The 281,900-nt window shown below is 52.6% G+C and overlaps 7 protein-coding genes and 1 long non-coding RNA gene across 9 annotated transcripts in view; 2 read left to right on the top strand and 6 right to left on the bottom strand.

The window, feature by feature from the left end:
• Positions 1 to 28,323, top strand: part of IL16 (interleukin 16) — a 28,748-nt gene extending 425 nt beyond the window's left edge. The window contains exons 2-19 of one of the 2 annotated variants that reach the window (XM_087829155.1): positions 2,985 to 3,090; positions 4,747 to 4,889; positions 5,816 to 5,926; positions 6,993 to 7,107; positions 8,052 to 8,125; positions 8,466 to 8,649; positions 9,283 to 9,400; positions 10,373 to 10,505; positions 11,959 to 12,046; positions 12,628 to 13,052; positions 14,565 to 14,579; positions 21,034 to 21,175; positions 21,901 to 22,960; positions 24,063 to 24,222; positions 26,462 to 26,563; positions 27,309 to 27,567; positions 27,790 to 27,912; positions 28,015 to 28,323. In XM_087829155.1, coding sequence (XP_087685281.1) covers positions 2,985 to 3,090; positions 4,747 to 4,889; positions 5,816 to 5,926; positions 6,993 to 7,107; positions 8,052 to 8,125; positions 8,466 to 8,649; positions 9,283 to 9,400; positions 10,373 to 10,505; positions 11,959 to 12,046; positions 12,628 to 13,052; positions 14,565 to 14,579; positions 21,034 to 21,175; positions 21,901 to 22,960; positions 24,063 to 24,222; positions 26,462 to 26,563; positions 27,309 to 27,567; positions 27,790 to 27,912; positions 28,015 to 28,208 — 3,552 coding nt within the window. In that variant the 3' untranslated portion in view covers positions 28,209 to 28,323. Of the gene's footprint in view, positions 1 to 2,984; positions 3,091 to 4,746; positions 4,890 to 5,815; positions 5,927 to 6,992; positions 7,108 to 8,051; positions 8,126 to 8,465; positions 8,650 to 9,282; positions 9,401 to 10,372; positions 10,506 to 11,958; positions 12,047 to 12,627; positions 13,059 to 14,564; positions 14,580 to 21,033; positions 21,176 to 21,900; positions 22,961 to 24,062; positions 24,223 to 26,461; positions 26,564 to 27,308; positions 27,568 to 27,789; positions 27,913 to 28,014 lie in introns of both variants that reach the window. The other variant, XM_087829154.1, reaches the window with a different exon arrangement.
• LOC148090726 (uncharacterized) lies at positions 17,969 to 25,399 on the bottom strand. Its single transcript, XR_015716371.1, has 3 exons — positions 25,220 to 25,399; positions 24,040 to 24,201; positions 17,969 to 18,097 (listed from the first exon to the last, which is right to left on the bottom strand). It is a non-coding gene; the product is annotated as an uncharacterized LOC148090726 (long non-coding RNA).
• Positions 28,324 to 28,331: 8 nt separating the features above from the next.
• STARD5 (StAR related lipid transfer domain containing 5) lies at positions 28,332 to 32,936 on the bottom strand. The gene is made up of 7 exons (XM_087829153.1): positions 32,835 to 32,936; positions 32,226 to 32,275; positions 31,753 to 31,885; positions 30,366 to 30,483; positions 29,687 to 29,780; positions 28,980 to 29,111; positions 28,332 to 28,773 (listed from the first exon to the last, which is right to left on the bottom strand). Exons 1-7 carry the CDS (start codon positions 32,931 to 32,933, stop codon positions 28,722 to 28,724), a joined length of 678 nt encoding a protein of 225 aa, XP_087685279.1. The 5' UTR covers positions 32,934 to 32,936; the 3' UTR covers positions 28,332 to 28,721.
• A 3,879-nt stretch (positions 32,937 to 36,815) lies between these two features.
• TMC3 (transmembrane channel like 3) lies at positions 36,816 to 53,161 on the bottom strand. The gene is made up of 22 exons (XM_087829212.1): positions 53,055 to 53,161; positions 51,735 to 51,878; positions 50,778 to 50,853; positions 50,437 to 50,518; positions 50,000 to 50,106; positions 49,129 to 49,227; positions 48,888 to 49,030; positions 48,195 to 48,342; positions 47,320 to 47,363; positions 46,570 to 46,717; positions 45,349 to 45,458; positions 44,416 to 44,494; positions 44,029 to 44,253; positions 43,324 to 43,452; positions 43,091 to 43,158; positions 42,075 to 42,203; positions 41,631 to 41,741; positions 40,811 to 40,936; positions 40,281 to 40,359; positions 39,193 to 39,235; positions 38,588 to 38,843; positions 36,816 to 37,694 (listed from the first exon to the last, which is right to left on the bottom strand). The coding sequence occupies exons 1-22, from the start codon at positions 53,141 to 53,143 to the stop codon at positions 36,860 to 36,862; spliced, it is 3,270 nt and encodes a 1,089-aa protein (XP_087685338.1). The 5' UTR covers positions 53,144 to 53,161; the 3' UTR covers positions 36,816 to 36,859.
• Positions 53,162 to 128,466: 75,305 nt separating this feature from the next.
• On the bottom strand, positions 128,467 to 133,062 carry MEX3B (mex-3 RNA binding family member B). The gene is made up of 2 exons (XM_087829086.1): positions 132,224 to 133,062; positions 128,467 to 131,369 (listed from the first exon to the last, which is right to left on the bottom strand). Exons 1-2 carry the CDS (start codon positions 132,495 to 132,497, stop codon positions 129,922 to 129,924), a joined length of 1,722 nt encoding a protein of 573 aa, XP_087685212.1. The 5' UTR covers positions 132,498 to 133,062; the 3' UTR covers positions 128,467 to 129,921.
• Positions 133,063 to 153,581: 20,519 nt separating this feature from the next.
• On the bottom strand, positions 153,582 to 202,678 carry EFL1 (elongation factor like GTPase 1). Its single transcript, XM_016215679.2, has 19 exons — positions 202,398 to 202,678; positions 201,082 to 201,149; positions 200,378 to 200,462; positions 198,298 to 198,431; positions 196,971 to 197,108; positions 195,211 to 195,425; positions 194,500 to 194,623; positions 193,305 to 193,381; positions 192,456 to 192,592; positions 191,719 to 191,841; positions 190,079 to 190,178; positions 189,604 to 189,743; positions 189,198 to 189,364; positions 186,940 to 187,078; positions 168,933 to 169,064; positions 166,882 to 167,029; positions 162,402 to 163,375; positions 158,405 to 158,589; positions 153,582 to 154,034 (listed from the first exon to the last, which is right to left on the bottom strand). Exons 1-19 carry the CDS (start codon positions 202,486 to 202,488, stop codon positions 153,846 to 153,848), a joined length of 3,366 nt encoding a protein of 1,121 aa, XP_016071165.2. The 5' UTR covers positions 202,489 to 202,678; the 3' UTR covers positions 153,582 to 153,845.
• Positions 202,679 to 203,278: 600 nt separating this feature from the next.
• Positions 203,279 to 209,586, top strand: SAXO2 (stabilizer of axonemal microtubules 2). The gene is made up of 4 exons (XM_087829226.1): positions 203,279 to 203,316; positions 205,069 to 205,248; positions 207,523 to 207,725; positions 208,598 to 209,586. Exons 1-4 carry the CDS (start codon positions 203,279 to 203,281, stop codon positions 209,539 to 209,541), a joined length of 1,365 nt encoding a protein of 454 aa, XP_087685352.1. The 3' UTR covers positions 209,542 to 209,586.
• Positions 209,587 to 214,641: 5,055 nt separating this feature from the next.
• ADAMTSL3 (ADAMTS like 3) lies at positions 214,642 to 278,085 on the bottom strand. Its single transcript, XM_087829243.1, has 28 exons — positions 277,880 to 278,085; positions 269,202 to 269,321; positions 258,105 to 258,238; positions 256,200 to 256,245; positions 255,110 to 255,346; positions 251,496 to 251,622; positions 246,705 to 246,779; positions 243,156 to 243,313; positions 242,886 to 242,997; positions 241,774 to 241,912; positions 240,595 to 240,645; positions 239,971 to 240,175; positions 238,885 to 239,032; positions 237,643 to 237,727; positions 235,399 to 235,688; positions 232,511 to 232,640; positions 229,412 to 229,604; positions 229,150 to 229,329; positions 228,653 to 228,806; positions 225,799 to 226,870; positions 224,735 to 224,862; positions 224,487 to 224,615; positions 221,418 to 221,600; positions 220,197 to 220,380; positions 219,185 to 219,380; positions 218,671 to 218,774; positions 216,500 to 216,714; positions 214,642 to 215,617 (listed from the first exon to the last, which is right to left on the bottom strand). Exons 1-28 carry the CDS (start codon positions 277,985 to 277,987, stop codon positions 215,511 to 215,513), a joined length of 5,010 nt encoding a protein of 1,669 aa, XP_087685369.1. The 5' UTR covers positions 277,988 to 278,085; the 3' UTR covers positions 214,642 to 215,510.
• Between the last annotated feature and the right edge of the window lie 3,815 nt (positions 278,086 to 281,900).

Below are 281,900 nucleotides of genomic sequence, written 5' to 3'. Positions count from 1 at the left end.
TCTTCGACTTCTGGAATAGTTTGAGAAGGCTGGGTGTTAATTCTTGGAATGTTTGGTAAAATTCACCTGGGAAGCCACTTGGCCCAGGACTTTTGTTTTTCGGGAGTTTTTGGATTGCCGAGTCGCGTTGAATAGTTCTTGGTGGGATTCTGTCATACCTCGACCTCTTCCCACGGTTATGCTCCCCGTCTCTGCTTCACTGGCCAGGGCCCCCAGTCCCGTGCTGGACGGGGCAGTGACAGTGGTCACCCTCGTCCCATTCCTGATCTCGAGGACAGTGTCGTCATATCGAAAATCGGTGTGACGTTTGCTGCAGCTTTTGATGAATAGTCTTTAATGGACTGAGGAGCTTCCCTTGCCTGGTTTCCTATGAAGGAGTTGGGGCCTTCTATGCAGGCGCGTGGACACCTGCAGTTCTCTGACCAGCACCCCCACGCCCCAGCCAGCGGCCCCCGGCCCCCTGCAGCCCGGGCGTGATGGGCTCTTGATAGGATAGACCCAGGGGAGATGCAGGCTCCTGGATGCGGTCTGATGCCGCCCCCTCGTCAGTTTCTCAGTTTCCTCCGTTAGACTGGAGACCCCCAACTTGCCTAGAGCATGACGTTCGAGGACCTGAGCTGGCGCCCCTCAGGCCCTGGTGAGGCTGGGACAGGCACGCGGCTCTGTGAGCATCTGTGGGAGCAGCGGTTGCTCAGCAACTATGACGAGGCCGCCCTGGGGCAGGGAGCTGTTGACAGCCCAGCCCGCATGGCTTTTAGTGAGCACATGGGTCTACACTGGACATGGCTTGGGCACTCCCACTGCCGGGACCAGACGTGTGGGAGGTCCTCCCCCTGGGTTTGCCCTCCAAAAAGACACTTTGATCCACATGGGAATGGCCTCAGTAGTGGGGAAAATTCTATCTTTTTTCCCCCCACAAATTCAAAATATTGGTCAGGCTAAGTCACCACTCATGCGGCGTGACTCAGGATGTGATGAGGTCAGATCAGCCGTCTGTGCTGCGGGTGGAGACAGGGTGGTCAGGGCCCCAGAGCAGGCAGGGCCTTGCGTTCTGCTCCTGGGAGCCCCTCAGCCTGTGGCGCTGAGGCCCTGGCTTCCTTAGCATCTGGGAAACCCAATCCTTTGGCCACTTGCCTCTTCCTGCCACAGAAGAGCAGCCCGTGGAGGCCGAGAGCAGCCACGGGGAGGGCAGTTGGGGTTGCAGGACTCCCACAGAGCCCGCTGCACCCCCGTGTGTGGGAGGCAGGGTGGTCCACGTGCGGGTGTGATTGCCACGTACTCGCTGACCGGCTCCCAAGCTCCATGTGGCTTCTGGTGCTGCCCCATTGTCAGAGGACGTTGGGAGCTGTGCCCCTGGAAGCTGGTCTGGAGCTCACTGGTCCTGGCAGGACGCCGTGAGGTGGGGAGACGCAGGAGAAAGGGGGGAACCGGGAGTTTACTTTTCAGAGCCCTTGCGGGGCTGCTCTCGTCGGCTTCGTTTTCCTGGCAAGGCCGGCGGTTTCGCTCAGTCCCCGCCGCTCTGCCTGCTGGGCGGGAAGAGCTGCTCCAGCTGGCCTGGTATCTCAGGGTGACCATCTGCCGCTCAGGGTGGGGATGGGCAGAATCTGCTGGGCCTGGGTCTCTCCTGTCGCCGGGTGGGGGTCAGGGACCGCGGCGCTCAGCTGATGGGTCCCCGCAGGTGGGATCCACCCCTGCTCGTGCCCTCCCCATAGCTGGGGGCTGGCCAGCCTGGAGCTCGGCTGCAGCCCTGCCGGTGCCCTCGTGGTGGGGCTCCCACTGAGTCCCTGGCGGTCCTCTCCCTTTCTTGGTGTTTGGCTGGGTTTTTATCCTGTCTCTGCCTGGCGTCAGGTCTGGGTTGCAGGTCCCCGGCACCTAGTCTGGTATATAGTAGATGGAAAGAAAGCCCAGGGACTCACGCTTGTCATCCCTCAAGTCGCCAGGGTCCTGGCCATTGGCCATGTCCTCCTGGCCTTTCAGAATCTTTCATTGCCCTCTGTCTTCCCCTCGGATGTTAGTTCTGTCACAAATCAAGTCTCCTCGCCTGAGGCTGCTCTCGGCTCTCTGTTCTGTTTTATGGGCCAATTTTTTACCCTCATTTCCAAACTCTACTGTCTTAGTCACTATATTTTAACATCAGCATTGTTCTCATGGATGGAAGTCTCTCCCTCTTTTTGCTTATTTAGGAACTTTATCTCTGGCCCTTTGCTTCTTGCTAAAAATTTAAGGATCACCTTGTGATACTCAAAAAAACACTTGAAATCTTGTTAATGCTTCCATAAATTTATAGATGGATTTGGGGGGCCGGGACTGACACAAGTAATTATTAAGTCTCCCGTCTCACAAACATGATCTATTTCTCCATTACTCAGATGCAAAGGCCTTTCAGCAAGGTTTGTAATTTTCTTTGGAAAGGGCTTCATAACATTCACACTCTGTCATTGCCTCTCATTTTTATTTGTTTCCTTGTTTGCATTTCACTGAAACGGCTTTTCTCTGAGATCAGTGTCCTTGTTCACGGCCATATCTGCCAGTCAGTCCCCACCCCCTGGGTCAGGGCAGCATTAGTGTCCTTGTCAAACGAATTCATGTATCTGTGAATTAACACGCGGCAGCTCTTCTAACTCCCTGCCTCACGGAGCCTATAGGTTAGTGGAGCAGACAGACCGTCGACAAAGACCCTCCAAGTCAGAGTCAAAATCTGTTTTCTAAGCACCTTTTTCTTTTTCCTTTTTTAAAGTATGTTTTTATTGATTTCAGAGGAAGGGAGAGAGAGAGAAACACCAATGATGAGAGAGAGTCATGGACCGGCTGCCTCCCGCTCGCCCCCTGCTGGGGATCCAGGAGCCCGCAACCTGGGCCTGGGCCCTGGCCGGGAATCGAACCGCGATCTCCTGGTTCCTAGGTCGACGCTCTTCAGGCCGGGCTCAGCACAGTTCTCGATTCTGACTGGCCTGGGGAATAAAAGACTGCAACTGTTTTTGCAGGAAGCGTCTACAACTTCCTCTCGAGAAAAGTCCGGAAAACTTGAAGCACAAAGTATCTTCCTGCTGCCCAAAGCCGGTCACCACAGGACACGCAGCAACTCAACCAGTAAGTGTCCGGCCGCACTGCCCTCAGCTTCTGCTGACCCTCGGGAGTGTCTGCGATGAGGGCGTCTCAGGGAGGGCGGGTCTCTGCTGGCCCAGTTGGCCCAAACCCAGGCTGTGTCCGCTGGGCTCTCCATGAGCCTCTCCAGTGTGTGCGCCTCCCGCCAGCTGCAGGGCCTCTGCCGGCCCTGCCTGAGTGCTCCGGGGCCTGGGCCCGACTCCCCTCCTCTGTCCGAACTCTGCACGTTGAGAAGACAGGACACAGAGGAGGGGAGGCAGGGCCTGCCTCCTGCTCAGTGCGTGACATCCTCCTTGGTCTTAGCAAGGCCACCCTCTCCTGGGCGCCTGTCACCCCATCTGTCACGAGATGGGAGGCGAGGCTGGAAGATGGTGGTTGCAGGTGGAACACACAGTCGGGAGAATGTGAAGATGCAGGAAAGCTTGAGGAAATCAAACCACGCCCATGCTCGTATTAGGGGCGATGAACACTTTCAGCCGTTCCCTCCGGCGATTGTGTCCCCGCCGTGGGACATTCCCCTATAGATACCATTTTTAGTGGATACACAGCATCTCATCATATGAATGTACATAAGCTAGTTTAGATATTCGCAGCTTTTACACGGCATCAACGTTGCTGACGTTGCGCATGGAGTTTTGTTCGCACCCGGGATGACTTTCGTAGGGGATACAGAAGGCGCCGGGCTGGCGCGTGGCTGCCCCTCACATTTTGGGGGCCAGGGCACTGGGTTTTAGGTCCTGCTCCAGAAGGACCCTGAGATCTCCATGCTTCATATTGATCTGTTGCAGGATGCACTTCCATTAAATTAATCCTTTCCTATTTTTTGGATCCCTAGTTGGCTTTTTTATCACAAATTTTTACTTTTTTTCCTTGAGCACAATTTCCTAGACAAGGAGTTTCAGAAGGAAAATATGCTTCAGGTTGTGATTTGTGCTGTGGAGTGTCAGGAGCTAACACTTAGTACATCTGTTTCCTCAGCTGTAGCCCACACTGGATGGGAAATTTTAAAATACATATTTTTTTATTGATTTCAGAGAGAGGATGGGAGAGGGAGAGAAACGTCAATGATGAGTCATTGATGGGCTGCCTCCTGCTCGCCTCCTGCTGGGGATCGAGGAGCCTGCAGCCCAGGCCTGTGCCCTGACCGGGAATCGAACTGCAACCTCCTGTTTCAAAGGCCGATGCTCAACCGCTGAGCCACGCCAGCCAGGCTAGATGGGAATTTTTAAAAAGTATTTGCTCTGCAGGTTCTTCTGTTTCCCTCTCCCCCCACACCATTGTCTGCTTTTCTCTGCCCCAAACCAGCTGCACAGTTTGTGGGCATCACTGTAAAAGGAACATGTGAGATCCCTGTTCAGAAATTATTAAGAATTTGAAAATAGCAACAGCAGAGCACTGAACCTTCTAAGTGTGGGCTCTGACTTCGCAGCCCATGTGGCCACGCAGCCGGCCCTGCTGGCACCCTGGGCACCGACTTGCAGACACGTCATCTGGGCTCCTGGCCCTCGGGTTTCCAGTTAGTCCATTCATGGGTCAGGGTCAGCAGAGATTGGAGGGTGGGGGACGGCTGCTGGGGGCTGAGGTTCTCTGCTGCTTTCTGAGAGCACAAATGCTTTCTCCTTTCTCCCTCCCCTGGTCCAGGTGTTAATCCCTACTGCACAGCAGAGACAGATTTTCCAGTGGCCAGGACGACGGCCGCGTCCACAGACAGGCCTCCCTATTCCCTCTGCAGCGACAGGAAGTCCCTGTCTCAGCAGCTGGACTGCCCCGCGGGGAAGGCTGGGGTGAGGATGTAGGGAGGAGCCCAGGGAGGGGACAGGAGGGGTCCTGACCTATCGGGGGCTAAAGAGGACATTGGGTGGTTTCATGTCCACAGAACTGCAGGGGAGAGGGGCCGGCCTAGCAGGCATGGCCTCCTGTGGGCGAAGGACCACACCGGGACGGTCGGCTCCTGAGCGCCCCCGTGTGCTGGGCACTTGCTGCCTCTGTGATTAGCAGCGAGCGTGCCCGCTCAGAGCCAGGCTGTGTAGACCCTGTGTATCACCTGCACAGTAACCCCAGCAGGTGGACTAGGGGCCCGGGGCCCGGACAGTTCACACGGGTGGTCAGAGTCGGTGGGAACCTGACGTTGGACCCTCTGGTTTTTAACCCCTGTGATATGTGACTTGCTTTACACACATTGCCTCTGATTCTTCAAACAAGCTTCAAAAGGCATTAATATCAGCCCCATTTTACAGGCAGGAAACGGAAGTTTGGGCCAGACTGAATTCATGTATCTTAAGACCTAAGGGGCCCGAATTGGAACCCAGCCTCAGGGGGCTCCCCAGCCCATGCCCTTCGCACTGTGGGGCATCAGCTTGCAGACGGGGTGCTAAGCAGATAGGAAGCACAGTGTCCCCCACCCAAGTTACTGCAGCAGCTGGTGACTGTCTCCCTAAGCCCCAGCCAGTGCCGGGCTCAGGCCAGGGCCTCCGGCAGCCACTGGTGGTCACACAGCGCCCCCTGGCGGCTGCCTTGACTCCTTGCTGAGCTCGGGCTGCAGGGCTGCAGAGATCTGGCTCAACTTCTGGGCCACCAGAAACAGCCCCTCTGCACCAGACCCAGCCACGCGCCCCTCAGCGGCTGGAGGGGACTTGGGGCCTCTCCTGGGCTGGGCTTGTCCCCTCCCTGTGAGGTGTGTGCCCTTGTCCCACCTGGTCCCTCTTTGCAGGGCTTGTCCAGACCCACGCGGTCCCTGAGCACAGCTCAGCTCCTGCAGCCCTCTGGGGGCCTCCAGGCTTCCGTCATCTCCAACATCGTGCTGATGAAGGGCCAGGCCAAGGTGAGCAGGGGCTGTTGCCAGCGGAAACTTCTGGAACGACACCAGGTCCCGAGGAGCTGTTGTGTCAAAGGAAGGGCGAGGACAGGCGGTGGTCCTGGCTCCACACAGAGGCGCTAACAGGCATTCGTGGCAGAGGGAGGGGCCCACACACCCGCAGTGCTCTCGCCCCCTCCCGCCTCCGCCTTCTCTGCCCTGGGAGCCCAGGGAGGGCAAGAGGAGACGGGGGAACAGGCAGTGATCCTCCCTCTGATCAGAAGGGAGTCACTGTCTCCGATCCCGAGCTGTATCCCAACAGCCCTACTTTCTGGTTCGAATGAACACAGAATGGAACGGGGCACCGAGACTCACGCAAAGATGACCAAGAGGGGTAGGGTTAGGCTGCTGGGCACGAGATGCCCACTCAGTGACTACAGTCTGTGAGCACCTGTGTCACTGGGCAGGGGCCTGGAGTACAGGGCAGGGGCTGGGCTTGGAAGCAGGCCTGCCTCCCCCTGTCCGCCTGGGACACCCTAGGCACCAACGGGGTGACCGGCAGGAGTGAGGCCAGCTTGTGGCCCAGCCGAGGGAGTGGGCAGTGGTGAGGTGCGGGAGGGGACTGCAGTGGGGTCCTTGGCTAGGGGAGGGTGGGGCTGCCCAGAGGGAGTGAACACCTGGGGCCGGAGAAGAGCGCTGCCTCCCTGGGAACCTGGTGCTGTAGTTGTGGTTGGGCACCTTGTTCACTGTTGAAACCTCACCAATGAGAGGTGAGGTCAGCATCGGTTTGCAAGAAGGTAAGGTGAGGTCAGAGACAGGAAGCCGTCTGCTCAGAACTGCCGGGGGCGGGGGGAGCGCCTCCGTCCAAGGCCCCCTCTATGGAGAGCATCAGACTCGGGTGGGAGCCCCAGATTCCACACGGCCTGTCCGGCCTCAAAGTCACAGCTCCTCTCCTTCCGTAGTTGAGCCAGGAGACCTGGGAAACCAAAGGCACCTGTCCTCCGAGGCCCAGTTCAGGTGGGCAGGCCCTCGGGAAACGCAGCCCAGCGAGCAGGACACCAGAGACCCTCTGACGGCCCCTCTTTCTTGCCAGGGCCTGGGCTTCAGCATCGTCGGGGGAAAGGACAGCATTTACGGCCCCATTGGAATTTACGTCAAAACCATCTTTGCCGGGGGAGCCGCGGCAGCCGATGGCCGGCTCCAAGAAGGTGCATGTCCCAGCCCTTCCTAGAATTGCTTGGCTGCAGGAGGCGCTGGGAAGGTGGCAGGTGCTGAGCCTGCAGAGTACACTGTGCGGATGCCAGGGTCTGGTTGGCCCGGCATCAGCACACTCAGTCCCCGCCCCGTGGCCAGCCTGGGTCAGAAGACAGAGCGACTCCCGTTCATTCTCGCCGATGCCTTCTTTCTTTCTTTTCTTTTTTTAAAAAAATATGTTTTATTGATTTCAGAGCCAGGGAGAGAGAGAAACATCAATGATGAGAGTCGTTGATCGGCTGCCTCCTGCACACCTCACAACCCGGGCATGTGCCCTGACGGGGAAATCAAACTAGGATCTCCTGGATCCCAGGTCGATGCTCAGCCGCTGAGCCATGCTGGCCGGGCTCACTGGTGCCTTCTTTCTTTTCCTGGTCCCTCCTTGGTCCCTGGCATCCACTGACATCCCTTCCTTTATTGTCCCTGCCCTCCCTAACTCACAACCGTAGGGATAGCCCTGGACAGGGGCCCAGGCCCTGAGCGGGTCTGCCTAGGGCCAGTTGGTAGTGTGTAGGTTCTTCACTTCATTTCACAGCGCAAGTGCAGGCGATATGAGGGCAAGTCTGCTGCGTCAGGAGGTGGTTTATGGGAGACACAGCGTGCGGGTCAGGGAGGCAGAGGGGAAGGAGGTGGAGCCAGGAGGTGGACAGACCAGGGCAGGCCAGGCCAGGCCACGTGCGCCTGGCTAGGAACCCCAATTCCCTGGAAAATCAGAGGTCCCCCAGGGCCCATCCCACTGCCCCTCCAGCTTCCGGCAGGTGGGGGGATGGGACTGAACGAGAAATGTCTTCACAGTGCTTTGTGCAAATGCTGGGCAGGTGGCGAAACTAGAGTCCAGGGTAAGGATGTCCCCGAGTGAGCGACACCCCTGTTAGCTACCATTTCTCCTTCCCAAAAGGTGATGAAATTCTGGAGCTCAATGGTGACTCCATGGCCGGGCTGACACATCAGGACGCTCTGCAGAAGTTCAAGGTAATCATTTGTTACCAGGCCCAACTCTGGGGCTGGGGCAGAGGAACCAGGCCCCCAGCATCACCTACACATGCAGATGTGGGAGCCCTCACGTGGGTGACCAGGGATGCCGGGGTGGGCAAGTGTGAAAACCACTTGTTCTGGGGGAGACTTCAACTGCGGAAGATTTGTAGACGTTTTTAAACATGCTATGTGTCGATACTGATAGATTTGTGTCTATAACATGCACGAGACCGCGCAGTTAACCCGAGGCCCGTTTTGCGTTTTTTTTTAATTTATTTTATGTTTTACCTTGCCCGGAGTCGGCCTGGATGCCACAGCACCCTCTCTTTCCTTTTAGCAAGCCAAAAAGGGGCTGCTGACCCTCACGGTGAGGACCCGCCTGACCGCCGCTGCGCCCTCCCTGAGCTCCAGCACCTGCGCGCCCGCGGCCAGCGGCTCCTTCCCCCTGGGGAACGCTGAGGCTCCTGCTGCCACCTCGAAGCCCAGCTACAGAGTCATGGTGGAGGTTTCTCTGCAGAAGGGTAGGGTGTGCCTCCCGGGGGGCTGCGTTCCCCTTCCCTCTCCTGCCTGGGCCGCCCACCCAGAGCTCCCCCGGACCTCCCTCAGCTCCAGTCGATCCCGAGTCCGGGCGGGTTGTCTCAAAGCAGGTTCTGTGGCCACCGCTTAGCGGGGCCGGGGAAGCTTTTTTCTGCCAAGGGCCACTTGGATATTCATAACATCGTTCCCTGGCCACACAAAACTGTCATCTTAAAAAATTAGCTATGAGAAAAGCTCCTAGGTGTATTGAATTCCAAGTCCCGCCCGAGGTTCCCCGGCAGGACCAGACCACAGGCCTTATACAGCCCACAGGCCAGACGTCCCCCACGCCTGGCTTAGCAGGGGGGACACGTCCGCGCCCAGTCATGTCCCCGTGTCCGGGCCGGGACACGGCGAAAGCAAACACGAAGCACATGCTCACACACCCCTCCCTCCTGGCCTTTCCCGCCTGCCTCAGCGTCCTCGCTGCCGGGGTCCCTGCTGCTGACCCTGGAACGCGCCCACCCACAGATGTCCCCCAAACATGGTGGCGTCAGTGCCACATGAGCAGGGGCAGCCACCAACCCGAGCCGCATCCCCCGGGGGAGCTCCGTCACCCCACCCCCTTCTGCCCCCAGAGGCCGGCGTTGGTCTGGGGATCGGCCTGTGCAGCGTCCCCTATTTCCAGTGCATCTCGGGAATCTTCGTCCACACGCTGTCTCCGGGGTCCGTGGCGCATTTGGACGGACGGCTCCGGTATGTCCCTATTTCCCGTTTTGAAAAGACCCCGAGTGACAACAGAAGGGATTCCTCAGGCGGCCGGGAGGCTGCCATGGAGGCAGATCCTCAGAACCACCCAGCGGCGTGGACATCACTGGGGAGTTCGTTAGAAACGCAGCACCCTAGGCCCCCCAGGCCTGCTGAGCCAGGATCTGTATTTAACAAGGCCCCGGGGTTCGCACCAGCGGCGGGGGTCGGGGGCCTGCCTGGGACCACACCACGGGAAGAAGGGAGTGGGAGGGAGCCCCACGTTAACTCAGATTTGACTAGCGGGGTGAGCAGTGACACCGGAGGCCGTCAGGAGGTCTCACCGCATTCCCCGAGGGGGCTCACTGAGCAAGTCCATGGTATCGGCTGAATTTCTTGCCGGCCGACGGAACACATTCTCAGGGATTCCTTCTGAAGAATTTTTATTGAACTGATTGGGGTGACGCTGGTTGGTAAAATTATATAGGCTTCGGGTGTACAAATCCATACGCATCATCTGTGTGTTGCCTTGTGAGTTCGCCTCCCCACGTCGAGTTTCCTTCCATCGCCATTCACCCCTCCCCCCCCCTCTGGTGATCTCCTGGCCGTTGCCGTATCTATGAGTTTTGTTTTTTCTTAATCCCTTCACCTTTTTCACCCAGCCCCCCACCCCCCTCCCCTCTCACAGCCGTGAGTCTCTTTCTATCTTGTTTGTTAGTTTATTTTGTCCATTAGGTTCCACGTGTAAGCGAAGTCGCCGGGTGCTAGTCCTCCTCTGACCTCACGTCCCCTGGAGGGGGCGCGATGTGTCGCTCAGGGCTGCCCTGGCCAAGTTAGTCTGGCGACCAGGAGCGTCCGCTTAATACTGTGGTGTTTAGGTTGCGTCAAACCAGAGCAGGGGCCCCCCAGCCCCCCGCAGGAAGCGACTGTCCCACCACCACCCGGGTGAGCTCGCCATGGTTCCTCCTCATGCTTTCCCAGGTGTGGCGACGAGATCGTGGAGGTCAACGACGCGCCCGTTCACTGCATGACGCTCAACGAAGTCTACGGGGTGCTGAGTCACTGTGACCCCGGGCCGGTCCCCATCATTGTCAGCCGGCACCCGGACCCACAGGTAACACCCCCTGGGGCATCGTGTCTCCCCAAGGCTCACTCTGTCCCAAGTGTCTGCCGCGACCGAGGTCTGCAGCGGAGGCCGCCGGCCAGCGCCTGGGCACCAGGGGCCAGTGGCACTAGGTGGGGACACTGGCCTGTAATTCTCTTGCTTTATGGGGTCTGGATCTGGTTTTGGAATTGGGATAATGCTGACCTTGTACAATGAGCTTGGGAGCCTTCCTTCCTCTTGAGTTTTTTGGAAGAGTTTGAGGACAGGGGTTATTTCTTCTTGTTTGGTAAAATTCATCTGTGAAGTAGGCAACAGGATTTTCACAGGGAAATACAGCCGAATAGGAGGCAAGCCTCGGGAAAGTCTCCCGAAGTAAAGACGTGAATCAGATTTAAAGAATAAGCGTGAGACGGGACGTGTGCCTATTTATTAATTCTAATTCGGGGCCTGATTCACCATCTGCGGTTCGGGACGTGAGGGGGCCAGGCGGGAACGGAGAAATTGCACCTGGAAGTTTGGTCAGTCCCACTTGTGTCCACGTTTGGTCTGGGCACCGGGTCTCCCTCCCTGAGGGACCTCTTGCTTTGTAAAGGGCTCCGGACAACAGCAGCACCTCTGTCTGTGGAGTTTTGTGCATTTCGGTTTCCCTGAGGTCAGCTTGGGGTGGTCTGGCTGCTCGCTGCGCAGACTCCCATCAGCCACGCCGCTCAGGGCGGTCTGTGCCGGCTCTCAGCAGCTCCCGTCGCCGCTGTGTGGGCAGTTTCAGGGACGGGTCACGCGGCCGGGACGTGGGGTGCTGGAGGACTGCGTGGGGTTTGGCGAGGCACTGGGGGCTCACTGTCCAGGCTTTCAGCAGGATGCTGAGGAGTTTGCAGGTTAGCCTTTGGTTAGCGAGGAGCTAGGCGAGGTCTGTCTGCAGCTACAGACGTAATGTGTGGCTGGACTATGGGGGACGGGACGGCGTGAGTGGAACCTGGAGTCGGTAAGAGGGAGGAAACCGGGGCCGAGGGCCTGGGTTCAGCAGTAGCTGGGAAGGGAATGAAGGAGCGACAGGAGCAACGCTCGGAAAGAATCCCAGTGTCAGGGTGGCCGGAGTGTTCTCACTGTGAGAAGACTGAGTGGCGCCTCCAGGGGCCACACTCTCAAGCATGACTCGCGGGCCGTGAGAGCATTGCAAGGATGGTGGACCCCGGAGGTGAACCCAGAAGCGGTCACTTTGCCTGGAGCTCTGTAGCAAGCAGCGGCCAGACGGCCGGAGAGCTGTGCACCCCTCCCCCCACCTTTTATTGTCAGTCTGGACTTTACCCGGGGGCCACTGGTGCCCGGGGTGTGTCTGGAAATAGAACGTGTCAGCTCTGTGCAATGTGGGTTGGAAGGAAAGGATGGAACCCAGGGGTCCATTCTGGACGGGGGGCTGGACACGCGGCTTCCACCGTTTATGTGAGATGATTGACGTTTACAGGTCTCTGAACAGCAGTTCAAAGACGCTGTGGCCCAGGCTGCGGAGAACCTCAAGTTTGGAAAAGAGAGGCACCAACGGAGCCCGGACGGTAAGGGAAATGGTGAACTTTTATTTCAAGCATCTTTGTTCGAAAGCTTTGGGTTTGAGATTAGCTCACCCCAGGAATATAGGAGGACCATCGTCACAGACAAGCTTGGCCTATGGGTAACGTTTGCAAACAGGCAGTAGACTGGCTGCATGTGGCCACGTCTACAGTCGTCTGAACTGAGACAACACACGGCTTCGCCCGAGCCCTGGCGACGTAATGAACGGCCCATCTGACATGGCAGAGGTGGGCCCCACTGCCATCAGTCGCTGCCGCTAGGTGGCCTTTTGGGGACCCGGCCTCTCGCCGAGGTGTCCTCGGGCACCCTGCACAGCCAGGACCCCCAGGCCTGCCTTGAGGGTCAGGCGGGGGTGGCCCGTCTCAGTGTCCATCCCATGGGGACAGAAAGGGGCAATGACGATCCCAGCCTGACGTGCCAGATCTCACCGTGCACCAAACCCCAGGCTGGCGGCTCCAAACCAGTGAGCTCTGAGAGGCTGGTGGCTGGGTGCAGGGTGCGCCTGTGACAGCTGAGTGGCACCCGGCTGAGCTGCTCCGCGGTCTCACTTGTGCTTCCGACACAGGTGTCAAAAGGCTGGAGAGCAGCTGGCACGGGCGGCCCACGGCCGAGATGGAGAAGGAGGGGGAGAGCTCGGCACCCCCACAGCGCAGGGCTCAGAAGGTCATGATCCGCTCCAGCAGCGACAGCAGCTACATGTCGGGGTCCCCCGGGGGCAGTCCCGGCCACGGTGCCCGTGAGCAGCAGCCCTGGGGCCCCGAAGGCAGCACAGACAGCCCCAGGGTGTCCCTGGGGCAGGACGCCCGGCCCCCCCAGGAGAGCCCAGGCCTCCTGGAGACACAGGAGGACCACCGGCCCCTGAGACAGAAGAAATCGTTTGAGATTTTCGTAAGGAAGCCGACATCCTCCAAGCCCAAGCCTCCGCCCAGGAAATACTTTAAGGGCGACAGTCACCTGCAGCAGAGCCCGGAGGAGAGCGCCGACGCCCGCGTCCAGGTGAGTGGCTCCTGGGCCTGGGGGCACCGCAGCTGAGGCTGCTGTCCCGTAGCTCACTGTGCACCGGGGGGAGGGCCCTCCAGAGGGTGGGCAGGCGGCCCAGCGAGGGGACTCAGCTGTCCACCCCTTGGGACAGGTGCCTCAACAGGGAACCAAGGCTGAGGGCAAGTTTTCCTTAACAGGTTAGTGATGGGGAGAAACTGGCCCCATTTACCTGTCTGGTAGGTATGCATCCCACTCCCTTAGACATGGAGGTTCAGGGGGACCACTGTGGTGATGGTGTATGATGGGCTGTGAGGCTGACACTGTGGGTAAGGGCCCGGGTGGGGGCGGGTCAAGGGAGAGTGAACACGGCACAGGGGAGGGGAGCGGCCTCAGGTGGGAGTGAACACGGGGTGCTGGGTGGGGAGCGGCCTCAGGTGGGAGTGAACACGGGGTGCTGGGTGGGGAGCGCCCTCAGGTGGGAGTGAACACGGCACAGGGGAGGGGAGCGGCCTCAGGTGGGAGTGAACACGGCACAGGGGAGGGGAGCGGCCTCAGGTGGGAGTGAGCACAGGGCACTGGGTGGGGAGCACCCTCAGGTGGGAGGGAACACGGGGTGCTGGGAGGGGAGCACCCTCTGGTGGGAGTAAACACAGAGCCCTGGGTGGGGAGCGCCCTCTGGTGGGAGTGAAGACGGGGTGCTGGGTGGGGAGCGACCGCTGGTGGGAGTGAAGACGGGGTGCTGGGTGGGGAGCGACTGCTGGTGGGAGTGAGCTCGGGGAGCAGAGGCACCGGAAGAGCTCGCGTGGTGCTGAGTTCACCTTCGATGGCAGCAAAGTAAAGCCTTGACCCGGCCGGCGAGGCTCAGCCGCTGAGGATCACCCATGATCCAGGAGATTGGGTTGGACTCCCTCGGGTGCCTGTCTGGGTTGCTGCGGCCGGATCCCCACCAGGGGGCGCACAGGAGGCGTCCGACCAACGACTCTGACCACTGAAGCCTCTCTCTCCCTCTCCATGCCTCCCTCTGAAATAAAGAGACATAGATATTTTAGAATCCCTTTAAAAAAAAATTCAGACTAGATTCAGTCCTGTAGCAACTAGGTGAGTACAACACCTGATGTTCTGAGACTCCCCCAAAACCTTCTGAATCTCACCTCCTTCCCTTCTCTTCCCTATCTCTAGAACCCAACGTCTTCCCTAATGCCTCACACTCTTCCTTAACATCTCCCTCTCCTCTCTGAGTCTCTGCCTGCCTCCGTTGAGTGTCTCCCTCTCTGCTCTGGGTCTCCGCCTACCTCCGTTGAGTGTCTCCCTCTCTCAGTCTCTCCCTCTCTTCTCTGCGTCTCCGCCTGCCTCCGTTGAGGGTCTCCCTCTCTTCTCTGGGTCTCTCCCTCTCTTCTCTGGGTCTCTCCCTCTCTTCTCTGGGTCTCCGCCTGCCTCCGTTGAGTGTCTCCCTCTCTTGTCTGGGTCTCCGCCTGCCTCCGTTGAGTGTCTCCCTCTCAGAGTCTCCTTCTCTTCTCTGAGTCTCCGCCTGCCTCCGTTGAGTGTCTCCCGCTCTTCTCTGGGTCTCTGCCTGCCTCCGTTGAGTGTCTCTCTCTCTTCTCTGGGTCTCCGCCTGCCTCCGTTGAGTGTCTCCCTCTCAGAGTCTCCCTCTCTTCTCTGGGTCTCCGCCTGCCTCCATTGACTGTCTCTGTCTCTTCTCTGGGTCTCCGCCTGCCTCCGTTGAGTGTCTCTCTCTCTTCTCTGGGTCTCCGCCTGCCTCCGTTGAGTGTCTCCCTCTCAGAGTCTCCTTCTCTTCTCTGAGTCTCCGCCTGCCTCCGTTGAGTGTCTCCCGCTCTTCTCTGGGTCTCTGCCTGCCTCCGTTGAGTGTCTCCCTCTCTTCTCTGGGTCTCTGCCTGCCTCCGTTGAGTGTCTCCCTCTCTTCTCTGGGTCTCTCCCTCTCTTCTCTGGGTCTCCGCCTGCCTCCGTTGAGTGTCTCCCTCTCTTCTCTGGGTCTCCGCCTGCCTCCGCTGAGTGTCTCCCTCTCTTCTCTGAGTCTCTCCCTCTCTTCTCTGAGTGTCTCCCTCTCTTCTCTGGGTCTCCGCCTGCCTCCGTTGAGTGTCTCCCTCTCTTCTCTGGGTCTCCGCCTGCCTCCGTTGAGTGTCTCCCGCTCTTCTCTGGGTCTCCGCCTGCCTCCGTTGAGTGTCTCCCTCTCTTCTCTGAGTCTCTCCCTCTCTTCTCTGGGTCTCCGCCTGCCTCCGTTGAGTGTCTCCCTCTCTCCTCTGGGTCTCCGCCTGCCTCCATTGAGTGTCTCCCTCTCTTCTTTGGGTCTCTCCCTCTCTTCTCTGGGTCTCCGCCTGCCTCCGTTGAGTGTCTCCCTCTCTTCTTTGGGTCTCTCCCTCTCTCCTCTGGGTCTCCGCCTGCCTCCGTTGAGTGTCTCCCTCTCTTCTCTGAGTCTCTCCCTCTCTTCTCTGGGTCTCCGCCTGCCTCCGTTGAGTGTCTCCCTCTCTCCTCTGGGTCTCCGCCTGCCTCCGCTGAGTGTCTCCCTCTCTTCTCTGGGTCTCCGCCTGCCTCCGTTGAGTGTCTCCCTCTCTTCTCTGGGTCTCTCCCTCTCTTCTCTGGGTCTCTGCCTGCCTCCGTTGAGTGTCTCCCTCTCTTCTCTGGGTCTCTCCCTCTCTTCTCTGGGTCTCCGCCTGCCTCCGTTGAGTGTCTCCCTCTCTTCTCTGGGTCTCTCCCTCTCTTCTCTGGGTCTCCGCCTGCCTCCGTTGAGTGTCTCCCTCTCTTCTCTGGGTCTCCGCCTGCCTCCGTTGAGTGTCTCCCTCTCTTCTCTGGGTCTCCGCCTGCCTCCGTTGAGTGTCTCCCTCTCAGAGTCTCCTTCTCTTCTCTGAGTCTCCGCCTGCCTCCGTTGAGTGTCTCCCGCTCTTCTCTGGGTCTCTGCCTGCCTCCGTTGAGTGTCTCTCTCTCTTCTCTGGGTCTCCGCCTGCCTCCGTTGAGTGTCTCCCTCTCAGAGTCTCCCTCTCTTCTCTGGGTCTCCGCCTGCCTCCATTGACTGTCTCTGTCTCTTCTCTGGGTCTCCGCCTGCCTCCGTTGAGTGTCTCTCTCTCTTCTCTGGGTCTCCGCCTGCCTCCGTTGAGTGTCTCCCTCTCAGAGTCTCCTTCTCTTCTCTGAGTCTCCGCCTGCCTCCGTTGAGTGTCTCCCGCTCTTCTCTGGGTCTCTGCCTGCCTCCGTTGAGTGTCTCCCTCTCTTCTCTGGGTCTCTGCCTGCCTCCGTTGAGTGTCTCCCTCTCTTCTCTGGGTCTCTCCCTCTCTTCTCTGGGTCTCCGCCTGCCTCCGTTGAGTGTCTCCCTCTCTTCTCTGGGTCTCCGCCTGCCTCCGCTGAGTGTCTCCCTCTCTTCTCTGAGTCTCTCCCTCTCTTCTCTGAGTGTCTCCCTCTCTTCTCTGGGTCTCCGCCTGCCTCCGTTGAGTGTCTCCCTCTCTTCTCTGGGTCTCCGCCTGCCTCCGTTGAGTGTCTCCCGCTCTTCTCTGGGTCTCCGCCTGCCTCCGTTGAGTGTCTCCCTCTCTTCTCTGAGTCTCTCCCTCTCTTCTCTGGGTCTCCGCCTGCCTCCGTTGAGTGTCTCCCTCTCTCCTCTGGGTCTCCGCCTGCCTCCATTGAGTGTCTCCCTCTCTTCTTTGGGTCTCTCCCTCTCTTCTCTGGGTCTCCGCCTGCCTCCGTTGAGTGTCTCCCTCTCTTCTTTGGGTCTCTCCCTCTCTCCTCTGGGTCTCCGCCTGCCTCCGTTGAGTGTCTCCCTCTCTTCTCTGAGTCTCTCCCTCTCTTCTCTGGGTCTCCGCCTGCCTCCGTTGAGTGTCTCCCTCTCTCCTCTGGGTCTCCGCCTGCCTCCGCTGAGTGTCTCCCTCTCTTCTCTGGGTCTCCGCCTGCCTCCGTTGAGTGTCTCCCTCTCTTCTCTGGGTCTCTCCCTCTCTTCTCTGGGTCTCTGCCTGCCTCCGTTGAGTGTCTCCCTCTCTTCTCTGGGTCTCTCCCTCTCTTCTCTGGGTCTCCGCCTGCCTCCGTTGAGTGTCTCCCTCTCTTCTCTGGGTCTCTCCCTCTCTTCTCTGGGTCTCCGCCTGCCTCCGTTGAGTGTCTCCCTCTCTTCTCTGGGTCTCCGCCTGCCTCCGTTGAGTGTCTCCCTCTCTTCTCTGGGTCTCCGCCGAGTGTCTCCCTCTCTTCACTGATGTGGCCTCCTTTGAGTGTTTCTCTTTCCTAAGAATCTCCAGGAAGGGCGGGGCGTGTGGCACTCAGAGGAGAGAGAGACTCAGAGAGGAGAGGGAGCGACTCAGAGGAGAGAGGGAGAGAGAGACCCAGAGTAGAGAGGGAGAGACTCAGAGAAGAGAGAGAGACTCAGAGAAGAGAGAGACTCAGAGAAGAGAGGGAGAGAGAGACTCAGAGAAGAGAGAGACTCAGAGTAGAGAGGGAGAGACTCAGAGGAGAGAAGGAGAGACTTAGAGAGGAGAGGGAGAGAGAGACTCAGAGGAGAGAAGGAGAGACTCAGAGGAGAGGAAGAGAGAGACTCAGAGAAGAGAGGGAGAGACTCAGAGAAGAGAGAGACTCAGAGGAGAGAGGGAGAGACTCAGAGGAGAGAAGAGAGAGACTCAGAGAAGAGAAGAGAGAGACTCAGAGGAGAGAGGGAGAGATAGAGACTCAGAGGAGAGAGGGAGAGACTCAGAGAGGAGAGAGAGAGACTAAGAGAGGGAGAGAGAGACTCAAAGAGAGGGAGAGAGAGACTCAGAGAAGAGAGAGACTCAGAGTAGAGAAGAGAGAGACTCAGAGGAGAGAGGGAGAGACTCAGAGAGGAGAGAGAGAGACTAAGAGAAGAGAGGGAGAGAGATACTTAGAGAAGAGAGAGAGACTCAGAGAGGAGAGGGAGAGACTCAGAGGAGAGGGAGAGACTCAGAGGAGAGAGGGAGTCTGAGAAGAGTCGTAATGAGAGAGAGGAGAGAGTGGGAGATAAGGGAGAACTGGTGGCAGAGGACAGATGACACCACTCTCAGTACTCACCACCTTGGGGCCCATTTTCTTGTGGATAATCGCAGAACATAATGAACCTAAAAGTATGAAAATTGGACTGAAAGAGAGTTTTCATGGTGTAAATGGCCCAGATGCCGTGGGTGGTTGAAATTTTTTTTATTTGTTCACTCGAAACGTGTATGGTTTAGGGAACCACTGTCACCCCAGTAAATTCAATAAAAAATACCAGTATTTCTAACTATCCCACGAGCCTTGTTACCTGTGGTTAGTGTTGCACACTGAGAATGTGCCCGTTTCCACATAAAGCTCTTTTAGTACCTGTTACGTTTCTAGTGGACGTTGTACATACACACTGCCGCCCTCCGAATCCACCCTGAGCATCCCAACTGCCCCACTAACGCTCTCCTCCCCTCCCTCAGTTCCTGCCTACTGACGGCTCAGCTTCTCGAGACCCTTTTCCACGCCCGGTATTCTCGGGGTTAACAATGTGGCTTCTCCCATGAACACTCACCGCTGGGGAATTTCATCTTCAGGAGCAGACTCCTTAACATAAAAAATACTGGGTAACAAGTTTTCCTACTTATGACATTTACCACCGCAGAATGAATTCTATTTTCCATCCCATTTAAATCACCACTAATTCGGAGCATCATCACCGCTCGCTGCGGAGGGGGAGCAGAAGGACTGACTCCCGTCTTACACACTCCTGGGACCAGCTCCACACGTCCCTTCCCTGACCTGCATCTAAAACCTTCCAGGCTCCTTAAACTTTCTACTCGCCCAAGTTCAGCACCTGCCCATGTCTGGAAGACTTCCCTGTTCTTACCAAGCTAATGGCCTTTATAGTAAAAGGACCTCCGTATGGCCCAGCCGGTGGGGCTCAGTGGTTGAGCATCGACCTAGGATCCAGGAGATCGAGGTTCAATTCCCAGTCAGGGCACATGCCCAGGATGTGGGCTCGAACCCCAGCCGGGGGGTGTGTGCAGGAGGCAGCTGATCAACAACTCATCATTGATGTTTCTATCTCTCTCCCTTCTTCTCTGAAGCCAATAAAAAAGTTACATACACATATATATATATTTAAAAGTACCCCTCTATGGCCTCCACGTATGACCAGCAAAAGCATATGTAGAAATCCCATGGCTGGTTCCCGAGTACAACATGGCTAAGGTGCCCTATGAAACACAACAGCGCTACACCTAACAAACATTATCCTTTCGAGGTATAATTAACAGTGGTTCGTTCTGTCTACACCAGATGGACTTGCCACCACCCCCCACAGAGCACCAGTAACTGACATTATGAAGCTACCTAGGAGCCACCCTCGATAATCACAGTATTTTTTTAAAAAAAAGGTAACCTTTTCTACCTGGAGCCAGTTAGGTCTAAGAATAGGAGCTGTGGCATTAACCAGCTATGAGGAGCATTTCTCCGCACGTGTGTACGTGCAGTTTTGAAAGCCGCGATGTTCCGTTCTGGCTCCGTGATTCACGGCCCAGCCAACGGGCAAGGCGTCTGGAAGATGGGGTCTGTCCAAAGCAGGTATCACTGGGCAGCTCCAGTGACCAAAACTAGAAAAGCATCGTATGCCGACACCTGAGCCCTGTCAAGCGCCCCCTGCCACACACTCGAAAACTCAATGACGCTTCCTGTTAGCCTATACAAAATTTCGTGCCCGGAATCTCGTTCACACCATTCACCCGAATCTATACAATCCGGCATCAAACCTGTTAAAGGACTTTCAGTCATGAAATTAAAGGCTGTACCTAAAAAAAACCCCACAAAAGGAGCTTTAGAGGCCCTGACTCCACAATACTAAGACCCTTACTGGGATTAGATGCCCCACTATGCTTAGCCCGAAACCTGAACAATGACCGACTATAAAATTATTTGCCTGAGCACTATGGCAACAGGTCAGAACTCAAAAGACTTTGTGCTTTATCTCCCTCTGGAAGGGCCAACACCTGTCGCAAAGCCTGCGGACAGCCTAGGTGCCGTCGCCTTCAGCGGCCCTGGAAAGGAACTGCAGCAAACAAACAGGGAGCATGGCGGCCTCAGGCCACGTGTTTGCGTGCGGGGTGGAGAGAGCGGGCCACGTCGTGGATTTCAAAAATGTTCTTTCTTACACAAAAGCTTTTGTGAAACCATAAACGAAGTGAGGGTTTAGCAGTAAGTTAAGAACACAGAGCTTAACCGAATCAGGCCCTGACTCACATACACCACCCGTCACCTTCCTCACGTGCCAGAAATCTGTTTAACGATTAAGTGCACACGTGCGCACACGCAGGGACGTGCCCGCCTTCCCATGCGGCGTGGCTTCCATTCCTTTGCTTGTACAACCTGCACACGTGTGTGTGGAAGTTGTGTGTTTATGTCCAATGAACCTGGCTGCAGGCTCCTCAAGGGTGTAATTCATCAACTATCATTTCTGTCACTGATTTTTTTTGTTTTTTTTAAAAAATATATCTTTTATTGCTTTCAGAGAGAGGAAGGGAGAGGGGGAGAGAGAGAAACATCCGTGATGAGAGTCACTGACCGGCTGCCTCCTGCTCGCCCCCTGCTGGGGATCGAGGGGCCTGCGCCCCGACCGGGAATCGAACCGCGACCTCCTGGATGCTAGGTTGACGCTCAACCTCTGAGCCGCGCCACCGGGCGTGAGGTTTGTTTTAAGACCAATCTGGTTGCATTCTCACACATGGCAATCCTGTATTAAAATACGGCGGTTTTTTCTAATTTAAAAACAACACCTTTCTTTTCCGTAAGAACAAGCAAACATCCCCATATAACCAAAGACCACATTCAGGACGATCACATGTGTGAGAGCGGGTGACGGGTGACACAGTGAGCACGCCCGCGACGCCGCAGCCCTAAGGACCCTCTCCTCCGGGCGGCTGTCGGGCTTGTCCCTAGGACCCTCCGCGTCGCCCTCCGGGCCCAAGCAAGGTCCCTGCCGTCGCGTCTCACAGCTGAAGGCGGCGTTTTGACACAGCCTCACTTCCTGTTTACACCACAGGAAGCCAGAGGGCCGCTGCCCCCGCAGGAAGTCACGGCAGCGAGAGCCCCCCCTGCCCTTGCCTGGTGCCCAGGACCTGCAGTCGGCCTGCAGACGGCGTCCCCCACAGCGGCTGGGCCGGGACGGAGAGGAGGCACCCCAGGTAGGTCCCTCAGCCCGTCAGGGGGGGCCTGGGGCACAAGGTCCCGCGGGAAGGTAGGACGCGCGTCTGACCCGAGCGGAGCCGGGGCCCCGGGAGTCAGGGACTCGGTGAGCTAGGCACCAGGACGGGGGTGCTGTCGGGGGGGACCTCCTGTCTGCAGGGTGACGCTCTGCCGCCGAGGGGAGGCAGGCCGGACAGAGCCCTCAGGACAAGGTACGGACACACCCGCCCGCGGCTGTGGCAGCAGGCCCAGCGGGCCCTCAGGGTTTCCACGTCCGAGGCCCATCGGAGAGCGTGGACTGTGTGCTCCCACCTGCGCGAGGGGAGCACCTGGTCCCGCTGACAACAGCTGAAGACTCGGTGCCTTAGAACAAGCAACACAGTGGTCTGGCCTTTAGGGAGGTGGAGGGAGAGGGGGAAGGAGAACGGCCATGACCCCGAGCACACAGGGGTCTTGCCCTGACTGTGCCCAGGCACAAGCATGGCCCCGCACCCTCCCCTCTGACGTGCTGCCCGGCGGGCCACACGTTCTCAGCTCCAGAGCACGAGGATGCTGAGGGCAACGTCCACTCTGGTCCTGCCACCCTGGGTGGTTCCTCCCCCTACCAGGGGTCCCCCAGTTCCACTACCCTCCTCTACAATCCTTCAGCTTTGAAAACAGAACTTAGGAAGAAAGCTCCCCATCGGATGTAATGCAAACCCTCAGCCTTGTCTCTGCTCCCCAGGGACTGAGCCGTCTCCAGTGAAACACCCAGCGCTGAAGAGGCAGGCGCGGGTGGACTGCGGCCCTGACGGCACGGCCGAGGACCCCTGGGTCAGAATCTCTGACTGTATCAAGAGCCTGTTCAGCCCCATCATGAGCGAGAACCACAGCCACACACCACTCCAGCCCCAGGTCAGCCTCGCTGAAGATGGACATCAGGGCCACCCGGAAGGGACCCCCACAAAGCTGGACACCAGCAATGGTGCTCCCAAAGTTTACAAGTCAGCAGAGAACAGCATCGTGAAGAAGGGGCCTCCCGTGGCCCCCAAGCCAGCCTGGTTTCGCCAGAGCTTGAAAGGGTTGAGGCATCGAGGCCCAGACCCCAAGCAACTGCCCACAGCCTCCTCCACGAAGCCCACGCCAGCCCCCAGGGAGCTCCTGGGGCCACATGCACGGGCCTCCAGCTCCATCCAGCAGAGAATCAGCTCCTTTGAGACCTTTGGCTCCTCTCAGCTGCCTGACAGAGGGGCCCAGAGGCTGAGCCTGCAGCCCCCCAGCTCCTCGGCAGAGGCCACGAAGCCTCCTGAGAAACAAGAGGGATGGGTCCCTGGCCTCTTGGGGCGAGGGGCTCCCTCCACCGTTGAGCAGCCACACCCACAGCAAGAGCAGCTCCCTGGTCCCCACGCAGCCACGGAGGCCAGCAACCTGGGTGCGTCGGGGACCCCTCCCCGAGGGCGGCTGCCCAGTGAGAAAGCCCTGACCCCTGACCCTCTCCTGAGGCTGCTGTCCACACAGACTGCGGAACCACCAGGCACAGTGGTCAAGATGCCAAGCCAGCGGGCACGCAGCTTCCCACTGACCAGGACCCAGTCTTGCGATGCCCAGCTGCTGGACGACAGAACCTGCAAGCTCTACTCCATCAGCAGCCATGTGTCCTCAGCTGTCATGAAGTCCCTGCTGTGCCTCCCCTCCTCACTCTCCTGCGGCCAGACCCCCGGCAGCCCCGAGGAAGGGGCACCTGCAGGGTCCTGGCCCAGCCAAGACCTGGCTGCCAGCAGTGCCGACACAGGGTTCTCGCTCAAGTAAGGCTCGCGCCCACCCTCCTTCAGGACGGGGTCATCCCACCTCGCCTTGTCCGTGTGCCCACGTGTTCACGTGCTCATGTGTGTGCATGTGTGAGCGTGTATATGTGTGCACGCGTGTGAGCTCAGCTTCCTGCCGAGGGTGATTTCCCAGCCCTGGGTCTAGGTGAGGCTCTGGGCTGCCCCCCCACGAATGCACGACTGTCTGAACCACCACTGCTCAGGCGACCACACTGCGCCCGAGATGACCCCTTGGGGGTTCTTGCTGCCCCCACACAGGGGTTTGTCCCCCTTGCACGGGGACTTACGCGTCTGGGTCGCAGCCCCAGCTCCAGCACTTACTGGCCACGAGCAGCTTCCTTCTGGACTCAACTGCTTCCTCCCCTGTTCAGATGAGGAAGTGGTGACACCTGCCCCTTTCACTTACTCAACTGCAGCTGAGAAACCTCTGAGACCCTTCACCCCCCACTGGTTCCAGCCTCTGCAGACAGCCTGAGTGGGGGCAGGGGAGGGCAGGCCCTGGAGGGACACGGCCGTCGCCGGCCTGACAGGGAGCACTCAGCAAACCAGCGCTTGGCTCTTTCTGGCTGAGAAGCTGCTTTCCTGTTGGAAGTGCTGGGGGGCCCTTCCCCCCAATCAAAGGGAGTGACCCCCTACTACCAAAACTGTAGTTTCACACACAAAAACAGCTAGATACCAAAGTGAGTGCACCAGAAAGAGAGCCAGTTGCTGGCCTCTGTAGTGTTGGGCCCTAACAGCACCCGGGAGGGGAGCATCGGCCTCAACAGCCGGCTCAGTGCAAAGGCTGGGCCCTGACTGTGGCCGTGGTGCGAGACTGTCACTGGGCGTGGCTGGGTGGGCTGCCGAGGGCCCTGCAGTCAGTCAGACCATGATCTCGACAGCTCACCGCAGGGGGCCACAGACAGGCTATCTGCCTTCCCTGAACCCCAATTCCCAGTGTTGTGGGGAGGGTGTCGGGACCGCCCACAGACTTGCTGCAACACGTGACAGGAGTGCTCGGCGCCACACCTGGACAAAGTATGCAGGGACGCTGCTCTCAGTAATGGTAGGACACCTACCTGGTGCTGCTTCTCCCTGACAGCCTTTCGGAGCTGAGAGAATACTCGGAGGGTCACGGCGAGCCTGCGGATGCCGACGACTGTGCCCCGGCGTCCGGCCAGTCGGTCATCTCTCTGCTGAGCTCGGAGGAATTGAAGACGCTCATTGAGGAAGTGAAGGTTCTGGATGAAGCAACATTAAAGGTGGGTTTCTTGTATAAACGCGAGACGTAGGCCTGGGTAAGAGCCGCACAATCACCTCATTAGGCCACAGGGGAAGCAGCTGGAGGAGCCCCAGGCTCCATGAGGCTGGAGGAGGCCTCAGGGCGGAGACCAGCCCAGGGGAGGGCCTGCCCGTGGTGCAGGGACAGGGCCCCTGGGCCACAGTGAGACCGTCCGTGGGGAAGGAGCGTTGAGATGAAACGCTTCCAACCACGGGTTATTTTCTGTTCCCTATTTTATCAATGAGAAAGGGCGAGGCTCTAGGCCGCAGGGCCCAGGTTCTCACTGTCAGCAGTGCCCCTTCCTGTCCCACAGCCGCTGCGGGCTTGCGTCTCCAGGGCGCTGTGGCCTTTTAGTCCCGGGTGAGACTCGGGACTCCCCTGCACACCGAGAGGTGCTGGGTCCCAGGGCTTGCCGGGCCCCACACGCAGTCATTGCGAAAGCCCACTTCCCATAATGTGCGTGAGAAGTGGGACGGCAGAGCCCAGAGGAGCAGGCCGCGGGCCCTGCTGGGCTGCCTGGCTCTGCGTGGGCCGGGGAAGCGTCCAGATGAGGAAAAGCTGTACTCTCAGGTCAAGAGCCTGGGTGAGCCAGGAACCCACCTCCACTGTTCCCAGGGCGCTCTCAGCTGAGATAACAAAGTGTGTGAACGACAAAGACCTCCCCCGCCAGGCTGCTGCTGGGCAGCACCTGCCTCCAGCCAGACCAGGGCCTCTCACGGGCAAGTGAGCCGCACTTGGGTAGAAGGTGGGAGGTGTGGGCCAGTGCTGGGCAGAGGTGGGCAGTGAGGTCATAGCCAGGGGCACGCAGGTGTCGGAGCAGGTGACCCTGGGATGGGATGCGAGGGGCTCCCCTAGCACCCGGCACAAACTGGTGGCCGGGAGCCACGTGGACCTGCAGGTACATTTTATTTGGTCTACAAGGTGCTCTCTATCTAAAGATTATTGTACCCTAAACATCATGAAACCTGGATCAAAACCTTTCTGGAACGGGACACTCTGGTAGCACAGGTCTGCCTTCCTACGTAGGCGGGTCCTTCTGAGCTGCTGTGCTCGCTGGGTCTCCACTCCTGTCACCTCTGTCCATCCTGCTCATTTAAGTGATCCCCATGTGAGACCCCGGACCGAGAACACTGTAGGGGGCTGTCCTGGCTCCTGGCTCCGGGAGGGGCCACATGCAGGCTGGTATGTGAGGTGAGCCTGGGTGGGCTCGTGTGTGTGTGCGAGCAGGTGTGTGTGTGTGTGAGCAGGTGTGTGTGTGTGAGCAGGTGTGTGTGTGTGTGAGCAGGTGTGTGTGTGTGAGCAGGTGTGTGTGTGTGAGCAGGTGTGTGTGTGTGTGAGCAGGTGTGTGTGTGAGCGTGTGTGTGTGTGAGCAGGTGTGTGTGTGTGTGAGCAGGTGTGTGTGTGAGCAGGTGTGTGTGTGAGCAGGTGTGTGTGTGTGTGAGCAGGTGTGTGTGTGTGAGCAGGTGTGTGTGTGTGTGAGCAGGTGTGTGTGTGAGCGTGTGTGTGTGTGAGCAGGTGTGTGTGTGTGAGCAGGTGTGTGTGTGTGTGAGCAGGTGTGTGTGTGTGAGCAGGTGTGTGTGTGAGCAGGTGTGTGTGTGTGTGAGCAGGTGTGTGTGTGTGTGAGCAGGTGTGTGTGTGAGCGTGTGTGTGTGTGAGCAGGTGTGTGTGTGTGTGAGCAGGTTGTGTGTGTGTGAGCAGGTGTGTGTGTGTGTGAGCAGGTGTGTGTGTGAGCAGGTGTGTGTGTGAGCAGGTGTGTGTGTGTGAGCAGGTGTGTGTGTGTGTGTGAGCAGGTGTGTGTGTGCACACCCACATGTGTTCCGAGGTGGGAACTCGGCTGGGGTGAGAAGGGACAGCAGCTTCCACAGAACAGCTCTGACGCCAGCTTTGCCGACCCCAAGTCCCACACTGAAATGGCAGAGCTGCGTGACCCAACATGGGGGGTTCCCCAGCAGACTTAGTGGCACCTGCTCCTGGTCATAGGCTTGTGGGTGAGGCTGGGGGCTGAGAGGAAGAGACCTATCCGGTGGCACTTTTCTTCTAAGTGCCCCACGACTCCGAAAGCACAGTCCTCCCTCAGTGGGCGATGACACCGGGGAGGGGAGGCGATGTGACCAGGGCAGACGAGCTGGGTCTGAGACCGAATCAGCCCGAGTTAACAGCTGTTAAACTGTTCTCACTGCTGCATGGAAACGCTTTTCACTGTTTATTTCCTCCTGCAGCAACTGGACAGCACCCAGGTCACCGTCCTGCACAAGGAGGAGGGTGCTGGCCTCGGCTTCAGCCTGGCAGGGGGCTCGGATCTGGAGAGCAAAGTGATCACGGTGAGTGGCCAGCGACAGGGCCCTGGGACGGAGGCCACCGGCCAGGAAGGGGCCCTGAGCTGGGGACGGGAGGAGCGTGTGGTGCCGGGCTGCGGGCGGGTGCCCAGGGCAGCACCCACCCTTTGCAGGAGCAGTCACCGTCACTCATGTGACCCTGTCTTCCCCCATCACGATCCTTCACTTAACAAAAGTCTCTGTACACGGTAAGCGACGTGACATCTGAGTCCGTGTGGAGCTTGAAGCCAAGTCCCAGGTGTGTTGCCTCACTCAGAGCTGCTGAATCAGAATTTCTCATGAGCTGTGAGCACTGACCACGTGGACAGGGACTGACTGTGACCACGGGGCCTTCAGGGAGGGCTGTGCAGCCAGGACTGTGGACCTGGGAGGAAGGGCCTTGGGAAGGCAGGTCCTGGAAGGTGGTTTTGCCCACTCGAGGGCAGGATGTTAGCCTGGACGGTGTGAGGCTCCTCTGGGGCTGGCCGAGGGCCATGCTGGAGAGGACGCTGCCTGGGAATCACTGATGTAGAGCAGCTATGACCACGGAGTCCAAGACGCTGTGTAGGAAAGGACTTGGGGCCACTCTGTCCACTACCACCAGTGGCCTCTGCTCTGAGTGGAGGAGGGGATGCTGGCCTGTATTCAGGACACTGTCAGTTTCACTTTCTTTGGCCTAAGAACCCTCCAGCAAGAATCTCCATCGGACGCAGGTGATTTCTGAGTCCCAAACTCCCTTTGGTTTTCTTAGGTTCACAGAGTATTTCCCAACGGACTGGCCTCCCAGGAAGGGACTATTCAGAAGGGCAACGAGGTTCTCTCCATCAACGGCAAATCTCTCAAAGGGGCCACCCACAGCGAAGCGCTGGCCATCCTTCGCCAAGCTCGGGATGCCCGGCAAGCCGTGATCGTCACCAGGAAGCTGGCGCCGGAGGCCACGCCCGACCTGAACTCCTCCACGGACTCTGCAGCCTCAGCCTCGGTGGCCAGTGACGTCTCCATAGACTTGGGTAAGCTCTGCCAGCTCGGTGTGGTGGGAGCCTCGGGGGCCACGTCACCCTCCGCCCCATGGGGCCAGTCCTGCTGGGGCTGCTCAGTCACTTGTGTCCGGCCCCGCGTGCTGCCCGAGGTGCACGTCGGCCCAGCCACGCTCAGGGTCAGCAGGCAGCTCTCCCAGGCTCGCCGAGGCCACGGGAGGGGAGCATCTCTAACGCCTGTGTCTTCCTCAGCAGCAGAGGCCGCCGTCTGCACGCTGACGCTTGAGAAAACCTCTGCAGGGCTGGGCTTCAGCCTGGAAGGAGGGAGGGGCTCCCTGCAAGGGGACAAGCCTCTCACCGTCAACCGGATTTTCAAAGGTGTGCTGTGCATCCGGCCCTGTCTTTCCTCCCCAGTGGCAGAAGGAGGTACCTTTCCCTGTTCCGTCACCTGAACACACTGTCTCCTTCTCCCGCCCCCAGGGGCAGCCCCGGGACAGACTGAGACAGTCCAGCCAGGAGACGAAATCCTGCACGTGGCCGGCACGGCCGTGCAGGGCCTCACGCGGTTCGAAGCCTGGAGCATCATCAAGGCGCTGCCTGACGGACCGGTCGCTGTTCTCGTCAGGAGGAAGAGCCCGCAGTCCCAGGGGTCCGCAGCGGCTGGAAACCCGTAGGCAGAGCTCAGACGCCAGAGCCAACAGCACACAGATTCTCAGGGTCACTGCGAACTCCCCCCCAGGGCTACTGCCCAGGTTCAGATCTTTTGGGACAGCATCCAGCAAGAGGGCTGTCCCAAGGGGAGGACAGAGTCGCCGCGGGGTGGCTGACACAGACTAGAGACGATGTGCGGAGAGCCCAAGGCCACCACCGCGGTGCCGTGAATAAAGCAGAGGGCGTATTGCAACCTGAGGAGAAATCCGTGTCCTGCTTTGCAGACTTTCTGTGTTGTAACCACGAGACGATCCACCCCACACAGCCCCACTTGTCTGTCAGGAATCCGCAGCATGGCAGGGCTCAGGGGGTCAACTCAGTCCCCCCCAGGCACCGGCTGGACCACGTGTCCGAGGACATCGCTCCCACCGCTGGCGGCTGACACTCGCAGGGCCTCTCCCTGGGGCCTGGGGAGAGTGCTGGGTGCCAGGGCGCGCGTCCCGGCAGTGCCAGCGCTGGGCGGCCCGTGCGCCTCGTCACTGGGACGGCACCGCAGCCTCTGTGCCCTCAGTCGGAGCGGGCACAAGCCTGTCCGGGGGGGAAGGGAGGGAGGTATTACTGAAGCTGTTTGTGGAAAACATAGTCTATCGCACAAGACGTGCAGAGCTGCTGTGGTTGCAGAGGGCCCGAGGCCAGGTGGGGCCAGCGGGGGGCACGCAGGCCAGCCGGGCGGCAGGGGGCACGCAGGCCAGCGGGGCGGCAGGGGGCACGCAAGCCGGCGGGGCGGCACTGACCTCACTGCTCTCTGAAGGCTGGCGTAGAACCCGGCCATGCTGCGGGGGAAGAAGGCATCCACCACACTCTGCGGGAGGAGGCCACTCAGGTCCGTCTGGAAGAAGGTGACCACCTTGGTCTTGCTGGGCTCCCTGGGAGGCAACAGAAGAGCTGGGCTGTGGGTCTGCAGAGGGACAGGCCGAGCGTGGGACGGGCCAGGAGCGAGCAGCTAGCCCGGGAGCGGTGGCCAGGACGGTGACGGGTCCCTGGGCACCTGCTGCACGCAGGGTGGAGACTGTGCTCTTGGGGCAGATGTCCAGGGTCATGCTGGGCAAGCAGGGGGCAGCCCCACCTCCGGCCCAGGCCGAGTGACAGGCGGCCTCACAGCACAGAGCGTAACCCAGATAGGAGCTCCTTTTGCTCACGCCGGACACTGAGGAGACTGGCAAAATGTAAAACAATGCCACTCCTTCCATTTCAGAAATAGTTATTTTTCATAAATACATTTGTAACTATCTAATAAATATGTTATTTAAAAAATATGCTTAAAATTCCCCATTCTTAATTTCAAACGTAGTAAAGGTTGATGGATATAATCCACACGGACAAAAGCCGTCGGGGACCCTGAGAGCTACGAGGCTCTGCAATCCCTGTGCCCACTGAGAACTCCACTCGGGAGCCACTATCCCCTCCTGGCCTGTCACTCAGCCCGAGGGACTATCCTCACCCTGGCACAGGCTCGCAGAAGCAGCCACAGGGATGGTTCAGTCCTCTCACAAAACCCGGTTTCGGGGGGCACAACGGATGCTCCAGGTTGGCAGCTGGAAGACAGAGCAAGTGGTTGGTGAGCCACAACTTCAGTGAGGTGCTGACATGCCCCCCAGCACCCGCAGTGCTGCACCCCACCACCTGGAGCCTGGGGAAACAGCAAGGGGACCCTGTGCCCTGCTGCCCCCACCCCAATGTCCCTTCACACACAGATTCCCCAACCCAGCAAGAAAAGCAGAGAAGAGGACCCTCCAGAATGTGCCACCTGGGGGCAGGAGGAGGAGGCACCCTCTCTAATCTCAGCCAGCCGCGGGGTGGGGTGTGACCGGGGGTTTGGAGGCAGGCAGGTCCCCTGTGGGCTCAGGGAGCCACTGCCCCCAAGGTTCTGTGAAGCTAAACCAACCCTCAAACGTGGGCGCAACACGAGCCTCAGCAAACAACCCTGTGACTTAAAAGTGAAATGACAAGCCCATGGACCATCCCACCTCCAACCACATGGCACAGAGTCCCCCGACCTGACAGGGCGAGTTGCACAGAGAAAGGGGCCCAGGTGGGCGGCTTCCTTATGGAATTGGGTGCAGAGCAGAAGAGCCCAGTGTCCCCGGGAGGCCTGCGGCACCTGGCCGGCCGTCACTCACCGTTGGAGCTGATGGTCCCATCCTCGTACGTCTTGACCAGCACCAGGTCCACAAAGTCCCTGGGAGAAATGAGCTTCATGGCGGCCGAGGGGGTGGCGGTCCTGGTTACGCACAGGGTCTGCCAAAGCCAAGGGGAGCCCAGCTGCTCAACATCATTGTTTCAAGGAATTACAACCACCCCTCAGCCTAGATTTCTTCAGCCTCATGAGGCAGGGTGATGGTAACATTCTGTAGGCTACTTGGAATCGAAATCTGAGCTCCAGGTGAGAAACAATGTAGCATTTCTGACTGGGGAGGATTCGCTGAAGCGGATGCTGGTAATAACACTCTGTGCTCCTCAGGTGCGTCTAAGAGTGATGCCCAGCCCGGCCGGCGTGGCTCAGCGGTTGAGCATCGGCCTAGGAGCCAGGGGGCTGCAGTTCGATTCCGGGTCAGGGCTCATGCCCGGGCTGCAGGCTCCTCGATCCCCAGCAGGGGGCGAGCAGGAGGCAGCCGATCAATGACTCTCATCATTGATGTTTCTCTCCCTCTCCCTCTCCTTTCCTTTCTCTGCAATCAATAAAAAGTAAAAATAAAATTGCGATGTCCTGTTTCGTTCCATCTGCGTAAACACCCAAGAGGGTGCCGAGATCAAAGACTTCAAAATGAAGACACCATTCAAATCAGACGGGTTCGCAGGCATTTCCCCAAGGAACTTTCTTGCTGGTTTTGGCTGTGACTTCTCCCCCTTAAGTTGTGTCATCAAAACGAGGTGGGTTCTGACCCCTACAGGGTCCGGGACAGGACCGCCTCGACCTCCCTGTGGAACACGGTTCCTGTCGGTCCACGTGGCTACTTAAATTTACATCGGCAGCTATGGAAATGAAGACCAACAGCCCTCCTCCTCAAAGGAGGCACCTTTCAGATGCTCTGGCCACACAGGGCTGGTGGCCACCACTGAACAGCGAGATGGAACGTTCCAGAAAGTTCTCGCCAGCGTTGCGTCAGCCTGTGTGACGCACGTTTCACCAGCAGAGAAACTGTCACCTAGGAGCTGCCACCCGGCAGAGCCCGACGCTGGTAGGGAATCCTGACCCTTGACCCCATCGAGGGGCATGGTTCAAACTCGGGCCAGAGGGTCAAGTCTAGGCCCTTCTTCCTACCCCGGAGCCAGGTCACCTTGCACAGCTCTCAGCTCTGCTCCGGGCCCCTCCCCTTCTTCTCAGGGTCACCCTTCCCTGCCTGCACCTGGACCCGGGCTGGACGTCTCTGCTGCAGGCGCCCACAGTCTGCTGGCCGGGCACCAGGCCTCGGCAGGCACCCCCTTGCTAGAAGGTGTCACAAACGCCCTCCAGAGGGGCCAGGGCCGGGCTGCTGTGCGGGGCTGACCGCGTCTGGAGGAACTCACGTCGGTGATGCTCTGGACGATCTCAAAACTGGCCACGTTCTGGTCCCACTTCTCTCGAAGGCTCCCAGGCAGCGGCTTCACCAGCTCCCACACGGCCTTTGCCGTTCCGTCCACAACGCCTTCTCCCCGGTACCTGCAGCACAAAGAGGGATCAGACCCAGGACATCCTCCGTCGGACTCGTCTACCCTGGGGCCGCCCGACAGGCCTGTGCCCGTCCCTGCTGGGGGCACGGCCTTGCCCAGAAGGGGCCAGAGCTGTGCAGCCCCCGCCCCTCAGGCCTCAAGCAACGGACGGCAAACTCTGTCAAGGACGCAGCTTGCTGGAAGTGACTTAGAAGCAGAGGTTTTTCTGGAAGAGAAGTGGTGAGCCGACGGCAGGGTGCTGAGTGGGCTGGAGTCTCTGGGGAGGAAAGGCCCAGGGCCACCAGGAGGGGTGTGGCGGCCGGCTGGCCTTGACCAGGGAGAGCACTTACAGGTTCCCTGGAAACTCCACGGACGGCCTCCAGGAAACTGTGACTCCGTTCTGTCGAAAGGCAAAGAATTGTAGGGTTTTAGAGCAAGAAGGGCCCTGGGACATGGATAGCCCGGGCCGGCCCCCTGTTCTACAGAAAGGAACTCAGAGCCTGGGAAATGCGATTCTCCAAGGTGAGCGAGGCAGAGAAAGGTCTTAGCTGGCTGACCCCAAGAGCTCTGAGTGGTTTTAAAACCACCTTAAAAGCCACCGTTTTATTTCCTGGAGCAGCTGAGGTCCATTTGTTAAAAATCAGAGGTGTCAAGTAAGAAAACTCCCCATGACACCCTCTTGGGCTCGCAAAGGGGGGCTCACACCCTGATGGGCAGTTCCAGGCGGGCACCCTGGACACTTAATCGAGGAAAGCGGCAGCGACTTTTAAGTTGTGATTTTTAAGTTGCAAGCACAGTGGCCCAGTTTTTATTGCTGTGTTTTTTTAGGGACCCCCCCTCCCCGCAATCCCCGCCCCGCATCTCCTCAATCCAGCGCAGGGGGGCGGAGCCTGGGGCTTAGGGGACCCCAGCCCGGGGAGCGGGGCCCCACCGCCCTCCGGGCCCAGCTCCCCACTCACGCCTTCCCGGCAGATCTTCCAGCCTGACTCGTCCCGCCGGTACTGCAGCACCTTCTCCGCCACCGCCTCGCCCCTCTGCGCCGCCTGCGCCGGGTCCATCGCGCCCAAGGGTGCGGGAGGGTCGGGGTCGCGGGAGGAACGCTCCGGCGAGGCCGGAACGCCGGGGCCCGGGCAGAGCGGGAGCCCCGCCCCCAGCGCCGCTCACGGCCCCCGATTGGCCCAGGCCCTCGGGCCGGCCCCGCCCCGCGCTGAGATTGGCAGCACTGGCCCCGCGGACGCATCACCCCAGAGCCGGCTCCGCCCGTAGGACTCCGGGAGGGGCCCAGGGGTGCGGGACCCCGCGAGGGCCGGGAGGGGCCATCGAAGAAAAAAACAATAAATAACCGCGTTTTAAAACATGAAGCACATCAAAAATATCCTAAAAAGTCAGGTTATGATCTGAGAGAAAAATCAGAGAATAGTTTAACTGAAAGTAACTTTTCTTAACGTACAAAGTGTTCCTACAAATCAGGAAGACGTTTGGAGCAAACGAAAGAATGCACCCGACGGGAGCCACCCTCTGTAGAAAACTCGGTCGAGGTGGGCGACCAAGGACGCAGCACCTGCCTCCTAGGTGGGGGCCGCGGCCAGACCCAGGGGCACTTCCACACCGGCCGATGGGCGGCGCTAGCGGCGTGCCCACTGCCCGCCTGGGCACCAGAAACAGTTTCCGTGCAGGCGGGTGAGGGTATACATTTACTTAGCCTTCTAAGAGCAGAGTTACAATTGCAACGTACTTGTGTGGGGTTTTTTCACCCAGTAACTCCTGCACATAAGATTGATTTTGCAGCTGGAAAAACCCTATTTGTTAATAAACAAAGTTACAGGGTATTTACTTAGTGGAGGGAGGTGGGGCCCGAGCCCACGAGACGCTCAATACAGCTGAGCTCTGCACAGTCTAGAGACAAGAGGTGAAGGGAGCAGGGCAATTAACTCTCTACCAAGGAAATAAACGGTATTGAAAACTTAACTTTAAAAATAACTTAAAATGTTCTAAATCCCCCCCAAAAAAAATCAAATGTCTTATCCATGTGCTCACAAAGAACGTATCCAGCTGGTTGGAGCAGAGAGCGTGGGAACTACCTGCACAGCCCCACTCGGGCCTGTTTTGCAATCAGCTGAGGCTGCAGGTCAGAGCCGGCGGGGGCAGGAAGGCCTGGGCTCTGCGGCCTCCCCTGACCAGGGCCCTCGGGTGAAGTCCCAAGCAGACCTCGCTGAGGTCCTAGTGGGATTTTAAATAGATGGATGTGGGGTAGGGAGCCCGGATCACGGGCGGGATGGGCTCAAGCTCCAGTGCTCCCCTTACAGGAGCTCCTGGATGGAGTTCAGTGTTTCCGCACAGACCGGAGGAGCTGTAGGCCTGTTTACTGAGTCAGCTCGGCAGGTGCTGGGTGGGGCGCCTCTGAGCCTGCATGTGGGCATTTACCCTTAGCAACAGCCAACTGTTACTCAACACTCTCTAAGCGCCCGACCCAGGTTGTGCCACTCACCCCTCAGGACAACACCGTGGCATTACGGGACAGAGACCACACCCCCATTTTACAGGTCAGGAAACCGAGGCTCACATAAGGTATGCGAGACCACACGGCCAATAAGCCCGGGGCTGCAGCACACACAGCTTGCTTCATACGGTTGCTCATGTCCTAGTGCCTCCTAGTTCCTCTAAGGAGACTCATGAAACAAACAAAGAGCAAAAAAAACAAAAACAAAAACAGAAGCAAAAGAACCACAAGGACATAGAAACGCGCACACACAGTAGCTGGAAAACAGGACACCTCCTCGTGCACAGAGAACTGACTGAATTTCCTGTCACTCACAAGTTCAGAACCACGGCAGTGACCGGGGGCGGCATCCCTCGGCTCCCAAGGCTCTGTCCAGCCAACCCTACACCAAGAGGAGTCCACTCCTTACATCTAGTGGGCACGCAGGTGACGGTCTCGGACCTGGGAGGGGCTCTGGGAAACCACAGCGGTGCAAACGCGTTTCGCAAGCCCAGACGTGTTCCTTTCTCTTGACGCAACTTAGGTGAGGACGAGGGCCGACGGTGCTGTGGACAGAGCACCGGGCCTGGGTGCTGACCCAAGGAAAGCAAGTCGATTAAAACAGCCGGGGATGTATTTCCTCCCACCGGGCTGGCGGAACTGGCACCGCGGGACTGTACGAGGTGCTGGTGAGGCTGCGAGAAAACAGCCCTCCGGTCACCTGTCACCCGCACAGTGAGTCCGTGTCAGGGTCCTGACACCTGGAGCAGCTAGCGGAGCAGAACCTGCTCGTCTCCCAGGAGCCGGGCTTCCTGCGGGATACGGGCCCACCTCACAGGCAGCGCTGGCACAGGGCACCTGCCATCAGCCGCAAAGAAGCAGAAGTGGCCTCAGCGTGGGTGAGCACTGTGCATTTATTCATGTGGTGACGCGTACGCAGCAGGTGAAAGACGTGAGCTGGACCCGGTTCTCCCACAGACCCCAGAGGCACGGGGTACAGCACTTGCTTGTTGACGGGAGCCCACACATCACATACGTACACACAGACACACATCGACAGCCTACACACAGCTGGACACGCGGACTCCCGGCGGCCGTGCGAGGGGAGCGAGCCGTGTGGGGATGCGGGTGGGCTCCGATTATATCTCAGTCCCTTTATTACCGTGCCTGCTTCCACTGCTAACACGGCGCTCGCCGGCCAGTCATCCTGCACTCTGCGTGTTTTAAATTCACGCCATCCCGAGGGCCGCAGCCCTGGGGGTGCACCTGCCACACTGTGCTCCCGAGGGCCCTCAGGGCCTGCTGGCCGAGCACTCCTGAGGGCGCACCCCTCCACTCACAGGTGCCCGGAGGCAGGGCCAGGCCTCAGAGCCTGCTGCAGTGTCCCTGAGAGCCCTACGCCCCAGCCCAGGCCAGGCCTGCGGAGGACTCCTGGGGGCACCTCAGGACACTCCGTCTTTCGGGTGTCAGTCACTGGGGGTGCACAAGTGCATAAACACCACCCCTGTCCCCACACGGCACTCACAGGCGGAGGGGACGAACTTCAGAGACAGTTTAGAGGGACAGTTGCCATGGAAATAGGAGTGGGGAGCATGTCTGGCTAACAGTGCCAAGGGGGCGCAGGGTGCTGCCCCGGCCCCCCTGGTGACACTAAAAAGGCCTCAGCCATAAGGGAAGATAACCTGCCGTGGGAGGGACAGCTCTGTCCTTTCCTGGCTCCCTGGTGGGGGCTGTGAACCCAGAACTTCCTGCTGCTGGGAATTCCTGCTGCACCTGCAGCTGGAGGAAGCTTGTTGGCAGCAGCAGCAAACAAAGTCAGCAACCGGGAGCAGAGCTAAGGGGTGAAGAGACAGAATCCCGAAGATGTTCGACGTCCTGGATCCAGCTGAGCCTGAAGCCCTCCTGACTTCCATCCTTCACAGTCGAAGAAACCAAGAAACCTGCGGTTCTGTTACCTCCAGCCTGGGAGTCCTGGCTAATGAGCACAGGCCCAGAGCCCAGTCAACGCAGCAGCCAGCTCTCGATGCATTTAGTTTCTCCTGTCGTGACTAAACTGAATGTTCACATGAGCTGCTGTGAAATCTCTGGGGGCAGCCGCCTCACTACTGAGAGGCGATCGGGGAGGACTGTGCTCCGCCTGCTGGAGCTGGGAGACGGCATCGGGGTACAGACAGGGCACTCGCAGGGCCCAGACAGCACAGACTCTCAGGGAGGCCTCTGCAGCTGGCACGAGCTCTTGGGTCTGCCTGTGACTTGCATTCGCCCCGGATGGAGGAAGGACAGAATGAAGTCTTCGATACGATGATCTACTGTGTGGCAGTGCCGGATGCAGGGCAAACAGCCCCCTCCTCTGTGGCTGCTGTGGGGCAGCCAGCTCTCCCGGGGGTGCCCACAGGCCTTTAATGCCCACCAGGCGCTGGGGTCTCTCTCCAGGGGCAGGGAACACGCAGTCAGCCCACACCAGTGCACAGGGAGGGCTCTGGTCCCCACGAACCAGAGGCCCCACTAGACGTGAGAACAGATCAGGTCGCTCAGATCCACAGGCAGCTCCCGCCTCGCTAAGGCCTTCCTCCTGCCGGAGTTGCCCGCGCACCTCGGGAGCCGGCCATGCCTGCGGGTGACCTGCAGGTACTGGTCCATGCTGCTCTGCTGGTCACTGCTGGATGCCGCCGACCCCGAGTCGGAGTCTGTGAGGGGCGGGTCGAGCTTGGGCCTGACTCTGGGCCTCAGAGGGTGCTGGGAGTTCCGGGAGCGTGGCTTCCTCTGCAGGCACACTGGCCTGTCGAGGCGGCTGTCAGGACTGTCCTTCCAGGACCTGGAGGGCCCCCGTCCCCGTCCCCGGTACTCAGGAGCCAGGTTCTGGCTTCCTGACCTGTCACCAACACAAAAGGGAGGAGCCCCGGGCAGGGCTTCCAGGGAGTATGGGTGCAAAGGCCACTGGCACAGCCCTCCCCTGGGAGCCTCCTCTGCCTCACTCAGCGATGGAGAGCATGCCCGCGGGGGCGCCCGGGACACACAGCGGCCCATGTCCCCCGGGTACACCTCCACCACGCCCCCTGAGGCCTCTACCTTGAAGTGTCCTTCTGGCCAGAGCACTGGGAGGTTTTTTCCGTGAAAGTCACCCTCATCAACGATAAAGTACCTGGGGGCGTGGGGCCGGTGAGCACGTGGCCCCACAGCCGAGACCCCCGGTCCACAGAGAGGGGGGCTGAGGTGTCCCAAGTCTTTTCGGAAAAGAGGTTCCCAGTGAGCATCTTCGATGTGCTTTGTGAAGGTCGCAGGTGTGCGGGGTCTGCTCTGGCGACGGTCACCTGCACCTGCACGCGGGCCACGGGGATACCTGCAAGACAGACGTGGCCAAGCGCATGGCCTGGGTGCCCTGGGGGCCCACGCCTTCTGAGCACCAGGACAAGAACAGCATCCATGGACGGCGGGCCCAGGAGCACTGGGGACTGGCCCACACAGGCTTACTCTTGGCCGTAAGCCTCAGAGCCCTTAACGCCACGAGGGGCCCTGGGCACCTCCAGGGAGGGCGCTGAGGACTTTGCTAATATATCCCATCACCGGAGCACACAGTGGGGCTGGCACTGGTGGAGCACGTGTTGGAAGCACCCTCCTCACCCCTCTGCCACACAGCTGTCCAGCCTCACAGTCAGTCTGTCCCTAGAGCCTGGGGGGACGAGTGGAACCCCTCCCCCTTGTCACGGCCCCACAGGGATATGACAACACCCGGCACAGCAAGATGTCCAGTTCTTTAACTTGGTCATTGTTTTAAACAAAAAAACCTCCCCCTGTATTTTTTAAAAATATGTTTGTATTGATCGCAGAGAGAGGAAAGGAGAGAGAGAGAGAGAGAAACATCAATGATGAGAGTCATGGATCGGCTGCCTCCTGCGCGCCCCCTGCTGGGGATCGAGGAGCCTGCACCCCGGGCCTGTGGCCTGACCGGGAATCGAACCGTGACCCCCTGGATCCGAGGTCGATGCTCAACCGCTGAGCCACGCCGGCCGGGCTCCCCCTGTATTTTATCTGCAGCGCTTCTCTGTGCTACACGGAGACTGATGACTGTTCCCGTGTCGGGGACAGCATCACGCAGGCTCCCTCTCGTGGGAGACAAACACCTGACCCCACGAGACACAGACACGGTCTTGCTGGAACCACAACACACACGATCACGCCAGGAACACGGCCATTCCCAAGGGGCAGGCGTCCTGTGGCCTGCAGTCATCTCACCTGTGGGCGTTGCCCTCCGGCCTGGATCTGCAGGAGCCGGGAAGGGTGGCGCTGGGGCTGCGGGGCCCTGGCGGGGGGCTCTGGGGCGGGGGCTGGGGGGCCGTCTCTGCCCTGCCACTCCTGCTGCTGGATGAGTCGACACTGAGCGCATGGCCGTTGTTCTGGGGGGTCCCTGAGTGGGTCAGAGACAGCTGGCTGCCGAGGTCGGGGTCCTTGGGCAGCCTCCTGGCGCTTTCCTCCTGGGTCTGGATTCGGGCTGCAGGAAGAGGGAGGGTGGAGAGAAGGTGGCCCGAGGGGTGGGGCGCACATTCGGGTGGTTTAGCTTGGAAGCATCATGACTTCCAACAGCGAGGTCTGCACACAAGGTGGACGCCTGCGGACACCTAACCCGCGGCCCACAGTCGCGTCACGTTTTGGGGTCAATCACAGGCCTGGGTATAAAGTAAAAGTTGTGGACTGAAACCGACATTTATGTTCCTGGATTTTACGTTATTGGCCCAGTTGGTGCTGAAAGCAGTTTACTGGGGATCTCTGCCGGCCGTGTGCCCGAAACCAGTTTTAAACGCCCTACAACAGGGACGTCACCCACCTTTCTTTAAGCTCACCTTCTACCATTTGGGCCAACTTCTTCTTATCTTCAGATCTTGCCTAAAATACAAACGACAATCACGTTTGTTTGGATTCAGCAGGAAGCAGGAACCAACACTGTTCTTGGGGGAAATGACCGGAGCGACCCCCTCACGCCTGTGGCCACAACTGAACTGATGTTCCCCCCGGGGACAGCGCTCTGCCTGTCGCCTGAGTGCAGAGATGCTGGCACCCGAGAGCTAGGGTTTTGTCCCTCGCACGTTTTATTTCCAGCCATTGGATGGACCGTTTAAATCCTGCCTGAGACACAGAGCACAGAGCACGATCGTTTCCACAAAAGTGCCCTTTGCCGCTCCAAGTGCTTTTCTTTTTAAACTATTTATGGAATGAGCTAGTGTTTCTTTACAGAACTGATATTCATGGGAGGTGCTTTTCAAAAAAACTAAAAGAGGTGGAAGTCCCCGGCATGGGGTTCTGGGGCTGGGGTGAAGCCAGCGAGGCGCCAGGGGCCACATTCACGGACCCGGTGCACTGTCGGGCTGCGGGCAGGGTCAGTGGGACCCTGAGAGTTTGTGCCTTGCTTGCCTCACCCTAGTGCTGGCCCTGGGGGAGCAGCGGGGTGTGGGGAGGAGTGGAGACTGTGGAAGGATTGGGGGGGCTGGGCCCTTTTCTGACACCTGAGGTCTGAGGACCATCAGGATCTAAAAGATAAGAAAAGGGAGATCGTTGGGTCCAAGTAGTGCCTTTGGGCTCAGATGCCCAAGTTGACACAGATCCCAGGAGTCCTTTCTTTTCCCCTCCCGGCCCAGCACAGCCCACAGAAGAGCCTGCACACGGAGGCTGGGCATGGCCACTAGAGGGCGCTGAAGTGCTGGGGCAACGAAAAGCACAGGCAGGCTCATGCCTGGGCCAAGGGGAGCCACCCCGGCCCTGGGGATTCTTAGAAACGACTCTGGGCAATCCTGGGAGGGAGGAGAGGCGGCCTTGCACCCCACCAGGTGGCGAGTCCCAGTGATTGAAATGTGAGACCTCACTAGCACCCCCTGCTGGCGAGACCTGCCCCGTGCCTGCCACACTTTCCCATCAGCAAAGGGGTGATACTTGCGTTCTGGATCTGCACTTTGAGCTGGTGGTTGCTGAGCTTCAGGGACCTGGCGATGCTCTGCAGGTAGTAGATGAGCATGCTGGGGGGACAGCACAGGGCGCTCAGTGCCAGGCTCCCTGCCAGGCAGACGGGGCCCCCCGCCCCTGCCCCAAGGACAGAAGGGCTCAGTTCTTAACCCATGTGCCTTCCTCTCGTCTTGGTTTTCACAGCAACCCCCCCCGGACCTGGAATTCTGCACTGGTTACAGCAACAGGAAAGGGGCGAAGACAGGAGACACACATCTCCCAGGCTAGGAAGGTGACCCTGGCGCTCAAGCCCATCCGAGTGGCCACCTGACTGCCCAGAGGCTGCGGGTGAGCCCCTCACGCTGGCCTCCTGCCTGCCCAGTCAGCCCCTGCTAGGTCCTCGGGCCCCGTGGGTGACGTTTGCACAAACTCGCCGATTTTGTATAATTACTGGGAAGCGGTGCTTACTAGTCGGCCAAACAAGCAGAAAGCGCCCGAGCCCACCGGACGGCGTGAGGAACTCACAAGAGCAGCAGCACGGCCGGGAGGATCACCACGGGGCTGCTGACGTAGCCAACCACGGAGCCGAACCACGCGGGGAAGTCCTTCTCGATGGTTTCCGACACGACGTCATAGATTTTCTCCTGCCCACTGCGAGAGAGGGAGCCGCGGCCCCTTGTTGGCCGGGTGCACCCCTCAGTCAGTAATGAAACTGGGGGGCCACGCCAGCTGCAGGAGACACACAGCGTCGCCGGGGGGCTGCCCGGGGGGGCGCCATCCAGTTACGGCGCAGCTTTGAAGGGGGGTCTGCAGTCTGTGAACACTGCACATAAACACCCTAGATGTTCCCTAGATATTGTGCCGGGGGAGGTAACTCTAGGGGCTTCTGCCTTGGCCCCAGGTACCTTAGAACCAAGAGCGACAAGGATGCCCGGCTGGCGTGGGTCAGTGGTTAGAGCATCACTTTCGGCCTGAAGGGTCCCAGGTTCGATTCCGGCCAAGGGCACGTACCTCGGGTGCAGGTCTGACCCCCGCCGGGGTCGTGCGGGAGGCAGCCAGTCAGTGTGTCTCTTACGTCGGTGCTTCTCTCTCCCTTCCACTCTCTCTCAAAAGCAGTGGAAAAAATATCCTCGGGTGAGGTTTTAAAAAGAGCCCCGAGGGCCATCGCCAGCGAAGGCTTTCCGAGGCCCGGAGGGGAAGACTGACCAGCGGATCTCAGATTCTAAAGGGGCCGAATCTCCGCGGGGGCAGCCTGCGGCCGGGGAGGGCGCTTGCCGGGCCTGCCTGAGTCCCGAGGGGGACGCGGCTCCGCGCAGGCCGCGCTGACCGGGCTCAGCCCACTCACCTGAAGGGGCCGCAGTGCAGCGACGGCTTGTACCGGACGATGGCGAAAACGGTGGGCAGCATGCACAGGAAGAGCATGAACAGGAGCATGGCCAGGTAGAAGTTGTTGGATCTGCAAGAGACCGGCAGCCGAGTCCGCTCTGTGGCCCGCGGCGGGGACTGTGGGAGCCACGGGGGCTGGGACGGGGGCTCCCGGTGACCCCCCTGCTCTTGGTCCAGGTGCCGGCTGCATCCGTGGGCTCAGGGTGTGAATGTTTATCAGACCAGACACTGAAGAAAGTGTACCTCCCACTGGGCTACTGAGCTTCAGGGAAGTTTTAAAAAACGTGTCGTGAGTCTGAGAGGAGTGGTGATAATTCCAAGGCTGGGGCCTGGAGCAGCTTCGTGGAGGAAACGAGCCGGGGGACGGGCGGGTTCTCTGTTCGACGTGGACGGGCCCACTGACCTGGACGCCCGGAACACTTGCTGGTGGGGCACGTTGCAGGTGAGCACAGCCCAGCTCCTCAGGTACATGAGCCCAATCAGTTTGAGCACGTTGAAGGCGGGGAGACACGGGGAGAAGAAAGACCCCATCCTGGAACCGGGAGGGGAGGCCAGGGAGCACCTGTTCTCCTCCGTCTGTCCCGGTTCCGAGACCCTGGGGTGGCCACCCTGTGCTCAAAGCGCCAGGGGAGCCCCCGAGGGTCTGAGACCCCAACCTCCGCCTTCTGCAGACAAAGCAGGTGAGCAGTGACCCCATTTTAAAATGCCCCGTCCCTGTCTCCACACTCAGCAGGGGGAGGCCCTCCTCTGGTGACAGACAGACAGACAGACAGCAACGGGGGGGGACAGGCTCTCCACACGTCTGTGAGCAGCAGCGATTTCCAACACGTGTGGGGCCGGAGAATTTTTAAAACGTGATACAGACTCTTTAGTCAGGGGCCCTGACCTCTGCTCCCTCAGACTGTCCAATAAAAAAGCAACAGTCAGCACAGCAAGTGTCTGGTGTGAATGAATCACAATTATATTTTTTTTTGGTCACATCAGCAAAAACTATATTTTTGGCGTGCCGCCGAATTTCCGCAGTTTATGTGCCGCGAGAGGGGAAAGGCTGAGCGTCGCTGGTCTACGGGGGGCTGGGTAACACATTTCCGACTTCCAGGTTTAACCGACCTGTGGAGCTGGGCCTCGCACGTTTTAGCTCATTTAACCTCCCCCAGTCGTGAAAGCGGGGTCACTCCAGGGTTTACAGACACGGAAGGAGGGTCTGGGGAGATCAAGCAATTTACCCAAACCCATGCGGCTCCTGAAAGGGGGGAGCATCCGTGTCACCCCAACGCAGCGACCGGTCTGGGTCAGTCGGCGAGACCCGGGTCGTGCCCGGGAACCGTGTTTATCGGGTCAGGTCCCACCCAGACGGAGAAAATAAAACCTCTGCCGGCCGAGGGGCGAGCCGGGGAGAGGCCGCCGAGCGACACCCACCAGATCATCCCCTGGTTGTAGACCAAGTGCAGCACGTTCTCCGCGATCTTGAACTCCCCATACTCGGGCTACGAGGGGAAGCGAGCGTCCGCCAAGCTGCTCCCGGCAGCCCCGCGGAGAGGACGCCTCCGCCCCCCTCACCCACTCTCTCCGGCCACCTCGCGCCCCAGCCCAGACGCCGGGAGGGGGACCCGGCCACGTGAACGCCCCCGTGGACGCAGCCTCTCACTCACAAACTTGCTCTCCAGGTCCCAGCACCAGTAGTCACTGAAATAGCGGACGAAGAGGCCCCGGAAGAAGTCGATGAGCAGGACGCTGGCCACCGTGAAGAGCATGTCGATGATGGACAGCTTCAGCATCTCCTGGAAGCGGGTGCCCCGGTGAGTGCGGGCGTCCTCGGCGCCGCTGCGCCCGGCCCGGCTCCCCGCTCCCCTCGGGGCCTCTGGCTGCTCGTTTCCATGGGCTGCGGGCCCTGGGACCCCCCGATTCGCTCCCAGGGGCACACGGGGTGCTCAGCGAGCATGTCCATTTGCTACCCGCGGCCAGCAGGAGAGCCCAAGGCCTGCGGTCCTGGTCGCAGGGCCCTGCTCAGGCCCGTGACAGTCTCGGGCTGGGATCCTCCGTAGGCATCTAGCGTGGCAGACGGGCCGGAGCACAGGGCTCGGAGCGGGTGCCTGGGTCGGCCTGGGCCACCTGCTCCTTCACCCCGTGCCTCGGTTTCCTCATCTGTGCCCATAAGGGTGATAACACTAGGAATCTCCCGAGGACAAGGCACGTGGAACAGGGCCCAGGGCATAGGGGACAGACACGGGTGCTTGCCCGGTTATTATCACTAATCGTGAGGCCAGGGAGGCCCCACCCCGTCCCCGTCCCCCTGCCTTATTTTTCTCAGGACACGTCAGAGGTGCTCGACTCGCGGGGGGCGGGGGGCGGGGCACCTGCCCGACGTAGGTCTCCCAGCACCGGTCCTGCAGACTGTGGGTGTCGGCCGCGGTCCGGTTGGACTCGGAGACGCCGGCCAGCGCCAGGGCCCACGTGTCGTTTCTCCTGAGCCCTGGCCCAGGCCCGGGCGTGTGCCACTTCCCTTCTTCGGGGGCTGTCCTGGTGGCAAAGACGACGGCCGTGTCCAGCCAGTGGCTCGCGTTACTCTTGGTGGCAGCTTCCTGGGGGGGGAGAAGGGGGTAGAAAGGTCGTCCACACGTCCGTCAGCGAGAACCGTGATCACTGCGCGGCTCAGCGACTCTCCGCCCCTGTGTGTCCGTCTGTGTCCCTCCGTCTGTCCGTCTGTCTGTCGCGGGTGGGCAGCGCCCGGGCACGGCGCTCACCTCGGTGCTCATGCTGTTGACTTTGTCCAGAAGAGCAATGATGAGGCTGTAGAGGTTTCCCAGGTACAGCACCAGGACCCTGGAAGGCACAAGCCACCCTGAGGGACCGGCCGGCGCGGGCTAGAGGGGCGGCCACGCGGAGCGGAGGCCGAGGCGCCCAGCGGTTTCCTTCAGGACCTCGCTGGGGGCATCAGACACAGAGCTGCAGGGTCCACGCTGCCTCCGTCTAACCGGCCGGCCGGCGGCGCTGAGGCCCGTCCTTGGCGTTTACGCCCCACCTGGCGCAGAGTGAGCCTCGTGCCCCAGCGCCGGTCACTGCGCCGTGGCCAGAAGGTCCCCGGGTCCGCGGGCGAGCGAATGGCGCTGGGACCGTCCATCTTGCCCGTGTTACCAGAAGGAGGCGTCTGGGCACGTCTCCCGCCGCCTGCGGCCGGGAAGGGGCCAGGCAGGCGCCGAGCTCTCGGTCAGGACGCCCAGAGCGGGGCGGGGAGAGCGGCTCCCAGACGGCTGAGGGCCGCCCCACTGGCCGCCCGGCCGCCCCGCTGCTCCCTGGCTTGTCCACAGAACTACGCGAGGCCGAGCCTTTGGAAACTATAAACGAAGCTTTACGCTCGTGTCTGTGGAGAAGCGCAGGGGACTCGCTCACCGGCCAGGCCGTCCACAGGCCTCGCTCGGCAGGACGCACTCTGCCTCCCTGGTCCTCTCTCGCGTCCGTTTCTCTGTCTGTTCCTCCCTCGCGTCCCCTCCTCTGCCTCCGCCTTCTCCCTCCCCCCTTCCCCCTGGGCTCCCCGCTATCCTGAGATGCATCCCCAGGGGACGTTCTGTGCTCAGTTTGGGGGGCAACGGCGCAAGCCTTGGCTTGCGAGGGGCCCGGACTCCGGCCGCGGGGGGGGGGGGCACGCTGAGCCGTTTCCCGCGGGGCCGCGGTGGTACCTGGCCAGCTGGAAGCGCAGCGTGGTCCGCGGGTGGTACATCTCCAAGGCGGCGATGAGGTCGAAGGCAGAGGGCGCGATCATGGTCACCAGGGAGACCACCACGCTCACCTGCGCGGGAGGAAGGCGGTGAGGCCCAGGGCCACGCCCGGCCTCTCACCTCGCAGCTGACCTCGGCCCAAGCCTGGGCCACGCGGCTCTTACTCGGACGCCCCCCGACCTCTCTGCCGATGGGCTCTGTGCAGGAGGCCACCGTGCCCCAGGGCGATCCCGCCTAGAGAGGCCCCTAAACCTGCGCACGCCCACACAGGCCGCTCACTAGCGTGTCTGCCGCCATTTCCAGCGACCGCAGTTTTCTGACCTTGGGCAGGGGGCAGAAACCCTGCAGCTACGAGAAACAGAAAAGGGACGGCTGACAGCGATATTCTTCCCGTACGAGGAAGGCTGACGCCGGAGAATCACGTTTCCCTGAGTTACGGCAAAGCAAAGGGGAGACTCAGGCGTGAGCTAAAGCAAGAAATAATTCTGACGTTTCGCCTAGAAATCTGTCCCCACACATTCGCGTTTACACTGAAACGACCACGTGGGGAGCGGTCTGGGGAGGGTTACCTAGCGTCGCCCTGGAGGGCTTACCGGGCGCCGAGGCTGAGTGGGAAACGGCGGCACCTACACGCTTTCTCGCGCCCACGGGTGTGACCAGCCTCGTGGCCGGGACCCGACAGGGAGCGTGTGCTGTGCAGAGGGACGCGGGCCAAGTCCCTGGGCAAGTCTTGTCATCTCATTAAGCATCATCAGCCCCGGCTGGTCTGGCTCAGTGGTTAGAGCGTCGCCCGCAGACTGAAGGGTCCCGGGTTCGATTCTGGCCAAGGGCACGTACCTGGGTTGCAGGCTCGATCCCCGGCCCTGGTTGGGGCGCACGCGGGAGGCAACCAGCCGATGTCTCCCTGTCACCTCGAGTCTCTCTCCCCCTCTCTCCCTTCCACTGTCTCTGAAAAGCAGTGGAAAAAATGCCCTCGGGTGGGGGTTAAAATCGGAACGTGCAAATGCCGGAAGCCGTTTCTGAATCAAAACCTTTCCCCACAGAGACCAGCGAAAGCCTTCAGCCCAGCCTGGCGCCGGCCGTGGCTCAGCTCGAACCCCGTGGACCCTGGTCCAGAGCAGCACCGGGCCGGCCCTCCGCCTGAGCAGCGCCACGGGAACGGGCCGGCGGCCTCCCCGGCACCTCGTTCTTCTCCCAGAGCGTCAGCTCCTTCTTGGACTGCGCCAGCTTCTGGGACCGGTCCACCACGAGGTAGATGAGGCAGATGCTGCCGGCCAGCGAGAGGAGCACGAGGACGTTGGCCAGGACCCTCAGGCAGATGGTCACCGCTCTGCGGACAGAGGCAGGCGTGAGGACCACGCTCGCTCCCCGGGGGGCTGGGGGCCGGTGGGGGCGTCGGGCGCGCGGGCGAGTCTGCGCCCCAGGGGGGCCGCCCTTCCCGGCAACGGCCCTTGTGCGTCGGCGGTTCTCTAGCCGAACGGCCCCGCCTCACACGGGGGCCCTCAAACTGCGGGAGGAGCCTCAGGCCTGAGAAATCACCCGGGGGGCTTGTCAACAAGGACTTGGTACCGTTCGTGTCCTGTAACTTTGGAGGAATGTCGCTAAATATGACCCGTCTTTGCTCAACTTAGCCAACTGGAAACTGGTGCTAAAAAAATACCTGCTTTATGATCAATGTAAAGGAGCAGGAAGCTGGTCAGCCTCAGACCTCTCCCCTCGTTGCCAGGCCCAGGGAAGAAGGCACCCCCTAAACACGGGCGCTGAAAATGATGGGGTTCCCGCCTGTCACGCTACTGGGAGAACAGATTTTAAGGAGAAAGACGGGCTGCCTGACGCCGTGTGGGAGGAGGTCAGGGATGGACGGCCTGGCAATTTCTGCACCAAACTAAACCAGCCCATCGGTGCGCAGGGCGCGGGGGTCTTGGCACGTACAGGTTTTTACTCTTCTTCTTTTCGTGTTCTTCCAGGATGGCCTCCTTCAGGGGAAAAACACGGAAACACGCGTCGTAAATCTTTCCACGTATCTCGCGGTGAGAAACGACTTATCTAGTATTTTACGTCATGATTTCAAAGCCAAAGCTTCACAGTAAGATTCTGTCGATAGCAACACTTTAGGTAATAACAACAAATGGGTAAAGAAGGGAACTGGGGGTCGGGGAGAGGAGACGGAGGGTGAATTATTTAGGTGTTTGAAGTGATGTAAATAATGCTTTTCTCCACAGCGGGCACCATGTGGCTGCCTGCTGGCTCGCCAGGCCCCGGTCTCTGAAGGCTTTCCTCCCACTGCCTTCTAGGTTCACACTCAAAACTTCCGTCCCCCACGTATGTGCTGATTCAGTCCCAAGATTTCTATATGCAAATCCACTGCGCAAATTATCAAAAATACGCAAATTGAAATTTTAGCTCAGGGCAGGGAACGTGCGGCCCGCGGGCTGCATAACTGCCCGCAAATCACTTGGTCTGGCGACCGCAGGTGGAACTCGAAATTAGATAAATCTAGGAGGTTTTTTCCAAGGCTAATTTTTAAGTTGATAATTTTGTATGGTCCGAGAATTATGTTATAAACATCCAAGTGGCCCTTGGCAGGAAAAAAAGTTTCCCCACCTGTTTTCAGAAAGAGGAAATTTAAAAATAAAAACAAAGAGGAGTTCCAACGATTTCCTCCTGTCCTCGGCCGGATGGTGGGGCAGGTCGAGGGACCAGCGCCTCCCTCTCTGGTCTGAGCCAAGGTCACGGTCAAGGTCGCCGTGTGACGAGCGGGGGCCCCACGCCCTGTCCCCTTGGTGGCCGGCACAGGCCCGACTCACCCTGATGCTGTTCACGATGGCGGCGGCCTTGCTCTCCGCGGCCTCCGGGTTCCCGATGAGGTAGTCCCAGGCGCAGAACACCCGCCAGCAGAAGGTGTAGTTCTCGCTGGAGGCACTGGCGAGGCTGTTTCGGGAGTTCTTGGCCATCCTGCAAGACGGGACCCAGGGCGGGTCACGAGAGGACAGGGTCAGGCACGGGCTCAGCGCTCGGCGGCCGCTGGCCACAGGGAGCCCGTGCGAGTCGGGGCATCACCTGGCTCAGCCCACCTGCGCCCCCTTGGGCAGTGTGGGAATGGGAACGGCCTATGGCCAGGTGACGCCGTTTGAGAAGACGTCACGGAAGGTGCGTGGGCCCCGGAGCCAGCCCATCTGCCCGGTGCAGCTGTGGCTGAAATAAAACTCTCTCCTTCGAGCGAATCGGTCTGCGTGGCGCCTCTGCCCACGGAGAGCCACTCCACCCACCGCTGTCCAAAATTACAGGCACTAAGTCCGTACGACTCTGGTCTCTCCAGACCCAACACAGAACCCGGCACGGAGTAAGCAGTCAGCTTTCAACGAGTGCTGGTTACCACGATCCCCTCTTGCCTTGGTCTCCTCTGTGCAATGGGTACAGCACCTTAACTCTACGGGGCCACTGGCGAGATTAACGAGGTCACACGGGTTACTCTTGGGGTGCACCTGGGGAAACCGTACTTCTTTAGGAGGATGATGAAGCTGTATGCGAACACGGCCATCCCCACCAGGAAGTAGGCCAAGGGCAGCCGGTAGCCCGCTCTCCCGATCCTCCGCTCCCGGCCGTAGTAGCCGTAGAAGAGCGCTGAGTACTGGAGGTAGCCCTGCAGGGAGCACGCGGTGTCGGCCTGACTCCCGGGTCCTGGGCTGCGGCCGGTCCACTCCCTCCCTGCAGACGCACGTGGGCCCGGCCGAGCCTCACCCCCAGGGACCAGACGGTGTCCAGGTCTTGGGCTGAGGCCACTTGCGCCTTGGGGATGCTCTTGCTGGCAGTGCTCCCGAAGGGCTGGCCCGCGATGAGCTGGAGAGAGAGGGGACGTCACGTCGCAGGTCGCAGGTGGGTTCCTCCTGGACCCTCACTGACGGAAAATCAGTCATGGGGCCAGATTTTCTTCCTGCCTGACCAGGGCCTGCTGGGTGTCCTCTCTCGGGGCTGGACGTGGCTCCTGCGGGTGGACTGCTGAGGTCACTGGGTTTCTCTAACAACTGGGAAATGGCCCCCTTTACCTTTTTCCCTTGTCTACCTTTTGAGGGTAAAGTTTGGTGGAGAAATAGGTTTTATTTTAACGGGGTGTCAGCACGCGGGCCCACGGGCCTACTGCTTGTCTTTCTACGGCCCGGGAGCTGAATGGGCTCTGCTTTCTTTAAATGCTTGGGGGAAAATCAAAAGAAGAGCAATGTTTTGTGACACGGGAATTACGTGGAGCTCGGTTTCGGATCTATAAGCCGCACTCAGTGCGTGCGCCGTCTGTGGCTGCTTCTGCAAAACACGGTAGAGCCGAGTCGTCCCCGGAGGCCCGCGGGGCCCAATGCTGACTCTCTGGCCCGTCACAGAGCAAGTCTGCCGCCTGTTCGAGCGACACACAGAGGCCCCTTCCACGGGGACGTGGGGGGCGGGCGTTCGAGGGCAGGGCTCTGGCGGCTCTTTTTAACGATCGGCCCTTTTTTCCCTGAAAGGTACCCGATGTCGTGCCTCTTTTTCATCTGGCGTAGTCTTGAGGGTTTCAAAGACGTTCTAAGGTTTTTTTATTCCTTCTTAATTTCAAGACAGATGATCTCCGGACGGCTCTTACCTCTGGGAGGACAATAAAAGCCCCCGTCATAGCCGTGAGCACGAGGTTAACCCCGAAGAGCCATCTCAGGAAGATGAAGTAGGAGGCCACCCCGGACCCAAAGTGACCTGCGGAGACGCCGAGGGCCCGGTTCAGGGAAGGCCCCGGGGAACAGCACTGTAACTCGCGCCTCTGGTTTGCGGCTGCCCACGTCTCCCCCTCTTGTTCACCACAAGGTCCTTTCCCCGATCCCTCTGGGCTTGTGTCTTGTCTGAGGGATAAGCCGACGGAACAGGGGAGTGGAAGTGGGGTGCGGGGCCATCTCATCCTGGGACTGGGGCGCAGACGCCCCGTCTCCCACCCCCACGGTCCCGTGTCTGGCCCAGGGCCCCTGGCCGGGTGGGGGGCGGATCAGGCCGCCTGCCCCTCGCCGCTTCCCCCGCCAAGCACCAACTCACTCTCGATTTTCTTGATCCGCATTTCCCAGGGGATGAAGGTCACCAGGAAGTTACAGGCCCGGCGGGCGAGCTTCCGCCAGAGCTGGCAGGAGGGCCGGGGTTAGAGACTCTGGGCACGAGGGCCCTACGGGGAGGGGCTCCCAGACGCACGCCCGATGCCTTCGCGTTGAAGACGCAACAACGCTGGCGGGTTGCCCATTCTAACTAAAGCCGAGCTCTGGGGACACGCAGGCCTCCCTGCCCAGCAGACTGCGCTGCAGCTGCTCCTGACCGATGCCCACACCCAGGTGCCCCTTCCTGAGACCTCGGGAGGGGCCGGCGCCCACACGGGCGCTTCTTACCTCTGCACCTGCTGCTTGGTACCCGCGGGTCCTGGTCAGCCTCCCTTCAAACTTCAGCACGACCTCCTTTGCTCGCCTGACAGGAGGAGACGTCACACTTATAACCGTCACAACAGACGTGAAGGTCCCCGGAACAGGCGGCCCAACAACGCCGGACAAGACAGTGGGGAAGGTGGAGTCGTGGTGACTCCGAGCCAGAGCTCCCCGCTTTCGTCTGGGTCGGCAGCGCCCCGCGACCCCCAGCAGTCAGGGCTCAGGGCTCTGCGTCCCGCCCGGAGGCTGCGGGAGACTCGGCCAGCGGCTCTCAAGGCGACCGGTGGGGGCATGGGGACAGGGGAGCAAACGCGGGTGCCCAGAGGGGGAGCCACACTACCCGACCCTCCCCCAGCCTCTGACTCAGTGGGTCTGAGGGCAACTTCTGAGTCTTCAGGGAAGGACCCGCCACAGGAGGCAGTTTAGAGAACTAAGAAAACCAGCCAATGCCCCGTAGCTGGCGACTGGTAGCAGGACCACCCGACCTCGGGCGATGTGTCTTCCAGTCTTTAGCTCCTGGCTACTCTCCAGACGGCCTCCCCAGCGAGGCTCTAAGTACCACAGTGACCTGGCTTCCCAGGGAGGTTCTTCCTGCCAGCGGGAATTTACCCGGCAGGTAAAATTAACATTTATTTTCATCAGGAGTCTGGTGACTTTGCTCACCTCGGGACACAACGCTAAAATCTAATGTTTGAAAAAGGAGACAGAAAACTGTAAACTTCCCTCCAACACACACAGGTCCCCGAGACAGACAAAAAGGAGGTGACCACCTGGAGGCCCTGCCTGACCCCTCACACATCTTGGTGACCCCTCCGAGCCGGGTCACGACTGCCTGGCCCACGCGCACAAGGGTCTCTCTGCCCGTGTCCAGGGGCCTCGTGGACGCAGACGTGGGATCGCCAGCAAGTGCCGCTGGGGCCTCACCTCAGTGCCCTCAGCTTCTGGCCCATGGTCCAGGGTCTGCAGCGGATGTTGGCCATGAGGTCTTTCTGGAACTGTATGTTCTGGAAGATTTGCTCCGGGTCACTGCTGTCCCCCGCTTCATCCACATTGAAGCTGTCGTCCAAGCTGCTGAACGGACCGGGCACAGGAGATCTGATCAGTGGAAACGCTTCCGGCAGAGACCTGGCCCTGGCCGCCCCGGGGTCGCCTGTGTGGAGTCTGTGTGTGTGGACGGGGGGCCCGGGGAGGGAGGGCGAGCTCGACGCGTCAGCGGCCCACGGGGACACGCGCACGAGACTCTGTGGCTTCCACAGGTCAGCGAAAGGGAACAGTTTCTCGGGGTGAACGACATTTTCAGAAGGCGTCATATAAGGAGACCAGAGGGTGCTCATAGCGATTCCTCAAAACAGCATCTTCGGTGCAAAACAGTCTTTTTCAGGCGGGTGGAAAGGATCAGCTAATCTCAGAGACGGGGCTCGTCCTCGCTCCCTAACTCTGGATATAAAACAAACAGGAGCCAAACTCTGCCACCCAGAGGCCCCCCTGCATCCCCACCTGGATTCATTCGAAATCTGACCTGACGGAGGCAGAACAGGCAGCAATTTCCATGAACAGGAAACAAGCTGCGCAGATGCGCGCAGGGACTTCAGGGAAACAGTTACCGTCTGGGAGAATGACTTCCCAACGTGCGGCAACATTATTTCCAGTAAGTGATACACTAACCTTAATGCGCCTCTTTCAGGAGGGCGTGAGCGTATGTTCCTAAGGCTATTTGACCAGTGATACAATTTCTAAAAGAGAAAATAATTCCTCGGCTTTTCTCTAAAGATTGTTTCACTTATTTGAAGGACAACTGTGTCCAAGTTCTCTAAATTCATGGGGGTTTAACATCCCTTGATAAACGCGTAACACACCTGAACAGACGCCCCCACCTCCAGCCAGCCTGCCGCCTTCCCCAACGGACACCTTACTTATTAAGACAGAGCGTGATCTCTCCGCTGACACGCTGCTCGAGCGAACAGACAGGCCGAGTGTGCCTGTGGGCCTGGCCAGCCGGGAAGCTGGGCCGGGCGCAGGCTTTCAGAGCCGGGCGCCCCGGGTAAGGAGCGGCACAGCCGCCCGCTCGGCACACTTGCCGAGGCCGCCACGCCAGGTGCAGGAGGACCCGGAGGAAGGCGTCTGGGCTCAGGCTGAAGGAGCCCCGAGCAGGACGGGGCTCGGTCCTCCGGTCGGATGCCAGCACGGCTTCCCTGCCCCACGTGCCTATCCTGGCTGCCCAGCGCGGGGCTGGGACCCGCTCACCCGAGCAGCAGGGACTCCTGGTACAGGTAGTGCTGGCCGGCGTTTCTCCGGATGCTTCTGTAGCGCTGGGCCGCCCTTGAGGGTTTCATGGGAGCCGACGGGTGATCGGCAGAGCAGGGCGAGGCGCCGGGAGGCAGCAGGGAGGGTCGCTCCTCGAAGTTTCCGGACGGAAGCTGCAGCTGCTCTGCCCTCGGGTTCTCAGGAGCAGGGCTGTGTCTGCAGCTGGTGCGGAGCAGGGGAGAGGCCAGAAGGGCATCGTGAATATTCACGGCGTTAATCATGAATATGAAAGTTGCTCATGAATATGGATGTTAAGGTGGCCGCGGCAGCAGGGACTGGCTGGAGCCTGGACAGCCGGGAAGGCTTGGTCAGGAGACCCAGGCATCACCAGACGGTCACGTCTGTGACCCCCAAGCCCAGGCGGGGCTCTGTGGTTCGCAAAGCACCGTACATCGGTTACCACGACTGGTGCTCACAAACCCTCAGGGAGGAGGCAAAGCACAGCTCATTCCCCACAATCTGCCTCCAAGAAAGAGCTTCAGAAGGAGGCAGGTTCGTGACCTGCTCACCAGCTCCGCCCAGGGAGGCCCCGTCAAAAATGTATTTTTATCCGTGTTTTTTCCGTTCCAAAAGAGTCGCCCCTGCAGAAAGGATGACAGAACAGTACCACAAGCGTTGCACACGCTTATCCTAGGTTCACCGGCGGCTGACGTTTTGCCACATTTGCTGTATTTCTACCTATACACACCCCCCCCCCGACGCCATTTAAAGGCAGTTCTCAGGAATGAGGCGTCACCCTCCCCCTAAAAGCTTCAGCATGATGTCAATACACAGTCAGACGAACACTGGACTGTGTTTTATGTTTACGAAGTGTGGTGAATCGGTCAGAACAGCGACCCTATGAGACTGAGGCTGAGATAAATTAAGAGGCCTCCTAGACGTTCGTGGGTAAAGACACGAAAAATCTGGGAGACGTCAGACGACCACGCAGACACTCTGGAGTCGCACCGCCTGCTGGCGAGGGGAGGCCCGGCCGGCCTGGTCCTGGGGCGAAGCCCAGCTCGTCTCCCCGCCCCAGCCAGGGCCCCATTTCTAGCCGTTCGCACAACTACCGCTCTCCAGGGTTCTCCCCCCGAGGATTCACCCCCAGGTCCTGGACTCTCCCACCGTTTCCATACATTTTATGTCTAAAGCAATCTCCAGGCTTTCAAACAAAAACTGTTTGTGAACGTATGTTACCAACACACCGCTGGGGGGAAGATTCTACCTAAATATGAAATAGTCCACTTTGCCCCATTTCTCACGCATCCCTTTTGTTCTCAAACGTGTGATTTTTTTCCTGCTTTTAGAAAAAAAATCATTTCTTTAGAACTAGTTTTCCAGAAGTGAAATAACTACTGATAATCATTTTAAAAAATTAAGTATGTTGCTAAAAGAAAGTCGCTCTCTCTACCTGGTGCCGGTTTTCACGATTACTGCTAGAATGAGCTCTTAAAGGGACCGGGTCGGTCTGCGGGCTGCTGACGGGGTCCGCGGTCTGACTCTCAGAGGTTCCCCTGAAGTCCACCCGGCACCTGTGTTTGAGGGGAGGCCGCAGAGCCGCCCTCGCTCCCAGCGCGAGCGGCTCAGACTCGCTTCCCTGGCCCCTCCCTGGCTCTGGCTCCTCAGGGCTCCGGGGCCCGACACAGAGAAGCGAGGGCAGGGGACTCAAGGGGACGCAAGGGGACGCATGACCCGCATGCATTTGACTCCCCTGACGATCTGACTGAGGTTTTAGGCATGCGCGGTGATTTTAAGTCCAGCCAGCATGTGTATGTAGATAAAATGACTAAAAACCCCTCCGATGCTTACAATTGGGACATTTTTTAAAAGACACCAGGATCCAATGTCAAAATGAGCTAAAACTATTATTTCCTAGACCAAATGCAGACAGGATCTTTTTTTTGGGGGGGGGGGCAGGAAGGGAAGGAGGGAGCAGCAGAGAAAACCTATTTGTATAACACACAAATCCTTTTCAGTTAAAAAAAAAAAAGCACAATTTTGTTATAAATCCCAGGAGCTTGTAACAGAAACCATCAGATGACTTAGCTTACAGAAGCAAAAACATCCATGTCCTACGTCACCAATTAAACAATTTTTTTCCATTGCTAAATGAATTCTATTCCGAGACACTGATGGTCCGGTCGCAACGCCAAGCTCCCTTTCCTCAGGTACCAGGCTTCCAGCTCTGGGTTCTACAAGGCAGACTTTTCCATTCTGGGACATATTTACATGCCTGTTACATTGTCCCGGTGACTCTAAGAGCTTCAGTTTGAAGTTTAGAGACAGGTTTTGGGTCTGGAAAATGCTGTTCAGGAAAGATGCTCGGGAGAAGCTTGTTGCCAGCTGTGTGGGTGAGGACGTCACTTGCAGAGACGTGAGGACACACGATTCCGTTGCTGTTGCTCCCCCTCAAACCACCAGCCGCAAAGGAGCCTGAGGCAGAGCAGACGCCCTGAGGGGCCCACGGGTCACGGGACACTGCTGCTCAGTGACTTCCTGAGCCCTGTTGTAACGGCCGGTACTGTACCTCGATTAATATTATTCCAACTTCATCGTGAAAGCTGGGTGTAAATTATTTCTTGAGGACTGACCCGGTTCGTGCAGAGAATCTGAAAGAAAGTCTATTGCAAGCCTGTTTAACTGCACAAGAGACACTCGGTGTGTGCTCTTTAATCCAGCTACAAAATATTCTAAAAACCCCTTCTCTCGCCAGCTGGTGCGGCTCAGCGGTTGAGCGTCAACCCATGAACCAGGAGGTCACAGTTCAATTCCCGGTCAGGGCACATGCCCGGGTTGCAGGCTCGATCCCCAGTAGGAGGCCTGCAGGAGGCAGCCGGTCAATGGCTCTCCTCTCCCTCTCCCTTCCTCTCTCTATAAAAAAAAAAAAAAAAAAAATGCCTTCTCTCTTCTAAAGAGCATATAAATCCACTAAACAAACCAATTACATATACAGGATTTAATGGGTGCTGTGTCTCCTGCGGTCGCCCGTGGGTGAGGGGAGCAGCCTGCCGAGGCCCAGAGACACGGGTGGATCCCGGGAAGCAGGCCGTTCCTGACCCCACGGCACCGTTTCACTGAACACGTGGCCCCAGTACAGTTGCAGGAACAATGAAATTTGGCCGGTGGTATCTTCCATGAGGTTCAAAGAGGAAGTCAAGCTACCACTAACTATGAGAGCGTCTTAGGACATTTCTACCCTGCTGAGCTGGACACTGTGACCATGCAGACCTGGCATGTGCGCCAGGGAGTAAAAGTGAAAGACTGAATGCTGCCGTTTGGGAATTTCATGCTAAGGTGCACCACCAGGTAACAGTCCCAGGACAGACAGCCGAGCTAGTAGGACTGAGAATGGCCCGGGGACGCGTGTCCAGGTGGGAGCCCTCGGCGGAGCTTGCTGGGGCCTGCAGACAGTGCCCTCCCAGTGACCTCGCTCAGCAGGGCTGACAGAGGGCCTGGGCTCCTTCTCGCTGGTTTACCCTGCAACACACAATCCTGTAAACAAGTTAATTCCCCCCGGGGACCTCTGAAAGCATCCTAAATGCATTATCATTTTTCTGCATAAAGGAAGCTTAGCAAGAAAACCATTAGGGAATGGACTTTGAATGGTCTCCAAATGGCCATAAAGTAAAGGAGGCAGGCAACAGACGCTCGGGAGGAAAGGCGACCAAAATTCTGCGCTCAGTCAGGAGGCGCTTACCCTGGGAGCGGTGCCGAGCCTTCCCCGCCCCTTCTCCCTGTCCATGTCCAACAAGAGCCCTTTGGCACCTTCATTTAAAACTTCTATGCCCCGTCCGGCCGGCGTGGCTCAGTAGTTGAGCATCGACCTATGAACCAGGTTGTGGTTCGATTCCCGGTCGGGGCACAGGCCCGGGTTGCAGGCTCGACCCCAGCCGGGGGCGTGTGGGAGGCAGCCGACAGGTGCTGTTTCTCTCTCATCGATGTTTCTATCTCCCTCTCTCTTTCAAAATCAATAGAACATATTTTTTAAAAATGTCTATCCCTCTGCTACTGTCCATGGCCTTTCTGGTCTGTTCCCTCTGTCCAGCTGGATGTCAAGGCCAACACACAATCCTCCAACGTGGCCTGTCCTGGGAGGACTGGACTTGGCCGGGACAGGGAGGGAGGGAATTAACCAGCATGTTCAGCTACTGATGGCCGGCTGGTGCCTGGTGCTGTGCCTCTCCTTAGGGACAAAGTGAAAAAACAAAAACTGAAAAAAACCCATGATCTTCCTTGAAGCAGCTGGATGCTCGGTGGGCGGACAGGCGGACAAGCAGGACCGGGCGGTGAGGCAATGCTGCTGGCGGCAGGTCAGAGGGAGGGAATGCTGCTCAGGTTGGGTCTGATAAAATCGCTATTCTGGTAGCACCGTGGGGGGCGGGGAGTGGAACCGGCCTTTGGGGACGGGCCCCATTCCCAGCACAGCCCTGACGGTCTTTTCACTTACCCTCCAGCCTCACCTGCGGGGCCCAGGGGGAGCGAGGGCTGAGGGATACAGAGCAGAGGGCGGCCGGGAGCGGACGCTCAGACCCAGGCACCGAGAAGACGCAGATCCAAGGGGGTTGGGCATCCAGGGAACCTGGGCCCTCAGAAGCTTAACGATCTCCCTTTAAATTGTGTAGGAAATGAGGCAAATGCAGTTAGCGTCCGCCAGGCCTCATGCAGATAAATGGGTGGCAGTCTGGCCACGTGTCTCCCCGCCGCGGCGTTTGGTGTCGGGACGGGAGGAGGGTGGCCGTGGTCCAGGGGCATCGTTAGCTCCTGGAGGAAGGGAGCGCGAGGGGGCCTCTGGGAACGAACACGACCAGTCGGTCCTCACAAACCAGGCTCCCTTCAAACAGAGTTTCTATGCCTCTCTGTAGAATCCCGACTCCCCAGTGAGATCAGCCTCCGGGGTCGCAGGCCACCGCCCACCTTCACCGTAACCGCCCCACCCGGCGTCACAGGGACCTAGTCCCGGCGGGGCTGGGGCCCTCCAGGCGGCAGTCAGGACGGGGCAGGCTGGGAGGCCGGCTGGCTGATGGGCCCGCCAGAGGCTCATCTACGGGAGACGCTGAACGGCTGGGCGGCGGGAACAGAGGCCTGGTCCTTCACGGGGACCCCAGGCCGCTCCTCAGGTCCACGGGCTGCAGACACGAACTCCTCCCAAGGCAGAGGCTGATGCAGAGGCAAGTGAACTAGCTCTTGGTCCCCGTGGCTCACATTTGGTGTGTTGGGCACAAAAGCAACAACCTTCTCCGACCTCGACCCAGACAGGGTGCGAGGAAGGACCGGCTCCTTCACCTTCCCAACCCCTGGCCAGGGAAGTTGCTCCCCGGAGACGACTGACCGCAGGCCTTGCCCCAGCGAGTGTGGGCAGGAGGAAGGGACGCCTGGAGGGGTAAAGGCCAGAAGGAAAAGGGATGGTGCCCCCCCTCCCCCTCACGCTGCCCAGCCCTCCCTCTAGTCCATCCAGGGGAGGCCGGGCCGGGAGGGGCCGAGGCTCCTGGGTCAAGAGACTGACGGTGCAGTCACCTCCGTCCCATGAGGAACCAGTCGACTTGAACACCTCCAAGTCCAGCCTGAGCCCCGACTAGCCTGGCCGGACCGGGCGCCTGCCACGGGTCCTGCGCACGGCAGGCGGGTCAGGGACCCCCCCCCCCAGACTCCGCGTCTCCGTTTCACAGACGACCTGACATTCACTAAGGTGTTTGAAGTTTCAAGAGCAGCAATCCCAGGGCTGGGCGGTGTCTCCGCCTTGTGGCTCCACTCGGATCTGCAGCCTCCGGCCGGAGCCTGGAGCCCCTCCCGGGATTTAGGGGGCGGCCCTGAGGCCGGCGCCTTTCAGGGACACACGCCCCTGGAAACTCAAACCCAGCAGCGCAGGTGTCACCCGGCCACCTGGGAGGGGATTTCGACGGGCATGGTGGCCTGTGCCCGGACATCAGTTCATTCTTTTACTCCAGAGAGGGCCTCCTGGTGCCGGGAGGTGAGGAAATGCGGGTGAACCTGACCCGGTCTCGGCCCGACGGGCCCGCAGGTGAGTGGGCAGAGGGGGTGGGATGCAGGGGGCACCCTGGGGAAGGAGAAGGGAAGGCGACGGGGTGGCTGATCGTTGAATCTGAGGCGCAGTGGGCGGGTGTTCGTTTCGTTTTTAATATGTTTTTATTGATCTCAGAGAGAGGAAGGGAGAGGGAGAGAGAGAGAAACGCCAATGGGAGAGTCATGGATCGGCCGCCTCCTGCGCGCCCCCTGCTGGGGATCGAGGAGCCTGCACCCCTGCATGTGCCCCGCCCGGGAATCGAACCCCGATCTCCCGGATCCTAGGTCGACGCTCAGCCCCCGAGCCCACTGGCAGAACAATGAAGCAGTGGCAGGTCAACAACGCGGGGCTGAGTACGCAGACGGAGTGCATCTAGTTCACGGGCCCCCAGCCAAGGAAGGACGACACTGGTTATGAAATGCGGGCACGGTGGGAAAGCTTGCCACCCCGGCGCCCCACGCACAAGGCTCGGGTTCAGCTGGTCCGGGACGCGTCCTGAGCCTCTGGGGGTCTCTGGAAAGCTCCCCGGGTGATCCACCGGGTCGTGGGGGGAGCGTCGCCCCGTTAAGAACAGTTACGAGCGCAGGTGGCTACGCAGCGACGGCTCTCTGATCTCTGTTTATCTCCACGGCTGCCATCAGCCTGGGCTGTGCGTCCGGAAAGCTTAAAAAAAAAAAAAAGAAACAGAACCGGCGAACGTGTGGAAACGGCGCTGGAAATAACTCTTACGGTCGCTTGAACCAGCACAGGGCTCGATAAAGAGCCGGCGCAGTTCGGTCACCGCTCCGGGTTGCGTGTCCTGAAAACGAAACGACCACCTGACCTAGATCTGGCCACTTTGATTCTCTCCTCGGGGCTCTGCTTCCTGCAGCAATTTCCCCCACTGCTGCGAAGCGCTCCGGCGGCGACAGGCATCTCACCGTGTCCCAGCGACGCTAAAGGAGAGGACACTGTCGCTACCCGGCAGCCAGCACACGCCCTGCACGCAGGCAGGAAAGCCCGCAGCGGCTCCCCGCTTCCTTTAATTTTAAATTTCTATAATCCTTTAGTTGCCTTGTTAAAATGCAATAATTCTTTTTTAAAAAAAATATATTTTTATTGATTTCAGAGAGAGGCAGGGGGAGAGCGACACATCAGCGATGAGCGAGGCCCTAGGACTCACGTCCTCAGAGCGGAAACCAGAATCGGTATTTCAGCTGCGGGACTTCAACGTAGGGGGCTGGTTACACAGTCGTTGGTGTATTAAAAAGACAAACAGAAAAGCCAAAGGAAACGCTTAGGGGCCCAGAAAAAAATAAAAACAAAAATACAAGAAGCGGTTACGACCCACAGGGCGGGGAGAGGAAAGGAGAGAGGGCCCTTGGGGTACAGAATACGGGTCCGAGGCAGAGCCCCAGGAGCCGGAGCTCGGACCCGGGGGAGGGAGCCGGGCGCTTCGCTGCCGCTGACACGACTCGGGAGGCCCCTGACGATGACAGTCCCGGGAGCACAGAAAGAAGCTGGAATCTGGAACCAGCGTTTGCTGCTGGAGAGAAATGCCCGCTAGGGCCAGGAGCAGGCATGCAGGCAGGAAAGGAGAGGCCTCCTCTCTCTTGCCTCCCAAACCCCCTCGGACCCCATGTCGGCAGGACCCAAAGCGCCGTCACTGGGCGAAGACACAGGATCACCCGAGGGAGCCCAGAAGAGCGGTTCCGGGTAAAACGTCAGGCCACGGACAGGATGCAGCACATTTTCTTTGGGGAACCTTCAAGAATTTACTCTATCATTCCAGGGGGGAGAGCGGGATTTAGGGGTCAGCCTTCCGAAGTGAACCGGCAGGGGCGCTGTCTGGGCTCCTCCGGGTGGGCCTCCGAGCGAGCGCTGTGACCCTGGCTCTGTCGTGGGATTAGCGCCACGGCGCCGAGCGAGCTGAGATGGGCGATCACAGGCCCGCTGCGGGCATTTGCAGCCAGGCAGGGACGTTTACACGCATCAGGGACAACGCAGAGCCAGGCGTGGGAGAGGAACTCAGGGCAACGGCGTCCCTAGGAGATGAACATGTAAAAATCCACGTTAAATTCAGCCCCCGAGGCCCAGGCCACGCTCCTCATTCGAGGGTCTCGGGTTTCCAAACGCAGTTAGAGCCCGGAGGCTGCGGGTCACGTCTGCACTTCTGTTACGCGACCCCGATTCCCAGCCCCTGACATGCAGTCGTTTGGGCTGTTGTGCTAAGACAAACACCTGGAAACTCTCTTGGGAAAGATCCCAAGTCTAGACATAGTTTAAAAAAAAACCCTCACATATGTTTCTTATTATATGAAGCTATTACTCTGCAGACAAGAGAAAGCCCCACGTCTTCCACGGGATGCCGATTATGTCACTTGTCTGCTGTCGTTGCATTGTCACCTCCTGGTGTCACAACACAAATCGACAGACGACCCCGTTTCTCGGTCGTAAGTAGCCCGAGACTTATCCTCATAAGCGCAGAGCTGCAGAGTCTTAAACAAACTTTCTTTTTTATTATTTTTTAAATTTTATTATTGTTTAAAATATTCTTTCTTTCTTTTTTAAATGTCTTTGATTCCAGAGAGAGGAAGGGAGAGGGAGAGAGAGAGAAACATCCATGATGAGAGTCACGGATCGGCTGCCTCCTGCTCGCCCCCTGCTGGGGATCGAGGAGCCCGCACCCCGGGCCTGTGCTCTGAACGGGAACCGAACTGCGACCTCCTGGATCCTAGGCCAATGCTCAACCGCTGAGCCACGCCGGCAGGGCTTAAACAAACTTTCCTTCGTCCTCAGGGACCCCCAATTTGAGCCAGGCCTCCTCAGACCTCAGGGCGCGCAGTGTGCACACTCAGGGACAAAGGCCGCGCTCCTGGTCCCTGTTGGGCGCAGACGGGACCTCCCTCCCTGGGCCACGGCCCTGTGCTGCTCCGTAAGTTCTTTAATTCACACTTCGTCTTCCTCTGAGCTGCGCCCCGGGGGCGTTTGGGATTTTATGTGGCTGTAAAAACGTTCCGTCCTTTGTGTGGAGACAACAGGCTCTGGATGGAGTTCAACCAGGAAAGTCATGCTCCGTGAGGAAGTCATTGATTTTGTGCCACTCCCAGCGTCTCCCTCTTCCGAGCATTTCCCTGGTTTGTAGCACATGACGGTTTCACTTTGCCTTTTTTTTTTTTTTATTTTTATTTTTCCCGTTAACCTCCCAGGGAGCACTCCCAACTTCCTTGTACATGTTTAAAGGACCTAATATAGACAGGTTTGGGGCGATCGTGCAGCCTTAAACCAAAGACGCTTTACAACGCTCCTCTGTAAGGAATTTCTGGCCAGGGTTTCAGACTATTATTTATATTCCCGGGACGATGCCTACAGCACTTTCTAATCTTACCGGATGTACTGTAACTCATGTTAAATCCCAGTCGGAGTCTGTGTGGGAGACAAGAAGGAAGCCCAGACTTACTGGATCCCCGTGTGCCAGACGCCAGGCTTACTTCTCGTATCTAATGCTCTTAACACTGTGGGGTGGGCATCACCCCGATTTTTCAAATGAAGAAACTGAGGCCAGGACGGCTTGCGTGACGTGCGCAGGTCGCTATCCAGTGACTGACGGGACGGTGCGAGTCTGTCTGATTCTAAAGCTGGTCTTTTTCACGCCCAACATGATGCGTTTACCAGAGCTGCAGGCGTGGAGGGGGCCGGGAGCCAGTTTTTAAAATATTCTTTATTTCAGACAGCCCCAGGTTGCTCTGCAAGGCGGCTGCTGCTGCGTCCCAGCGAGGGTTCGGGAAGACGGGTCGGGATCTGAGCACCACCAGGAAATTCCGACTGAGATCCCGGGGGGATCGGGGAATCCACGTGGTACTTATTAAGGGTTTTGCAAATGAATCTCTCTGAGGATGCTGGTGGGAGACCCTCCTGCTCCATATGCTGCGTTCGCTCAATGGGGTCTTTGTTAGGGCTCAGCTGGGGAAGGGGTCAGGCAGTGGTCAGCCGAGGAAACCACCGCTGAGCAGTCTGGGCCCCGAGCTGTCATCCCCCCACTTTGCTTTGGACAAAGTACAAGAAATCCTTTATGGGCCGGTGCGGTGAAAACTGATGGAAGCCAGCTTTGTTCTATTTTTGTAATATATTTCTGGTTGAGTTAATTCTATGGAAAAAAATAGTCAGTGGGCCGGTGTGTTTACACGGGCCCCTCATCTTGCTGCTCGGTGCCAAGTTCCCCGAGTCTGCAAGGAAGTGGAGCCAGACATGCTCTGTGTCCTGGGTTCTCACCCCAGTGACCCCTTAATCTTTCCAAGTTTACCCGGCTCTCTCCCAGCAGTGTTTGCCTGGAAACTGATCTCTCGGCTCCCGGCTTTTGGCAGGAGGGCACTTCCTTCATATGGAAAAGTGTTTAATACCAATTTAATGGTCTGTCTAGCCGCTGCGCACCCCTCGCCCCTCGCCCCTCCTCTCTCAGTGCCCACTGGCACAGAGCATGGAAACCTAACTTTAATACCCTCTCCAAAACGACCCCGAATTTTCTTTCCAGTGCATTCACGGCTTTTCTAATGAGGGACAGCCCCGGCTCCCTTTGAATCCCGCAAAGGGTGACCTCTGCCGTAAATTAAAATGAGGCATCTGTATTCTTAGCTTCTCCTATTCTTGTTAAATGTAGCTGCAGACAAGGAGGAGGTGGGTTTGCTTTTTAATTCTCATGAACAGAAGCAACAGGAAATTATGTTGTTGGTGACACTGATAAAAAAAACAACAACGATGCCGCCCGACCTATGAACCAGGAGATTGCGGTTCGAGTCCCGGTCAGGGCACAGGCCGGGACTGCGGGCTCCCCGACCCCCAGCAGGGGCGAGCAGGAGGCAGCCGGTCAACGACTCTCATCATGGATGTTTCTCTCTCTTTCTCTCCCTCCCTCTCTCTGAAATCAATAAAACATATTTTAAATAAATAAATACATAAGATAAAAGGTTAACCAAAATAGAATGGCTCTTCCCAAACTGGGACCTTTCGTGGAACCCACTTCTGCGAGAGGGTATTGAAGTGTTAGACTTAAACTCCATCTCTGAGAGGATATTTATTTCTTCGTGCATGTGATCAATTTGTCTGCAATTAGAACACACAACAATTGCCTGGGGGATCGTTTGGAAACCCATCTGTGGGGTCAGGGAGCGGCCTCATGCGAGTCTGCAAGAGCTGAGCGTCAGATTTTTAGGGACTTTGCAAGTCATTCGTTCAACTCTCGGTAGCCTGAACCAGCCGTGGTAGCAGTTTCACACCTTGGAAACTGGCAAACGCTACGAATCATGGCATTTTCCCACTAGAAAGCTATCACGCGGTTGCCGGCCTGCCACTGGAGCAGGCCTGAGCCGGGGCGCACCCCCGGGCAGCGTGAGGGGCGGCCTTGGGCCTGAGCGGCCTAGTCCTCCACGTTTAGTTAACGGAGGGAGAACCTGGAAGGCTGCCCTGCGCGATGAATGCTTCATTATGTTAGGGGCCTGGCAAAGTCAAAGGGGACTTCCTTGCGTGGACCAGACGTATTTGAATATTTTAATAAGCAAGGAGGCAAATGTCAAGGTGCCAGGAAGCCTAGAGACCAATCAAATGGTTATACAACCGCTCACTTATTTTCTAAACACACACACTCACACACCCATTCATATACACACACACACTCACACACACACTCACTCACTCACACACACACTCACACACACTCACACACACACTCACACACACACTCACACACACACTCATACACACTCACACACACACACTCCCACTCTCACACTCACACACACACACACACTCACACACACACTCATACACACACTCACACTCACTCACTCACACACACTCACACACACACACACTCACACTCCCACACTCCCACACTCACACACACACTCACACACACACTCATACACACACTCACACACACACTCTCACACACTCCCACTCACACACACTCCCACTCACACACACACACACACTCACACACTCACACACACACACACTCCCACTCCCACACTCACACACACATACACACACACACTCATACACACACTCACACACACACTCACACACACACTCACAAACACACTCATACACACACACACTCCCACTCTCACTCACACACACTCACACACACACTCTCACACTCCCACACTCACACACACACTCCCACACACACTCTCACACACACACACACTCACACACACTCCCACTCCCACACTCACACACTCCCACACACACACTCACACACACACTCACACACACACTCCCTCACACTCACACACACTCACACACTCACACACACACACTCACACACACACACATACACTCTCACACACACTCACACACACACACTCTCACACTCACACTCTCACACACCCATTCATATACACACACTCACACACACACACTCACACACTCACACTCTCACACACCCATTCATATACACACACACACTCGCACACACTCGCACACACACTCCCACTCACACACACTCTCACACACTCTCACACACTCTCACACACACTCACACACTCTCACAGTAACAGGATCTACAACGAAAGCCAGCGGGCCTCCTGGACACTTACACAGAGAAACTAGTTCCGCTGAGCACCAATACTGGCCGTGAGTGGGTGGGCGCCGTGCACCCCTGGGTGCGCACCACACTCCCATCGACATGCCCTCAGTCCCCCGCTGAGATCTCACCGCACATCCCCACAGCCTCTAAACTGTTGTGTGTGTTTTTAATTTTTTTAACACTCCATTAAACTGATTGGGGTGACCGTGATTAATACGAACATGTCAGTGTGGGTTTCTGTGTTACAAGATCTGCGTATCGCTGTGTGCCAACCGTCAACTGTTCTCATATCCCAAACCCCCACCTCCCTCTCCTCTCTTTTTCTAAATACAGAAGCTAAAGTACAAACGAAACAAAAAATAAGAGACACAAGAATATAAACGGCTGCCTTCCTATATGAGGAAGACCTAGAGGGATCTATAATCTTCACTACTGAGATTATGTTCATTTCATTTTGGCCAATTTTGTGTCAGTAGTTCACATTTTTATTTTGGGGGGAAATTTTTACGTTTCATTGGTACATGGTAAGCTTTGGGGGGAATCCCTTAAAAGATTGAATCCCGCAGCTTCCTTTTGCTCAGCTGAGATTAGGGCCAGAGCAGAGCCCGTTTCAAGACTCCCCTTTCTAGGGACCCTCCACCTTGAGGTGTCTGCTGCGCCCTCCCTCTCATGGTGCAATGTCTGCAGCAGCTTGTCCCCGTGCAGAGGCTGTGCCACTGCTCCTTCCTCCTGGACTCCACCCCAAGCGCCTCTCACTGGCTTCCCGCCAAAGCGCCATGTCTCCAAGGAAACGTGGGGCCGGTTGCCATGGACACTCCCTTGGCTAATAAGCCACATGCACCTCTCTGCTTCCGAGCACGCCTGTGAGGCCAGTTGTTTGGGTGGCCGGACGATTCTCTCCATGGACACTTCTGAGCCTCACGTTCATTTCACGTGCAAGAGCAGACACACAAAGGGGCCGCGCACATATCTGTACCTGCCCCAGCGAGCGCGGCGTGAAGCCATCCTCGGGACGAGCAAGCTTCTGCAAATACCACGAATGGCAGCGTGTGCACTGATACTGAGACGATCAGAGGGCAAGAGGGAGGGATGCCCGTGAAATGAGCGTAACACCGGCCGTCTTCCAGGAGCGTCCTGAGGATCGAATGCAAGCCCTGCGTCCGTCCGCGCTGTGCGGTGAGCGTGAACCTCTCACGCGTGTCCCTCCCCAGCAGGCAGTCGGTGCTCCAGGCTCGACCCGGGAGCACTGTCAGAAAACACGGGTGTGAGTGACAAGCCCTGGGGCAGAGGCGGCCACGCCCAGAGCCTCCTGCCATTGCGGCCTCCAGCCCGGTTTATTTTCCCCGATTCCTCTAATCAGATGCAGTTCTTCTATAATTAACCGCCTGCCGCTTCTGAATGAGCAGGAAAACTCTGTGCTGTGGGCAAAGGCCTGATAATATACACACAGATATGAGTCTCTCTGACAGATGCTGGTCTTAAAATCAGCTGCTATTTTTGTACACAGCCCATAAACGCAGCTCCTGCAGGAATGTTCCGGAGCCGCGCCCCCTCCCGTCTGTCGGTTACCTCGAAGCACGTGGATTATTAATGGCGGCAACTGCTTTCTGACCTCCTCGCCACGATCCATTTCCATCCATTAAGGCACCGCACTATCCACTTTAGCAAACATGAATCATAAATGAAATATTGATTTAAAAAAATCACAGACTGCTGTACATTGAAGAAAAAACAATTCCCAGGAAAAGCAAAACTTCTAAACTGATAGAAGAATTTGTACCATTGAGAAAGCACAAGGCAGCTCAAAGACTTCGCGGTGACGAAACACACGTTCGTGTGCAGTTTCTCCTTATGACAACTTTATTTTTAAGATCCTAAAATTCTGTGTTCTTTGAATTTATCATCACTTTGTGACATTCACTTGGAGAGACTTACATCTTTCATTAAAGCAAACAAGTGTGTGTTTTAAATACCACGAATCTTCTTTGTCGGTGCTCAGTGGAGAAGCCCGGTCCTGGTTTGGGGAGCGGCGGAGAGAGCTCGGCAGGGGCGTGGTTCTAGGGCATGGTCCGTGATTCCACCAAGAAGGATGGCGTGTCCTTCAGTGATGCCCATTTTCTTGCAGTATAACAGAAGAAATGTGACGTTGTGACGGGAGACGCCAGATAGTTATAGACGTGCAAGCGTGTCTCTCAGTGGGATGACAGGAGACAAGTGGTTAAATCATCCTGACAGGCGACCGGCTCTGTGGACAGACTTCGCCTCCGTCACCCGAGAAGGATCCTGGTTTATACGGAAAGAGTGGCTCTGGCCCTACAAAGTCGGTCCGGTGCTGAGAAGCTGCAGAGCTCAATTTAAATTAGGATGGTGATTAAAAGGGCAGAGTGGAGCCCGGCCAGTGTGGTCGAGTGGTTGACAGTCAACCTACAGACTGGGAGATTGAAGTTCAATTCCTGGTCAGGGCACATGCCCGGGGTGCGGGCTCCTCCATCCCCAGCAGGGGGCGAGCAGGAGGCAGCTGATCCATGACTCTCATCACTGATGTTTCCCTTTTTCCCTCTCCTTTCCTCTCTCTGAAATCAATAAAAAAAACAAAACTGACATGAGGTCTGGTCCAAGAAACTTCTAGATGGAGATCATCTGGATTACTTCTTTAATCCAGACTTTTTTTTTCCCACTTTTATCACACAACACACCAAATTTCTTAATCCAAACTTTTATTAGGGCCTTGGATTTACTGCTCAAAAATCCCCGAGGCCAGGGATTTCATTACGTCCCACAAGCGGCCCATCCCGTCGGTGGGTGGTTCTGAGAGAGGAACTGATTTTCATTTCTGACACCCCTCCCCCTCTCTGGGGGTGTTAAAAATGAATGCAGGACTTGTTCACCCCGACAGACACCTCGACGCGAGATGACAGTGACCCCGACACCACCCCCGTGACACTTCCTCACTGCCTCTCAATGTTCACCACGCCCTCTCGTTACAAACGGCATTACTTATCCAGTGATTAATTTACATAATAGAATAATTATCACTTGCAAAACTTTAAACCAAAGGGGCGTATCTAGAATAAAATGCTAAGCCCCCAGTTTGTTACCCTCCACTCCCCACTTTCCATATTTCCCTTTAAAGGTAACCATTCTCCAACAGTCTGGCGTCTATCCTTCCGTTCTGCCCCATTCACCTCTGACGTATCGGTGCACTCGCAGCACAGAACGCCGTGGCCCCTTCCATTCCTGTTCTTCTGTAAGTGGAATTATATTACGGGTTTTACAGGCTTCGATTTATTTATCTACTTCCATCGAACGCCGGTTTTAGAGATGTTCCTGCTGCAGAACTCAGACCTGCATCTACCTAGTGGCGGCGGAAAGTATCTAACAGCGTGTACCCAGCAGCAGACTGCAGCAGAATTTGTTTCGCTTTCCCCATGGGCCGCCGGTTAGGTTTCTGGTTTTCACTACTGTAAACGACGCTCCAATGTTTCCACACAGGATACATCCCGAGCAGAACAGCTCCTTAGAAGGATGTGGAAACTCCACGGTACTCGTGCCTGTCAGCATCCTCCCGCGGGGGTTACAGCCCCGTGAACGGTGCGCACAGTCGCCCACGTTCCCGCACAGCCCATCTCGGCCTCGGGTGGCCCACGGGGATCATGGCGGAGGGAGGGGGTGCTGCCGGCACAGCAGCGAGCGGGTCCGCGGCGCTGGCCTCGGGCCAGGCGGTGGTGGGCGATGTGCGGAGACCGAGGACACGAACTCGCGTTAGGCAAACGGTGGGACATCTGGTCAGGCTCTTTCCCTGACAACTCGGACAGCAGACAATAAACCTAACGAGCTGACGGCTCTCAGCAGAGACGGGGAAACGGCGCGTTAGCAGCAAGCCCTGGCTGCCATCGGCTGCGTCTGACAAGGGACTCGGGTGCAGAGACGAGCCACGGAGGGACTGCCAGTTACAGGGACGAAAGGGACCAGAGTCCAGAAACGGCAGGATGCGAGCGAAAGACACAACTGCTGCTCGTCTCCACGCCTCTGATCGGCTGAAATCCAGCCTAGTTTGGTGGCGGCGAGCACACCGGGCACCCTGGCGAGGCTCTAAGGAGCCAGCACCGTTCATGCAGCTTTCCTGCAAAAACGCGCAGACCCAACGTAGCCGTGACTAAACGGTCAGACAACCCAACGGATAAATATGCCACAGAACTGGCCCATGGTTTTCAAATAGATCAGGGTCATTAAAGACAAAGAAAGGACGCTACAAACACGTGAGAATGAAATGCAGCCTGTGATCCTGGGCTGGAAAAATAAAGAGCACCGATGGGACAACTGGATAAATTTAAACACGCAGCGCGGATCAGACCAGAATCCCAGTCCACGCATCTGATTACCGCACTGTGGTTGTATGAAAGTGTCCTCACCACGGGCTGGAATATTTAGGAGCACGTCATCACCACACGTATGTGCGTGCGTGTGCGCATGCGTGTCCAGAGCCAGCCAGCCGGCAAGAAAAATCTCAAATGAGGAATGTTAACGTGGCAAAATATCAATAATTGGTGAATCAAGAAAAAGGAAATACGGGAACTTTTTACACTGTTCTTTCTACCTTTGTGTAAATTTAAAATCTTTCAAGGGAAAGGTTGGAAAATGCTAAACCTTGGAGCAAGGTCCTAATACCTTCTGTGAAAACCTCTGAACCAGGCCCGATAAATCGTTTAGGTGACACAGGACTCAACGGAGCGAGAACAGGGAGAGGACCTTCCACCAGAGGCCAACGGGCTTACGATACTCACTTAATCCACGTGAACAGATTGCTATGGTTTCCTTGTGTTTGGTTGTCGAAAAAATAACTTGGAGGGCTCGCTACTGGCAGGCGGAGCCGACTGGAAGCAAACAGCTGGCTAGGTTTTCGTGAGTATTACAGTCGGGGGTAAAAGAACCCGAGGGATCCAGACCTACAACCACCCTTGCCCCCGCCCTCCCCGAGCAGGACGTTGCAGGGAGCCTAAAAAATAAAAAAGAGAGAGTAAGGAGAACCACAAAACCAAAGAGCTTCGTCGGTGATGAGCCTCCTGCCCCTGAAAATACTTAACCAAATGCTGAGATGGGGAGGCTGCCTCGCAAAGGGAGAGGAGCTCGTCCCTGAAAGGAAATCCAGACTCGTGACCTCTCGGGTCCCTTCCAGGCCCCACGGGGTCATTCGGGGAAACGCAGGGACTGTGACTGCGTCTTGGTAGCTTACAGAAGACTCTGTGCGTTTAAAAGGCTGACACAGGAACCCGCTCCCGGCCTGGGCTGTGTGACCGCAGTGTGGACGCCGCGGGCGCCAACGACGGAGCCTCCCGAGTCCGGCGGCTGCCGCGGTTCCCTCGAGCACCGGCACCACCTCACCTCCTTTCAGGTCAACTGAACAGAGGAGCTGAGTCCCCTGAATCGTTTACAACATTTATCAAGTGTTCAGCTTCTTCCCAGGGACGTTCCCCACGTGTTTCCATTTTCTGTTTAGGCTCCGATTCCTCTGTGGCTGTTTTGTTCCCAGAACAAAGGCGTTCCAGGAGCACGTGAAGCTGCTCTGCACCCAGCCTCCTGGAAAGGTGGGGCCCGGGCCACGAGCGAGTCAGCATGTGTACAAACCCTACAGGCCCGTCCTGGGGAATTTCTTGCCAGGAAATTGCTTGATTGCTACAGACCTGATGTTTGTGATTAGCGCAAATGAGCTTTCTTACAGTTGGAGTGTGTGTGTGTTTTCAGTTAGAGTTAGCTGGGGTTTTAGGGTATTTTTTTTTTTTTTTACAGTTTTAAGATATTTACAAAGCATTCTTTACGCTGCCCATAAAACGTGCAAAATAAAGTGTTCCCGCCGCCGTGGTGTACAAGCCTGGGAAGGATGTGGCAGCCCCACCAAAACCCGGCCAGTCGGGGGCCGGAGGGGGCTACCAGCCGATCTTCACTCTCGGGACACTTCAGCCTGGAAGGGCGGGTGCCCAAGTGCCAATCTGCAAAATCCCAGCCCAGCTCCAGCCAGACCGTGGGCACTCTGAAAGGGAAACAGGGTTCAGTGGCCATATGTGCAGCTATCACTCCTCCCCGATGACGAATGAAGACCTGGGCTGGCCTGTCTGGGCCCCGCTGTGCGCGGCCAGGACAGACGGACTCCATGCAGCCTGCCTCGAATCCAGATCCAGAGCTGCCCCAAGAAGGGGGGGCGCTGTTAGGAGAGCTCAGGCCAGGGTCCCAAGGTAAACACTGTGTCACCCAAATGCAGACACAGGGCCACTTCGTTGGCCAGGGTGACCGCAGCTCACCTCCTCCCTGGCCCTTCTACCGGAGACTCTTGGCTTTTATCTGACCACATTTAATCCTGTCTCCCTAAACGCAATCACTCAATCAATCATTTACTCAATCACTCAATCGTTCACTCAATCGCTCAATAAACCTTTCACTCTTTCAATCACTCCGTCGTCTGCAGGAGGCACATGTTCAATGACGACTCTCATCATTGATGTTTCTCTCTCTCCCTCCCTCTGAAATCAATAAAGATATATTTTTAAAAATCTTATCTCTGAAAAAAAGAATTAGATTAATTCTTGGTTAATCTAATTAATTCTTAGTTAGTCTAATTAACACCTAGTTAATCTAATTGGGATGAATGCTCCCCAGTGAACCGGGCAGGCCTGTCTCCCCTTACAAAGGAGCAACAGGAAACCGAAACCTCAAAGTCAAGGGGACAGGAGGGTGGCCAGGCTCCACGAGCTTCCCGTCGGTGCCACCCCGAATTTCAGTGCAAATTGGAAACACGCGTATTTTGCAGAATGGGTCCCAGAACTGCATCCTGTGAGCGAGGAGGGGGGAGTGCGAACCCCAGACGACTTTCGGTGTCCGCCGCACATATATAATTTCCGACGGAGACCTCGCGGACAACACGTTACGGCCAGAGTGCCCGTTTCCACGCGACAGCAAACATCTGGCTGGATTAAAACTATCTGAAAAATGCTCCCATCCAACAGACACCTGGCCTGCCGGACCCCCGGGCTGAGTGGGCCGATTTTAGCCCAGCCACCCGTGAAACAATGGGGCTCCGGGTTACTGAATCAGCGTGAAGCACGATGCTTGCCTTATATTAGAGCCGGTGAACTGAGCCGAAACGTGGAAAGAATGTATGGAACGATCCGCGATACAGTAAAGCCAACGGCTTTTGCTTTATGTGTGATATCACAGGGAACGGCTCTAACCCAGGTGCCGCGGCTGAGATTTCTGGGAGTGGGGGGCTGATTCGCTAATTCCTGAGGAGAGGAGTTTCAGGCCCACGTGGAAGCTGACTGAAGCCCTGGCCCCTCCAAGGATGAAGCCTGGCCCGCTGGAGCTGCCGTGCCTTTACGCAATTATTTTATTTATTTACGTCCAGATCGAGCTGAGGCCCAGGGATTCTGACCGCATCGGATGTCCACGCAGCTGGGGCTGGCTCACAGCTACTAAGTGAAACACCACTACTCCCTGCTGCCTTCCCTTCTAGAGAACAGACGTGAAAACACTCACATGAAACGAGATTTTTTTTTTTTTTAACCCGCACCCCGAGGATATTTTTTCCATTGCTTTTCAGAGAGGGTGGAAGGGGGAGGGAGAGAGAGAAACTTCGATGTGAGAGAGACACGTCCACTGGTTGCCTCCCACATGCACCCCGACTGGGGCTCGGGATCGATCCTGCAACCGAGTGCCCTTGGCCGGAATCAAACCTGGGACGCTTCAGTCCGCGCTGATGGTCTAACCACTGAGCCAAACCAGCTAGGGCTGAAATGAAATATATATTTTTAAATACATTTTAATTGATTTCAGAGAGAGGAAGGGAGAGGGAGGGAGAGAGAAACATCAATGATGAGAGTCATGGGTCAGCTGCCTCCTGCTCGCCCCCTGCTGGGGATCGAGGAGCCTGCACCCCGGGATGTGCCCTGACCGGGAATCGAACCTCGATCTCCTGGATCCTAGGTCAACACTCAACTGCTGAGCCACGCCGGCCGGGCTGAGGATTATTTCTCGACTGCTGCTTCTGAGCCACTACTTTAGTGTTTATCTAAAAGCCACTCAGCTCTGCTCTTCTCAGTTTTCATCGAAGGGTGAAACTCCTCCGTCTCGGACATTCGATACCATTGTGAGTGAAATCTCTGAAATGCGGCTCGGTGTGGCGAGCCACCCATTAGGCCCTGATTTTACTGAACATCACAGGCTGCAGAGAATCAAGCTTCCACTTAAAGAAATAATGGCCACAGAAAACAATCCTGATAGCCATCCCCGGAGAAGAGAGCGAGTGTGCACCCTCGATACTGGCACCTTATCAAGAGGAGAAAGTTTTTAGATGCGGAGGCAGGATGACTAATGTTTCCATGGGCAGAGAGCTCATTTCTTTCCACAGAAATGAAAAGCCACTTGGCTCTCAGCAAAGATCAGGAGACTGAAACCGAAGAAAACAAAACGCATAAACATGGAGAGGATATCTGGGGTCAAAAATAACAAATCTGTTCCCCAAATCACAAATACCCTCAAAAACAGAAACGTGACACCTTAAGAGACAAATAGTATTTATCTGGAGGAGTCCAGGGCTCTTTCGGGGGAGCTAATGGGGGGCCCAGCCTCAATTAATTTGTAAGAAATGAGCTTCTGTGTTTGGGTGGAGAAATTTGGCTGCTGACAGACGGACAGCTCCTCGGTCTGTGTGAGCTCAGGCCCCTCGAGGGCGACTTCCTGAGGATGCCGACTGGCTGTGAGCTCTCTCACCTTCCCTGGAGGCCCTGCCCCACCCTTTTGGCCTCCTGGCTCGACCTTCCTGGGATGTGGGGCCTTGAAAACCATCAGCAGAGAACCCTTTGCTGAGTGAACCAGAGAGAAGGGAGGAGGGAGAAGTGACAACAGGAAGCAGGGCCTAACCAGGGCCTCCCGGTGCCTGCAGCCAGCACCCCTCTTCCAGGGGCGAGATGCACAGGAAAAACCTCAGCCTAATGCTTTCCTGAGCAGCATCCACTAACACGAGACCAACACGGAGCCAGGAGCAACCAAGTTTATGATTCACCCGAATCTCTGTTCATGAAAAACCCAATCTTAATGATCCGGATCAATATGACCAAGGAGAATTCGCGAACTCTCTGTGTCCCCTCAGTTTCACCCGTCTGAGAACCAAACAAAAGCTAAGTTACTGAGTGAAACCTCAGCTTCGTTTTAGAATTAACTTGAGAGCCCCATGCCATCTCCGTGACTCTTCCGATGGAAAATATCGTTATTATCCAGTGTCCCCTCGAGCCCGGCCAGCATGGCTCAGTGGTTGAGCATTGATCCAGGATCCAGGGGATCGCGGTTCAATTCCCGGTCAGGGCGCAGGCCCGGGCTGCAGGCTCCTTGATCCCCAGTCGGGGGCACGCAGGAGGCAGCCGATCAATGACTCTCTCATTATTGATGTTTCTCTCTCTCTTTCTCCCTCCCTTCCTCTCTCTGAAATAAAGATATATGAGAAAGTAGTAAGAAAGAGACTGAATTAGGCCCCAGGGCCCGAGTGGCGGTGCCCTTTTCAGACAGGACAGTCACTGCCACCCCATGGCTCCAACCGTCTTGCACCTGGACTGTTCCACTCATTAGCTTTAAATGTCAGGCCCTGGGAGGCTGTGGGTTTGGCACATGGTGGGACCAAGTCCCTGCAGAGAACCAGCTGGCAGCTCAACAAGGGAATGAGCAAGGGCCCCTGGTCCCCAGGCAGGGAGAGCAAGGGGGGGGGGGCCTGGCTGCCTGCCAGACACCGCCGGCTTCGCAGGCAGGTACCGTTAGGCGCAGAAAAACGAGCGGCTACGGCAGAGCTCGGCCAGGGCTGAACAGAACAAACAGGGTGACTCCAGCGGGGCTCTCGGCCTGCCAGCACGCAGGGCCCCGGGGGCAGACTGCGACCCCCACACTGCTCACCATTCCCTTCAACCAGGCAGCACCTGGCAACAGCTCACGCTGTGTGTCAGCCAGAAGCCTAGGTCCCCGTGAGCCCGGCGAGCAGGGAGGAAGGCGTCCCTGCTGTGCAGGCGGCATCTTCCCCACCAGGGAGGAGACCGGCTGCGCTTTGCAGCTGAGCGTCCCCGAGCCAGGCAGGCTCTCCGCAGCCTCCAGGTCTGCCAGGCGCAGCTCCGGGGGGGGCGGTGACCGGTGTCCCGAGCGAGCACACAGATAAAACACAGCCCGGCTCCTGGCTCACCTGGGCTCCCAGGCGCCCAAAGCCTTTGTCTCGGTCCTGGCCACTGCGGGGAAGAGGTGGCTTCCTGCAGCCTGGCACAGAGGGAGAGGAGGCAGGAGGCAGGAGGCAGCAGAGGCTCCGGATGGTGGAAGCAGCAGAATCCACACTGCTCAGCTTCCCGGGAGGGAGAGGTAAGAGGCCACAGGGGCCTGGACGCGGGGTCGCTTCCTGTCCCGACAGCCCTTCCCTGGAGCCCGTGGCTGGAGAAAGCAGGCGGCCTGGCCCCAGTTCCTCGGCCAGCCAGGGTCTCCTCACTCCCTCAGCAGCAAGCGTGTCCCCTCCTGTTTCACCACAGCACTGGGAGCAGTGGCTGTTTGGGAGGCAGGTTAAAAGGAAGGTGAGCCCGGCCGGCACGGCTCAGCGGTTGAGCGTCGACCTATGAGCCTGGAGGTCGAGGTTCAATTCCCGGTCAGGGCACATGCCCGGGGTGTGGGCTCAATCTCCAGTAGGAGGCAGCCGATCAATGACTCTTTCTCGTCATTGATGTTTCTCTCTCTCTCCCTTTTTCTCTCTGAAATCAATAAATAAGAGCATATTTTTTAAAAAAAACTTGTCCTCCTGCCAGGCACACCCGCCTGCCCCGCCCAGAGGAAACAGCCCAGTGCTGCTGTAGTTCCCATCAGAGCTAATGACGGCCCCTGTTCACGCCCAGCCTCACCCCCAGGAGGGCGTGTCCTGCAGGCCTCGGTCTGGGTTTATACAATGACTGGGTTTATACATGTTTTATGCAATGCTGTTTTGTGTGCCCTCAGGTGTAGCGTCCACCACCTCGGACACCACAGGTTACCTCTCAGAACCTCGCCTACCCCCCACCTCACCTCCATGGGCCACCCTCTGTGGTTTATGTTGGTCTCGATCGGGGTCAGCAGCTAGCACCCTCCCAGGTCTTGGTGTGGGAGGGCGTGGAGCCGAGCCATTGCGCTCACCTGAAGTTCGTACCAGGATGAACAGTCTAGCTGAGCCCTCAGCGAGGACCAAAGCCTTCCACTGGCTCAGAAAACACCTATAAAAGCAACGTTTAGGCACAATATAAATGCCAAGCGTGGCGATCAGTAGACTAACTGCCTGGGTGCTAGAAATAAAATGTAAATTATGCCTTCATTCTGCAGTTCGTCGGGGCTCAGTCACGTGGACCTGGCCCGCATTTGCTTTTGCTGTTTTATCTGGGCTTGAGACCAGCTCATTAGAGGCATTTGCCTCAGCAGCAGAGGGGCATCGACACAAGGCTGCAGGGAGCATGGTCTGCTGCCTGCCTCTGGACAGCCAGGCTGAGCCTGAGGCTTCGGGTGCCCCCCAGGGGCCAGCCTGTGCCTCAGACAACCTCAGTCCCACGTGCTGGTTGGAGAGGGGGACTCCAATTCCCCTTCACGACTGCCTTTTCAACGTGCACAGCAGCAAGGCTTCCCCCTGGCTCGAGGAGCTGCTGGGGCCCCGCCAGGACCACCTGTCTCCCCCGCACCTCCCCAGATGAATGGTGTCCTTTCCTCAGCGCTGGTGTGGCGTAAACACCCTCCCCCAATCATTTCTCTCTCCTGACCCGAGACTGCCTTTGTTAAGGCTGGATGGGCAAACACAGGGCCCGCGTGAACCAGCGGTCGCGAGCCACACAGGCAAGGGGAGGGCATTCTCGGACGAAACTGTGTGTTCGAGGCTCCCCATTCAGGGCTGCCTAACTTGGGAAGGGCCGCCTGGTAGGGACATGGGCACAAACTCCACAGAGAAGCGCAATTCATTTCTTAAAAATTCTCACTTTCCTTTTGTTTCCTCCTTTAAAAGTAAAGGTTCTGCCAGAAAAAATAGTCTTCTCTCAAGGACACACAATTGTCTCTTCACCCTGATTGCCACCAACCGGGAAATGCCCCTCTAGGAGTGAGGACGCATCGTTAGGGAAAACACCCTCTCAACTCTGCTGTGTTGGTGTAACAATCCGCAGGCAACTGTGGAACAGAGTAACAGTGTAACAATGTAACAGTGTAACAGTGTAACAATGTAACAGTGTGACAGCACAGTTACAAAGTATCCTCCCAAGGGCGCAGAGATTCTGCCGAGGATGAATCAAGGCAAACACTCAACTCACAGAACCTGCGCAGCCTATGATTTGGCACCTTGGATTGTTACATGATTGCAACTGATTTTTTTTTTTTTTAAGTGTTGAACAATAAGATGGTTATTTCACATTTTAAAAAGGCTGTTTCAAGTGCTTTTTTTGTTTTGTTTTTAATCTGCAGAGAGAGAACCTGGAAGGGAACACAAATTCCTTCCTGGAAAACATGCACCGTCCCCCTCCCTGCCCCTCCATCGCCCCCCGATAAATAACGTGAGCGCACAACGATCTGCCAGCAGCAGCTCCGGGCATGAGGCACAACATCTGTTCCCGAGACGCTGGGGAGACAGTGGAAGGCGCACTGGCTGCCTGCCAACCCCCAGACTCCAGATTTCTGCTGACAGGGCTGTCAGTAAATGGGCAGATGGTACCAGCTCTGCTGGCAGGAGAGTTCGGTTAGCCCGGCGCAGGGCATTATCGCCAATGCACGGTGCTGGTGCCGTGGGCTGGGCCCTTTGTGGGGATATTAAAACCACCCCTTGATGGAGAAGGGAGAGCGGGGCTAGGAGATCAGACGGCACTGGCTTGTTTAATGAGATTCTCTAAGCCTCCCAGAGCTGGCTGGCCGAGAAGGATTAACCCTTGTGACCCTGGAGAGGAGGGGAGGGTGTCTCATGGCCGCACTGCAGTTGATGCCATTTAAACACTGCGACCCGATCCTCGACGCAGGCCCCTGCGGGGGAACCTGACCTGGAGTGAACACTCACTGGAGAGGCTCCTGTTATCAGATGGGTTTATACACCTGCCCAGTAACAAAGCCTGTAAAAAGCTGAGGACAAGCAAGGTCTAACACTGGCCACTGGAATCTGAGACGGAAACAGGGCTGGGAATTAAGGTGATTTTTGGAACTGACGGGGCTGGGGGGTTGGGATGTAGCTACAGAGCCGTCTCTTGCTCGTTTCTGCTCTTGGGTTTGAACTGCTTCGGACGGGCTGGAGAAAAGAGATGCCTCGCCCCAATTTTAAAGATGTAGCTGCCGCCTTCCTGGCCTTGGTCAGGCAAACCTCTGCCCGCCTGTGTCTCTGTCAGTGACATAGGCTGAACTGTGTCCCCTGCCCACGCACAAAAAATCCCCACGTTAGAGTCACTGCAGCTCGTAAGTCCCTCCTCCGTTTCTTTGATCTCAGAGCGTCTACTTGTCCTCTAAAGACAGAGCTTGTCTCCAGGTCAGAACCTGTGCTCCCCAAACCCCCCGCCCCTGGCAGGAAGCGCCTCTGAGCTCCACTGGGATGCACTGGCCAGGTTCTGTGCCCAGGACTGTGAGTTCCTTGAGAGAGAGACAGACCGGGTCTGATTCACCCCAGGTTCCCTGTGCCAAACACGGTTCCTGGCGCACAGCCGCTGCCTAATCAGTGTTTACAGTTAGCGGGATTGGATCAGGGGGCGCCTGCCACAGACAAAGCTGGTGTTTTTTGGGCAGCACCTCCTTCCCTTACCTGAGAGGCAGCCGGGCAAGTCCCTAAGCCGGTAATGGGGGGGGGTTTAGTGTAATCTCCCAGCTTCCTCTCCAGGAATCGCGACCCCCAGGCTGGCTGTTCAGGCCGTGTGAGCAAGGAGGCCCTTCTCTTCAATCACGCGTGACGCATTCAAAGCCAGAAAACAGCAAGTCCCCCGAATATCCCCCCCTAATCCCTACTTGAAGCAGCCTGAGGGGATGGGTATCTATCTGATTCCAAGTCTTAGTTTAAAGCTCAAAACTGTCAGAGAGGCTGAGGCTGGCGGAGCTGTCTGATGGGCGGAGAGGAGCCAGGAACAGGGACCCGTTCTATCGACTTCACATCAAAGCAAAGTCAGCTCCCCTTTCAACAGCAATTAGCACCATCTCCTGACTGGGTTAGGTGGAGGGAGCCCAGCTCTCTTCATCAAAAAAAGAAATTTATCTTACAGAAAATCCTGGCAGGAACGTAGCCCCTCTTCCTTCCCCACGAGGATCTGTGTGAGGTCTGGAGCCTCCTGCGGGGGGGTCTGCGCGGAGGTGGGGCTGGAGCTGGGGCCCGGCTGCGTCCCCACAAGGATGGACCTGTGAGTCCGGGGTGCGGGGTGCAGGTCGGCTCCGTCCTGCCTTGGTCAGCATCTAGTTGGACCTCCCTGAAGATCTTACTCCCCTCTCTGAAAATACTATGGATGAGGGGCATGGTGGGGACACAGGGCCCACGAGAGGGGCTAGACGGGCGGGGCGGGCGTCAAGTGTCCTGTCCAAAGCCCCCTCGGCCTCGCCGCTCTCTGTAGGTTCTGTGGTTGCTGCTTTGCTCCATTTCTCTCAGCTCTCATCACTGATGTTTCTCTCTCTCCCCCTTCCTCTCTCTGAAATCAATAAAGGCATATTTTAAAAAAAGAGAGAGAAAAGAAGAAGGGACAGGTATTCACAACCACAGCGGGCTCGGGCCGCCTCTATTCTCGGACGCGGGTTTGAGGACGCACGCCGGCGCCCCATGTCTCTCTGCCGGTGCTCTCGGTCGGAGCCGCGGGGGTGGGATAAGGGCAGTCACGTCTGCTGCCCCTGATGCTCCCTTAAAGATCAACCCCACGGGCGTTAGTAGAACGTGCTCATGAAAAATAGATGAGACACGCCGACTGGCGCGTGAATGGAAAATCAGAGTCACGGATGAGGTCGGGGATTGTCCGTCTTTACTGACTTCTGTTTCTCTCCAGGCTCCCAGGCTCTCGCCCTGACTGCTGCTAATGAATCCCTAGTAACCAGCAGGCTGGCAGCACCATTGCCTGAGTGACAGCCCCACACGCCAGGGCAGACACTGGCCTTCGAGGGGAGCCTGAGTTGTGCCACCTGGGCAGGCCCCTCAACGCCCGAGCCTCAGCCTTCTCTGAGGGACGCAGGCGGTCACAGGTCTCCTCGCTGCCACCCAGGTCTCCGTGAGACCCAGACGAGGGCACACGCCCCTTCTCTCTGCCCCCAGGTGCCGCCTCTGCTGGTGCCACGGTCACCCAGTGGGCATACCCTGGGCTGATTCTGGGGCGGCAGAGCTGTAGCGCAGAGGGCAAGTGGGCCGGCTGCCTGGACGCCACGGGGGTGGACGGGTGTGACCCAGCAGCCCTGGAAGAAAGGCTCTGGGGGTTCCCAGGCGGAAAGTCCATTAAACTGCCAAACAGGAGAGTGAGGGTGGATACGTCCCAGCGGCTGGGATCAAAGTGAAAAGAAGCTGGTTCTAGAAAGTGGCAAGATTTAGACACAGATGTGCACATGGACGTGAACTGCGAGGACAAGGGGGGGATGTGTTGGATCAGTGGCCTGAAGGTGGCACTGGACAGCGAACAGGAGTCGGGTCCCTTCTTCCTACAGATGCCAGGGCCGCTGGCAGGAGCAGGGTTGGCCCCGAGTCACCCAGAGGCAGCACGTTCGGTGGAGCGAGAGGGGAACAGACACATGAGGAAGGGGTTCCACACACTCGCGTGCTGGGCAGAGCTTTGGGAAGGAAGGAGCTGGGTGGGGGCGGGTGGGGGCAGGTGCTGGGCGGGGAAGCCTGCATTTCGCGTCTCCTGCCCCAGAGGACGCATGTCCCTCCTCAGGGAGCCAGCCAGGCCCGCAGCCAGCTGGCAACCCCGTGCCCGTGGACGTTTTCTCTGTGACCTAGCCGCCAGGACTTCTGTTCCAGATCACCTGCCAAGTCGCACTGGCCACCAGCAAGATGGGTTTTTGGAATACGCGAGGCCAGAAAAAGCAACCTCGACCGGCTCGCAGGACCCTTTGTCTGGCAGGTTCACGACGCATCAGAAGTTAACTATCGGAACCCTGGTTCCCGGGCCACAGTGATGAAAAGGCGGAACCGCAGTCAAAGGAACAGGGTGATTCTGGAAAAGGTTTGTTAAGAAGAGAAAAGCACCTTTGGGAAGCATCTTCTCACTATCCTTAGAGGACTGAGAAGAAGAAAAAGACACATACCAATGTCAACATTACCCTTAGAATGAAGAAATACAGGGCAAAAACATTCATTTAAAAACCACAATACAGATTTAAAGCCCTAGGTTATGTGAGTAAAGACGAGGGGGGGTAACGACTGATCTACAGAGTCAGTATTTTCTGCAATCAAAGCAACTCATTCAGGGTTTTGTAGGTGGAGGCAGAGAAAGAGCCTTGAAAAATTATTATAAAATGTATCGGGCCCTGGCGGGTGTGGCTCAGTGGTTAGAGACTTGGCCCACACGCAGAAGGGTCCTGGGTGCGATTCGGCCAAGGGCACGTACCCGGGTGGCAGGCTCGGTCCCTGGCCCTGGTCGGCACGTGAGCAGGAGGCACCCAGTCGATGTCTCTCTCACATCGATGTCCCGCTCTCTCTCTCCCCCTTCCACTCTCCCTGAAAAGCAATGGAAAAAATGTCCTCGGGTGTGGGGAAAAACCAAAACCAAACAGAAAAAACCCTCCCGTGAGCTACTTTTCACCTCAGACCCTGCTCACTGCTCACCAGCAGCATCCTAACCCACAGGCCACGTCCCTTCTGCTCCGACAGCCGCCCGGCCTCTCTCAAAAACACCGTTAGCACGGCCCCCACACTCCTCCAGATCAGACCACCCTTTCATCTCCAACCCCACACGCTCCTCCATCCCCATAAAAAGCTGCAGCCACAACTTGCTGAGCTACTTAAAGTTCTACAAATAAAACCCTGTGCTACACTTTGGAGTCTCTGCAGATCCTGTCCCTCCGCCTAGACCCCCATCCACACCGCACCCATCTGCACACTCTCACTCTCCAGGGGCTCAAAGGCTCAGAACCACGAGCCTCGTCTGTCTCTGTTCGTGGGCTAGGACCCCGCCTGGTTAGCATCTGCGACCTTAAGGGTTTAGCTGCTCTGCTTCTCACTGGTCTGGCCGGCAAGGAGCACTTGGGACGCTTTCCCACTCACAGCGCCACCTGGCGACTCAGCCAGGCCTCCGGCCTCCTCACGCGAGCTCGTCCTGGTTCTGTTTAAAAACCAACCGGAGGCTGCAGCCATGCTGGAGGCTGCTGACTTCACACAGACAGCTCGGCTTCCCTCGTTCGGTTTCTATTTTTATTCGTGCAGGAGGAAAAATAGCATCATTGGTGTTTTATAATTGGAAACATGACCTATATCTTCTTGGCTGCCCCAACCTTCCCTAGAAGGGGGAAGTAAGTGAAATTTAATTTCAGAAACAACAGCTTTCCTAATCCGCGCACTCAGCGTTAATGCCTCCAGGTTAATTAAGGACAGTGAAATGCGGCCGCGTGAAAACAATGTGGGAAGGAGGCGGAGAAGTTAGATTCCAGAAGCAGGAGGCCTCCAGCGGCACGGGCGTTTAGAACAGCAGAACCAACCTGCCTGTGGTGCAAGTCTTCCAAACACAGCCTTGGGGAAGGGAAGTGTCTGTGGGCCTGGGAAGCCAACCCATGGCCGGTCCACGCTGGCCCTCGAGAGATTAAGATCCGAGCCACTGTCTGCTGCAGGTGACACGAGCAGGTAACTTCAGGCGACATGAGCTGGAAGGACCCGGCCTTCCGGCTTCCACATGGCATTGGATTCAAGAAAAACAGCCCCCAGATAAGTGAGGCCCTTTGGCCCTCTGACCCTTGCTCATGTCTCGAGCCGCCGTCTCAGAGGCCTCCGGACAGCCCATCCCCGCTTCCTGTTTGCTCCAGGTGTAGACGCTCAGCCTGCTCAGTGAGGCTCTGGCCCAGCACCCACAGATGGGGTCTCCCCCAGCCCCGGTCCCAGTGTCCCTCGCATGACTTCTGGTGCTGGGAACTCACCAAGCCTAAGCTTTCCGCCAGGGATCCCCATGAGCCTGACGGGGCGTCAGCCTGCTTCCTGTCACCCCCCCTTGGTCAGCTGCAGCGAGTCCAGAACCGGTCAGGGGCACGTTCCCCACAGAGTCCCAGGCTAAGAAAGGCATCGGGTCAGACGGGGCCGGAACGAGGTCAGCGACCTTAGCTACCGGGAAACTGATGAAGGAAGACAGGAAAAGATGGGTAGCCTGGAATGACAATCGTCACTACTTCCCTGCAGGTTCCCCACCCTGGCATTCTGATCACAGAACCGCTTTTACTGGGCAATTTCCTCCCTGACATCCAGGAATCCCGGGGGAGCAGCCAACTAAGTGTCCCACTCAGCGCCGCAGCCCACAGGGGTGGACACGTGCCCAAGGGCAGGGTGTCACGCGCTGTGTCTCCTGGACGCATGACCCACAGCAGCCAACCCAGGACATTCACAACTGTCCCGTTCTTCCTCCCTGTGCAGTGAGAACTCGAAGGACTATAGACACATGGCTGCCGATGGCCACGGTCTCAGCCACGTGGAGAAAGGTGAATGAAAATGAGGACTCGGATAAAGCCCCCAGATACAGCCCCTCTCCCACCACCACCCACCTTTTTACTGTTGGTCATGCCAGTGCGAAATAGATTTTTATCGCTTGACTGTAAAAGTGTCCTGCTTCGCAGAACAGCTCCTTAGCCACCCCTGCTTTCTGCGCCCGCACCCCGCCTCTCCTTACTTTCCAACGCCTCGGTTTCCCTCGTGGCACGAACCTCCGCGGGTCAGGCTTCCCGCCAGGCGTGACGTGCCTGGGGCTCTTCCAAGCTTTCCCAAGGCCTCCTGACGGCATCAAACGCACTCCCGCTCCCAATCAACACAGTCCAGGTGCCACATCCAACTGCACCCTCTCTATTTGGGGCGCAGTTTCCAAGCACGCTGGACAATGGAAAGACGGGCACACCGGCCAAATCACCAGGCGAGCGCCAATGGTGCCAGAGAGAAATAAATGCATGTTTCTGACCCAACACAGACCTCCAGAAAACAAATGTCCCTCCCCAATTCCCTCAGAGTAACAAGCTTCATTAATCCCAAATAAACTCTGGAAATATTTAGGTGAACTAACCTTCCACCTGCCCAGCGTGGGAGAGTGTCAAGGGTACATGTGCGTGGGCGGTGCTCACACCAGCTACCGGATCCCACCACCTCCGACTTTTAAAAGCTCCTAATGCCAGGGGATCATGAGAGGATCATGCAGGTTTAAGATCCTAAAATAAGGCATCAAATACAGTAATTTTTACCCCTTAATTATTCCACTAATTGCCACATCCAGTGTAAATGTGTCATTTGGCAAAGCCACAAAGAAAAATGCCCCTAATGAATAATAAGGTTTTATAAGACAGCCCTGGAAAAATCGTAGCGCTTTTTGGATCACGACGTATAAAATAAAACTTCATTTTTCCATTTCCCCCCAGGTTTCAAGCGGCAGAAGCAATCTGATGGGCTCACGGGGTCTGTATGTAGGTCACTGGCACATCTGCATGTCCTCCCAGGAATCATTTTCCACGGGGTTTTCGCTCGGGGAGCGAACATATCTGAAGCTGAAACTCTCTGTGGTGAGGCTGGTACGCGAGGGGGGGAAATAAGACAGCGGCTCCCAAGCTGCGCTAATGAGGCCGGTGCCATTTCAAAGTGTGTTCAATCTGATGGAAATTACAGAGAGGACCACCGAGCACCCCAAGTGCCAAGCAGCCAAAAGTGTTTGGGGGGGGGGAGTGGTGTCATTTGCAATTCACGTGTGCACGTCCTAGATTTATGCCCAGGGGCATCGTGTCATTTACTGTTTGGCCAATGCCTCCTGGAGACGATTTTCTGTAACCATTTCCGCAGGCGCATCTTCTCTCGAATGGCGAGGTCCAAGAAAAAAATTACAGAAGCTGAAGTTCCAAAGCGTCGTGGAACCTGAGTCCTCAAAATGAGAAGCGACACAAACGCAGGGGGCAGGGGGTGATTCTTCCAATTCTGCACTTGGAAATAAATTCATCTACTACGTCACTGAGGCTGCAGGTGGAACCACCGCTGTGTCTGCCCCGATTCTTCCCAGCCGGGGGTTCCTCAGACACACTGCGCCCCCGACCCGTGAGGCGGCTCCCTGACCATCTGCGGAGGAGGCCGGCGGCCTGGCGTGGGTGCTGCAGGTCCTCAGGCTGGTCGGGGTCACCGGCGACCGTGGCCGCACACTGGCCTCTGGAGCAGCTCCAGGCCTTACCGCCCTCCCTTCAGAAGTTAGCCCCCCACACCACTTTCCAGAATAGAGAATGCTGAATATGAAGTCGGGTAGGTAAAAAAAATGCTGGAATTGGGACTTAGGGCCATACCCGCTTAACTCCCACATCTATGTTTCTGCCCCTTACTTCTTCTCACTTTGACAGAAATCATATAATGTTTCAACATTACGTGACAGGCAGGCTACCTTGCAGCTCCTTGCTAATGCAAAATGTTTTGTGAGGAACTGTATCTGATTTTTATCAGGGCACTTCAGAGTATTAGGGTGATTATATAGGTTTTTATCTTCTAATTTAGCAACAAAATTCATTTTACAGATAGATTTCCTAAAGTTAAACCATCCTTGCATTTCTGAAATAAACTCTTAGCAGTGGTCATGTAATTCGTTTAACACGGTGGTGAAATGCTGAATTTAACCCACCCACGTTGATTTATTTTCAGTGTGCGAGACGCGCTCTCCCTTTCAGGTTTAGATTTGAAGTACTTCGTTTTAGGGGTGTCTCTCAGACGGCATAGAACTGAATTCCGTTTTTGATTAAGATGCTTTGTATTTCAACAGAAGTATTTCACCCAATTACAATTCATTTTAAAACTGATACAGTGGCCCTCCTGTTATCCATATCGTATTTTCTTATTTTTGTGTTTGTTTATTGTTTCCTGTACCATATTTTTCACTGATCCTTCCTCATGTGGAAAAAAAAGTTTTAAAATTTCAAATACTTATATTTCAGTTTTCTTTCAATATACTTACTAAAGTGCAATAGAGTATATTGACTCTGATCATAAAAGCTGAAGAAAATGGTACATTTATAATAATTTTCATAATTCTGCACCCAATCTTATCTGATTCTAAATATTCCAACTAATTTTTTTTTTTTACCCAGCTTCTTGATGACAAATTGTTTTTACTATATCATGAATCTTTTCTTTGAAAAATTACCTGCAACATTTAAATTCTCTTTTACATAGACATTTACAGCAATTCTTTAGATTTAATTCACCTTTAAACTATTGCAGGGCTTTCTTCTGTTCCTTTTATGCCCTGGCTTGTCCAAGCTTGAGTTCTTGCTTTGATTTATCTCACAGCCACATGGTGTATATCTTCAAATAAAGACTTTTGAGGGAGAAATATGGAGGCAATATATTTTCCAAGAGCTTGCAAATCTGACAACGTCCCTCTTCTGCTTGCACTGGTGAGCCATAAATTCGGCTGTGAACAGAATTTCTAGATCATGGCATTTTAAACTCTACAGACCTCGACTCACTGCTGTCTGTCAAGGACGGATGCCCCCCCCACTTCATTTATATCTTTGCTGCAGCACGTCCTACACTACACAGTGCAATCCATCTCGCTGTACAACACGGGGCTACTGGACAACGAACTTTCAAGGGCCATGACCATGTCTTCATGATCTCTGATTCCCCAAGACCTAGCTCCGTACCCAGCACATAGCAGGTTCTCAACAAAGAGAGAGAAAATTCCGCAGTTTTCATTAAGGAACATGCAAAGGAACGCACTTCACAAGTTACGATATTCTGCATAAATATAAGGGCAAGACCATCAAGGAAGGCTCTTCAGTTTATACAAAATCATATAACATTATGGGGTTTTTTTGTTTGTTTTTTGTGTGTTTTTTCAATCCTTGCCTGAGGGTATTTTTTCCATTGGTTTTCAGAGAGAGTGTGTGGGAGAGAGAGAGAGAGGCCGATGTGAGAGAGACACATCGATGGGTTGCCTCCCGCATGCACCCCAACCTGGGAGAGGATCAAACCTGCAACCGAGGTAGGTGCCCTTGGCTGGAATCGAACCTGGGACCCTTTAGTCCACTGGCCAACACTCTAACCACCAAGCAAAACTGGCTAAGGCTAAAAATCATATAACATTATGTTTAAAAGCCTCACTATTCAAGCAAATATCATTTTAACTTTGTTTACTGATTATTTGGTTTTACAGTTGAGATTACGGCTGAGGCTGATGACTGAGATTAGAGCAGGGACCTTCTTTCTCCTGGGGCTTTGCTGGTAAAGGCTGTGAATGAGAGACGTGGCGGTCCACAGTGACCACTGAATTGAGGTAAATTAGTTAGATGTGGAAACAGCCCAGAAGAGAGGCAACCACATGAGAAAGCTGAGACCCACCACAACGGGTGCGCTCACCAGGCGAAGCTCAAATATCTCTGCACAGGATGCAAAAAGCACCTGTCAGGGGCAGCCAAGCCTCTCTTCTAAGACAGCCCAGCTGTCCCCACTGATATTACTTGAAAATAAAAAATAATTTCTCCAGGAAATTCAGGATATCAATTGAAAAATTGTGAAAGTAAGCGAATATGAAATAAATAGTACATCAAGGACGTTTTCCTGTATTCCAGAAATTCTTAGTTAGAAAGCATAATGTGAAAAAATTCCCGCCTGGCTGGCCTGGCTCAGCCGTTGCGCATTGACCTGGGATCCTGAAGGTCGCGGTTTGATTCCCGGTCAGGGCACATACCTGGGGTGCAGGCTCCTCGATCCCCAGCAGGGGGCGCACAGGAGGCAGCCGGTCAATGACTCTCATCACTGACGTTTCTCTCTCTCTCTCCCTCCCTCTCTCCGAAATCAATAAAGATGCATATATTTTTTTAAATTCCCTTTGGAATGGTAAAAAAAAACAACTAAAATGCCTCAAAATAAGCACAATCTTTACGCTGTGTACAAATAAAGAAAAACCTCAGATTTTTATTAAGTAACATAAAAACTTGAAAAAGTTTATATGCAGAATTCAAGGTCTCTTTCTTTCCTTTTCCTGATATGTCTGGAAGTGTGACAAGGCCAGGAAACCTCCTGTTCTCCACGTCCTGCTCGAGTTCTTGAGATCAGATCAGGAGAAGGGGAGCGAGGTTTCCCAAGATGGATTCAGAGGAGGAAAGACTTGAGGGAATTTAGGACAAATCTGGCTTTCCTCTTTGCTTTTCTGTGGGAATGACAGTAACATCTAAAAATCTCATTACTTGGCATCGGCTGATCGGGAAAAGCATCCCTCAGCCTCGGGCCCAAATGTGACCCAAGGGGCAGCCCCAGCAGGGTGGGGGCAGGGAGGGGCCTCAAGACTAGTAATGGTTTTCCCTCTGCACTTAACTCCAAACCCGGGCTCCTTGCTCCGGGGCCTCACAGTTAAACATAAACTTCTGCATTCGACACTCTGGTTCGTTTTTGTTTTAAGCCATTTTCTAAGCTAACGTAGTGTTTTCGATAGGATCCCACAGTGTCTTGGCAGGGGAACGGCCATGATGTCATATTTAAACTATTCATTAAAGTGTAATATGTGAGGGGAAATGGCCAATCCTCTCTGGCTGGGTGTGCGACGGGGGTAGGAACGCTCTCCATCCAGTCAGGAGTAAATCAAGATGAAAAAGCCTGTAATTCCCCTTGGAGGGCTGCTGCAGACGGCCCCCATAAATCAGGAGCTGCTTACTTGGTGGACACATACACTTGGTAAATATCTTTAGGAGTAGATAACCGTGATCAAATTAAAGGCTCTATTGATGGAAAAGAGGGAAAGAGACAAAGAAACGAGGAAATGGACTGTGTCTCGGGAATTCTGATTCCTGTTTATTCTCAGGAGGGAGGGAGGGGACAGGAGGGGAGCCAGCGGAGCGGAGAGGCAGAGATCAGGTCCATGTGGGCTCCTTCCAAACGGGTCCCTGGAGTCACAGACAGTCCTGGAGGAAACGAGGCGCAGGGATGGGAGGGGACTTGACCGCATCTCCACAGCAAGCAGTGAGGTGCACCAGAAAGGGGAGAAAACATGCTCCAGCCCTCAGTCCAGTGGTCAGTGTCCACCTGCCGCCTGCGTCCTGGGTGCTGCAGGTTTCAGAGGTGCAGATGCTCGGGTTTGCCTGAACCGTGTTTACAGCACCTTTCGGAGGCCAGCCCGGGCTTGGACTTTCTGCCACCACCAAAAAACACCCAGGATGCAGGACCTCGAGCTTGGCTCCGGGCTCGGAGCCCCCATCCTTAGTTCACTGAGGCCGTCTCTTTCTCAAGGTGAATGCGCTAGTCACAGCCGCCCCACCCGTCTCAGGGAGGTAAGTGGGGATCAGGTGTGATGATGAACGGAGACGGGTTCATCGGTTGTCAAGTGGGACACAAATGTGTGGGGCTGACAGTGTGGCTACTGTCACCAAGAGCATGATGAAGGAGGTCCTCCCAGACTGCAGGGGGCAGAGCTCCAGGCTTGGGTGTGGGTGGACTTGGCAGCCAGAAACCACAGGGGGAGACAAGGCCCAGAAGCGTGGGTGGAGGGAGCAGCCTGCAGGGGCCACATTCTCAGGCTGGGTCCCAGGAACGTCCCTGAGGTGGAAACAGCATCGGACATCTAACTGGGACGGCCAGAGGGCAGCCCTGCTGTCAGTCCCGAGCTCCCAGCAAGCCCTCCCTCTCACTGACCCCTTTCCTATCAGTCCCAAGCTTGGGCCCAGGCTGCTTAATGCGAAAGTGACCTGTACACAAGCCCACAAAACGTTAAGGCTCACAGGAGAGAAACTCATCTCCACGGCCTGCACATCGCTGCCCCCCCTCCACACACGCCCCGGCTCTGATGATTTCCCTGTCGTCTTGGAAAGAAATGAAGTAAAAACTGTGTTTCTTATTTGGGTCTGAAATAAATCAGCAGCAGCCGACGGCCTCGGCCTCGGCACAGGGCTGCAGGCATGAAACACGGACAGGAACAGAGGCCCCGGGCCAGAACTTTTTATGGTTTCCTATGAAATATCACGTTACCTCCCCCTGTCCTGAGGTTCTCTCCGCACTCACTGGAGGAAACCTCGGTCAGAGACGGTCAGGGACCAGGGAGCTGCCACCGAAAGAAACCGGGGCCTCGTCTGACCCCGACGGGCGCGTGAGCAAGCTCAGGGGACGGTTCTCCTCAAGTTCTCCTCAGGTCAGGGGTGTTTGTGTGCAGATAGGAATGTCTGCTGACAGCCGCTGCAGACCGAGGGGAGTTCCCACCACGGCTCTCCGGAGAGGCCGGGAGCGAGCGCCACACCAGCTCAGACTCAACCAGGCACACCAGCACCTCACCGAGTCACTCGGCCACCCTCTCCTGGCTCAGCAGGAGCCCAGAGAGCTCGGACACAAGACAAAAACAAAACCAGATCCTGATGAGAAAGTAACTGGCGAGCAGCATTTCTAACGTCTCACGTCTATGGGAGCATTTGCACTTTGTTAAATGCTTCTGTTTGGTATTAAATACTCCCACTTGTCTTGTCTCACGCGAATCCTCAGTGTTGGTGGTGGTGAGGCTCTGGGAGGTTAAAGAAACCACTCGAGCCCCGGCCGGTTTGGCTCCGTGGTTAGAGAGTCCGCCTGTGGACTGAAGGGTGCCGGGTTCGACTCTGGCCAAGGGCACGCACCTCGGCTGCAAACTTGATCCCCAGCCCCTGTTGGCACACAAGCGGGAGGCAACCCATGGACATCTTTCTCTCACATCGATGTTTCTCTCTCTCTCCCTCTCCCGTCCTCTCTGAAATCAATAAAGAGAATTAATAATAATGATAATAATACTAAATAAAAGGTGAAGCTCAGGACGGCTAACCCATTAGAAGAGGTTCCACCTGGCCCGCTCATCTATCCAGGCTCCAACGACCGTGACGCCTCGGAGGAATATCCACGTGGCTCCGTTCAGGGCTCACAGGTCTCAGGCTGCTTTTACAGAAAGAAAACGCAGGGCGTGTTTCTCTCCTCGCCCCCCCCCACCAATACGGGACTGCCTGCCACCTGAGGCCCACCCACCCCACTCCGCAAACACCAGAAACAGAGCTCACACCCAAACACGTCCCGCTCGTCTTGGAAGAACCCAGGAAGCCTCTCGCACGTATGTACAAAATATCTGGGCGTCGCCGTGTGTCCCCTGCGCCAGACCCTGCTGTCCTGCAGCAGCCCTCCCTGCGCCCCCAGGATGCGCCCAACAGCACCTGTGAAGGGGAGTCCTCACCTCCCCCCCCCAGGCTCACGCCCCCAGTGTCTGGCACAGGTTTTTTAAAAAACATATCTTTATTGATTTCAGAGAGAGGAAAGGAGAGGGAGAGAGAGAGACAGAAACATCAGTGATGAGAGAGTCATTGATCGAGCCCGCAACCCGGGCATGTGCCCTGACCGGGAATCGAACCCCGATCGCCTGGATCCCAGGTCGACGCTCAACCGCTGAGCCACGCCCGGCCGGGCTCTGGCACAGTTTTGACTGGACGGCACTTTTGAATCTTACAGGTGGTCTCCACGTCCCACCACAGCGCTCGGCTGAGTGAATCCAGGGGAGGCTGGGCTGGGAGACGAGTCTCAGAAAAGTCACAGCAGGCCTGACGCCGAGCGGCCCTTCCTCGCTGATGACTCAGTTTCTGTTACTTGGCCAAGATCATGTCCTTCTTTAAATCTGAGTCTTTTCCATGAGCGGGGGGATCCTCGATCCCTCACGCACATCGGCCCCCGGCAGACCCCCCTCCGGTTCCCAGAAAGGCTGAGCGAGGCAGGTCTGACCCTCGGCGACGGGCACCCCTGTGAGGCTCAGAGTGGCACCTGGCTTTCAGTCATCGTCACTGTCAACATTTGTTTTTAAAACTAGGCAAAAACCTCCACAAAAACCTTTTTAATGAATTGCTTGGGGTTACAATCTCAGCCCTGAAGGTACTTAAAATACCTCCTGTCAGAGGAACGAACGTTTCTAAGACCCTAAAATAGACAAACTGCACTGGCCTAGTTCTCAACAGGTCCTAACAAGGCACCGACAGTAAAAACCCCCTTTTCTTCTGGCCTTAGCCGGACTCGGGAAATGGTGAGGTTTGGTCTGCAACTGGTCAGAAGAGAGCATTTTCTTAGACACGGCCTAGGGGCGTTGGCACCAATGGCAGCCCCGTGCTCCCTCTGGGTCTCCACCCCAACACCCCCCAAAAAGCAGGAAGTCCTGCAAGGGATCCTCCTGCCCAGGGCTGATCCATTTATCATCTAAATGTCTTTATTGATTTCACAGAGAGGGGGAGAGAGAGAAACATCAATGATGAGAGAAAGCCACTGACCAGCCGCATCCTGCACGACCCCTAGTGGGGATCGAGCCTACAACCCGGGCATCGAACCACGATCTCCTGGGTCACAGGTTGCCGCTCAGCCACTGAGCCACGCCGGCCAGGCTAACAATGTATTTTTGTGGATAGGATCAATGACTTCCGTAATGAAAAGCACACTGCCGTACAGGCTCCTAACTAGATCTCACGGAGGGCCTGTGGCCGAGGGTGCAGAGGCCAACGCCTGCACCGCCCTCAAAGCTAAGTGCTTCCAGGTGCTCGGAGAATAGGACCTGCGCTCAGCCAGGGCTATTTCCAATCTAGAGCCTGAGCGTCTTTGTTCTTGTAAGTGTCAAGTTTCCCTCACTCCCCTTTTTACGGCCACGGGTTTCTGGGTTGCATAACACCCAATAAGCAAGCACCGAAGGGCTCGGTTTTATGGTTTTGTTGTGTTTTACTGACTGCTCGTCTTATTCGGCTAATGTGTGCCCGGAGAGGCAGGCAGTAACAGCTCAATTACACCGCTCACGCTCTTCCTCTCCGCCCAGAGCCCCAGCGCACTTTTATTACATCCACATGCGGATGTTAGGAAAAGAAAGGCACAGAGGAGGACTGTGTGGCGTTCTGGTTAAAGTGTCAGAGCTGGAACGCTCCTGTCCCAAGTGATCCTTGAAGGCCAAGAGCTTTCCAAAGAAGAGCAATTTGTCTCTGCCGCGGTCACAGAGCCCGTCACCCGATCGCATCCTGGGAGAGAAGCCAGAGGAGATGCTCTCCCCATTTGCAGGACTGGGGGCGCTGGGACCGTGCCACAAGCGCCCAGCCATCCCAAGCCATCCGTCCAGCCTCGGGTTCCATGGCGTTTTGGCGAGCGGAGGAGCTTGCTCACACTCCCTTAGGTTCTGCTGTTCTTAGTTTTCACTAGTGTGTTACAGTCATTCAAGAGAGGTCATATGACCAAAGCTTTAGAATGAGAGAGACCGGGGTTCAAATCCAGGCTCTGCCGCTTTCTAGCTCTGTGAACTTGGACAAGTTAAAACAGATGAAAAAATAGAAAACCACAGCAAAAGGCATCTCAGTGGCCAGAACAGGTCGCAAGCCATCCCTAGCTGCAAGGGAGTCCGGGAAATGTTTTACCTTCACAGTCTCTAGAGGAAGAAAGGGGCACACAGGGTTTGTAGGTAGTTTGGGGATAACTAATCTTTAGTGTCGCCTACAAACCTACGTGCAAAACACTTCTGCAGGCTGCTGTTCTATTCTGCCTCACCAAACCGCGGTTAGCGCTCTCTGTGTGTCTTCTGACCCCTCCCTCTGTCGTCTGTTGTGTGAGTGCGCATATATGGCCCCTAATCATCTGTGAAAATAATAAATGAACCCGGCTGGTGTGGCTCAGCAGCTGAGCATCGACCTAGGATCCAGCAGGTCACGGCTCGATTCCCAGTCAGGGAACGTGCTCGGGCTGCAGGCTCAATCCCAAGTCAGGGGTGTGCAGGAGGCAGCCGATTGATGACGTTTCTCTCCCATCATGGATGTTTCTATCTCTCTGTCTCTCTCTCTTCCTCTCTCTGAAATCAATAAAAACATATTTAAAAAATAAACAAATACATAAATAAATGAATGAATTACTCCTTCGCAGTTGAGTGATCATTGGTGATTACTGATAAACAGTCTCTGGGGGAAAAGACTATGAAGACTGGAACCCTTTCACTTTCACAGGTGTTTTCATTACTGACTTTGAGCAAGTTATAAAAAGGTTAATGTTTCAAGAGAAATATAAAAAAATTGTTTTGAAATTGCTGTAATACCAAAGGCTGTGTGTTTCCTATGACAGGAGAGACCGAAACAAGCCTTTTACTTCCAAAGTGACTTTGAAACACATCCACTCAAACAAATTAATGTTCCCTTCCCTGACTCCTCTTGCCAGGATGACGCCACCAGCCACTCTGGGCAGAGAGGGGGCTGGCACAGGAGAGGGCAGGAGCCGGAGAGGCACTTACCACTGTGTGAGACACACACGTGGCATCTTGTCTAAAGAAGAAGAGATGCTGCCCTGGCTGGTGTGGGTCAGTGGTTAGAGTGTCGGCCTGCGCACCGAGGGCCCAGGGTTCAATTACCGGTCAAGGGCAGGTAACTGGGATGCAGATTCCATCCCTGCCCCTGGTCGGGGTGCACGTGGGAGGCAACCAGCTGATGTGTCTCTCTCACGTCAATGTTTCTCTCTCCCTTCCACTTCTCTCTCAAAATCAATGGAAAAAATACCCTCACTCCTTGGGTGAGGGTTTAAAAAGAGAGAGAAAAGGTCCAACAGCTGATATTTAACCAGAGTCCTTGGCCTGGCCAGGTGGGCGCGACCACACGTTCTCCCATCCGATGGCCACACTCAGAGCTCAGGAGAGCTGGAGGCCTGGTTCTGGTCATGTTACACTGAGTGTGAGGTACAGAAACACCCTCCAGCTACTGAAGCACTAAGAGGAGTTCAGTGGAAGGGCCCTCACTGGAAAACATCAGCTCCGAGTGTCTCCCTTCAAGAGTTCAATGCCCTGGAGAGAGCGCCAATCAGCCTCACGTGGGTCAGACGCAGGCCGCTTACAAGGACTCCTGGTTCTGCAATCCCATTAAGACTAAGGAAAACTGAGGCCGTGACGGCCAACGATGGGGTCATTAACGCCAGACAGGCAGAAACCACAGACGTCCAGTGTGCTAGCAGCAGTCTCAAGGGAGGGAGCTGATTCTGAGAAAGGTGAGATCAGAGTGTAGTCAGTGGGGTTCAAACTCCTATAGCTTGGCCGTAGCCACAGTGCATGAGTCACTGAGCGCATCCTAATTTTCAATCCTAAGCACAGTCATATGTTACATATTTTTATTTTATTTTATTTATTTATTCATTAACATATTTTTATTGATTTAAGGGAGAAGAAGGGAGAGAGAAATATCAATAATGAGTCACTGATGGGCTGCCTCCTGCTTGCCCCCTGCTGGGGATCGAGGAGCCTGCAGCCCTGCATGTGCCCTGACCGGGAATCGAACCTCGATTTCCTGGATCCTATGTTGACACTCAACCGCTGAGCCGCACTGGCCGGGCATATATTACATATTTTAAAGTTGCTGCTTTTAAAGGCAGAGTCAAAAATTAAAATCATTTCTAATGAAAGGACTGAAAATTATTACATGTCATCTTGATGCGTTAAACTATGTACTTAACGTTTTAGTTCTTATATCAATTGCTGGTATGAAATGTTATTTACTTGGCACTTTTTTCAACTCAGTACCCCCAAGCTATGTTCTTTAGTCTTCACATTAACTGGAAATATCCCACCGTATCTGATTTTGTGTGCGGGAAATGCACTCTCCTAACAATGACAGTATTCAATTTTAAAGCCTCTGCTCTATTATTGTAAAAGGTATAATTTGTGCCCAAAAGCTTTTGTTAGTATTTCTGCAAACTGTGAATCTTTTGTGTGGGTTTCGTCACACCGCGGATCTCTAAAAGCTGAAACGCGTGTCCACGTCTCCCCTGCCTTTACTGAACAATTCAGGGTTGTTCTGAGCCCAGTTCAACCGAAGGGGACCCCCATCCAGAGTGGCCCACACGGGGCCTCGGAGAGAAGGGCCCGGAGGGGAACAATGGGTCTGGGGCTGCTGTGTTTTCTTTCAGAGTCTCTGTGATCATTTGCAAACATGGAGGAAACATGACTGAGGGTGGGGGACCTCTGTGGCTACGCTCGCTGGACCTTTGCATGCACCCCACATAAGGGCTGGTTCACAGTATGGGGCGAGGGTTTTACAGGAGTGCAATGTTGGACATCCGGTGTTCACCCTGCCCCCCAATTCATCTTACTCTGCATTAATCGTGGTTCCTGAGGGCCCTCAGAACCCAATGAAACATTTCTGAAGGGTGGTCTAGGAAAATGAATGTTGGAAGAACAGAGCACCCTGGGGACCAAAAGGGGCTCTGTACCCAAAACCCCAGGGCTGGGGATCCCAGGCCACCTCTGGCAGACCTGTGTCCCCGCTGAGATGAACAGGCCCAAGTCCAGCTGGACGGGTGCTTGAAGGGCCAGCTACGGGAAGCCTTAAATGTGCCCAAATCTCCAGAGCCCCCCAAGGGTACCCTGCGGTGGGCGTCACCCCTTCACCTGGGTAGCTCCTGCTTGACTGTGCGTGTGTGTGTCTCATATTTTATAAATGTTTGCTTGTCATATTTTTTATGTTCTGTGGCTAAAAAGTGGTTTGGGGACTATAGCACTTCATTTCTGCGTTCCCTTCTCTTCTATCACTGGGTGATTTTTTTTTAATCAGTGTAGTAGCAACAGGAAATCCAACAGCCTTGCTGGAGCCCCCTGGGGCCTCAGCAACACCACAGGCCCTGTCTGGGGGTTGGGGGTCAGGTTAGCCCTGAGCTGCTCCGCTGTCTGTCTGCTGGCACCTCCTGTTCGGGTGTTAAATGTGGATTCACAAGAAGGAAGGTGAGAGATGGGGAGAAATGAGGGGGGAGCCTGTCTTTGGCAATGACCAAATACGGTGGTGTTATGCCTTCCATGGGCCCTGGGCACTTTTGATTTCATGGGCCCCTTCCTCCATAAAATAATATTAAAAACTCTATTTTACAACTGCGTGAGATAAAGAGAAATACAATCTAGCTTTAATTACATTCATTTTCTTTCTTCTGATTTTAGAAGAAATCAGGACATTTCCGTGCTCCCCTGGGCACTGTGTCCGCTCTCGCCTGTGGAGTCGGCCCTGAGCCCAGCAGCCTCTGCCCTCATCCGCGGTCAGGGTCAGCTCTGTCCCGGACGGGCTGGCCCCTGCCCTCACCCCAAGCTTGGTGCAGATGCCCTAACAGATGGGATCCAGTGTTAAAATGTTGGGGGGATGGAAAGTTATGCATAAAGTTCTATGGGAATGTTGAAAGCCTCTCTGGGAAAAATCGATCGCAAAAATGGTAAATAAACGTGGATTAACAAACTCTGCCACCCCTCCCCCTCAATCCCTTCGCCGTCATAAAGGGAAAAGTGGGCAAATAAAGGACGGTTTGGAAGGAATTAGCAGATCGTTACTGTAGATCCTGCTCCGTTTCAGCAAAGTGCAGATGGCATCCTCCCTGGTGTCGCGGCAATTACGTCCACAGCGCAGACGAGGGCCGAGGCTCGTGACACAAATAAAATGAACGTGTGACCCGGAGCCACAAGGGAGAGGCACGGCCGCACGTCACCCCAGTTAGGGCTTTTTAAAGTAGCCTGAGCTCCATCCAAGGGTCTAACATGCGCGAGTGAGCTCGAGGCCCGCGGAGGACACCGTGTAAGAGCCGGGAGTCGGCCAAGGAAGATCCAAGAGCAAAGGAGAAACGAGAGAAAGAAAGGGACATGGGAAGAAAGGGGAGCGATGGGGCAGTGGGCGTCACGGTGACACGGGCGCCCGACTCCGTGCTGTGCACTGCGGCCCAGAGCAGGGGGCACGGCCTCTGAAGGAGGTGGGTGGTGGGTGAGGCCCGAGGCGGGTGGTGGGTGAGGCGGGTGGTGGGTGGGAGGCTGAGTGCAGCCAGGCGAGCGAGCAGCAGGCTCAGTGGGATCCAGCACCTCCAGCTGGTCGACCTCGGGCGAGCCCCCTGAGCTCTCGGTGCCACCGTCCTCATGAAATGGGCATAATCGAGTTCCTTGGCCCTCGGGGGTGTGAAGATGAAAGGCGAGGGCACGTTCACACCACAGGTTTGGAGTGAGCGCGGTCGGGGTTGCCGCGATCATTACCATCAGCCTTAGCGTTATTACCGTCACCATTTTCGACAGCCCAGGGGGTGTGATGGATGGAGAGGAGGCTGGCAGAGCCAGGTCTGGCTGTGAGGTGTGTTTTAAGACCTGGGGGCTGGAGGAGCACGGGGTTGGTGAGGAGCCATCGAGGTTTAATCACTGAAGCGCCATGGACCCATCTCTGGATATAACCAGCCAGTGCTGGCTCTCCCTGTTCTCCACCTGGAGCAGGACCCAAGGCTCTCCGCACCGACACCCGACACCCACCCAGCCCCGTGGCTCCCCCTCCCTTCTAGGGCCTCCAGCCAGCCCTGAGCTCTGAAAGCAGGAGGTTCAATGATACGGGAATAAAGGAAAAAGCAAAGAGCTGGGGGCTCGGTGGAGGGGCAGGAGGGGCCGGGTAGAAAGGAGATGCGGGAAGCATTTGCAGAACCCCGCGGACAGGGCGAGCGGCCCCCTCGGAGGCAGCCCTGCTCAACGAGGTGCTGCTCCCCGATTCTGACCTCCCTCAGCCCTTCGCCGGCAGCTCGCCCTGCGTCCCTCCGCCCCAGCTTTGCCTCCTCAGGGCTGAGCTACGAGGGCTCTCAGTCTGCAGCTCTGCGTTTCCCTAGGGAAGAAATTAGCAATTTCTTGTTTGCTTTCTTGAGTAAGCCAGCTCTTCGCTTTCCCTTCACCGCCCGCCCAGCTCTAGCCCTTAACCCTGTTTCTCCACACTGTTCACCGCGAGGCTCGTCCGGAAACCAACAGCCAAGGCTGACCGCACGCCCTGTGCTCACTGTGCTGGGCACTGCATGTGCATCTTCTCCATTGGTTACAAATGATGAAAGCGAGACTCAGAGAGGTTGAGTGACTCGCCCAAAGTCACACAGCAGGAGTCACTGACCCCACACTCAAGGCCGTGTGACTCCAGGCCTGGAGCACCAGCACTATCAGCTCCTTACAGGTGACTTAGAGAATTAAAGCACATGCTGGGGCCACTGAAAGCGTTCAATAAGGGCGTGTTGTGTCAGTCTAATGCACACACAGCGTGTACTACAGTGCGGCCACATCGCAGGCTACACAGACACCCGAGACAGCGGGAAAGGCCGGAGGTTCAACTCTCTGAGCTCAGCTTAAGGAAGCAGGAGCGGGATCAGGTCTGAGTCTGAAAACAACAAACAAACCCTCAGCTGTGTCAAGTCCGCATGGAGGTCAGTGGGCTGGATACGGATCAGAATAATCCAACCAATGGGGCTGGCCAGGCCCTGAGTAATGGGTCGCCAGGTCTGCAGCAAGTCTGGGGTCCCCAGAAAGCCCAGAATTGGGGTGAAGGCAAGGAGCTGGTGATGCTGGATAGAACCTAAAGATAATGATGATGGATGACGGCCAGACCCAAGTACAGCTCTGCTCCTCTCTGCGGGGCACAGCTCAGGAGCTTTCTTGGAGGACCGTGACCCCTCCACCAGCAGGGGGCTCCACTGTCCCCTCTCCTGCTTGGCTGGGGCACCACCCTAAGCTAGGTTCCACCTCCCTTCCCTCTGGGTCCCCCAGACTCCCAACTGTGGCTTCCAGGTATGTCAGGTCAGAGGAGCCGCCCTCCTGACCAGCACTGCGAATCCTGGGCCCAGGCTCTGCCCCACAGGTCGGAATCCCTCCCTGGGTCTCAGTGTCCATCTCTATGGCCAGGGGCTCAACGAGAGAAGCACTGGATTCAGCAACTAACACTTCAGGCTCTCGGTGAATTAAAAACACTTTTAAATTTTCTGTACTGGTTTTTACCACCTGCAGTTTCACTTGGAAAAAGCTCTCCACCGTGCTCCAGAGTTTGAAAACCTCTGGGCTATATGGTCCCTCCGGTCCCTTCCAGCTGTGGCCACCCGTCACTCTATGACAACTCCCTTCACCCAGTAATGGCATCAGGTGCGAGGGGCCCTCGGGCACAGCCGCCCATATTGATTTCTCTCTGGCCCCCAGCCACGAGCTGGCACAGCCTCTGCACCCTGATGCTCCAGTACCAGCCCGAGGGAGGCTCTGGCTGGCTTTCCAGCTGACGGACAACAGCTGGCCAGATGCTGGCGGCAATTTCACGGTCCTTATGGCTCATCCTCTCCTTTCCCCCATCCAGTCGGCCACGCCAGCTCCCTCGTGGCCTATGAGCGTCCCAAAGTTAGAGATGACAGACAAGCCCTAGGCTTTCTGAGGTGGCCACTGTGCCCAGGGAGGGAGAGGTGAGCCTGCCTGCAGCTCGGCCTCGGGCAGCTCAGCTTCACGCAGCTCAGTCGCCTCGTGTGGCTTGCACACTGCTTCAGGGAACCCCTCACCGTGACCAGCATCACCCCGACGCTCTCAGCTGTTGCAGGCTGGGAGCCTGGCTGAGGAAGGGATGCCTGCCAGAGGCTCCATCCCCGGGAGGGAGCGAGGCCAGGGCTCAGACGCGCGTTCAGCCTGCTCACCTGCGTGGTCTCCGGCAGGCCTGTATTTGGATGAGATACATGTGACTTGGTTCTCTGGCTCCCTGTTGGAGCCCTCTGAGAATCGGCTGAGCCTCCCTGCACTCCAGTTCCCTCACCCGTAAGACAGAGGTAATGACACGAACCTGCTGGGTTGCTCGAGGATCTAATGAACTACTGTAACAGAGCAACACAAGGCCCGCACATAGTATTTTATTATTATTACTACAGCTTCCTAATGAGGTGTGTGCCTCTGCCAGTAAAAATGCAAAATCTCTTTCCACGTCCGTGCTTGGGAAGCATCTATCATTGAAATGTTTATCCCAGCTGAAAACACTGTAAACCTCCATGTGCCCAATTCTCAAATCCCTCCCTTTTCCCTTACGAAGGGGCCTGCACAGGTACCCGGGGGGGGGGGGGGGGCTGCATTTTAACCCCAGGTGCAGCCCGCGATGCTCAGATCAGCAAGGGGAGGGGAGGGAGAGGGGAGGGGAGGGGAGGGGAGGGGAGGGGAGGGGAGGGGAGGGGAGGGGAGGGGAGGGGAGGGGAGGGGAGGGGAGGGGGGGGAGGGGAGGGGAGGGGAGGGGAGGGGAGGGGAGGGGAGGGGAGGGGAGGGGAGGGGAGGGGAGGGGAGGGGAGGGGAGGGGAGGGGAGGGGAGGGGAGGGGAGGGAAGGGAAGGGAAGGGAAGGGAAGGGAAGGGAAGGGAAGGGAAGGGAAGGGAAGGGAAGGGAAGGGAAGGGAAGGGAAGGGAAGGGAAGGGTGCGGCTCCACATCTCCCCCTTTGTCACGTTACTCAGGTAACTGGAAGTCTCGCCGACTGGTCTTGAACTGCTCACCCCCCCCCCAGGCAAACCTCCCCCCCCACCGCCCCCCAGCAAACCTCACGCAAAACCAGGCAGGGTCTTCTTATCACGTTTATTTTTCCCCCGACTCAGAACGGGCTGCTATATTTGTGAGGACTCATTACTGAAACATTCCACCTGGCGACCCCGTCAGGCTGGCAGCAGAGGAGGGCGGATGGTACAGAAGCCATCTGTCCTCATTAATCCGGGTAATGATGTGAGGAGCCCCCGACGCTGGCACACGGGCCTCGGTGCTGCGATGGCAGGCGATGGCACGGCCGGGCCCTGCCTCCCCCTGGATCTGCAGGAGCCGTATCAGAGGTGATGACAGCCCGAGGTCTAAACACAGCCGTGGGGACAAATCATTAGCTGGTGTCCGAGGAGACGGAACCAGTTTTCTACAAAATTCGGGGTCTGTCCCATCTCCAAACGCTCAGGGGACTTCTTCACACCCTCCTTCTCCTACTCCGCCATCCCCACCCTCTACCCTTTCTTAGACTTGGAAAAACAATCCCCCCTTTTTAAAATGTGGCTTTAGAACAAGGTAGATGTTTGGAAATAAAAAATTCACATTTACGTGCTGCACGCTTTATCACTGCCCTCGCTGACCGGCTCGTGTCCAGAGTCTGAATCCTGCCACGTCCCCAGGGGCTGACGGGGCTGGGGTCTGGCTGACACAACACCTGCCATACACTCGCTGGCCGAGACACACCCCAGGTCCCGGTGCACTTGGAGATCCCCCTGCACAGCCCCCCGCACCTCAGCGAATGCCCTGTCCACTCCCAACCCCCCAAATGGCTTCAGAGGGAACAGCTGTTTATGAAACGTACGGATCTGTCCTGATCTCTAATCACCCAGATGCCTGCTGGACTCTCCTCTCAACCGTCCCACGGGGCCGCCAACTCCTCCCGTCTCCCTGCGCCGAACCTCCGAATGAAGCTCTCTTCCCGACACCCAGATTTACATCCTGGCCCCACCACCCTGTCATTCACCTTCTCGGAACTGAGCCCTGGCTGCCGGGTCAGCTTCCAGGCTCCGATGGTCATCGGCTGCTTCCATTTCTACGTCAGTGGCTACCAAGCTCAGCCGTTCATTACCTCCCGTCAAATCAGTGCCCCCACGTCCAACAAGCTGCCCGGTTACCACTCACTCCAGGCTCTAATATGATAAAACAAAAAAGTAAGGAATTAAAAGGTATTAACATTGGAAAGGAAGGGACGGGGCCATAGCTTTCCTATGGCACGACTGCTCGCTCTAAGTCCAAAGCAAGCCACTGAGGAGCTATTAAATTAGTGAGAGCGCTCGGGAGCACTTCAGACACAAGAGAAATATTCCGTATCGGCCCCACGTGCATGCAATGATCGAACAAAAAATATAACAAGGGGCTGCTTCCTCAAAAGCAACAAAATGTAAGACATTTAGCAGTAACTGAACCAGAAGCACGTAAGGCTCGCAGGCCAACGACAGCCCTTCACCGAAGAAACACGGGAATAAGAGCCCACGCTCCTGGGCAGGAAGGGTCACTGCAAAGACGGTCACGTATCCCGCAGATGAACCCACGGACTCACTTCAATCCCAATAAAAATCACCACCCACAGTTATCACGGAGTTTGACAGCTAGAAACGTCAAAGTCACGGTGAAGACAAAATATAAGAAGCAAGCTTTGAAAATAAGAACTTGGAAGAACAGGTTCCATATATTTCCGTACTGTTTGTGGTCCATCGGAACGAACCCGACCGACAGAACCGCCCACCCCAGCCCCACGTCCATTTCTAAGTGGGTTTTGGCGCCAGCGGAAACCGGCCCTTATTCCATCCCTCAGGATTTTCCACGTCTGACGCATATGTTTGTGGGTAACTTCTCCTTACAGTCCGTCTGTATTTTGAGATGTTTAAATTTATTTCCTTACGCACACAGAAAGTTTTCCGTATTTTTTATTTTTCCCTACACCAAAAAAAAAAAGGGGAGGGACACATTAATTTCTTTATAATTTCCAGCTTACTTGCCTTCCAGCTGTTCGTTTCTTACTTAATACTGTTCTTTGCCCCTGCGTCTGCTCGTTTCGCCTGCCCTGCCTTTCCCACATCGGCCGGCTCCTGACCGCTCACGGGCCGCTCGGCCCCAGGCCCTGCTTTCCTGTCGGAGCCGCAGCTCCGCCTTCCTCGCACCTTCACGTCTGATTCCGAGAACTCCCATGTCCACTGTTTTCTGAGATGTTCGAAATCACAAGTTTGAGGTTGTTTTGGTTTTTGGTTTTTTTGGTTTTTTTTTTAGGGGATTGCAATTTTTTTCCTCATGTAATTGAAGTTTGTGATCACAGAGAAAGACTATATAATTTCTCCCGTTTGAAACGTATTAAGGTTTTCTTTGTATCTGATTACATTTTATGGGTGTTCAATGAACTCTCTCTCACCAGAGGGTATTCAACGGTGTATCGGGTACACGTTCCAATTTGGTCTTTTAATTAAATTCGGCGATGCTATCGTCCAGACGCTCTACCTTCTCGCTTTGTTTGGGCTGCTGGATCTTTCAGGGAGAGAGAAGACTGTGCCAAGTCTCTCATCGATTTTAATGCTCTTTTTAATTCTTCATATATAATACTAGTATTGGAGTCTTTTGAGATTTTTGCTTTTGTGTGTGTGGGTTTTTTTACTTGACAGTCCTTGAAAGTACCCTGAGATTTCGTTTGCTTTTTTTTGGTTTTATCTCAAAGATTTATTTTCTATTTGAATATCTTTATTTATGTTTAACTACCAGGAGTACGTTTGATCTTATTTATGTTCCTGTTGTTTCACACTTTTGGGGTTTGGGAGACCTTTTCGTTGCTGTTTTTCGTGTTTTCTTACTGTTTCATTTATGTTGTCTCCTGTAGTGATATTAAAATGAATCATTTTAAAATTTTTTATTAGTAATTACCCTTAAGTCTTATGAATCATACTTGAAAATACATTTCTCTAATGATCAAACACGAAAGTCAGATCTCTGTTTACTCTTCCCTCATATGACATGTTTAGCTCATACTTAGCTCCCTGGGACTTTCCCCAGTTTTATTAATATTTGGGATTTTTGGAAACATGTCAGGTTTATTAACACTTGGAATATTTTAATAGCACCTTTGGCATTCATTGATGGTAGGCAGGTCTTTGTGAAAGGCCAACATAGGAAAGAAGGAACTTAAATTTCTTTTCGCTAAAAAAAAAAACACAAAAAAGAGGCTAAATATACATTTTAAAAATAAATTTTGAACTACTGAGAACATCTGTCCAAAGGTGGGAGGCTGCAGAATGCGGAGTCAGCTCTGGTAACCACATACATTGGAAAGGAATGCAATATCCTAGGCGTTTCTGTAGGTTTTTATGTCCAGATCTATTATCGACCATTAAAAAGGTCATTAAATTCCGGTTTCCTTAAAAGCTTTCCTTATCACAGCCATCTCCCCTTTCCTCAAAGTCTACTGTGTTTTCATCTTATCCTTGGTTTCCTGACGTCTATTAAGCTCAAGTTAGATATTTTCTAAGAATTTTCTGCTCTTTCCTATCATAAATTTTTTCCCGGAGGAGCACCGTTCCTCAGCCCCCGACTCCCGGGCTCTCTCCCATGTTCGATCCTTTGATCAAGGATGGACCTCAGCCTTGAAAGCTGCGCGTAAGAAGTGCGTGGTTTTGCTCCAGTTCCCGCCCCCACCGGTCCGCCTCCTGTTGCATGTCCTGTCTCTGTCCATCCGTAGTCAACTCGCCTGTGACTTGCAGTCTATTCCACGAGGCAAGGACCTGCCCGGTCAGTTTTCCAGTAGGAAATGGTGTCTGTCTATTTCCTTGTCAAAGACACTGAATGAAAAACAGACCCCCTGCCTGGCCGGGCGTGGCTCAGCGGTTGAGCGTCGACCTAGGATCCAGGCGATTGGGGTTAGATTCCTGGTCAGGGCACATGCCCGTGTTGCAGGCTCGATCAATCACTCTCTCATCATTGATGTTTCTATCTGTCTCTCTCCCTCTCCTTTCCTCTCTCTGAAATCAATAAAGATATATTTTTAAAAATAAAAAAATAAAATAAAATTTGCAAAGCGAATGCCTGGTGAGAGAAGGCAGACTCGTGTTCACCGTGAGGGGCAGACCATGGCGGTGAAGGCACCAGGGTGGCCTCTGGGGTGCCGGTAATGCTCCATTTCCCGATCTGGGTGTTGGGTGACCCAGAGGCTTGCCGGAGTTGATCTAGGAAATGGAGGAAGCCTTCCAAACCCAAGTACATCTGACCTCAAAGCCCTGTCGGTTACACCGTCCCAGGAAAGGCACGTGGTGGTGGTAAAGACGCCTACTTAAAAATGGACATGGCAGGAAAGGGTTCCCAGGGCCTCTCCCCGAAAAACGGGAACACGACTGGGGAACCACTACTGACCGAGTGGCACCCTGCCCTAATTGCAGGCCCAGGTATTCCCGACGGGACTCAACTCCCAAGCGCGCCAATTCAAAACAGCAGGGTGGCCGCAAAAACCGTGTTCAGCCTCCCCTCAGACAGCCAGTATTTCCTTCTCGAGCGACTGCTGATGGAAACAAGTCACTTTTCCTTCGGATGGCTTCGTCCTAGTGACATAAAGATCACGCTTTATCCTACATTCAGGAAAATAAGAACACTACCTACAATCATAGACAGTCACCCCACGCCAGACCCTGCAGTCATCTCTTTGCACAGACGATGTCCTTTACTTGGTGTGACGATTCTGTGGGGAGTCTACCACGATGGTGCCCACTTCAGAAACGAGGAGACTGACGTGAGACACGCTGATATTCCTCGAGGTCAATGCGAACATGGAGGTGATTGAGCTGAAATTTTAAGACCAGATGTCCGGCTCTTCTGATTTCCAAGCATGGAAGTTGGGCATTTTCTCTCCTCCACAGGGAATTCAGAGACGCGAGTTCCAGGGCTGGACGTGCCAAAGACTCACTGTGGACCATGAGCGAATCACTCCACTTCTCAGGGCCCCGATTTCCTTATCTTCATACTAAAAGCCTCGCCTGGATGAGGTCCGGGGCCCCTCGGAGATTCCATCCAAGTCACTTCAATGTGTTATTTAGACCATCCCTGACTAAGAGCTCATTTTATGGAGCCAGGCGCAAATTTCCCACAATCTTTAGGGGAAATCCAGGCTTGAGGGATTCCAGCGCTTAACGAGATGAGGTAATGCAGGAAAATATATAGCTGGGAGAAATTTTATTAGTGTGAGTAAATGTGCATTTTCAAGTGAATTACAAGACCTTAAGAAGTAAATGTATGTGCCCCACAGGGAACATCGCCTAAGGCTTTAAGACAGAGCCCGCACTGTTCCTCCTCGGGCCCTCTGAGAACCTCTGCAGATGTGAGTGAAAAGGAAAACCATGCAGGGCCTTTAACCCTAGAAAGGAAAACAAATGACCTTAGAAAATACCTCCAGTTAGCAAACTGAGGACAACCTGTGACAGGTGCTTTATAAGGCAACACAAGCTAATATATTCATTCCGCAGCAGCTCACTTATGTAAATCTGATGCTGCGAAGCCTGCAGGATTAGCGGCATTTAAGAACAGGGTGTGGAACCGGCCTGGCATTCATCCCCCCAGTTCAACATGCCTGTTTCCCCGAAATAAGCGTGTTGGCTCGTGCAAATGCAAGGAGTGACGTTCTGGGTCGTATAAAGATGCTGAAGCGTTTCTAACCTGCCGCATACCTATAATACGTGTGACACATGCGTCCTAGCAAATTTCAATCCCATGATGTCAATTTCAGATTGTAATACAGTGAGGGACTCTTAGTGACCGGGAAGTCTGGTTCTTTCCATTACTCTCTTTCTTTTTTTAATGTGTGTTTATTGATCTCAGAGAGAGGAAGGGAGGGGGAGAGAGAGAGAAACATCCATGATGACAGAGTCATGGATCAGCTGCCTCCTGCACGCCCCCCCTGCTGGGGATCGAGGAGCCCGGGCGTGTCCCCTGACTGGGAATCGAACCTCGATCTCCTGGATCATAGGTCGATGCTCAGCCGCTGAGCCACGCCGGCCGGGCACCTTTATTATTTCTCATAACTAACCTTGAATGAATAGAGTAATGAGAAAGGTATCCCAGAGAGGTTCTCCTCGGTCCTGCCTCGCCTGTCCTGTATCTGCAGAGGCACTGCTGGCATGTTTCGGTCATTAAACAAGAATTTATTGGTGTGTGAGCTAAGAATAAATTCAGAGAGTGGTCATCTCAGGAGCACCACTCACTGAAGCGTTCAAAACCAGCCACAGCCTTGATGGGACTAAAGCAGCTAACACCCCCCCCAGCCTGGTTCCCAGTGTGCAAAGGGCCGTGTGGACACACTCACAGGTAAGGAAACTAAAGCTCAGAAAGCAACGCTGAGCCTACATCCCACAGAGCCGGGAGCTGGTGCCTCCAAGGGTGGCCTGAGGGGTCCTCCAGAGAAGGCGCCTCTGGCTCTCTTGGTCTTGCTGCTGCTGCTCACACCTACCCCAACAGCCCACGTCCCCTTTCAAGTACCATCTGCCTCCCCAGGGCTGCTTGCTCTAACCCTAGAAGGCTCGTCTCTCCCTTGCCCGGCAGCGATTCATAAATCCATGGAAGCCACTGGAAGGAGGGACCTTCAGACCTCTAGCCCTCTCCCTTCACCTCAATTCAATCCAACAGGAAAGTACGTACCCCTGGCAGCTAGCATCCTGCCCGACACATAATAGAGTCTCAGGTTTCAGTTGCATTTGCAAATGGTTCACATCTACAAGTTGAAGAACCACTCTGTGTTCTCCGAGCTCATGGTCCAACTGAGGAGCTGGGACATGTTCAGACGTGACTCTAATTAAAAAACAAACCACCACTCGGGGAAGAGGTGGCCTTGGAGGCGGACCCTCAGGGTGACTGGGAAAGTTCGGCGGACAGATAAGAAAAGGCTTCCTCTTTTCTCTAGAATCCTTCCCTTCTGGTTTCCTTGCTCACGTTCTTCTGAGAACTTCAGTCACACGTGCTGTTATCTCTGTCCCCCAAAGACACAGGCCCACAAACGATCCCTGTTGCGTGTTTATGGGCTGGACAGATGAATGGACGGGAAAGGTTCCCTGCTTGAGTCCTGCAATAGCTCCCTACTGTCCGCCATACTGGATTGTAGCTAATCTTGATGGACTAAACCCATGTCACAGTTTAACCTTCATTGGGGTCCACAGAATGTCCTGAACACCTTGGAGAAATCTACTGCACTCGTTGAATTTGCCTACAGGGCTCTTCTGCTGTAAAAGGGCCTGTTTACCTTCTCAGATTCTCGGCCTCCAAAGCCAAGTTCAAGTTTCGCTTCTTCTGGGAGACTGTCTTGACAGCAGCCCAAAGAGCCATCTCCTTTCTCTGAATTTCTGCAGGATGCACAACGGGAGCCACGGGGTGGGGTGGAGGGGTGCTGAACGGATGGAGACGGAGCTGAGTGTGAACCCAAGCTCCCTCACAACTCGCTAATTTCTCTGAGACAACTTCATTGCCTCAAAAATGGGATCTAGCCCTGGCCAGTTTGGCTCAGTGGTTAGAGCACTGACCTGTGAACTAAAGTGTCCTGGGTTCAATTTCAGCCAAAAGCACATACTTCAGTTGTAGGTTCAATCCCCAGCCCCGGTCGACGCAAGAGCTGGAGGCAGCCAATCAATGTGTCTCTCTCACATCGATGTTTCTCCCCCGCCCCTTCCACTCTCTCTGAAAAGCAATGGAAAAAATATCCTCCTGTGAGGATTAAAAAAAAAAAAAGGGGGGGGTCTAGAAAACATCGCACGACAATTAAATGCGATGACCTACGTGAATGCATGCAGTACATGGCACGCAGCAAACTCTAGGCCTTCAACACAAGCTCGATCCCCTCTTGTACTGGAAACTCTAAAATGCGGAGGGGAGAGGGGTGAAGACAGAACAGCCCCCTCTCTCCAAGCGTAACAGCTGTCAAATCCTGAAAGTAATAGTCTTGTTTTTAACTCGTTCGTCGGAAGCTGACTTTGAAAATGTCAGGCTCTAAATCTGAAATCTGTTCAGCGGGGTCGGCCCTCCCTCTACAAGACCCTGTCGTCCGGGCAGAACAGGAGGTGCCGCAGCTCCACGGAGTCCAGGGCTCACCCCAACACCACTGCTCTCCTCCACGCCAAGGCCCCCGACAGCTACGCTCCTCTGTGATTATCTATAAAACGCCTGCAGATCACGGTGGTGCTTCCTTCTTCCCCTCCAGGGGGCAGAGCTCGGCATCTGGACTTTTTACATAACTGGGGCTTCCCGACTTCTCGGCTGGCCCGAGGAGAACGGTCCCCACCTGCCCCCAACACTTAAGACTCCTGTGCCCGGGAATACTGCATGAGCTCACAGTTTCCACAGGCCCACCCCTCCCCGAGCCGCTCAGCAGGCCTCTGAAGGCTGCGCGGAGCTGCAGCCACGGTCAGCTCAGCCCCTGCAGGGCGAGCAATTCCAGGATCCTCCGTGTGTGGCTTTCTCTGTCTCCGGGGGGGAGCCAGGCAACGCTGCCATCTCTTACAATGCTCCCCGAATTAGCCAATGCAAAGAACTCTGCTCTACCTGGGGAACTATGCTGAAAGTGAGAAATTGATTTCTGAAGCCAAATTCATGAATCAAAAAAACCAACCGAAAACCACACACCCTTTTAGATCCTTTCACAATATTTTTCTCAAGTTATTTCTTTACTTCTGCAATTCAGATGCTTCTCCTTCCTGCAACTCAATCAGTCCACTTTTTTTTTTTTTTTTAAATCCACCTGCTTGTTGTCTCCGACACCAGGAATGACGGCTGCAAACCAACACCAAAGATACACGCGTGTTATCCTGTCACTCGGTTCTGGGAAGAAATCGGCTTTAGATTTAGCTCACTCCTAACCCACAGTTCAGTGCAGCTGCTACCTACTTTCGTGATGTAAATATTTGGCAAAAAAATAAGTAAATAGAACAGCATGAGGTTCTTTGCTACTTGGTTTTTAGTATTACTAATCTTGCCAAAGAATCCCAATTTTCTTTATGTGCTCTTTTCAAACAGTTGCCCTTCGTGCTCGAGGGTGGTTATACTTTGTCTTGGGAACGAAACCCCTTCCCCGGGAGCACGGGCGGGGTGGTAGCTGCGAGGCCCCCTGGAGGCACCTGGCCTGCCTGGCACCCGCCCCGCCCGCGCCCCCAGTTCATCTCGAACACCAGGGACGAGCAAATCCCGTGCTTGGGGACTCCGGGTGCAGACCGCAGGGCGTTCCTGGGGACCCCGGGGAACCCGCTCGCGTTGCAGTTCAGGATGGAGACAGTCACCGGGCTGCCCATAAAAGCACGTGACTTGGCAGTAACATTGTAACACTGTTGCCTCAGACTCTGCAACCCTTTGCATGATTCTGCATCAGCGACCTCTCGCAAATCACCTTGTATCGGGGTGCTCCAGCCAATAAGCAATTTTATCAACCTATTAAAAGGTGCTACAGGTCATGAGCCTTTTGGGGGGCCCCGGCTAAGCTCCCTGCTCTCAGGCTGGGCCCCCCTCCCCCCGCCCCCCGCTGCCCAGACTGTAGCAAATGAAACAGAACATGTTGAACCCGACCGTGCATTAAATTCATATAATTTTGTAGCCAAAGAGAGCTTTGTCCCTGCAAAGCGTCCCCCAACTGCATCTCAGATAAAAATAAGCAAAGCTGCTTTTAGAGGCTTTGTACACTTTTTCCCCTCCTGACAGCCTTCAAGTGGCAACATATGATTTGGTCCCAGAGACTGTGCAAAGTGTTTTAATTAAAGGTTGTCTAAAAATACGGAACGTTTCCACAGGCACATCTGCCATTAACTCCCCTGACGTTCCCGGTGTGAAGGCCCGGGAAATTCTTCACATCCTAAAGAGAACCCGCGGGTCGCGTGTGCCCGCGCGGCCGGCGGTTGGCGCTGACAAAACCGAACGATGCGTCTGCGGTCGGCGACCACAATAATTACAGGCACGGTGGGGGGGGGGGGGGGGGCACTGCGATCTGTCCTCACAACTTGAGGAGCAAGCTTAAGAGGCTGTGTGGCGTTTGGCTGAATGACTTTATTTAAACATCCCGGGAGGAGAGGTAATAGCTTGAGTGTCCGCTAGACAATCACTCCAGTGACCTTGAGCAATTCTCTTAACCCCTGAGCCTCAGTTTTTTTGGTTTTTTAAAAACTATGTTGTTACTGATTTCAGAGAGAGGACGGGAGAGAGAAACATCAATGATGGGAGGGTGTCATTGATCGGCTGCCTCCTGCACGCCCCCTCCTGGGGATGAGCCCACAACCCAGGGCATGTGCCCCGACCAGGAATCGAACCTCGACCTCAGGATCGTAGGTCGATGCTCAACCGCTGAGCCACGCCGGCCAGGCAAGCCTCAGTTTTTAAAATCTGTAATGACGACAGCTACCGAGCGAAGGGCGGAGAAGCAGGCAAAGTGCTTTCCATCGATGAGCACCCGACCCCGATCCCCATTTCATCCCGATGAGACAGGTCCTTTATGCCCGTTTATAAGTCTCCTGCTCCTCTCTTGTTTGTGCCCACGTGATGATAAAGAAAGTGCTCCCCTGAGAGGCCCTGGAGGTGGCGGGTGAGCAGCATTTATTGGAGAGGGCGCTGCCCAAGGTCAGACGCTGGCTCTGTCGTTTACTAGCTGAGTCACCCAGGGCTGATGACTTAACCTGTGTCTCACTTTTTATCTCATCAGTAAAATGTGGGAGATAATAGTGCCTGCCTTATGATTTTGTTAACGTGAATGAGTAAGTTAATATTTGGATAGTACTTAGGACAGTGCTTAGCATACAAGTTTGGTCAAATAATAATAAATCTGGTGTGATCTTCAACCAGGGGAATCAGATCCCTGATGCGTCAGGGGAGAGAAAATGTGCTTCCATGAAGGGCCTCTGCCCAGAAGCAGAAAGGGGCAAGAAGCCTTGGGGCTGTCCCACAGGCCGGGCCACCTGCATCTGGAGACACCATCAAATGCACCGAGACGAGAGCCCCGTTAACTGAAGGACAGAAGTCACGGCATTTCCTGCAGAATTGCAAGCTGCTGGTACCACTCAGGCCCAGTCAGGAGGCTCCCCCCTTTCTCTGTAATCCCTACAGCAACCTTGTGAATAACCCATTGAGACCCAGCAGCCACAATCCACCTTCTGCTCCGGCCCACTCTGGCCATGCTGGGCAGCAGCAGTGCCCAAACAAACCCCTGTTCTCTCCTCCCTTCCTCACCCCGAGTACCCTTCCCTAACAGACGAGAGGCCACCACACCTGTTCCCAAGGCCGCTGTGGGCAGCACTGGAGATCTGCTCTTTAAAATAATAGGTTCGGCACACAAGGAACCTACTTTACGTAGCTCTGCAGAGATGACCAAAGATCAGTCTTTCATTCCAGGAGTAGAAAGCAAATCTGCATGAAGAGGGCACGTGCCGCTGGGAGGGTTAAAAGGGAGGAAGGAGAGAAGAGACAGGATGTCCAGGAGAACTCGGGGCTGAGCACTGTTTTATGGGAACAGCTGCAGTCCATGTGGGGATACTCGGAGAGGGAACGTGGAAAGAGGACTTGTGAGAAGTGTTGCTATGTACTGAGAATGCCCCCCACCCCCACCCCGCCTCTTATCTTCATCTTGGAGACTTTTCAAGAAACGAAGTGAAAACTGGCAGTGTTCTCAATTCTATTATTCCGAGGACCTTTTGATTTTTAACTGATATTATACAAAGATAGGGTCCAGCCTCCCGGTCCCTATTTTTGTTCTGCACATTCTTCTAAAAGATGGGATGGTGTGTGTGTTTTTTTTCTTTTTTGCACACTCAGCCATACCTTCAGTATGTTGTGTGGGTGTTACGCACCAGAAGTCAAGTGATTCTTATAAACCTAAAAAGAGGCTGGCTGCCAGACTCATGAGAGCAATGAAGAAAACAGGGTTCTGGCTGCAGCCGGAGGCAGTGCAAGGAGCACTAACCTGCTGTCTAGAAATGTGCCTCGCGTCACGGCACTGTCACACGCTGGCCATGCAACCCTGGAGATGCTCCTTGCTTTCTCACTCTCTCCAAATGCTGTTAAAGAAAAAAAGTTGACGAGCCCAGCTGGTGTGGCTCAGCGGTTGAGCATGAGTCTATGATCCAGGAGATCCCGGTTCGATTCCCAGTCAGGGCACAGGCCCGGGGTGCAGGCTCCTCGATCCCCAGCAGGGGGCGTGTGGGAGGCAGACTATCAATGACTCTCATCACTGATGTTTCTCTCCTTTCCTCTCTCTGAAATCAATAAAGATATATTAAAAAAGAAAAAATTGACAAAACAATGCTGTGTTCACCTCTAAGAATCCTCCCTTGCTTGTTAGTAAGTTTCAGTTTATTTCGATTATAGTATTTTAATCCTTCCCACAGTGGATTTCACATAGGATACAAAAGAGACTTAAATTAGGAAATGCACGTAAGAAATAAGTACAGCTTTTAAATTTCATTTGTTGTTATTTCTAATTAAATGTTCTGTTCCTTTTATTCACACGGTCGTTTTCTTGCTGCTCTCTAGACATTAAAAAACATAAAAGCAGCCAGAGTTATTTCATTATTAGGATCATCAACCTCTCTTTATCATAAGTGCAGCTCAGTAAAGTCCTTCTGTGCACTGCAGTTCGCAACTGTAGTGCGTGTATCGTCTGTGTGTCAATCATCAAAACACATTTTTTTTAAAAAAAAAGGTTAATAAACTATAAGCAGAACAAATTGAGCTTCTTCGTTGTCACCGCGTAATCACTGTATTCTGTTTGTACACTTTCCCGAAACTGCCCCTGAAAGGGAAGAGAAAAGCTTCAGATTTGTGCTCTCACTAAGGTAAGCCTGGTGGGTGACGTGGAGTGAGACCCTTACCACCAGGAAACGTGGGTTCGTTTCCTGCCTCAGCATAAACAAACACCCACTTCGCTGTTAACAACAGGACGTAACGAACGATAGGACATCTCATATGAACGCATGATATGAAAAACCTGCTTACAGTTTCCACTCTGCAAACGAACAGGCCCAGAAAGATGTTAAGAGGCTCTCTGAAGGGACATAAAACTTCTACTTGACCACAAGTTTGGCTCTGGGAACAGACCTTCACAGGTAAAGTAGAAAACTGGGAGGAATAAAAAGACATTTCTTATGCCTGTGATACTCAGCCTCCGTGGATGTTGGTACAGCTTAAGTAATGTCAAACTCGGTTTCCTAGCAGGCTTAGTTACATAAAGGGATTATGTCTGCAGTGGCCCTGTCTTGTCAGTCACTTTTGTTAACCTTTTTACTTCTGTCTGGAGTATGTTTACTGAAGAGCTCCTCACGATTAGTTGTTTTCTGGAAGCCAGCACACAACCACAGCAACATCTGAGCACAGAATCATCAGTGAGTATTTTTAATAAATGTACCAATTAAGAAAAAAGAGAGAGAGACGCAGACCTAGAATACGTTAGTTCAAATGCATCTGAATTTCCACCAGTGAGGGAAGGACCAGGATCTTTCACGGTGATGCTGGGCATCCAACGTGCGAGCTCCATAAACTCCTTCCCAGCCCAAACTTCCGGGTGTATTTTTGGATTTTGGATTTTAAATGCAGGAGGGAAGCCGTGCACGTGGATGGTGAATTCAGTGTTCCTTTTCGAGGCGGCAGGTGAATGTGGCTGAAGGGGAGCCAAGGTAACAGATTTAAAGAAATGCAATCCTGGAAGTACATAGGGACTTTGGACAGTGGGCACACGATGCAGTACACAGAAGATGGATCACAGAATGGAAACCTGTGTAATTTTATTAATCGTCATCACAGTAAACTTAATGGGGGGGGGGTGAGAAACGCAATCCCATTTTAAACAAGAGTTCATTCCAAAAGTACAATTTTCAAAAACCTGCTCACAAGTATTTATATCCAGAAAGTAAACCAGAGATTTTATCCTGGGGGAAGAGAAAAGGAGATGCAGGTGGTAACCAGTTAGCTTAGGGCCCAGGAAGCCTTTATCAGCCTCAGCTAGGAGATATTGGGCTCGCCCTTCCCTCCTCTAGACCCAGTTTTCCTGGCTCTACGCTCCACTTTAGCATGCAAATTCTCCAAATTCTCTTCAGCTGGGATATTCCAATGCTATAAGATCATCTGCAGTTTCATGGAACTATGAGTTAACTTTTCGTTGGTTTTTTTTTTTTTTTTGGCCTCAGGATGTTCATACATGAAAACTGGCCTGACTTGGGGCACATGCACCTTGTCAGTCTGGCTGTGGAAAGGCCTTCCTTTGTGGCAGGGGTGGGGAACCTTTTGACTGCCACTTGGGCACTTATAACATCATTCACGGGCCGTACGAAATTATCAACTTAAGAGTCAGCTATGGAAAAAAAACCTCCTAGGTTGATTTAATTTTTACCCGAGGATCCCCCCCCCCCATTGCTTTTCAGAGAGAATGGAGGGGGGGGCAGACATCAATGTGCGAGAGACAAGACACATGGATGGGTCGCCCCTCGGGGCTCGAGCCTGCAACCCAGGTACGTGCCCTTGGCTGGACCTGAACCCGGCCGGGACCCTTCGGCCTGCGGGCCACGCTCTATCCACTGAGCAAAACCGGCCGGAGCAGCTCCTGGGCCTGATGCCTTCCGAGTCCACCTGCGGATGCCCGGGCGGGGCCAGGCCCAGTGACTCTGCGGGCGCCCCGCGTCCCGCACCCTGCGCCCGATCATTAGCCCCACACACGCGGGGCACCCCGCGCCCGGTCTCTGACAGGGGACACGTGCACCCCGTTCGGGAGACGCTCTCAACCTGCGCTGTCTCCCCGCGGGACCGCGTCCAGCGTCCCCCGCACGGCTCAAGCTCGCGCCACGCCGGCCTCTGCCTTTTCTCCCCGAGGCCAGGCCGCTCACACTCCCAGCGAGGCTGGAGCGAGACCGCGCCGCAGAACCAGCACTGCGGCCACCGAGGGGACCCACGCAGGACGGCGGCCCCCGACATTACACCGGCGCCGAGGAAGCCTGTCCCCTGGAGGTGCCACAGCGGCCCTCGCGGGGTCCGGCCTCGGGCCATCACAGAAACCCCCGGGGCGCCCCCTGGGCTGCGGAGTGTCCACGCCGCCCCCGGCCCACACCTGTGGGGCAGCGCGGCAGCTGCAGTGGGCGGTCCACAGCAGGACGCGCTCAGCCGGGGCCACTAAAGAAACTCCGAAGGAAAAAAAAAAAGCTTTTTACCTGCTGCCCCGGAGCGCGCCGCAAGCCAAGTGGCACAGACAGGCGGCAGGCGGCAGGGGGCCAAAGCACGCGAGCCAACGTGGGCACGCAAGCCCCCAACGCATGCACGCGCGCTTAACGCACGCGCCACGCACACTCCTCACGTACGGATGCGCCCCACGCACCCACGCTCTTCACGCAGGGACGCACATTACGCACGCACCCATACACGCACCCCACGCACGCACGCTCTTCACGCACGGACGCGCACCACGCACGCACCCATGCACGCATCCCACGCACCCACGTTCTTCACGCACGCACGCTCCTCACGCACGGACGCGTGTCACGCACGCACCCACCCACGCGCCTAAGCACGCACGCTCCCCACGCACGGACGCGTGTCACGCACACACCCACGCACGCGTCCCACGCAGGCAAGTGCCCGCATGCGCACGTCCCAGGCACAGGGTTTCCCTGGGGCCTGAGTTTCCGTGGGTGACTGGCTCTTAATTGGGGAAACTGACCCTAAGGGTGGGGAGTTAAAGCGATGAAAGAGGAAAGACAAACAGGCCCCACGCGGGTAATCGAGTCAGCCAGGGTCTCCCACGAGGGAGGCAGCCTGGCCTCTCCCTGGGGGGCCCGCAGCGAGCTCGGTCGCTCAGGGGCGCGGGCGCTGGCGGGACCCGAGCTGAAAGCAGCGCAGGTGCCCCGCTGCGGCGGGCTGTGCGGTCCCGCGTGGGTGCCGGCCTCCAGGACACGGGTCAGGGCCTCCAGGACACGGGTCAGGGCCTCCAGGACACAGGTGCCGGCCTCCAGGACAGGGGTCAGGGCCTCCAGGACACGGGTCAGGGCCTCCAGGACACAGGTGCCGGCCTCCAGGACACAGGTGCCGGCCTCCAGGACACAGGTCAGGGCCTCCAGGACACGGGTCAGGGCCTCCAGGACACAGGTGCCGGCCTCCAGGACAGGGGTCAGGGCCTCCAGGACACGGGTCAGGGCCTCCAGGACACAGGTGCCGGCCTCCAGGACAGGGGTCAGGGCCTCCAGGACACAGGTGCCGGCCTCCAGGACGCGCCGCTCGGAGCCCATCCCCATCATCCAGCGGGACACGACTGTATCTCCAAACATTTTATTTTTTTATTATTTCTGTTCATCTTCACCGAGGATATTTTTTCCATCACTTTGCAGAGACGGGGGGGGGGGGGGGGGGGGGGGGGAGAAACATCGATGCGCGCGGATTGGCTGCCTCGCATACGCACCCCGACCGGGGGCCAGGGACTGAGCCCGCCGCCGAGGTCCGCGCCCTTGGCCGACGTGGCACCTGGAGCCCACGCTCTAACCACTGAACCAACCTGGCTAGTGCTCAAAATATGTTTTTCAGTGACAGGAATAGAGACCACGGTACAACTGTGCGTGTGGGGAGAGGAGAGGGGTGAACCAGAACAGCAGCGTCAGACTGGCTCCTGCCGTCCCTCCCACTTTCACGGCCACACGGTGATGGCGTAATAGCCACAGAGTGTTGAGGTGAAGGGTGGGGACCCAGGAATTGCACTGGTCAGATTGCAAGGCCACAGAAAAGCCGTGGGACGCGGTGAAGGGCTCAGAAAGACACCGAGGCTCTTAGACAGGACACGGCCTGGGAAGCGCGAAGCGCTGTGTCTCGCTGGGTGTTCAAATGCAGCGCGTCCATTCGCAGGCCAGCTGTGAACAGGACGAGCTGCCCCGAGCCCGACCTGGTGAAAGCAGCCAAGGGCAAAGCAGAAGTGAGCACGTGCATGTGCAATGGCCGAGCCTCCCCAGGAGCCCCCTGTCCTTGCCTGGGCAGCGGGCTCCTCTGTGCAATGAGGGGGAGGGTCCACTCTCCCTAAATCACAGAGCAAATGAGTGGCAGTCACTGAACTCAACAGGGCAGGTGACCCTAGAAAGAGCCCTGGGCTGGAGGTGGGGCAGCGACATTCCTCTAGATCTGCTTTGTCCCTCCTCTTGTCCTGCACTCACCACTCCTTAGACATGAGGCACCTTGCCCGGCCGGTGTGGCTCAGCGGTTGAGCATCGACCTAGGAGATCACGGTTCGAATCCCGGTCAGGGCACAGGCCTGGGCTTGGGGCTCGATCCCCAGCAGGCGGCATGCAGGAGGTGGCCGATCAATGACTCTCTCATCATTGATGTTTCCATCTCTCTCCCCCGCTCCCTTCCTCTCTCTGAAATCAATAAAAATATTTTTTTTTTTAAAAAAGGAAAGAAAAGATGCACTTTCCTGGGGGGCAGGGATCACCCGGGAAGGAGGAGACAGATCCAAAGCCACGCAGGGTGTGCAGCCCTGTTGAAAATACCAAGAGAAACTGGCTCGGCTTTCTGAGGATGGCGAGGCGGGTGATCAATTCACACGGGACTCTGAGTCCTGGGTTTGTTTTTCTTTCATGCGAATCTGGGTTTGTTTTGGTGAAAAAGCAAGTACTAATTTCGTGTCGTCTTCCCCAGCTACAGAGCTGGGTCACGTGACCCGAAGTTTTGCCAAAAGCAGCACTTTTATCCTGTAAAGTTGCCAAGGCAACACCAGCTGCTTATGACATCATGTGACTGAGGGGACACAGACTGATTTTTAGAAGCCTAAAATTATCACTCAATCTGCTCACCAAAATTCTGAAGCAGCCAAGACGGCCCCAAGCCCGAGGAAAAGCTTCATAAATCCTGCGCTGTGAGAGCGGCGGTGGCCACGAATGGTGGGTTCTCTGGAGTCCAGTAGCACAGCCTCAAATCACACACCAGAGACATACTCGGGACCCACCTATGGGGCGCCCACAGGACACACTTGCCGATCGGTTTCAACTAAAGTTTTTCCAGTACCGTGATGGGTAAAAATAATTTTTAAGTTTTGTTAATGGAGTTTGAACATCATTAAAAGTCTATTTTTATTTGTTAAATTATATCTCAGATTGTTCTAATTCAAGATATACTGCTCTACTCAGTTTGGCTCAGTGGTTAGAGCGTCCGCCCTCGGACCGAAGGGTCCTGGGTTCGATTTCTGGGCAAGGCTCAATCCCTGGCCAAGTGGGGGTGAGTGCAGGAGGCAACCAACTGATGTGTCTCTCACATCAATGTTTGTCTCTCTCCTTCCCTCTCTTCTACTCTCTCTGAAAGCAATGGAAAAATATCCTCAGGTGAGGATTTAAAAAAAAAAAGAAACACAAGATTCTGAGGGGTGACGCTGGAGGAGAGATGGGGACAGAGCACCCCTCCTCTTTTGGGTGGGATCCCTGACTTCCAAAGTTCCGATCACTGACTGGTGGGGAGAAATGAGATTCAGGAAACAGTAGCTCTGACCCAGCAGAAAGCAAACAAGGGATGTCCCATTATGACGATTATGCAACAGGCCTAGAAACAGGGCCGTGCTGATTGCAAAGGGCTGGCTGAGAGGCACTCACGTTACGAATTCAGTGGCCTCACGTTCAGGCCACGAACGTCTGCTGCGTGCCCACTTGGGCATGGAGGGTGTGGTGGTGACAGAAACAAACCGTCCCCGCATTTGGAGAGCCTGCCGTCTGGCGCTGGTCAGGGGTCCCAGCTCCTCTCCCGGAGACACAGTCTGCCTCTTTTCTTTTTAAATCTATTTTTATTGGATTTTAGAGAGAGAGAAAGGGAGAGGGAGAGAGAAACATCAATGATGAGAGACATTGATCGGCTGCCTCCTGCACGCCCCCTACTGGGGATCAAGGAGCCCGCAGTCCGGGCATGTGCCCTGACGGGGAATCGAACCAGCGACCTCCTGGTTCGTGGGGCCACGCTCAACCACTGAGCCACACCAGCTGAGCAAGTCTGGCTGAATTCTGGCTCCACGGCAGGGCTGCCTGGTGAAGTCATAAGCGTATGACTCAGCTGCTCTCAGCGGCTGGCAGTCCAGCAGGAACAGGGATTCCAGGGGTGCATCCCCCTTCCATCCCGTGGCCCGGCCTTCTGCTTCCCAGACCAGGATGTGTTTCCCTGCGATATCCGCCACCCACCCCCTTCTCCGGAGGGGAAGCTGCATGTGCGGCCTACGGGCCGGCCCCTACCCCGAGGCCGACGTCCCCTTATTTTTCAATCAAAATGGGCTGGAGGTGGGGTCAAATAAAGAATAGCTCCATAGATCCATGATAGAGCTGCTATTTTATCCAGAATTAGAATGAGCTGAGAGATTAAAGAGAGAGAGAAAAGGAAATTGGAAGTTATTTGCTACTTAATAGCAGAAGAAGGAACTGGGAATGCCTTGCTTTACTTACGAGCTGTCCTCCCTGAATTACAAAATAAACAGGATAAAACTTAGTATTTTCCTCTGTGCAAACGCATGACACTAAGAGGCTCCGGTAATTAAATTTAATTGGAGCCAGATTTCTAACACAGGCTGTGAGCAGCTGAGGACAAGACTGTCTCATTTGCCTCCCTCTTCAAGCCGATGCTGGCGATTATCGTTGACGGTGGTGCTGTTATCTAATTATTGTGTGTAACAGAATTTAGAAATAATTGCCTCAGAGGATCATCAAAATGGGGTTTCACATTTATTGATAGTTATACGATTTTTCTAAGCTAAATTGGGGCTGAAGAAAAAGAACATGTGCCTCCTTGTGAGGGATAGCGTTATACGGCGGGATTTATACGTATATTATTATTATTTTTTTAACCCGCACCCAAGGATATGTTTTGTGTTGCTTTTCAGAGAGGGTGGAAGGGGGAGAGGGAGAGAGAGAGAGAGAAACATCAATGTGAGAGAGACACATCGATTGGCTGCCTCCCGGACACGCCGTGACCAGGGCCGGAGATGGAGCCTGCAACCGAGGTAGGTGCCCTTGGCTGGAATCGAACCCGAGACCCCTCGGTCCGCGGGCCGACACTCTAACCACTGAGCAGAACTGGCCAGGGCTGGGATTTATGTTTAAACACCAGGGATAATATTTCTGTTCAGGATCTTACCAGAATCGGCCCTAAAAATAAATAAATAAAAGCCATTTCTCCGCCTCTATCAGCCTCGCAGCGGGCACGCTACAGGGTGTGGGTGATAAAACCAAGTTTCCAGAAACACCTTCACTCGCCCGTGTTTCAGACGGACCTTCACCCAGGAGGGTGAGCGCCGCCAGGTGGGAAAAGCCAGGAGAGGGCCCGGGAGTTATAAAAGCAGCAGGTAGGACGCTCAGAGGGGAGATGGGAGGCACAGCCCAGAAAGGGGCAAACGCGGGGTGACAGAGTGAGTGTCGGGGACAGTGAGAACAACGTAAGAAAAAGAAGAAATCAGGCGGCGGCTTAGAGAAGCGAAAAGAAGGGAAATGAGAGCGAGGAGAGGAAAGCAGCCAACAGCCAAGGCAGGGGGGAGGCGTGTGAGGAACAGAGCTGGCCACGGAGATGCCGCAGGGGTTCCTCTCCAGGCCTGGGTTAGAGAAAGAGAGAGAGAAAGTGAGTGGGGAGGGAAGGGCAGGCCCAGCTTTCTGTTCTGAATGTCCCTTCGTGCAGGGATAGTGTCATTTTTATCCACGTGGCAGGGGCCACGAAGGACAGAACAGAAAAACACTGGTAATCCGCCCGGCCGGCGTGGCTCAGTGGTGGAGCATCGACCTATGAACCAGGAGGTCACGGTTCGAGTCGAGAAGACCACGTAGAGCACAGAGGGGCTGATGACCTCACGGGAGGATGCCCCCCCTCTGCTGCTGCTCAGTGCGCTGTGCCTTGGCTTTTTCGGTGACATACTGAGCCCCTCCATGTGCCTCTGGACCCGGTCAGTCTTGGCCTTTAAGCTCCTCCCTACTCTGGGGCCACGTCTGCATCAGTGACAAGACGAGGCTCAGAACAGGAGCTGAGGACCGTCTCCGGGAACCTCCCGCCCAGCCCCACGCGTCCAGCCAGAGGGACCCGCAGCCTCCGGAAGCCAGCAGAGTCCACCGGCGGAGCCCAGCAGGGCTCCGATGTGCAGAGAGGCGTTTGCCGTCTAATTAATTAACACATTCATCAGCTCAATCCCCAGGCAATGCTGGTGCCTTCTCTCCGCCAGTCCCCTCGCTGGGCGGTGGGGACGGGATGACTCACACAGCCTCTCCTCCAAGACCTCCTCCCAGGGGACTTTCCTCCGAGGAGTGGAGGAGCGTCTAGGTCCATTCCAGCCGAATCCCTTTGCTAAAACAGTCGGTAGGGCCCTGTGCAGTGCACCGGGCACCAGTCAGGGAATAGAATGGTTGTGGGTCCCCCCCCACCCACCCACCCGCCGCAGAGGTGTGGGGAAGGGACTTAAATGGAAACAATCCCCTTTTTTCAAGCCAAGTAGCTTTGGACTCAGAACTCAGATTTCTTTATGAATCACAGGCTCTCCTCAGGTTTGGATTTCAGGAGACAGGCTCCGCTCCCTCTGAGGGGTTGCCGGGAGGAAAGGGAATGTGGCGGCGCTTAGTTAGATGAAAGGATGCAAACCCAGGTCTCCTGCCCGGTTAGCTTTCCACGGGGCCTGGTTCACACTACAGAGAGGCGGGTCAGAGCCCAGCGCCCCCCACACACGGTGCTGATGTTCCTAGAACCTCTCCCGTCCACCCGTTACCCACAGAAATCTCCGATCCCCATAACAGAGGGGCTCATGCTGAGGTGCTGACCTCGACTTTCCAGATAAGGCCCCTGGTTCCACCCTTCTTTTTCTGGGGTCGGTCGGCTATTCTGAGCTTCCTCCCAGAACACCTGCTCCTGGGGCCAGTCCTGCTGGCGGTCGGGAGTGGGGGTGGGCGGCAGAGTCCGGGGCCCCTGGTTGGGAGCGTCAAAGATGACAAAATATCCCTGCATCACCCGGGTGGCGTGGCTCAGACGTTGAGCCTTGACCTATGAACCAGGAGGTCACGGTTCGATTCTCAGTCAGGGCACAGGCCTGGGGTGCAGGCTCCTCGATCCCCAGTAGGGGGCGAGCAGGAGGCAGCCGATCAATGACTCTCATCACTGATGTTTCCCTCCCTCTCCCTTCCTCTCTCTGAAATCAATAAAAATATATTAAAAATATATATATATATCCCGAGTCACTGATTCCCAGAAGTGAAGGGCCTCTCCTCAGCCTCATCTTAGGAGCCTCCTCTCCTTCCAAGCCTCCTGTGTTCTGCATCCCGCCCGTCCGGCTGTTTTCCCAGCCCGAGCAGCTGCTGTGTCTGCTCCCCCGACTGCTCTTGCAGGACTGGACATGTTTCTCCCGTTGCCCTCTCCCCTCTCTTGGCGGCAGGCCAAGCAACGGAAGCCACCAGGAGTGACCAGCTCCTTTGGCCGGGGGCACTGCCCAGGGCGTTTGCTTCTGTCTCGGAGACGAGCTCTGCTACTTCAGACTCTGTCTCATCTTCAAGGGCTCCGGTGTTCGTTTTGCCCGACAGACAGACAGCAAGGACTGCTCCCTCCTGAAAGCTCAGAGGTCTGGTCCAGGGAGCAGGGGTCCTCAATGGGTAAAAACAGGGTCTCTGCTTCCCAGCCCACTGCCTCCTCCCCGAGGGGTCCGCACGACTCCTCCAATGCCCCCCAGGTCCAACGTGCTGGCCTTGAGGGAGACCCCTCCTCGGCTCCCTTCTGGGCTTTCCTGGCCTTGGTGGGCTTCTTGGCTTGGAGCATCCGGCCAAGAATGTCCTTCGTTATCTGCTAGTGGAAATCCCCTCAAGGTCCCTGGATCCCCTTCCTTGTTTATGACCTAAGACGGGCTCTCAGCCAGGGGCCACCCTGCCCCGCGGGGAACACTGGGCAATGTCTGGAGGTAGTGTCGGCTGTCACGAGACAGCGCCCGGGTCCTACAGGCCGGGGATGCCGCTAAACACCCCACGGCGCTCAGAGCAGCCCCCGCAACAGAGATGCCTCGTCCCCAAACGTCAAGAGCGGAGAGGTTGACAAACCTTACCCTAAGGGTTCTGGTGGATCCCGAGGCAGCCATGAGGCTCTCTCCAGCCTGGAAAGCCTGTGAAATCCCACCAGCCTCATGCCACTCCCACCCCAGGCACTTACCCTCTTGCCCCGACTTCAAGTTCAGGATCCCAAGTACCTGGGGCGATAGCCAATCAGTGTGCGGTTTCAAATAAACTAATAATAATAATTCCTTGTGGCAAAATAGTATATCCCTTGTTAGTATATTTGGTGGCATACTTTATGTATTGTTTTTACGTAGGTTTGTGTGTGTTTTTTAAATCCGCACTCGAGGATATTTTTTTTCCATTGCTTTTTGGAGAGAGTAGAAACATCGATGCGAGAGAGAAACATCGATTGGTTGCCTCCCACATGCGCCCGGGCCAGGACCCGGGATCGAGCCAGGTAGGTGCCCTTGGCTGGAATCAAACCTGTGACCCCCTCAGTCCCAGGGCCGACGCTCTAACCACTGAGCCAAACCGGCTACGGGCACTTTCTGTACTTTGTGTTTGTGGAGCGCTTATCAGTTTCCTGTTTTATTTCAACCTTCGTTTGTGGGATGCTGAATGGAGCTGTTGGTTGGGACTTGGAATTTTTTTTTTTTTTTTTTTTACTAAATCTTCATGAGATCGTTTTATCTCAACGGAAGAAATCTGTATTGTCCCTAGTAATTTTGTTGTTCAAGTGCAGGAAACGTGGACCTCTTTAGAAGTCGGGCCTGTTACATCAGCAAGTGTCATTTAAGGACCCAGAATGAGTCTTATCTTCCTGTGGAGGCTTTTATGAGATTTCCTGATACGGGGGCGGGAGGTGCACCTCCCACCCCTCCGCGGTGTTAGGGCAGGTCGTCTACGGGCCTGAGAGTCGTGAAATTGCCTCTGTCTAAACATTCGCCTCTAGAGTCAAAGTTCTTGAATTCAGATTAACCACTGGAGTGAAAGTCAGATAGCTGACATCTATTGTGTCTGAACGTTTTGAAGTTGGAAGTCAATTCCTCGGCCAAAAATAAGCCCCCAGGGAACTAACTCGAAGGGAAGGAGAGTGAGTGAGTGTGTGTGTGTGTGTGTGGTTGTGGAGGCCTCAGGCATGCGTTTGGTGTGTTGGGGCCACAAGGTAGTGGCAGGAAGTGGGGATACGTATCAGGAAGGGGAAAGAAAGCAGACGTTAACCCAGCCGGTGTGGCTCAGTTGGTGGAGCATCACCCTGTGCACCAAGAGACTGCTGGTTCGATTCCCGGTCAGGGCACATGCCCGGGGAATAGGCTCGGTCCCCAATAGGGAGCGTGCAGGAGGCAGCCGATCCATGACTCTCATCATTGATGTTTCTCTCTCTCTCCCTCTCCCTTCCTCTCTCTGGAATCAGTAAAAACGTATTATAAAAAAATAAAATAAGAAGTGAATGCCACCTAATGCCACAAGCAGGTGTCCACATCCTCTGCCGGCGACAAAGGCCTGGGCCCTGCAGGGGAAACCAGGGATGGAAAGCGCTCTCCTAAGAAACGTTGTTTTATTAATAATACGTCCCCAAACTGCATGTCAACAAAGGAAACTTGTCTCTTAACGAAGCCAAAATAGAGGCCATCGGAGGGTTTGTCAGCAGCCTCGAGATCTGATCTTTTTTCATTTCCCAAAGCAGCATATGGACCGTGAAAAGTCCCCCCCCATGAGAAATGCAACCAATCCTGGTGTGCTGTGGTTTTTTTTTAACTCTCAGCCAAGGATACTTTTTTCCGTTGCTTTTTCAGAGAGAGTGGGAGAGAGAGAGAGAGAGAGAAACGTTGATGTGACACACACATCGATTGGTTGCCTCCCGCACATGCCCCGACCGGGGCCGGGCATCAAGCCTGCAACCGAGGTATCTGCCCTGGGCCAGAATCGAACCCGACACCCTTCAGTCCGAGGGCTGACTCTCTAACCACTGAGCAACACCGGCCAGGGCCCATCCAGGCTTTTGACGTTTCATTGCCTCCTCTGTAATCGTTCTGCTAAGGCAGAGTTACATCACCAAAGGGGGAAGTGTAGAGAGAGTCCTGGTTCTGTTCTAGGCATTTCGGGGGGACAGGTGGAAGGGAAAGGGGAAAGGGACTGGAACACGGCCCCTTGCCGGGCCTCAGCTAACCTCCCGTCCTTGAGGGAGGAGAGGAAGGGGGGGAAACACGGCCTGGGAACTTCCCAGGGTTGAAGAGGGTGCCAGAAGTTTCCCAAGCAAGGCCACTCCTTTCACCGGGGACGCCGGTGTCCTGCCTTCACACACCACGTAAAGCAAGCCAGAAGCTGCGGGGACGTGGGCAGCGACTAATGTCCAAGACCAGTAACAATACAAAGGGGGGGGCAGGAACCACGAATACATATTACAGGTCTTTCTGTGGACTCACCTGCTAAATGTCACACACACGCCCCACCAGCCAGCACAGATTAGTGAAAATCTGCCCCACGCTGGGCAGATGCTCTCCAGGGGCAGGTCAGCCAGGAAGCTCGCTGGGAACTCTGCGGTCTGGTCACTCCTAAGTGCTACTCTCAGAAGGCAAGCGTTCAGGCCAAGCGAAGGCGTGTGGCTCCACACCCCTGGACGAAGCCCCACAGCCCCGGAGACAGCCAGGGCGCAGGTACAGCCCGCCAAGAGCAAACAGAAACTCCTCTCAAACAACAAACAGTTAACACCTTCGGCCTGTCGACACCAATTAGCAAACCCCAGCAGCAGAAGCCTATTAAGTCCAGGTTCAAATCCAGCTAAAAAGTCCGGAAGCAGAAACTGGCATCCCTATAGCCCTTCCCCAAGGAAGTGACCCTAAGTGGAAACTCACAACACACACAGACAGCCCTTAGGCCCCTGCACGCTTAGGGGGGCCCAGGCTGGGCAGGACTTTCCTGGATCCCGGGCTCCTTCCTCCAGAATAATAAGATTGAAATATTTTCTTGATATAACTTTAAATACTTTTATCTTCTTAATGTTTTAGGTAAATTTTAATAGGTTTGTGTAGGCCTAAAGATAAAAACATTGCCTGTGAATGTTTTAATTTCATTTGAGGGTTTTTTTTCCATTTAATTTTTTTTGTTTATTTAATTAAAACATTTTCCTGGGCCCCTAAAAGTATCACGGGCCCTAGGCACTGTGCCCACTCTGACTCATGGAAGAAGAGTAACTTGCAATTTTTTAAAAAACTGTCACCCATGGCTTGTACATCCAACCTAACACAACTCTGGCCTCCTAAAAAGTCCAAACTATTGATAAGATTACTGATATAATAGGCCTGGAAGTATCTAACTTGTTACACAAGAGTCCCTTCAACACAGGGACACCAAGAGGCTTAAAAAAAAACACAAACAAAAACCAAGTCACCACACAATACAGGTTTTCTTCAATATTTTATTTATATAGAAATACTTAAAAAATGAAGTAGCACCATTACTTAAGTTTTACCTTTATTATGTAGAACTTTAAATGTCAGAAAAATAAAACTCTTGATACAATTTCAAATCTTGTCTCAGCAAATATAATATTAGTATTTGACCATGAGGTTAAAGGCCCTTTATCATAAAATAAAATATACTTTGTTTTTTTTTTAAACTTTGCTCAGTAAAGTACATTTAAGCTCAAGTAACATCACCTACATATACATAAACAAGTGGTAAACAAATGTATTAAAATAGAAATACTAAAACTATAGTGGTGCAACAGAATTTTCGTAACTTGCACTGAATTCTATTTATACAAATGTTAGAAAGCATCGACGGTCCCTTTTGACATGTTTATACATTTCCGTTTTTTTTTTTCTTGTAATAATATAGAATAAAATATGCTTTATATCACTGAATAGAAAATATGCTGGGTGAAGCAAGATCTAGAAGATTTGTCTGAACCTATAAAAATCTCCATCCCAACAGAATACTGCTCAAAAACATTACACATTTTAATGGTTTGTAATTCCGTCACAATTGTGTGATTATTAAAATAATACAGTGTTCTTTGCCCTAAGGCCATACTAAAATAAAAAAGATTTTAACCCAGCTACAAAAAAGTTCACTGAACTTAAATTAAAATACTTGTAAACATCTTTGCAATATGAAATATAATTTTTCAAGTCAAAAAAAGAATAAAATACTTCGATCTGTATTAATGCGATTTCTCTTTAAAACTTTTAAACGTTTTTTTGTGTTGGTTTTTTTTCTTTTTAATATATAAGAGATATGTTACAGTTTAACTTCAATAAAGCTGCAGTGTCCTGGCTGCGCAGGGACTCCGGGCCCCTCGGGGGGCTCTCAGGGAGGATCCAGGGGCGTCTCCAGCAAGCGTCGTAGGGACCCAGCCACAAAGGGGGGGGGACACACGAAAACAGGCCACACGTCCCACAGCACTACCATCATCTTCGTAATAATGACTGTCCTTTTATTATTTTTATTTTTTTTTTGAATTTTTTCCCCTCCTAACTTTAAGAAAATGGGAAACTCGTGGGGCTTATATCTTCTCTCGGAAGCTTCCTATCAGGTACAGTGTAAAAACTATCACGACTCGAAAGGTCGCCGTTCCTATTATGTATAGAGCATGCATTTCAGGTGGTTCCGAGGTTTCCCGGGCGACCGCGCTCTCCAGGCGCATCTCCTGGCACGTTCCTTTTGTTTTGTTTCAAAATGTAAAAAATGAAAAACGGAGCGGATACTACAGCTTTCCAGGCTCCTCTCGGATCTCAGGGTGCGGGCGGGTGGGCGCAGGAGGCCGGGCCCCGGGGATGGAGAGGAGGGTCCCCTGCCCCCCGCGTGCGCGCGCGCGCACGGGGCGCACGGGGCGCACGGGCGCACGCCGCGCTCAGGAAAAGATGCGGATGGCCTGGGTGACCGCGGTGTGGCACACCGGGCACTCGGGCTCGCTCTTCTCGCAGATGCGGTTGGCGCACTCCATGCAGAAGAGGTTGTGGCCGCAGGGCACCAGCGCGGCGATCACTTCGCTCTCGAAGCACACGGAGCAGTCGCGGCTGCCCTTGCGCCGCAGCCCCGAGGAGGAGGACGAGCTGCTGGAGGACGAGCTGGAGGACGACGAGGAGCCCGACGTGTCCGACGGCTGCAGGCCGGGCAGCTGCGCCCCCAGCCCGTTGGCATAGGCCGCGTAGGCCAGGCCCCCTCCGCCCGGATCGCTGCGCACCCGGCGGGCCAGGTGGTGCTCGCCCGCCCCGGGGGCCATGTGCAAGGGCGGGGACAAGCGTGGGCAGCCGGCGCCCGGGTGCAGCCGGCGGTGCACCAGCAGTCCCAGGTTGGCGTTGGAGGGCGCGCCGGCGCCGCCCCCGGGGAAGACCACGGAAGACGACGAAGCCGAAGACGACGCGGAGGACGAGCTGGAGGAAGACCCGGGCGCCGCGGGGCCCCCGCCAGGGGACCGCTCGAACTGCGCCCAGAGCAGGGGCGCCCCAGGCGGGGGCGCGGGCGCCGGGTCGAAGGTGGGCTGCAGCTCGGGGCAGCCGTCCGGGGAGGGCACGGACGCCTCCCCCGCAGGATAGGTGTATCCGTTGCCATTGTTGTTGTTGCCGTTGTGCGCAAAGCTGAGCGCGGGGCTGGGGGGGCTGTAGTCGGCCAAGCGCGGGGTGGCGGCTGCGCTGCCTCCGGTCCCCCCGCCGAAATAAGAGTCGGTGGAGGCGCTGCCCAGGGAGCTGGAGCTGTCGTTGCGGTAGCTGGAGAAGGGCTTGCGGCCCGGGGTGGGCGTGATGCTGGGGGTGGGCTTACTCCACAGGCTGCCAGGGCCGGACCCGCCGGACCCGTGGTGCAGATCAAAGCCCACGTCCGTGCCGTTGGCGTGGAAGTCGTTCTCGTCGGTGAGCTCGATGATGCCGCCGGTGCGCAGGGCGATGTGCGCCTCGATCTCCTCGCGGGCCCGGTCCACGTTCTCGGGCATGCCCGTCACCTCGAACACGGGCTCCTTGTCGCGGCTGGGCGTCACGATGTAGGTGTGCGTCTGCTGCTGGATGCGCTTGATCGTGGCGCCCTTGGGCCCCACCACCAGCCCCACCACGCGGTAGGGCACCCGCACCTGGATGGTGGTCTGTCCCGGCAGGTTGGGTGGCCCCGGCACGGCCCCGTTGAGCGCCGAGTTCTTGTTCCGAGACGCGCGGATCATGGAGAAGTGCTCGGCGGCGGAGATGATCTCCCTGCGAGCCATGGCCACATCTTCCTTCCTGCCCGTCACAACAAAGACAGGCTCCTCCCCGCGAACCGGGGTCTTGATGTAAGTGTTGGTCTTCGCCCGCAGCGCTTTGATTTTACAGCCTGGGAGCCGGGGTGCAGGGGAGGGAGGGAGGGAGGGAGGGGGTGGGAGAGAGAGAGACACGCCCATTACCCCCGGGATCAGCGAGGAGACTGGGGACCGCCGGTGCCCGGGACGGCGGAACCGCAGGACGCTCGGGGCAGAAAAGGGGGCGGCTCCCAGCCTGACCCCGGGCTGGGGAGCGGGTTCCACCCGCCGAGCGCTCGAGGAACGGCCCCATTGGCTGCCCAGCCCTTCCCCAGCGACTGCAGTCCTCCAGAGCCAAACCCCAGGATCCCAGAAAAAAAGTCAGCTCGGGGGAGACGCCTCTGGGATCCAGCGGGGCGCGCCGTCCGCCCTGAAGACGCGACGAAGGGGTTCTGGGAAGGCAGCCGGAGCTGCGGTGCCCCCCTCCCGCCCCGCGCTGGGGGACCGCCGGGAGAGGGGGGCAGTCCCGGGACCCATTGTTCCTCCTCTGGGCTCCATTATGCTTTGCAGAAATCCAGAATCCTCCATCCCATGCTCACTCCTTCCCCCCCCTCCCAGTGGACCGAGCGAAGCCCCCCTCCCCCAAGCATCTTCTATTTAAATTCCGTTCCCCGGGGCGCAGGCTGGGTGGGGGGCGCCGGGGGAGACGGCAGTGGGCTGAGCAGGAGGAGCGCATCCCGCCGTGGCCGCGGCGTGGGTCTGGGAGACAGCCTGCCTGCACTTTCTTTGTCTGGGGAGCCGGCCCTTCGCGCGGCTCGTCCTCCCTCCCTCCCTCCCCAAGGCTCCCCGGCTCCGCGGGTCCCGACTCCCTCGCGCGCCCTCCCCGCGAGGCGGTGGCTGGAGACCCTCTAGCCAGCCCTTCCAACTCCCCCATCCTCGCGGGACCCACCTTGCCGCCCCACGATCTCGGCGACATGCTCCGAGCTGGGCACCGGCACGCACTCGGTCATGTTCACGCTCTTCTTGCGCGGCTCGCTGTCGTACAGAGAGGCGCCCTCGTCACTGTCCAGCCCCAGGAGGGAGAGCTGGTCCAGCGCGAGCTGCAGGGCTCTTTGGTCATCCAGGGTCTCTCCCCCGCCGCCGGTGCCGCCGCCCCCGCCGCCGCCGCCGCCTCCCCCGCCGCTGCCGTTGCGCTCCAGGTCTGCAAACAGCGAGCTGGGCATCGCTGGGCCGTGCGCGCCGCGCCCCCGCCGGCCCTCGGCTCAGAAGCTGCGGCCACAAAGGCAGCCGGGAAGCGGGCGGTCAGGGGTGGGGAGGCCGGCCGGCTGCAGAGGGCTCCGCGGCTCCTTCCTCGGCGCCGGAAAAGAGTGGGTCGCTCCGTGCGGTCCGCGCCGGGCCGGTGGCTGCGGGAGCCCCCGCCTGGGTCCCCACCCCAGGTCTGCTGGCGGGTGGGGTGGGGGCAGAGCTCGAGTGGCGGCCGCGCGTCCCCCCCCACCCCCAGCGCCCGGCTGGCTGGCCACAATGCCGAGAGAGAAGCGAGCGGGCGAGCGACAGCAGCGTTTCTTTAAGGAGCCCCTCCCCGGCTCCTCCACTCCTCCCGCCCGCCCGCCCTCACTCAGCGCTTTTCCCTTCTCGGTTCCCCGCCTCTTGACTGAGCCTCTGCAGCCAGACGGCTCCGGCGGGGGACGAGGGAGGCGCAACGTCACCGGCGGGAGCTGACACTACAATGCTACTGACACTATCGCTGGGGGAGGCGATTGGCGCGCGCCGGGCAGGGGGCGGGCGGAGGCCGCGGGCAGCGCGAGCGGAGCGCGAGCGCCCCCAGCCCCTGCCCGCCGCAGCCCGCGCGTCCTCCGCCCGGCCGCGCCCCGCCCCTGCCGCTGCTAACGCCTCTCTTTGTTGTCTAATGCGGGGACCCGCAGCCCCGGGACGCTCGCCTGTGCCTGCGCGCCCGGGACAGTCGCCGTCCCCAGCTCTCCTCTCTCGCCTGACCGAGACAAGACGACGCGTCCAACTCCGCTGGCAGCGGCCCGGCTCCGACAGCGGTCCTTAGAAAGTCCCGTTAGGGCCTCCAAATAAACCACCCCTTAGAACCGAAGGCGCAACTGCAAGAAGGGTCTATCGTGTGCCCCAAACGGCGGCCCGCGCCCACGGACACGGAAAGCGGGGACTCGAGGTCCTGGCGCGCACCGGCCGAGGGGCTCCCGGCGCGGGCAGCCCACCTGCGCGAGAGCGCACGAGACACAAAGGCATCCGCCCGGCCGCATCCCCCCCTCGCGCGGGCGCGCGCGCGTCCGCCCGCAGTTTCGTCCCCTGGGACAGCACTTCGTATAAACTGGCCCTGAAACTGCGGCTCAGAAAGCCGGGGTCCGGCTGCAGCGCGGGCCTGGGCGGCGCAGCCGACAGCCACCTCTGGGACGTACCATGCTGGGGTCCTGCGCCGACCCGGGCCCCGCGTGCGCTGGGACGCGCGCGAGCGCCGCCGCCGCGGGAACGCAGGCCGAAGCGCCAGAGGGCGACGCGGGGCGCGCGCCGGCTCCGGTCCCTCCCCGCCCCACGGCCGGGCATGCGCAGAGCCCGCGAGGAGCGGCGGGTCCTTTAAGGCGCGCGCGGCGGCCCCCCGCGGCCCCGCCCGGCGGGAGGTGTGCGCTCGCGGGGCGCCGCTCTTTGTGCGCTGCTCGGGTGGGGGCGGCGGAGAGAGGGTGCGACGGGGTGAGCCGCCCGGGACCGCTAGCTGCGCCCCCTCCCGGGTGCCCCGGCCCCGCTTCTACACCGAGCGAGAAGAAAGGCGGCTTTGCGGGGCGGGCCGGGGCGGGGACGCTGCCGCGCCGCGCGCTCGGGCCTCTCCGTTCCGTCTCCCTCCGCGCCGGCCGGGCGATGCCCCCTCGAGCCCGCGCGCGCTCCGCTTCTTTGTTCTGGCGCCGCCGGGCTCGCTGCGCCCCCTGCGCACGGTTTGCCAGACGCGCGCCGCAGACAATGAAGCCATGTGGCCGCTGCCGCGGACGGGCTTCCCCTGGGGACCGCGCGGTGCGGGGCGCGACCGCGGGGCTGGGAGGCTGCGGCCCCCGAGTGCGCCCCGGGACCGCCGGAAGGGCGAGCGCACGCGCGTCCCGGGGGAAGTCGTACCGGCCCCACCGAGAATGACGAGTGACAGTGGATGAGAGCACGTTTGGTCGCCAGCGCCCTTACTTTTGAGAACACGAAGGTGTGCCCTTCCCCACTCGCTCACCTGGAGCTGTCTGGGGAAAGGGGTGCTGACTGTCCCCTTAGGGACATGCAGCTGAAAAGCCACTTGCAGTGGCAGCTTCCTCAGGGTGTTTGTCACCTTCAGGAGCCCGCTGTGTTTTCCTTCCAAGGGAATGCTTGATGCGGGTGGGAGGGGGTCCTGAGCCCTCCCGGAGGGAGACCCACGCCCTGGATCTCCAGGAGAGAATTTTCGTATTTTTTACCTGGTTTATGGACCCGAGTCCCCACTAATTTGAGGAGGGAGTGCCCTCAAGGATCCCGCGGGGTGGAGGGCTCCCAGTGAGGGGTCCTCGTTGGGGAAGGCCCCGGGGGAGCCCAGCTTCGAGCCCCTCTCCCCCTCGCTCAGGCAGGGCTGAGCGCACCAAGGCAGGCGGGAGCAGCTCCCCAGAGGCCTCGGCATCTGCATCTCGCCGACCCAGCGGGCTACTTTCCTGGCCTGTTTCTAGGCATTTAATAGCCGCCTGACTGGGCCGAGGTCTTTCCTCAGATAACATGATGTACAGTTGTTCCTTAGTGAATGCGCCCCCTGCCCCCAGGTTGCTGTGTCTAGGGAACAGGCCTGCCATGCGGCCTTGCCCTCCTCCCTGCAGTGCTAACATTTCAGATGCCTTAAGTCAGATTCTTCAGAGGACAGGAGGCTGCGGGGTCCCGGGAGTCCCAGGCATTCGGGGAAGCGACATGCTTGATGTCTTTCCTTCCTTCCTGCTAGATCCTAGAGGCAGGGAACTGCAAATGTGCAGTGAAATCACACGCCTGAGCACAAATGAAGCTAAAACCCTGACCATAGGAATTCACAGGAAGCTGATCCTGATGCTGACATGCCCATGACATGGTCCTGTAGCCCAGGTCACCCTCCACAGGCCAGGAGGCTTCGGTCCAAGCCACCCGCATATCAGCGGATTTCCTGCAGGCTCCCGAGAGGCTAGGAGGGTGAGAGCTGTGACTCGGGGACAGACCTGGTTCCCGCCCTACGAGAATGTGAGTACATTAGTGCCTTGCCCCCAAGGTCACTCCTTGTCTTCTGGTGTCCAGTAGGGACACACACACAAATGCTATCACGAAAGTGACGACTTGGGGACTTCAGTCCTCAATTCGTGGGTTTAATAAGCCAGGGCGTCACCAAGCTTGCAAAGCCCGGTTCTGTTTTTAAATACATAATACACCCGACCCCATAGTTTCTGGTTCGACTTTCCCAGGCTCCTTTAAGACCCCGGCGCTTAACTACTTTTCCTGATACAGGACATGTTCCCCAAGGACGTCCCCAATATGGCCATATTTATTTATTTTTTATTAGCACGAGAGAAGCTTGCAGAGTGTGCTCTGGTAATTGAGCACTTCAGTTGCCATAAAATACGAAAAGATAAAGTCAACGCAACAATAACCAAGATTAACGAGACCGCCTCGCACTGGCTTCCAGGGGCCTCCCTCGAGCTGTTTTGCACACATCTTGCTTATTTTTGCCAATTAAGTAGCTGGGAAAAGAAACACATTCTCATGAAAAACAAGAGAACTTTCAGTCATCTCCTTCAGCATCATCACAGGCACAGAGGAAAATGGGATGAAGGGGGGGGGGTCCCAACCCAGGTGCACAGCAGAGGCAAGAGCCCAGATAGCAGGGTCCTGGGAAGATTTCCCAGAGGCGGGTGTCCGAGTTGTGCTTTCAAAGAATGAGCTGTAAGATTTCATTGAGACCAGTGCCTACGTGCATGGTCTCAGTAGGAATTTGATGCTCGCTGTTTCTTTTGTTTTTAATACGATTTTATTGATACCAGAGAGAGGGAGGGAGAGGGAGAGAGAGAAACATCAATGATGAGAGTCATTGATCAGCTGCCCCCTGCAGGCCCCCTACTGGGGATCCAGCCAGAAAACCAGGCATGTGCCCTGACCGGGAATCAAACCGTGACCTTCTGGTCAGCCCTCAACCACTGAGCCACGCTGGCCGGACTCACTAAGTTTTTAAGGGCACAATACGGTATTGTTAATAGTGTTATATGCATAGCAGAAATCTAGAACGTATTCATTTTGTGTAACTGCAACTTTATACCAACTGAACAACTCCCATTTCCCCCCTCCCCGCAGTCCCTGATAACCGCCATTCCATTCTCTGCCTCTGTGAGTTGGACTATTTTAGATGCCTCATAAGAGTGGAATCGTGCAGTATTTGTTCTTCTCTGACTTGCTTTACACAGCATAATGCCCTCCAGGCGCATCCATGTTGTCACAAACGGCAGGATCTCCTTTTTCAAGGCCGAGTAATATTCCATTTTGTATATATTCCACATTTTCTCTACCCATTCGTCTGCCTGTGGGCAAAAGAACACGGGAGTGCAGGTATCTCTTCGTGACCGTGATTTCAGTTTCGGAACTGCTGGGTCATATAGTAGTTCCATTTTTTTGAGGAAACTCCATACTATTTTCTGTAGCAGCCGCGCCTGTTGACAGTTCCACACAATTTCTCCACACACCTCCAGCGCTTGCTCTGTTTTGTCTTATGACGGCCATCCTAAGGGGTATGTGGCGATGCCTCACTGCGGTTTTGATTTGCATATACCCAGTGATTAGGGACGCTGAGCACCTTTTCCTATGTCTCTTGGCCATTTGCTACTCCTTCTTTGGAGACGTGTCTATTCAAGTCATTTGCCCTTTAAAAAATTTTTTTTATTCTGATCTTGGCAGAGAAATCATGGATATGACACCAACCGCACAGACTAACAGGTGGGACTCCGTAAAACCGAAAGAAACCATCAAGAGAATGAAAAGGCAGCCCACCGAGTGGAAGCAGATACTCAAAAGCCGTATTTCTGATAACAAATTAATATCCAAGGTATATAAGGAAATTCTACAACTCAACAGCAAACAGAACACAATAACCTGACAAGAATGGTCAAAGGACTTAACAAAACACGTCTCCCTCTTATTAGACTACTTGACTTTTAGCATGATACACACACACACACACACGTGTCCCTAACATCTGGTCACATCCATGTATCTAAATATGTCAAAGTCATAAATCAAGTGACCGACAGTTGGATAAACTATGACCTAACCTCCTGCCTGGACAAGTAGACCTTCATAATGACCTGGAAGGTCAAGGTTAGGATTCGGGACTCTCAGCCTCCTCAGGGCTCTGCCCGGGACCCTGAGGACATACAGGGAGAGGTGGCCTTGGCCACGACCCATGATTCCCTCCAGGCTCCATCTCATGCAAGGGGGGCTCAAGCACATGTTTGTAGGCACCCCAGCTCCACCCACACCCCGCCTCCTGTAAACAGTCACTGCACCCAGAGGTGCACACATTCGGGGTGGGAGACCACGATGGACGACCAGGGGGAGAGGTCCACATGGACACTGAGTGCACTGGGCCTTCTGGGTAGGTAAGTCCAGCTGTGACTTCATACTCGGGGAAGGGGCACAGCCAGAGGACAGCAAGAGTGGGAGCCTCTAAAGGACGGGGCCCCGGCTGGTGGGCTCAGCAATTAAGCATCGACCGAGGATCCAGGGGATGGCGGTTCGATTCCGAGTCAGGGCACATGCCCGGGTTGTGGGCTCGACCCCCAGGAGGGGGCGAGCAGGAGGCAGCCGGTCAGCGACTCTCTCTCATCACTGTTTCTCTCTCCCTCCCTCTCTTCCCCTCCTTGGCTACACAGATATTGAGAGGGGGCCCCGGGGTTCGAGGCAATCAAGGCAAATGCTGACACGGAGTTCACAGTCTAATGAGGCCAGCGTCGATCACACACAAATAAGCCCATAATTACAACTGGAACAAGTGCACTGACTGATAAGCGTCTGTTGGTCTGCTGGCTGCCTCTGATTTACGGTTTCCTGCTGAGAAGGGGAGGAATGCAAATCTGTTTTTTCTTAAAGCCAGGGGGGCCTCGCGTATCTTCACAAACCTCTGACGTGGGTGCACACCGTGGATGCATGTCCGCAGAGCTCCCCAGGACTGGGCATGCTTCCTGCGATCATATAAGGTGACTGCCTTAGACTCTGCTACCTGAGTAGAGCGTTACCCCAAACTTTAGAGGCACACGTTCCTGCAGCTGTTCCAAAGCCAACTGTCCAGTTATAGAAGGTGGGCCTTTTACTAGAGCCCCTGATACCAAATTCTTTTTTTTAATATTTATTATAACTTTTTAAAATCCTCACCTGGGGATATTTTTACTATTGCTTTCCTCAGAGAGAGACAGAGAGAAACATCGATGTGAGAGAGACACACTGACAGGGCTGGGGACCGAACCTGCAACAGAGGTAAGTGCCCTTCGCCGGAATCGAACCCGAGACCCTTCAGTCTGCAGGCCAGTGCTCTAACCACTGAGCCAAACCAGCCAGGGTGATGCCAAATTATGGACACGCAGAAGGCTGGGCGGGAGGGGGTCTCCAGGCTCTCAGAGGAGACCCGCTTTCCCTCCAAATGTCCCTGCGTCACGTGCGAGACAAAGCAGAGGTGCTGGCCCCGCTCTGTGCAGCCACAGCTAGTGTAACGAAACTTCGAGTCAGCTGTTCCTATTTTCCGCTATACGGACATAAGCAGAGGCGGCCCAGGAGCTTTGCACTGAGGGGCAGGATCCTAGCAGGAAAACCTGCTCGGCCACTCCCATCGGCCACTGGGATTTCTCATGCCTGCTGGTCTTGCATCTTTCCACTGACAGTTTTCGGGGTTTCCCGTACGGACTAAGTCCCCACGGCATTCACCTTGGGAAAGGAACAGTTAAGTCGCTGCCACACTTACGGGCTGATCAGGGAACCGCTCCCCACGAGGCAGAAGCCGCTTATCTTCCTTCCCCTCCTCCTAGCCAGCCCTGGACTGGACATTCCAGCTTTGTAACAAACACGGGTTTTCCAGCACTTCCCCCTTTCCAGGCTTGCAGGGCGCCCGTGGGAAGTGGAATGCCGCCCTGGGGTGGGTGCCGCCTCAGTGTCCCCTGCGGGTGCCCAGGCCATGGCTATGGGTGACGGTGATGGCGGTTTCTCGCAGTGTCATGCCGAGTCGCGGCCCGGGGGCGAGGAGGTGTCCTGGGCCGGTGCACAGTGTGGCCGTGGTGAATGCAGTCAGCAGATGTGAGGGCCCCCGACAGCCGTAACTGTCCCCACTCGCAGCGGGTGAGTCTGCAGGCACACAGATGCCTCTGTCCGCAGGGCCTGCGACCCGGGGGAGGGAGGGTGCTTTCCAACTGCAGGCCCCTCTGTTCCCGGGGGAACCGCATCTGCACCGGGCTCCTGACACCGCTGTCCTCCCAGGCGGCACATCTGCAAGGAAACCCAACTGCCTCTCAGAGGGGCCAGCTGAACTGTGAGCAGATTCAGGGCACGTCGACAGGGAGCGAACGCCGGCCGCTGCAAGGCCATCGGAAGGAACTCTCTCACTCAGCCGTCCTGGGGAGTCGCCAGCCTCCCGGCCCTGCTCGCTGGGGTTTAAAGAAAAACACGACGCCCTCTCGGGGTGTTCGTTTCTTCCAAGGTCAGCTTTTTCTTTTTTAACTTTTTGTTTGGACGTCATTTTAAACGTACAGAAAAGTTGCAAAAGCAAGAACAGTACAAAGAACGCTCCTATATTCTTTACCTCTTGCCGTTGATCGTATTTGCTTCATCACTTTCTCCCCAGGTATCGATCTAGGTGTGTTCTCTCCCCCTGCCCCCCCATGTCCAGTTTATTAAAAGGCTGGTTAGCTGAGTATTGTCACTGGCCACCGCCCTGCAGTCGTCCCCCCCCCCCAGGACCTCTCAGTGCCAAGAAAAGCCCACATCCCTGCGTCCTTCAGTCACCACTTCCCATCCTCTCTCTCTTTCCAGGGGGAAGAGTCCCACTGTGTGCCGTAATTGGCTGGTTACCCCAACGGTGGCCCATGGTTTTAAAAGCGATGGATTCTGCTGAATGTAAAAACTCTCGAGCTTTTAAACAAGACCCATTAGCCCCGCTTCTTAACTGGAAGCTGGCAGCGGAGCCCCTGGGAGCTTTTCTGCCCACACACCCACCCCGAGTCTTCCACCTGCTTCAGAGAGGCTGGGTGGGGGTCTAGGCCCCCATTTTGGGACTACAGCGCCCCAGGAGATAACTGACGGGCAGCCCTGGTTAAGGGCCTCTCCAAACAGAGGCTATCTGTTCACTTCACAGTCATGGGAGAGACCCCAGAGGGAACGAGTTTCTTCAAAGCCCAAAGCGGGAGTCCCCTCATTAGGGCTCCACTCACCCCATTGCTCCTTCAGAGCGCACAGCCCCCTGGAGCTTTTAAAACACAGTTTACAAAAAAATAAAAATAAAATAAAATACAGTTTACTTTCAAAAAGTAAGTGCTTGTTCCTTCTGAACGTTTGCTCGGGAGGGACGCTCGGCTCTTCGGCCTGGCCTGCAGTTAGTGGAGGCAGAACAAGGCAGATTTCCTGACCTGTTAACTTTTACCAAAAAAGGTTTTGCTTTTCTGACTTTAACAATATTATCATATACAAATGGAGACATGGCTCGATTCCCGATCAGGGCACAGGCCCGGGTGCGGCTCGACCCCCAGTCGGGGCGTGCAGGAGGCGGCCGATCCATGACTCTCTCATCTTGGATGTTTGTCTCTCTCCCTCTCCCTCGCTCGCTCTCTCTGAAATCAATAAAGACATATTTTTTTAAAAAGGAAAAAAAAAAAGTCTCATCAGAGGAGAGTATAGGTTCCCCCAAAGATCTGGAAATCGGACTCAGCTTATAATCATTGGTTCTCATTTTCTGTCCTTCGTTACCGACAGAACCGCTGTGTCCCATTACTCTCGCGCGTAGAGATGGCTGATGAGCTATGAGCTTCAGCCTTTCCCGGGCGCTCTGCCGGGCAGCCCCCCTCTCCCTGCCTGAGCTGCTGCTGGTCCCTGGAAACCACCAGGCCTTGTGGTTACACATGCGCATCTCTGTGCCCCTTCTCCTGACATTTGTGAAAAATTAACACAAACATTGAAAGGTTCCTGAGAAACACCTGAACGAACTCTTGAGAGGAGTTAGGAGAAGAAACATTCTTTCTCTGCCTTTGCGTCTGTATTATGCTTGCTGTTATCTGTGGCTTCTCTACAGCAGCATATCCAAGGGAGCTCCTTCAGATGCCCTCGGGCGTCGCGTCGGGTATGACCTCATGCCCTCTGAGAAGGATCACATCACTGTCCCTCTTCCCCACACTCCTCTCATTTATTTTTCATGTCCAGTTACATGGTCTAGTCTTGCTACTGCGTCAAACTCTCATGCAGTTCTAACGAGAGCGGTTTAAACGCAGGGAAGGAGGTGTTTTTTTCTAGCACAACAGGAAGCCCAGATGTAGGGAACCCAGGTGGTTATGGGCCTTCTGGATCTCATTAGTAACCTCCCATCTTTCTGCCTCGCCATTCTTGGCACGATCAAAACATCCCATGATCACAAGACAGGCTGCTGCAAGACCAGTCATCACATCTAAATTCCAATCGGAAGTGACGAAAAAATGAAAAGGCAACTTCCTATCTCGATCAACCTCTTCCAAGCAGCTTTAATGGAAGCTTTACCAAGTTTGCTCATAGCTCATCAGCCATCTCTACGCGCGAGAGTAATGGGACACAGCGGTTCTGTCGGTAACGAAGGACAGAAAATGAGAACCGGGGCAGACAACGGTCACAGCTGGGCACCGCGGGTGTGTGCAGACTACGACACGGCTCTGTATTCAAGGAGCCCGGGCTCCAGGGAGCATCATTTCCTTACAAACCAGTTAAAATAATAATTATGTCTTGAGACATAAACTCTCATCTCCACGAAGAGACTCCATAATTTAGGGCAGCGCTTCCCCAGAAGATTCTAGACTGCAGAGACTTTTGCTGAGCTGGTTTTAATTCCGTACGCACTGCACTTCTGCCTATGAAGCCTGCTTGGGCCCCGCTCCCACCCACCAGCACTTATCTTCCTCGTAACTCCAGGGTAGGAAATGGGAGAATTTTTTGCTAATAGCAAATGTCCACAGAACTTCTACCAGCAGATTTCCCCGAAAGACGGAATGGTAAGTAGCTGCAGAAGGCACTGTCTTCCTGCCTGTCCCCTCCCGTGCCCACGGGCTTATCCCAACCTTACTTGGGTTGTGGGTACTGACGGCTGTGGCTGTCCCACTGTGACATCTTTGTTAAGAATCCTCTGTAACGGGTATAAAACCCTCTGACCACACGTTATGCGGCTGCAACTCCAGACACAGGAGGGAGGGGGTTTTCTGTTTCATTTTTAGCAAATCCGACTTTTTCTCAGATAAAGTGAACGTGGTAGACTCACGGTTTTCTGCCCCGGGGAGAGGGGTGAATTTCAAGGTTTCTTCTATTTCTGTCTTGGCCAGCGGTGGGGATTTCCCCTAAGCTAGGAATAGAGGAAATTGGCTTAGACACCCACCCTGAGCCAGAAGCAGAGGGTTGAGGCTGAGCACTCTGCTGCTGGCCCTCTCTCTCTGCCTTCACCTGTCCCACCTGCCTCTAACTGCTGAGGGGCAACCCACAGGCTCAGGGGTAGGTGGGAGTGTCACGATGGGCGTGGCCCTGAGAGGGTAGGGCACCACAGATGGCCTTGGGGAGCACACAGGAGAAGTGGGCTGGGGGCACAGGAGGAGCATGAGCGAGGCCCAACCAGACGCTCAACCAACCTCGGGAGTGAGTTCACACACCGGTGCAGGTGTCCTACCTGGCTGTCATCCGCTCACGGTTCACTGAGAGCATTCCCTTTGCTGGTGGTGTACCAGGCTCTAGACATGCCAAGTCCATGACCTGTGGGGTGGGGCGGCACAAAGCAGGCACTGTGGGAGCTCAAGGAAAAGCTCCCCAGAGGGGCTGACGGGCACAGGCTTCCTGGAAGAGGCTGGTCCAAACTGAGCTCCAGCGGATGGGTGGGGCAAGCAGAGGCAGGAGTAAGGCTGGGGTGGGGCACTCCGAGCCGCCGCCTGAGTAGAGGGCAAGATCCCACTCCTCACAGGGACGCGGGAGACCGAGGGAGATCACGCACCCCTCTACCGCCCTCCACGCTGTGTCCAGCGCATGGAGCTGTCCGAGGCCTGGGAGCGTCCAGGGAACCGGGTGGTTTTTCTTACCCAGGATAACAAGGCTGAGTTCATCTCCCTCCAGAGCCAAATGCAGAACCAGGGTCTGGCCCACGGTCGGGGTTTGAGGAGACCCGAGAAACCCGCCCTGCTGGTGTGCCCAGCTTACACCTGTGCAGCACCTGACAGACACACAGAGCCCTTGGGACCTGCCGGGCTCAGTGTGGGGCCCACACGTCGAGTTCCCTCTCTGCACAGTCCTGCCCCCACCAGGAGTCAGATTCTATGGAGCTGAGCCCAGGCCTGAGTGGGGTGGCCTGGCATTGATCCCAGCCCTGGCCTCAGGCATGGGCATGGGCAGGGCAGGCAGTGAGGGGAGGGGAGGTGTCTCTTTGGGTCCTGCCTCCTGCAGTGCCAGGGCCTGGGCAAGCAGAAGACCTGACTCAGCCCAGTGTCCTCATCTGAGTCCCTAGTCCCACGTCTGTGGTCGGGACCACAGGCCCCAGTGATGACGGCGTTTAGCCATGAGTGACACAGAGGGCAACCCCTTGGTTCCATTTCTGGTGGGGGCCCCATAGGATCTCTTAAAGTCTGTTCATGCGGTTAAGATGGACCAAACATCTTTTAAAGTTCAAAGGTAGCCTTTTCTTTTCAAAGAAAAAAAAAAAACAACCAGCCACAATTCAAAGTAAACTGTTTCTATAAAAAGGAAAAAAATAGTACTTTAAAATAAAAACCTGTAGCCCAAACTGGAACATTTAAATGTGAGACTGTGATATAAATATACATACCCTGTCATAAAAATAGAGTGGTTTAGGTTTATGTATTCCCCCCCCCCCCCCATTTGTCGAAAGCCATTGAAAATCCACCAGCGGCCGTGCTGTGGTGAGCAGGGTCAACTCCGACACTGGTCACAACTCTCCCCGGACCGTTGCAGACCACTGTTAACGCGGAGAATGGATCTCATCCAGTGACCCGTTTCGCTACCTAGGAGGAGGTGCATTTCCAAAACCCAAGCACAGTGGGAGGGGAGGGGACAGCCCCTAAGAGATGGTGCCCAAGGACGCATGGGGAGGAAGCGTGAAGACTAGAGGACTGTGTACCCCTCAAAGAGGCGCTGTGCCCGCACCTGCTCCAGGGAGAGGCGGGGCGACCGCAGTGCCAGGCAAGGCTGGGAGGGCGCCAAGAGGGTGTGGTGCAGGCTGCCCCCTCCATCGGCCGCTGGCTGTCACCTCTCGCAGGTAACGCCGAGCACACCATTCACTCCTCAGCACCCCGGAAAGCATCTGTTCCCCCTTTGCTGGCTGGTATTTGGAAACAGAAATCACGGAGGAGCTGGCCTGCTTGTGTGTGCCGGGCGGTGAGGACTGGGAGAGCAGGGCGGCAGCCGAGAGCGACTCTGGTAAAAACCTCCCACCACCTCCTGCCTGAGTGCTCTTGTGGAAGCTACACTTGGCCCGAGCCCCTGGGAGCAGACTTCCCACGCGCTTCTCTGAGCTACCTGTCGGACCCCAGCTGTGCCGCTGTTGGTGGGAAGGGCCGAAGTCCTCCCGGCCTCGTGATGGAAATGTACAGGAAATCACGGGGGCCTTCCCGGGTAACTGCAGATTTACCACCACCAGTGGTAGCATCACAAAGACAAAGACGCAACGTTCCGGGACTCGGGGAAAACGGCCCAGGAGTGACCCACGCTAAGAACGGGGGCGATCTGGCTCATGCGCGGCCATCCTGTGGTCCAGCAGGGGGAAAAGCAAAGTTTCTAATTACACAGCCACAACCCTGAACTTTGATGAGAGAGAGGAAACAGCTGAACCCTCTCTGGTCACCGTGTGCCCGGGAGCCAGTGAAGCCTTCCGCCCGAGCCACTGCGGAGCCCGCGCTGGCCGCTGCCCAGCGCCTCAGATGAACCTCCAGGGGGCCACAGGGCCCGCCTCGTCCCCTGCCCCCCTTTGCAGGGGCATCCGCAGCAATCTCCTCCTCAAAACTGTCACCCTCTCTGGTGTCTTCCTCACACGAACCTACTGGGGCTGAGGAACTGGGGTCGGGAAGCTCAGGTAACTACCCGTTTACTCAGTGAACCGCCGAGTCCCAGCTGATCCACAGCGGGCTCTTCTGACGGGTCTCCTGTCCCTCCATTCACTCTGTGATCTCCAAAGCTCTGAGTGTCACCTGTGACCAGGGCACACCTCAACCTCGGAGCGTCACCCGTGACCAGGGCACTCCTCAACCTCGGAGCGTCACCCGTGACCAGGGCACTCCTCAACCTCGGAGCGTCACCCGTGACCAGGGCACTCCTCAACCTCGGAGCGTCACCCGTGACCAGGGCACTCCTCAACCTCGGAGCGTCACCCGTGACCAGGGCACTCCTCAACCTCGGAGCGTCACCCGTGACCAGGGCACGCCTCAACCTCGGAGCGTCACCCGTGACCAGGGCACTCCTCAACCTCGGAGCGTCACCCGTGACCAGGGCACTCCTCAACCTCGGAGCGTCACCCGTGACCAGGACACTCCTCAACCTCGGAGCGTCACCCGTGGCCCACGAGATCCGCCAGGATCGCCTCTACTGCTGCGCTGCACCCGAGTCCAGCTGCATTCCTCAGGCTTTTTAAGGACACGACAAACATCCCACCTCAAAAATATGTCAGAAGCCTCCGCACAGCCTGCCCGGCACGAAAGGATGCTTGCTTCCCGAGACGGCGGTCCCGCTCGGGAAACTCTTAGCTGGGCCTCAGGTTTCCTTCGCGAGCCCTGCAGGCGCTCAAGGCTAACAAGGCTAACGGCGTCCCCAGTGCCCGGGAGGGACGAGCTTTATGGCACTTCCTGTCGCACAGTACCGGGGCAGCCGTGCGGCTGACCAGCTCACAGACCCCCCGCCTGCAGGGTCGCGCTAGTCATTCACTTTCCTTTCAGGACGTGCAGCTGCTGGCCTGCCTCCCAACACCACCAACACCCCGCATACTAGTAATTTTACTTTTTTCCTAGTTCGACAGCAAAACATCAAAAAAAATTCAGTTCATCAGAGAATATTAACATATATCGTTGTGATATTTCCCCTGCCAGAGCCTAACAGCGTACATTCTACCTGTGGCATGTTCCCCCCCACTCCCCCTCCACGGGGGAGCCTAAGTCCCCACCTTGGTTCCTGAGCTTGTCGACTGAAATGGGTTATCTCTTGAAGAGGGTGAAGGATCCCAAGAGGGCAAACTGATTTACTTGATTCATTCAGAAAAGGCAAGAACATTGCTGCCCAGCAGGCATGACTCAGAGACTGAGCGTCAACCTATGAACCAGGAGATCGCGGTTCGATGCCCGGTCAGGGCACAGGCCCGGGGTGCGGGCTCCTCGATCCCCAGCAGGGGTCGAGCAGGAGGCAGCCGACCCATGACTCTCATCATTGATGTTTCTCTCTCCCTTCCTTCCTCTCTCTGAAATCAATAAAGACATTTCTTTTTTAAAAAGAAGCTTGGTCCCTGACCCTAATGGTGCTCATTTACCCTTCAAGACAGAGAGCCACCCCCAGACATCTTTAAAATGACCTCCTAGTGAACTCCGGCTTCTCTCAAGCAGAAGTGACCATGGGTTCAAATCTATGCCATTCTTGTAAATACGTAAGAAAAACCGCGCTAGCTTAAGAGGTAAGTGGTGGTCTACTTGCTCTGCTGGCTACCGTTTAACGAACACCTACTACGTATGCGCTGAGAACTGTGCTAAGGCAGAGGCGGAGGTGAGGGTGAGGCCAGCATGGCTCTTAGATGAGGAAGAAGCCAGAAGGAACCCTTCCTGACGAGGGATGACAATAGCTGCTATTAACTGGATGCGCTGCTCCAGTGTCTGGGGGACCTTAAGGCAATGCTTTTCTCTGTGGTCGCACGTACTGCCGAACCCAGCGGGCGCAGGTCACAGTTCCTTCTGGAAGGTGCAGAGGAGACCCCCAGCCGTGGGCTTAGGACCTCGGGAGGGCGGAGGGCACCCTGTAAGCAGACTCTCCCAGACAGGAAGAGGAAATGGAGATCCTGCTATTTCCTCTCACTGGACCATGGAAGGAAGAGACGCAGAGTTGGAGAAACAATGGGCCAGACACGTGTGTCACGGCTCCCCCTCCAGCCCAAACACCAGGGGTGGGGGTGACGTTAGCGTGGGTTTGAGGGAAACACCCAAAGCGGTGACACCACCATGAAGGTCACGGGTCCGGGGGAAGGTGTGTCTGACACTCAGAAGGCAGCACGAGGAGCTGGCACAGGGGCAACTCAGCAGGGGGACCACCAGTCCCCAACCAAGCCCAGAAAACAAATCTCAGGCTAACCTCCATACCCGGGGGAGTGGCCCGTGGGGCAGGGTCCCTGCCTCTCCCCGCCCCCTTCCTCTCCAGTCCCACCTCTCCCACGTTCCCTTCACAGCAGCCACACTGGCCCCCCTCAGGCCCTTGGCACTGCCATACTTCTTCCAGCCCCAGGGCCTTTGCACATCCCTTCTCTCAACCCCTCGACCTCGGCTCCTGGCTCAGTCACTTTCTTCTCTTTCACACTTTCTTTTATAACATTTACCATTTTATTTGGTTCTAATTTTACACGTATCTTTGTGGTTCTTTGATTAACACCTGCCTCCCTGACAAAATTACAGCTCCAAGGGTGCAGGGACTGGGTCCGTTTTCACTCATGATTATGTGCCCAAAACCCAACAGACGGGGCCAATTACAGACCTTCAATCAGTATTTGCTCAGTGACTGGATAAGCAAACAGCTGAATGAATGAATGAATGACCTGTCACGGCTCTCTATGAGGCAACAGCTTTCTCCATTCTTAAAAGACAGGCCTAAGGCGAGAAATCAGCTGTGTCCAGCACAGGTCAGGGAGCCAGGACGGAAGTGGGTGCGGGCCCTGCCCTCACTGAGGAAGTGGCCCTTTCCCCACCTCACACTTGCTTTTCCTTTACCTCAAGGTCGGAGCAGCATTTTCTTTTTCAGACACAAAACCTGAGGATTTCCAGGGTCTTTTGGTTGTTCTACTTTTCATTATGAAAATTTTCAGCATACAAGAGAAATGAGGAGAGAGTTTTAATGTAAATTACAGACTTCATGACAATTTACTGTCAAATACTTCCATTTGCATCTCTAAAAAAATAAGGACACTCACTCAGTTAACCAAAATACTGTTATCACACCTAACAAAATGAACGCTGATTCCCTATCATCTAATACTAGGGCGTATTCAGATTTCCCAGGGCTCTCCAAGACGTCTTCTGCATTCAGTTCCCTAGGTCCAGGGCCCAATCAAAGTTGACACACAGGGCAGCATGTTTTGAAAACCATCCTGAATATCTTAATTCAGACCATATGTTTACCCACGTGGAACACGGAGAGAACCAGACACCTCCCATCTGCGTTTCGGGAACCTCAGGCCTTTTTCAAAACTGCTTGGCACTGGGTGGCATGCAAGTCCAGGAATGAACAGCCGCAGAGCCTGGATCTGTGCTGATGGGGCTCCACAGGCATCCCAGAAGCCACGGCGGGCACGAGAAGAGGCAACGCGCAAGCCACACCAAGAGAAGGGAGGTGAGCCATAAGAAAAGTATTTTCTTTTCCCAAACACTGCCAAGCGTGCCTGGGAAATCCTGCCACTCCTCCTGATGGCGCAACCCCAGGCAGGTCCAGGGAGGCGATTCTGAGTGTGAGGTCAACCCTTAAAAAGTCACCCAGTTGGGGGAGAGAGCACTTTCTCCGGTACTCAGCTCTTACGCAGCCAGCCTGGAGACCTGAGGCTGACCAGAGAAGCTACAAACAGGCACAGTCCCCAAAATGTTTGGGGGTAGAACTGGGGGTCCTTGTACATTACTTATGAAATAGTAACGTTTTCTGGGGGAAGGGAATTAGGTCTAACGGAGAGCAGGCCAGGGAGTGTCTCAGGCTTGAGGGTACCTCTGCTTCCTCAGAGAAACATTTGACTAGTAAGCACCGCTTTTCCGCATCAAACTCCATCCCAAATGCTAAATCCTGTTTACTTTGAAAGAGTGGGGGTGGGGTGGGGTGACAATTTAAAACATTCCAAAGCCTCTGCAAACAGCCAAATGAATTCACCTCTCACTGACACTCTCAAAAGTGAAGTTGTTTTAATAAAATGTCTTTGGGAAGGGTAGAATATAAAATGAAAAATGGGTATTTTCAAGGATCTTATGTGAAACGCGTAACAGAAAAATCTCCCAGCTCTGATTTTTCTAGACACTTTTTTTTTTTCCAGGGTTTCCAATGTTTACACTATTTTTTAATATAATTTATTTATTTTAATATATTTGATTTCAGAGAGAGGAAAGGAGAGGGAGAGAGAGATAGAAACATCAATGATGAGACAGTCATTGATTGAGCCCACAACCGGGGCATGTGCTCTGACCGGGAATCGAACCCCGATCGCCTGGATTCAAGGTAGACGCTCAACTGCTGAGCCTCGCCTGGCCGGGCGCTCTAGACACTCTTAAAAAAAAAAAAAAAAAAAAAAGATAAAAGAAGGGGAGTAAACATTCATAACTAGACATGTCATAAGGTCACTTCCTTTTTTAAAAAAGAAAAATTAGGGCAAATAAAAAAAGAAACATCTAAATCTGATGTTCAAACAACCCTCTGCAGCTTGATCCACTCCTCTCGCCTTGAAAGTACAGTCAGAGCCTCAGGTCTTTGAGCTGGTCTCTCCCTTTCTTGCTCCTACTGGGTTTGAAAGACAAGTGTCTGTCCAGAGTGAACACTACATACATGCTCCTTTTCAAGTTGAATAAACTTTTTTGCTTAGCTTTCTCCTTTGACTTCTAGTCCCCAATCCTAAAGTGTTTGCATTTGAAAACACTTAAGAATTTCTGTATCTACTGTCCACCATGGAAGAAAACTATCCAAACGAGGATAGTTTACACCGAAAATGGTGTGCATTTTCACCTGTAAATCACGAAGCAGTTAGTAAAAAGTACAAGAATGAGAAGTGTCATTTTAAATAAACATCAGTGACGACTCGCTGGCAGTGGTCCTTGAACCTAAGTGTGCATCCCAGAAGCCCTGGAATGAGAGACCAAGTTCTCAGTGTTGTTTGTACCTTTACCTACAGATACCCTCTTCGCTTAATCAATACACCTACACCAGGATTTACTGAGCATCTGCTGTGTCCACTCCTATGAGGCAGAGGGACGTGAACACACTGATTGTCCCGGCCTGGGTCACATGCAGGTACAGTGAGGTCAAACCTGCTCAAACCTCACGGACTTAAGAGGTGAGATGCTTCCCCAAAAGAAACGCCTCCCCTGCTGGAAACTGATCAGGAGAAAACTCAGAACTACTATCGATATGAATACCCCAAGTTGGGATCCAACAGGTAACCATCAGAGCAGGAGCCGAGGTAACGAAATGTCTCTCTACCTGCCTCTCAGGTCCTTTGCTGATGGACTCGGTACACCCTGGCTTCCGTCTGCACAATCTGGTCTAGGGCAGTGCCCTGTTCCTGTCCCCTCTGCCTACAGCTTCTCTTCTCTACAGCAGCAGGAACCCTGCAAGGGAAACCATTCAGCTCAGCGGGTGGGGTGGGGTAGGCAGACCAGGCCTCGAAAGCCGGTAGCTCTGTGGTCTCCAAGTGTGTAATCAGGGAGGGCCAGCTCAGCCACCATGCAGATTTCCCACGGCCTTGGAGCCGACTTCTCTCCTTCCTTCCAAGAAGCTCTGGGCTTCCCTGTCCCTGTGGCTGCGCTGCTGTGCTTACTGGACAGAGCTAGAGCCCCTGCTGCTCATCAAGTTCTTCCTGCTGAACCCAATCCACTGGCCACCGGCTGCTGGTGCTGCCCCACGGGTGGCTCCCCCCATTCCTTGGCAGCCACAGCACCCACACTTGCTGCCTGTCCATGAACTGCTTCCCCAGGCGTCCCTGCTCTTTGAAAAGCGGAAGGAATGGGCCACAGCACCCGAGGAGTAGGAGCCGGCAGAGGGCTGGCTGAGAGGAAGCCGGGGCTCTGTGAATGTGTTTGGTGGATGTGGCAGGGGTAAACAGACCTTTAAAACTGGGCATTAAAGGCTGCTTCCTTTGGAGAAATCTGGGGCGGCAGAATTAGAGCTGTTAAACCTTTGGCTATGAACCTGAATCAGACAAAATCATCTCAGCCAGATCCAAAGACCGGGCCTAGATGTACAAACCAACCCCAGGCCAATGAGGTAACCCTCAACCAAAACACTCTAGCCCGGTGAGGCCAAGGTGAGCAGGGGAGGGGTCTGTGGGAGGGATACTATTGCCCGGCCCTCTGGAATTTCCTCAGAAAACAACAGGAGGCCCAGAGGAAGGGGACAGTAGATTGGAAGAGACCCCATCCCCATCACTCAAGATCAAGTCTCTGGCCTCCCAGCCCTGAGCCAGCAATGTTCAAGTAGGGAGGCCCTGGCTCCTTCATCTCAGCCTTCTACCTAAGTTTCAGGCACAGACTATAAATATCATAAATATAAAGATGCCCCAAGGCCTCTGCACAGTGAAGACTCAGCTGCTGTTGATGACGTCTCAGATCCCAACTCGAATCCGGCAACAATGCCTGCAACCCCCGTGTGCACTCACAGCAGCCTTACCAGGAAATGCGGCTGAATGAGAAACGGACCACGGCCGTGAACCTCACTTCACCAGGCCGCAGGGGACTTTTTTCTTCCTGTTTCACGTTTGACAATCAAATAATACTCTAGATACACACACCCCACCTACCTACATACCTACCTGTCTCTACCTACTATAGTTACAATAGCGTCAAAACAGGAGATGGGTATTTCCCCTCAGGTCTGTGGAAACTCTGGCCCAGGCAACAGACCCCTCTCAGCCTCCCCTGGTCCCTCTGTGCTCTGGGGCTGGCTGGAAAAAGCAGTGTGTTGACGTTGCCTTTGCTTGTCCCCCAAGCAGGACAGTGGCTCCTGGACCTCAGTGCAAAGAACCCTCCAGGAGTGAGGGCTGTGGTTCTGTGGCTTCCTCAACCCAGCCTTCCCCAAGGCCCCCAAGGTCTATCAATGGCTGCAAGAAGCCACGCTGCTGGCAGAACAGGAGCCCTCCCATCCCATGCTAGAACTGACTGAGAGCTTCTTGGCAGATTACTCATGTGGCAGAATCGCTATATCCCTTGGCCTGCCTCCTCGTGGTCACTCTACTGCTCACTACTGTCTCCCCTGAACATGGAGAAGGAAGAGAGGCAATCTATCAACTTGACAGTCACCCCCCACACCGGCACATCTGGCCCAACAGAACTGCAGGGAGTGCCAACACCTTCTGGGCTCTGCCTCTTTTCTCTAAGTGCAGCATTTGCTGATAAAGTGCAGAGTCTAAGGATACTTTTAATAGAACATCTGGCACTTTGAGTGATGTTACTTACAAATGCTTAAATCGATGTGCTAGCTCTTCTCATGTGATCATAGTTTTCAGATAAAATAGTATGTGGTAGAACCTTCCTAAATTAACCCACGTATCAGTACCTGTTAAACTTAGACAGTGAGTTATCCAGACGCAGTCCCCAAAGTCTGGGTCAAGTAGACTGGACCAGCTATGCCAGGGCTCTAAAGATTAAAAATTATTAGTGCAACATTAAAAATTAAAAAATCTATTTCTGACTGAACTGTGTTTGTTCCTTATATGGGGATCTCCCTGAATGAGGCAACCGAGATTTTGAGAAAGGATTTACATTAAGGGGGATAATCTTGTCACATTAGCTAATATACCTTTAGTAAGGCTAAGAAGAAATAGCTGAGAACATCACAAAAATTTACTTTTTTTAAAGAAAAAGGTATCAAGCATAACTTTCATTAACACTTATTTAAATACGAGTGATGCAGTTTATGAGAGAACATGGAACAGGTTTAAAGGCTAACCAATGAGCATCGCATTGTTTTCCAGGCAGATAAACCATACGATGGACCAGCTCTAACAGTGACTTGGATGAACTAATTAAAGGCAGGTGGGCCTCGGGGACGTGGTCTCTCTAGACGATGCTGGGCACCGGGACTCAATGATGAGCTACAGCACACGTGTACGATGCCAGGGGGGTGTGACCCTGACGGCAGACAGAGGCGCCCAGGGTCGAGGACGCTGCACACCACGCCCCCGCACAGAACAAGCCGCCCTGCCCTGGGTTACGCACAGGTGGTAGTAAGTCACCACTGCCTTGTGCCAGAATTAATGAAAAACCACCCAGGAAACATGTTCTCTAATGGCCCCTTTCAAGCCCTTGTACGGGCCGATTAGATTGACAGTGCACAGAGATAATGCAGCAGGAACAAGTTTTCCAGGGTCAGCCCTGGGGCCCTTCTAATTTATTAGAGAGAGAATCCACCACCAGGAGTTACTTGTTCTTGCTCAGAGTTCGCTGCTTCTCTGCGTGCTCCACAATCTTTTCTTCCACGCAGAGGCCCTTCCGTTTTCGTACCGCGTTCATGTACTTCCGGGCCTGGTTCTCAGAATCAGCCTTTTCCCCGAAGTGCAGGTACTCCTCCTCGGTGGTCGGCACCCAGAAGGGGTCACTGGGAATGATCTTGTAAAAGAAGGTGACAGAACGTGCTGGATCAGGCAAATAAACCTTCATTTCAAATGCCAATTCATAGCCTTTGCCAAAGAATAAAAGTTAGAGGAATGGCAATAAACACGAAGAAAACAGGAGGCACGGACTAACGGAAGGAGACCCAACAGAACTTGTAACGTGTGTGAGTCTTTCCCTCTACAGCCATTACAAACCACTGGGGAAGAGAGAAAACTATTAATTTTGAATAATATAAAAGCTCTGCCTTTCCGCAGAGCACGTTTGGGTTGTGGTGTCTTTATTAAGTTTGCCTTTGTCCCCAGCAAGGACCAACACATTAAGCCCATTCTTGATACTCTGAGCTTTACTCCAAAATTCAGAGGAGCACCTAGTGAGCGCGGCCGGGCGGACCTCACATTCTGCCTGGAGCAGAGGCAGACAGGCAGCCTCCGGGCCCCTTTCTCTGGGCTACGCCCATCTACTACTCTGCAGGGGAGGAAGCTCCGTCCAGGGGAAGGCAGGGTGGCAACAGTCCCTCTCTGAGGCTGCTCTTGATGAATGCACACTGAATGAACTGCTGCATGCCTGTCCTGATTACAGAAAGCTCTGCTCACTATTAGAATAACCGTTTTCTCCCCTTCTTCCTGAGTACCTGACACCTGTACAATCAGACAGAGACCGTAAGCCTCGCCTCTCAGAAAACTCTGACAAGGCATCAGAGCAATGGGCGGTACTTCTGATCAGTGGGTGGTACTGCTAGTTCAGGTGGTCCCACACCCTGCTAAGTGGACCTGGAGGTGCTGAGGGGCTGGCAGAGCCTGGGGCAGGGGCAAAGGCGCTGTGGGTGGGGATTCTGTGGCTGGAGACAAGAGGTTGGTATGAAATTCCCGAGATAGGTAGGTGTTGCTCTAGTGGCCAATGGGACTGGACCAGACAAGTCACTTTGTGGTCAAGGCCCAAGAGGCTCTGGGGGGCGCAGTGTGGAGCTGAGGACCTCTTTCCTTTTTTTCCCCACCATGCAGTCACAGAAACCTCTCCCCGAGAGGGGGAGGGGAAGAAAGGAACCCAACATTTATCCGGGCAGTCATCCACAAAGACTGTCTATACTCCAAGAGGCTAGTTTTAAGCTGGTTACTGGCGCCCTCCCCTAACCAGCTGCACGATAAACCCACCTAGAATATAAAGAAGCTACACTTTCTTAGTCCGTTTGAGTGGCAGTGAGGAATAAATTTTTAGTCCTGTTAAAAAAGTGACCAAAAAAAAAGGTGACACATTTTATAAAGAGAAATAAATGAGGTGCTGGTTGAGAGACACCAGACTCAAACTGTCCAATTTAAGACGAGAGTCCCGGTTTCAGAATTATAAGACCCAGGAGTTTCAAAAAGAATCCAATTTTGTCTGGGCCTCCGGCACATAATTCTGATGTGTGCTGTTTGTTTCCCAAGACTTTAGGGCACTTTCCACACTCAGTTCCACCTGCCCGGGGGCTCCTCTGAAACTGGCTGGAGATAGTCCCTTCCCTGGCCCTCTGCCTGCCCCCCAGATGCTCTGTTTTCAGCTCACGAGTCCTGCGTCTGTGCAGACATCTTGAAGCCCTTTGCCTCAACGTGCCAAATGAACTCTCAGGACAGAGTAACCCCTGACCCCATCAAGCTCGTTTGGAATTTCCTTAGTGACACACCGACAAGTGACCAGGAAGGCTGTCCAGGTCGTGCTGTACAGAGGGGCCCCTCAAGGCTGCAGGGCAGAGCTGGCCAACAGTATGGAGGAAAAGAGGCTTTTCTTCTAACGGACTCACCCAGAATTCATCTGCCTACAGTGAGAATGGCACAGCCTGGATGTGATGCCAGTTTCTAATTCACAGGAAGGAAGGCACCCAAATGCTACCTAGCTGTTGGACTGGGGATTTAAAAAAAAAAAAAGCCTAGAAGGAAAAAGCTTTGAGGACTCGGTTTCATTTATCTGCCAAATTTTCACCATGATTACAGCCAGCAGGTGGGAAACACTATGTTGAAAACAAACTTCATCACTACTGTGATCATTTCCCCCTCACCCTGCGTGAACTTCAGCCCACCCCTCGGAGTGACCCCAGTATTCAGCAGCTAATCTCGAGGGTATGCTGACATAGGTGCAGAATAGCACTGGCTGGTAGGGTTTTCTTTCTGTGCTTGTTATTAGCTCCTTTTCTTCCCTTTCCACAGAAGAGTAAAACATAGAAAGAGAAATTATGAGATTGCTGACTTCAAAGGTTTCCTCATGGAAAATGCCTGTAATTTTATTTTCTGTATTTTTTTGAAGCACTCTCTCTCAAAAGCTCTTGATTGTAAATTACATGGTGTGGTAGAGTACAAATGAAAAAAAGTGCCTTGGAGTGAGAAGCCAGATCTCAACAACTGTGTTATTTCTAAACCTAAATATGGGGGAAAACTGAGACAGCCAAAAAATATCAGATCAATGACATTTAATTATAATGTAGTTTCCAAGACTTTCAGAGATGTGGCACTTTTGGGAACAGGACCACGACAGGTGGCAAGGGGATGACAGAAGGATGGCACAAAACGGGAGCAGGCTCTTCTTAACTACGTTTTTCTCTGAAGTTATTTATTAAGAGACTAATTTTTAACAACAAGCTGTAACTAAGTCAAAAACTATTTTTTTAAAAAACTATTACATAAGATTAATTTTCACTTTTATTTACTTTTTTTCTTTTTGAGAGAGAAAGGGGACTGAAAAACCATTATGGTTTTCACATGAACAAAAACTGCCTATTTGGTAAAAACTTGCTGTTTTTAAACTAGTTGTTCCTAAATATACGTTCTCTCCCTTTTCTTTGGTAACAGGTATTTCTGGTGGACATACCAGGGCACCTAGGCGTGGGGGTGTGAGGATGGGAGGGGAGGCACACTTTTCCTATAACGAGCCAGGCAGTAACTATTGTAGAATGCGGGCATATATACATAGGGTCTTTGCCACAACTACTCAACTCTGCTTGAATACAGCCACAGAAAATATGTAAATGAATGGATATGACTATATTCCAGTAAATCTCATTAACCAAAACAGGTAATGGGGCAGTCTGCTGACTTTTGATACAGTTAAAGGCTACACTTTCCAGCCTCCTTGTCAGGTGGGGCCTTGTGAGATGTGGCGCAAGACTGGCTCTGGGCAATGGGGTGAGAAGTGGCTGGTGCCACATCCAGTGCGTGTCCTTAAGGAGAAGGGTGTGTCCTCTCCTCATCCCTGTTCTCACTGGCTGGAAGGCAGATGTGATGACTGGGGCGGGCGGGGGGCACAGCCACTTTAGACCATCGGTGGAAGCCAAGCACTGAGAAAGGCAGCAAAACAGGAAGAGCCTGGGCTCTGCTCCCCACACTCGAAGAGAATCTTCTGCCTTATCTGAGCCACTGTATTTTATAAAATCACTTTCAAGGACAAGACCGTAAAATGACGTCGTATTGTAACAAACAATAAAATACATGAATTCAAATATCTAATTCTCCCAATAAGGATGCCATTACCATTCCTGCTATTTCTTACTGGTTTGTGTTCTCACGTACAAGGTGAGTGCCAAGAACCAAAACCAAAGAGCTGGAAGTTTGAATGACCGGAAAATTACTACCCATAAGCTTGGGGGTTAACAAATAACTTAAATACTCTGGAGCTACTGTGTTCCCCATAATGAAACACAGCAACGACAGCTATTCAGATATAAGCCAATAAAAGCATCAAAAATACCATTAAGTTTCTAGACAAAGATTCAAAATGCAAGAAAAATTTTAAAGTCAGTCACTGTTAAAATGAACTTGTTTCTGCGTGCGCCCTGCCCGGTTCCTCCGCCGGCCTTCCCTCACGCGGCGCCTGCACTCACCCTCCTCCTCGGCTCTTCGCGTCCACCTTTCCTTCAGAGGGTCCGATCAACAAGGCAGGACGCACTGCCGTGTCCCTTGCTCCTCCCAAGTGAGAAACAACGTGTTCACCACACTCTCCCCAGCAATGGGGAACTGTGATGTTTTCATTTCTGATTACAGACAAGGTTCCCCTCTAAATGCCAGAAGTACTTTTCCTCAGAAAAAAGTTTTACTTTCAAAATGTCTATGACTCTCTTAAAAACCGGCAAGGTATCTTGAGAGGGGAAAGGAGTAAATGTCTGTTTTAAGTTTTACATCAGGTGAAAAGGAGGAACAAGTGCGTGTATTATGAGCCACCTGCAACCGCAGGCTCCCTCGGTCTGGATGGATCAAGACCATCTGCTTTCCCGTCGCTCGGATGAGCAGAGCCATCGGAAGGCCGAATGGCAGGGGGAGTTGCGTTTGCCGCTCTTGGCGTCCCTGTAGGAAGCACACCCATAGATGAGAAGGAAGGAATGGGGGGATCTGGGTTTTTACCTCCCAGTGGCTGAATACCAGCTGCGGGCTGGCCAGGCCACTCGTCCGCTTCCTGATTTCATCGGCAAAGCCAAAGCTTTCGGCAACAGGCAGCACAGCCTTGATGATGAACATGTCCGTGCCTTCTTTCATTTCTTCTTGCAGCACTCGACCTTCTCTCTTTGACAAGACAGCATAGACCCGACCTGCAACACCATAAATCTTTTAAATTCACTGAGCCATACACAGTCGCGCTTACTCATATACCCTGTAACACTCTGTATGTGTAGAGTAACTCTGTTCCCAATAATTTTGGTTTACAAAAACATGGACATTTTTAAAGTGTTTATTTAAAAAGTAAAGCATGACAATTATAGAGAAATTAGAAACAAAAGCTAACAAAAAGTGAAATCACCCCGAGCATCACCCAACAACAATCCTTCTCCATGCAGCACAGGGTGGGCCAGATGCCAGGAGCCCCCCCGCCCCCCTGGGCCAGGCCAGCAGGCTCGGGCCACTGACTGTGGCTGAGACTAAATGTCACCCGTCTCATAACTTTGAGCCATTTGGTTTAGATCCCACTAACGCTAAGCCCTAAAACAGGGATGGTCTGGGTCACCAGATGCAGGAAAAGTCATAATAAACCTTCCAACACACCTCACTCTCGTGACAGGTGTGCCCAAGGGTTGGATGCACTTGGAGACCTGCCACTGCTGACACAGAGATCAATGTGGCCACATTAGCGAGGACTTCTGACCATGTGGCCTCTGGCTGCAAGTACTCCGATGCCCCTTCAGTGGGCACCTGCCCCATCCCACCTCGGTCATTTGCTTGCTCACTCAAGGGAGGACCACGGTGTGCCACACAGTTAGCGAGGTGCCAGGGAAGAGACAGCCACCAGGAAAACAAGTAGCAACACTAAAGCTAACCGACTGAGGCAGTTTTGATCAGGGCTCCCCTTTCAGGACTTCGCCATGAACATCTCAGCCTGTCCTCAAGGACCGCAGAAGGCCACCACGGCAGCTCCTGAGACTGCGAGACCAGAGGCAGAGAGAACAAACTGTGCTGTAAGCCAAGGTGAGCCACCCGCTGGCCACAGGACAGGCGCGGCTTTTCCACTCTAAGCTCAGTGTCTTCCGCCTGCAATACTCTCACCCCAACTCTATAGTCAAATACTTTTCATCACTTTAAGCCCATTCAAAACAGCTTGCTCCACAGCCTCCTGTGATATCCAAACAAAACAATCTCGTCATCATTTGGGCTTCCCTGGCCCAAGTATGTCCCTTTATGGCGTCACAGAGTCTTATGCATGCATCTTCCTCCACTACAGGCAGTGAGATAGGTCTGCAGAGTCTACAATTTTTAGAGCTGGAAGTGTGGCAATTAAAGTTATGGTCTTTCCCCCCCACCCCTGAGGATTTAGGAAACAGCTGTTCACAGCAATGTTTTCTCTAATAGTAAACACGCAGGAAACAATGTGAAGTTCCAATTTGGGGGTGACAGGAAGTAAACTGCAGCACATCAGACTGACAGGATATTAGGCAGAGACTGAAATGAACATTTTGAACACTAAGTAGCCAAACAGAAGCATGCTTATAAAATAGGTAATAAGTGTAAAAAGCAAAACACTGAACTGCTTCTACCATAGGACATACTTATGCAAAATGTATTATTATGGACAAAAATTGTAAAAGAAAATGGAAAACGGTAAATTCCTGAGGAGGAAGGTTCTTCTTTCACCTGTGGTTTTGCTACTGTGGGCAGCACAGCAGAGGAGTGGGCGGGCACTTCTTATTCTTACAAACCAGGTCGCACTAACCTCTTCCTTTTGCCAGAGCAGCCGCTGCTAAATCGAGCAAACGTGGCCGACAGGATGCAGATGGGCTTCGAACAAATATGAGATAACGTGTGCTGAGGACATAATGGGGAATGTGGGCCGGTTGCTACTGTACAGACCAATTCGGCTAAGTGTACATAGAGGGGGTCAGCAAGTGGCCCCCAGCCTGGGATGATGTCTTTACTAAGTGTCAGTGCTCTGCTCGCAGCTTTGTGTCCTTCCTATGATAAACAGTAACTTAAGAGATTCAGAAGGCATGAAGGCAAAGCCAAGGAGGATGCGAAGTTGGCAGGGAAATAAACACTCTGGTAGGTAAGAACTCAAATTTAACAAGACACTAGCTAGTATGGGTAAGGCCGAGGTTTTAGAGTTGGGTTCAACCAACTGAGTGTCTTATGCCAACTGTTGGAGAATTAAAGCAGTCGACAGCAAGGTCTGAGGTCTTCTCGGGGGATCTCTGGATATCCAGGCAGGAAGTAAAAGGCCTTAGACACACAGAGGTCTCCTCACTCCTTTTTCTAGCCTCAGGAGGCAATTTAGAAAGAAAAAGGAAAACACAAGAAGTGAAGAGCTGACTATTCTTACAGATCTTGGATGCTAGAGGCTGGTTATCACTACTAGGGAATTCCTCAAGAGCAATGAGCTTAGGAGGAGACTCTAGTTTTCGCAAGAGGGCTTCACACCAATTCAGGGGGGGAAAAAAGCACAAAGAATCTGAATACAGCTCTTTCTAAGGCAGGGGGTGTTGTAGCTGGCTGGTCTCTGAGAAAAATAAGGAGGCTGACCAGAGACATGGTACAGGGTGTTCACTAACCAATCCACAGACAGAGCTGCCACTTCACAGGGGTCAGTGAGGCCTTGCAGTGGGATCTGTACCTGGATAAGGCAAGCATTTTGTTTCTAAGAGAGAAGAGGGCAAATAACCCTGAGGGTAAGATACGCATCTCTCCCTGGAAAGTGCTAGAACTGAGCCTGGTTGCCAAGTGGAGTGTCAGGATGAGATAAAAGGATAGGATGACAACTGATACTTCAAGGGACCGACCTAGGGCTGCCTGGTCACACACAGGGTCCTGGAGATGATTTCTTAATAGAAATGAGAGAACAGAGCTGGCTGACTCAACAGAGGTGACTCAACAGCCTGCTGGGAATTTCAGTCTGGTAAATGCCAACAGCTGATCCAAGCTTCATGTGCTGTGCCGCAAACTGTCTTTTCAAAAAGCACAGGACATGCCACTCCAAATGGGTAATGTAGGATGGGTGGCAATTTGGGGAGGAAACACGAATGCCCATTATCATGGGAGTTCAAGGGAGTGAAAGGCCTCTTGTGGCCCCACATGGACCCCAGACTTTAAGAAGGGCCATTTCAAATGGAAAAGAAAAAGAAACAAACAGAACAGTCTTTAGAGTAATGAACTCTAAGATGAAGTTCCTTCTGGGGTACCAAGAGGCTGAAATACTGATCCCAAATAACCCTAAGGAGAGAAAAGGGAGGAGAGATGCTTTCCCACCCAAAATGACAGCAGCTCCAAAATGTATCTGTTGGGTCATGGAAAGTACTCTGCGGTTGCAGGCCCCGAATCTGTGTTCTCATTAACCTTCCCAACCTCCAGTATGTTACCATCTTTCTTTACAGGCCAAGCAAAGTAGCCTCAGAGAAACACTGTCAAAAGTCAAAATAGCTATGAAGTGCCAGGGCTGCATGTCTCCTGAGGTCCTAAGGATTTCGCCGAGGGAGAACAGTCGGGAGAATCTGGTGCAATGGTCAGCACTGAATAAAGCCCTATACCACCTTCTCTTCAGAGGGACCCGGAATTCAGACACCCCTTAGTGCAGGAATGACAAGACTGTTGCCCCCTCAGATCACTCTGAGAATGACTCTGGTTCCCAGGCTGATGGGGTTATTCCTGTAAGAAAAAATGCTGCACAGGTTTGGATGGTAACATACATGGGCAGCTTAGAGCTCATTTACCAGAATGTTCATTACAGAAAATAGTCTATTTGTTGCAAAAGATCTTTAGTAATCAAGTTCCCCCCTCTGAAGATTTTAATATTTAAATCCTCTGGCTTTCAAAAACCTTAGTGCCTTAGTAAATTAGGTGATCATGGAGCTTCTGTAAACAATAATATTAAGGGAGATTACTTTTCTGATCTAGGAGACTTCCCCTGACCTTCCTTCCTTACCAAGAACATCGCTGGTGGCCATGATGTCGCACGTGTACATAGCTGCCATCAGACGCTGAGGTTTCACCTGCAGTGCGTAGCGACACGCTTCTTTCATGGTGGCGATCAGCTGCCCTGACAGGGGTCCGTAGCAGTCGGGGAGGGAAGACTCTCCTTTCTGGGAAGCCCTCTTCTCGAAGGGCTCGCAGTGGCCGTCTTGCAGCTCTTCCTTCTCATTGCCCGGAGGACAGCTTACCCCCGCCCCCCATCCCTCTTGTACCAGATCTTGATTCTGTTTTTCACTAACCCCTTGTTCCTCACATTTACTTTGGTCCCATTTTTCCAGAACAAAACAGACACCCATGAGAGGCTCCTCACACATGGGGCCAGAGAGAGTTGCTAGCTGGAAGCCACTCACGATGCTGTTCCCCACGTCTCGGTATCTACTGGCTTCTTTGCAAGCTTTGCCGGTGGGGCCTGTCCACACGGAGTTCTGAAAATCTTCACTTCTATTCACTAATATGTTGGGCCCACATTTTCTTGGGCCAAATGACCAGATTTGGTCAACAGTGTTCCTCCATTTCCTCCCTGTGAGGTGTTGCTCTAGTTTTCCTTTGAATTCCCACATTTTCTCTTGGGTCTTCTGGTCAATCACCCGAGTGTTCCTGCCCTCATTCAAAGACGATGTCAACTGCTCCATAGAGCGGATCAAATCGCTGTTTTCTTCCAGAATTCGAGTGACATCCTCTGGAAGGGGCAGGGCCCGAACACTAAGCGTAGCCAGTTTATTGGGAGTTGTCATGGTGACTAGCCCGTCGGAGTCCACCTGGATCCCCTCCGGGATTTTGCTTTGGTCTTCTTTCGTTTGGTGTATGATGGCAACTTTCTGCTGTCTGCCTATCTCTTCATTGACCATGTCCACCTTGGGCGGCTTTGTGATTGTTTCTCTGAATGGAATAATGGGCTCAGACACGCTGATCTGAATCTTTGCAAACCTACAGATAAATTCAAGAGAAATATAACAGAAAGTTATAATCAAAATAGCATCAAAACTCCCACGTAAAAATATTACACAATGGAGATTCTGCAAAAAACAGAAACAGTAAAATAAAAATTATTTTACTACAAAAGATAAATCTCTTTCATTTCCGATTGAAAAGACTAATGGGACCATACCTTCAGGGGGTTCTTTGCATGTAGCAGAATTTCACTGCTTTGTTTATTCTCAAAATAAACTATCTATTTAGATAAGAATGTTGTGAATGGAAAATAAATGCTTTAATGAGATTTGACATATGAATTCTTTAAAAATAATATTTACCAATTTAAATGTCTGGAGAGAAAAAGCTCATTGATTCTAACTCTAACTAGATAAAGAGTCACAGAAGTTCAGGACATCTAGTCAAGTCCTGCCTATGCATTTGGCTTTGATGATGAGGCTCATAGAAGGGCGAGCATGATCCAGGCGTCTGTCTAGAGAAGTTTCTGTAGTTACTGTACTGGTATCTACACTGTTGTTACTGAGCACTTGAAATATGGTTCGTACAACTGGGGAAATGTTTCTATTTTTATTTAATTTTAATTAAATTTAAATAGCCACGTTTATGTACGGAGCATTTGAAATGTGGCTAGTGTGATTAAAAAACTCAATTTTTTATTTAACTTCTAACTTGTTTAATTTTAAATAGCCACATGTGGCTAGTGGCTACTGTACTGGACAGCACAGGTCTTGCACCTGTCTGGCACCAAGTTCAGAAATCCCCCCTTCCACGTGCTATCAAGTTTAGTTTCATGCTGTATTTTCTTCCAAATGAATCATATGTTCACAGAGGGTGGACTCTGGACACTGGCGTGGGATGATCCTGATGACTATAAAACCACGCAGTATTCCCTTTTCTCTTATTTTCCATCTACCTCATTCCCAGGTAATAAATACTAAAGCTCTGGTCTGATGCATATGTGCTATTGGCAATGTGGGTGGATATATGTATAAGTGTACGTACATGTATTAAGAGTGTGTACACATATACATTATATGAAATTTTGGAATCTTGACATAATACTTTTCCCTGGGAAACATTATTTGGTAAGGGAAATACTACTAAAAGTTTTTGAAATGCTTTCACCTGACTCTAGATTTATTTCTGCTGCCTGCATTTTTTGGGTATGGGGTAGGTATGTGGTTTATCAGATTTTATACTTTTTGATAAATTTGAAAACTCAATAATTTTCTAAAAATTATGTTACCAAAATTGACTTTAGAATACAGAACCTAAATAGAGGAGAAAACCAGATAAAATAAGTAACTTCTCCATAGTCAAAAAGCTAGTAAGTGGAGAAGCTAGGATTCAAACCTGGGTTTGACCTCAGAGCCCATGCTCTTACCTGTTATGATATACTGAAAATCAAACTGAACAGCCTATTAAAACAATAATTGTTTAGCTTTTATCAGAGATTTAAAAGTTGATTTGTATTAGATCTGTTAAAATAACATATCAGAAATGTCAAGTAATCTATGCAACCATCTTTAAAAATGCTAAACTGGCATTCAATAAAATTTAGTACTATCGTAATTTTAAAAAAGAAAAGCACTTAGAAATCTTAGGAATAGGAAATATTATTTAGAAACATGCTCACATAGTCAGAACTAAGACAATCAACTACACAGCCACTGAAACTAAGAGTGAGGACACCCACGCAGTCCTCTTTCCCTTATAAGGTCAAAAGGGCTGTGAATCATCGGCCCTTCAAATTCTGAGGTTCCCAAGGAATCTCCTACAGTCATCACTTACAGAATGAATTAAAACCACTTCCTGCCGTAGGTGGAAGTGTGTATGTGCATGGTTATCCTACCTGTAAAGTGCTTCAGGGCCAAAGGTTCTCTAAATCCTGGCAACACAGAGCCTGTTGTTATTTCGAAAGAAATGCAGTAGCTCAGACACCGGCAATTTCCTGTGGCTTCCTGCCACTGTCCCCTCCCACAGTTGGTCTAGCTGACTGCTCAGGTAAATGAACCAAGGAGACTCCTCCCTACCTGGGCTCCAGGTTACTCTCTGAGCTCTGATGAGAACACTATGCTTGAACTGAGCTTATTTCTCCTTTGGACCAGCCCCAGCGCAAAGGAAACTGTTTTCTTGAATGCCAGTGGGGAGGTGCCATCACTTTCAGGTACTAGAATTTTCAGGAAAAGCAGCTAACAAACACTTCAGAATTCATCAAGTATCTTATTAGAGCAGTATATATTTTTTGAAAAGCAGATGTGTCAGCACTTTTATTGCCCTCCTTCAGTCTGGATTATTTTTAGGTGTTTAGCTATGGATATTTTCTAAAAAAAGTTTACAGAGAGTGGTTTTCATAATGAATTACTTATTAAGATATTACAATGCCATGTTAAGAGCATATTTCTAGAAAACTAATTTCTCTTACTATGTAAGTACAGTTTTTTCCTCCTGAGATTAAAAAGTGCCCATGATGAAAACCACAAGATAAAAATGGAAAGTCTAAACAAAGAAACAAAGAAATGATTTAATTGAAATCCCTTTTAGGCTTGGAGAGTATTACTTGAAATATAATTCTAAGTATTGGCCTAGTAAATGTAGGGTTATTTAACATGGATTTTAATTTGGTAGCAGAGAGTGTGAAGAGAAAGTAATTTAGTTCAAAGACGCCCCCAAAATAATAAAATGTTTTAATAGTTTTTTTAAAAAAAACCCTCTGACAACTAAGTTATTATTTTAAAATACATTACTCATTAAGATTTACCCAATTAGAATTACTCTCTAACCAACATTAGAACCTTCAGAAATGTCAAGAAAATGGTAATGGACGAGAAGAGATGGAAGATCTACCTCCTGATTTTGTACTAACTACGTCTATAAAAATATTTAGAGGAGGAACAGCCACAACACCATTTTAAACTGAGAGACAGAAATGAGGACATGTCCAGTCTGGCAGGACTTTCTCCCAAACCCCTACCCCAGTGGGCATGAGCAGTGGCAGGTACCGTAGCCACCCTCCACCCCACCCGTGTATTTTCCTAATTGCTACAATATACATCCTTTGTTTCTAGGATAAAGATGGAAAATGTTATTTACACAAAGTGATCTGGGATGCCTATTTTGTGACAGTCTCGTGATAGAGAAATATCGAGACTTCCTGAGGTTCGCACTGAAGAAACCACATCAATAAGGAAAGAAGTCGGTCCTAATCACAGCCTGAGTTTACAAAGAAGCTTTTGTTTGCTGTCCTGATACTTAAAGGAAAACACATACATGGAGATGTTCTGACTCATGCTAAAGATGCAGGATTATTCAAGTACGGAAGTAAATGCTGTCAGTTATTAAAAATTCAATACATGATCCCGTAACAAGTAACAGTTTATGTTTCAGGGCATTTCGCCTTGTCTCCCAAACAAACCACAATCTAAGTTTAAATGGTTTAGGAAACACTAAAGCATCCATTGATTTTGGAGCTCTTTTCTCCGTCTCTGCCATGAGCTAACCTTTCTTTTAAGTCATCCAAGCAACGCTGAAGGTGGATTTCCCCCGCTGTGACTAAAACGTGCTCTCCCGTTTCCTGAATTAAAATCTGGACGCAGGGATCAGCTTGGTTTAACAGCTTCATTCCTTTGACGAGCTGAGGCATCTCACCTAGATTAACAAATGAAGTACTGATTACACACAGTGTAAGGACTAATACAACCTAAAGACAACATCCTTGCCACTGCTGGGGAAAGAACAACGAAATAAACTTAAAATAACGGTTTATTTCCCTTCCAAATAATGCTGTGATGAGAAGAAAACTACCTTCTGGTAATTATTTGTACAGATAGCTAACATGAGACACCTACACACTCATCATCGAGACTCCCAAAGCTGACCCATACACGCCTTCAAGTACTCAGCACATATCAACTACCTACCATCACTGTACCTGTGAATCCACCTAAAACTTATTACAACTGTATGTATTATATGCCTACAAATGTAACAGAACCATTCCCTAAACAGTATCTATAAAATTAACAAATAAGCAACAGAAGCACTTGATATAATAATCAAGTCAAGGATGCACCAGAGCCTCCTATTTAAAATAGTTACTTGTGGAACTGTTGATGGAAGTCTGGGACTTGGAACGCAGCTGCCCTGGCTTGGCTCTCGGCTGCCTGGCCACTGGACCCGGGGAGCTGGACACTCCCTGTTCTAGTCTGTTGTGCTCCTGGCACCCGAGGGCTCTTCCCCACAGCTCCTGGGGATGGAGGTGTGGATGGGGATTCTGATCTACATTTTGTGTGGAGCTGCTTTTTTACCACTTTGCATAGACTCAGCTGCTACTGTTCAAGCCAGAGGAAGTCCCTTGTACTGCTTCAACAGAGACTGTGGCTTTGGGGCATTTTTATGCAGCCTTGTCTCATTTCTACGTTTGAATGAATTCAGCAATTCCTCAATGCTCACTTTCAACATGCTAAGTAAAACACAGGTGAGCTTTCTGCAATCAGCGGTTTTCAATATATGGCACAGGGCTAACTATCCATATGTATTCCTTGTCTATTTTTTAAATAAAGCTTTTCTAATGATAACTAACACTTTACACTAACACTGTGTCAGACACATTACATATACGGTCTCTACCCACAAGGCAGAGTGATTGCTGTTCCCACTTTACAGGTGAGGAGACAGGACAGAGAAGCTAAGAAATTTGTGTCAAGGTCACATAGTCATTGGCTTTGAAGCCTGCAGGCAGCTGGCCTTAGCCCACAGTCTCTGAGGGGTGTCAGCACCCTCACAGGTGAGGCAGTCCTGAGCCACACATGGGATACATGGAGTCCTGAAAGAAGACGGAGCAGGACTGCACTGCATGTGGGGTTGACAGAGGCACCCTCGTTTGTTCGTTTTTGGCACACTGTAGTTTTCCTTCATCTAGTTAAGGGGATTTACAGGTATTACCTAGAGTTAACTAACTTAACCTTTACAGAATTTGAACCGTGGCTTCAAAGGACTCCTGCAGAAAGACCACAGATAACATGAATAGCAAGCACAAGGGAAAAATCAGTAAAAACAGTGGCTGTCACCAGTGAGAATCTAACAATTCTTTAAACAAACAAAAAAAACATAAACACTTCCATCTGTCTCTTCCTGGTAAGGGTGACGGTTCAATAGGCAAAGAAGAAACTTTTCCACAAAAGATGTGGAGTATGGAGACAACACTGAAAATATCTGTACCGGGAGCGACAGTGCTGTCTGATTTCGCAAGCGGATCTGTCTGATTTCCCAAGTAGATACAGAAACGACCCCATCTCTGCCATCACAGAGAAAACAGTCTCCCCGGGGAACAAAGGTGCCTAAGCAGGCCACATGCCTAAGAGAGAGGTGAGGATCCCTTTGAAGAGTTGGTGTTGGTATGGCCTCCTGACCAGGAAGATTACTGCTGCTCTGTGCCTGCATGAAAGTCATGGAACACCGCTGAAGCAAACTGTGAGTAACCAAGTCTTAAATGCATGCATTGTAAAAGTGTCATGAATATCACATGCTTTTAAATACAAGGTCATCTTACTTGGGTGTTTGGGCTCAATAGCAACCCTCACAATCGGGGTGGCTTCGAAGTTGAGTGGTATGAACGGCGGGCAGGAGGGCAGGCTACACAGCGTTGCGGATTTCAGCACGAAGTCTTGAAGGCCCCCTATTCCTGCAGGGAGGAAAAATCCATGGGGGTCAATAAAAGATGATAAATTCTAAATTTACACTAGAAAAATAAGAGCATCAATGCAGAGACCTGCATTGAGGTTTCGGACCTCTGGATACTATTAAATCGCTGTTAACAATACAGAAATTCTGCTAGTGTTTGTTTTCCAAATGCACGGATCCTGTTACATCCAATTGTGCTAACATACACCTACCCTGACCACAGAAACAATCACGCCCAGATACATATGTCTGAAAATACTCATTATATCTAATTATAACTTTTAGTTTTTAAAATTCACTGATTTGATGAAGATGAGTTTCTCATGAAATGATCCCTTTTGCAAATGTACCTGCATACAGATAAAGGTAACTGAGACTTAAAACTTGGTGTTGCTACAGAGTACCCGACCCTATGCCACCCTCCTCGCTGCCCGTTTCAGAAGTCAGTCAGCCCCCCGCGCCTCCTCCCCACTTCAAGGTCCTGGCTGATGGCTACAGAAGACTCTAGAAGGTGTATCTGTCTTTGAGGAGATGGGAGCAGAGAGAATGCCCCACGAAGAAAGTGGATGGGGTACACTGAACATGCTGCTTCTAGTTTACGAACCACCCTTTGGATTTTGAAGGCATTTGTCAGATCCTTTTACTCCTTCTACGTCTTACACTAAACATCATTGGCTCCTTTAACTGTTCAGTTCATGACACAATCTGCAGACTGTCCCTTTCTAGACATCCATGTGCAGGACACTCTCTTCAGACTTAAGTTTTCAAGGTTCTAAATTCAGTTCCCATGCCTCCAATGTATGGATCTGGTCACCGTCCAAGTTCATTACACATCTACTGGGCCAGCACACAGGTCTAAACGTGGCTGCGGCTTCCTGTTAACTCCCCACTGGCACCACGATGCGACAGATGAGGATCTGCCCAAGTTTCCATCAAGTCTACTAGAGACAGCATCTCCCAGGAGTCAGGGGTTAGGAAAACCCCAGAGTAAATACTCTCTTCAAACTCCATCCATCCTGCTTCTGACCTCTGACCAGCATGCATTTCCTTCCTGCACATACAGCATATGGTTTTAATGAAAAGATAAAGCTGGTGTCTCTTCCGTATCACCAGGGACGCGGGCTGCAGATGGTCAGTATATTCTGAACACTGTCTTTCTGAACTTCTGGTTTACCTTCTGCTCTTCAAGTTACCAAATTGATTCTTATGTTTACATGCCCACATCGGCAATCACGACTTCCCTCTGAAGGCTGTAGTGTGGACGAACACGGGTGAGCTAGAGGTGGAGCTGCCCAGTCCTGGCTGCTACTTGGGAGTTGGAAAGAAGGAACAATGAGGAAACAAGGGAAAAATAATCCCAATTTCTGACTTGAAACACTAAGCAGGTGATGGCTTGTTCAGAGCATTTCTACTCTCCTTTTGGGTTTACAATGCTTCCTATCATTTGTGTTTGTACTTTATGTAATAACATTTTCATTCCTACCGTATTTTTTCCTCCAGACTACTGTTTCCCTTTTTATCTTGTGGGTATTTCTCCGCTCTGGTACCTTTTTAAGCCTTTTCTACTCAGTGTCTACGCTTAAAAAGTCATCCTTTCAAAAAACTGATAAATGTTCACCCAACTTTGTTACTTTTTCAGTGCTTTAGTTTTAAGGGCAGAGGCACAAACACCTTGTAAAGTTTCCTCAATGAACAAGTGAACACGAGTACAGTTGTGTCCTCGGAGTTTAAAGTCCGGAGCGGGACAAGGGCAGATGAGCGGGCAGTTACAATATGATGTGAGAAATATTGTAACGGCAGAAGGATGAGGTCGGCCTATGTGAAGAGGGAGGTGAAAGGTTGCAGACTTCCTAGAGAGGCTGACATGGGGGAGCACGGAGCTGCCCAGGCAGATGCTGAGGGAGGAGAGTGCTGAGGTGGGGAGACGGCACTGCTGGAAGCCCAAGTGAGAAGCCAGAGCCACCGTCCACAGCTGCTGTGTGAAGCGTACGCAGGGTTGGAAGGATATTTCCATCCCACTGCTCTGCAATCCTGCAACAGCCATCACTTCTTCCCTGCAGTCAACCTGCACTTTTGTTAATGTTCCATTTGGAGTCCCAGGAACTTACATTTAATTACAGCTCTAACCTTAATGCCAGCTACCTAACTCTCCCAAGTTTTAGTTTCCATCTATGTGACATGCAAGTGACACATGTGGCACTTTCATAGGGTTACTGTAGGACAAAGCCCCAGGCCCAGAGCAAGCATTCAATTAATGCAGGTGGTGGCCATGGTGGAGATAGTGGTCATCACAGTAGTTGCTGTTTTACTACTAGATGTGTTAATCAACTTAGTTTTTTGGTGTATAATATGAATTGCATATTAACTTTGTATATACTATTAACTAATGAACTGTAAAGAAGATTGTAATAACTTCTCTGAGGCATTCATATTCATATTCCTAATCGGATCCAGTTATGAATGCTGTATCCTAGGCCAGTGACTCAAAGTTGTTTCCTATAGTAACACATGGTTTTAAGTGTGCTCCTTCAAGATGTGCATTCCAATTCAAATGATTTATATAAGTGAAAAACTTACAAAGTTTTAGAACCTAAGAAGCACAAAATGCCTGGTAGAGTTTGAAACAATGCTAAAAATTTGTTTTAAGATTTAAAAAAAGAAAAGAGATATGGCTTTACACCACCAGCAAATTATAACCGGATTTCTTATACCTTTAAACTCGAAATATTTCCAATCAAAAACAGGAAGCAGAGTCACTTCTGGATGAAATGAAACTTCACCACAAGTACACAAAAGATCCTGACTGAAATGATCAAAGAAAAAAAACCTAAGAAAAACCTGAATGAATAGTGAAAGGGGAGAAAGGCACTTTAAACTATGAGCTATTTCTGTTAGCTGTGCATCAGATTAAAGAAAAATAGCAAGGGTCAGTTCATAGCTCCCCTCTTGAAAAAGTAACACAACTTCGAAAAACAAATGCACAGACAGTGTAGTAATGGTATGTGCCTGGTAACAGACCCATGGAAATGAATGAGGGACCCAGAAACATAAAAGGGGGAACACGGAAGCAACAAAAGGCAACAGTGGTAGGAAGTGGTATTCAGTAAACAGCACTGAAACAATTAGCTTATAAAATGGGGGAAAAAATATAATTTCATCTCTACCATACCCCATCTAGAAAAATAAATTTCACATGCATCAAAGACCTAAATGCAAAACATAAAAACTGAAAAGCACACACCATGAGATGATACCGTAAGACTAAAGACTGATAAATCTTACTACGTTCTAAAAACTATGTGAGAAAAATACCATAAACAAAGTTAAAAGTTACAAAATAGATATTTTCGATGTTTACAAGAGGCAAAGAGTTAGTAAGCGTAAGATGTAAAGAACTAGTACAGATCAATGAAAAAGACAGGCAATCCAAGACGAATTTAGGCAAAGAATATAAACAGTTCCAAGAAGAGACACGAAAAGAAAAGGAAGCCCTATGCAAACTATGTGTTGACAAGTATGTGCTGGCAGGGTAGGTCTCATGCCCTGGAGATGGGAACAAGAACTGTCACAGCCACGTGGAAGAACTAGTCTTCGAAGTCCAGAAAGTATGCCCAGACTGCGCGGCTCACCAGTTGAGAGTTCTAGCTGTCTCTCTCAAAACAAAACTGAGAACAGGCACAACAGTGGACAGGAGTATACCATAAACAGTGGGACAACTCTCCTGCTACAAATCTAGGCGCCCTGGGAACTGGTGGGGGCATTTCTGGTTGGGGCCTTCTACTGTCATCTCGTGGGTAAGGCCAAGGACCAGTGTCCTGCAATGTGTGGACATACCCTACACAAAGGGTTTTCCCAAGATGCACGGCTTTTGAACATTCAGCTGGAAAAATCTGTTTATAATTATCTGACCTTAAATCCAACTCCATTTTAATAACAAAGTCTTTTTTTGCACAGTTTAATATGCACTGAATTTTTGGGAATGTTCTGGAAATGAGCCATTCACCATGTTACCAAGAGCCACTCGTGGCGTCTGAGTCACGAGTACCATACGCCTGCATCAAGCTGCATCTGTAGCTGCCACCTCGCAGTGGCTGCACGCACCTGACTGGATCATGCCACCCAGTATAGTCAAACTGGAACATTTACCCACGGCAGTGGACTTGCTTTTATTGTAAATTATTTCCCTTTTATTTATTCTTGGTATCACAGTTAAGGTATTGTATTGATGTTTTTGAAATCAGGTTGGCAGGTAGATTATCTTTCAGTCATTTTTAGATGGATGTTCACAATATTATAGACTATTTCTGTAATGATAAAAAAAATTTTTTTTAAACCAGAAAGTAAAAAACAGCCTTTTTGTGGCTTCTGCGCCTTGAATGCTTGCATTGTTTGAATTACCACTCAACAACAAACCCTGGGGTTATGCTGTAAACCCACTACATTTGCATTAATCAATTTAGGTCCTAAAAACTGAAACTGTGCCTCACCTCCGAACTGCCAGACTTGGGTTTCCCTGGTGCCTGGTGTCCGCAGAGGGAGTCTTGGATTCCTACCCGATAGGGAGCTGGAATGTTTCTTAAGGTTAATCAAGGTCCTGAGAGTGAGCAGTCTGATACTCTCAGAGTAGAGGCCCTGTTCAGTCCTAGTTCACAGAAAGACCCTAATCTCCAGATCCACTCACGGGCCACCCTGGCATTAGACTGCCCCTCGTCACCTGGCGCCACCCCTGTGTCCCTTACCATGTGTAACGCACACTTCTCCAATGGTTAGCATTTTCCTCAAAGTCACTTCAGGAATTACAGAATTTAGAGGGTGCTACAGAACCTTACAGCCTAATGTATCATGATTTGAGAAGAATTCCTGTGCTTTTTAGGTTTATGTCACCAAATTCCACTGATGAGCTATGTTTACAGATCTGTGCTGAGCACCACAGAGGAGACAGACATGAAGACCACCAAGACCCCACATTCTATTTTCTGGAATTTTGCTATTTTATTAAGTGCTGCTAAAACATTTTTAAAACTCAGTCACATTATTGCTGATAATATATTCCAATCCCTGAGCCTCAGAGGCTGAGATTTTGAGACTATGGCCATGTGTCTGCATACTGATGTGGCAGTTACTACGGCACAGATACGGCTTAGTTGATATTAGAACCTACTGAAGACACGGAACTCTTAAGGGGAAAAGTACTAATATTAGAATGTTAACTAAATTTTAAGCAAACACAGGTCATTTTAATTCAAGCCAATACTTTTCCCAGTGCATGCCTTACTTCCCTGTGAGAAGCAGCAACTTTCAAAACAGTTCCCTTAACGAGGACTGACTACTTCATAGATTAATGAAATAAGCATAAGAACTACAGGTTGAGCTTTTATGTTAACATCACTTTAAATATTAGTAAGGTTTTATATTATAGTAGTGATGGGTCTTAATTTTATAATATTCTACAAGCACAGTTGGTAAGTACTGGTGTTGTAAAGCGATCAAACCCCTTTATAAAGGACAAAGGAATCTGTACTAGACGGTTGGATTAATGGAGAGACTAACTAAAGACGAGGCCCCCAAATGGTTAATCCATTATCGTTTGCTACCCTCTTGTAAAACGACAGATCAGTAAATTTCTACAACATGGCAGTTTTTATTAATAACAACATCCTAAATGCCTATCATAGAGGACTGGTTAGCTAAATTAAATACCATACATCACTAATAAATTAAAATTTGAAGACTACTTAGGCACATATAAGGCAGAATATAAAATTCTATGTAGACAGAATTATATAAATGAAAAATAAGAGAAGTACAACTAAAAAACAAAACTGTAATAATGTTAGTGTTGAGGTTATAAATGATCACTTAATAGTAACAAGTTATTAGACACAGCTACAAGAATCTCTGAGTCAGCAGAATCAAATGAATGTAAGCCACGTGCGATGACACACAGCAAAGGTGACCCGGCAGTGACAGTGACTCTAACTAAGTCAATGGCACATCCACACTGAAGAAACAATCCGACGTCCACCCCACACCGTTTACAAAAAGTAAATTCAGATAGATTACAGGTCTAAATCTTGTAAGTAAAATAAAAAAGGTTACAGAAGAATAACAGAGAACTTCTGTTATGACTTTGGAGTAAGCAGATGTCTTCAACAGGACACAAAAAACACTAATCATAAAAAAACTGAAAAATATTAGACTATATTAAATTAAGAACAGCTGTTCATCAAAGGACACCATTAGAGAGCAGAATGGTTAGCTCCGAGAGCGGGAGAAAGCACCTGTAATAAATATACCCAACTTGGGCAGTTCCTGTCCATCTCATTTCAGAATGTGGGCTTAGTTCCTCTGTGTGGTTGGTCCTACTGGGAGGGTACAGCTGCGTCCTGATTTAGAGTCAAGTGTGACTTAAGGTGCAGCAGGAGGAGGTTCCTTCTTGGGGAGAAGATGCATCACGGTCATGAACCCCCACCTCCAGCAGGAAACTGAGCTCCGTGGTTCACAGGTCAACCAAGTTGCAGGCTTTAGTCTTTCCCATGTTAGAATAACTTTCTAAAAGTTAATTAATGCTCTTCAATCACTCTCTGAGGTTGCTGTGAATGTGTTAATAGTTACGATTTGAATTTTCCTTATGCCTCTGCTGAGACCTACATGTACCAAGAGTACTGTTTACTATTCAGAATCCTGTGTATCTCGGCTGCAGATCTGCACAGTCATATGGCAGTCCGACCTTTTCAGGTGAACATTTATAACGATGACTTTCCTAACAATATCTAAGGCACAATAATCAGATTAGGAAGAACCATGAACCACTGACTGTAATGACGGCTGTAAGCTCGAGTCACTCTTCTTAGCCACTGTTACAGCCTGCTTCTCATCTCTCCTCACCTCTGAGGCCCTGGAGGGCCACAGCCTCAGAGAAAGGAAACCAAAACCATGGGGATAAAAGCGGGACTGGCTCTGGCCACCTGAAAGGTGAGCCCTTCATTAATAACAGGTATCGAGCGCTATCCTGCTCACAGGCTCGTAAGATAACCTGACGTCGTTCTTCTGGGCAGACGTCCAGTTTTCAGGGAATCCTGTGCTTGGTTTTGTTTTAATGTTGGCTTCAGTAACTCCCTAGGAAACTTAACCAGCTGCCAACTGACCCTATTCACAAACAGAGAACACAAGGGCCTATTGTAAACCCAGTGACAATATTCAAACTGGCTAAAAACTCAGCACCTCAGAGCTAGAGAGTAATTTTGCTGGACCAGCAGAGGACCTTTGTTATAACTACATCTCTTCCAGCCCCTCCCATCAAGTTTCGGGAGGGTGGGTGCACTTATCACCAAACCTGTTCCCCTTGGCTGGTTGCTTAAAAAAAGTCTGTTTCTAACAGTCCTACTGCTCTTGGTTAAATTGGTGTTCTTCTTTTGAAATGCTGTATCCTTCTATATGTCCACTGGTTCTTCTATGTTAACGCCAAAAGAGGGGAGTGGAAATGCCCATGTCTGTTCTGTGAGTGAGGAGCTGTGCAAGAGAGCACGCAAGTGTCTGTTCAGATCTTCCGTCTTCACAAGGAGGGGAGGGGAGATTTTAGATTTACTATAAAGTTCTCTGCCGTTGTGGTGATGCAATCATCTGTATGGTGTAAGAAAGGGTTGGCAGGTAGAATGAGAGCACAGAGTTCTACTTCTGTCTCAAGTCATATAGTTTTCATGTCTTGAGTAAAATAAGCAGTAACACTGACTTAATAGTGTGTGTGTGTGCAAATTATCTGTAGTGTTTGTAGAACATTTTAAAAAGGTATACTAGGTCACGAGCAAAATCTCAATAAAGTCTCCAAAATATATACGGCACAGCTATTACTGTATTTTCTGATTCGCCTTAATCTTTCCCATCCTGGATTGCATCCCCTCTGTGATCAAAAAAAGAGGAATTTTTCTGTGATGAAAATTATTTAAAATTCACTTCTACCACCTTTGGTGTTTAAGGAAAACTGACAGTTTTCTTCCCACCATCTTTTCTGCTTGGCTATATCCATACCTTTCCCTACACACATTACTCATTAGCCACATCTCAGTAAATTACATTTTTTATTAAAAGAAGAACAATAAACAAGCTGAGGTCTCTGGAGCTGTTACTTTCTAAGAAGATTACTTAAAGCAGTCAGGTTTCCTTTTATAGAAAAGAAAGTTTAAAGTTTCATCATTCATTGAAAACACCTGGAAATGATTTGAAAGTTTTCAAAGTCACTATTCTAATAGGTATTACTTCCAACCTAACCATTACTGGCCTTTGAAATATAGAAGCTAAAAGCAGACTGGACAGATCAAATACTACAGATAAAAGCATTTGAAAAGCATACAGTGCTATAAAAACATAAGGTGGTGGTATTAAAAATGGATTTGGACATGAAATCCCAAACTCATTCATTTCAGTGATTCCCTTAAATCTTGGACGAGGGCAGAAAACTGTGAGACTTTAATCCAGACCCAGTTCTACATCTTTCTGGGATCCTTTTAGGCCAGTCTACTTTAATCAAATTACATTCCACCCCTAAAGGATTAGAAACTAACTGAGTGGTTCTGGTCAAGCGCCACAGCTTTTCACTCAAAGCCGTTTGAAACTGTGTGATCAAATTTGAAAGTAACTTTTCAAGAGTTGCCTGTAGTCTTTCTGACAAAGAAGAGTTCTATATTTGTGGCAAAGTTAAAATCTCTGGCTGGAACTAAATAGTTGGTGATAAAATAGTCAGAAGGACAACGGAAAGTACTCACTGGAATTGATAAAAGGATTAACAATAGTAATACATTTGAAAATGTGCCTGAAGAGAAGTGACAGACTGCCAAGGGCAGAGATTACACACCCAGAGGGAACTGTGACGCCGTGCGAGCAAGCGCTCAAGGCTTAGCGCTCTACTGTACCAAACTCATAATATATCCAATACTAACTTGATAAAGCAAATAAAAGAGAAATACTGTGTGCCTGGGTGTGTTGCATACAGAACACCTATGGAAGGACATGTGCTGACTGTTATCAATGGTCATATCAAAGAAGCAGTTGTAGAGATGAGGCTATCAATTTCTGACATTTCTGTATTGTTTGGATTTTTACTGTTAACATCAAACATTACTTTTGAAATCCAAGCGAGTGAAATAAAAATAAAAACATATCAGCAAATCTTGCCAACAAAGAATGGGTATTGTTTTTAAAACACAAAACAATTCAAATTATAATTTTTTTCTAAACGAAAGAAAAAAGAAAACACCCTAGGGCTATGCTATGCTTTGTGACTACTGGATCCTGAAAATGGAACAGTAAACTTAATGACCAAATACACTTGCAGAGAGAGAAAAAATACAAGTGCAACTAAACTTTACTGAGCATCAGTGAAATGCTAAGCAGTTACCTAGTAATGCAGGACTCAGAGAACACGTGCACTCAAGCTATGGGCAGCCTCCCTATTTACACCCCCTTGCATCCCCTTCCAGGTGTGCAGTAAGCTACCCCCACACTCTGAGCACAGCATCCAAGATTACGGTCTTTCTCATTAACCAAGGCTCTATTCACGAGGCAACAGCATTACTCATTTAAGAACAGTTAAGTTGCCCATATTCTGCCTGAATTTGGAGGCGCTTAGCTAGAGTAAAATTTGGCAAAGCCTTTTTAAAGGACTAGTATTTTCTGGTTTGTGAACGGCCTCTCAAGGTACAAGGGCATATCTTGCAACTTAAGCTCTAAAATGGGCACTCTCCCTCCTCTGGCTCCTACACAAGTAGCTGTTACTGAGTACACCTTGCTTGCGAGTTAAGAAGCCAAACCTATTCTTTAGAAATACACGACTCAATCCACTGAATGTGCTCACAGAAGTGCCTGTCTTCCTCCTGAGCTCCTCCCACGGGTCTCCAGCTGCTGTCCACTTTTCTCCCCCACCTACCCTGAGGCCCCCCCTTCTAGCTCTAGACTACCTTCGCCAACACTGCTGACGGCCAGAGGGGCCAAATCAGGCTACTCTGCCTCGCTCTGCCTGGGCACCGGAGAACGCACCTGCCTTTATATTTAGCAAGAGTATAATCTTTGAGAAAGAACTTTAGTGAAAAAAAGAGTTTAATGAAAACTTATTTGGGAGTCCCTACATACCAAAACACAGTAACTGGACTTTCTTCCACAATTGGGTTTGGTCACTGGAGCCCCAGCTCAATCCCAGCTCCCTTAACCTGTAGGACCTCACATTATCCTCAGACTAGACACAACTTCAACTTCATTCTGTAAGGCCAAACTGTTTCCTTTCATTTGTTCCATAAACATTTCTTGAGCACTTACTTAGTTCAAAGCATACTACAGACACCATCAGAGACACAGAGATAGCTCACTTTACTAAGAGAGGGAGATGGAGTCAGTGGGCTCAAATGCTCATCTTCCTCTCCACTAACTGACGGTCTTGTTTTCAGAATCTAAAACTTGATGACGGATATTGAAGAAAACAGAAAACAAAACAGGAAACACACGAAACATTCTATGATGTATGCAAAGCAAATCTACAGACTTGTTACATTTTAAAATAAATTTAAATTTGGTCATGATGTAATTTTTGAAAATATTTTTACATCATTTAGAGTTAGAATCAATAAATCCAATTTATCTATAACCTTCTACTTGTTTGGGCTTTTTTAAAAAAAAGACAATTCCGTATTTTAACATAGGTTTAACATACCTGGTTTCAGTTATATACCTGCTTAATCTCATAAAGGAAACTGATTTTCAAATTTAGTATCCAAAACTCTATGGATATATGAGACTATATAGAAAATCAAACTTTTATGGGCCACACAAATCTAGGAAACATTGACAGTTACTCAAGAAATAATATTTTTTGTATATCTTTATTAATTTCAAAGAGAGGAAAAGAGAGGGAGAGAGAGATAGAAACATCAATTATGAGAGAGTCATTGATTGGCTGCCTCCTGCATGTCCCAACTGGGGATTGATCCTGCAACCTGGGCATGTGCCCTGACAGGGAATCAAACCCTCATCGCCTGGATCCTAGGTCGAAGCTCAACCGTTGAGCCACGCCCAGCTGGGCAAGAAATTATATTTTTTAAAGACCTGAGCAAGACCAATGTTATGTTACTTACAAACTCTTATAGCTCTAAGATCTCCGGCTGTGGACAGCCCTATGGTATCTCACATCTGGGCAGATTAATACATCTGCACATGAAAGACACACAGCCAGCCACACATACGCACGTACACACAGCCTTGCCGTCTCCTCCAAGTCTACACTCAAGTGTAGTCCTTGGGAGAAATTAATTCCTGGTGAGCACAGTGAACATCAGAAGCAGCAAAGAAGCACATGACTGGTGGTCATATGCTGGAAACTCATGTTCCTAGTACCAGCTGGACCTCAATTCTCCCCTTCTGCTCTGTAGCTCCTCAATTTTCCCATATATAATCTAGAAACCGAACACCAGCAAACTAGTGAGTAACTGTAACCCTACCTCCTAGATCTCCCGTATGCTCTTTCTGCTGCCCAAGACTCCGTCCTCTCTGTGCCCAGGAGGAGCACCTGGGCGGGCAGTACAATCACATGTCTTCATTCTCGCCCCCACTGGAACATGTGTCCTAGTAGCGTGCACCACTGTGCAACAGGCCCAGGCTCAGCAGCACAGATGCCTGAAGAATGGCGATCCCTGCCCCGAAGCTCAGAGACACCAAGTGAAAGCACAGCTAATGCAACAGAATCAAGGTTCTACAGAAATGGTTTAAGAGTATAGGAACTCAAAGGAGCCAGAAGTGTCTGCCTGGAGCAGCTGGGGAAGCCATCAAAGAGGTGGCACTGGAGCTGGGTTTGGAACCCAGCTGACAAGGCAGTACACGGAGAAAGAACACTTGAGGAGAAGAGAGCATGTTCTGGGACACAGAGGTATGAGAACCCTGATGTAGTCACCGTTGGAGGGAATGCAGATTGGTACAGCTACTAGAGAACACAGTATGGAGGTTCCTCAAAAAATAAACATAGAACTACCATATGACCCAGCAATTCCAGTTCTGCGTACATATCCAAAATAAACACAGGACTTCGAAGACATATATGCACTCCCATGTTCCCTGCATTACGCACAACAGCCAAGACATGGAAACAAATGGTCCATGAACAAATGAAGGTTGAAGAAGTTGTAATATGTACGTGTACACACACGCGAGAAAGAAGGGAATCCTGCCATTTGCAATAACATGGATGGACCTTGAGGGTATTATGCTTAGTGAGATAAGTCAGACAAAGACAAATAATGCATGATAGCATTATATGTGGAATCTCAAAAAGCCAAATTCACAGAAACAGAGTAGAAGGGTGGTTACCAGAGGCTGGGGTAGGGAAATTGGGGATATGTTGTTGCAGAGTACAACTTGTAAACTAGTCAGTCAGTCAGTCCTGGAGACCGAATGCACAGCATAGGAATTACAGACAACACTGCTGCATTACAAACATCAAAGCTGCTAAGAGACTGTTCCAAACATAAATGTATCACATCACCCCACTGTACACCTTAAACTTACACAATGTTATATGCCAATTACATCTCAATAAAAATAATTTTTTTTAAATCCTGAGGCATTCAAGAGTGGTGAGAAGTAAAGCAGAGGGTGTGAGGCGGGGAGAGGCAGAGAGACAGTGAAGGTCTACGAGGCTGCACAAAAGTCCATCTACATTCCTAGGATGTGACTTTGGCCGTGAGGAAGTACAGGGGGCCACTGGAAAATATTTCTCCTTGGGGGTGTGGGACAGAGGAGTCACAATCTCACCTCTGTACAGTGTCTCTTTCCAAGCTGGATAAAACTGACAAATTCTCATTGTTCGGCTTTTCTCTTCTCCCTCTGGAGAGGAGCCAAGCCATTTCTCCTCCTGTCCTTCCCAACAGCTTTCTTCCAGGAAAGACCAGGGTTCTAGTTTCAACTCCCACTACCCAAGCTTGGAGAAATCCCAGTCTCTCTCTGAGCCTCAGATTCCCTTTTTATAGGAGGAAGGGACTGGACCACACAAACTATAAAATTCAGAGACTCTATAAACAGAATGTAAAAGACAGCTTATTTTCATGCTAACAATCACAGAAAGGGAAGAGAATCAGTAACAGAAGTATTTAAAATAATCTCAGCTACACAACTGTACAGAAAACAAAATCTAGCTAATAAGGGATGACTGGGATAGTGTAATTGCTTGCACAAGTCAAAACCTTCTCAGTCTGTTTTCTCATCTGCCAAATGAGGATAACAAATTACCACTCAAGTTTGTTATAAGGCTTAAATGAGAAAACACATAAGTGACTCTCGGAACACCTGGCATGCAACAGGTCTAAGTAAATGTTGATTCAATCTAGTTTCATGTGTCTCTCAAGTGAATTTATAAGTGTGACATCCTTTGTATAAGTTAACAAAAGATACGCAAATACAATGACATGTAAACTGTTTCAAAAATGAAATTTTATAATTGGCATTTTGGAAAATTGAAGGCTTGTGGCTTTGAAAAACAACAACTATTATACAATAAATCTACTAATAGCTGCTTCTGTAGAGACCTAAAAGAAAACGTTCCTCTCTCTGCCCCACTGCCACCCCCAGGGGAAAGGGGCTTTCCTTGCCTTTGATTTTAAAAGGATATCTGATTTCTTACAGCCATTACAGAGTCAAATAATAAGACTGGTTCAGATACAACAGTGAAGTGAAGGAGCAACAACTCCTCTTACTTCAATTCTGCACTTAAACCAATAGACCCAAGTCCTTTGAAATATGATCATCAATGCAATTATGCGCTGAACTGCCGTAAATTAACAGACAGTCATCTGGGAAACATAAAACAAACCTGTGACAATGTGCTTCTAATTGCACGGGAGATCAGGATGTTAGTGATATTTTATATTCTGCTTCACTGCCCACTAAGCAGCATATATCTTCATAATAATGCTTTTTCCAAGTAGAAACAACCCAAGGAGTCATAACTCAATTTCTAAGATGAAGAGGAAACCAAAGGGAAAAAATATACAACTGAAACAATGCCCCTAGTATTTGGACCAGAGGTGGGAGGGGCAGGAGAGAGAAAGAAAGGGCCAAAATAAATTTAAATGACGGCTTTGATACTGTTCTTCAGGTTTGTACAGCAAGCTAAACTCACCCCAACTTCTCTCTTTCAATGATTCAGACATCTCCAAAAGTCCAATAATAAAAAACGGCCTGCCTGCCATGTGCAGGAATCTGGCCTGGGCAAAGGGGTAGGTTACAGACCTCCACAGAAGAATCCTGCTCGTGCTAACGAAGTTCAGTCCACAAAGCACAAAGCCCACTTAGCACACATATGCCATCCAACCAACCGCTTAGTATCTTTATAAACACGAGTGAAAGATAAGGTTACATGTCACACGAGGGCTGTGGCGCAGAGCACAGGCTCCTGTGTGCTCTCAGACAGATACCCAGTCTTTGTTGTTTTGAGACAGGATGGAAACCGGTGGGAGAGGCTGCCCCCTTGTGTCCGTCTGGATGCAGCTGTGGCCTGGATAGAGCTGGAACAGGGGCTGCACAGTCCTTCGTGGGCTTAATGGCTTCAGAGAACAATCTCTGCCACTCAGCCCCTGCCCAGAAATCAAGGCCGGTGTGAGAATCACACCGATCTCCGAGAACGTGGCAGTGCCTTGGAATTGGCTCAAGAATGAGAAAGCCGCCTGGCCCTCTGGAGGCACAGCCACGTGTAGCTGGTCCTTGTGACATCACACCATGAAGAATACTGTACAAAATCACAAATGGGGCAGACGAGCTCTCTAGACTAGGAGGCACCTGAGCCCTGCCTTCCCTTGGGAGCATCCTTAGCCCAGGAGATCAGAAAGGGGCTTTGAGTGACTCCTGGGGGCAGTTCTCGCCTCAGGCAGCTGAGGACTAAGCTCCCGCTCGAGTGCACCAAGGCTAAGGAGCCGAGACACAGAGTACCTCTGCTCCTGACCTCACACAGCCCAGCCTTTTCCAGTCCAGAGTGCACCTGTGTACCTGCCAGAATGCCTGGGACATGCTGAGGGAAGGGAGAAGCAATTAGCGTCAGTGTACTGAGTGAGCTAAACAAAGAATCTCTAGGGGTAACATCACCTTGGCTCTGGGGTTCTGGACAATGTCATCACATTAAAATGTCTCTGTCCTGACAGCCTTTACTGAGAGATGTTCAGACTAAAAGGATTTTGCTCTCACCTATAAAATCCCAGAGTATTATAATGAAAACCAAATGTGTTCACTTCTAAAAAAAAATGTTTTCTACACTTTCTAACTTACTTTTGTACCTAAGAATATTTTAAACTTTGAAAAACATAAATGCTGAACAGTAGGTAGCTCTGGCTGTTCATGTGTTCTCCCAACTAAGCTCAGTGATCTTATTAACTGATTTACTCATCCCACCAATATTCACTGATTAAAGTAAGTTCTTTCCAAGTAGAAATGTGGGCAATAAAGTATATTTAAAAGAAATTCACTAGTAAGTGCATTTAAAGTATTACAAAAGTACCACACGGCTTAAGAACAACAAGCTGTTGAGATTTTCCTTTAAATAAGTCAAATCAAAGGCTCTGACTCCTCAGCTACCCACCAACTGAGGAGACGCACGCACTCATTCAAACCACACCAACTTCCTACCAGCCTAGCCACCTACCACGGCAGAACCAAAGCCAGTTCAGAAAAAGGCTAAGTAGTCTTTATTATTTTCCTCATGCTGTAAAAAGAGGAATATCATATTTCCTCCTAAAATATGCCCCTGAAATTTTAAAAGATTTAACCATATGGAAGAGATCTGAAAGTGTGTAAGAAAAGGCTAAAGACCTGGAATCCTAATTCAATTTCCCCTCACATTTTAACAGGAGTCTGCAGCAAACGTTTACTTTTAGAGATATTCGCATCAGGAAACAGAACAAAAGGCTATTGTGTGTTAAACATGTGAGGTCTCTCCAGTCCCATCTATACAAACTTTTCAAACATCAGGTTGGAATTAAATGATTTTAAACTTTAAATTAACTATTTCCAGACCACAAAATCTATTCCACACTTACCGGTCAGTATAAATTCTCCAAGTGAGTTATAGCTGAGTTCAAAAGTAAAATCTGCATTTTTCAAGTGCCAATAAAAGAACTTTCCTTTAGACTCTGACACACACACACACACACACACACACACACACACACGGACTTGTTAAGAATGCCATTGGCTGTTTTCATTTCCTCCGCCAACAAAAATTCTCATCTGCCTTTGATACATCTGACTCCATATCACTTCTGATGGGAAGCATATGGGTATCAGTCACATCACTCTCTACTATTTTCCTATTAAACAGGAATCACAACTCTTCCCCTAGATTAACAAAACTGAACAGAAAAAATGAAATTTACAGGCCTGCCCTGATCACTATAAACATCACTATGACTTAATTTGTAATCTGTGTCCTATCACAGGCCTGTTAAACATATAAAAGAAAACGAGATTTTCTATGATTAGTGGTGTGGCCATTTTAAAACATGTCCACAAGTTCTTTGACATGTCTCCCATCAAAAGGTGGAGTTAGTTCCCTCCCTTTGGATATAGGCCAGCCTCATCAGGGACTCCCTTCTGTCTAATAAAGAGAAAGTGGCAGAGCAGGGTCACAAAAGCTGACGAAGCTTCCTCCTTCCTCTTCCCACTGGGATGCTCCCAAGAAGGACCCGGCCACCAGGCTGTGAGGAAGCCACACGTCCCAGGCCCCAGGCCCACTCCCAACCAATGTCCCAGCAGACAACCAGCATCAACCACCAGCCATGTGAGTGAAAATGGCCTTCGGACAATTCTAGTGCCCAGGCTCTGAGCACCTCAAATGACACCATGTGGAAGGGAAAAAAAACAGTCCAACCAAACCATGCTCAACTGCAGACTGGAGAAAATAAAAGCTGTCTTTGTGTTAAGTCCGTAGGCTTTGGGTGGCTTATTACGCAGCAACAGATAAGTAGAACTTGCAGATTAGTTCAACCAAATCAACCACCCATCGTATGCTTTTCATTTCACCACCCCGCCCCAAAAGACAAACCTCTTAAGTTTAAAAAAACACAAAAATACTGTGCTGACAAACCTTGTCTCAGTCACTCAGCTGAGCAACCTGATGGCTGGAATCCCAGCATCCATTACCCTTGGCTGCCAGCTGGCTTTCTCTTGGGATATTTGCTTTTCATGTACTAACAAACCAGAATCCTTGGCCTTCTCCTCTGTCCTACCTTAAACTCATTCCTAGCTTTGAAAAGTGGCTCTTATTAAATGCATGGCTTATGAAACTGCTGCTACTGTCACATATGCTCTAGTTTTTAAATCAGTGAACAAGTGATGTGTTGCCTAAAAAGGTAAATCTGACTGTATGGCTAGTAACTAGTTCCAGATGCTTTGATGGAGCCACTCAAATGGGTTACCAACCCAACCACATAACCAAATTAAAAATTTATCATTCATTCTAATGAGCACCAGGAAGGGAAATATCCTAATTACTGAAACAAGACTGTTCTCCAAGAAACACAAGCCTTAAGTTTCCAATAATTTAGAACTAGAAGAGTCTTAGTCATCTAGATGGACATGAGTAGGAACTCTTCTTGCCACCAAACAAAAGGAACCCCAGCTTAGAGCACTCACAGACTACTTAAGCAGCACTTTTTCTTAAAGAACTACCACATTTCACACCAAGTTATGGATCTACATGCTAATTACTAAAATGCACCATGTAAAAGTCTAAGCACACCAGATAAAAGAACCAGACTAAAAACGAGATCAGTTATTTCCCTCAGAGATTTCACTAAGTTTGTGACATGTTAGGTAAACCCCCAGAACAGACACACATGACACAAAGCACCACCCACCTAGCACGTTTCCTGGAGGCACCTCCTCTAGATCTTGCAGCTCCCTTCCCATCAGGAGATACAGGTGCTCCAGAGTGCAGGAGGCCATGTGGGGGACAGGAGGAAGGTCACCTAGTGGAGCTGAGAAGCCTAGTGGCACCTGGGAAAAGAAAAATGACAGAATGTAAGTTACGAAGCATTAAGTGAAAACCTTAGCCAATATCTATAAAGTTATTGTAATTCTTAAGTAAGATGCGGTGCAGTCACATTTCATATAAATCTGCAACATGAAAATCTGAAGTGGTGTTATATAAAAATGTCTCACTTCATGAATAAAATCTCATACAGTGAAACCTCTCATATTTTTAAAAATAGTCAAGCCCTGGCCGGTGTGGCTCAGTTGGTCAGAGTGTCATCCCATAAACTGAAAGGTCATGCGTTCCATTCCTGGTCAGGGCACAGACCTAGGTTGTGGGTTTGATGTTTCTCTCTCTCTCCCTTTCCCTTCCCCTCTCCCTAAAATCCATAAAAACATAGGCTCAGGTGAGGATTTTTTTAAAAACTATAAATATATGAAACTAGTCAAGAATCCGAAATAATCATAAGCTTTATAGCTCAGTTGATAGAAACCCTGTTGCAAGCTGGTGGTACCACATAAGCTAATAAACGAAATCCCCATACACAGCCCCTTGCTAGTACTGCTGTGAGCACGGTCACAGACCATGTTCTGGTGACAACTGCTATTATGTGAACACTCGTCATTACTCTCATCACCTAAAACTGTTTTAATCTTATTACAATGTCCTTCAAGCCCTTAACAACAGCCGGTGCCAGTGCCCAGGAGCCATGAAGATGAGTCATGCAAGATGCAAACGTGCTGCAAGGGTGACAGGTGTCTGAGCCCCCATTCTGTTTACTCTAAAGGAGATGCTGTCTTGAGTTATTTGGGCCCCACACAGATGCTGGTGTCCGAGAGCTTTCAGTCGCCAGCTTATCTTTGGCACCTACGGGCCCAAGGTACCATGCAAGTGCTACGAAGAGGAAAAGATCACGATGTAGCATATACAAAGCTAACATCATGAGCATAAAGCAAGGGACAAAAAAAGCAATACAGCAAATAAACCCACTGAAGCTCAGAGGAGGGAGAAGCTGTTATGTTAGGTTAAACTTGGAATCATGAAAAAAACAATGGCCTCCAGGCACATGTGACATCACACGTGCATGTTCCGACTCAATGACCACTCTGCAGGGCAGCTCTGAAGACAGGTGGGAAAGAAGAATTAAATACGATTAACAGAATGACCCACAGACAGTATGAATGGCTACTTAACCTACAGATAAGTTACCATTAGCAAGACGGTCTAGCGAGGTCGCTAGACACAAGGTCAACATATAAAAACTGTATGTCTACAGATCAGCAATAGAAAATACATGTTTCTAAAAACACTAATTTTAAGAATAGCAACAAAATATAAGTTAGGAATAAGTCTAATAAATGTGATTAAAGATCTTAATGGAGAAAATAATAAAACTTCAATGAAAAACATTTAAAGTAACCTGAATAGACAGAGACACCCAACACACTGCATAATGCTGACTCACGACAAATACAGGCACGGCTCACAGCGGTGCCGGTCAGTCCCAGCAGCGCTTCTCACAGAGCCTGACGAGTGAGTTCTGTCATACTGCTTCTTGCTCATCCTGACTGGCTCCCCGGACCTCAGGCACCTTCACCCTCCTATGACCTCCATTGTTTAATTACTATGCATACGGCTTATGTCCAAAAATGTTCTGCCACAGCTCTAGTGTGTGGTTTCCTTTTGCCCCTTGGCTCTGGCGTATTTGGATGCTAGCTGTTCACCTGCTCAGATCCCCATTGATCAATTCCTGGGATCTGCCTGCCATGCACTGCTGCTCACTGCCCACGCAATTGACCTGGGTCACCAGGATTTGGATCTCCCCATTTCTTGAAGATCTGTCCTGGCTCTAACATGACATCTGTTCTTACCAGTTCTTTCCTCAAGCCAGGAAGAGAAAAGTCTTGTAATTATTAAGGCCCAAAAACTTGGTTCACATACTAGTTTAGTTTCCTAAGTGCTACTAAGTGAGAAAGGTTTACCAAATGTTCCCAAGGCAACACAAGAGGAGATACACGAACTCACCCAAATGTGCCTTTCTAGAGACAATAAATCTGCCAATAGTGTAATTATCAATCTCACCAATACGAAAGACATCAAAACCTTGAAAATGTACACTGAAGTTTTACTTCCAATTCTTACCCGTTGCAAAAACTCAACAGGACTGTATTTGGGCCCCAAGACAAAAATTTTCTTTCCTCTTCGAGCCACACCACTAAACACCCGAGCGAACGCGATAAACGTCTCTTGGTTGTCTTCTTCCTCTGGCACAGGCTTAGGGGCCATGCTCTCCACCTGCTGCTCTCTCCCTGCCAGAAACAAAAGGGTAATAAGTGCCAAGAATGCCCTCTCCAGTCTGGGAACTGACGGGAAACAGAGGGGAACAGTGAATATGACAGATATTTGGACCAGTTTCAGCAAAGAAACACCAAGAATAAAAGAACATTGATAAACACTATAATGAAGGTGGAAGCTCAAGAGCTACGGACGAGTGTCCCAAATGAAGCAGAAGGTATTCTGCACCACAGCCAATTTAGGGAAGCTGTACCTGTCGGCTCTTCTCCCTCTGGACTTGCTCCAAGGGCACTCCCGTCGGAGGTGGACTGGCCCTGTGCTGCTGCGAGCTTCTCTGCGTGCCTTTGTCTTGCACGCTCACGCCTCTGCATAATTTCTTCTTGAGTGAGAGGTCTACAGGATATCACACATACGTTAGCATATGGCAACAACAAGCATCTCTCAGTCGGCTCAAGCAGGAAAACAGCAAGTATTAGTGTGACTAGATAAGATGACAATTGGTCCCAGGTTCCTTCCAGGCTGAAGGTCCCTCCAAGTTCTCTGCCCAGCCCTAGCAACAGGAGAGGCGGCCTATCAGGCTTTCTCTGAGAATGTGGTGTCCCCAGCTGTTCTGATCTTATGAACTGGCATCCAAGAGCCCACGTCCCCACGCAGCATGCACCTTTCTCAGATACCCATCCTCCCACCAAACATACACCATTTCCCAGCCTACTCCCCCCTACCCTTACCTCGGCCTATTCTGAGGCAAAGCTTTAGCATCGACTGGAAACATTTTGGAAACAAAGATAATAACTGGAGCAGTGTCTTCACTTCCACATTTCATAAAAGCTAAACAAACAGAAAGTAAATGTGTCAACATTTTTTCCCTTATTAAAAATCCAGACTTTTCTGGAGAACAATCTAGATGTTCTGACCATGGCATCGTCTAGGATGTGAGCAGCCTATGGTCCTTTACAGCTACAGTGAAAAGTCCATTTAGAAAACTACACAACTGCTAGAAAAGTAGAGCAAGAGCAAGTAGCACTGGCAAAAATGAGGAAACAAAAGCAAATTAACAGGGTGGGAGGAGGGCTGGGGGAACTCACACAGAGAACTGGAACCAGTAAATGGGTTAACCACCCACAAGCCCTAATAAATGTTCCCCTATATCCAACAGAGAAGGTACAGAACTGAGGAATGCTACCCAAGGTCACCAGTCAGCAAGGGAGCTTGTTGATAAAATACATAAAAATCAGTAATAGACAAAAATGTATTATCATGACAGTAATAAAAAGCCTTACAAATAAATTAAGGTCCATTATTATTAAGATGTCAATTTTCCCCTAAATCTATAAATATCTTTTTTTTTTAAATCCTTACCCAAGGATATGTTTAGAGAGGAAGGGGGACAGGAGAGAGAAAGAGAGAGGAAGAGAGGGAGGGAGGGAGGGGGAGGGAGGGAGGGAGGGAGGGGGAGGGAGGGAGGCAGGGAGGGAGAGAGAGAGAAAGAGAGGGAGGGAGAGAGAAAGAGAGAGGGAGGGAGGGACAGGAAGTGTGCAGCTGGACACAGGAGTGTGGAGTTTGGGGGGCAGCTATGCACTGGAGATACAGATGTGGGAACTACGAGCGTATCGTTGTCACATGAAGCCCTGAGACTAAATGAGATCCCCAGGAGAGTGAATGCAGATAGAAAATAAATGTGGTCTGAAGATTGAGCCTTGCTTGGGGGCACCCGCAGTAAACCGTCGGAAAGATGGCGAGTGACAAGAAAAAGACATTAAGAATAAGGCACCAGGGCACCAATCGGAAGCATCTGGAAGCCTGGAAGTCAAGGGAAGACAGTGCCTCGAGGAAGGAGTGACCAACCGTGTCCAATGCTAGTGACAGGTCTAGTCAGATGATTTAACAAAGGAGAGTTGTAGTGGCCCTGGGAAGAGGTGCAGAGTGGTTGGGGGGATGGAGGCTGCAAATCCACTAGAACGGGAGGAAGAGCAGTGGAGACAGTGAGTGCACCTAGAGGAAGTTCCAGGGCCTGAGAGAGCTGGGATGGGAGGTGCCCTTCACGGGGAGTGTCGATACAGGGCTACTGGGGAGCAGCACAGCCCCTGGAACCTTCCACAGTCCTTGGGGTGACGTGGCAGCTCAGGGATACAGTCCTGGCTGCTCAGAAAAATGGAATATGACACCATTATGAAATGAGATCGATGTGAAGGAAGGAGACTCAGAGGCTCTGGTCTTCCACCCCACCGACAGAGAAAACCAGCTACAGCAAAATTGAAACTCTGAGGGAAAAAACGCAACTGTTTACTTATGGAAGTGGCCATTGGGCAAGTGGGTCTAGAGCAGCCTGGCCTAGGACAATCAACACGAGGGTGCATCTTTACCTCACCTGCTTTCAGTGCCTGGGTTTCTGGCGGAAGGGAGTCAAACGTGTGTGATCCTGAGCACATCAGCTTCTCCACTCTCTCGGACGACATATCAAGGGGACTGGGAAGTTTCTGACACACCATAGCTGACGTCTGTTGTTAAGGACTCAAAAACGTGGGTGAGTGCACTCCACCAAGGAACAGATTCCTGACATGCACTATACTGAGGTAACAATGCCTGGGCTGTAAGGCAACATATACTGTGTGCATCATATCTCAAAATACAAATATAATTCCAGGGAGTCATGGACTCTCTAAGGCCCAGAAAGTATTCTTATGACGGATATTCTAATACACTGATGACCCATGGAACAAGTGAGGAGACAGAGCTTCCATAGTAGCGTAGCTACCTCTGAGCTTGAAATCCTAAATTTTTTTTCACATGGTTTCCATCTATGTTATCTTTTATAAAATCGCCATCATCCACGAGCTATGATACAAGAAAGTCCCCTATCAGAGCCAGTGTCCATCAGAGCTCTGAACTGAGATAACATGGCTGGTCCCCACCCAGACACCCCAGCCCACCACATGAGTGCTGACTGGTGGCCAAAGATCAATGAAGAGAGTTTAAATAAAACAGTGATCTAAAATACCGAAATTACCTATATGTAAATTTTAGTAAAATAAAAAGTTTCTATTTTTACAGATCACTAAACAAAAATAAAAAGAAACACCTTCAAGTCATTATAATAAAGGATACCAAGAACAGCATGGGATATGGGTAGCCACTGACTGCAAATGGCACTGATCTGGACTTTAGGGTCTGAATGTCGTGCCTCCCGGGCTCCAATTTTTAATCCTAAAGAAGTCACTATTTTATCAATTTTTTCTTTGTCCCTACAGCAAACATACAAGATTGGGGGGGGGGGGGTTACATACAGATAGAAAGGAGCAGTGAGAAAAAGGAACTCAACATTATTTGACACATTCATTCCTCATGTATTACTTTTTCTACAAAAAACTAAAAAATGATTGGAAGGGGCTCCTGCCACAGTATAGGACCCAATCTCCACTCCTATGCTTTTAAGTGAACCTTTCTTTAAAGCTTTTCGTGAGGCACCATTCCACTACCTCCTTAAACAAGCTATGCCAACCGCTGAATGTCTTATAAATGCACACTAAAAAGGCATTGATCCAACTCTGGAATAACCTAGAAACTAAACTCACTACCGCAAACTTTCTTTTCCACTTGCACCAAGCAAGCTTTTGCCCAAGTTCCCCACTGATGACCCTAGACAGCAAGCCCCTCTCTACCACAGCTACTATTTTATTTTAAACTGGGTTTGCAAAAACAAAGGTCCAATGTTTCTTTCCATCCTTTCGTCTCTTCACTTCAGCACTCCATAAAATATTTCTGTTCTATCCCTTCTGCTACCCTGGACTTGGGTGACCCATACCCCTTAAATCGTCTCCATACCCCGTAACCAACTCATCCATAAAGGTTCTCTTCACTTTCTCCGTCTATCTCAGCTTTCCCTAGTTTCCTCATCAAACTGGAAACTGAGGCAAATTATGTTGCCCAAAGATAAACAGTTTTATACACTCTTACTTTTTCAAGACAGCATCATACAAACTCCATATATTTTCCAGGATCAACTGTACAAATAATGGTTTCTTTCCTTTTGCCTGTAAAAAAGAACGTATATGCTTAGGTTTCTGAGTATTTAATAGGTATCTTAAACATTCATTTTTGGTATGTTTTATTATCGATACGTCTCATTTCTACTAGGAAATATTTATTCAACAGCAAAGTGGAGAAAAGTAGTTATAATAACCCCACTGTTCTCTTCTTATGGGAACTATGGACTTCACAAAGGACAAGACTCTGGGGAGCATATCACTGTGGCTGCCCCACTACTGCCATCAAAAAACCACAGAGCCCTGGCCGGTGTAGCTCAGTGGCTAGAGATTCAAACACAAAGTCAGACTCTCAAACATGCTCTTTCCCACTTCACTGCACTGGCTCCTTTTAAAATATAGTTTATTAAAAGCTTTTAGTGGCAAAGGAAAGATGTTCACAATGGTTTTTTTAGACATAATGTCAAGCAAAAAAGCCACTACATGACATAAACAGTATAATCTCAACTGAGGGATGTATATATTCAAAAACAATAAAAGAAACTAAAACCGTAGCATTAGCAGTGCTGGCCTCTGAATTTTTTCTTTCCAGTGCCTTTATGAGTACTTCCTAAAAGAATATATATGCTCTTCAATGAGAATAAATTTATAAAACCCTGAATTTTACATTTAGGAAAAAAGCCCCAGGAAAAGGGCACTTTGAGGCATGTTGACTCGGGAGTCCTACACAGCCTGTCTACAGAAGGCGGAGTTCAGGGAGCACCACGTCTCCCATCAGCACTCATGTGACAGGCACTGGATAAGAAAAGGCCTCAGCTGAGACTAGGACTGTAGTGCAGGCCCTACAGAGACGCGTGAGAGAGACGTCTATCTATGGTGAAGGCGACACACAAACACATGATGCAAAGTATGGTCTTCAAGGGACCAGGATCTGAGATTTTTCTGCTCTAAAAAAAAAAGCAATTCTTTGTTCCCTACATGTAAAGAACTCTATTTAAGCAGTATTTGGATGCAAGATTCCCAAGCTTTAACCAAATATACACAGTGAAAAATGCTTCACGAACTGACCCACGTAAGCCAAATTACATCTATGACAGGTGTTACAGTACAGGTTCTCTTAAGGCAGGAGCGCAACCCACATTCAAAAGGGACATACGCCACATTACCTGGTCAACCTTCATAATCTTCTTAGCCTTCATATTTATGTAATAATCTCCCCACAATGTTTTCATAAGAACTTCCCTTTTTATGCCAATTTTTTTACTGTAGATTTTGGCAAAGTGCTCAATTCTGAAGGAAAAGCAAGTGTTTATGTTATTAGTAACAACAGTAAGAATAAGTACAGCTAACACTTAAGTTTTCCTGTGCCAGGTACTATTCTACTTTATTACTAAATGCAATCATCTCAACTCTCCTACGAGGTGCGAATTATCTCCCGCTTTCTACAGAAAAGGGTAAAGCAGAACAGACATCACAGGTAACAGGTGAAGCTGGGATTCAAGCCCAAGCACCTAGGTCCAGAGCCCACGTTCTTGTGCACTGCTCCCTACATCACATGAATCAGAATTCAGGCTATAGCTCCCTTTTTTTTTTTTTAAAAAACCTCATCAGAGGATATGTTTCTATTGGTTTTTTTAGAGCAAGATGAAGGGGGAGAGAGAGGAAGAAGGAAGGAGAGAGAGAGAGAAACATCGATGTGAGGCAGAAACATGAATTGGTTGCCCTGTCTTGCTGCTACTCCAGGGATGAGTAAAAAGAGAATCTGTATTCTTTCTTACAACTGGAGTGCATTACAATTATCTCAAAATAAAAAGTTCAATTTAAAATATCAGTTGGGTGTAAAATCCAGAGATTTAATTAGATGCAAATGAACTTACCCGAAGCCCCACCCGTCTATGGCACTAGTGAACACCACGTTCCCCTGATCTGGAGAGAAGTACAGGTGAGAGTCATCCGTGTCCTCCAAGCCAGCGCTCCAGTCATACACTTGCTCTGCTGGGTCAGAGTTTGGGTTCCCCTGGGATTCGCTTTCTCTCTCTGCTCTTTCTTCTAGGACTTTAGAAGTAAAAAGAGTTGCCGTGAGCGCATTAATCTAGGAGAGAGAGTGAAATGGCAGAATGTCAGCCGGATGCTTAGCGTGCCCAAGGTAGGGGACCCCGTGACTAACACTTGTTAAGCCTAGAGAATCATCCATCAGTCAGTTTGGGCTCACATTACGCTGACATTTACAATAAATAACTTCCATATTATCAACCCATTCTTTCCAAACCCAGCAAGACTAAATTGTAAGGCTTTTGAATGGTCGTTTCTGTGGCTATTTTAATGTAAACATTAACGTGTCATACCTTCACCCATTTTTCAGGACTGGGGCCTGGAGACAATAGGAACTCATGGTTTCCAACCCACACAATCCTAGTCTGCAACCTTAGCCAACTCCCTGGCCCTTTCTCACATCAGCTATTTAAACTTCTCACCACTTTCAGGCCCCCCTTCTGACCTCTAATGCCCACCTACTTTCACTCTCCAGTAAGTAATCTTATTTCCTGTCTCGGAGAGAAAATGGAGCCTATTATTCAGAAATCTGCAAGCTCCCCATATTCCAGCCCATTGGCCTTTATCTGCAAATCCCACTGGCCCCGTCTCCTTCCATTGCAGGCAGGAATATTTCACCTGTGCCAATCCCCGGCCATCTCTACAGAGAGCCAGACCCACTGATCCATTCTTGTTCACTGCTCTACACTCAGCATCACCCCCCTTCAGCAAATATTCTCAAGTTGATCTCACCAATGGTGCTCCATTGTCTGGAAGAAGAGTTCAAACCTACATACATGGCGCACAAGGTTCACGTAATCTAAGCCCTGAATTCCTTTCTACTCCCACCTCCTGTCACTGCGTAACATGATCTGATTCTTCATCTGTAACAACCAACCTGAAGTTCTCCGAATAAAACACTGTACTACGCTTTTTCTTGCCTTTACGACTGTACGTCTTATCCCTTCTCTCTCAAGTGCCCCGGCCACAGTTCTCTACCTGGCAAACACCACCCTTCTTCAGTCTCAACGCTTCCGCTGTTAAACTTTTCCCAACTCTCTCTTCCCTCTGGACCAGATCTGGGTGAGGTGGCCCTCACCTGTGATCTCAAATCACACCAGGGCTCATCTCATCGTTCTGACTCCCTCTCCACAGTGAGATCTTTGACCTGTCTGCCATTACATTCACAATCGCTAGCATACAATGGACACCCAAGAATTCCTTTATTCAACATGTAACCACGTAAATGTTCGCCGAATAAAATGAATGCATGCTTAGGTTAAAATTTAATCTCAAGACAGGTAATAAAAAACCAAAGAGCCTCTTAATATTGCTTCCCTTTGGAACCAAACTCCAAGATTTTAAACAAGAGAGCATTAAAACCTACTGTCCAAGCTTTATGCTCAAGGATGCTTCCAGGAGGGGGGGACTCCTGAGAGAATGCCTGTCCTGCGGCCTCCGTTGTAGTATGGTGATTCCAGCCCATATGAATCTTATGTGGAAAAGTGAATTTTCTGTAGCATTGCCTCATACTCAACTTAGCAACTTCCTTATGACTCTTCTTTGAGCCCTGATTTTAAAAATACTCAAGTAAAGAATAAAATACCTGCTCTAAAATATTCTTGAGGTGAGAATAGGCCTCCTGTGGGGTGAATTTCAGTTCCACTATCAAGCGATCTATCTTATTTATCACCAACACTGGGCGGATATTTTCGAGCCAGGCTTGTCGCAGAACTGCCTGTGTCTGATTAAAACAGAAAGGAAAATATAAAACGATTTGAAACAATTAAAGCACATTAAAAAATCTTGATTAATAATCAGCTCATTTCCATACTCCTTTATCATAACTCAGACTATGCCTGTCAGACGCAGGTGCTCACGAGACATTCACAAACCACACGTTACATCAGCAGAGAACTGCAGACTAGGAACCCTCCTTGCCTTCATGAGACTGACAATTTATTTAGGAAGAATACATAAAACTGCGTAAAAGACAGTGAAGAACTTAGTGGAATTTTACACACACACACACACACACACACGCAGATTTTAAAAACAAACACTTATGTTGCCAACACACTGAACACTCCCTCAGAAGGCCCTGTGTACACCTTACTGAACATAACCCCATCTGCTAGCACTAACCACTATTCTGCTCTTCTACAATCAGGTGTGTTAATTTCACTTATCTTGTCAGGATACCTAAGATACTACATGGACTAAGGCTGTGCTACTCAAGCTGAGGTGCCTGTGCCCTTAGGGAAACCAGAGGAGAAGCTACAGAATAATTAGGGCACATCTTCTAGGAATTATCAACTTGACTCCAAGTCACTTAAACCTTTTACTATTCTTTCTGTAAAATATTAATAAACATGAAATAAACAAGGGTATATTAAGAAGTAGGCTGTAAGTTGACAACATTTTAAAAATAAAACATAAGGTTTCAAGAAAAATTATTAAAAGAACAGATTAGAGAGCCACACCGAACTCCACGCCCATCAGAGCTAAGTGTTCACGCTGACCTTAGGGGTGAACTTTTCCAACTTTGATGGAAAGATGAGAAACACCAGATTAAAGACACAGAAGAGCAGGAGAAGGAGTCTGCTCTCAACATCCTCTCACAGATCAGAAACCTTTCCCACTGGAGTAAAACCACAATACTGTCCCAAAATCCAGCATTTCTCCCACTTCTGCCGAGTCCCTGTATAAGAGGATATGAGACACTTCAAGTACGTAAGTTAAAGTCATCCTCTCTAAAATCCCTTCAAAAGGTGGGTGACTTAACTCCACCGTAGACTGGAACGCTGCTGAATGTAAAATGTAAAACTGACTTTGTCAGTGACATGTCTAACTGCACACAGTAATCAACAGTCAGTTCCTCCTCCTTCCCACCTTCCTCAACTGGTCAGATATTTTCACATCACAGCCACTACCTGTGGACAGACTCCTTCCACAGCATCGACCACAATGATGCACCCATCGCAGATGCGAACAGCCGTCGACACTTCGGAGGAGAAGTCCACGTGTCCTGGAGAGTCTATCAGGTTAATCAGGTACTCCTCATTACCTGAAATGAAACGTGAGGACAGGCACTGTCAGCCGTGCAGATATACAGTGCTCTTCCTCGGGCATTCCAGAACAAGAAAGCTTCTGGGAATGACTGTAAGGTAAAGAAGGCAAAGGCTCCATCAACAGCTGCCGTTCCAACCTAGGATTCCCACTGATGAAACTACTGATTCCAAATGGCACCTATACAAAGTGTTCAGACTTTATCATTCTAACAGTTACCACTTCCTAAGAGCCTCCTGTGAGCCAGGCACTGTGCTGGGTAAACAATTTTAGTGTGCTAATCACATTATTGAATCCTTACAATAACCCTATTAGATGAATATTACTATACTCACTTTACAGATTAGGAAGTTGAGACTAAAAGGAACCAGCGCCTGAGACGGAAGGCTGTTCAAAGGGGCCCAAACAGGAAATGCCAATGTGAAAAGACACAAAGCAACTGGCCAACTACTTCCCTACACAATTTCAAAGGGCAGGTATGAATCTGCTCAATCAAGACTTAGAGTCAATTCTACAAAAATTTAAGGAGTAGCTACTATGTGCCGAGCAGTGTGCTAAGTATTCTCACATATACAATCTCCTTTAATCCTTACAACAAACAAAAGTATTAAGCTTATCTCCGGGCGACCATGACCCACTAGCCCTATGTCAGTCCCAGGCAAACCAGAACTGGCCATCCCAGTTACAGAGACTTAACATTAAAACAGAAGGAGACCATGCACAAAAACAGTAATCAATCAGAATTCTATACTTATTCCCCATTTGTTGCTAATTTGACACAATTCTCTTTTAAAGGCAAAATAATTATCAGAATGCTCAAACACCTGCATATATACTTTACTTTCCCTTCTTCTCTTCATTCTGCTGCTCAGTTCTGTGGGCGCCAGAACTACCATGAGACTAAACATGACAAGTTACGGGCCACTTAAAGGATTTCCCCCAGTGCAATTTTAACACCTGATGACCTGACTTGTGCCCTAAGCACACGATGACGACAACACAGTGACGACAGCCATGGCTCCCATCTGTGGACTACCCGCTTGTGCCCGGCACTGATCTACGCACTTTACAGACGTTATTTAAACGTCTACCTACAACCACCCTTTGTGGGAGTTACTACCATTTGCCCAATTTTACAGAGCAGAACATGAGAGCACAAAAAGCTACATATCTGCAGGACATCCGGCTAGAACCCAACTCTAAGGTGCACTGACTAAGACCAAACACTGCAAAGTGGCAGAGCGGACGTTCAAACCCACCCAATCCAAAGACACAGCTTTGACCACCATACTCAGGACGGCATGCATTTCACCTCACAGGCCAAGACTCCGCTGGCAGTGACTGCCCAACACTAGGTTAAGGATTTCAATGGGCACTGGGGCCTTGCGAGTAACATATTGTCACGGGATTGCCATGTGTATTCATCCCATATTAACTCCTTAATTTTCAGAAAGGCCTCCATCCCCACAGCTCTGGCCACCTACCAATGACCTCTAGCCAAACATAATAATCCTTTTCAACTCCTAGAAGAGTTACTGTGAAAATGACATCCTTATTTGGGGATAGCAAGCTGTAGACATCAATAAGATTCTTAACCCAATACACAGGCCATGGGACAGAACAAGGACCCAGCCAGGAAATGGAACACTAAGGCTGAGACAGCAAGTTCTTAGGATTCCTGACCTTCATTCTGAAGAAATCCAGTCACCTGTGTGGATGGGGGGGACAGGTGTGACCAGCCAGCTTTTCCATCTGCAAGCCAGCCAGAGGTTCTCACCTGCATCCAAGTCTGAAGAGCCTGACTGACAACAGATTATTTGGAGAGGCAAGAATGCAACTTGTGGAATATAAAGCAAAGACACTGAGGCACACGATTAATACAGGAAAGAAAGGAGGACACGGAAGATTCAGAACTATTTTCCTTTAGAATATCGATTGGCTTACCTTCTGCATAATGCAGGGAAATGGCACTGGATTTCATAGTGATGCCTCGGATCTGTTCATCTTCTCTGCTGTCCATGTACCGTAACTGTGAAAATGCAACATAAGCATCCTTACTTCCCAATGTATTAAAATGTGATGTTAAGATGCGATGGTTTGGACGTTTGTTTTAAATGTTTACCTTTTAAACTAAATGCCCTTCGTATTTTTCTTTAAAGGGAGAGGGGGTTGGAAAATGGAAGTTGTCATGGGAAGGAGAACACAGGCAAACTGAAAGACATGACCGCTTTCCAAATGTATTCAAACACCATATACCCTCCCCAGAGAGTTGCTCATTCAAATGTCAGCCATGAATGATTGGTAGTCCATGAGCAATCACAGAAGGCAGTATTTGGGGAATTTTCTTCCATTCATCAAGAACACAACCATTCTTCTCTGCACAGCCTCTTAACAAAGTCTGAACAGAGGTGCAAACAGAAAGTCTCTAGAAGCAAGAGAAGCCTTCACTTCTTTTCCTAAATTAGATTTTCTAACACAATTTTAAAAAATGATAGGGTAGAAGACATTTCTAACACTGCCAATTACCGGATGGCTTTCATGAAGTGTTAATGCCCACGGATCAGGGCCTGCATCCCATTCTCTGGGCTTTGCAAAATGGTTCATCCACTGGAGATGGCTAACAGTGTCTATCAAGTATAACAGCATACCTTGCCTGCCAGGCGGCTGGAGATGATTCCATTGCTAGATATAAGACAGTCAGCCAAAGTAGTTTTTCCTGTTAAAATAACAGTATTAATTCAAACCTACGTTTTTATTTTTAAATACATTTTACTTTTTATTTTATGCCTCACCCAAGGATATGCTTTTTTCATTGATTCTAGAGAGAGGAGGGAAAGGAAGAGAAAGACAGAGAAAGATCGATGGGTTGTATCCCCTATGTGCCCCAACCGGGGATGGAATCCGAAACCTGGGCACGTGTGCCTTGACTGGAAATCGAACCTACGACCCGTCAGTGCTCCTGATGGCACTCTAACCACTGAGCCACACCACTCGGGGCTCTATTTCTTTTTTTAAAAATGTGGAGGGAGAGGTGTTATATCTCTACAGGTTTAACATCTAACCGTAAGAACTGGCTCAGGAAAAAAAATCAAAAAAACAACACAACAGCCCTGGCCGGTGTGGCTCAATCGTTAGAGCACCAAAGGGTCTCGAGCTTGATTGGGGGAGGGGGGGGTCAAGGGCAAGTACCTAGGTTGCAGGCTCCATCCCTGGCCCTTTGGGGCGTGTGTGAGAGGCAACCAATGGATGTGTCTCTCTCACATCAATGTCTCTGCCGCGCCCCCCCCCCCCCCCCCCCCCCCCCGCGCCCCCACCTCTCTCTGAAAAGCAATGGATCACAAACGGCACCTGGGCTCCGGGGCAAGGCACTCAAATAATTTTTAAAAATAAATGCTGGGAGCTGACAAGACACTCAGGTGCCTCCACCGGGAATGCACCCGATGGACATTTAAAAACAACAACAAACAACACCCCAAACAGCCAACCAGCCTCGCTCAGCAATTGAGCATCCACCTATGAACCAAGAGATGGCGGTTCGGTTCCCGGTCGGGGGCGCAGGCTCCTGGATCCCCAGCAGGGGGCGCCCATCAATAACTCCCATCCTCATTGAAGTTTCTCTCTCCCTCCTTCCCTCCCTCTTATAAAATCAACAAAGACATATTTTAAAAACACATTTATACGCACATTTATAACTTTAAAAAAACAAAACTCAACACACAGAACAGAACTCAAGGCATACACTCCAGAAAGCAAATCGCGCGTCAGCCGCGTTCACTTCTTACGTGCAACCCCCCAGCGCGTCGGACGCAGCCCCGACCGGAAGTAAGCCCGGCGTCCCGTCCCGCCCCGCCCCGCCCGCCCCGGGACGCGGCCCCTCAATGACCCACCGCAAGGCTCTTCAAAACAAAAACAAAAACACAAAAAAACACCAAAAAAACACCAAAACACGCGGTGGGGCCCTTACCGTGGTCGACGTGCGCCAGGACGCAGATGTTCCTGATGTTGGCCGTGCGCTTCTGCAGCTGGACCATCTTCTCCAGGCTGGGGAGCCCCATGGCCGCCTTCTTCCCGGGACGGGACGTTTAAAAAGAAAAAAAAAAGGGTCACAAACGGCACCTGGGCTCCAGGCCGGGCGTTCAAATAATGAGAATAAAAAATAAAATTTAAAAAATGCCGGGAGCCGCCCAGGCGCCCCCCCCCGGGAAGGCCCGCGACGGACGGTTCCCGACGGGACGCGCCCCGGCCTAAGTCCAGCGGGAGCGGCGGCGACACCCCGGCCCCCCCGCTCCCCCTGGAGGGAAAAGCCCCCGCTCGGGGCGCCCGCGGGGCCTGAGGGCAGCGTGCGGGCACCTGCTACTCCCCACGCGCGGCAGGACGTCCCGCGCCCCGTTCCCCGGGGAGGGAAACACCCCGAGTCTGCACGCCGCCTCGCCTCAGCGCCCGGGTCCCCACGCCGCCCCGGGCCCCCACGCGGCTCGGAGCGCGCAGACAGGACCCCGCGCCCCCGCGCCGCCCGCCCGCTCGGACCCCTCACCGGGCTTCTCTCTCACGCGCGCGTCCCGGACACCCAGAGCTCCGCGAGCGCACAACTTTCAGCGCGAGGGGCGGGGCCGGGGACGCACGACCTCTGACCCGCGCGCGCTGACGTCGCACCGGAAGCCGGCGCGGCGTCGGTCTCCCGGGCGTCCGCGTTGCCTAGACGACGGCAGGCGCGGCGGAGCTGGGAAGCGGCGGGTGCGGCGCGCGGCCAGGGACCCCGCGGGCCGGCGGGGAGATGCGGAGCCGGTGCCTGTGCCAGATCTGCACCTGCGGGTGAGCCGGCCGCGGGCGCCGGGGGGCGGGGAGATGCGGAGCCGGTGCCTGTGCCAGATCTGCACCTGCGGGTGAGCCGGCCGCGGGCGCCGGGGGGCGGCGGCTGGGTTTCTGCGCGTTTCTGCGGGGCAGGCGCCGGTCCCGGGGCACAGTCACCCGCCACCCGGCGGGCAGGTGACACGTCAGAGGTGTGGCCCCACGGAGGCGGGTAAAGGGGTGCGATCGGATCCAGCCGCTGGGAGACTGGATGTCCCCCAAAGATTTTTATTTTTTTTTTTTAATATTTTTTTTATTGATTTCAGAGAGAGGAAGGGAGAGGGGGAGAGAAACATCAGTGAGAGTCACTGATGGGCTGCCTCCTGCTGGGGATCGAACCCACAACCCAGCCTGTGCCCTGACCGGGACTCGAACCTGGATCTCGGGGATCCCAGGTCGATGCTCAATCGCTGAGCCACGCAGGCCGGGCAAAGATTTTGTCTAAAGAAAGGTGGAGAAGAGAGACCAGCACAGGAGCGTGCAATCCCGGAGCTTCCTGCTCGTGTTGGGCGTCTCTGCGCCTCCAGCTTTCCACCCAGGCCTTGCCCTGCTCCCTTCCCACCCAGGCAGCGCCCCTTTGGGGTCTGGGCGAGGAAAGGTAGCACTGGCCACCCTGAGACCCAGGATGGGCCTGTGAGTCCTGCCTCACAGGCTTCCGCCCGCCAACCGTCTCCTTGGCAGCTTCACTGTTGACCCAGGGATTAGCTCCACGGTGGCTAAATAAATATTTTACGTCCCTACCTTTGTATCGTAATCCCCTCCAAAGGGAAATCACTTGCGTGCAGATGGGAAGCAGTCATCCCGTGTGCCCCGTCCCCCAGGTCATGGTAAACATCATAAGTGGATGTACATTAAAAGATAAATTAACATGTGGGGTATGAATCCCCAAAGCAGCGATGTGCAAAAATTGGTCAGATTTTTTTTTTTCTAATCTTTGATACCCAACCCAGCACCCTCATTTCCATGCAGCTGTCAGGAAATCCAGTCTAGATGGCTGGAGAGGTCCCCGTTCTTCCAGCCAGTGTACCGGCCAGGGAGCCGAGGCATTGCCAGTGTAGGAGTCTCGCCTGGACTTGGGACACTGGTAATGCTTCCCACTGAATTTCTATTCATTTATTTATTTTTAATATTATTTCAAAGAGAGGAAGGGAGAGGGAGAGGGAAAGACGGAAACATCAATGATGAGAGGGTCACTGATCGGCCGCCTCCTGCACGCCCCCGACTGGGGATGGAGCCAGCAACTCAGGCACGTGCCCTGGCCGGGGATCCAACTGCCCACCTGGTTCACAGGTCTATGCCCAGCCCCTGAGCCACACTGTCAGGCCCACTGAATATTTCTTGCCAAAGTTCTTATGATCCTTCGAGGGCCACCCTCACGTTCAGGTTTTTGTTTGAGGCACAGTTATCTCTGGCAAAGCTGGGAGCATCTTGGGCACAAAGCTAGGAGCCACCACTGTAGGTAGGGTTCTTTTTAGACATCTTTTGGGATCTGGCCACCTCCTGGGACTCTGATGCAGAGTGTGGCAAAGACTTTCTATGAACCTGTCTTGTCCCCCTCAACTTTTACCTCTTTCCTATCTTTGGGGGACATCTTCCCTCTTCCCCTCGGGGCCCTGAGAAACAACTTTTCACCTGTAAGCGGATGCCTGATTTCATGTCTTCCACGGACTGTTTTCTCAAAAGACAGCAAAGTGTGTTGACTTCAGACAGCTTCTATTCTCTGCCCGGCCAACAGAAAATGTGCCTGATGGTGAGGGTCACCCTTCGGTCTGTTTGTGTTTGTGCAGGCGACATCACTGTCCGCATGGAACCACGAGGATTTATGAAGATTCCGGCGTGTACCACCCCACCACCGAATACCTGGAGAAATACCCCATGTACGGCACTGTTCCTCCAGCTCCGAGCCTCAGACCCAAGCAGGAGCTCCGGGCGTGCCATGGCAAAATGGAAGGGACGACAACATTTAAGTAAATATCGGGAAACTCTCCGCTTTACCTATTTTCCTCCCAGCTCCTCTGGTCTTTAATAAAGTTCTTTAACTCTTTTAAGTCGAACCCTTTCGTGGATTCAAGTCGAACGAATCCAAGCAGCAGAAGACTGGCTGAGTCGCAAACCTGAAAAAAAAAAACAAAGATGAGAATTCAGTCTGAACGACAAGCAGTGAAAAGGGAAATGAGACGTTCTACTGATACGTCTTTACTGGCTGCAGTCTCTTGTCCTCGTGTTTTCTGTACTTCAGGCTGCCGGGATGATCTTTGCGAAAGGCAAATCCAATCCTTCCGCCTGCCTGCTTAAAATACTTCCACTTTCCCGTTGTATTTCTTTCTTTTTTTTAGACATATCAGGCTTTTTTTTTTTTTTTTTCAGGTTGCAATTTTTAAAATTGAATTTATAGGATTTAATACACAACAAACTCCTTACCAAAACCCCTTCGTGGCTTGGGCCCTACTTGCTTCTCTAATTACCTCCACTGCAGTGCCCTTTGTACTCTTACGCTTATGGCCCACAGGACGTTTTCCGTTCCTCGATGGTACCAGGCTTACCTTGCCACAGAGCCTCCCAAGGTACTAGTTTACCTGCCTGACAATTTCCCTCTTCCTCAACCTGAACGTCTCAGCTCCGCTGTCACCGTGGGAAGCCTCTGACACCTCACCCAGCCGTCAGGCCAGGTGAAAATCCCCATCAGCTCTCAGAGCATCTTTCTATAATTTATCATGAGTCTCGGTGTTCTGTAAAAACAGAAACTATGTCTATTTTTTTTTTTTAATGTTTTTATTGATTTCAGAGAGAGGAAGAGAGAGGGAGAGAGAGAAACATCAATGATGAGAGTCATGGATCCGCTGCCTCCTGCTCGCCCCCTGCTGGGGATCATGTGCCCTGACCGGGAATCGAACCGCGACCTCCTGGATCCTGGGTGGACGCTCAACCACTGCGCCCGCCAGCTGGGCAACTCTGTCCATTCTTATCTCAGCACTGTTTCCAGAAACCTGGTACAATGCCTACTAGCCCACAATAGGCACTCGATATCTATTCACTGGGTGATTAAAAAAAAAAAAAGGCCCCCTAAGCCTACAGTTTTCATTCGGACTTAAGCTTTTTTGATGTCTCTGTGTGCCTGTCAATACAATGGGTTGATTTTCTCTCTTCTGTCCATGGGCCGCGACATTGAAGGCACAGCCTTAGGCACTGAGTACAGAGGCATCGGTAAGAGGTTCCTGCCCTCAAGGACCTCGGACATCAGATTTCCATAACGGGGGGTCTTAAAAAAAACGCTCTACGAAAACTTCCATTTCCGGCTTTACCAATTTCCATTTCGTTTCCGTCTGCCCTGAGAGTACGACTCTGGACACGTCAACCGTTTCGGGGGCTGCGTCAGCTGAATAAAAGTGCACTTACCCTTCACTGCTTCTTTCCAGAAAGTTGCTTTGGGCTTGGAGGTGTGTTTTCTAACAGCCAGCTAACCTGGCTAGAGAGACCCGGACCCCTAAGCTTTCTCTGTGCCCCCCCTGCCTCCTCACGCCCGCTCGGCGTTCAGCCCGTTTCCCCTCTAGCTGGTGTCTGGGGGCAGCAAAGAACAACTCGCAGGTCTGAAGAGGCCGAGGTACGTGGTTTCTATTGCTATCTATCCACTAAATATTTACTAAGCACTTACTAAGCGTCAGGCAGCTGGGACCCAGGGAAGGGCAAAAACCACACGGGCACCCCCTCTCTGAGCTCGCAGGCGCTGCACCGAGCGGAGGCGGCGATCAAAACCGTCCCTCAGAATAAGCATAACAGTGGTTTACGTTGAGACGTCTGCGTTTGTTACCTGCCGACGGGCAGGCAGGCGGCAGGGCGTCATTAAGAAAGAGCGTCCCGCTGGTCGACTACAGTCTTGAAGTTGGACGAACAAGGATTTTGACAAAGTGGCCCCAGGGGATATGTTTAAACTTCTTTTCAGATCCGTTACATTTTCCACCTGAGACTTCCTTCCAGATCAGGAAAAAATTCAATTACGGGATGAGTTTGCTTATGTAACATCCAGCGGACTCAGGATCCATCGTAACCATGTCCCGAAAACAAAGGTGTCTGGCATATTTATTTCTTGTTTTTGGGATGGGGCACCAAGGAATTCGATTCCTCCTCTGAAAGCAGTTCATCAACCATCACCGCTCTAGGATCGTTGAAAATTCCAATCCCGCCCAGGAAGAATTAGAAACGAGAGGGTCTGCGAGGCCATGCTTCAAATTCGTGTGTTTCAGGTCGGATTTCCGTCCTCATGAAATCGTCCCACAGCCTCGCCACGCCCCGGAAGAGTACGAGCCCAAACCGGGGGAGATGGACCTCGACACTACCTACAAACAGAACTTCGGCTCTTACCAAGTGCAGCCCGTGGCGATAGTCCGGCCTCGGGAGAGACGGCCGGTCAAGAAAGGAAAGCTGGACACCGTGCCGACCTACAAAGGTAAGGCCGCCCCCAAGGGGACGGAGCCCAAACACGGGGACGCGCGTCCGGCTTTGACGTCCAGCATCCAGTCGCCATTCTGGTGTCGCCGAACTCAGTCCTCGCGGCTTAGGAAGAAAGTTTCTCTCTGTGGTCAAAATGATGTTGGATAGTGGGGGGGAAAAAATGACCTGATTGAGAGTTAAGGGACCCGGATCCCGGCCCACAGTCAGCCGCCTGCTTGGTTTTCTCTCTCGATACCCAGAAGCACACAAAGGCTGCCTTCCAACCAGCATCACGTCGCGTCGGGCACAATATGACACCTTTTTTGATGTTGTTAATTGTCACCCAAGGACATTTTTCCCACTGATTTTCAGAGAGAGTGGAAGGGAGGGAGGGGGGGACAGAGACACACACATTGATTAGGTTGCTTTCCACACACGGCCCCGCTTGGGGCTGGGGATCGAACCTGTTTTCCGGTCAATCCTAGATTTTATGATCACTTTAACAATTAACTGAATTACAGCAAAAAATCCCAACCCGGGAACACAACCGTATCTCCTAAAACCATCTTCCCCTGCAACTCACGGGTTTGGCTTCAAAACCCACCAACAGTCAGGCTCCGCGATTCCTTCTTCCCATGGTGGAGTCGGATGAATCTCAAAGGGGGAAGTTACACGAATGAAAGGGGGAGACGGGAAGAGCAAGGGGCGGGTGGGGAGGACAGGACAGGCCTGGTGGAAACCAGAGGAGCGTCCCCTTGATTAGTGTTGAGATTCCCGACGGACATGGACGGGTGCTCGGCAGTGAGAGAACCGGGTCACGATTTTGACAAGAGCGTGGTTTTCTTCAGTATTTAAAAAAGCTCTCTTTCTCTCTTCCCCCCCCCCAAGATGATTACAGAGCTTGGGACATTCAGAAAAGCGAACTTTATAAACCAGAACAAACTTACTACCCCCCTACCGTGAAATTTGGAAACTCAACCACATTCCAAGATGACTACGTTCCTCGGGAAACGCAGCCCAGGCAGAACTTCAAACCCAGCAACGTGGCCAAACGCCCCACGGTCCCTTTCCACGGGGACACGAGCCACCGCCTCGATTACGTGGCTCACCAGCTGGAGCCCAAGTTCGCTCGGCCGAAGGAAGTGTACAGGCCTAGCACCCGGCCCTTCGAGGACCTCACAACCCACCGATGCGCCTTTCGGGGGCTTTTCGGCGAGACCGCAAAAACCTGCCGACCTGCGCACGCCCGGGTGGCCCAGGATGCTCGGTTTGAAGGGAGCACCGAGTTCCGTGAAAGTTTCCAGCCCTGGGAAATCCCGCCCCCCGAAGCCAAGAGCGCGCAGGAGTACGTGCCTCCTGCGGGGGCCATGCAGCTGCACAGCACCAGCCGCCTGGACTACGTTCCCTACCAGGCCCCGCGCGTGGCGCCCGTCAGGCCCGTGTCTCAGAGGAGAAAGGACAAGTTTCCTTTCCGGGGCAGAAGCACCACGCAGGAAGATTTCCCAGCGTGGGAGAGTTCCCGCCGGGGGCCCATCAAAAAGCAGCAGCAGATTCCCAACCCGTCGGGAAAATTCGACGGTCTGAGCACCTTCAGATCGCACTACGTGCCCCACGAGCCGGTCCCCACGCAGAGCTGCAAGCCCTTAAACGCCGCCTTCCAGAGCTCTAGTCCATTCGACGACGTGACCATGTACTCCACCGAGTACACCCCGAAGCAGCAGGAAGTCTGCCCCGCCAGCTACCCTTCCCCCCCGGGTTACGTCTTCGAAACCACCAACTCCCGAGGTCATAAGTTCTTCCGCAAGATCACGCCCGCCGTGGAGGCCTCCTAGCCCGCAAGCCGTCCTGAAGAGGAGGGTGGCTCAGGGGACGCTGGCTCTCCAAGGGCAAAACCAATGGCTTAAAGTAGGAAAAAAAAAAAAAATTATGAGAGAGCTAAATACAAATCATCTTTAAATTTTTTAATCAAGAAAACTGGAAGACGTATCACAGGAAATCAGGATCTCGAAATCCATCTTGCGTTGACACGTCACGAAGACTGCGCTTTCTTTCGTCCGCTTTTCCAAGCCGGATGGCGCTTCCCCGTCGGAGCTACTTTAATCTCCGATGCGCTGTTTAGTTCCATGTCTCCAACCTGCCGCCGCCGATACTTGTGTTTATAATTACACCGGTTACCATTTATCAAGCACCCTAGAACCGCCTACACCGCCACTCAGCCTCTTCCGAGACAGGAGTCTTCATTTCCCTCAGGCATCAGGCATCCGCTGTGTACGGAGTCGAGCTTCGGAGGCCGCCCCCCGCTGCGTTCACATCAGCAAGAGCCACCGTGGTGTGACAAGGAGAGGCCCTGGAGGCTGGGAATCAAGGGATCCGAGTTCAAGTCCCCAGGACATCAGATTCTACCTGTGCCACCCTGGGCAAGCGCCTCGTGTCTCTGAGCCTCGGTGTCTTTCTCTGTAAAATGGCACCTGCCCCGCCTCCCTCGCAAAAATTGTCCGGTGCATCGGATCGCACGATACATCGTCGCCCAGAGAGTCAAAGAGCTGAGCGGATGTCAGGGACTGCTAGTCGGTCACCCCATCTCTTCCTGCGCCTGCTTCTTCCGAATCAGAATAGCCACTTCCCGGCCTGGACAGGGGCCGTAAAACGCCCTGGCTTGTGCCAAGCTTACCAGCAGCGTGATTTCTGAGAAGTCGTCCCTCTGAAGCGCCTGAGAAGTTGTCACGGAGAAGGGAGAGCTTGGGCTGGCGAGGGTAACGGGGTTTGAATGACAGCACTGTTTCCAGGCAGGAGGGAGCACTCGCTAGGGCAGTTTCAGGAATGACGGGCAGCTCTGAAGAAAGCGTCAGGGTCGCCTCCTGGCCCCGATGGCCACGCCCAGTCGCAGCTCAGAACTGGGCTTCGTGTGGCCCATAACTGCACCCTGCTCATCCCAGAAAGAACGCGTTGCCTCTGTTAGTGCTGAAAATGTAACGCATTAAACCCTTAACACCTGTGTGTGTTTTTGATAAACGACTGCATTATGCGAGCATGTGATTTACCCTAAAGTTTAATCTTTTGTAGCTTTCGATTTGGTTCAAACCATGTTACTTCATTGAGAATAAGCCCATTTGGTTAAACCGTTTTTAATTACTTGAAAGTGATTTGTTTTAATTTACTTTTGTACTTACTAATATTGTGTAAGATTTTCTATTTCTCTGCAACACTAATCAAGTATCAATAAAAGGAATGAATTTTTGTGAAGTTGTTTCCGTGCCCAATTTTCCTTGGAAAATAGAGCTTTTACTAAAATCTTATCTAGGCTCACCTGTACATAACTCGATATTCTTACCTTTTTAACAGGAACTATTACAATACACTCAAAATGGAGAGCTGGGGACCACCGCAGCACCTCACCCTGGCCCATTTCCTGGCGCCGGGCACCCAGGTCCCTCTGTGGGTGGTCCCCTCCCTGTGAATCCACGGGGTTTTCCGAGTCAGTGTGCCTTGGACTCAGGACACGAGGATGAAGGGGGAGGTCTCCCCAAAGCCCAGCGCTCAATGTAACAGGTGTGAATACAGGGCTGGAGCAGTAGCTGCGGGACAGGGCAGCCCCTGGGGGCCCAGAGCCGGCTTCCTTACGGGGACAGCGGAGCTGAGCCTATTATTGCTCAGGCCGCTGTAACAAAAGGCCACGGACTGGGTGACGTCCAACGCAGAGACGTCCGGTCTCACAGTTCTGGAGGCGAGGAGTCTGAGATCGGGTGTTCGCAGAGCCGGCTTCCCTCGGGCCGTGAGGGGGAGTCTGTTTCGCTGGCCGTTTGCTCCCTGGCCTGTAGGTGTCCGCCTTTATCTCCGCGTGGTGTTCTCCCGGTACACACTCACCTGCGTCTGAATTTATATAAAAAAAATCAAGTCATATTGGGGTCCACAGACATAGGACCTCACCAGCGTCACCCACCCTAATAACCACACCTCAACTGAATCATCCCCAAAGGCCCCGTTTCCAAATAAGGTCTCATCGTGGGAGTGAGAAAGTTTGGGGGGTGGGGGTGGGACACAATTCAACACCCCGCCCCCAAAGATGGCAAATAAGCACATGACAAGATACTTTTCCTCTCTCTCCCGATGACGCTTTCCACTCCCAGGAACCTATGTGAGCCTTAGTGAAACAGAGAGGAAAAAAAAGCCGTGGCCAGGTAGCTCAGTCGGTTAGAGCATCATCTGGATACACCAAGTTTGCAGGTTCAATCCCTGGCCAGGGCACATACAAAAGGCAACCCATGAGCCCGGCCGGCGTGGCTCAGCAGTTGAGTGTCCACCCATGAACTAAGAGGTTCCGGGTTCGATTCCAATTTCAGGCTCGCTACCCAGTGAGGGGCATGCAGGAGGCAGCTGATCAATGACTCGCTCGTGACTGATGTTTCTCTCTCTCTCTAAAATCCATAAAAAACGTATTTTTTTAAAAATCGACCAAGGAATGTGTAAATGGGTGGAATAACCAACCGATGTTTATCTCTCTCCCCATTGCTCTCCCTTCCCCCCCCCCAAAATAAATATTTTTTTAAAAGGAAGAAAGACAAATGCTCACGTTTGAGGCATCTGAGGTGCACCAGCCACATGGGGTGAACACAGTCTCAACGTCACTGCAAAACGATTGCTTTCGTTTTTCCAATCAGACCTTGGAAACTCCAAGGCCTTTGGCAAATGAAGGGGAATCTCAATTCCGAGACCAGGACTGTTGTCTCTCAGCCTCACCGCTAATCCTGAAGGGCCGGAAGGTGGGGGAAAAGGGGTCACTCACCAATTACTGGTCAACCTCCCGGCTCAGTCCCTGAACCCCTCACACCAGACAACCCCTCACCTGGCTACCACCTGCGGCTCCACCTGTTTCCGGCCGTCTCTTTGGGACTTCGTTCCAACCCTTCTTGCCTTGACAGTCTTTCAACTCCCGATTCACAGGACGTGGACGGTGGGGATGCGGGAGCTGAGAGGAATCTCCGTGTGACCTGCCCTGAATCTTGTCACCCACACTCCGGGGCATCGGACCCATCAAGGTTGGCCCTGGACCCATAGGAGGCAGCCAAGGTGACAAGACCCAAGGCTACCAAAAAAAAAAAAAAACCCAACAAAACCCCGTAACGCAAAAAAGCCACCTGCTTCGATAAGGATGCCGCTAAATAAACAAAGTAAATTTATTTCCGAATTACTTAAGGGTCACGAAAGAGAAAAACGTCAATTTCTGTTGTAGAAACAGTAGTAAAACACAGTACACAGGAACGTCCTTCGGGCGATTACGACAAAAAGTACAGTAACAGCGACTTTACATACAAAGGTGAGTCAATAGGAAATTCTGTTAATAAGAAAAATATATGCCCCTTGTCTTTATTACACACTGTACAAAATAAAATATCGCAGCCTTAAGGCGCCGAAGTATATACAAAGGGTATTTTACAAGTGATCTCTCTCTTAATTTAAGGGCCTTCAGCAATCAAGCCTCGATCGATCGATCAGCAACACACAGGCTGGCGTGTCCTCTGCACGTGCCCCCCTGTGCCCAGACGCCACCCCCGCCCCTTACAGCAGTGCCCACCGTAGTGTCCTCGAGGCTGGAGCGCGACAGGCGACCGGGGGGTTCAGGATCCGGCAGAGGGACCCAGCGGGCGTGTCCACAGACAGAGCCAAATGTGCTGCTCACTCACGAGGGACCCGGGACCACGTCCTGCACAACCCGCCGCGTCGCGGGACTTGGCTGCTGCCAGGCCGCTGGCAACATCAGCATCGGCAGCTGGGATGGCGAACGGGCAGGGACACTTACTGTGGGACGTGGGGCATCTTAAAGCCGTAACCGGTGGGATATCAGGGGAAAGAGCCCCATAAAAATCAGCTTTAGCCCTGGCCGGGTGGCTCAGCTGGTTGGAGTGTGTCCTGTGCATGGAAATGGGTTCGATTTCCAGTCGGGGCACATACCCAGGTTGCGGGTTTGGTCCCCGGTTGGGGTGCGTGCAAAAGGCAACCAAATGTTGTTTCTCTTTCACATTGATGTTCCCGCTCTCTCTCTTTCTCTCTCTCTCTCTAAAAATCAACAAACAAATAAAAAATAAAAATCAGCCTTAGAACTTACAATGTAATGCTAGTTCCCAAATTACTTCAGCAGCAACAGTGGCTCCAAACTCAACATCCAGCCCGGCCGGCCTGGCTCAGCAGCTGAGCGTCGCCCTAGGGACCAGGAGGTCGCGGTTCCGTTTCCAGTTGGGCCACAGGCCCGGCGTGCAGGCTCCTGGATCCCCAGCAGGGGGCGAGCAGGAGGCAGCCGATCCATGACTCTCATCATTGATGTTTCTCTCTCTCTCCCTCTCCCTTCCTCTCTCTGAAATCAACAAAAATATATTAAAAAAAAAAAAATTCAACGTCCACCCTGACACCATCCCTAACACCAGCCTGGGCCTCAATCTAAACTCAACCCAACTCTGACTTAACCTGGCGCGAACCCCAAGTCCCAAAGCCAACTCTAGCCTTAACCCCAACTGAGCTTCCATCCTCACGCAGCCCAACCCCAAAACTAAAACTAACCCTACGCTTGTCCACCGAACCCTAACACCAACCCTCGTCCTAACTCTAACGTCCAGCCAAACCCTAATTCACTTCGGATGTACCAAAAAATCAGCCCAAATTAAAACAAGTATCTACCATAGACCATTTTTCCCAACTATTGTGTTTCCTATTTAGATTACTTTCTTATAATTTTTCCAAAATGAAAAATCCTTAGGGATACCACTTTATGCACAAATTAGGTCTCATAAGGCTTTGACTTTTTTTGACTGTGTGCAAGAAAATAGTGCTCAGGGAAAAATCTCATTCACAGCTCGTAACACGTTGAACATACGTCAAAAATCAGTAGAAAAGGTTAACTTTCCTTTGATTTCCAAGATGCCTCATTGGGTCACCCATCAATCTCCATCACTGTGAAAATGGCAGTGACACTTTCATTTTCGAGATGCCACCCTCCCCCCAAAACCAGGATCCTTGGACCAGTGAGTGTTACAAACCTGGCCAGAGTGACTGTCTCTCTTTCACAGACGAAACTGAAGGATCCATAAAAATGCCGTTAGCGCCAACATGTTACCAACCACTGGCCAGAGCTGCTAAAAATGCAAACGCCTGTCTGGCTGGCATGGCTCAGCGGTTGAGCGTTGACGCCTGAACCAGGCGTCAGGGTTCGATTCCTGGTCAGGGCACATACCCAGGTTTTGGGCTCGATCCCCAGTAGGGGGCGTGCAGGAGGCAGCCGAGCATTGACTCTCATCGTTGATGTTTCTCTCCCTCTCCCTTCCTCTCTCTGAAATCAATAAAACATCTTTAAAAAAATAAGAATAATAATAAAATGCAAATGCCTTATCAACCTGCTGATGCCCTAAAACTGGAGAGAAGAGAAAGCCATCCATCGGTCGCTATGTTTCCCGTCTTCCGGGTGCCCTACGCTGTAGCAGCCCACACATCACAGGGAGCAGCCGCCGAGACACCCACGGTGACCCTGGCGACCGCCTGACCGGAAGGCGCGATGAGGTCCCGAGTGCACGGCACGCCTGCTGGGGCGCTTCGGCTGGTCGGTCCTGGGATATATCACTGACCGAGTCGGAATCACAAACCGGCCATGAGGGGCAAACGATGATAGAAAATTTTACCAGAGGCGACCGTGCATCGGCCTGTGTTGGACGGCAGAACGAGTTTTTTTTTTGAAGAAATACATTTTTGGGGGGAAAAGGGCTTTTCAACTTGTTTTATCTTCACAGCAGCATTGCGACCCCTGCAAAGGTTCATTTTATCCCACGTGGCACGACCGGCAGCACCTCTGTCCGTAGAGGTCCAGCGAACACAAGTCAAGACGCTTTACGAACGTACAGTAGTAAGTTGTGTCTGTGCAGTTTCCTGTAAATGAAACAAAACAACAACAAAAACATACGTATTTAACACGCAGCTCATCAGAGACCTAGTTAAAAGCGCTTTGAGCCCGGCCGGCGTGGCTCAGCGGTGGAGCATCGACCTAGGATCCAGGAGATCGCGGTTCGATTCCCGGTCGGGGCACATGCCCCGGTTGCAGGCTCCTCGATCCCCAGTAGGGGGCGAGCAGGAGGCGGCCGATCAATGACTCTCATCACTGACGTTTCTCTCTCTCCCTCCCTCTCTCTGGAATCAATAAAAGCATATTAAAAAAAACCACAACTGTTTGATTTTATCAAAAGCATAAATCGAGATCACAGAGTAAAGAAAACCAGGCTCTGGTTCGGGGCCGATGCTTTGCGCTGGTCGGAAGCACACTGTTCCCCAGGGACCTCACAGCCCTTCTGGCCCAGGCTGCCCCCTCAGTGCCCAGAGCAGCAATGCTTAGCTTCGGCAGGGTCATGGACCCCTTGCAAACCTGATAAAAGCTACAGACCTTCCCCCAAGAAAAATACATACACGATTAAAATTTTCCATATAATTTCGGGACACTTGCTACCTGTTCAATCCCGTCCACGAATCCCTAAGAGATGACACTACCAGGCACAGGGGAGTCCGTGCAGAGGCTGCCCCGGCTTGTTAGAAGGTGGTCACCAGTGCCCCAGACGCCTACTCGCCCGACTGTTGCGTCTCTAAAGAACCCTGAGTTGCACCCACATCAGAGCAGCTCATCTCCTGATGGGCCCCAGATACCACATCCGCTCCGACTGAGCCCTCAGACACGGCACTGACAAGGCCAGCACCACGACAGTCCGGTCTGGTCTGAGTGAGGTTTTGGGGGTGGCTGGGATACCTGGGAGGAGTACGTGTGGTCACAGGAAGGCCCAACACAGTGCTGCCAGGAAGCTGGTTTCTCCCGCTGCAGGCAGTGCTTCTGGGCCACCGGGGCGCAGCTCCTCGCGTGGACACAGTCCACCTTCCGGGACTGGAAGCCCCGGCCGCAGGCCGCCGTGCAGGGCCGCCACGGGCCGGCCCGCCAGCACGCGTCGCAGGCCCCCGACGAGCAGTTGCTCCCAGAGGTGGACCTGAAGTGGAAATAAACAAAAATAACGGAAAGTGGGGAAAGGGGGCGTCACTCCCGGCTGGCATCAAGCCTCTCGCCATACGACGTTTTCAACGTATTCCAGGTTTGACGATCAGGACACAAGGTATCGGGAAACGGGTTTGCGTTTGCTCAGGGTTGACTGTTAGGCAAAGTGGCAGGGCGACCGTGACCGTAACGGGGGCAGCGGGTGGCCTGTTCCCGCTGACTTTCAACACCCAGTCACCCTCACTCCCAGACTCCTGGATAGGGAGCTATTTGGACCTCCTGTGCTATTAAAAAAGTCTCCCCCCCGGCCGGCGTGGCTCAGAGGTTCAGCGTCAACCTGGGATCCAGGAGGTCAGGGTTCGATTCCCGGTCAGGGCACAGGCCTGGGGTGCGGGCTCCTCGATCCCCAGCAGGGGGCGAGCAGGAGGCAGCCGATCCATGACTCTCATCACTGATGTTTCTCTCTCCCTCCCTCTCCCTTCCTCTCTCTGAAATCAATAAAAAAAACACATTAAAAAAAAAGAATTATCAGCCCTTGTGCATACACGTTCCAGATGCTTACTGAGGCTTTTTTTTTTAATAGCAAAAAAATTCCAAACCATCAAGTGTCCACAGCACTGAAACGAAGTGATTATCGAGGACAATTTGAAAGAATATTCTGAACCTTAATGCGTTACGATGGGGGAAAAAATTGTCTATAACGCATAAGCAGAAAAGGCAAAGTTTCCGGAAAAATACACCCGGTATGTTCGAAAGAAAGCTCAGCCCACGTGTGGGTTTCGCTGCAAATCCGTCTCGGGGGACGCAACAGAAAACACACATCAGTCCACGTGGCAGACATCAGTCTGCGCGTGGCCTCTACGCGGGAAAAGCGGGAAGCGGGCTTGTCTGCCGAGAGCGAAGGCGGCCGTGCCACACGTTGTCCCTTCGGGGAGACAGGCTCCGGCCTGACCTGGGTTGTGAAGGAGGAACCGAGAGCGACATCCCGAGCGTCTCGTACGACCCGGGCTACCTGAGCTCACTGATCAAAACGTCCCAACCGTCAACTACACGTAATTCCCCACGTTGCAGAACAGGAGGTAGGGAGCCCGAGGTCAGGCGATAAGAGGAAGAACTGTGGCCCTGACCGGGGGGCTCAGCTGGTGGGAGTGTCACCCCGTATACACCAAAAGGTGGCGAGTTCGAGTCCCGGTCGGGGCACATACCCAGGCTGCAGGTTTGATCCCCGGTTGGGGCGCGTGTGGGAGGCAGCCAACTGCTGTTACTCTCTCACATCGATGTTTCTCTCTCCCCCTTCTGCTCTCTCTAAAACAAAAAAAACATATCAACTTAAAAGAAATAAATTAAATAAATAAAATCTCTCAACTGCCCCCGTCGTGAGCCCTCTCAGCTCTCTCCCCACGTCCCGCTGGCTCGGAGACGGAGGTGACACCAGACACAAGGAGCCTGGGTCTCGCGGTGACTTCACGGAGCAAAGCTCTGACCACCGACCGGCTGAGACTTTTATACCAGAGAAAAGCAAACTCCTATCTTATTTAAGCCCCTTGACGGGGTAAGTTTTTTATTTTCTGCTAAACCACCCCACCGATACCCTCATCAAACCCATTTCTAAAGAGGAATCAAGCTGTTCGTGGAAAACGCGAGAAGATTGAATCTGTCAGCCTGAGTGAAACATCACTAGGCTTGACCAACTTTGTATATATTGAGTAAAAAAATATCCGTCTATTCTCAATGCTCCTCTGTTTTTTCTCTCTGGGGTGTCTCTCTCTGTATGTTTCACATCCACGCGGTAATTATCAACGGGACGCATTCACTCCCATTTCGGTATAACGCACACTACTGAGGACGGGGCTACGAGAAACCAGTTTGCTGGGAGCTGTCAGTTAGGAGAGGCTGTCGCCGGCGGGGACTGAGGCGGGAGGGCGTGCGCGGCCCGCGGTGGGGCCGGTACCTGCTGCTCCGGTCCTCGCAGTCGCCTGAGCCGGAGCTGCTGTGCGGACAGATGACGGGCTGCTGCTGCGTCCTCACGGGGCGGCCCGCGCAGCGTCCGGGACACTGGAACGAAGCACAGAGCAGGGGCCCAGCCCGGTGAGCTCACGCCTGCCGTCCGCAGGCCGGGACGAGGGGTCTCGGCCCAACCGCCCCGACAGCGCCTGATCTCGGGCTTTCCAGCCTCCAGAACCGCTGAGAAAAGAAACGTCTGCCGCCGCCCGGCCGGCGCGGCTCAGAGGCTGAGCATCGATCGATGAACCAGGAGGTCGCGGTTCGATTCCCGCTCAGGGCACAGGCCCGGGATGCGGGATCGACGCCCAGCAGGGCGCGAGCAGGAGGCGGCCGATCCGTGACTCTCATCGTCGATGTTTCTCTCTCTCCCTCTCCCTTCCTCTCTCTGAGATCAATAAAAACATATTCAACAAAAAAAAAAACCCCAACAACATGACAACCACGAGCTCTGTGAGCCTTACCTGGCCCCCTGGCTCCACGACGCACAGGTGGCCGGAGCACGGTGTCCTTCCGGGAGGCCTGCCTGTGGGGTCACACGCTCCCGCGGGCATCACCCACACGGCGCCGCCGGCTTTTGTGCGTTTACACGTCACCCGCCGGACGCGGAATCCCTTGCCGCAGGACACAGAGCACTCGGACCACGGGCTCGCGAACCACCTAGGGACAGAAGCCGCAGGAGCTCAGTGAGGGCCGGTACGTCAGGCCAGCGTCTCAGCGCAGGGAGTGACGGAGTCAGGGGGGAGAACGGCTCATCTCATCCGAGAAACAACAACAAGGACCAGTGTCGACGGAGATCAGACTGCCAGGCTGGAAGAGAGAAGGGATGAGACGGAACGACAGCCCCGGCCCAAGCACGGAGGGGCCTCGAGTCCTTCCCTTACTTACTTACCAGGCAGCAGATATTTACTGAGCACCTACTATGTGCTGGGCACTATTTCAGACATGGGGCAGGGGGCACAGAATCATGACGAAATGGTGCATTAAAAGATGATTCTGCTCAGAGTGGAAAAAGCTCTCTAGGGAGGGAGGCTCCTGGAATGGCCCCCGTGAGCAGGATGATGGCGTGGACCCCGGGGTTACTGTGGAAACAGACGAGAGTGGATGGACAGACGGGAGAGAGAGAGGGGAGTCTAGGAGGCACTGGGGACGGATCAGGTGTGGGGGCGAGCATTAGACTGAACTGTGCTGTTTTCCTTTTTTAAAATATGTTTTTATTGATTTCAGAGAGAGGGAGGGAGAGGGAGAGAGAGAAACATCAATGGTGAGAGTCATTGATTAGCTGCCTCCTGCTCGCCCCCTGCTGGGGATCGAGGACCCTGCACCCCGGGCATGTGCCCTGACTGGGAATGGAACCCCGACCTCCTGGATCCTAGGTCGACGCTCAACCTCTGAGCTAAATGGGCCGGGAAGGGTGCTTTTTAAAAACAAGCCAAAACCTGGTACTGATGAGACCAGAATCGTGGCCACACATACCTCGAGGGGCAGTCCCGGCTGGGACAGGGCTGCGACCCGGCCAGCGGCTTCTGCAGGTGACCGCACAGGGCCTCACTCACTTCCTGCCCGTCGGCCATCACACACTGGGCTCTCTGGACGCGGGTTCCCGGGCGGCCACAGGTGACAGGACACGATGTCCAGTTGCCAAGCTTCCAAAAAGGCTCTGCAGGAAGGAGAGGCAATGTCACAACAGCGCCGAATGAGAAACGATCCCGGGCTGGACAGGACGGGACGTGGCCCAGGACCACCGCAAGGTGTTATCTCCTGAGCCGCCTTCTGTTTCTCCGAGTAGCACAGAGAGAGAGAAAGCAATCTCGGAGCGCAAGGGGGGTCCTTTAAATCTCATTTCCCCTCAACGAACTCACTGCAACAACTGGAGGGAATGGTGGCCAGAGAGGGGCCCTCGGACCACAGCCTGGGAGGGGGGCTACTGTGGGCCAGCTGGGTCTGCCAGAAACACCCCAGCCAGAGGGGGGGAGGTGCGCGGGAGCCTCCGCAGTGAGGACAGGAGAGGGTGGCCTCTCAGGGGAGCTCCAAAGAGCATCAGGCTGAGAAACAAAAGATGACTTAGTGGGAAGGTTAAAGAGGCATTTCCATCCCGCTCTGTTTATATACATGTGTGTGTATACATATATATGTTTTTATTGATTTCAGAGAAAGGAAGGGAGAGGGAGAGAGAGAGAAACATCAATGATGAGAGTCATTGATCAGCTGCCTCCTGCTCGCCCCCTGCTGGGGATCGAGGAGCCTGCAACCGGGGCCTGTGCCCTGACCGGGAATCGAACCAGCGACCTCTTGGTTCATGGGTTGACACTCAACCACTGAGCCACACCGGCTGGGCAGAGTGAATTTAAAAAAAAATGTTTCCATATGTGAAAGGTACATGTTGAACCACAGAAGACAGAGGGGCTGAGCAGGGGAGAGGGGAGAGGGAGCAATGCCGGGACTCCCCGGCGAGGGGGGAGTCGGGGTCAGGTGTTGAGGCCGAACAGGAAAGGCTCTTGATCCAGGGCAGGACGTTCATATCCCAGGGTGGGTCCTTAGGCCGAAAGTCACAACCGTCTAAGAGAAGAGCAGCTCTGAGCTAATGGTTCAAACCATCTCCTGCCCTTGTTTACTCCTTGGCTCCAGAACCAACAAAGCGGGTCCTACATCGGACGGGAAGCCCGTGAGCTGGACAACCCTGAGCTGGACACCTACCCAGCAGGCGCAATACAGAGGCTGCCGCTGCGTTTCCCAGAGCGTTGGTGGCTCTGCAGACATAGGTTCCTTCATTGTCCAGGGAAACGTTCCGCAGCCACAGGGACCCGTTGAGAAGCACGGAGACGCTGTCGCTCAGGGGCCCTCCTCTCTTCGCCCACCTCACCGTGGGCCGGGGGACACCTGTGGAATGGAAACGAAGATGACGCCAAAGGCAGATTCCTTTAAGAACAAGGCTCGTGCCCTGGAAGGTTTGCTCAGTGGTTAGAGCATCGGCCTCCACACTGAAGGGTCCCGGGTTTGATTCCAGCCAAGGGCACGTACCTCGGTTGCAGGCTTGATCCCCGGCCCTGGTCGGGGCGCTTGCGAGAGGCAACCAATGGATGTGTCTCTTGCACATCAATGTTTCTCTCTCTCCCTCCCTCCCTCTCTTCCTCCCACTCTCTCTGAAAAGCAATGGAAGAAATATCCTCGGGTGTGAATTAGAAAAAAAAAAAAAAACTAGACTGGGCTTAGCGAATGGATGGATGGAATTTCCAACCACGGATGATTGATCGTTTGACCGGACGTAGGGCTCAGACAGGAGATTACCGGGAAGGTTTTAGTACAAGAGGTAGAAGTTGGGGGTACAGGGGGTGGGGGCTGTAGCCTTTTTGAGTGGGAGAAGAGATTTTAAATATGGTTAAAACATAATTTTAGCTCTTTCAAGGGTTTTGTATGGTTTAAAAAAAAAAAAGATCAACATAGTAGAGGGGATGCATTTCAAAAACCACAGGTCGAGAAAATAAATGAGCTTTCATCTAGAATTGGGTTGAAAGCACCAATGTGCGCAGTTCATAACGCAGGAGTAAGCCGACTGTTCTCAGGTTTTCTTTTTAAACGATTCTGAGGGTTACACGCAAAACGCTGTGGGTGAGCGTATTTTTTCTGGAGAGACGGTTCTTTTGGGGGGAGGCGGTGGTCAAAGGGATTTGTGACAAAGATGTCAAATCACTAGCACCAAACTCCACGCTACACGATGTAAACCAATATCCTTTCGGGGGGGAAAAGCAACCACCTGAGAGATGAGGCTGCGTTCAGGAATTTAACCACATCACCTTGCTGCACCACAAAAATGCTCTCCAGACCCTCCCCGGCAAGCGGAGCTATTAAACCCGGGAGGGAAGGCTAATAATTCAGTTCGACCCGACAAGAACGCTTCAGAGCAAAGGCGGAGACCGGCCGCACCTCCCATAAGCTCAAGAACAGGACAGACAGAAAGCGCCGAACACACACAACGGGGACTTTCGGGATAGATCGCGGTCTTACTAGGCACTGAGGCGAGGGGGGAAAACGCAAGGACATTTACTGGTCCTCAGACGAAACTTCCCTTTTCCGCCAGCAGGTGGCAGAAGGGGTGCAGGTAAAACTCTTTTCCCTCGGTCGTCCCACATTAGGAAGAAATGTGCTTTTTTAAGAGCAAGACAATTAACTCTCGAGACTTAGGAACGTTTAACGCTTAGAAATAGATTTTCACATCCTAACTGATACCATCTCGGCGACCAGAGACAACGGTCCCTATTCATCTCTATACCACATGCGGGCTCGGGTTCGAGTCCCAGTCAAGGGCACGTAGGTGGGTGGCAGGATCCCCGCCCGGGTCAGGGGAGTATGGGAGGCGACCAATCAGCGTGTGTCTCCTACGTCGATGTTTTTTTTCTCTCTCTCTCTCCCCCTCCCTCCCTTTCTTCCACTCTTTCTAAAAAAAAAAAAATCATCACCGATGGAAAAAATATCCTCAGGTGAAGATCAACAGCAACAAAAATCTCCATGAAAAGCTAAGTGAGCTGTGACTTCCGGCCACGAGGAAACACAGTAAGTTCACTACAGGTTTAAAACAACCCAGAACTCAGAGGCGGACTTATTTCGAAAAGGAAAGGGCTCCTGATGTGTTTGTTCCTGGGTTCCCATCCGTAGGGGATGCCTGCTTGGTTTAAAAAATAAAAATAAAATAAATAAAAAATGGGACCATTTCTACTAAGAGCTGAACGCAGAGGGAAGAGGGAGGCTGGAGCCGCAGCTCAGGGCCGAGGGGCCGCGGGAGCCGGGGAGGGGACAGCGGGGGCCCACACACTGGCTGCTGGAGGCGTCACTCACAAAAACAGTTTCCACTCAACCCCGGCCCTGACTTACCGCAGCAAAGAGCACCCCACGGCCCTCCCGATGGCTTGCCCCCCGCCCCCCCGAAAGCCTGGTTTTAAACTGTCGCGGAAGTTAAGAAATTTAGAAATAAAGTCAAGAGTTGAGGTTTCTCGTGACGGAAGTCAGATCTGTTTTGCAGGATCCTCTGCAGGTGGAGGGCTGCAGGGACTCCAGGCCTCTGCGGCTTGGCAGCCGCAACGTTCCGCCCCGCCTCCCTCCTCGCCGCGGCCAGAGAACGCCGGCCGGCCCGTTCGGTAATGGGAGGCGCATTTTTCTGCCAGAAAACTCACATATTTGTGGGTGGAGTCAGTTGGGAGGCCGGAGGGATTTTTAAATATTTTTTTTATTTTTTATTTTTTTATTTTTTTCAAACTCCTGCGTAGGCCAAACACTGCAGGGACTTCCAAGGGGTAGAAAAATGAAACCTTGGGGGTTAGCGAATTTCCACTGTTTGTGGAGCCAGAGGTCCAGCTCTGGAAACAGGGGAAGCAACTGGCCGCTGGGACGGGGCGGGGGGAGGGGGGGAGCCTGAAAACTAGATGGATGGACGCGCCCTAGGAGCCTTTTGCTACCTGCATTACCTGCACCTGCACCGTGTGACCAAGAAAAGCAATGCCGGTGCCTCCAGTTTGGGGCTCTCTGGGTCACAGCCCAGGCAAGACTCACCTGTGTGGCCCCACTAGGACTCGGGGGCCAGGGAGATACAGCTGTGCAGAGAGTCACGTCAATGCTCAGCAGCTCAAGGGCACACGAAGGGCCACCTTTAAAGAGGACCTTTGCCCTGGCCGGTGCGGCTACGTGGTTAGAGCGTCAGCCTGCAGACTGAAGGGTCCCGGGTTCGATTCGGGCCAAGGGCACGTACCTTGGGTGGCGGAGGGACACACTTACCTCTTGCGGGACACTGGATGGTCACACTGGCTCCCAGGGCTACCTCCACAGTGCTTCCAACCACGACGGACAGAGGGCCGTGCTCCGGTCCGGTAATATTTCTTTCCGTGAACAAGATGACAGGCGCCTCTTAATTCAAAGGGAAAGGAAACTACGTTAGGTCCAGGCTCCGGCTCTTCGGTAGGCTTCGCGGCACGGGGCAGGCCGCGCTGAGCCCTCTGACAGCAGCTTTCAACGAGGGGAGTTACCTGCGAACAGCACAGGAGAACTCTCGGCGTCGGAACCGAGGTGATTGGCCACGGAGCATCCATACAGCCCCTGATCTTTCTTCGTGGGTTTCCGTATCTGCAACTTCCCCGCCCCAGACAAAATTATCCTGGAGAACAGTGAGAAAGAGGCCGGAGTCACAGCCGGACCCACGTGGCTCGGCCGTTGAACGTTGACTCGTGAACCAGGAGATCGCGGTTCGATTCCCCGGCCGGGGCACAGGCTCGGGTTTCGGGCTCAATCCCCCCAGCAGGGGGCGAGCAGGAGGCAGCCGGTCAATGACTCTCATCATTGATGTTTCTCTCTCTCTCCCTCTCCCTTCCTCTCTCTGAAATCAATAAAAATATATTTAAAAAAAAAAAAAGTAGTCACGTGAAACATTGAGCAGCGAGTCACAGAGAAAGATGACGGCAGAACTGCAGACTTTGGGGCTGGCAGGGACCCCAAAAGATGACCCTGTCAAGCGTCCTGCCGATGCGCAGAAAATCACGCAGAGCAGAGAGGGGAAAAGCCTCTCCTCTCGGCTTTAACGCGCAGGAGTGGCAGACGGAGCCCGACGGAGCGTCCAAATCCAGCCTCATCTCACTTTGCACGAGACTCAAATTTTCGGGGCGGACGCGATGCTTCATCTACCACATTTTTTTTAAAAAAAAAAGACAAACCCGCCACCCTTCGCTTGCCGGATGTTCAACCCTCACTGTGGGCTTATTTTTAAAACGGCCTTAGACTGATTTTATTCTTAAACGTTAAGAGCCCCGCAAAGCGAGAAAGCGAGAGCACACGCACACGCTCCAACGCCGTCTCCCGCGTTCCGAGCCGTTCCACGCCTACGTGCGGGCGATGGGACACAGCGCCGTTTCGTTTAAAAAAAACCTCCAACGTGTGTATGTGAAAAACACATCCTAGCGTTTCCGGAGTCTCTTTCCTAAAGAATCCCGCCGGAAACACATTCCCAGGAGGGGCACTTTGAAAACATTTCTGACAAAACCGTTATAACCATTAACAAGGCCTCGCACACGGGGGACCCCGGACGCCGCTCACTCACTTTTCGGAGGGCCGCAGCCGGGCCCCGTCTTTCGTCCACGTGTAGGTGACCTCGCTGGGGGTAACCAGCTCACACAGGATGCTGACGGCCGCCGTCTGTTTTGTGATGTACACCGTGTTCCCGATCCGCGAGTTTACCGTTTTATTGAACGAAACCGAGGCCGGCTGGCCCTGCCTCACAAGAGCCGGCCCCCTTGGCCTGAACGTCAGCTTGCCCGCGTTTTTCGCGCCCGAGCTCGGGCGTACACGGCCGGTGTCCCCTCTGAGCTGGGCCGCGGGAGGCCCCTCCTCCCGGGTGGCCCTCCAGGGCAGGTGGGCCGGCTGCTGGGCCTTCGCCAACTCGGCCACCAGCTGGTAGATCACCTGGGACGCCAGGTCGTCGCTGACCTCCCCGGTCTCCATGAGCTGGCTCATGTTCCGTATCAGTTCATCGAACTGGGCCGTGTCCATGCTGTAGGCCCCCTGTTTCACCGCCGCTTCAAACTGCTTATTCTTCAACTCCCAGGAGCTGGGGTTTCCTGCGGAGCCGTGGCAGTGGCCCAACAGGGCCCTGAGGAAGGGCTGGTTATGAATCCGGCCGACGTCCCGGTGAAGTTCATTGTTATTCCACACATGCCGCATTTTATGCCAGGTGGCTCCCAAACTATCGGCCTCGCCGCGGTCCATCCCCGGGGATCCCCCGGGCCGCTCCCCGAGGCCCGAGGGCGCGATGAGCCGGTTGTCCGTGCCGATGAGCTTGAGGACCACGGTCTCCCGGGAGGGGCCGGCGATGCATCGGTACACGCCGCCGTCGGGGGCCGCGAGGCTGTGGATTTTCAGGGAGCCCGACTTGGTCACGCCCAGCCGCTTGGAGTTGTGCAGGCAAAGGCCGTCTTTCTCCCACTGGATCAGGGATTTCTGGAAGCGCCGCACCGGGCACTTGATGATCACGGACGTGTTGGGCAGCAGGTAGGCCCTGCTGCCCACGGTCAGGTTGACTCGCTTCTCCTCCCTGGTCTGGATGTACACTCTCTGCACACCCAGGATCTGAGGACCCTGCCCGCTGGGCTTTGTCTTCGCCTCTGCTTTGATTTCTGCGGGGCGAAGAAAGAAAGAAAACGCCAATAACTATCTCGATGGGAACCTGGCCAGCAGGAGGCAGCCAATCGATGACTCTCATCATCGATGTTTCTCTCTCCCCCAGCGTCTCACTGAAATTATATATCTACACATATACGGGTCAATAATAAACGTTTTCCGACAGTAATCTCCCAAAACGGATCGATACAAGCCAACGAACGCATCTTTCTTCCTCCTCGAAAACATCTGATTATTAAAACGTGAGCGATGCCACACACCCGGAGGCTGGGGTGCACGGCACAACTATTCCTAGGACCTGAGCAGCAAAGAACGCGACGTCGAACGACACGCGAGGAAGCGTGGGGGTTATTTTACAAAGCCCTGGTTTGGGGGAGGCGTGGGGTCCGACGGGAAACGTGTTGACTTAAAGCGGAATCACCAGCACAGGTGGGCCTGCTTAGTGACTTTTTAGGGGAGTCTTAGGAAATAGGGGAAGAAAAAAACCCCAAAACCACAGTATTGCCCTGGCCGGTTTGGCTCCGTGGTGAGAGCATCAGCCCAAGGACTGAAGGGTCCCGGGTTCGATTCTGGCCGAGGGCACGTAACTCAGGCTCGATGCCCAGGCCCCAGATGGGGCACATGCGGGAGGCGACCAATCGATGTGTCTCTCTCACATCGATGTTTCTCTCTCCCCCCGTCGTCCACTCTCTGAAAAGCAATGGGAAAAATATCCTCAGGTGACGATTAAAAAAAAAAAAAAAAAAAGGACATTACTGGTCTTTTCCTTCCGTAAGACTTACCGTTTCCCTCGCTCCCCAGCACACGCCGGGACAACTCATAACTCCCCCTGGGCCACATCGCACGCCCCGTAACCACGGCGCCTCCCCACGTGTTATTCTGTTATTTTAGGGGAAGCTGCCAGCGCTGCTCTGAGTCCTCTCTGCTCTCGGGCAGCTCGCGGTCTCGCCGCACTGCTATAAAAACCACCGCCGATGAACAAAAATTAGGCGGAGACGCGGCTCGAAGCGCCGCCCGCCACAGACAGCCCCGAATTCCAGGGCACCGCGAAACCTGGACTCTCAAATTCCTGGAAGCTCGGGATTTTGAAAACGTGTCCTCAAAGAATTCCCAGGTGGGAAACTGAAACAGACGCTAACGCCGCCCGTGAATCAGCGGAGACGCGGCTGAGAGCGTGGGCTCAGGAATCAGACGGGCTTGTGGTCAACCGGACGAGGGGGCCAGCTGGCGGCTGCGGACCCTCGGTCAGGTCTCGGACCATCTCTGAACGGTCAGGCTTCTTTTTCTCCGCATCTCTAAATGGGGATTAAATCTGTCTCAAAATGTTACGGGGACTACGTGGGATAAGGCATGAAAGGAGCCCCACGTAACGTACTCAATAAATTTTACATTTTTAAAGGTTATTGTTTGTTTTGTAAGTTATTGGTAAACTTAGGTTTTACATATATATATATATATATATATGTATGTGTGTGTATGTATATATATATATATATAGGGTTTTTTTTCCTAAGCTGCATTAAAATAACAGTTAATTTCTGCCCTGGCCAGTGCTGCTCAGTGGTTAGTGTTGGTCTGCGCACCAAAGGGTCACAGGTTCGAATCCGGTCAAGGGCTGCAGGTCTGAAATCCCCAGCCCCGGGTCGGGATGCCGGCAGGAGGCAACCAATCGATGTCTATCGCTCTCTCGCTCTAAAAATCATTTAAAAAAATCAGTAGATATTTGGAAGATGAAGCCATGGGAAGGAACAAGACCCACGGAAACGTCCCAGACTTACCACTGCAGGCGGGCATCTGGCAGGACCTCACGAGGGGGGGGCCCGGAAGATCCCTGCAGGAGGCCTCACTGAGGGGGACGCGCCGGCCCTTGGCGGTCAGCCTCTGACACGTCTGCTTCCTTCGCTGGGTCCCGACACCACAGGTGACAGAGCACTGCAATGGGAATGGCGGGCAGAGGGAACTGGAGCGCGAGCCTCCGGAGAGGCAGCCAACGATGACACGCGAGCCATTTCCTAGGCGCCATCGCCTTTTTAAAATTTATTTAATATTTTTATTGATCTCAGAGAGAGGAAGGGAGAGGGAGAGAAACATCGATGATAAGAGTCATTGATCGGCTGCCTCCTGCTCGCCCCCTGCTGGGGATCGAGGAGCCTGCACCCCGGGCCTGTGCCCTGACCGGGAATGGAACCAGTGACCTCCTGGTTCAATGAAGACATATTTGGAAAAAATAAAAAATAAAAGAAGCTGGACCTGTGAAGCTGCGACCGGCCCTCACCTTCGACCAGTCGCCCACGCTTAGGTGAGGAGGGCAGTCTGTCCTGGCACAGGACTTATGAGACGACGCCTTGGGTCCCTGGCACAGCTCATCGGAGAGGCTCAGAAAGCTGCCATCCGTCAACAGCTGCCGGCAGGTGACCCTCCGGTTCTGTGTGCCACCTCCGCAGGTCCGGGAACACTGAGAAGACGGGAGGGGGGTGTCAGTGCCGGGCTCTCACACTCACGGGTGTGGCGGGTGGGCGGGCGGGCGGGGGAGTCACCTGCTGCCATTCTTCAATGTGCCAGCTGGGAGGGCAGTCGAACTGATTGCAGGCCTGCAAGGCGTGGGGCTTCTCCTCTCCGCAGTCCTCGGCGGGGGCGGGGGCCTCCCCGGGGTGCAGGCAGTGCACCTCTCGGGTCTGGATCCCAACACCGCAGGTAGCTGAGCAGGGTCCCCAGGAGTCCGTGTGCCACCTGTATGGAGAAAGAAGTGGGGAAGTTGGACTGTCCGATGAGACCACGTTCAGCAGTCAAAACACGGACAATCTTTTTTTGTTTCAAAATATGTTTTTTATTGATTTCAGAGAGAAGAAGGGAGAGGGAGAGAGAGAAACATCGATGATGAGAGTCATTGATCGGCTGCCTCCCGCACGCCCCCTGCTGGGGATCCAGGAGCCTGCACCCCGGGCCTGTGCCCTGACAGGGAACTGAAACTCGATCTCCTGGATCCTAGGTCGATGCTCAACCACTGAGCCATGCCGGCCGGGCAACATGGACAATTCTGTTCATCAGTTTATTTTGTTCATTAGATTTGACGTATAAGTGAGATTATGTGATACTTATGTTTCTCTAACTCGCTTATTTTTCTTAGCATAATACTCTCCAGGTCCCTCCATGCTGCCCCAAAGGGTAAGAGACCCTTTTTCACAGCTGCATAGTATTCCATGGTAATCAAAGAACTTATAGGCATAGCCCACGGACAAATGATAGTACAGGCAAAGCCTGTGGTGGGGCGGATATGGGGCGGAGGGGCCCAAAGCAAGGGGAGGACATCTGAAATACTTTCAACAATAAAGATTAAACCAATTTAAAAAAACACACACCACACGGACAATTTCAGGTTCTCTAGACCTACGGACTTCACACTTGGTGCACGAAGCCGGCATCTCCGGCCACATCTGCCCCTCAGACACAGAGATGATGTTTTAAGACAAGAAATGCCGGGGACCTGGTTAAAGATTCTACCCGTTGGGGCAAAGCCCAGAGTGAAAAGGCAGCCGATTTCTCCCCACCCTAACCTACCCCACCACATATTAATAACAAAATCTTGGTTTTGCTTTGAATGGAGCTCCAGGCAAAGGCTGATTTATGCAGGTGTCAGGAGAAATGTTAAATGCTGAAAAGCACACGTCAGGAGATTTTCAGGGCACCTGGGCTCGTTATTTGGAATATCCCTAAGAAAAATTACTTTACGTTAGGGTTGGATTTACTACATGTGTGTGTGTATATATATATGTATATATACTGTGACTCCCTTCCAGTAAGGAGCTTGGAAAAATCAGGTTTTCTCATGAAACATCTGTAAAAACGAAAAACTGGGGCAGCTGCTTTTGGCATATATTTCCAAATTGCCTTCAAGGAAGATCCTCTCAATTCACACTCTCACCAGGAGTATGAGTGCCTAGTTTCCTACACCCACACCAACCCCAGGTAACAGCGCTTAAAACAGTCTCCGCTCCACCGTCCTGATACGCCAAATGCATAAATAAGTGGAACAACCCATCTCTTTCTCTCCCTTTGTCTCTCTCTCTCTCTTTGAAGTCAGTGGTTGAGCATCAATCTATGAACCAAGAGGTCACTGGTTCGATTCCCAGTCCAAGCACATGCCCGGGATACAGGCTCGATCCCCGGTAGGGACCGTGCAGGAGACAGCCGATCATCGACTCTCTCTTATTGTTGATGTTTCTCTCTCTCTCTCTCTCCCTTCCTCTCTCTAAAATCAATAAAAACTTAACTTCTTTAAAGAAAAAGAACTTGGTCTTTAAATTCAAGAACTGGGTGACCAGTTGGTCCAGAAAACGCATCCCTCTAGCCTCTGGCCTTCCCACGTCCCTCCCTGGAGATGCTGAATGCTCTTGGAGAGGAAGGCTCTCCTTAGACCAGAGGGACCGTTACGTAACCCTGCGTGTTTCTCCAAGCTGCCGGCTCTCTCCTGGAAAAAGCAAACTCCGCAAATAGCAGACACTCGGCCGTCACAGCACAGACCAGGGGAGTCACCCCAAAGAGCAAATAAACCCGCAACACCCTACCTCGGAGAGGCCCAGCTAATACATCAAATACATCTGCCTTTGGGTAAATAAAGATGCACCGAGCGTCCGACCTGACCTCGGTGGCGAGCTTCGCCCTGGGGTGATATTTGGCTGCGATCCGCCCTTGGAGCCGGTAAATATTTGTACGGAAAATATTACGCAATGCCCCGTTCCTGTTATTCCTACGCCGCTGGTTGCTAGAACCTAAAACATTTTTATAAACTTACCTTTATTTTGGCATCAACCCTTTGTCTCTGCTGGCTGTTTTCCAACATAACTCTCAACCTTCAAAACGTTTATTGAAGCCGCAACTCAAACGAGAAGCAGGTATTTCCCTCTGCGTAAAAACAGGCTCTTAATTTTTGCAAAGTGGCCAGGACACGCTGTGTGCTCTATTATTATAATTATTTTACTACGTTTCTACTGATTTCAGAGAGAGGACGGGAGAGGGAGAGAGACATGGAAACATCAACGATGAGTCCTGGCTGGTTTGGCTCAGTGGTTGGAGCATCGGCCTGAGGACAGAAGGGTCCCAAGGTTCGATTCCAGTCAAGGACAGTCGCAGGCAAGATCCCTGGCCCCAGTCGGGGGCCCATGCGGGAGGCAGCCAATTGATGTTTCTCTCTCATTTCGTTTCTCTCTCTCTCTCTTCCCCTCTCTCTGAAAAGCAATGGAAAAAATATCCTTGGGTAAGGATTTAAAAAATAATAAAAAAATAAAATACGTTAAAAAAAAAAAATCAATGCTGAGAGTTATTGATCGGCTGCCTCTTGCATGCCCCCCACTGTGGATAGAGAACAGTGTTGCCAGCAGCAGGCCACTTTATGTCCATTCATGCTTAACGCAGACAAAAGCCGGGGGATTCCTGGTATCGACACAGCAGCATCTGCTCACTGAAGCAAGTATCTGGCTGCAGCAGAGCTTGAGCAGAGACGGGCCAACGCTGCAGTAGGCTCAGCAGCCCAGCCCTGGGGGAGCCCACAAGTCCCCACGCACAGGGGCGTTTCCCTGCAGGAGAGGGAGTCACCTCCCAGACACAGCGCGTCCCAGGAGCACAAGACAAGCACATACCTGGGCGGGCAGGGCTCCGTGTTACAAGCCTGGCTCATGGCCGGAGGCCGGTGGACCACGTCACACAGGGTGTCATTGACCGTCTGCTGGGTCTGGACGTGTAAGCACACTGCGATGGCTTCTTGGTGGCCTGGAGGTTGGAAAAGAAGAAAAAAAAAGCAAATGACTTTGATGGAAAAAGAGAAAACCTGCTCTCGGGATGTGTGATGCTTAAGCCACCGCCCTTTGGACTCCGCCGTGTAACCGCGGGCCGCATTTCGGGGTACGCGTGGAAGCAAGTAATTTTGAGTTTTCTGAAGTCCCCCATCTCTGACAATCTCTCACGGTCACTTTTTAAACCCGGACCCTCTGCTTCCTCTCCCCCAAACACACTCGCCTTGGAGCGCCCACCTTCACAACTTGTCTCCATCCCAATGTACTCAAAAAGCTAGGAGGTCCCTCAAATGTGCTCCTTCCAAACATATACAAGGGTTTCCCCAAGAGGAATGTTCAGATCAGCTGCTAAAGAATCCCATTTTCTCTATATCACTGCAGATGTGCTCATTTTTTTAAAAAAAATTAGTTTTTATTGATTTCAGAGAGAGGAGAGGGAGAGAGAGAGAAACATCAATGATGAGAGAGAGTCACTGACCGGCTGCCTCCTGCTCGCCCCCTGCTGGGGATCATGTGCCCTGACCGGGAATCGAACCGTGACCTCCTGGTTCCTAGGTCAACGCTCAACCACTGAGCCACGCCGGTCGGGCCATACGTACTAAATTTCATATATAACCTTCATTCAAATTTTCCTTACGGTCTGAGCTCCTGCTCCCAATGACCACGATGAGTAATACGTCTATTGCTATACCGTCCATTGGCAACGGGCTCCGGGGTGTGCAAAGTGCTTTCAAATATATTACCTGAGCTCATCGTAACCTTGTGGGGTCAAAATCCCACCGTCATTCATCACATTATTCAGGTAATAGTAAGGAAACTGAGGTTGAGAGAGAAACTAAGGGAGCAAAAAGAGCAGTCGGTTCAAAACTAAAAATTAGATTCCCTGCCTCCTCTCCTCCAGCTGAGGCACATGTTTCCTCCGAGGCCAGACAGGTCTGTCTGACCCCCAAAGCCAACATCTCCGGCCGCTATTCTCTGTCCGTCGCGACATAAAGAATTACTGGGGAATCAGAACCGAACAAAATATAAATCAAACTGCTGATGGAAAAAATATCACGTAAAAACTGTAACGGCGATGGGCTCGGTTAGGTGGAAATATGCAAATGTATTCGGTTTCACGCAAGAATGTGGGTTCCATTAGGTTACAGGATTGTGATTCTTTCTGCAAATGCCATGTTTCAAGCCAACCATTTTACAGTATTTTATAGAACACAGTAGGGGCCAAAGTATATATGAAATATGTATCTGCGATGTGTAGTTCCTCCGACTAAAACTTTTTCCTGCTTCCTTCGGTTGTGAGCTTAGGTTCCTGACCGCAGCCGGATACAGTCTGAAATCTCCAGGCATCTTCCATAAACTTGTTTTCTTATAAACGCCGGCTAACCTGGGCACAAGGAGACCCCGCGGCCACCTAATTACCCTGCTTCGTGTCTGCAAAATTCAAACTTCCTTAGTGGCTTCATGGGGACACAGATGCCCACTTTCTAGCAGGTTTCATTTCTTTTTTAACCTGAAAATAAAATCAAGCAACCTTCCACATATATTTTACTTTGTAACCAAAATTCTTTAAAAAAATAGATGCTATTTTGGAGCATTTTCTGGAGATTCAGAGGGTGAACCTCAAAGCACCAAAGTTTGACCATTTTTAAAAAAATCCTCACCAGAGGATATTTTTCTCATTGCTTTTCAGAGAGAGCAGAGGGGGAGAGAGAGAGAGAAACATCGATGTGAGAGACACATCAGTTGGCTGCCTTCCCCACCCACCCCAACCGGGGCCTGGGATCGAACCTGCAACCAAGGCGCGTGCCCTTGACCAGAATCGAACCCAAGACCCTTCCGTCCTCGGGCCGGTGCTCTAACCACTGAGCCACACCAGCCAGGGCCGTTTTGACCACGTTGGATGGCATTTTACAACCCTCGGGATAAGAGTTTCTGTCTTAAAACAAGCTGCTCAAAAGAATGTAGAGGTTTAATAGCTGAGTTAGGGTTACTTATCGACACAGGCTGGGTTTTCCAAAGACGGGCCGTAAGAACACCTCCCATCCCAAGTGCTGGGTGCCTACCCCACGGTTTTAACACATTTCATCAGTTCAAGAAGCAGAAAAGCAAACCTGGGTCTCCCAAAGTAAAAGTAAACATCAAAATAGGTTGACTGCGCCCCGGCCTGTGTGGCTCAGCGTTTAGAGCGTCAGCCTGCGCACCGAAGGGACCCGGGTTCGACGCCAGCCAAGGGCACGTACCCGAGTTGCAGGCTCGATCCCCAGCCCCGGTTACGGCACGTGGGGGTGGCAGCCGACTGATGTGTCTCCCTCACGTGGATGTTTCTCTCTCTCCCCCCACCCCTTCCATTCTACCTTAACGCGATGTGAGCACTAACACAAAAAGACTACATGGAAACATGCCCGGGGCCAGGTTGGAAAGAAGAGTTAGCATATCTATTTCTCTCTGCTGGTTAGTCAGTGTGACAGGCTGGGTCCGACTGTGAACTCCCAGGTAATGAAAAAGATCCTAATACGTGTCCTATGGACCCCGCAAAGCGCCAAAGAACTGCATGTATCATTCTTGGTGCCCAAATGCGAGTTTTCCAGGTGCTCCAGGCAGGTGAGTTCTCCTTAGGAGGCGGCTGGTAAAGATTAAAAATCGCTGAAAGCCGGTCGGCCTGAGACGTCCCCAGATGTTTCTCAAAACAAGAGCAACGCGAACATAACCGTCCCTTAAAGCAAAGGATCCAGTACCTCCCAGACAGGTCGCGGTGCAAGGGGTGAACCCCGCGTACTCCCAGTGGTAGGTCATCTCGCTGGCCTTCTCGCGGAGCGGGGCGTCCAGCTCCAGGGAGGCGGGGCCGTCGCCACAGGCCCGGAGGAGGCAGGGCCGCTCCGTGGGCAGCCGGGGGCCATCACACTCCTCCTCGGGCAGCTCGGTCTCCGCCTGCGTGAAGGTGAGCAGCACCCGGCACTTGACCTCTCGGACCTGAACTCCCAGCCCGCAGGTGGCGCTGCAGGCCGACCAGGGCTCCGGAATGAACCTGCGGAAACCCAGGGAGGCGGAGGTGACCCGCAGGCCACTGAGGGAGGAATGACAAGCGCTCTAAGTAGGGCGGAAACAACTTCATTGCGACGAAATCCAATCCATTTGGAAGGTTGCACTTTTTTGTTTTTTTAAGCCTCACTTGAGGGTATCTTTCCCGTTGCTTTTCAGAGAGAGTGGAAAAGGGAGAGAGAGAGAGAGAGAGAAATATCGATCGGCTGCCTCCCGCACACGCCCCGACCGGGGCCGGGCATGGAGCCTGCATCCGAGGTACGTGCCCTTGGCTGGAATCGAACCCGGGACCCCTCAGTCCCTCAGGCCACTGAGCCAAACCGGGCAGGGTGGAATGCTCCCCTTTTGCTGACGCCTCCCCGTGGGGTCCGCGTTATAATTAAATGAGTTAGAGCAAGAACTGGCACCGAAGACGACCTCCCCACACGCGGTCGTCGTTCCTGTGTGTGAGCAGAACGGATCCCCGGGAGATGCAACCTAATTCGATTTTTTTGCAGAAACGGAAACCTACGCAACGCGTTTCCTCCACCTGCCCTCTCTCCGCGGTTTTCGTATGTGGGAGACGGGAGAGGGGGCCGCCTTGGCTGGACCCCACAGAACCGACGGGACTCCAGGGAGGAGCAACTTTTAAAACAAGGAGGAATTGTATGGGGACGGTCCACACATTCCACAGTCGAAAGCTAACGTGTTTCCTTGGCTTTCGCTTTTTAAGCTATCGTTTTAATTTTCCTAATTAAAAAAAAAACAAACACAACAAAAAACAGCTTTTTGAACATCCAGCCCGTATGTAAAGTCTGCGCCGGGGCCCTGGTCAACCACAGACACAGAAATATTTATCTCCTCCAGGCAAGCATCCCCAAACCACAAAAGACAGTGGTAATAAAACGATGTCCTGGAAGCTGAGCTATGCTGCGGTTTTGCTCGGAAATCGAGGGAACGAACAGTCAGAAGGGGAGGGAGGAAGCTGTAAAATTCACACTACACAGCCAGGAACAGGCCGGAGGCCGCCAGCCGCGTGCGTGATGCGGGAACAGGGCCAGAGAGAGAGACGGAGGGGAGAGGCCGAAGGTGGAGGGGGCGGGCCCTCTGCTCCGGCCAGGGGACGGGTGCCCGGGGCTCCGGCCACCTTGCCAGGAGACGGGAGAAGGGTCCCCGAGGAAGGGCGCTCAGGGAAAGCGTAGAGGAAGGAACCACCGAGGGAAGTCGGGGGGCGCAGGCTGGGGATGAGCGGGGGGCCCGGGCCACGGTAGCCACGTTGTTGCGCCTTTTCCGATGCAGTAAAATGAGTATTTTCAGACCCTGAATGGAACCCCAGGGAGTATCTGATCCGGTGGTTCCCAAATTTGCATGCACAGCCCCAACCCTCCCTCCCCCCCCCGAAAAATCACCTGGGGTGCTTGCTAAAAATGCTGGTGACAGATTCACAGAGACAGAAGAACAGACGACTGTCCTAACCACAAATGAAAACCAACAGCAGCAGCCCTGGCCCGTTTTTTTCAGCGGTTAGAGCATCGGCCTGAGGGCTGAAGGGTCCCGGGTTCGATTCCAGCTGAGGGCTTGTATGTCGGTTGCAGGCTCCATCCCAGGCCCCAGTCGGGGTGCGTGCGGGAGGCACCCAGTCGATGTTTCTCTCTCTCTCTCTCCCTTCCTTCCACTCTGAAAAGCAATGGAATTAGCCCCGTTTCTTAATCGTAATGGGCCACGGGGTCGGCCCCGAGTTAAACGGTCCCGTTCTCACCTCTGCTCCTCACAGACGCGGCCAACGCAGGGCTGCCCAACTGTGAAACGAAGAACCGCAGGCAGCTCCGGCTCCCCGGAGCCCGCGGAGCCAGGTCACCGGGATTGTGAGATGCACCCCCCGTGCTCCCGGGAGGACAGAACTCGCACAGATCACTCCCCTGCTGTACCCCGGCTGCTCCCTGAAAAGGCCCTGGACTCACGTTGGCTCTTCTGTCGCTATCCTGGTCTCTTCGAGCTCCTGGGCTTGCTTCTGCCAAGGTAATTTAGCTTCCACCGGGCCTTTTTCTACGAAGGAAAAAAAAAAGAACATAAGCGACGTGCGTAGCTGTCGTTAAGCATGAAGGAGCCGGACAAGGCGACCGTTCCTTGCTGATGATTTCATCGACGGAGGGACCTCGCTTACGGGGTCAGGGCTGAGTCCTCTGGGCTTCCGGACTGAACCAAAAATTGTTATCAAATTTTTTTGTTTTTTTCTTTTAACTCTCACCCGAGGATGTTTTTTCCATTTTTTCCACTTTTCAGAGAGAAAGTGGAAGGGAGAGAGAGAGAAAGAGAAACATTGAAGGGAGAGAGACACGGCGGTTGGCTGCCTCCTGCTCACGCCTTGACCGGGGGCCGGGGGATCAGGCCGGCAACCCAGGTGCATGCCCTCAGCTGGAATCGAACCCGGGAACCTTCAGTCCGCGGGCCGATGCTTTGACCACTGAGCCACACCGGCCAGGGCAGTAAAACAACTGCATAAGAAAAACAGCAAACGAAAACGTAAACACTGCCATAATTAGCAGGGGCGCTGGGAAACACACGCGTTGACTTTAAAAGGCACCACAGGCCCGGCTGGGTGCGGCTCAGCGGTTGAGCGTCGACCTGTGAACCAGGAGGTTGCGGTTCGATTCCCGGTCAGGCCACAGGCCCGGGGTGCAGGCTCCTCAGCCCCCAGCAGGGGGCGAGCAGGAGGCAGCCGATCCATGACTCTCATCATTGATGTTTCCCTCTCTCTCCCTCTCCCTTCCTCTCTCTGAAATCAATATATATTTTTTAAAAATAAAATAAAATATATAAAATAATAAAATAAAATAAGTAAAATAAATAAAAGAAAATAAATAAAAGAAAATAAGTAAAATAAATAATAAAATAAAATAATAAAATAAAATAATAAAATAAAATAAAATAAATAATAAAATAAAATAAGTAAAATAAATAAAATAAAATAAATAAAATAAAATAAGTAAAATAAATAATAAAATAAAATAAATAAAATAAAATAAATAATAAAATAAAATAAGTAAAATAAATAAAATAAATAAATAAAATAAAATAAGTAAAATAAATAATAAAATAAAATAAGTAAAATAAAATAAGTAAAATAAATAATAAAATAAAATAAATAATAAAATAAAATAATAAAAAAAATAAAATAGAAAGTAAAAGGCACCGGGCCCTACCTTTCGGTCTGTAGCAGGGGACAGGGACGATACACTCCTCTTTGATGTGCAGCTTCAGCTGCGGGTTGCAGCCTCCGACGTGCTGGCCCCGGTGGTTGATGCACAGCACGACCCGGTACCGCAGTCCTCGGCCGCAGGTCACCGTGCACTGCGGAGAGAGGGAAAGAGAGGCCCCGTGACACTCGCGCTCGCGGGGAGGCCCCCGAAGGTGTCTGCGTCCGACGCGAAGGTCCTCTATGCCCGCCGTCTTCAACCGGGGTTTGTGCGCCGCGGAAAAAAACGTTTAAAACGTGCGATCCCTGGCCGTTTCGTCAGGGGCACGGGCCTCTTCTCCCGGCTGTCAAGTTAAAAAAACGACAAGAGCCAGCGCAGCAGCAGCTGCCGGGGTGAAGGCCCAGCGCTGAGCCGCAAACCCGGGGGTCAAACAACAGAGCTGCGCGCTCTCGGTCCTGTCACACGATACGGCTGCGTCTCGTGGGTTAATTCTTCGTACCAGAAACCCTTACACACAAGTATAGGAACCTGATTTTTTTTTTTTTTTAAATCACTTTGGAGCAAAAAGGGTCGGTCATTACTATCGTTATGTTTTTTGCAAATCAACCAAAATTATACCTAATTTTTTTTTGTCAGATCAACAAAAATATACTGCTTTTTTTTTTTTTTTGGAGCACTGCAGGATTTTAGTAATTAGCTTGCGTATGCCATGAGATCAAGAAGGCTGAAAATCGTGAGTATTAAACACAGAAGGTGCAGCCGCCGTGAGAGAAAAACTGAAATACCCTGAAATCTTTCTCTGCTCAAACATGAAGCTTCGGTTTTCTTAAATTCGATTAAAAATTCGTTCACAGGGCACCGTTTAAAAATGTCAGCATTCACGCCGTGTTAGAAAGGACCTGCTTCGGTGCGATTTCACTTAAACGTGCGACACAACTAACTTTGGACGTCAGTCTGAACATCCTTTTTAAAAGACGGCATCGTATAAACTCCATATAGTTTCCAGGATCAACTGTACAAATAATGGTTTCTTTCCTTCTGCCTGTAAAAAAGAACGTACGTCGGGGGCGGGGGCCCGCGGCCGCGTCTCACCTGGGACCAGTCCATGGCGACCCACTTGGGGCAGTCGAAGAGGTTGCAGGTCTGCATGACCTTGGGCTTGGGCGCATACATGCACTTCCACTCCTCCACCTGCAGCGTCTCCCCGTGAAGCGACTCCTCCACGCACACGAAGCTGCGCCGCTGGGTCCCGCCGCCGCAGGACACCGAGCACGCCGTCCAAGGGTTATGTTCCCAGCTCGAAAGCAAACAAGTGAAAGCGCATTATTTACCGGCTGTCTGCGTCGACGGGGTCGAGTTTCCAAAAAACGAGTAACGGTTGGGGTTCCGCCCCAAGAGCGCGGGGCCGCGGAGAACTACGACTTTAATCTCTGTGTGTGTTTTTAATTATATATATATTTTTAAATTCTCACCAGAGGATATGTTTTTTCCCCATTGATTTCTAGAGAGAGCGGAAGGAAGGAAGGACACCTGCGCCCTGATTGGGAACCGCTCCGTGATCTCCTGGTTCACAGGCCAACGCTCACCCGCTGAGCCGCACCGGCCAGGACACCCCCTCTTCCATTTTAGGCCCTTGCCACAGATGCAACCAGGGCTCGCAAAGGGCGCGGGGGGGGGGGGTCAATTACAAAAAAAAAGTAACGCCGCCCGACTCACCGAGGGAGAGGCTGGAAGTGGTCGTAGGGCATGATCTCCTTAAATCCATCGCTGCGAATAAAACCATCGAGACGGCGTCATTTCCCGAGGTCAGTGAACACATTCGTGACCTCGACTAACACGGACCCGACATCCCCCAAACCTCCTTCAAGTTGGAAACGACGTGTGCCAAGTGCCCTGAGTCGTAACCCCCCAAATTCGGCTGCTATGCCCTTCCCTTCTGGAAACATCTCTGACCCAGGCCGTCCCCGGTTCCATACGGGAAATACAAGGAAAGGGAACGCGTGACACGTATTCATCAGAGGAGGGAATTTCTCCCGATTTGGATCCACCCGTTTATCCCTTTATCATCTAAACCGGTTCCTCTGATAAACGACCCCGGTGACAGCAACACCGTCCTATAAATAGGTCTTCGGAAAGCCCGTCAAATGCGTCGGTCTCACGGAATGTCCTGTGAGCATCTGTTTTAATTAAACCAGTGACGCTTTTCAGTCTTGCTCTGTTTCCTGCTTTTCTGCACTTTCTTTCACAGGACGTGCCCCTTGCAAAGGTCTCTGCGAGTGATTACGGGACGCGGGCAGGTCAGCGGCAGGAAGCAAAGTCCACCTGCCCGCGGCCGCCGCCTCCGCCGGCTGGCAGAGACCTGGGGCTTCTGGGACTGATCCCGTGCAGTTATTTTAAGATACTGGAGCAAACGCCAGGAAACACCCCCCCCGGGGAATCCAAGCCAGCAGGGGCTAAATCATGCGACGGGGGAGTTCGCGCATCGCTTTCAAGGGGAGGCGTGAGCCCGTCTTACATCCCCGCGCAACAGGCCGTCTATCCTGAGTCTTATGTGAACGCGTCGGAAGTCCAAACGTGGGGAGGGGGACCCCGTTTAAACGCTAACATGGTGGGTTAAAGACGCTGGTGACTGGCAGGTGGACCAGACAGGGCACTTGGGTGGAGAGATCTTAACTATCGCAGGCGCAGGGGAGGCCCAGAGAGGCTCGTTACAAAGGGTTAAACGCACAGCACAGGGGCACAGCCCACACGGCCAGAGGACACCTGGGCCGAGGGAGCCCGTGGGCCTAACCCCCACTGACCACAGCGACCTGGGTGAACACAGGAGGCTGACCGCCCCACCCCCCGGCCCCGGCTGTGCCTGTCGGAAGGCGGACAGCAGACAGTGGTGCGAACCTGGAGGGACAAGGGTCCATGCCACATTCCTTCAGTTTGGGTTTGGGTTTCACGTTCTCGGGGTAGTAGTGGCAATAATGGTCAGGAACCACCCTCTTCAGGCGCGTGTCCACACACTCAGCCGAATTAAGCTGATAACCTGACGCGGGAGGAGAGGGGTGTGAGTAGCGAGTCCGCTTTGTTTTCATTTGGCACAATCGCCGCTCCCCACACGTTACTTTTTCTCTGCGCGGAACCCCTTGGGATCTTTAAATATACACAGAGCCCGGCCGGGCGCGGCTCAGCGGTTGAGCGTCGACCTGGGATCCAGGCGATCGGGGTTCGATTCCCGGTCAGGGCACAGGCCCGGGCTGTGGGCTGAGGCCGATCAATGACTCTCTCATTACTGATGTTTCTATCTCTCTCTCTCCCTCTCCTTTCCTCTCTCTGAAATCAATAAAAGATATTTTTTAAAAAATAAATAAATAAAAAATAAATAAATATACAGAGATATCCATGTCCCTTCACGATCCAATTAAGTCAGACACGCGGTGACTGTGTCCAGGAATCATTTTAATATATTTTTATTGATTTCAGAGAGAGGAAGGGAGAGGGGGAAAGAGAGAAACATCAATGATGAGAGTCAATGACCGACTGCCTCCTGCTTCCCCCCTGCTGGGGATCGAACCCACAACCCAGGCATGTGCCCTGACGGGGAATCGAACCTCCTGGTTCATAGGTGGAGGCTCAGCCGCTGAGCCACACCGGCTGGGCAGGAATCAGTTATTTTTTTTTTTTTTAATTCTCAAGTTTTTCTAAGATGCCTAAAAGACTGACATCAACTACCTGATCTGATTATAACAGTCTTAGCTTTTATAACTAAAAAGTTGCAATAAGCTCCTTTAAAAAAAAAAAAAGCTTGGACCAGGGCCGGGGACGAGCCTGCAACCGAGGTACGTGCCCTTGACTGGAATCGAACCCCCAACCCTTCAGTCCAGAGGCCGATGCTCTAACCACTGAGCAGAACTGGCCAGGGCACTACACCCATTTTAAAGTCAGCTTCACAAACGCCGACGGGTGGCTTCTCATGAACTCCTAGCTCCACACGTTGGCGAGTGAAGTCCGAGCCTCACCTCCGCCGCAGGTCACGGTGCAGGGGAAAAAGTCGGTCTGTCTCCACTGATGGCTGATGGGCTGGTAAAAGAAGAACTGGACCACGCTGTCCTTGGCCACCGTGAACCTGGTCTGGACAGAGAGCGAGCTGCGGTCACCCCTCCGCCCACAGCGGGGGGGTGTGCCCTCCAGACGCCTTCCGAAACGAGGCGGAGGCACGTCCCCTACGCAGACACCCCCGCCTGCCGGGCACCCAGAGGCCCGACGTTCTACAGAGGGGACCGGCCTACCTTGAAGATGAAGTCGGCCATCAGGGGCCCGGGAATCTTAAAGGTCTGCCTCTCTGAGCTTCTCTGAAACTCAACCGTGGTGTTTTCTATGACGAAGGTGCCGGGGCTGTTAAAGCTGTGTTCCCCTTTGCTCCCCTGAAGTGTCTTTGATTCGATAACTAAAATGTAAAAAACAAAATTTGAACGAGAGAACGATCTTTTTTGAGTTGCATTATTAACACCACGTTGGTTTCCGGGGCTGCAACATGATTCGATATTTGTTTCCATCCTGAAATGATACCACAATGAGTCTAGTTAACAAACCCATCACCTCACACAGTTATACTTTTTCCCTTGTGGGGAGAATTTTAAAATATATATGTGTGTCTTTCTTGATTTCAGAGAGAGGAAAGGAGAGGGAGAGAGAAACATCGATGATGAGAGTCATGGATCGGCTGCCTCCTGCTCGCCCCCTGCTGGGGATCGAGGAGCCTGCACCCCGGGCCTGCGCCCTGACCAGGCATTGAACTCTGACCTCCTGGATCCTAGGTCGATGCTCAACCGCTGAGCCACCCCCGGCCGGGCTGGACCTATATTCTTAATCTCCCAGGTCCTCTTCCGCTCTGGAACCTGCACTTGATTATTGGTGCTCAAATAGTCTTTAACCATTTCAAACAAAGGACCCAACAGAACCCGAATTCCATTCTGTCTCAGACTCAAAAAGGGGGAAGCTGATGAAACCCAGGCAGACGGCCCGGCGTTAGGGGGCTGCAACCCACACGTGTGGGTGGTTTTCCTTTGCAAAATTTCTCTCTGCCCCTGGAAGCAGCCGCAGGAACCCGAGAGAGCTGGGCAGACGGCGTAACCGGCACCAGGAGACGTCTCTGATTATCCCTGACAGGCAGGCTGGGAGCTTTGCTGGCCGACTCGAAAGGCTGGACGTGAGCTAGTCGATCTGCAGGAGTCATTAGCGGTCCGAGAATAACGCTGGCTACTCTCAGGCACGCAGAACCCCAACCACGTTGGCCCCAGTCCCCGTGACCGCAGTCGATTTTTTTTTTTTTTTTTGGAACGTGTGAGATTAAATTCATTTCCTAGTTCCAATGAAGATATAAAGCTGAGTATTATAAAGTGAGTTGTCAGTAACAATGAGACGGGAAACTAGATAGTCAGAGGGCCCCAGACTGGATGAATTCACCCTCTGACGAAAAGGAGGAGAGGCAGTGAGCACTTGGGTGACGTCGAAACACAAAACGAAGTTGGGACAAAATCCATCCTCACTGAAGACGTGCAAAACACCAAGTTTCTAGCCCGGCCAGCGTGGCTCAGCGGTTGAGCATCAACCTATAAACCAAGAGATTGTGGTTCGATTCCCGGTCAGGGCACACGCCGGGGTGCAGGCTCCTCGATCCCCAGCAGGGGGCGAGCGGGAGGCAGCTGATCCATGACTCTTATCATTGATGTTTCTCCCTCTCTCCCTCTCCCTTCCTCTGAAATCAATTAAAAAAAAACCAAAAAACAAAAACATAAAAAAAGTGATTCCTTCAAACAAACAAAAGAAACCCCACTAAGTTCGCAGACTCCTCAAATTGTGGGCTTGATTCTCAGTATCGGGCATGCAGGAGGCAGCTGATCAAAACATCAATGCTTCTCTCTCTCTCTAAAAAAAAAAATCAATAAAATATATATACTTTTTTTTTTAAAAAAAAAAGGATCCTGATATTCATCCATAAGAGGTCTCCTTAAATTCCGAGGCGGCCATGGAGGTGCTGTTAGGGAGACGCGTAATGAGCGTTCAGTGCGGCTTAGTTACAGATACACCAGAGTCAAGCTTCGAGGAGAGTTTCTTGCACGATACACGCACGCTTCCTGAGCACCCGTTCCTTCGGTCATGAGGTGCAGTGTCATCTCCACATGGGGTCATCAGACAAAACTCAGAAGACCAAAAAAATAAAATTCCGTCTCATGGACAATGTAAGTTTTCGATGTTTTCGGCATCTCGGCTTCTCAGGGTAATTGCTAGTCAAACACAGCACTGAAGGCTGGAGTTTCGCGGCGGGAGACTCTCCTTTGCGGGAATGTGCTATTACTCCCGTTTTTAAGGGACGTACTCCCGGGAAACTTGGAGCAGTGTGGGGCCAGACTGGGGACAGGACTGGAAGTTCAGGATCTGAACACTCCTGGGCCGAACTAAGACGGACGTTCTGTAATGAAATCCCACCCGGCAGCCGAGAGAGGATGTTCGTGCTCCTGAGGGTTCTCAGCTCTTGATGTCGCCTTTTTTTTTTTTGGGGGGGGGTTGTAGTTAACACGGATGTTTAAAAAAAATGATTCGTTATCGCAAGCTGAGCTGAGTTTCGGGACTGTATCTTTGTTGAAAATAAAAATGGAGAAAACAGTCGTATAAATCAAGAAAGTAAAGCCGTGTCTATATTTAGAGGCCCAGAAATGGTAGCTAAGTCCTTTGTAAACAAAGCCAGTGGTATCCGCCAGCAGGGGATAACTTTCGGGAACATTTCTAGGGTCAACTGCGAGACTTTCCGAAAGGGGAGTGTTTCGAGCTACAGGTCTGTCAGCTTTGGAGAAATGGGATTTTTTTTTTTTTTTTTTTTATCTTTACCCGAGGATATTTTTTCCATTGCTTTTCAGAGAGAGTGGAAGGGGGGGAGAAAGAAACATTGATGTGAGAGAGACACACATCGATTACTGGTTGCCTTCCCCACAAACCCCCCCCCCCCACACACACACACACTTAAAAGCTACCAAACACGTAAGAGGCCTTTGGTCCTGAAAAATTTTAATAATTGAAAAATCTAAATGGTGTTCGGGGCCAAATAAAAAAGCAAAATATGTAGCCCTTAGGTGGAGTGAACCTTGATTTGCGTGATTTTAAAATAGTGTTTTGTACTTTGTGTAAGAAGAGAGAGTTGAACACAGTGAGATTCTTCAAGGCCAGGGGGCCAGTCTTGGCAAAAAAGACTAAGAAAGTCCAGCCTGTGGCCACAAGGAGACCTTGGGACAGGAGGAGACAAACGTTGGTATTTCCAGTTCCTTCAGGTCCCAAGACACCGGAGAAACGAAGCCAGAGGAGATGCTACCTGACTTTGGCCGAAGAAAAAATACTTTGGGCAAAATAATTCTTTGGCCAAACGATTCTGCACTGTTTCCAACTCCCAGTGTTCTTGGGAAACCAGTGTTTACGCTCAGTGCCCGGGGACCTGAAATCCTGATATCCTGGCAAAAAAGCTCACCTTCGTCAGCTGCATCCACTGGTGTGGTTTTCATTTTGTCTGATGTTTTTGTTCAAACTGCTGAGACCTCCAGAAGGCTCTCGAGCCCTAGTTTACTTTCTCCATAAAAATAGCTTATTGCACATACAACTTGATTTCCTCTCCCCTGAGGGATTCATCCCAAATGGGTCAATTTCCCACTGATACAGACTATTCCAGAGTCAACGGCCTTGAGGTGTTTGTCCACACACCCATTTGACACAAAGGAAGATTTTTTTTGGGGGGGGGGGCTAAATAAACTTTCAGGAAATAAACGATGCTAAGATGAAATCCTACTCACAGAGGTGCGCGGGTCCTTTCACGGTAATTCTCACACTGCGGCTCCCCAAAGGAACGGCAATCACGTTTTCCTCCCCTGGGAAAGGACATAAATGTCGTAAAATTTGTGCACTAAAGGCCCATAAAACACGCAAGGTCAGTCAAAACTGGGGGTGTCGCCCGGCCGGAGTGGCTCAGTGGTGGAGCATCGACCTACGAACCAGGAGGTCAAGGTTCGATTCCCGGTCAGGGCACATGATCCCCAGCAGGGGGCGCGCAGGAGGCAGCCGATCAATGACTCTCATCACTGATGTTTCTCTCTCTGTCTCTCCCTTCCTCTCTCTGAAATCAATAAAAACATTAACAAAAATCACAAAAAAATTAAACTCATTTAATATGGAAGAGATGGGGTCATCTTTATTCCATATTTAAGGGAGGGGGAGAAGAGATAAAGGAGGGAGCAGGGATGATGAGCGGAGTGGGACTCTGGGAAAGCAGAGGGGGTGGGATGCACAACACAGGTGGAGGGATTAACCAGCCTGGAAAGAAAGACACACTGTGTCTCTGTAGGGGGAGGGGGCAAGGGACCGGGGGGTGCAGCTGCACAGTGAGATCTTTTCCGGAGGTTTCTGTTTCACTGAGATTTTTTTTTTTTTACAGTCTTCTTTGGAATCTAGCATAGAATCAGTTTTTGTAAATGGCCCGTAAATGCTTACGAAGATCGTCTATACCCTCGAAATGTGATGCCTGACACATGCCTGTTGATGTAACAGGAATAATTATACTGTAGAGATTTTATGTGTTATTTTTACTGACAAGTGTGCTATAAACTCTCACCGTAGTAGTCTTATTTCTTTCAATTTCTTCTTAAGTAACAATGATGGTGATGGTGGTGGTGGTGGTGGTGGTGATGGTGATGATGATGGTGATGATGGTGATGGTGGTGATGGTGATGATGGTGGTGATGGTGGTGATGGTGGTGGTGGTGGTGGTGGTGGTGATGGTGATGGTGGTGATGGTGGTGATGGTGATGGTGGTGATGGTGATGGTGGTGATGGTGGTGATGGTGATGGTGGTGATGGTGATGGTGGTGATGCTGGTGGTGGTGGTGGTGGTGGTGGTGGTGGTGATGGTGATGGTGGTGGTGGTGATGGTGGTGATGGTGATGGTGGTGATGGTGATGGTGGTGATGCTGGTGGTGGTGGTGGTGGTGGTGGTGGTGGTGGTGATGGTGATGGTGATGGTGGTGGTGGTGGTGGTGATGCTGGTGGTGGTGGTGATGGTGGTGGTGGTGATGGTGATGGTGGTGGTGGTGGTGATGGTGATGGTGATGGTGGTGGTGGTGGTGGTGATGCTGGTGGTGGTGGTGATGGTGGTGGTGGTGGTGATGGTGGTGGTGGTGGTGGTGATGCTGGTGGTGGTGGTGGTGGTGGTGGTGATGGTGGTGGTGGTGGTGATGGTGGTGATGCTGATGGTGGTGATGGTGATGGTGGTGGTGGTGGTGATGATGGTGGTGATGCTGGTGGTGGTGGTGGTGGTGATGGTGGTGGTGGTGATGGTGGTGGTGGTGATGGTGGTGATGGTGGTGGTGGTGGTGGTGATGGTGGTGGTAACTGGTTCCTGCTGACCACTTCCATTATTTAGAACTTCTCCAAAACTTTTCTAGTGAAATTTGGGGTACGAGATCCTTGATACTGTCAACCACTGTGCCATTTTCCACGGCTCCCCCTCGTCATGCTTAAAAGTCATTTGCAGTATTTTACAAACGTCTAGTGACAGGCACTATGGAATAGTGGTTAAGATCAAAGACCCTGGAGCCAGACAACCTGGGCTACAATACCAGCTCTGCCACTTTCAACTGCTGTGTGACCTTGGGCACATTTCTTACCTTCTCTGTGCCTGTTATATCTATAAGATGAAGACAAGGTATTTGTTTGAAGGGTTGTTGAGAAGGTCTAATGAGGTCTTGATAAGTGTAAATTATTAAAACCATGCCGAACACTTAGTATGTCCCCAGGAATGATGCTAAGTAACTAACTTAAGATAAATGACCTCATTCAGTCCAATAAACACCCATTTCTACCATTAAGAAAACTAAAGTTTTCCAAGTTTAAGTGACGTAAGATCAGAGACTTCCAAATCAGTAGAGCTGGGGTCAGAACCAAAAGTGACACTCTTAACCCTTCGACTCTGACACCAAGTTTTAACTCCAACTCAGACACTGATCACAGACGTTCTCTGCATGGGTTGCCCTTGTTTTGATTTTGCAGCCGCTGGGCTGGCCTAAGGACCCGCAAAATTTGCTTCCACTCACTTCCCTCCCACACACAAATGCTCAAGTCCAGCTGGTCCGCCGTATTTTTTCTATGCCTCATTTCCTGCGGCAGATCACAGCCTGACTAAGCACCAAGACATGCAGGAAATGGATTGTCCACACAACATTAACTAATCAATAAACATCAGTTTCAGCCCCAGAAGGTCTGTAAATTTATATCGGATCATTTACTTTCACTATAAAGTCCAACTAGAACTACACCAGCCTAAACAGATACCTGCCCCGATAACGCAAGGAAAGAGATGTTTTAGTTACTCGCAATTTGACCTCATTTCCACTTTTTTAAAAAAAAACATTGGTTTTATTTCTGATTTTTGTTGTGTTTTTGTCTTTTTTTAACACGCTTGGTTGTTTTTTGCTGAACAAAAGCTCCTGTCCAGCATTTTGCACGTTACTTTTCTTGACCCTGCATTTCTTTCCTCCTGCTATTTGGATTCAAACACACACGCACCCCCTCCTCCCACTCCCCATTCCCAAGGAATAAGGGAGCTGTGTTTTGTTTTGTTTTTTGTTAATTCTCACTGGAGTATATTTTTTCCATTGCTTTTCAGAGAGAGTGGAAGGGAGAGAGGGAGGGAGGAGGGAAGAGAGAGATTAAAAAACATCGATGTGAGAGACACATCGACTGGTTGCCTCCCGCACGCAGTTGGGGAGCAAACCTGCAACCCAGGTACCTGCCCTTGACCGGGAATCAAACCTGTGACCCTTTGGTGCGTGGCCAACACTCTAACCACTGAACCACACCAGGCAGGGCTAAGGGAGTTTTTTAAACAGGAAGCAAGGTATCTGAATAAATGCTAATAATAATACTAATAATAATAAAAACAACTCCATGGAAACACTGCTGGTGTTCCCGGCCCGCCTCGGGCATCCCAGTACCAACAGGTACCAGCGGCACTTACTCGCCGCCGGGTAAAAAGGTGCAAGATTCCATGCCAGGCGAGCTGAGCTTATTTACTGGCCTAACTTACTTACTGGCCTCATGCACATGCGTCCTTATGTGCGTCCCAAAGTAAGGGACAAACCTGGAAACACAACCGGGTCCCTAAGTGCCAAGCCGGGACTCTCCGGATCAACACGTCTGCCACCTCGCTGCCGTTTTTAGAGCTTTCTCTTTGAACACCGACCGAGTGGCCTCCAGCCCCCTGTTCCAACATCCAACGCTGTTTATGCCAGTTGTTAGCTCAGTCTCTCTCCTCCCTCTGCACAGGAAATTTATGTGTTGTATCTGGATGGGTTTCTGATTTTTCTCATAGCAAAGGTTTTTGGCTCCAGGCTCTTACACCTTGAAGCCGCCGCACAGCGGGATGGAAACTACAGCCCGTGAGCAACCCTGCTCTCGGTCCCCAGGTCAGGGCTGCGCCAAGAGCGTCTCCCCGCCGTGTCCCCACTCAGCGTGCGTCCCAGGCGCGTCGTGGACGCTGCGGGCCCGGCGATGCACACTCGGGGGGAGACGTGGCTCCACGTCCCACATTTCTTTCACACAGAGCGTGATTACAGGAAAGTGCTTCCATATGGCCCGTGGAAAATCCCAGCCAAATCCGGCCTCGGCGGGCCAGCTTCGGAGCAGTAACAGAAAGAAGGTGCCGTCGTGGAAAGCAAGGGCTAGACGCACCGTGTTTTCACGCGGACAGGAACCTCGGCTGACGCTGGCCTTTGCCCAGGCCCACGCAGACAGAACTGGGCGGCGTGCCTGCGGGATGCCCACAGCCACGACCAGGCTCGAGGATTTGTCTGTAAAACCCAGTTGCACTCACTTCTTTGCAGAAATTAGCCAAAGACATTAGGTTTTTGGGGGCTCTTAACCCGGAATGCTCTGAACTAGAATCAGAGGTCTGAGGTCCATGCCTCAAAAAATCAGAATGGCAATATGTGGAGCACGTGGGAACATGCACATTTTCATTGAGAGAAAATGCCTTTCTATAGGTTTTTCAATCTATAATTTAAAAACTGAAAATCAATGTGCGTGTTTGTGTGTGTGTGAGAAAGAGAGGGGGACGGGGAGCTATCTTACTAAGTACAAACAGGCCCGGCTGGCATGGCTCAGTGGTTGAGTGTCAACCTATGAACCAGGAGGTCAGGGTTCGATTCCTGGTCAGGGCACATGCCCGGGTTGCAGGTTCCTCGATCCCCAGCAGGGGGCGTGCAGGAGGCAGCCGATCAATGACTCTCATCATTGATGTTTCTCTCTCTCTCGCTCTCCCTTCCTCTCTCTGAAATCAATAAAAACAGGTTTTTAAAAATCGGCAAGTATGTAAAAATAGTCACACTCTGTGTTGGCAACGGTTCACAGAAACAGGTGCTCTTGGAAGAAGTAACGGACAAAAATCTGATAGTTTTCAGAAGATATCCGGCTTCCAGGAAACTGGTCAAAAGCTCTTTCCCAACCGAAAAGCTTAGCGTCAGGAAAATGTCATTCTAATAACTAACAGACGGTCTAAAGCACATTTTGTTTTACGTACTGGGTTTGAAACCTACTTTTCTCAGGAGAGACGTGCGACTTGGACTGTCCCCGCACGAGCCTGCAGGTGGCGCCGTCGCCAGCGCAGACCCCGCAGTTGTCTTCCTTGGCGTGACTCCCCAGCTGCCGGTCACAGCCCACCGCCTGGGACAGAGAGCAGGGTGTCAGGACCCGGTGAGAACACGGGAGGCGGAACGCGATTTCCTCCTCAAATGCATGAGTTGGTTCCCCTCTATGAGAACACAGCTTTTAAAAATAGGAATAATACGAAGCTTCCGAGTAGAGCATGATTCCATTCGAGGCCCAAATAATTAAAAGGGAAGAACTGAAGCTGTCCCCTCACACCCCCACTCTTATTCTATTTACAAGTTTATTCAGATATTTTTGTGTGTATAAAATAAGTAGAAATTTACAGATAAAGTTTCCTCTCTCCCCTCTCCCCTCCCCTTCCCTCTCTTCCTCCGTCTACCCTAGACCTACTTTTTTTTTTTTTAATTTTATTTTTGTTTAAAATATTACAGATGTCCCTTTTTCTCCCCAATGACCTGTTCCACCCCGTTCCACTACTTTCTCATCTCCTTCCCAAACGATCATTATCCTGAAGCCATGGAGAGAAAATGTCTAACTTTCAGTTTTGAAAAACTGAAAATCAACATGCATGTGGTCCAAAGCTATAACCTTTTGGTCCATAGTTTAAAATACATTTTTTTCTCTATTTTCATCTCAATCTCCATATACTTGTGTCTCACTATCTATCTGCCCATATCCCTCTATATATCTGTATCTTAATATCCCCTCCTCTTTATCATTATGGATAGCTATACCTGTATATCTCCACCTTTATGTCATTATATCTCTATATTTCTCTTTATAAAAAATTTTTTGAATGTAAGAAAGGGGTGAATGAGAGCGATGTCTCATATAGAATACAGTTACGCTGCTATCCTTCAGACTCCAGTGACTTATGATTTTTTGTGAGTTATTTGTGTGCGCGTATGTGTTTGTTGGATTGTGAGCTTCCTTCTGTAACAAAAGGGGCTACGTCTTCTATTTCTTATTTCACCAATATGTCGTTTATATAATATCCCCAATAATATTAACTAATGTGATCGTTTCTACCTCCCCGCACTCACTCATCTTTATTCCCATTTATTTACCTGCTGTTTAAAGACAAAACCCAACCCCGCCCTGCCACCCCTTTCCAGCGACAGGATGTTGAACAATTCAAACTTTCAGAGGCATTTTCCTCAAGAAGGAAATAGGGATGACAGTCCGTACTTCATAAAGGGCCTAGGAAGGACTGAACGAGAAAATATCTGTAAAACGCTCAGGAGAGTGATTAGGACATTACAAAGGTCTCAGTGAAGGGGGAAGAATTTTACTATCTGTTTTTCATTGTGTTTTGACTCCGGGGTGGAGAGGCCCCCGTGCTTCAGTGTTGGGCAGTGGTACAATCAGACACTATATCCAAGGTGCTGAATATAAAAACTGGAAGAAGTTGAAACCAGCCGCAGATTCTTTCCAAAATTCTGGTGCTGAAGGGAAGGAGAAAGATGAAACGAAAGCTTTAAGGGGAGTTGAGGGAAAAGTTCCAAGGAAGTTGAAGAAAACCCTACGATTAGAGATATTTTCTCATTCACACAGGGCAGTCGGGGGTGGCGGGGAAGGGTTTACATTTTGCTCTGTGCATTTCCAAACGGTGAAAGCTACAGGTTTACGCCTCAATTTAATTCACTATGAGAAAGTCCAAAGAGTTAGAGGTGTCGAACGGTAAGTTCTCAACCATGGGCCAGGAGACTTCTTGGTGGGAAAACGGGAGGAGAGACCAACTTATTCCATGAGACTCCGAAGATCCTTTCATCCTGAGTGTATGATTTTGCAAAGAGCGTAATAAACTATTAATAGCAATCGTTGATTTTTACTGAAGGCTTGCCACGCGCCAGGCATTGTGCCAAGCCCGTTACAAAGACATTATTTCATTTAATCTTCACGGCTACCTTATAATATACTTGATATCTCTTATCTCTGTTTTACAAACAAGGTATCTGGATGTTACGGAGGTTAAACGACCTTCTGACACGACCCAGCTAGCGTATCGTGTCCGTAATGGTTTTTAACAACCGAGGTCATCTGACACCCACATCTTTTTTTTTTTTTTTAAATAAATAAACATTTTTATTTATTTATTTATTTTAATTTTATTCTTTAAAATAATACAGATGTCCCTTTTTCTCCCCAAATGACACCCACATCTTAACATCACGGTACACCTTTCTCATTTTTGGTATCAGCAGATAGGTTGTCAAGAGCCCAGTAACAGGGGCCATTATAGTCATATTTACAAGTACATGTGGAACAACTTAAGAGTGATTGATTTTGGAAACACTCTCAGGGTTGGGATTCAATCAATGAGTAACTTGTGTCCATGCAACCCTCCCCAAGGGGAGTAATATTCCACCATTAAACTGCAGGCAGGAGGTTCCTGGGCCAAGCTCTGTCCTCACACGTTGGGGTCCCTGAGCACTTTGCATTTCATGAGAGTCAGAATCGCCCTCTCTCCTCCGGTCGTCCCAGGGAGGGTGTGGGCTTCTTAGTAGCTAGGATGGGCTTGTTTGGAAAAGCATTTGGGGTCTTGCAAGATCTTGGGCAATCGAAGACCTCCCTGAGCTCTTATGTTTGTTTCATAACTTTTTTTTTTTTTTTTTAAGTTACAGTTCATCCAAATCTTAGAGCCAAAAAAAGCATGTGAAAACATCACAGAAAAAAAAAAATATCTGAAGAGGAGGTCTGGTTGCCCTGTGACTCACAGGGTATAAGCCAAGACCTGCCCTTGAAATTGAGAAACTACTGAATTTTGGCTCTAGGATCCCATCCTAATCAACTACAAGCAACTTTTAAAAACTGCCTGGAGTGTCTTCAGTTTCTGGGGCATCTCTCGAAGTCAAGACCTCCAATGATCTGGACTTAAAAACCACTAAATGGATAAATATTTCAATAATATTTATTAACATCTACTCAATAAGAATTTCTATAGAGCCAGGCACCGGAGAGTATGAATTAAGAAGACAAGATTCATGTAGTTCATGAGATGAGTTACACAAGATTTGGCGATAACCTGAAGAAATATTTTAAATCTATGAGCAGTGCCAGGCAGGTGTGGCTCAGTGGTTGAGCATCGGCCTAGGATCCAGGAGATCGAGGTTTGATTCCCAGTCAGGGCACACACCCAGGTTGTGGGTTCGATGCCCTGTCAGGGGCGTGCAGGAGGCAGCTGATCAATGACTCTCATCATTATGTTTCTCTCTCTCTCCCCTTTCCCTGCCTCTCTCTGAAATCAAGACATATATATATATATATATTTTAAAATAAATAAAATAAAATATATGAGCAGTGCTTCTTGGAATAAATGTCCTAGACCAATCCTACGAGGTTTCCTGTTGCAATCTTTGGATTCCACCTGGGCAAAAATTTAAACTATTTTAAGTAAGCGAAACTAACTTAAAAGGCGAGGAATACTCTCTAAAATAGTTTTAACATGAAAAATGATATTTCGTGTGCATGAATAAAAGCGAAGAAAAGATTATTTCTTGAAAGTGGGCGTGCCACCTCGGGGGGGAAGGGCATGGCTCACCTGACAGATGCCGCTGATGCACATGTCCAGGGAGTCGGTGTGGCAACGCGTCCCATCCAGGACCTTGGGCGCCAGCTCCACCACCAGATTTTGTCCCCGGGCGTGACACTTGAGCGCGCAGGGGGCGGCCGGATCATTATACCGTGGGAGCCACTCGTAGTACCGCCCCTGATACTGGACGTCATTGTAGGCGGAGCACTGCTGGGCTCTGAAGTCCTCTGCATCCGGAGGGCAGTCCTGGGGACAGAGGACAAGGGCCACACGCAGGTCACCCAGTGAGAGGAGCGCCCCCCACGGGGAGCTGGGCAGGTTCTCCAGAGTCCCAGGAGGCCGGACCCCACCTGCCCCTCTCCTGGGAGTGACCTCATCTCTTCTAAACATTCAAAACTGGCCCGGCCGGCGTGGCTCAGTGGTTGAACGTCAACCCATGAACCAAGAGGTTGCAGTTCGATTCCCAGTCAGGGCACATGCCCGGGGTGCAGGCTCCTCGACCCCCAGCAGGGGGCGAGCAGGAGGCAGCCGATCCGTGACTCTCATCATTGATGTTTCTCTCTCTCTCCCCCTCTCTCTGAAATCAATAAATTTAGAAGAAAAAATTTCTCGTGTGTTTCTTGAGTGACCTGTAGCTCTCCTTAACAGTGGGCAGGACAGGTGCTGGGAGCAGGACGGACGGAGTTCACCTTTAAAGAATAGTTTCACCTCCCTGAGCCCCAGCACCCTCATTTGCGAAAGAGACACACCCACACCTCGAGTGCCTCCGAGGGCCACTGAGATGCTGCACAGAAAAGCCCCCTGAACCCCGGAAGGCGTTTTCAGGAATTAGGTATCGTTTCTCTGAATTCAGGAATTATGAAACGCTTCCCAAATTAGATCATAAATGTAACACGGGCCTAAAAGGGTGGTAGCATGAATCGAAGGTATGAGATACACAAAACCTCTTGTCGATTAAACAATTATTCGAAATTTCCACAAAGGTACCGAGAGACCGCGAGCTTTACAAAAAAAAAAAAAAAAAGTCCCCATGACAGTGTTATAACTGAAACCACGAATCTGTCTTATTAGATTATATATTTTTTATTCCAGAACTTACATGATTGCTGCACGTCTTGTATCGAATATTCTGCCCTTCGCAATTCCTAACGGAAAAAAAAAGGAAAACAGTGATTTCATGGAAGCGGCAAGCAGCTAAAAAAAAAAAAAAAAAAAAAAGCCAAAACGAGGCCCTGTAAAGCTTTTTGTGGTGCACCTTACCTCTCAAAAAGTCAAAGTTTAACCTTTATCGGACGAAAGGGAACTTTAGTTCCTGGCAAAATGTAATTTAAATTGTAAATGTAATTTTTATATTTTTTAACATCAGTAACATATGTTAAAAGATAACCTTAATAATAAACAATACATTTTCTTTATAAATGTTTTTACTTTTCATAAATAACTCAAAAAATAGATAAGATAGAGGCAAAAAAGTAAATGCCTGCAGAGCTGAATTTAAATGCCGTCTTTTAAAGGTTAAATTCTAAGAATAACTATTCATCGAGCAGGAGGCTCCAAAATCTCAGGGCAGAATCGCTTTATTTTTACTTTTTAATATGTTTTTATTGATTTTAGAAAGAAGAAGGGAGAGGGAGAGAGAAACATCAATGATGAGAGAGTCATTGATCGGCTGCCTCCTGCTCGCCCCCTGCTGGGGATCCAGCCGGAAACCCGGACACGTGCCCTGACCGGGAATTGAACCCGTGACCTCCTGGTTCAGAGGACGACTGAGCCACGCCAGCCGGGCAGTAGTGAGGTCTTTTTTTTAACCCACCTCGACTCCGTCCAACCCAACCCACACTAAGGCCCCTGACCGGCGGCTGTCGCCACGGCACATTTGGGGTCACAGTCTAGTATGAGATGAACGACCACTTTAAGAAAAAGGCATCAGATGAAATGCAAGCGATTTCACAGCTGAGGACGCTGGAGCCTGAATTCCCGCAGCAGGAACCTGCCAGCTCTTTCTGGACATCACTCCTCTGGCTCCGAGCGACGGAGCTGCAGAAATGACGACTTCCAAGTTTTTTAAATTTCGTTCTAAATTATGATACCCAAGGGCTAATGGTTATCAGGAGTGTATGAAAAGTCAAGACCGTCGTTTCGCAATTATGTATTCTCTGTCCGTTACGGCATCCATCACACCCTGAAACTGAAGACTTCTGAAGTCGTAAATTTACAAATATATAAAAAACATATGTCGGTTCCACGTGAGGCTACACTAAAAACATTAATAAAAGGGCCCCGAAGTTTACAGCCCTATAATCTGTTACAGTCACTTAATTATACATATAATCAAATATACGCATAATTTGGTTTTGTTTTTTAATTCTCACGTGAGAATCGTTTTTCCACTGCTTTTCAGGGAAAGTAGAAAGGAGGGACAGAGAGACACATCGATCGGTGGCCTCGACGGGGGCCCGGGGATCGAGCCTGCAACCCAGGTATATGCCCTTGGCCCGAATCGAACCTGAGACCCTTCGGTCTTCGGGCTGATGCTCCAACTGCTGAGCCAAACAGGCCACAGCCCAGTACATACTATTTTTAAAAAGACAAAGGCCACTCCTTTTTCGCCCGAGCCTTACCAGTCACGGCAAATTATTCTGACCCCTCTGGTTCGGAGGCCAGAGAGAGATGCTAGCGTCTGGGCTCCCCTGCTCCAGTCTCCACGCTGGAAACCGCTCCTGCACCTGACCCGAGTCTCGACAGCTTTGGGCCAGTGACTGACCGGGCCGGGCCTTCCCCCCTCCGGACCCGACAGTGCCCCCGGCTCCTCCGAGCTGGAGCCTCCTGTGGGCAGGTATGCAAAGGGGCAGCTGCTGCCTGGCTGATATTTAGACAGCAGATGGTGCACCCCCATGCCAGGGCCTTCGGAGGCCAACCAGCCAGCTGTCTCCCCTCACGGCACCCCCGGGGCGCCCAAGGGCACTGGCATCCCACTGAGCGGCGCGGTGAGGCCCCCGCGCACCTGCCGGTCAAGCATCTGCGCAGAGAATAGGAGGCTCCGCCCCCGCAGGTCCGCGAGCAGTCACTCCAGTCTCCCCAGGCGTCCCAGTTGCCGTCTTTCTCTTTGTCTTCATCTGCGCGGGTGTTTCTCGAAGTCTAGAACAGGAAGGAGCCACAGTGCATTACGGACAGGCGCGTAAAAACGCCCCAGCCCGTCCCGAGCTGTCCCAGAGTCCCCTACACTAAGCCGCTCACAGAGGCCGAAGTCGCCTGCACACGCTTCGCTCTGGACACAGACCACCCGAGATCGGTGTGTACGGAAAACCCGGGCGTCGCAGGGCCTGTGCACCGTACGAAGGTCTTGTCCAGATGGCTTCGAAGCTCGAGTTTAAATCTGGAATTTTATCCCGAAATTTAAACAAACTGGCTACATGCCAGTAATATTATTATTGTTGTTGTTTTATAACTTGCACAGCATGGTCCCAGCTTGTGTCAAAGCTCTCACCTTTGACCCTGCCTGGTTTGGCTCAGTGGTTAGAGCCTCGGCCTGAGGACTGAAGGGTCCGGGGTTCGATTCCTGCCAAGGGCACGTGCCTCGGTTGCAGGCTGGATCCCCGGCCCCAGTCAGGGTACGTGCAGGAGGCACCCAGTCGATGTGTCTCTCACATCGATGTTTCTCTCTCTCTCTCGCCCTTCCACTGTCTCCGAAAAGCAATGGAAAAAATATCCTCGCGTGTGGATTAAAAAAAAAAAAAGCTCTCACCTTTGAAATTCGGACGTGCCTGTCTGCCAGGCGGGTGCTAACTCCAAGAACCTTTTCGGCATGAGGATTTGTGGAACCAACCTCCTGAGAGAGGCTCCGTTCCCAGAAAACAAAGTCAGTAAAGCGTTAGGGGTCCAAGAAAATAGGGGAGGGTCATTTATGAATAGAGTTCGGTTTGGTTTTTATCCCGGACTCACCACCACTGACATATGTCAGGATGCCCCAGAGAAAAGCTAAAGGCGGAGTTCCGAGTTAAAAATACATAGAGAAAGACGTAGATATAGATGTATAGGGTATCCCCCAAAACGTATACACACGCTTTGAATAATTACAAAGGCCGTGTTTCTTAAAGTACATTTTATTTTTCAAAATTGAGCTATCGGCTGTTAAAGTGTGTCTACATTTTTGGGGGACAACCCTGTAGATATGTAAAAAAGTGATGTTTATTAGTTAAAATGATAAAACTTTACTAAGGGACCTAAAGTAGACTTGGATAATTGGAGAAAGGTGTAGACCCAATACTGCAAAATATTAATTCTCTCCAAATTAATCTATATATTTATAGCAACTCCAATCAAAATCCCATAGGAAATTTTTTTTGTAACCTAATAGAAAATGATTCTGATGTTCATCTGGGGACTAAAATGCCTACAAGAGCAAAGGAAAAAAACCCAAAAAACAAAAAACTGTAAAAAAATGGAAATGAGAGGGAAATCACCTCAATTAAAAGAGTATAGAATTGACACAGCGATCGCAGTCTGATGTATTAAATTTTTAAAAAACAAGAGTCTAGAAACAGACGCAAGTATGAGGATACCGTGTGGGGCCAACAAGTCAATATGATGAATAATTAAAAAAAAAAAAAAAATCATAGATAATGTCTTCAGAAAACACAATGAAATGAATTCCAGATCTATGAGGACTTTATCTTAAAAATGACGAAACCATACAACACTGGGAAAATTACAGATTAGTAGTCATATAAACCTGATATAGGAAAGACTGCCCTACGTGTGTCAACAAAGGTAGAAACTACAGAAGAAAATACAAATGGGATTAATTACGTCCAAACAAAAATACACTTAGCACATTCTAGCTCTTTACCTACAGATAAAGCTGTCGGTATATGAGTATACACACAAAAATGCAGCGTAAACATGCAAATAGGCTGGAAATAAACACACCGAATGTCCTCTAAGAATGGAGGGTGCGGGACTGGGAGCAAATGTTGTGGGGGAAACACACAAAAGGGGCGCCAACTGGATGTTTTATTTCCCTCACCCCCTGAAAAGATCTGAAGCAAAAACGTTCAATTTGATGAAGCCAGGTGATGCTATAGTGGACGTTCGGTTCGTTTTATCTGAACTCTTGTGGTTTTTGAAATTTCTTTTTTGCTTTTAAATGTTTTTTTTGGGGGGGGGGTAAAAGGCAATCATTACAGAATCCTATAAGCCTATGTTGTTTTTAAACACGTAGGCGCATAGAGAAAGGAATGAGCGGTGAATGGTTGATTAAAATGTTGGCAGTGGCGGCCTCTAGTGGGGAGGAGGACTCCAGGAGGTTGTTTTAACATCTTCAGTTTTTGTTGTTTCTCTGCATCTCATGAAGTTTAATTTTTAAGCAGAATTAATACTTTCATTGAAAACAAGCCGGCCAACAAACAGGAAGCACATCCTGTCGGCAGACAGAAGAGCCCAAGTCAGACAGACGTTAACAGGTGAGTTGTAAGTCGGGGAACAGGAGAGTTTAAGAGGGAAACGCTGACATACAGCCCGTCTGTGACTGAACTCGACACCGCACAGCTTTCCTTAAGCCCTTGGGCCAACTTACCTCATCCAAGCGCAAAAAAAAAAAAAAAAAAAAAAAATTAAATTAAAAGAGGGATCTGTAAAAGAGGACCTTCAAACGCGAAATGAAGAAATAATGACCAGACAGACGCAAGGAGGGGCCTTTCCCAATAATTTTCACCCGAGTCTCACCAGCCAGTGGCGCTGGTGGCTTCTCGCCAAGATACCTATTTATAGCACAGGGAGCAGCCGGCCCGGCTACAGGCAATATTTCGGGAACAGTCGAGCAAGCCTGTCATCGGGAGTAAGAGCTAATTAAACCCACACCACCGACTCTCCCAATTAGACCACTGTTCAGCTCCACTCTCTACACTCAACGTCGCCAGGTAGAACCGGGTCCTGCCTATGACGTGACATAAAATATAGTTTTAATTCATAAAAAAAAAAAAATAAAAAAATACAGTAAGCCGTTTAATGCGCTCTCCCGGTCCTTTAGGTGGGTTCGCCCAAACCGCGGAGGCAAACCGTTAGACTAGTCACACAGCTGCGGCTGATTTTTCATTTTGTCGCCCGATCCGCGCCGATAGGTTGAATGTGAAACGTTGAAAGGTATCACCCTATGTGTCTTTCAAAGGGAAGGCGGAGAGTCCTTTGCAATATTGTTCTAATTTATTTTCTACCCTCCCATCTGTTCCGTTTACGGTTCGAGTCGGGTTTCTTTCCGTAACTTCTCCACCTTGACTTACCCAAAAGGAAAGGGGAAAATCCTGATTCTGAAATAAGTAAAAGAGGCATGTTATAAATGCAGACGCCCGGTATTTCGGGTTGGATCGGTGAGGTATTTCGCCCCTGAGAAAAGAGAGAGAAGAGACAGAGACATCTCGAGAGGGGTCCTCAGCTTTGCCCCCTCGCCTTGGCCATGAGCCCTAGGTCCCTGACACAGGGACCCAGGGGAAGGGGGCAGCTCGGCCAGGACAGCTCCACTTTCCAGGGAGCACACAGACCCCGCTGGGAGCTCGGGGGGAGCCTCGCACGTCCCCACCGACGTCCCGGGTGCGATGGCACCGCAGTGCCTTCTGGCTTCTGGCTCGTCTCTCCTTTCTAATGGCGGTGCAGTGACCACATTTTCTATTTTCCTTGTTTTGCTCATCTGCATTTCCCAACTTTATACAGTGAACATGCAAACTTCGTGCCATAAAACACCCCATAAAAGCTCTCATTTTTTTTTAAGTGGAAAAAAAAAAAAAAAAAAGGCTAAAGGAAAACCATCCAGAGAAGCAAAACGCCGCACTGTGTCATTTTGGTTAAAACTATCGGGATTGACAAACTCTTTGGAAATCTCATTTTCCTGAGTTAAGTTCTAGCTAGGGAATATTTGGGATTAAAAAAAAAAAATTCAGCCCATCCGGCGTTGCTCAGTGGTTGAGCGTCAACCTATGAACCAGGAGGTTGGGCACAGGCCCGGGTTGTGGCTCGATCCCCAGTCGGGGGCGCGCAGGCGGCAGCCAATCAATGACTCTCATCATTGATGTTTCTCTCTCTCTCCCTCTCCCTTCCTTTCTCTGAAATCAATAAAAAGATAATTAAAAAAAAATTCAAAAAGATTACTGTCTGCTCATGATGTACAGGACTGATAAACGCAGAGAACAGCGTAGGAGTGAGTGTGTTCACCATCCCGTAAGGACACGGGGACTCTGGCCGTTCTCGGATCCCCGTGTGCAAATCAAACCATAACATATTTTCCTGACCAGTCCCTAAACCTGTGACGTATAAGGAGTGGTGCCCGTCTACCAGTCTTGCAAAAAAAAAAACACCCAAAAAAAGTTGGTAATTAAACACAGGTTCTGCGTAGCAGGTCACTTATTGGAAACGCTCTGTGAACAGCTCCGTATTGAAAACAACCCAAAATAACATACGTTCCAGTGGGATATCCCTTCCCAGGCATCAAATAAATGTCCGTTGCACGGTCACCGCAGAGGCTACCTAAGGAGATCACACACGACCCAGGTTTTGTTAACAGCCGATACATCCTCCCAGGTTAATCACTACCTGGAGCAACAATGCACAAAATAATTTTAATGAGTTGGGTTTAATGACATAAAAATGTTGCTCAAGCCCTGGCCGGTGTTGCTCAGTGGTTGCCGCATCGGCCTTCGGACTGAAGGGTCTCGGGTTCGATTCCTGATCAAGGACACGTACCTCGGTTGCATCCTCGATCCCCAGCCCCAGTCTGGGCGTGTGGTGGGAGGCAATGAATTGATGTGTCTCTCTCACATCAATGTTTCTCTCTCGCTCGCTCTCTCTCCCTTCCTCTCTCTCTGAAAAGCAATGGAAAAAATATCCTCGGGTATTAAAAAAATAAAAAGCGGGGGGCGGGGAGCCCTACCTGGACAAGGGAGAATTTCCGAGCATAGGAAGCCACCTGCGGGGGGAACAGTAACATTCAACGTCAGACACCGAGAAGCAACACCTACAAAATCCTATTTTACGTACTTTCTTGCCCTACATCAAGAACCACAAAACAGTCCTAAGACGCTCCTCATTTTCACAAACCTCAAACCGTACTCAAAGCTCCTATGGGACAACCCCCGGCGGACGTCCCGAGCAAATAACAAGCCCAGAGTTTTCAAGTCTAATGATCCCAGGTTTTAAAAAAATAAAAATAAAAAAATTCTTCTTTAACTTTCCTTAGTGATTTACTCCCATCCACGGTTAGCCGTTTCACACAGAAAAAAAACACACGTTCTGTGCCAACAACTCATCAGGAATATTACCCAGACCGCATTTTAACGACGTAGCCTTTAAACAAACTCCCACGAGAAATATTATTCGACAGCTATGAAAGTCAGTAATGAGAGAAGCCAGAGGGTGTTTTCATCTCACGCCTGTCCTTCTGGGACCGGCCGGCCGGTCGGCGGCTCTGGGCCACCCGTGGGTGGTGAGTCACCCCAGGTGAAGAGAGGAAAGAACTAGGACACTCTGCACATCCCAGCCCCGTGGCACTAAGTCTGGAAGAGCCGACAGCTAAATCTGAATTTCTTGACTAAACATGGTGCAGCGGCAATGGCCTTGCGCGGCCGCTGAGCTATAACCGGAGTTCGTCCGGGTCCTTTGTAGCTTCAGCAAAGTTAAAATTCTCTTAATCGTCCAACAACATCCACCGAGCCCGATCTAATCGCCGCCCTCGAGAGGATTCATCCATTTGGGAGATCAGGGAACACACAGGACGGCAAGAGGGGCCCACAAAGGACCCTCAGCCTCAGAGGTCACGGGTGTTTCTGGGAACAAAATACCAGCACCCTAAAGGCACGAGCACACGCAACTTAATAAAAAAAAAAGTTGTTGCCCTGGCCGGTGTGGCTCAGTGGTTAGAGCGTCGGCCCGCGGACTGAAGGGTCCCGGGTTTGATCCGGCCAAGGGCACGCGCCTCGGTGGCAGGCTCGATCCCCGGTCCTGGTCGGGGCGCGTGCAGGAGACAACCCATCAACGTGTCTCTCTCACATCCGTGTTTCTCTCTCTCCCCCCCTTCCATTCTCTCTGAAAAGCAATGGAAAAAATATCCTCCTGTGAGGGTTGAAAAAAAAAAAATTTACTATCTGGGCTTAATATCCTTGTGAGTTCACAGCCTATATTTTTATAAATGGTCTCAAGCCATAAATAAAAGCATTATTATAGAACAAAAAAATTAACAATTTTTGTTTCAGAGACTGGCGACTCCCTTTATACCGAGGGGGCTCCCCACGCTTTCCTCCAGGCCGCTCCAGATGCCGGTCCAGCAGGAAGCGGTCCTGGGATCATTCTGGGATTGTTCGAGTCACTTCCCTGCTTTTTGCTGTGCACTAAGCCAAATAAACCATCGAAAGCAAAACAGATGTCGAAATTAAGACCTGACTCACCTGAAATTCAGATTGTGCACTGTTGTGTGTGTTTTTTTAATATATTTTATTGATTTCAGAGAGAGGAAGGGAGAGGGAGAGAGAGAGAAACATCAATGATGAGAGTCATGGATCGGCTGCCTCCTGCTCGCCCCCTGCTGGGGGTCCAGGAGCCTGCACCCCGGGCCTGTGCCCCGACCGGGAATCGAACCGCAATCTCCTGGTTCATAGGTTGACGCTCAGCCACTGAGCCCCGCCGGCCAGGCTGGATCATGTTTTATTATGAAGTATGCGTGGTGTCAACAAACTAGAGGATGTTTTAAAATAAAGCCACACCCCTGTAAATTTAAGGGACACCATTTCGCCGGCACAGTGAGACAGCTTCCATCAGACAAGGCTCAGTGAGTATGGCACGGCCTTGTGAAAGGTTTGAGCTAAAACGTAGCGTATACAGCGGAGTGAGTGGTTTTCCCCAAATGTCTACATCCCGAAAACTGTCTCTGGTGAGTCAAGACGACAGTGAATTCCACCCATATGATGCGCGCAGACCACAAAAATGTCAAAGCGCAATGAACTCAGCCCCGGATTTCCAATCACACCCACGCCGGCTGGGCTCACCTTTGTTTTTTGTAGCTCTCTTGACCTCTGTGTTTTCCCCTCCGTGACAGAGAGAGAAATAAGATGTTCCCACCCGGTGCTCACCCGGCATTACCCCCCCTCCTCACGGCAGGCCTGCAGGACTAGTCTGTCCCAAGTCCTGCATTTTCTTCCCCGAGGCAGCCGACACTCACACAATCAACGCCCTGTGCTGTTCCTGACGAAGACGACGACAGACCACAACAGGGCTGGAGCCTGGCGTTCGTCTAAGGGAAACACGCAGGCCAAACGGCAATGGGAGGGGGGAGCTCCCCCTGCTTCCTTCCACCCGGGGAGGGAGGGTGAGAACAGCATTTGCTCCATCAATTGGTTGCCTCCCGCATGCGCCCGGACTGGGGCTGGGGATCGAGCCCGCAACCGAGGTAAATGCCCTTGGCTGGAATCGAACCCGGGACCCTTCAGTCCATGGGCCGAGGCTCTAACCACTGAGCCAAACCGGCCGGGGCTGAAAGTAATATTAAAAAAAAAAAAAATCACACAGCACCCCAAAAACGAGTCCAGGAAGACAGCCCCCGAGGAGAAAGCTGGATATCGCGCGGCTCCCTCCACGGGCCTCATTCTTTCATCATTGAGAAATAATGTGATTTTGCAAAAAAAAAAACCCAAAAAACCTCAACAATCATGAAACTCGGAGTTTGCACGCGCCCAAGCTGACCAGGACGTCACATGCCACCTCATTGGCGACGCTCGTGTTCTATGTGCCTGGGTGGAAACCAGACGGCACAGCCCCGCAAAGAATGCGTTCCTGTCTCCTAACGGACCGCGAGCTCGCTGCCTCCCTCGTCGGATCGCGGAATCTGTGGACTATTTCAGAAACGGAACTGCATCTGACCAAGATTACTCAGTAACAAAGGAATGAACTCTTCAAACCCAAACGGCCTGCTGCTTGAAAAACATCACACGCACCGTCCAGAAACAACACGGGAAGTCTCCCGTGCGGGGACCGCGTGGGCGGCGGGTTTCGGGCGGGGAGAGGAGAGGACCGTCCCCCTGCAGATCCAAGGCCGGCGTCCACCTCCCTTCTCCGTGAAGTTCCAGAAGCTGGCGTAGGCTTCCCGAGTTCGAAACTATTACATAAATAACTTGGAAACGTGGAGCGATGTTTCTGAGGCCTGCCAGCAGTTCCACCCCAACCAAGCTCCCGGCCAAGACATTCACAAAAAAGGGTTCGGAAGGAGTTACTCTGAGGAGGACGTGCTCACGGCAAACGGATTTCTTCACCTCAGAAAGAACGTATACACCCACCCGCGAGAGAAGGGACCCGGAACGCGACGTCCGTCATGACCGCGTCGGAAAGAAGAGACATTTTTTAAAAAGTTTAGAGATGAGGCTACACAGAGATTTCCTTAGTATCTTCTGGTATTACTACTGGTATCAAAAATTCATTCAAACATTTCTCTCATACTTCTCCTTCCCGCAGATTAGATGGGCCAAGAGCAGGCCCCTGGCTTGGCGGCTGCCTGGCTGTGTGATCTTGGGTGAGACACCGTCCCTCTCTGGGGCTCAGGTTCCTCGCCTGAAACAACAGAACTGCTCCTATGCTTCCTTCCAATGCCGCCGGGCTACAATTCCAGATGCCTTGTCAGGGCCACACATCCAGCCCTTTGCTTCCCGGGCAGTGGAAATATTAATATTTTAATATTAACCCTTTGCGGTCGAATGTCTACTCTCAGCCACCACGGCAAGGAACCATATGAATCTTAACTCTGTTCATTATGTGTCAGTTCATAATTTCTCTGAAAGCTCTTAATTCCGACCAGTACGACACCCATGTCCAAATTTAATACAACCGCAAAGGGTTAATATTAAAATATTACCATTACCATTGTAATCCCAGCTACCACGTATATTAGTATTTCCACAGGAGAGAGGAATTCTGAAGTGAGAGCTCACACAGTCGGTCAACGGCATCCAAGGAAGAGAGGAGCCCACTGACTAGGACTCCGCCGACGATGTCATCACGCGTTGGGACTTTTACAAACACAGGACTGTACGGACATAGAGTTTTACAAACACAGAATGACTGGCACCGGATTCTGGATTTTGGAAAGTAACAGAAATTTTTTTTTTTTTTTTTAATATGTCTTTATTGATTTCGGAGAGAGGAAGGGAGAGATGGAAACATCAATGATGAGAGTCATTGATCGGCTGCCTCCTGCTCGCCCCCTGCTGGGGATCGGGGAGCCTGCACCCGGGCCTGTGCCCTGACCGGGAATCGAACCGCGACCTCCTGGTTCGTAGGTCGATGCTCAACGGCTGAGCCACGCCGTCCGGGAGAAACCGAAATTCTTACAAAGGATGCCCCTCTGAAGTGAAGGCAATGTGGTGGGAGGAGACACTAGACAGATTTTTAACAGCGGAAACGACTAGGAGAAAGCATAAACGCAATGGTAGGTCAGAGTGTATATAAGGAACAGCATCTTTAGTTTGGAAAAAACAAACAAACTTGAATCTGCCTAAAAGATACAAAACAAATTCCGTATTAGTCAGGGGCTCCTCACCTGGAGTCTGCAGGGGGGAGAGAAGGCTACAGAGGAGAAGAAATGACAGGTATAAGCAGGCACAAAAGGGCTTCTGCCCCGCCTGGCCCAGCTCAGCAGCTGGAGTGTCGGTCCCTGGACTGAAGGGTCGCGGGTTCGATTCCGTGCAAGGGCATGCACCTGGGTTGCAGGCTCCGTCCCCAGCCCTGGTCAGGGAGCATGCAGGAGGGAACCAACTGATGTCTCTCTCTCTCTCTCCCTTCCACTCTCTCTGAAAAGCAATGAAGAAAAAAAACCAGACTCTAGAGCCCACCGGCATTCAGCTGTCCGCCTGCGAGCAGGTCCCAGCTCCAAAACCACCATGAGCAAGGACAAAGGGATCCACCCAGAGCCCGGCCGACCAAGCCGGTCGACCACACGCCCTCAGCGAGTCGGCGCGAACGGATACCTTCCAAGGATCTCGCACGGCTGATGCAACCACAGGACACACTCACCAAACTGGACGCCGGGACCATTGTAATCCCAGCTACCACGTTTTGCCCAGACATTGGGAAAAAAAAAAAAAAAAGTCATTTCTATTGTGATAATTCCGATGCATCTCTTAAAAGCTATGAGCACAGCTAATTCCCTGCCTGGCTTTTATATTGTTATTTAAAAGGTGCTGACCACCCTTTAGTTACAAAATACGGGGTTCGTGATCTTCCAGACACCCTCTCTCCTCAGTTTCCCTGACGTCTGCCTATGAGAACCCCCTGGATCTTTGATTTCTTGATTCAGAGGAGCCACGAGTGATAGGCCCTCTCAAAATTCATCGTGAAGAAGGGCGGGACCACGCTGAGGACGGGGTAGGCCCTGCCAGCCACGGGCCCACGGGCCCAGGGCCGGCAGCTCGCCAGGCACAGCCTTGTTCTCCATCCGTCCTTCATGAAGTGGTTTAAACACACACACCCGTGTGCACACACAGGCACATGCTCACCCACACGCATGAGCACACTCACACACTTTCACATGCACACATACACGCTTGCACATATGAGCACGGGCTCTCTCACACACATGTGCACACACAGGCACATGCTCACCCACACGCATGAGCACACTCACACTTTCACATGCACACATGCACGCTTGCACATATGTGCACACACAGACATGCCTACTTTGTTCCTTTCTGGAAAACAGGCTTGGCAAAAAAAAAAAAAACACACAAAAAACCCCAACTTTGGTGCTAGTTAAAGCTCAGAGGTCAAAGAAAGGAACGTTTAATCCGAAAACAGCATTTTGGGATAATTTCCGTATCGAACCACCGATCTGGCGATCGCCACAATGAACGAATCCGTCATCCAGAAGCAGACTCTCAGTTCGAGGTCCCCGCCAGCGCAAGCACCCCACGCCATGTGGGGAACTGGACCCAAGCACCTTGGGGTCCAAGCAGGGTGTCAAGGGGATACGGTACCCGCGGTGCCCACAGGAAAAGAGAATTCTTTCGAAGTTATTTTTAAGAAACTGTTTCCTGCCCCCCGCTGGCAAACGGCAAAGCCTCAGGGAGGCTCTTACCTGGTCGTCATAGCGATAGGTGAGGAACTGCTCCCCTGTCGTGTCTTCCAGAAAACTGCCCTGGGGGGAGAGTGCAAACTCCGGAAGGAAATAGGCTCCCGGAGACGTCTCCGCCGTGGTCTGAAAGGGAAGATGGCTCGGTTACCGATAAGGCCCCAGCGGAAGTGTCCTCTCTTGACAAAGGCCAAGGTGAGACGTGCCAGGCGTCTGTGCTGAGGCACAGGTAGATCAGAATGTCACCTGGCCCACCTCAAACGGGCACACGCGGTGCCCCTCCCACACCTGCCGGCGATTCAGCCACCGTGGAGTCAACGTGCTCACGCTCTGTGGGGTTTTCTCTGTTACGCCGCCTTCCTAGGGGGGAGCCCGTCTACCTCAGCAATCCCGCCCCGATGCCCTGCAGCCCCTACTTGAATACCTTTAGTGATGGGGAGCTCACTCTCTCCCCCAAGGCAACAAGGGGTGTCTGAGAACCTAGCAAGTCCATAGACCCCACACTGGTCTGAAGTGGTGCAACTGCTCCCTAACTGGCCAATGACACCTTCCTTCCCATCACCCTCTCCCCCTTTATCGCCCCCCCGCCCCCCGTAAACACACACGTTCTAAGTTGAATTCAGAAGCTTGAACAGAGTGAAAAACCGAGCCACAGAATTACAGAATCAGGAGGCACCTGAGGGACAGAATCGTCCCGACCCAGCTGCAGCAGCACCTCCGGGGGTCAGACACAACATCCGATGGGGGCCCTTGGAAAAGAACACTGGGGAAGAAGGAAACTCGAGTCTATGGAGCACCTACTGTGAGCATCTACTGTGAAAACTGCCTCATCTCATCCCCACAGCTCCCCCGTGAGATGGGAAGCGAACCATGACCTCCCGGTTCCCAGGTCGACGCTCAACCACGGAGCCAGGCCGGCCGGGCACAGGCCCGGGCTGCAGGCTCGGTCCCCGGTCGGGGGCGTGCAGGAGGCAGCCGATTGAGGGCTCTGCCTCATCACGGATGTTTCTCTCTCTCCCTCTCCCTGAACTCAATAAAAACATATTTTTTAAAAATAAAAAGAACCTAGACAGGCAGCCGGGTCGCTGTACCAGGGACACACAGACTCACTGCCATCGGGTGCAGGGTCAGCTCTGTCCCATCCACTTCCCTCTCTCCCTCCGTGGAAAACAGCCTCGGGAAGACCAGGCCGTCCCGGGGGGGGGGGACACAGGCTGAGCTCACTCGCGGCTTCCGAAAGCAAAGGCCCCACGCTGACATCTTCACCCAGGCGGGAGGTGACGCCCTCAACGTCGGCTGGGTGCCCAGAGAGGTCAGGGTCCTTAAGGAGCAGGAGCTGAAGGGAAGAGCGCGGGAGGGAGGCCAGGCCAGGGCGTGTGTGATCCTCCCAGGACACAGATCCCGGCCCGGAGGGGACCTGCCAGCACACAGCGTCCACCCAGCCCCGTCCACAGCTGCCGGGTCACCGGGGCCGGGCCGGGTCGGGAGGAATCCAGACGGCTCCTTGACCCCAAGTTCCCCTCTGCCTCCGCAGGCCTCCCACGTCCAGCCAGGCCTCGCCCCGGTCATTCCAATGTCTCCGGCTCCTAGGGAGCCACAGCCGGGGCCCACGCAGGCCCCAGGAACCGAGCAAGTGTGCAGAGAACAGCATCGCCTGGCAGCTAATTACATGGGCACGGGGTCTTCGCTGCCAACCTCAGACACCAGCACCGAGCGCCCGGCGAATCTGGGCACATCCCTCCTGCGTGAATGTGTATTAACTCAGAGCAAAAAAAAAAAAAAGAGAGAGAGAGAAAGAGGAATAAAGAGAGTTACCGGCTTTTCCCAACTTGGCCATGAGACACCACCCCTCCTGACAGAGTCCAGAACCTCGCCGGGAACACGCTCCTGTTTGTTCAAGGCCTTTCTCACCCCTACGGCTTCATTCCCTTCGCTCAGGAAACAGCTCGTCTGCACGGCTGAAACCGGGCCGGCTTTCCAAGCGCAGCCTTCTTCCCGGGGAAGAGAAAGACAGAAAATCTGCTGTTTGCACGTTAACCCCGAAGACGTTTACGTTCGCCCCGCGCCCGTTTGTTTTTCTAAGCTCCGGGGCGGGAAGTCTTCAGGGCAGAGCCGCCAAATTCGCTGTTCGGATGCTCACGCCTTTCGGAAATCCTCAGCAAACGAGACGACAGGAAAGTCGTGGGTTCGATTCCCGGTCAAGGGCACGTACCTCGGTTACAGGGTTGACCCCTGAGCCCCGATCGCCGTGTCTTTCTCACGTCTCTCCCCCTCTTCCCTCTCCCTTCCGCTCTCTCTAAAAATCCAGGGAGCCCTGGCCAGTTTGGCTCAGTGGTTAGAGCATCGGCCTACGGACTGAAGGGTCCCGGGTTCGATTCCGGCCAAGGGCACGTGCCTCGGTTGCCGGCTCGACCCCCGGCCCTGGTCGGTGTGCAAGCCGGAGGCAACCGATCGATGTGTCTCTGTCACATCCATGTTTCTCTCTCTGAAAAGCAACAGGAAAAATATCCTTGGCTCAGGGCAGAAACCCGGGCTGTGGAAATGAGGCCACAGCCGGAGGCAGGAGTGGGCAGGACTCGCCAGCGCCAGAGAGAGGCTAGGAAGAGCCCCCCGTGGTAAGAACACGCAGCTCGCAGAAGCAGAAATCCAAAGGCCAGCCGGCGCCATCCGCCAGGCTGCTCGGAGGAGACGAGTCGCCCCGTCCCAGGGCAGAGGGGAAACCCCGCGATGCCCGTCTGGATGACCCCGCGCAGAAGGCCTGGCTGAGCGTCTACTTTCTTGCATACGCCCCGCTAACGCCGGGTTCCTCTTGGCTCAAAGGAACGACCGGCTTTATCGAGCCAACACCTTGAACAGGATTTGTGGCCACCGTCCAAATATTTCCAAGCGCACGTCCTTATACGATCCGAAACCTCCGATAACGCCCGGGCAGACGCCGAAGGCCGGCCGGGGGTGTCCTCCTCCACCGCGGCGGGCGGCAGGCAGCTTGGTCCCCCAGGCTGGGTAACGGCCCAGGGAGAACAAACCGGAAGAGATTCACTGTTTTCTTTTTTTTTACGAGTTATAAACAACACGTTTTTTTTTGTAAGGGAAGAAATCAACAGAGCTCGCGTCTAAGAAAGCAAACATTCACGGGGAAGTCGTTCGATGGCATCTGCTCTCTGGTGGGAAACTGAACGAAAACAGCCAAGCCCAGGGAAAGACCAATTAGCGCTATTTAGGCGACGGCGCTATCCCCGCTTCCCCCAACAACAGGCAGAGCTGGCTCCCTCTACCCTCCGACGGCGCTGCTCGCCAGCTACGCGCCCAACGCTTCCTCCTTCCAACACCCGGCGGGCGATCCGCTCGTCCTCAGTGCCAAGGGCAACGACCAGCAACACCGGAGGGCGCCCCTGGCAGGCCTCACACGCTGGGGGAGAAAGAGCAACAACAGAGAATAGGAAAGGGAGCCGAGCCTCAGGCAGGGACACGCAGAGGGGCTCAGCCACTAGCCACCGGATGGGGGCCCTGGTTGTCCAGAGTAGGGCATCCTGCCCGGCCGGGCGTGGCTCAGCGGTTGAGCGTCGACCTGGGATCCAGGCGATCAGGGTTCGATTCCCGGTCAGGGCACGTGCCCGGGTTGCGGGCTCGATCAATGACTCTCTCATCATTGATGTTTCTGTCTCTCTCTCTCCCTCTCTTTTCCTCTCTCTGAAATCAACAAAGAAATATTTAAAAAAAAAGACATCCGGTGAAACTAGAGGGGTGTCTCTCGCCTTAGCTCTGACCCCCACTCGTTCTGAGATCACGATTAGGTCCGTTTTGTGCTCCATGATATATATATTTTTATTGATTTTTAGAGAGAGAGGAAAGGAGAGAGAGAGAGAAACATTGATGAGAGAGAAACATCATTGACCGGCTGCCTCCTGCACGACCCCTGCTGGGGATCGAGCCCGAAAGCCGGGCATGTGCCCTGACCGGGAATCGAACCGATGACCTCTTGGTTCGTGGGTCCATGCTCAACCGCCGACCCACACCGGCCGGACCTCCATGACCTGCGGTGCTCTATTTACCCCGGGTTTTTAAAGACAACTGGTCTACCCCATCTGCGCCCCAGGGAAGCCTGTGACAGCCACGAGCCCGCCCCCAGAGTCACGGGGTCACAGAGGGACACAGGGGAGCATTCTGCCAAGAAACATGGGACTCTGACCTGCGTATGCACCCAACAATATAGCTTCAAGATACCTGAAGCAAAACCTGATAATAAAATCGAAAGGAAAAAAACAGACCCATCCGCAAGTTTGGTTGGGGATTTCAACACCCCTCTCTCAGCCACCGATGGGGTAACTAGGCAGGGAAATCACCAAGGACACAGAACTAAACTTCGCCATCAGCCGACCCAATGAAATCGACACGTAAAGGACCCGACCACAGCGGAATATACTGTATTTTTTTTTTTTTTCAAGTGTCCATGGAACATTCACCTGGACAGACCGTCGTATCCTTAGGGCATAAAACAAACCTCAGCAAAGCGCATACGGCCTTGGCCAGGTGGCTCACTTGGTGAGAGCGCCGTCCGGAGACGCCAAGGTTGCCGGTTAGATCCCCGGTCAGGGCACAGGCAAGAAACCACCGAGCGCACGAATGAGGGACCGCGAATCGACGTTTTGCTCCCTCTCTCTCTCTGTCTCCCCCTCTCTCTCCCTCCCTTCCACGCTCTCTAAAAAAAAAAAATCAATGGAAAAAATTATCCTCCGGTGCGGATTAACCAAAAATAAACAAACACAAACCCTGCGACATTTCTGACTGAAGGCCCCGAGGACGGAAGGAACTGCATCTAATCCGCAGCACACACTGGCCGGAGCTGTTCGGTGCTGACGAATTCCAGAAAGTAATTGCATGAAATACTTGGAGAGGAAACGGCTTGGTGCTGCCATCCTATTTATGGAAATTAGCATCTCTGTAAAAATAAACCGAGCGCAATGACAATCGTAAGCCTTGAAATGTGGTTTCCATAAGACGTGCTCTCGGCTGCTCTAAGATCCCCTCGCGGTGAAGTCGGGGGGGGGGGGGGGGCTCCTTTCTCTCTCTGCTACAGAACAGTGACCTATAATTGGTTTTTTCCTCTTATAATTTTTTGTTTTTAATTTTCACCGAGGATATTTTTCCATTGCTTTTCAGAGAGAGTGGAAGGGAGGAAGGGAGGGGGAGAGAGAGAGAGAGAGAGAAACACTGATGTGAGAGAGACGCGTCGGTTGGTTGCCTCCCGCAGGAGCCACAACCGGGACCCAGGGATCGAGCCTGTAACCCAGGTATGTGCCCTTGACCGGAATCGAACCGGAGGCCCTTCGGTCCGAGGGCCAACGCTCTAACCACTGAGCGAAACCAGCTAGGGCTCCTCTTATATCTTTAATCCCTCCCTGTCTCCTGGCTGCTTCCCTTTGGTGGAAATATATCCTGAATGTTCACTTTGCTTAAAAAAAAAACACAACACAAACAAATACCTTTCCAATGATCCTGTTTCTCTCCCAAACGGGGCTGCCGGCTGGGCAAGAGGACCCCGGCAGCCCAAGGCAAGGCAGAGCTGGACCTCCTGCTCCCAGGAACTCTGCGGTTCGATTCCAGTCGGGGCACAGGCCCGGGTTGTGGGCTCGACCCCCAGCAGGGGGCGAGCAGGAGGCAGCCGACCCATGACTCTCATCATGGATGTTTCTCTCTCTCTCCCTCTCCCTTCCTCTCTCCGAAATCAATAAAATATATTAAAACAATATTTTTTTTAATTGGACTGGACTTCAAGAAACGAAGTCCCGAGACTTCATGGGACTGGGTTTGGACAAATCGTGGCTGCCGCCTGTGGTTGGCTCTGTACTTATGTCCCACTGCACTGAGACTTTGCGATGACGAAGGCTGGGGAAGGGAGGAGAGTTGGAACCGGAGCGGCTGTCTTCTCAGGGCAGATCGGGGTCTCTAGAGAGAGACCTGGGGCAACAGGAAGCTTCCAGGGCCCGTGAGACAGGAAGAGGGAGGCCTCCCCGCCCTCTGGGTGAGGGAAACAGAGCGGGCGGCTCCGGGAATGGCCGAGGACCGCCGACCTCGAGGCTCGCTCTGCCGTCTGTCACCATTACTTGTGCTTGGTGGATGCGGGAGTTTACATTTTAGCCGATTTCATAAAAAAAATCCGTTTTTTTTTAAGTGACTGGGCACACCCCATACCCCAGGATGGAAGTTCAGCCCCACACACGTGTATTACTCGTCTACCAGCCACCTGGTGGCAGCACTAATAAGACAAGGGGGATACTAAGAACACCTTTAACAACCCCCCAAACACCAAAACCCCAAGAAGTCTGAGGGCCGGCTGTGGGTCACACCCAGGCTGTCCCTAGGGAGATAACCACGTGTCCAACCCATGGGCAGGGCCCTGGGACTGACCTACCCTTCACCAGAATTCCCCAGGGCCCAAGGTGGGACCCTCCCGGCCAATCCCGCCCACACCTGCAGGGCCCCCCTTCCAGCCTCTGCAGCATCTTCTCAGCTGATGCCTCCGCAGCGCCCCCTACAGTCTCACAGCGTTGTTTTGTTTTTAATCCTAACGGAGGCTATTTTTTTTCATTGCTTTTCAGAGAGAGTGAAAGGGAGAGAGAGAAAATCGATGTGAGAGAGAGACATCGATTGGTTGCCTCCCGCACGCATCCCGACAGGGGCTGGGGATCGAGCCTGCAACCGAGGTAAGCATGCCCTTGGCCGGAATCGAACCCAGGGCCCTTCAGTCTGCCGGCCGAAGCTCCAACCACTGAGCCAAACCGGCCAGGGCCAGACAGGTTTTGTTTGGTTCTGTTTGTTACTTTTTCCCACTTCATAATGGTTTAACTGCTCCAGACAATTCAGTGAGGTAGTTACCCGGCCCTCCCTAAAGATGTGGAGACTGAGATACAAAGACGTCCACACGACCGGCCTGAAGGGGTGGAGGGGCTGGGATTCGAACACTGGGCGGCGTGGACGACGAAGACCGCTGGCCTGCAATCTCCTTTTACGACCTTCTGTGCACACTGCCCCATACATGGGAACACACTCCCAGATTCGGAAAAATCCGAAAAGAGGTTCGTGAGTTATTCAAGCCGGGCAAACACCCTGCCCTTGGCCAAAGGTCAACAGGCTGCCTCGGAGCACATTTAGACTTTATAGGGTGCAAGGAGACAGCAGGAAGCTCTGCGCCATGAAGCCTCAGCCCCGTTTGACCGGAACAAAGTCACTGACGCTCTCAACGGCCTGCTTGGGAGCAGCGGACGGGTTGGAAAAGCCAGTGTCGGCTTTTTTTTTCTTTTTTTTGCCACACACGCCGCCTTGCTGACCGGGAAACTATAAAATCGCCCTGAAAATACTTAACGTTTGTTCTAACAGAAGATATCTATTGAAATGTGATTACGGAGCAGCATCGGTAAAATGGGATCGCAGGAGGGGTGAACTTGGCCAAGCCGTTCCCGTGAGTCACAGAAATCACGGGACGTTGGAGCTGAAGGAAGCCTCAGAAACAGAGTCCAAGAGAGGCAGAGAAGTCTGACAAACACACCCAGTGTGTCTCTTCCTTCGTGCGTGCAGGCTCACAGGAGTTAAAGCCCCGATTAAATGCCAGGCCCGCTGCTAGACCCTGAGGGTACGCAGGCCACCAGGCCACGTGTCTGAGAATTACGACTACAGGGAGGAGGCCTCCTTGTTCCAATTCACACAAGACACTGTATGGGCCAGCAGCAGCCCTCAGGACACAGTCCTAAGATGTGTTCTACGCTTTTAAATCTGGGACAAAAACTACTTGACCATATATATCCAGGCTACAAACCCATCTGTCTGACTTTCAAGGCTTCAAAAACCAGATTTCATAGGAAATCTGGATGATCCGGCTATCTGCAAAAATCAGAAGATCTGGCAATCGTGGGCTTGTGTCCTCACTTGGCGAGGATCAGCTGGAGCTGAGCAGAGGTGGTTCTGAATAGATGAAGCCTACGCCATCCACTTTGCCACAGTCTCCACCACTCCCTACTGTCTCTCAGGCAATGCTAACGTCACTCCTTTGAGTCTGCCCCGTCGGCCAATGAGAATGCAACAGAGGAGCCGGGTCCTTCCTCCCAGATTAGTGGGAAAGAAAGGAGTCTAAAGAGAAGACTGCAAAACAGCATGGTATGTGTTGAACAGAAGTAAACTCAGAAGACTCAGTCGCTGAGCTAAGGCCAGGCCCTGAGCTCTGCCCATTCTTTGTGTCCTGGCCTCTGGCAGCCCAGTCTCTTGACTGCAAAGGCAGGGTCTATCAGAGCCCCGAGTCATCGATGGCACACAGTACCCACCGTGGTTATTAAGGCCCTTGCTTAGGACGGAGGGGATTCGGATTATTCTTACAGGTAAGTCAACCGGAAATACGATTTACTGGAGGTAAGAGAGAAAATTATATTTTCTTTGCTATCACAGCGCATCTTAGGTCAAGGGTGGCCCTGCCGAGGCAACCGCAGGTGGGACTCAAAAATTCAATATATCTAGCAGCTTTTTTCACAGCTAACTTTTAAGCTGATGATTTTGTACGGCCCGCGAATGATGTTATAAATATCCAAATGGCCCTTGGTAGAAAAAAGGTTCCCCGCCCCTGTCTTAGGTGATCTAGAACAAGGCCCCTAAGTCGACAGAGGGATGCCTCCCGTTTCCCTTCCCCTGCCTGTTACCTGCAGGAGGGCCGAGTGCATGAAGACCATCCGTATCAGCAGCCACCAGGGGCTCTTCCAGGAAGCCATGGGGTCCGGCGTCCTGGGGGAGGGAGGTCTCACGTGCATGTCGCCTGCAAAAGAGGAAATAGTTGGTTTCCAACCAGCTCTGGCCCCGGGTACAGCTCCCGGGATGTAACAGCCCAAATCAGAGGGAGACTGGAGACGTCTGTGTTGGTCCCGGATGGGGCTACCTACTACAACTACTCCAGGGCCCAGGCCGCCTGGGGCTCTCTTTTAGGATCCGGAGGGCAGCGGGGCTGGGCTCCAGGGTGCCACCCACCCCTCCGGCCCTGCAGAAGCTGAGGCATCTCTGCACCAGCCTCTTTTCTTTCCAGCTCATTTGTCAGCGGCAGGGTGTGGCTACTGGCAACCAACTCAGGAAGGCAACGTGGAGCCAAGAGGTTAGGGCACCTGCCAGGTTCTGCTACTTCAGGCAAAAACGAGTCTCAGAGGCCAACTGAGCGGGACCACAGAGGGGAAGGGACCTACCTAAGGTCACCCAGCAAGAGAGGGGCTATTCCAGGCCCGGGGTGCAAGTTTTCCGAGAGTCCTAGGATCTCCCCCACCCGACGACACCGTGCGCCCTCGGAGAGGCGGCCAACAGTCTCCCAAAGGAGGGAGGGCGAGGCCGCAGGGGCCCCGGGACACCAGGAGGCCGGCGGAGGGGGTCCCCCCAGAGCCTTCCCGGGAATTCACCGCGAAATCGGCCCGAGTCCGAGACTGGAAAAGCCCAAGTCACCCTCCTCGCCTCGCGCTGCGCCTCGCGGGCGCCTTGGCGGAGGCGCGGGTGTCCGGGGGCGGGTCGGTGGCTCGTCTCCATCTGGAGAAAGCATTAAGGGCCTGGCCTAATGCGATCCGCAAATGTGCTGCTGCTGCTGCTGCTGCTTCCGACCCGGGGCGCCGACTCCCGGCTGCAGGGAGGCGGCCGGGCCGGGACCGCGCGCGCCCCTCGCTCGCTGGCGCAGCCGTCCGGTCCCGGGGCGCGCGGCCTCCCCACGCGCGCGCGGCCGCCCCGACACACTTTCCGACGCTCAGGCTCCAGCCCTGGACGCCCCCCACCCTGAAGCGCCCCCTCCAAAGCCTCCAGGTGCCCCTCTGCCCGCGCGGAGCCTCGCCAGTCCCTCCCCGAGTCCTCCAGACCCCGAGCGGGGTTGGGGCTGTTTTTCAGGAGGGGGAGGGGGGTGGCTTTCGCATCGCCCCGTCTCTAACAGCTCTGTGTTTAAAGTCGGAATTGCCCATCGGGGTCTAAAGGGTCCCCCGACCTCGCCGAGAGACGGGGCTCCGCGTCTTACCCGCTGGGGGAGCCTCGCTCGCCCCCGCGCCCGCGCCCAGCGCCGGTTTGGCGCCGCGGACGCGTCTGGAGCCGGCAGCGCCCGGGCGGCGCGGGGCTGGGCGCGCGCTGGGGACGCGGCGGGGGCCCCGTGGACACCTGGCGCGGACTCGGGCCCGCACCGTCCCGGACTCCGGCTTCCAGCCCCGCGCGCCGCCGCCGCGACGTTAAATGGGGCCGAGCCCCGCCTCCCCGCCCCTCCGGGCGCGCGGCGCAGCGCTGGACCCCGCCCAGGGCGTCGGGCGCGGGGCGCGGGGCTCGGGGCGCGGGGCGCGCGCCGCCACCTGCACCGCTCGGCAAGTGCACCGCGCGCCCCGGGCCGCCCACGCCCGCGCGGGGTCGACGTCGGCGCGCGGGGAGCGCGCGGGGCCCGGCGACGGCGAGACGCGCCTGGAACGCTCCGCCGCCCGCTTCCTGGAAGCCGCCGCTCGGCCGGGCCGGCCGCCGGGCGCGCAGCCAGGGCCGGGGCTGCCGAGCCGACGCCGCCGGCGGGCGCGCTGGGGGAGGCGGCCGCGCGCGAGCCAGCCCGGCGCCCCGCCTCCCCGAGCCGGCCTGGGGGTGCCGCCCGCGGCCTCCACCCGCCCCCCCCTCCGCGCCCGCAGGCCCAGCGGCCACACGGACGCGTGCCCGGCACCGCTGGCTCGTGCCTGCGCTCGGGCGCGCGGGGGCCTCTCCAGGCGCCCGGCTGCCAGGCACCAGGCACCCGCACAGCAGGGCCACCTCTTAGCCGGGATCCTGGTGCCACTTCCGAGGAGCCGAGCTTGGGTAACAGCTCTGCAGCTGCCCCACTAGAGGGGCGCGATTTGGGGTGGGAAGGGCGGCGTCAGGGTCCAGGGTGCATTTCCCACGGACTTCTGGAGGTGCCAAGGACTAAGGCGAGATGTTTGTCGCTGGCCTTGGCCCTGTCTCATCGGATTGCCCAGGAAGTCCCCTGGGCGCCCCCACCCAAGGTCCCATTTCCTTGGGTGTGGAGTGTGCGCGCCAGCGCTGTGCCGACTCCCCCCGTGCACCCGGCCTCCCCTATGGCCGTAGCATCATTCCCGTGGCGCCCATGAGGATACGGGCTCAGGGGACCAATGAGCAGCAGGCAGCGAGTTTTTGCAAAGCCAGGGCTGGGGCCCACAGCTCTTCTGATGTTGCTCTTCTGTGGCTGGCACATGCGAAAATGAACCAGGGACCCCATCAGTAAGTGGAACCACACGTGGGTGTTTCTCTCTCTCCCCCCCCCCCCTCTCTAAAATCAATCGGTACGTTTTTTTAAATTGTTCAAAAGACACCTGCTGACGAGGCGGCCTAGCGTTGCCTTGTTCCATCTCGGCTGGGAAAGCACGTAGCAGGCAACTCGAAATTCTCTCCGCTCCTCGGATGACCACGACAGGGCTGCAGGGACTGCTCCCGGGGACTGCTAGTAAGTTGTAACGAGGAGGTGAGGTCACAACTAGGGACTCTGCCGATAATGAGGGCCGGCTGGGCGTGCTGCTCACATCGGGGCGTCGGGACAGGAGCAACCATAAAATCTCACACTTACGATGCACCAGGCCCTTCGCTTGTGTGAACTGGGCCATCTCAGCGGCCCCCGCGGGGCAGGCACCCTCCTTCGCTCCCCCGTGCACACGAGGGGAGACGGACGTGAGCAAGGCGAGGGACACCTCGTGTTCCCAGCGACCAGACTCTACCACCGCTCGCGCCCTAAAGCCGGCCCTGGCGTATCACGGGGTCTGCTGCTGAGACCGCATGAATATTCAGTATGAAATGGAGAATTCAAAGGGATATTATGCTTTGCGGTGTGGAGCTGGGTTCTTTGGAGTCGGGGGGCCAGTTGGGAACATTGGGTCTGTTCTGCTCTAAGGGGCGAATGGCTCCGCAGGACTTCCTGTCCCTCTTCCCCCCCTGGGCCGGTCAGGTTCCTCAGCCAGCCTCCCTCCAGGGAGTGCCCCACGTTCCGTTGCATATGGAGGCCGGGGCTCAGTCTTTCCTCTGCCCACACGGGCCCTCTAATATCAAGCCGGCCGCCTCGAGAACCAGTTGGTCGCTGGCGGGAAAGCCGGAGGCATCACCGATGTACCCTGAAGGAAGCTCCGCCTTCCTGTTCACCTGGCAGGGGTGGGGAGACCTTTTCTGCTGTCAAGGGCCATTGGGATATTTGTAACATAACTCGTGGGCCGTACAAAATCACCAACTCGAACCTGGAGAGGATTACGCTGATCGAAACAAGCCAGTCAGAGAAAGACAAGTGTCCCGTGGCCTCACTCATAGGCGGAATCGAATGAACAGAATAAACGGAGGAGCAAAATCAATCCAGAGACACAGAAGCATGGAACAGACGGAGGGCCTCAGAGGGAAGGGGGGGGCTGAGATTAACCGAAGAATTTATATGCATCTGTGCATAACCCATGGACACAGACAATAGTGTGGTGAAGGCCTGGGGAAGGGGGTGGGTACACGGGGTAGAAGGGATCCATGGGGGGGGGGAAAGGGGGACATCTGTAATACTTCCAATAAAGATAAATTTAAAAATTAATAATAAATTTTAAAAATTAGCTAGGAAAAAGGCTCCTAGACTTATTAAATTTCGAGTCCCGCCTGCAGTTGCCTTGACAGGGCCGTACCGTATGATTTCGAGGGCCGGATATGGCCGGAGGGCCGGAT

This window comes from Miniopterus natalensis, chromosome 22 (genome assembly GCF_054644295.1).
Source record: "Miniopterus natalensis isolate mMinNat1 chromosome 22, mMinNat1.hap1, whole genome shotgun sequence".
In the NCBI taxonomy this organism is placed as follows: Eukaryota; Metazoa; Chordata; class Mammalia; order Chiroptera; family Miniopteridae; genus Miniopterus; species Miniopterus natalensis.
The sequence above is the reverse complement of the archived record's forward strand: the minus strand, read 5'-3'. Positions and strand labels throughout refer to the sequence as shown.

Excerpts from the sequence above, each read along its gene's own strand:
- EFL1 (XM_016215679.2), bottom strand. The coding sequence starts at position 202,488 with ATGGGGCTCCCCAGCCTGGAGAAGATGGTCCAGCTGCAGAAGCGCACG. Across the intron at positions 190,179-191,718 it reads AACCCAGGCACTGAAAGCAG|CTTTTATGAAATGTGGAAGT; the intron begins GTGAGGTAAAGA and ends CTGTTTGTTTAG. Across the intron at positions 169,065-186,939 it reads GCCTCCAGGAAACGTGCTAG|GAATAGGGGGCCTTCAAGAC; the intron begins GTGGGTGGTGCT and ends TCCTCCCTGCAG.
- TMC3 (XM_087829212.1), bottom strand. The coding sequence starts at position 53,143 with ATGAAACCCTCAAGGGCGGCCCAGCGCTACAGAAGCATCCGGAGAAAC. Across the intron at positions 42,204-43,090 it reads TACAACCAGGGGATGATCTG|GATGGGGTCTTTCTTCTCCC; the intron begins GTGGGTGTCGCT and ends TCCCGGTTCCAG. Across the intron at positions 41,742-42,074 it reads CAAGTGTTCCGGGCGTCCAG|ATCCAACAACTTCTACCTGG; the intron begins GTCAGTGGGCCC and ends GGTCTCTTGCAG.
- MEX3B (XM_087829086.1), bottom strand. The coding sequence starts at position 132,497 with ATGCCCAGCTCGCTGTTTGCAGACCTGGAGCGCAACGGCAGCGGCGGG. Across the intron at positions 131,370-132,223 it reads CGAGATCGTGGGGCGGCAAG|GCTGTAAAATCAAAGCGCTG; the intron begins GTGGGTCCCGCG and ends CCCGGCTCCCAG.
- SAXO2 (XM_087829226.1), top strand. The coding sequence starts at position 203,279 with ATGCGGAGCCGGTGCCTGTGCCAGATCTGCACCTGCGG. Across the intron at positions 205,249-207,522 it reads GAAGGGACGACAACATTTAA|GTCGGATTTCCGTCCTCATG; the intron begins GTAAATATCGGG and ends CGTGTGTTTCAG. Across the intron at positions 207,726-208,597 it reads CACCGTGCCGACCTACAAAG|ATGATTACAGAGCTTGGGAC; the intron begins GTAAGGCCGCCC and ends CCCCCCCCCAAG.
- STARD5 (XM_087829153.1), bottom strand. The coding sequence starts at position 32,933 with ATGGACCCGGCGCAGGCGGCGCAGAGGGGCGAGGCGGTGGCGGAGAAG. Across the intron at positions 31,886-32,225 it reads GTGGAGTTTCCAGGGAACCT|GTACCGGGGAGAAGGCGTTG; the intron begins GTAAGTGCTCTC and ends TTTGTGCTGCAG. Across the intron at positions 29,112-29,686 it reads TTCTGCGAGCCTGTGCCAGG|GGAGCCCAGCAAGACCAAGG; the intron begins GTGAGGATAGTC and ends GTTGCCTCCCAG.
- ADAMTSL3 (XM_087829243.1), bottom strand. The coding sequence starts at position 277,987 with ATGCACGTGAGACCTCCCTCCCCCAGGACGCCGGACCCCATGGCTTCC. Across the intron at positions 255,347-256,199 it reads ACAAGACGTGCAGCAATCAT|GACTGCCCTCCGGATGCAGA; the intron begins GTAAGTTCTGGA and ends CTCTGTCCCCAG. Across the intron at positions 240,176-240,594 it reads CACTTCCAGCCTCTCCCTCG|CTGGGAACATAACCCTTGGA; the intron begins GTGAGTCGGGCG and ends TTTGCTTTCGAG.